General features: G+C 39.4%; 11 protein-coding genes, 2 long non-coding RNA genes, 2 other non-coding genes and 2 pseudogenes across 29 annotated transcripts in view; 7 read left to right on the top strand and 10 right to left on the bottom strand.

Annotated features, from left to right (window-relative positions):
• Positions 1–4,191: 4,191 nt before the first annotated feature.
• LOC137937610 (dof zinc finger protein DOF5.6-like) lies at positions 4,192–6,409 on the bottom strand. Its single transcript, XM_068782711.1, has 2 exons — positions 6,200–6,409; positions 4,192–5,476 (listed from the first exon to the last, which is right to left on the bottom strand). The coding sequence occupies exons 1-2, from the start codon at positions 6,248–6,250 to the stop codon at positions 4,592–4,594; spliced, it is 936 nt and encodes a 311-aa protein (XP_068638812.1). The 5' UTR covers positions 6,251–6,409; the 3' UTR covers positions 4,192–4,591.
• Positions 6,410–19,957: 13,548 nt separating this feature from the next.
• On the top strand, positions 19,958–148,183 carry LOC137936533 (serine/threonine-protein kinase ATM). Of its 6 annotated transcripts, none has more exons than XM_068781262.1 (79): positions 19,958–20,265; positions 20,358–20,466; positions 20,591–20,734; positions 21,167–21,328; positions 21,441–21,636; positions 27,126–27,282; positions 30,811–30,950; positions 31,041–31,113; positions 31,195–31,298; positions 33,038–33,136; positions 33,383–33,439; positions 34,260–34,344; positions 34,716–34,790; positions 35,286–35,327; positions 35,430–35,500; positions 35,693–35,741; positions 46,752–46,823; positions 56,011–56,163; positions 56,279–56,368; positions 56,721–56,902; positions 57,070–57,670; positions 57,820–57,891; positions 60,229–60,393; positions 62,546–62,671; positions 68,330–68,457; positions 76,353–76,509; positions 86,459–86,505; positions 86,579–86,642; positions 86,806–86,880; positions 87,116–87,235; positions 87,620–87,805; positions 89,407–89,528; positions 89,722–89,791; positions 89,905–90,032; positions 91,269–91,410; positions 91,520–91,660; positions 91,769–91,867; positions 91,956–92,002; positions 92,095–92,278; positions 92,387–92,584; positions 92,920–92,991; positions 93,075–93,144; positions 93,596–93,713; positions 93,804–93,927; positions 94,214–94,354; positions 101,685–101,786; positions 101,902–101,949; positions 102,134–102,238; positions 102,582–102,668; positions 102,849–103,160; positions 103,394–103,509; positions 112,745–112,811; positions 112,949–113,023; positions 113,182–113,298; positions 113,454–113,618; positions 127,532–127,636; positions 136,499–136,650; positions 136,759–136,960; positions 137,033–137,080; positions 137,166–137,249; positions 138,538–138,621; positions 138,983–139,063; positions 139,261–139,350; positions 139,429–139,491; positions 139,635–139,775; positions 139,886–139,942; positions 140,082–140,141; positions 142,781–142,875; positions 142,975–143,083; positions 143,928–144,017; positions 144,272–144,351; positions 144,448–144,526; positions 144,609–144,655; positions 144,744–144,843; positions 145,749–145,880; positions 146,007–146,141; positions 146,225–146,290; positions 147,224–147,364; positions 147,556–148,183. In XM_068781262.1, the coding sequence occupies exons 1-79, from the start codon at positions 20,188–20,190 to the stop codon at positions 147,631–147,633; spliced, it is 9,048 nt and encodes a 3,015-aa protein (XP_068637363.1). In that variant the 5' UTR covers positions 19,958–20,187; the 3' UTR covers positions 147,634–148,183. The 6 variants fall into 6 exon arrangements, with proteins under 6 accessions (XP_068637363.1, XP_068637362.1, XP_068637361.1 ...); XM_068781261.1 differs by having other exon boundaries at positions 56,712–56,902; positions 62,546–62,668; XM_068781260.1 differs by having other exon boundaries at positions 56,712–56,902.
• On the bottom strand, positions 117,368–118,396 carry LOC137936116 (uncharacterized; annotated as a pseudogene).
• On the top strand, positions 136,035–136,153 carry LOC137937891 (5S ribosomal RNA). The gene has a single exon (XR_011109679.1). It is a non-coding gene; the product is annotated as a 5S ribosomal RNA (ribosomal RNA).
• Positions 148,184–149,166: 983 nt separating the features above from the next.
• LOC137937598 (small ribosomal subunit protein uS12) lies at positions 149,167–151,318 on the top strand. Its single transcript, XM_068782695.1, has 4 exons — positions 149,167–149,264; positions 150,576–150,731; positions 150,812–150,938; positions 151,023–151,318. The coding sequence occupies exons 1-4, from the start codon at positions 149,260–149,262 to the stop codon at positions 151,161–151,163; spliced, it is 429 nt and encodes a 142-aa protein (XP_068638796.1). The 5' UTR covers positions 149,167–149,259; the 3' UTR covers positions 151,164–151,318.
• A 5-nt stretch (positions 151,319–151,323) lies between these two features.
• LOC137937597 (glucan endo-1,3-beta-glucosidase-like) lies at positions 151,324–152,821 on the bottom strand. Its single transcript, XM_068782694.1, has 2 exons — positions 152,694–152,821; positions 151,324–152,558 (listed from the first exon to the last, which is right to left on the bottom strand). Exons 1-2 carry the CDS (start codon positions 152,755–152,757, stop codon positions 151,594–151,596), a joined length of 1,029 nt encoding a protein of 342 aa, XP_068638795.1. The 5' UTR covers positions 152,758–152,821; the 3' UTR covers positions 151,324–151,593.
• A 2,126-nt stretch (positions 152,822–154,947) lies between these two features.
• LOC137937013 (universal stress protein A-like protein) lies at positions 154,948–158,940 on the bottom strand. The gene is made up of 4 exons (XM_068782029.1): positions 158,652–158,940; positions 157,558–157,679; positions 157,350–157,468; positions 154,948–155,283 (listed from the first exon to the last, which is right to left on the bottom strand). The coding sequence occupies exons 1-4, from the start codon at positions 158,860–158,862 to the stop codon at positions 155,175–155,177; spliced, it is 561 nt and encodes a 186-aa protein (XP_068638130.1). The 5' UTR covers positions 158,863–158,940; the 3' UTR covers positions 154,948–155,174.
• Positions 158,941–159,253: 313 nt separating this feature from the next.
• On the bottom strand, positions 159,254–163,943 carry LOC137937540 (large ribosomal subunit protein uL5-like; annotated as a pseudogene).
• Positions 163,941–164,456, bottom strand: LOC137937386 (uncharacterized). The gene has a single exon (XM_068782450.1). It carries the CDS (start codon positions 164,454–164,456, stop codon positions 163,941–163,943), a length of 516 nt encoding a protein of 171 aa, XP_068638551.1.
• A 653-nt stretch (positions 164,457–165,109) lies between these two features.
• LOC137937541 (uncharacterized) lies at positions 165,110–173,478 on the top strand. 2 transcript variants are annotated; one of them, XR_011109617.1, is made up of 4 exons: positions 165,110–165,708; positions 165,817–166,064; positions 166,433–166,767; positions 173,340–173,478. It is a non-coding gene; the product is annotated as an uncharacterized lncRNA (long non-coding RNA). The 2 variants fall into 2 exon arrangements; XR_011109618.1 differs by lacking the exon at positions 166,433–166,767 and having other exon boundaries at positions 165,113–165,708.
• LOC137937926 (small nucleolar RNA snoR1) lies at positions 168,605–168,704 on the top strand. The gene has a single exon (XR_011109711.1). It is a non-coding gene; the product is annotated as a small nucleolar RNA snoR1 (small nucleolar RNA).
• On the bottom strand, positions 173,261–175,033 carry LOC137937539 (cinnamoyl-CoA reductase-like SNL6). The gene is made up of 5 exons (XM_068782609.1): positions 174,778–175,033; positions 174,431–174,600; positions 174,104–174,301; positions 173,831–173,984; positions 173,261–173,607 (listed from the first exon to the last, which is right to left on the bottom strand). Exons 1-5 carry the CDS (start codon positions 175,031–175,033, stop codon positions 173,342–173,344), a joined length of 1,044 nt encoding a protein of 347 aa, XP_068638710.1. The 3' UTR covers positions 173,261–173,341.
• Positions 175,034–176,083: 1,050 nt separating this feature from the next.
• LOC137936584 (proline-rich receptor-like protein kinase PERK13) lies at positions 176,084–181,206 on the bottom strand. The gene is made up of 8 exons (XM_068781352.1): positions 179,151–181,206; positions 178,573–179,040; positions 178,388–178,474; positions 178,210–178,280; positions 178,032–178,108; positions 177,665–177,812; positions 176,923–177,084; positions 176,084–176,762 (listed from the first exon to the last, which is right to left on the bottom strand). The coding sequence occupies exons 1-8, from the start codon at positions 180,040–180,042 to the stop codon at positions 176,406–176,408; spliced, it is 2,262 nt and encodes a 753-aa protein (XP_068637453.1). The 5' UTR covers positions 180,043–181,206; the 3' UTR covers positions 176,084–176,405.
• A 1,786-nt stretch (positions 181,207–182,992) lies between these two features.
• LOC137937795 (uncharacterized) lies at positions 182,993–184,355 on the bottom strand. 2 transcript variants are annotated; one of them, XR_011109655.1, is made up of 4 exons: positions 184,089–184,355; positions 183,575–183,667; positions 183,378–183,464; positions 182,993–183,299 (listed from the first exon to the last, which is right to left on the bottom strand). It is a non-coding gene; the product is annotated as an uncharacterized lncRNA (long non-coding RNA). The 2 variants fall into 2 exon arrangements; XR_011109654.1 differs by having other exon boundaries at positions 182,994–183,299; positions 184,175–184,355.
• Positions 184,356–184,621: 266 nt separating this feature from the next.
• LOC137937538 (probable inactive poly [ADP-ribose] polymerase SRO2) lies at positions 184,622–187,703 on the top strand. Of its 5 annotated transcripts, none has more exons than XM_068782604.1 (6): positions 184,622–184,988; positions 185,170–186,074; positions 186,191–186,414; positions 186,542–186,678; positions 186,772–186,867; positions 187,380–187,703. In XM_068782604.1, exons 2-6 carry the CDS (start codon positions 185,473–185,475, stop codon positions 187,398–187,400), a joined length of 1,080 nt encoding a protein of 359 aa, XP_068638705.1. In that variant the 5' UTR covers positions 184,622–184,988; positions 185,170–185,472; the 3' UTR covers positions 187,401–187,703. The 5 variants fall into 5 exon arrangements, with proteins under 5 accessions (XP_068638705.1, XP_068638706.1, XP_068638707.1 ...); XM_068782605.1 differs by lacking the exon at positions 187,380–187,703 and having other exon boundaries at positions 185,170–185,203; positions 185,535–186,074; positions 186,772–187,082; XM_068782606.1 differs by lacking the exon at positions 187,380–187,703 and having other exon boundaries at positions 185,170–185,504; positions 185,574–186,074; positions 186,772–187,082.
• A 755-nt stretch (positions 187,704–188,458) lies between these two features.
• LOC137936516 (serine/threonine-protein kinase BLUS1-like) lies at positions 188,459–217,944 on the bottom strand. Its single transcript, XM_068781238.1, has 21 exons — positions 217,566–217,944; positions 213,225–213,843; positions 212,416–212,670; positions 212,124–212,248; positions 211,974–212,018; positions 211,640–211,721; positions 211,496–211,564; positions 211,237–211,407; positions 211,072–211,137; positions 194,342–194,410; positions 194,087–194,221; positions 193,921–193,997; positions 191,718–192,002; positions 190,960–191,051; positions 190,758–190,837; positions 189,820–189,936; positions 189,679–189,721; positions 189,541–189,584; positions 189,154–189,218; positions 189,025–189,076; positions 188,459–188,729 (listed from the first exon to the last, which is right to left on the bottom strand). Exons 2-21 carry the CDS (start codon positions 213,390–213,392, stop codon positions 188,685–188,687), a joined length of 2,085 nt encoding a protein of 694 aa, XP_068637339.1. The 5' UTR covers positions 213,393–213,843; positions 217,566–217,944; the 3' UTR covers positions 188,459–188,684.
• Positions 217,945–226,048: 8,104 nt separating this feature from the next.
• LOC137935898 (probable phospholipid-transporting ATPase 8) overlaps positions 226,049–228,738 on the top strand; it is a 15,277-nt gene continuing 12,587 nt past the window's right edge. For 2 of the 4 annotated variants that reach the window (XM_068780300.1, XM_068780298.1), the window contains exons 1-4: positions 226,049–226,454; positions 227,150–227,227; positions 227,348–227,775; positions 228,396–228,738. The exon at positions 228,396–228,738 is cut by the window's right edge and continues 997 nt beyond it. In XM_068780300.1, coding sequence (XP_068636401.1) covers positions 227,383–227,775; positions 228,396–228,738 — 736 coding nt within the window. In that variant the 5' untranslated portion in view covers positions 226,049–226,454; positions 227,150–227,227; positions 227,348–227,382. The remainder of the gene's footprint in view (positions 226,455–227,149; positions 227,228–227,347; positions 227,776–228,395) is intronic. The other 2 variants (XM_068780299.1, XM_068780301.1) reach the window with 2 other exon arrangements.

Genomic DNA, 228,738 nt, shown 5'->3' with positions numbered 1-228,738 from the left:
GCTTCCCTGTTTCAAAATTACGAAGTTGGAGATGGAACTAATAGAGCATACCCCAAGTAAACCTGTGTGTAAAACATATAGCTGTTTTGCATAGAACAAACTCTCTGTTTGGGGGCTAGTTAAAGAATTCTGGTCAGGAGATCTTCTAACTCGCTTTTTTCAAAATCCTTCAATTTTATAAATTTCTAAAAAATTTAGATCTTCTAGTTTGTGGGCTAGCATTTGAACTGATCTCTATCGTTCATCTTTTTTTATTGTGATTTGAGATGACCACGACCCTTGCACAACTACAAGGACTACCAAATCTAAAACTGTTAAGAAATAGTCCCCCATGGATTAGTGGATATAAAAATTTTGAGTTTATTTGTTGGGAAAAAGGTTTCCTAAGTGGCTAGTCATTTTAGGATAGGGCCTTCGATCCAAATTTAACATGGTAGCAGAGCAAGCCACTCAATATGTGGGCCTCCACCTAAATTATCCACTTGTAGAGCCACAAAAAAGAGTGGGCCTACACATGAAAGGGAGTGTTAAGAAATAGTCCCTCATGGATTAGTAGATACAAAGATCTTGAGTTTATTTGTAGGGAAAAAGGTTTCCTAAGTGGCTAGTCATTTTAGGATAAGGCCTTTGACCCAATTTAACATAAACCACTAGTATCATTTATAACTCAAAATCAAGTATATGTATATGATTGCCTCGTAGTCGGGAAGGCCGCTATTCACTTAAGCTTAAGATATAAGATCTCTTGATGATCGAACATGATCTTTGCTCTCGCCAATTGAAGGCAATGATATACAAACTTAGCCAATCATTGGCTCAATGAACTGATAAGGTCTGATTTGAATCTGGCTCAACCAATTTTGACTAATACTTGAAAACGAATAATGTCACATAATGTTGTTTAATTTTTTTAAAAAGAAATTCAATGTTCTACCCTTATTATGTTGCTAGAGCGTGTATGAGAGAACCTTCACTCCTCTCTACCTGACCAAAGCTGTTGTCTGAAACAAAATAGGGGAGTTTCAGGTGATATTTATAGAATTAAGAATAGAAAAGATAATTACAAGAGTTAAATATAAGAGAATTTTACCAAAATACCGGTTTGAAACAACTTATTTATGAAAATAATGAGGATTTCAAATTATTTACAAAACTACCGAACTTTGACCGGTCCACTGTATATGTGGACTGTCAAAGATGACACGTAAACTTTGACTGCTTAGGCGTCACCCCGTCATCAGAGCGATACTATAGATGAACACAGAGGTAGCCACGTCATTATTATTGACACGTTATCTGCCACATCATTACATGATAAAATTTTGAATAAATTTTAAAAAAATTAAAAAATCAAATACACTTTTTATTACCTTATAACTAAAATAAAAAATTATTTAAAAAATTTTAATAAACAATTAAAAAATTAACTCTTGCTTATTTAACACCATTTAATATCAATTAAAATATTTATTAATTAAAAAATTATCTTTACACTTTTTATTTCTTCATATTTTAAAAACTAAAATAAAATAAGTAAATTAATTAGATTTAAAATATTTATAAATTAAAAAAATACAAAAAAATTATTTTAGAGTTTAAAAATACAATTTATTTGTATACTTTTTATGACCTTATTTACAAAATAATAATATTTACAAATTTTAAATATTTATAAATAGAAAAAATCTAACTCTTACCCATTTATTATGGATTTAAAATATTTATAAATTTAAAAAATCTTACTCTTAAGTCTTACCCATATATTATCGATTTAAAATATTTAATTTTAAAAAAAAATACAAAAAAATTATTTTAGAGTTTAAAAATACAATTTATTTGTATATTTTTTATCACCTTATTTAAAAATAATAATATTTATAAATTAAAAATATTTATAAATAGAAATAATCTAACTCTTACCTATTTACTATGGATTTAAAATATTTATAAATAATTTTTTTTACTTTTAAGTCTTACCCATATATTATCCATTTAAAAATATTTATAAATAGAAAAAAATTACTCTTAAGTCTTACCCATATATTATCCATTTAAAATATTTATAAATTAAAAAATATATACAAAAAAATTGTTTGTGTTTAAAAATATAATTTATTTGTATACTTTTTATCACCTTATATACAAAATAATAAATTATTAAAAAATATATTAATTAATTAAAAATCTTACAATACTTTACAATAACTTTAATTTCCCAAAATTTTCATCAACATAAAATCAGAAATTAAACAGTAAATCACAAAAAATAAATACAGTAATTAAACACTTAAATTCAAATCAATATTATAATTAAATACAATAATTCGATTCAATTAACAAAAACCTTAAAAAATCACCCTCTTAGGTTTTGAGAGAAAGGGCGGCGAGAGGATTAACAGAGGGGAACGAAGAAGAAGAACGTTTTGAGAAATGGGGCAGTGGGAGGATGAATAGAGGGGAACGGAGAAGAAGAACGAGAGATGAGGCTGAGACGAAGAGAGAGCGGTTGAGAGGGGGGGCGTTGAGGCCGAGGCCGAGCGGCGGCAGCAGAGGAGCGAACGGCAACAGGGGAGACAGCAGCAGGGGAGCGACGAGAGGAGGGGCGGCAGCAGGGGAGCGAACGGCAACAGGGGAGGCGGCAGCAGGGGAGCGACGAGGAGAGAAGCCGAGACGAGAGGCGAGGAGAAAGATATGGAAGAGATTAAAATTAAAAACATATGTGAGGGCTGACGTGGCGAGTACTTACGTGGCACCAGATGACAGGGCAAAAAGAAGGTAATTTATATTGACGTGGTAAGTTACGTGGCAGATGACGTGTCAATAATAATGACGTGGTAGCCTCTGTGTTCATATATAGAATCGCTATGATGACGGGGTGACACGTAAGCAGTCAAAGCTTACGTGTCGCCTTTGACTGTCCACATATACAGTGGACCGGTCAAAGTTCGGTAGTTTTGTAAATAATTTGAGATCCTCGTTATTTTCATTAATAAGTTATTTCAAACCGGTATTTTGGTAAAATTCCCTAAATACAATGGGAAGGGATTATCACCGTGTTTGGTAATGCTGGTTTAAAGTTCAATGGCTGAGTAGGGATATGTTGAAACTAAAAAAATTGACATCCACTTTTAATAAAAGAGACTCTCACTTTTCGTTTTGCAAATTAGATTCTGCTTGTCAATGGCACTAATCCTCTTTTATTATAAGACCATACTGTTAAAACTTAAAATCATGGTTGTACGACAACGAGTCGACTCACCTTTGGAGTATGGTGAGTTGGGTTATGGGTGAAATTTCCTCTTCTATTTTGGGTGATGACCTGACGCACTCGCGGTAATCCTAAGCAGAATTTAGAGCTTCCGAGACGATTCCCGAGCCATAGTTCGCGACAGTGTTAGCCGCCACTAACGACCTCTTTCTAGTAGGCACGATGGAATCTCTTGTTGGATCGCTCGGATACCCAACCCACGTTTAAGCAAAGACAGCTCTGGTCAGTTCCTGCTCCAAATTCCTGGGGTCCGTGAGCATCTTGCAATCTAGCGGAGTTATTCTTTGGTAATGTCCTCTGGTTTGTCCTTCTGAGAAGCCATTATTCTTGGGTACAGCGCCAACAAATCTAGTGGGCGAGTACAGAGCCAGGAGCCTCCAAATATTTTGCCGCCATGGATGAGAGAATAAAGGTGATACTTCTGAAGCACGCAAGGTACTTCAAATCACATGCGAAGACAAGGCAGTAGCCAAATTCCATGCATGGAAAGGAATGAAATCTTGCTTTGTTGGTTTTTGCATCGTGTGTCTCACTTTTTGTTCTTCTCGAAATGCCAATGGCTGACAAAGACGCTTTCAATATGTAGACTCTAGAGTAGAACGAGCTTCCTTAGAGGTTGAAAGTTCAAATGAAGCTATTTTATTCCAGAAAGGAAGAAGGAAGATGGTACTCCGGTTCAAAAAGAATACGACAAGAGCCTGAACTTTAGGGTATCTGTAAGTCCTATCTGTAACCAGATTTACCGGAAGGAAAGGAAAAACGGAGAATATCTTGTATATATCTCTAAACTGTTACTAACCCAAAAGATTGCGCAACTTGCGTATTAAAGACAAGCCCGTTCCAACATAAACATAAACAAGGTAAGAGCTGAATTATCACAGAATAAACAAGAAAAGATATACACGAGGTAAGAGCTGAATTATCACAGAATAAACAAGAAAAGAAATACACGTTCAAATTGAATGAAAATGCTATTTTTCTGGTCAAGTAATCCTATTTTCAAATTTCCATTTATGGAACGAAACCTTGCTTCGTTGTCTTCGCAGCCAGATGTTTGCTGCACTATTGTTCTCCCCAAATGCCAGGACATAATGATTAATCTCAAACATCATCATTATCTCATCGGAGGATAAAATCCAAATGGGTAGATGCCAGTTTCTAGTCAAGTCATCTCATGTTCTCATTGAAAACATCTTTGGTAAGGGAAAACAACTGGAAGAACAAGTTGTCAAACAACCAAAAAACCAAGAACATCAAAACCTTCTCTTAACTGATAAAACTTGCTTACAAAAGCAGGAATTGGATTAGTGCAAACTAGACAATCTAGACTAACGGGTTGGTTGTTGATGATCCGTAGCTGTTCATCATTCCAGGCCACGACGACCCAGGGGCGTTCATCGAGAACCCAAATGAATCTTTTCCTACTTCAGTGCAGTGCGGCTGTTCGTGCCACTCAAGGGTTAGAAGCTTGGGGTTTGGTTTCATGTCTATCGGAGTGGGATTCTCTGCTCCGGCAAATGGAAGCATCAACCTCTCTGCGTTGTCCATGAAAGTACCGTATGAACCATCCAAGAGAAATCCAAGAGGGGAGCAGGAACCATGAAGGCTAGAGGAACTGAAACCGTTGCTCATGTCTCCCAGACTGCCTACATTACCCATGTCGCTGCCTCCCATGAAAGCATAACTTCTTCCAGGGTTTCCAAATAAAGCGTCGAGCTTGTTATCAGTGAAATTAGCTGCTTGTCTAGCGCTTCCTAGTAGACTATCGTACTTGCACTCCATTGGATTAGGGTTTCCAGGGTGGCCCAATACAGTGTGGAGGTGCGACAACTGCACTCCTGAAAATGAGAGACGGAGATCAGATGCTTCGTGCGAGGATGATCCGATGAGCTGATTGGGTGGCTGTTCGTTTGGCTTCTTCGAAGCCACCTTCTTGTTCTTCCGGCAGCCACCACCGACAGGAACGTTCCTGAGGGAGCCGCCTTTGGTCCAGTACCTTCGGCAGCTCTTGCAGAAGTATCTGGGTTGGGAAAGGCTGTAGTTGTTGTAGTAGCAGAACTTGGTGTGAGTTGAGTCGCACCTTGGGCACTTGAGAGCTTGGTCTTGTTGAGGCCTGAGTCTCCTTTCCAACAATGGCTGCCTGGAACATGTAATCATTTCCCCAGGCGGAGAAGCAGACTCTACTGCTCCTTCCTCGTGGACGGTTCCCTAATTTAAAAACGATAAACATGACAAAACGTGTCAGACTCTGAATTCCATGGAATGTCCTTTCACTCATCAGTCAAAAATGGCAATCTATTATTGAAAATCGAAATTCGACGAGATGAATCGTGCACGGCGGGGTCTCAGAAGATCCAGGTTATCGTACTTTAAAAGAACGGTAAAAGAAGAGTTTCAGAAAAATGGAAGTGCTAAACATGAATGATGAAACTAAAAAACAGGCGCAGCCTAAGCGTCTCCTGCTCAGTCCTCAGACAAAAGCTAAAATAAATCAAATAAACCTAGCTTCATTAATTTGAATTTTGGTATGGTTTGATTGCAGACCAAAGATTCGAGAGACCGGAATCTCTTCCAAACGTCCAATTGAGATGGAATCAACGAGCTTCTTTCTCTAATTTTCACATTTTTACCGAAAATTCATACAAGTAACTGAAAAACCTTCATACCGAATAAAAACATTATTCATACAAATTAAGAATCACGATCCAGCAACATTAGCACTCAAAAATCAACATTAGATGTTATAACTCTCAACAACCGGCTCCAAACTTAAAACTGAAATGAAAATTCGTTCAGCTAAATAATAGCTCTGATCTTTAGATCTTCACTTCGTCGTAGTTATTAAAAAAAATTGAAAAACCAAAACGGAACCTGGAAGAAGAAGAAGCCAATAACAAGATAGCCAGTCAATTCTCTCCCATTAATCCATACCTGAAGCCAGTCGGAAGTATCCATGCAGACTTGAAGAGAGGTCAGTCCCATCCAACTTAAAAATAAAATAAAATAAATAAACACAGATCAGATGTGCATTCGGGGAACGAGAAGAAACTGCTCGAGGCTTCTCGGAAGCGGATGGGTTTTTGGGGTCCTTGGGGAAGGGCGGTGTGTCGGTAGAGACGGAGAAGGAAAGCGAGGATTGAATGGTTTGTATGGTAGCGACTTGCGAGGAGGGACTTGGGAGAGCAGTGAATAAGAAGGCGAAAAAAGGTGCCGGAAGCAGCAGCAGTCTTCGTCGGTGGCTTGTCTGGGTCCCACCTGTCTTCCAGGACATTGAGTATCAACACTCGACAGTTACACTCGGCTCGGCTCAGCACAGCTATCCGTCGTCCATTTCACATTATCCAGTTCTGAACCGGGACCCGCAGCACTTCCCTCTCGCAGACTCGCAGGCTTTAACTTTTCCTTTTTGTTTTTTTTTATATTTTCGGGGTGCAAATTACACTTTGCCCTTGGCATTATGAAATTATATTTAATAAATTATCGATGATATAAATTTTGTATCAAGATATTTAATAGAAAATAACTATATGAGATTATAACAATATATAAGTGATTGCAAAATGTCGAGGCTGCATTTTGAACATAAAAGAGTGGAGGAAAAAGAAAAGGTTATGAAAAATAAAAGAGAAAATAAAAAAGAAATATAATTTTTCTTATTTAGATAGATATAAAAAAATAGTAATATTTTTTATTTTTAATATTAAAAAAATCTCTCAATTTTCTATATATTTTATTTTCCCCCCAAATTCTATTGTGAGAGAAATTATTAACTACAATAGAAAATATTTTTCTCTCTTATTTTATTTAATCTCAATGATTCACTTTTATAATTTTCTGAGCTGTAAAAAATAAGAGTCCATCATTAGCCGGTTAAATACAAAATAATAAAACGAGTCGCCCGAGTCGCCAAAATGAACGAGTAACAGAAGCCGCTTGAGCCGCCGAGGTGAGTCATGAGTTAATTGAGTTGTGACGCGTGCCAGCATTCACAGGAGTGTGACGTGACTGAAAAAGGAATATTTGGGACCTCGAAAAAGAGCAAACCGAAAGTGCATTCCGTCGGGTCCCACCAGACTCTGGTGGAACGGACAATCTCCCTCGCCTCGACCAAGCAAAGCATAGATTCTCCCAACTATCATTGTTCTCCCAGGTGAACCCCCCCGTCAGCATCGCAAAACACTATACTACATATAAGGCAAACGCCACGTGTTTCCCGCCCCTTCTCCCAAGCTCGACGCACACGCCATTCCTTCTCCTGCGATTTCCCCTTGCTCGAGACGGTCAAACAACGGTTGGCTAGAAATATCGGACAAACGTGGCATTGGCGTTGTACGGTGAATGTGGACCCAAAAAGAACTTCGAATCATGTGACAAGAAGGTTTTAGTTTTCGTTCAACGTCACCAATCATGTCACATTTATGAGGCTTGTATTACTTCTCTCTCCTTTGCCAAATTGCGGCTAACGGAAGGGGGCAGTTCGAGGACTCTGAAGTGGGTCCCGTGTTCAAGTGGCCCCACAATCCTGTCTTTGATTTTGTTGGGACCGATCCGATTTTGGGCATTTCAAATTCAAAGCCACTAGAGTCTTCGGCACGCCACCTTTGCTTTATTAGGATCATGTCTGAATTATTGGTAAATTAATCATTTGGTCAAGCAGTCAACTTGGGGTTAATAAAGATGTACCCTAGCCTCTTAATAAAAAGCGGGCCCTTTTAGTTATAAATTTTACAATTTATCTTAACCATTGGATCATGATCAAATAGTTAAGATAATTGTTGATCGGATGGCTAAGATAATCAATTGAACAGTTGGTATAACGTTTTACATGTTTGATACCAAATGATTTTTGGTATCAGATCAACCTTCAATGTTACCATACATTAATTAGATAAAATCAGGTCTTATGAAACAGTAATGTGACAATATGTCACATGGAACAAGCAGCAACCATATTCATACCGTTTATTAGGCGGAATATGAGAAAAATATAGAATCCATGAAAATCGCTGATGACATGGCAAATCTACTGGATGGAAAATGGAACATAAAATCATGCGTGCCAGCCACCTTCCCCACTTTAGTATCCGTGTTTTTCGTGTGTAATCTAGTCGAGTCGGATTCGACTCCATCAGCACGCCACGCTGTGATAAAATCAAGATGGCTAAAATAGCTTAAATTCCATTCCTTCTCCGACGGCGGCCATGAACGACAAGAGTGTTTTCCAACCAACCGTGAAATCACATAGCGACACCATTCAAAGGTCGGTGGAGAGGATCTCGTATCTTGAGGATTCGGCGTCTTCTTTTGTTATTTTATGTTTTCGTCGTTGGATTTCACCGGTTATTTTAATTGATGCATTCGTTTACGAATCCTTTTGTGTTAATAGAAAAGAGGCAGCGCCGTTACGTGTGGGCCGCAGGTGATACGGGACAGCCGACCGCGGCGATCTGCTCCACCAACGGGTGTCGCTTGGGTGCTGCTGCACGCTTACAGGTCTTGTTGTGAACGGAAGGAGGAAGCTGGGTGAGCGGCGTCGCGATTTGCAGCGGGAATTGTCCTTTTTTGCTGTCGAGACTGGACTCGCACCGTTGGTGGAGATGCTCTCCAGTGGGCAGTCATTGACTTTTGGCGAGTTATATGCAATGTGAGCATCGAAAGGATTGAAGCATCCGAAGGGACGAAGATGCATGGTACCCGAGATCCACCGATTTCGGTATCCTCTAGAAAACTTTTTGGGAATTTTTTCATAATATCTGATTAAAAATTTTCTTAACATAAGCAAGGAGAAAGAAGGGGGCAATCGTCTCCCTTTTCTCTAGACAAATTTCCCAAAGCTTTCCTTCTTCTAGTTTGGGAAAAAAAATAGAGAGGAAAGAGGAAGCTTCCATCCATTTTTTCTTTAACAAAACCAAAGAGAAGGGGAAATCGTCTCCCTTTACTCTAAAGTAACTTTGGGAGGAGACATTCCTCCTTCCTCTAATCTAGATGAAAACAGAGAGGAAGGGGAGAAACCTTCGTCCCCTCTTATATGGATGAATCTGTTCATCCATAGAAAAATTATCTAAAAAATTTATAGAATCTTATTTATGACTTATTATTTTGTTAAATATACTGCATTTGTATGACTATAAAGATTGCTTAGATAGTATAAGATGGAAGATATATCAGTTGCACAAATATTTTTACTTGGAGAGGGCCTTTAAGAAATTATTTTTCTTATTTATTTTAATATTTAATGGTTAATTTGTTTATTTTGAATATTTTTTATAGTAAATGTATCATTAGTAAAAGAATCACAGCTTTTGCGGCTATTATAATTTTTTTGTTTATATGATGTGGTTTGTATATAGATTCTTTAGATAATATGTCGTCAATGGTTAGAGTCCTCTATCGATATAATGGGAAATTAAAGGAGAATTTAAAAAATATTGTTGCCTACAGAGGAGACCAATGAGAACTTATGAAGATTGTAATTTCGAATACTCTTAGTGAGTTGTTGATAATGATGTATATAATGACCAAATGGGATGCTACAATTCGCATAACTATTATAAAATCCAAATTCCCTCTTTACTCGATTTTTTTAATTATTTGAAGTGTAACATGATTAAACTTAATTATTATTTTTTGGTTTAAAATAATCAACTTATGATTGTAGAGATTAACTTGAAAAGAATAGTTTTAAGACAAAGCTCGTGGAAGGGAGTGTAAGAGGCATCCAGACTTTGGATATCGTATAATATCTCATCTATTAAAATTGTCAAATAGATTTGGTGATATAGAGGGGTAAGTATTTATATTTATATTCACGATATCGATTGTAATAATTTTTATACAAAAAGTGTTTTTAAATAACAATCACTATCAAATATAGGTTTAATACACAATAGCATGAGTGAAGTTTTCTAACCCGTTGCCTATAGCATCGGTATTATCTAAGAGTAGATCATTTTCACCATGGTAATATATATACACAACTACATTAAACTTAATTATTATTTTTTGGTTTAAAATAATCAACTTATGATTGTAGAGATTAACTTGAAAAAAATAGTTTTAAGACAAAGCTCATGGAAGGGAGTGTAAGAGGCATCCAGACTTTGGATATGGTATAATATCTCATCTATTAAAATTGTCAAATAGATTTGGTGATTTAGAGGGGTAAGTATTTATATTTATATTCACGATATCGATTGTAATAATTTTTATACAAAAAGTGTTTTTAAATAACAATCACTATCAAATATAGGTTTAATACACAATAGCATGAGTGAAGTTTTCTAACCCGTTGCCTATAGCATCGGTATTATCTAAGAGTAGATCATTTTCACCATGGTAATATATATACACAACTACATTAAACTTAATTATTATTTTTTGGTTTAAAATAATCAACTTATGATTGTAGAGATTAACTTGAAAAGAATAGTTTTAAGACAAAGCTCATGGAAGGGAGTGTAAGAGGCATCCAGACTTTGGATATGGTATAATATCTCATCTATTAAAATTGTCAAATAGATTTGGTGATTTAGAGGGGTAAGTATTTATATTTATATTCACGATATCGATTGTAATAATTTTTATACAAAAAGTGTTTTTAAATAACAATCACTATCAAATATAGGTTTAATACACAATAGCATGAGTGAAGTTTTCTAACCCGTTGCCTATAGCATCGGTATTATCTAAGAGTAGATCATTTTCACCATGGTAATATATATACACAACTACATTATTTGATGTTTGAATTGTAAATTGTATGTCTATGAGTATTTATGTTTTATGTAAATTTTTAAAGGGTTTTAGTGAGGACGGTAGTGAAAACTTCAATATGATAATATTGATTAGAGATTAATGGTAGTGATGTTAATAGAAGTATGCCAATTGCCATCGACCTTGAGGGATATCATTAAGATATTAGAAGTTGATTTTTTTAATAATGTACCTAAAATGCATTTGGGTGCCTAGATTTACATGAAAACGTTTGGGAGGGTGACATTAAGAGAGTGAATACTATTCTTGAAATAAGTGAAAATTTGGATCTAAGTTTAGATCTTGTAAGTGTGATTTAAGTATTTGAGGATAAATCTCAATTGCAAGCTTATTTTTGGAAATATTTAACTAAAGATATGTAGAATATAATACATTGAAATCTAATATTAATGATCATAAAGTCAAATGAGTTCATGATGGATGCCCTTGGAGAGTCATATATGCGTTAATCTTATTACTTGTTATGATCATCTGTAATACACATCATCTTTTATTTGTAATGTTATTAGGCCATTTGTGACCTTAATTCATGATGATATTAAACAGATTATGAAGGATACTATTATATTCATATTATACATGAGAATGCATGGCAAACTAAATGTATAGCTTTAAAAACTATTCTTGGTAATTGGGTAGACTCATATAATTTGTTTACAAAGTTTTTGAATGCAATAAAAGAGTCAAATCTAGGTAATGAAAACTTTTTGTATTGTGATTAAATTAGTCGAGAAATGAGATTTAAATGTGTACTTTGGACACTTGGACCATCTATTGAAGGGTTTAACTATTGTAGACCTTTTATTTGTTTTGATAAGACATTTATATGTGAAGTACTTTAGGTGTTTGTTGATTGTTGTTGCTCTTCATGGGAACAATGATTTATTTCTTCTTGCTTCTATAATATCTTAATTAAAAATTAATCTAGTTGGGAATAATTTTTTAACTTGTCTATATCATTTGGTTGTTCAAAGAATGAGAGTCTTACTATGATTTTATATGGCCAAAAAAGGTTTGATGTCCAAAATAATTTTCTTCCTAAAATGTTTTCATTAATTTTGTTTGCATCATAAAATTGCTAAATTCAAGAAGTTGTTAAAAATGATAGTTTTATTGGTCTCATGTTATCTTGTGCATGAAAAGTATTTGTTATGGAATTTGATTATTCAATGCAATTGATTAGACAACAATGTGAGTGGTTAAGGAGTTATTAACAGAGGGGGATTTGTGTCTTGAGTTTTGATCACTGACATATGATGATAATGTTTGATTTATGTGATAACTATAATTGTATCTTAAAAGTTTCAATAGTATCCTAAAAATGAAATTTTTTTTTTTTATGCAAACAATATTGACAAGAACTTTTTGTAAATTTGAACAATTTTTTTTTGTAAAAATGCAAAAAACAACGCGATAAAAAATAGATCTATTTGTACTCCTTTTGTTGATGTTTAAAGAGGAGAAATAATGTAAATGTAGAGAAAAAGTTTATATCACAATAGTGTGAATGATGTGTATGTGTCACAATGAATTTTTTATTAGACTGATATGCGAAAAATGACATATAAATTTATCCTCTTTCATATCGATATTTATGCGCCTATGCCATTGAAATATGTGAGAAAATTAATTATAATTTCAATCAACTATGTGAGCATTGGTGTACAAGAAAAACAAATAGTCAAACATGTGCAATGGGATTTTGTTGAAGAAGATGAAAATGTTCTTATGTAGACATGCATGACATATCTTCTAATTTATGTTTTCTTTCAACCCCTTATTATAAGGGTATCTTAGTCCCTATATAATATCTCAAACTCATTATAAATAAAGAATTGAGAGAAGGTTCCTCCCATCCTCAAGAGGGAATTATTTCTCTCTCAAGTTGCTATAGACTCTTCTCTTCTCACTAGTAGTCTTGTTCTCCTTCATCTAGTTTCCTCCTCTTACTTCTCTTCTTCTTCTTTCCATCTCTTCTCCTCTACAACACCCTGAGTCACCAAACCTTGAATCTAACATGATATCTGAACAAGGGTTTTAGAGTTTCAAATAATCTACTCTATGAAAATATTTTCGTCTATAATTAGGAAGAAGAAAGGATGTGATAGCAGAGAAGCTAATAAGCTATAATTTTTTTTACAAACCTTAGCTAGATAAGTTCAACAATATTTTTTTATTTTCTTAGAAAAAAATCAATCTCTGAGTCTGATATTCAAGTTATTTGTCTTGCCCTTGTCATGCATTGTTTTTCATACTAGAACAAGGAGTAGAGAGGTCAAAATCCAACTTGGTTTTATTCCATTGTATTGCCTTCATTTCAAGTTTTATTTTTGAGTGTCTTTGATCCCAAGAATAAATCCAATCAATTCCTTACCTGGGTGAATTCATCCTTGTTGATTTTTTTTAGAAATTTGAGTTTATGTTGCTTGAAACCCCAAATTTAGGGCCATGTTTTACATTTAAGCTCTCTTAAAACCTTGTGAAGAATTTTATGATTTTCACATATATTTTTCATGCGATTTTTCAAATTGAACACTTGCCATGCATAGAAAAACCAACATCATCCACGTTTTTTTTTCCACCTTTCATGCAAAACCATGTGACTCACACCCCTTGTGTTCATGTGAGTTGATTCATGTCCTTGGCTGCTACAAAACTCATTTTTGTTCTTCTTTAAATATTCATAAGTCTCTTGCAAATCATTGAACTTCAAATGCTTAAAGTTTCTAATACAATCATGATAGAAAATTCTCACAAATAATTGAGTTCCATTTTTGTACTCAATAAGCATGATTTATTGAAAATTACTACTATTCCTCTTAAGGGTCTCTCTAATTATCCTTTCTGTCTTAGTCTAACAATTATTTTTTATTTGTAGAGATCTTGTTGGATAACTAACTAGGCCACCCACATCCACCAATGACAAAGACAACTCTCACCTAATGTGGTTAAAGAAGGATATACTAGTAATAAGTTGATTAATCAATAGCATGGAAGAGGCCACTGCAAATAACATTATTTATCTAGACACAACTAAAGATGTTTATAAAACTTGTGCTAAATTATATTCTGCTCATTATTATTTCAAAAAGTTTTATGATGTTTTCTAGAAGATGTACATGACCACGCAAGGTGACTACCTCAATGAGTAATTTGTTCGGTTCAGGGTATTTCTACGAGAATGAAAACTTCCTCATCGCTATTCTACAGACACTGTCATTCAAGAAAAATAAAGAGAAATATTTTTGTTTCAGTCATTTGTTTTGCCAATTTGAAACCTTACATTGATGTTGCAAAATCACAGGTTATTAGATCTAAAACTAAACCTTATTTTAACGATATTTGTGCTACCATACTTAGTATTTCAACAAAGTACCAGAATCACATGCTAAACAATTTGAGCGTTATATCATGTTCTTCCAATGGAAGGGGAGTAGCAGTATTAGAAGAGGCAAAGGATGAGGAGGTCGAGGTAACCGTGGTAGAGCTTTGTGTGCTGGATAATCAACATTTAGATAAATGTACTTATTGAGGCTATATAGCAAATAAATGTTGAAAGCTACACGAAACATCTCATTTTTTCAGAACAAACTAAGCCACTAGAACTACCAAATAATAAAGCAAGGAGGGCTATGATCTTTTTTCAAAAAAGTACGAGGCCGATGACCTAATCACATAGTGCTCCCACGACCATTGGTGCCACTATGTGTATGTTTTCTTTTGTTTCATTTTCTAACCCTTCATCTTAGATGATTTTTTTAAGCCTATAAACATCTCATAGGAACTTATCTTCATTGTCTCCTTGTATTATGAATTGATTTATTTCTATTGTTGGTGTATTCCAAACTAAAGTATAAGACATTGGTATATCTACTATATCGTATTCTTTATCTCTCTCTAATATTTTATTTGTTCCTCAACTTCCACTGAGCTTCATGTCGTCAGCCAATTAATAAAAAAAAATTATGACTTTTTCCCATCTCATTTGTGTTTTTTAGGGCATCTGGACAAAATCGGTGATTGGTGGAAGCCATGAGAGAGAAGGTCTTTACTTCTTGGATATATACTCAAATTATATCAGTTGTGACTTTATCAAATTAACAAACAATGTAGTAGCGTAATTGGCTAAGTCAACCCTCTCTGTGTGTCTTGTGAGTACTAGTTCTATCTTTAAAGTCTCTTACTAATTTGTCTTGTGAGTTTTGTGAATTGGGGAACACCACATAATTTTTTTCTCACCCGTAATTAATAAACTAACTTAAAAGTTCATTCTCTTTAGTTCAATCAATATATGAGGGGATGGTATACGTCCAAACATCACTCAATCAATTTTTTTTTGTTACCTTTATGAATGATCATACTCATGTAACTTAGCTTTATTTAGTAAAAGATAGATCTGAAGTATTTTTTATATTTAATTATTTTTGTACAGTGATTGATGCACAATTTCAAAAAATGGCATAAGTTTTCCATTCCGATAATGCCAAATGATACCTCTCTTTTCATTTCAAATCTTTACGTAACATAAAAGCACTATAAATAAAAAAAATACATTATTCTTAGAGGTTACTCTCACGCATGTTATCTATGAATGTGCCACAATTTCATAGCTCATGTTGTAACCACTGTTTGTTTCTTTATAAATGCCTCCAATGTTCTTCACGTGAAAGACCTTTTTCAAAGTTATTTTCAAATTCCACTCCTTTGCTATTATCTTCTTGTGTATTTTGGTATGTTTGTTTTGTTCATAGTCTATCTTTTGTCCAAAATAATGTTGGTCCAAGAGTCATGTAATGCATTTTTCTTGAATACTCAAAAACAAAAAAAACAAAGCTATGTATGTTGTGCTCCCCCTCTTTATAGAACTTTTATTTCAGATAATGTTAAATTCTTCGAGGATAAACACTTTTATTCTAGTAAACCTCCTTTACGGTTTAACTCTCATGTAGGGATGTCGAGACCATTGATTCCAATGGAGTAACATATTTCACAATCACTTGATGCGCAAATTTCATATTCAACTCTAGAAGTCTCCTATCCCATAGATGATCAATCACCTACATAGTCAAGTGATGATCCTAGGATAAGTAATTCACCACTTTCACTTAGTTTTTCGGACTACCTTATGATGATTGACCTATTTCTATTTGTAAATCGACACAAATTTGTGTTAAAAATTGCTCTCTACCCCACATCCTATTACAATTTTCGCTCCATTCACAGGTTATTCTCAAAGTAGTTTCTCTTTCTAGACAACCATATCATTTATTCCAATTCCTTAAACTTAATGAGAGGCTTTCTCGTAGATGGAAAGATGTCTTGGAACAAGGTATGACAACCATATATAACTACAACACTTTTAGAGTTGACATATCTCCTTCTTAAAAACCCGTTAGTTTTAGATGGGCTTTTACATTGAAGTATGTTGATGATAGTATTATTGTCATAAAGCAAGGTTAGTTGCTAAATGCTAAACTCAATCTTATGGTATTTGATTAGTAGGATGCATATTCTCCAATGACTAAACTGAATTTGCTTCAAGTTTCTATTTCTCGTATTGCAAACTTCAAGTGGTTCATTTATCAATTAGATGTCAATAATGTTTTTTAAATGGTGGTTTACATCAAGATGTCTATATGTTTTAAGCACCAGGATTTGTGATTGAGAGGGGTAAGGTATGTCAACTTAACAAGTCTATCTATGGGTTTGGGTTTCTCAAATTTAGCAAAGAAGTCTATCAACACATGTTTGGTTTCTCAAATTTAGCAAACAAGTCATTTGGTTTGGGTTTAATAGGTGTGAAAATGATCTTTCTATTATCACCAAAAAAATTAATTAGAGCATAATTCTTACGCCTATTTATATAGATAATATTACATAACAAGCAGTGAAATAAGGAAATTTAATAAATGAATCAAAATTTGAATAAGGAGTTCTAAATAAAAGAACTTCAATTGTTGTAATACGTCCTTGGGATAGAAGCTCTTCAATCTCATCATGATATAATTATATCACAAAAGAAGTATATTTTATATATCATGGAAGAAACTGCTATATACTTGGGGTCTGAGCCAATTGATACTTCTATAGACCCGAATATTAAATTATGTATTGAATTTTTTCGTAATGTAGATGTGGGCAAATTTTAGTGTTTAGTTGACAAATTTATTTATCTCACTGTAACAATACCTGATATTTCATTTGTTGTCAATGTTATCAAATAATTCATGCATCAACCATAACATCCCCACTGGTTGGCATTGGAAAGAGTTTTTTTATACTCTAAAAAAGTTCAAGACAAGGACTACTATATAAATATCGTGAACATATTAATATTGAAAGTTTTGAAAATTCAGATTGGGTAGGTTTACTTGATGGCAAAAAAATTGTCTTTGGCTAATACACAATTGTGGGAAAATTTTGGTTACTTGGCGAAGCCAAAAAAAAGGTGTGATGGCAAAGTTGTTGAAGCAGAATATCATGTCAACGCTCATGCAATGCGTGAATTGTTATGACTTCAATTTTTGTTATTTGAACTCAAATTTCCTATAAAATAGCCCATGCAACTTCATTGTGACAACTAAACAATCAAACGTATTGCAACTAATTTTGAACTTTCATAAATGAATAAAATACTTTGAGATTGATTGCCACCTTGTTTGAGATAAACAAGCTAGTGTCATATCCATGCATTACATTCTATAAAATAACTAGTAGCTATATTTATCAAAGCAATAGTAGAAAGTCCTCTTACCTCTACTTACTCCAAGCTCGACATATTTGAAGTTTATACATCAATTTGAGGGACGTGTTACAGAAAATGAACCATTCTTATGTAAAACATGTATGACATAACTTGTAACTTTTGTTTACTTTTAGCCTCTTACCGTATATGGATATAAGGATATTTTAGTCTTTTTTATAATATTTCAAACTCATTATAAATAAAGGATTATGAGAAGACTCGTCCTATTCTCAAGGAGGAGCTCTTTCTCTCTCAAGTTGCCCTAGATTATCATCTTCTCTCTACCCTTCTCCTTCTTTTAGTTTTCTCCTTTTACTTTCTTCACTTCTTATTCCTTTCTCTTCTCCGCTACAACTTGGCCCAAGCCATTAAACCCCATAATGTAATAGGTTTTATCCTCCTAAATATAAATTTCATTTGATTGACACAATTGCATGAGTTGTTCATCCTATTACAATAATACAACATGGTCGGTCACATTTTGTTCATATATGTATGAAAATGAGTATAGAAAAACATGGTAACTATTTTTTCTACTAGATGTAGTTAACCATGTATAATGCTATAAAATATCAAAATCTACCAGTTGACACTCCAACAAATAGACAGTTGTCATCAAAGGTAAGTATTTTTATTACTTTCATAATTTAAATCGTTAATATTATTAGTTATCAAATTTCCATTACCTATATTTTGTGTGTGTATGTGAAAGTTGAGTCTCAAAATTTGACATCACCAAAATTGTTATATATGTTTCTAAATAATAAACATAGTATTAATATATTTAATTAAATTTATCGATATAAATTAGTTAATAAACTTAAATAATTTTTATAGCTAATATAATAGTATTTTTATTATATTAAAAATCCAATATAATATAAAAGTTAATATAATTAGATTTAATAAGAAGTTGTTATACTAAAAAAATTGAAAGAAAATTTTATATCATATTTAATAGCTTATGTGAAATATTTATGTAAATTAAATATTATCTATTATTTTTAATTAATTTAAATAATTATGATAATTTAAATATAGTAGAATAAAATTTAACCTCATCAACAAACTAATATATCTGAAATTCACTAAATTTAAAAATTTATATTAAAATTAAAATATTAAATAGTTAGTCTAAATGAAACTAAATTTCTAGTATAATACATAAAAAAATATTATTATATTTTGAATGTTACTTATAATTGAATATTTTTATAATAATAAAAATTTATTGTTACTTATATTTATTTAATTTTATTATTATTAAGTAATCTACATTTTAAAGTTATTAGATTATGTCAAAATAAACGAATAGAGTGAAAAATATTTTAAAGTTAACTATTTTAAATTTAATTTAAATATTATTAAAATGTGGCTGCATTTTATTTTTTTATTTTTCTTCCCTTTCTATAATTGAAATTATGAAGAAGTTAAAGCTTCAGAATAAGTAGAGACTTAAGTGAAATTCCAAAATTATTGGAAACCTCAAGGCTTCTGAAAAAAATTTGAAAGAATTTTAAATACTCTAACTCTAAAATTATTATTGATTTAAAATTAATTTTTAATTCCATAAATCTTAAATATTTTAATAATAATTTTTAATAACAATAAAAAATTATTTATTTTACTCTAACAAAATTGTTTTTCTGATCCATTGAAATGTATACTTTTTAATATTAGTCCACCCTCCAAATATTGCCTCTTCATTATAATATTCTTAATCTTTGGCGTGTTATAAGTATAATATTTTATAATAAATTAATATTTGTGCTATTTATTAGCTCAAATGATAAAATTTAATTTTTATTAGTTATGGCAAAAATTGTAATTTACTATTCGTTTATGTGTTTCCTAATTCCTTAAGTAATAATTTAATTATGTTACAATTATTTTAGTGAACATACTTATTTTTTAGAGATTGAAAAAATGATTTAAAGTGATGAGAGGGCAAACTGACACTTTCCTTAATAGTGTGGTCATAGATTGTCATCTCTCTCTAACAGAATACTTTATTCTGATAAAACTAATTGTTTAGTTTAGAATTTGCGATAGTATGGGTATTTAGTAAAAGGTAACTAACGGCCCGGACGATAAAACACCTGAGACGGGTCACAGGCGTATTCTGCCACACCAAAAAGCACACTTCGGGGACTTTCCCGCAAAACCATTCGGAACAGACCAGGAGTTTCGGTTGCAAAAACAAAACCCTCTTTACTTCACTCATCAGTCTCCCTGCAGCGGCACTACATTCTTCCGCACTCGCGCCTTTGTCCGAAAACCTAGATTCTACGGCGTCGTACTTGTCGCGGAGTGCTTACGTTCGTTGATGTTTTTCGGACCGAATGAACGTAGGTCTCTTGAATTTGGTGCTTGAAAGGCTAGGAAGTGAAATAGCAGGATCATGTCAGCGAAAGATATTGAAGAAGATATTGAAGAAGTCATTGCCAAAATTTCTTCAGAGAAAGTAAAAAATCGGGAAGTAAGCTTCTCTAAGACTTTTGAACTTGTCGTTGGAATCACCACTGGCTATTTTGAACTTTGATCTATTTGTTCATTTGGAATGTATAATAGGACGGCGTTAAATTGCTGAATTGTTTGATACAAGGAGAAAGATCTGTCGCGTTTTGTAGTTTGCTCAGTAAAAATACTGCAAGTCTTAAACAGAATGAGATTCCTCATGGTGAGTAAGAGACAGTTTAGTTACAATTTGCAGACTCTTTCGTCATTTTGGAAGACACTTTCGCTATTAACTTTTTGCGATTTTATATTTTTTTAGGTAGCACTTAACACTTTTTTTGTTGCAGCCGAGACGTGGCCGTTTATTCTGACGTTGCTGACAAAATGCATATCACTGGAGATATCTGCAAGCAAAAGACGGTTGCCGAAGCTTATCTTTGCAAAAACTCTAAGGACTGTCGTTCAGCGTGTGGAAGATGTCAAAGTTTCTGGTTTGCATCACATTTATTCATCGGGATGTTTAGTTTCATGAAGTTCAAATAGGGAAAAAGAAGTCTAGTAAACTTGAGGTGTTTTTTGTCGCTAAAATTTAGTATACATGTTTCCTGTAATAAAATTATGCTTTCTATTCCTTTTTTCTCAAGAAAAAAGAATATTTCTGTTATCATATGGACTAAAGAATGATAACATAGTAGGAGACAAGGTCCTTATAGTTGATTTGTTCAATGTGTTTCTTATTGAGTTTCTGAGTAGTGCAATTGAAAACCATAAAGCAATGCATGAAATGGTGACGTCCAGTGAATTATATCACTTTTATTGCATATGACCATCATTTATGCTTTATGAAGGGGATCTTTGAAATAGTCTGTTGAATGTTCAGATGTTCTGTTATCGACCTAACTAAACTTCTTTCTGTGATTTAGGCCAAACCCTGCTTCTTTTATCTGTTATAAAGGCACTCTTTAATCACATATGGGATGTTATAAGGGATGTACCTAGCTTCCAGTCTGAATATGGCATCATTTTGAGGCACCTCATGACTGTTAAAGAGTACAGTTTTCACATAAGGAAACGGGTTTATTGCAGTAAGTTATGGTTACTTTTCTAAGTTCTGTTCATTTTAAAGCAGCATTTGATGACTCTATCATGGACTGGTTCTCATAGTGATGATGATGCTGGAGTTTATTTTACAAACAGGCCTAGTACTTTTATATATGAGTAAGATAGAAACAACCATGTGTGAGATTCGTAGCACACATTCCAACACCAAAGAGGAGACATTCCGCTGCATGCTTACTCTTCATTCCCTCCTGGAAAATCCACCTGGTGATTTTCCTGATAATATCAGGAATGATGTTGTTAAGAAATTCATTGGAATTTTCTCCAATGTAAGGTAAACCAATTTTTATCTTTATATTGATTATTGGTATTATTTTTATAAAAGTTAAAATTTGTCTCTCAGGTTGAAAAGTCCTCTTAACTTAAATATTACTTTTCTCTTGTTGCGTGGTGGTTTTCATTTTGATCCTTGTTGTTATTGCTATACAGTTAGTTCTAGGAAAAGATACTTGAAGGGCTAAGTTAATTACCAATGCAAAATATTATTGAAACACAGTTGTTTTGTCAAAGTGGATTGGGCCTTTCGCTCAATGGTTGGGGAGGTGAATCTCAGGTTCAAGTCTCACTGGGGGGAAAGGGTGAGTGTGCACCTGTAATCAACATTTGAAAGAAAAAAGAAAAAGAAAAAATAGTTGTTGTTTCAAAAGATCCTGTAAGCATTGATGTGATATTTGAAACAAATGATACAGTTATTGAGCATTTTAGGTGTTGAGACAAAGTTTTTCTGAATGGGATCACATGAGAAATTATCATCACACACTTTTTTTTCCTTTCTCCTTTGATGACTTACTAGTAACTCCATGTAATAGCTCTGCTTGTGGCCTCGTCTGTATTTTTCTGACAGGCGAGTAATTCTTTTGTAATATGTCACAAACAAATTGTAGCAAGGCATAATCTAAAAGGTCTGGAACATATGAAACTATTGGCACTATGAAATGTGGCAGCACAATGTTCTATTTTCAAATTGCGTATAGTGAGATGGTTTCTCCATAAAAAAAGATGGTTTCTCCATAGTCCACTGGTTGGGTGACCGTTTTATTCCTTCTCTATAAAGTTGTTGGGGAAACCCTCATTACCCTTTTCACCCCTGCTAAACTGGCTTGTGGCTCACCCCAATTTAAGCTCTACTGTCTAAGCTCCCCATCTTAAAATTTCAAATGATATTATCTGCTTCTATGATGACACCATTAACCAGATAATTGACATCAAGGCCCTCTTTTCCATTTATGAAATAAAATTGGGGCAAAAAGTCAGTTGGGTTAAATTGTTCATTTATGTGATTCATGTGCCCTTTAAGGACCTTTCAAGAGTTGTCTCAACCCTTGGTTGGACAGTGGCTTCTTGACCTTCATTCTACCTTGGTTGGCCACTCTTTATTGGGAGACCATTTGCTTCCTTTTGAAACCACATTCATGAGATATGGAAGATAACTCTCAACTTAGAAAGGAAGCTTATCTCTTTTGCTGGAAGAGTTACATTGATGAAATGCACCATTGCTAGCATACTTGGTTGCTTGCTCTCTTCCTTGCCCCGTTTCTGTTGCCAATAAAACCGAGGTCATGAAAAATGTTCCCTTTGGAAAGGGGCTGATAACAAATTCGAATTATACTCTAGTTAAATGGGATGAGCTGTGTCTTTGAAAATGTTCTGGTGATTAAGGTACATGAAAATCTGATCAAAGAATTGGACTTTACTAGCTAAAGGGCTGTGGTGTTTCTGAGCTGAAAATTCTGGCCTTTAAGTGGTAATCGTCTGTAAGTAAGATTAAACTATGAGGATTGGCTTTCTACTAAAACCATCCACTCTCGTGCATCAAGCATTTGGAAATCAATTTGCAAATTGTGACAAAGATTCATCTAAGGGCCGGGGGTTCACATTTGTTCTGGGACTACACCAGGTTCTGGACTGATACTTGGATTCATGACTGTTCCCTTGTTGATGCATTGCTTAGGATTTACATAATGTTATGTACCTTGATTCTATGTCCCATTGTGATTCCATTTACCCTTTGAACCTCAACTTTGCTCACAACCTTTCTGATGAGGGAGCTATGGACTGTAGTTTTATCTCCGTAAAGGATGGGTGAGGATCTCCTTATTTGGAATGGACTCTTTTGAGGGGATTTAGCCATCTCTTCCTTCCTCCTTATTTGGAATGGCCTCTCTTGAGGGGATTTAGCCATCTCTTCCTTCTATGTCATCCTCGCTTCTCCATGGCCCAAGCTTCTCGCCTTCTCTCTGGCTTGGTGTACCCAACCCCCTCAATTTGCCCTTTGTGCAATTAAAAGTAATATTTAAACTTTTGATGAACTAATTATCCATGGTATGCAACTCGATAGCAAGTTCTCTATGCTTATAATTCCAGTTATCGATCAGTGAACCACATTTTCATCCAGTACCCCTTATTTTTAAAGTTTGAAGGGCTGTCCTCTTAAAGTTTGGGTTGAACTCCTGTTTTCCAGACATGTTCTCTAGTTTCTTCTTTCATGGATCAATAGGCCTCTAGCCAAACCTGGTAAAATTTTGCAGTGTTTTTTCATTGGTGCAGATTCTCTTGCTAGTTGGGAGGAAAGGAATAATTGCACTTTCAACAACAAATTCCATTTTGTTAGAAGTGTCGTTGAAAAAGTTATTCCTTGTATTCTCTTTTGGTCTCACATTCTGAGATCTGCTAACTCGATGGCAGATGTGCTTGCCAAGTCAGGAGCAACCTTTCAATCTCTTGTTGTTAGGGATTTGCTCCCAGTTTCTTTGTAATTCTTTTTGTTAATATATACATCGTTTAAAAAAAAGTTTTTTTTTTTTTTTTGAAATGATGCTGATTTTTATTAAGACAAAAGCTCAAAAGAGCATATTACAAAGGAGGGAATCCTTCTCATACAATGAGAGATTGTTGGGAAGTTCCAAATTTTGCCAATTTATCAGCCAAAGAGTTGGTTGATCTAGGAATGAGATTCCAATTACAATGCAAAGAAGATACAATGTCAGCAATACTATCAGTTATGGGCCAGTGGCGCCAAGGGGGGAGGCTGTCTTTGGAACACCAACTAATAATCGTCTTTGAGTCGCCTTCTATGATTAACTTGCCATGGAGACGATCCCTGAAGATTTGGAGGCCGAACAATAGAGCACTAACTTTAGCAGTATTAGAATCGGCAATGCCCACCGGACCAACATAAGAAAGAATGGGGTCTCCATTGTGACCTCCGAATATGCCACCTACTCTTGCTGGACCAGAACATCCAATAACACTACCATCAAAATTCAGCTTTATGCAGTCGCAAGGGGGAGGATCCCAGATAGCCATTCTAGGAGCTCTGCTAGGGCCAGACATGTGAGCGATCAAATTCCAATTTTCCTGAAGGGAAACCCCTGATAAAGTGGCAAAATCCTTCTTTGTATGAAGCCAGCTCGAGATGAGGCCGACGACATGAGAAGCCGTGTTGTCTGGGGTGCTAGCTTTGGAGTTGAATCTTCGGTTGTTCCGCTCGAGCCAAATGCACCATGGAACATGCGCAAGACAGGCCGAAAGAATTAACTTGCCCAACTGAGTAAGGAGAATCCCTCAAACCATCTCAAAGGTGCCAAAGAGGTCCTTATGCAGCCCCAGTTGGAGCCTGATTTTCAGAAAGATCTTCATCCAAACTTGCCACGAAAATCCACAGTTTAAGAGGACATGTTGGATCGTCTCTTCACACTCATTGCAAAGGGGACAAGAAAGATTGGGGGCAGTGAAGCCTCTTCTATGAAGGTTGTCTGAAGGAAGAATATGTTCTCTGATGGCTGACCACATGAAGAATTTGATTTTGCTAGGTGTTGAGAGTTTCCAAGCCAGATTTGCCTCGTGCTCATGAGGACTATAGTCTTGCTTTCTGATACGAGAGTAAGCCAAAGTGATAGTAAATCGGCCATTATTACTGGGCTTCCAAATCAGGTTATCAATTGAGTGCTCCCGAATAATAGTACTGCGGAGTTTAGTAAGGAGAGCAAAAATCCAACGATTCCTCATAATTTAATCCCCGATGAAACGGAAGATTCCACGAGTGATCACTCCATGAATCAACCACAGAGCAAGTGAGGCTGCTTGCCACCTTATGCAGCCCCAAAAAGTCCTCTGAGAGAGAAGGGTCCTTCCGTTGCCTGTGTGAAATGCGGTAGCATCTCTGAATACTGGAAGGAGCTTGAAAACTGACTTCCATATCGGGGATAGGATGTGAGCAGCGCCACCCTCTCTCCACCATGCACCCGAAAACTGAAGGAAGAATTTCACCATATTCTTCCATAAACTGTTGTGCTTGTTGTTGAAATGAACAAAGTCCAAATCCATTTGAGCATAAGAGCTTTGTTCATTTCTTTTGTAGGCCGGATACCCAATCCTCCCCTATTATGAGGTATGCAAATATCCTTCCAACTAGCCAGATGGTATCTGAAGGTATCTTCTGAACCCCTCTACAGAAATCGTGGACGGATGGCATCAATTTTGGAGCAAACGGAGGCCGGACAGTGCATGAATGATAATAGATAATTTGGAAGCCCCACCAGACAAGACTTGAGGAGAGTGAGACGCCCCGCTGTTGATAAGAGTTTACCCTTCCAAGTGGCTAGCCTCTTTTCAAATTTCTTAATGAGGGGGGACCATAGTGATGCCGAAGGCCGAGAATAAAAAAGTGGGAGCCCGAGATACGTAGCTGACATATTTCCCACAGAGCATCCCAGATAGTCCGCCATATTCCGAAGCCCAGCTGGATCAATGTGATAGCCAAGAAGAGTGTTTTTTCCCCAGTTTATGCTTTGACCGGAAGCTAATTCAAATAATCCCAGCACGGCACACAATTTTCTGATTTGATCCATAGTACCAACCCTGAAGCAAATAGTATCATTTGCAAACTGGAGAATCACAATATCAAAGGTTGTGCAATCAGTCGTGGGTAGGAGCCATCACATGAATATAAAAAAAAAAGTTTTTTGAGCTGAACCTTGTACCTGGAGCTAATACTTGAGACAATTGGAGAACAATTGCCGCTTGCTTTGTGATACATTTTGCTCAGTTTCAATGAGGTGAATTAAATTAATTTTGATTGAAGCTCAAGAGGAGACCCAGGACTTGCAGGTGATGGAGGTGTTTTCTGCAGTTGTGATGGTCTTATTATCCTTGTTTGCTCTGCCACATTTGGGCAATTAGGTTCTGTAAAGGCGGAGTTGAGGCCATTGATTGAAGGTCTTAATTGTATTGTAGTTCTCCCTCTTTTTTTTTTTTTGGGGGGGGGGGGGGGGGGGGGTCTTTGATGGTTGAGTGTGACCAATCTAGTGATGACAACCACATTTGTGACTCATCCAATACTTTCATGGGATATGAACCTCTTGGTGGGGCTACTATCACGTGGATGGACATTCTTTAAGAAACCATTTCCTTGCATACTCCCTTGTGAGGGAGGGGGCTGATCCTCAACACCTTGTTGTTGGTGGTATCTTCCTCTCATGGATTCATTCTATGTTGACTTCAGTAGTGTTTTACAATGTTAAATTTTGTCTTTTCTTTCTTTGACTATATATTGTTTATTTCTTTCTTCTTGTAAATTCTATCCCTTTGAGGCTTTCTTTATAAATGCGTGTTTTTATTTCATGGAGTCATATTTTAAGATCAACTAATCATATAGCTGCTTATTTTGCTATAGTTTAGATTAATGTCATACTTCATTGCTGTTATTAGTGGTTCCTACAATTTTCTCCTCTTTCACTTTTTTCTTGTTTGTGCCTTTGCTAGGGATGAAGGGAAGATTACACGTAAGCTCATTGAATGTGTTAATACATTCTTATTACAAGAAGGTCCTAATCTAGGCTGTCAGGTTGTGGAAATTCATAATGCTTTGCAAGAGTTAGTGTTTCGTTTTTGGCTAATCACTCATGATCGCATATTCAAGGTATACCTCCACTTTATCCATCTTTCATCTCTTTCTCTCTCTCTCTCTATATATATATATGTATGTGTATATATACACATACATATATGTACGTATATATATTTATACACATACATATATGTACGCATATATATTTATACACATACATATATGTACGCATATATATTTATACACATACATATATGTATGTATGTCTATTTATACACATACATATATGTATGTATGTCTATATAAACTTTGGCTGCACCCAACTTTTTCTTTCTTAGAGAAGTTACTTTATGTAAAAGAATGTCATTTTTCGTTATATATAAAAAAGGATAGTTCCAAATGCAGCCAGTTGGATATACTATTTAAAAATTTAGCCCAGAGAATCCATTAAAGTTAAGGGTAAGATAGTAATTGATTATTAATTTTGAAAATTAAAAATACAAATTTAGGCCTACTTATGGGGGTCAGGTCATCTTCGTCATCTATCTGTGCTTTATCCGTAATCTCTCTTTGTAACAACTTTACTTTTCTGACCATCTTGCCTGTCTGTGCTCGGGCTTCTCCCCCAATTGCTCCGTAGGAGGGGAAGGGAGTGTGACCCTTCCCCTCTTTGGGTACTTCAAGGAGAGGGCAGCCGGAGATTCAACTCCAAGGCTAGCAACCTGGATAATATAGCTTCTCAGGCAGTGAGCCTTATCTCGAGTTGGCTACATTCTAGGAAGGAGTTTGCTTCTTTATCGGGCGTCTCCCTTCGAGAAAATTGGGGCTTGATCAAGCACATAGCAGGCCCCTGTAGGAATCCGGTTATGGCCACCTGGGATCCTCCCCCTTAAGATTGCACCAAACTCAATTTTGATAGTAGTGCTTTAGGCTGACCTAGGCCGGCTGGAGCTGGTGGTGTTTTCAGTGACAGCAATGGAGACCCTATTCTATCCTATGTATGGCTGGTGGGTATTGCTGATTCAAATACTGCTTAAGTGAGTGCTCTTCTATTCGGGATCCAAATCTTTAAAGAGCGGCTTCATGGCAAGTTGATTATCGAAGGCGATTCAAAGACTGCTATCAGCTGGTGTTCAAAAGATAGCCCCCCTCCTTGGCGCCACTGGCCAATCACTGATTGTATTGTTGACATTGTGTCATCCATTCATTGTAATTGGAACCTCGTTCCTAGATCAATCAATTCTTTGGCTGATAAATTGGCTAAATTTGGAACCTCCCAGCAATCTCTCATTGTTTGGGAAGCTTCCCCTCTTGTAATCTGCTCGTTTGAGCTCTCATAATAAAATTGAGCATCATTTAAAAAAAAAAAAAAGGAGAGGGCAGCCACGTTCTTCCTTTCTTCCTCACTATGAGGAAGATAGGGAGTTGAGTGGGCCTTTAATTAATTTTAATTTTAATAAATAGCTTTTTAAAAAGGGATTTTTTATAATTTTAGTCTTCCTGTTAAAAACCATTAACATTGTTACCTTAATTGTCTATTAAAAATTAATTGCCCAATAAGTGCTACCATAATTTTTCATTAAATACAAATTACGAGGCCATGTTTGAAAATGTGGTATCTAACTGGCTGTATTTGGAAATGCAGTGTTTAAGAGGGGTCCAATTTGAATTTACGCTTTATAAAAAATATTAATCTCCATTTTATCATTAAAAATTGATAAAAAGGAAAACATCTCAAATGAACATCAATATGAACAGTATCTCGGCAGAAAGTTAATTGGGGGAAAACCTCTCTCATAGGATTTAATGTGGACCATGTGAATCTTGCAGATATAGCAAATTTATTTGGTTGCTCTACAACTACTCTTCCAGCAAAGTATCTTGGCCTCCCTCTCTTCCATGGGCGTATTTCACAAAGTTATGGAACCCGATGGTTGAAAAAATTGAGTCTCGGTTAGCAACTTGGAAGGGGTGACTCCTCAGCAAGGCAGGCAGACTGATCCTAAGTCATGTATTGTTGGCATCCCAAACTATGCTTTATCATTTATGCCTTGCCCTTCTTCGGTATGCAAAGCCATGGATAAAATGAAAAGAAGATTCCTCTGGAGAGGATCAAGTGACTCCTTTAAATACCACCTGGTTAGATAGGAAGAAGTATGTCTGCCTAAGAGATTGGGTGGACTAGGGATTCGAAAATCAAAAGAAATGAACAAAGCTTTGCTCCTTAAGTGGATATGGAAGTTCAACACAAATTCTTCAAACCTTTGGAAGGATATGGTTCGTACCAAGTTGGGTTGGAACTCTTCATGGTGGATGTTCGGGGGAAATCGGAGAGGGTTATCCTCAATATGAAGATCTCTTTATTTGCTTCTTCAGGATTTCTCCTCAGCTTGTAGATTTTTTGTTGGCAGCGGAAGGTCTCTTAAATTCTGGGACGATTGGTGTACAGGGCAGGAACCTTTGAGAAACTCCTTTAGAAATTTCTTCCTTCTTTCCACACAAAGGGAGATATCAGTAGCCGATGCTTTTGAGGGGGGTGGTTTGAGCCTTCATCCTCGAAGGGGTCTTTCTGATACGGAGGCTATGGAAGCAAGCTGTTTATTAGATTCTTTGAATCATGTCAGAATGAGGCCTTCTAATGCAGACAAGATCATTTGGTGGCTTGACAAAAGCGGTAAATTCTCAGTTTCATCTGCATACAGACATATTAATGGTTGGGACTCAACACAAAGTGAGCATGATATCTACTTCGTTTGTCGTCTCTGTGCCCCTCCAAACATTAAATTCTTCATGTGGAGTGCTTGCCAAAGTAAGATCCTTACGGCGGATGTGCTTCGAAGAAGGGGTCACCCTTCTATAGATCCACTATGTCCTTTTTGCAACATTGAAGCCGTATCCACCAGCCATACTCTGCTATTGTGCCAGTTCTCTTGGAATGTGTGGACCTCTGTCTTATGCAAGTTGGGGTTGCAATTCTGTATATCTGCGGATCTGATAAGTTTTAGCAAGTCGATCATCGGCTATCCCCTTCTTGGGCTCGGTAAAATGATGCTCTCAGCCTGTGCTAGTTTTGTGTCGTGGGGGCTTTGGAACGAATGTTATAGAAGGTGGTTCAATGCTAAATTTGAAACTGAGGCAAGAGTAGTGGAAAGAGTGATGGGTCAAATTTCCACCTGGCTTCTGACGAAGAAGCCTTTCTGCTCTTTCAAGGGCACCTCCATTCGGGATAGCTGGAGTAACCTGGCAAGGATGCATTTTGGGACCAAGGTTCAAGTTATGAAAGAGTAGGCAGGGAGCATCACTCCAACATCTTGTTGTTAGGGATTTGCTCCCTCTTCCTTTGTAAATTTTCGCTTGTTAATACAATACATCTTTATAAAAAAAAAAAAGAACATCAATATGAATATATGAGATAATAAATAAATGTAGAATGAGAATAAATCAATTTTTAAGTATTCAATTCAAGTTAAAAATTAGGTGCACAAGGTTAGATAGATTAGGTCCATAACTATATATGCACACACACACACACACAGAGACAGGGAACCTTATCATCAACATTTATATTTTTGTCCCTTTTCCTTTTCTCTCTCTTGTCAGACTAGTCTTATACTTTATGCCAAAATACAATTGAAGTTGAGGAGGAGCACGGCTGATGTAGCTCCTTTGCTGGAGCAACTTCTTGATGTTGTTGGTAAGGAACTGGACCAATGCAGTAATTCTACTGTTGGTACACTCTGGTGAGAGTTTCTATAACTTATCATTTGAAGTGTTCTTAGCTACCTGTGATCTCCTGTTTGTTTGTATATATAACATAGAAATATGTTCAGGGATGATAAAGGTGGTAATTTGGCAAGCATACAACATGGTTTGATGGATCTTGCAGCTTCTGTTATTTATCTGGTTTGCATCAAACCGATAAATTTTTCCATGAAGCCCATGATGTGATAAATGTCATAAATTGAACATAATTTCATGTATCAGGCTTGTGGCAACACATATAAGGCACCACCAACGGATAAACGGTTGAAGAGAGAGAAAACTTGTGCTCGTCTTAAGGAGGCTCTTGCTAAAGGCAAATGGTTATGGTGAGCTGAACATTTGGATTATCTGTTTCTTCTTAAAATTATTTTTTTAATGGAATCTAAGGTGCTGTCTTTAGTTTGTTACTATCTCTATTAGCATTATTATGAAATAAAAACTTTTAGCACCATCTTCCTCTGGAAGGGCCGTAAAGGAAGAGGGGCCTAGATACATTTTTTTTTGGATATAATGATACTATATTAAAGGCAAAAAATAAAAAAATACAAAAAACCACATTAAAAGGCAAATACATTCCTTTGTGAGACCAGCTGCAATTAATTTTGTAGATCTTCAGTTCCTTTTTTAGAATAGCTTACGACACATGCAAATTTCTTAATTTAACACGGAACCCCTGTCCATAAACCCTCTTGTCACTTTTGCCAAAATTCTCCAGAAACTGCCACCCATGTCCCCTTACTTTGCTATTTTGCCCATATTGTCTGGACTAGTCTCCTAAATAAAATCGGTCTATAGTACTCCTCACAAAATATGCCATCCATTATTGTCTCAATTACTAGTGCTAGACTACTGAAGCTTGGGAAGTTGCTAATCTCATGCTGCGTTGGTTATATCCTTTGGGCCTTATGGAAGGAAAGAAATAGCCAAAAATTTAATTTTAAATCTACCCCTATCCCAACACCTTGTTGTGGAAGGAGGCACTGTTTAGAAAGGTATTGTAATCTCTCTTTTCTTTTAATTCAGCTTACACATCTCATTTCAAAAAAAAAAAATCTACCCCTATAGAAATATTGATAGATAATATTGCTGGCCATGTAACAACTTGGCTCTTGACTCGGAAGGAGTTTAGTAGCCTTAGCGGCTCCAATCTTAGAGGGAACTTGCAGTTGGTAGCTGGTTTAATGCAGCCTTCCTGTCCCCCGATTATGCAATTTGGGTTTCCCCACCGGCGGGCCACTACAAACTAAACTTTGATGGTAGCACTTTTGGTTGTCCTGGTCCTGCGGGTTATGGCGGAGTTAGCCATGATGAAAAAAGCTGTCTCCTTGTCTCCTTTGCTCGGCCGCTTGGAATCTCCGACTCCACCACTGCAGAACTCTCTGGACTGCTCAATGGGCTTTAGATCTTCCAAAGCCCTCTTGCGGGTCCCCTCCTTATCGAAGGCGATTCTAAAAATGTCATAAACTGGTGTGCAAAGTCAACCCTTCCTCCCTGGCGACATTGGGATATGTATTTTGATATATGTAATTTAATTTCTTTTCTAAACTGTATTTGGAAACACACCCCTAGGTTTGCCAATCATTTGGTAGACACTCAACTAAGTTGGGCGTTTCACTCAAACACCTTGTTGTGGAGGAAGGTCCACTTAGTTAGGTTTGTACTCTTCTCCCTCTATTTAATAGTTTATACATCATTATTCAAAAAAAAAAAAAACACATGCAGAAAGTATAATATCAATATGTGACTTGGTGACATTATTGTATCTTTGATGGGAATGCTCTATTACATGCATGCTTCTTGCCTCAATTAGTTACTGAGGGTTACTTGGAAAAGCAACTGGTGATGATAAACTTGGCCATTTAAAAAAATGTTTATTTGAACTGTGCATTTATGTCTGAAACTTTTTTTGGATGAGAGGATTCAAATTTCTACTGTATTTTATGTTCAAAACAAAAAAAGTTGTAGCTTGCACTTTATGTACAGAGGAAACAAATGCAAGTTACTATTTTGTGTTAGTTTTTTATGTGCACTCTGTCTTATACTCTTATTTCGTTCTGTGAAATAGGTATGGTGCCTTTTGTTTTCTTATCCAGAATTATCATTCCCGAGTGAGTGATATTATTCTCATTGACTGCTTTGAGGGGATATGTGAAAATTTTGAGAGGTATTCAACTTTGTTCAGTTGTATATTTATCTGCTACAGGTAGACTATATCTTTATGGTTTCACCCATGCATGTGGACAATCTATCACTGATGTAAGACTGTGAATCTTATGGGCTTATGTGTCCTGCAACCAGTCATGGTCAAAACTACTAATGTTAGCTTTCATGACATTTCATGCTATGAATGGAAAATATATATGCATCTATATGTATGGATGGTTTAATCCTGGCTGGGTTGCCTGTGCAGGATTCTCAATGATGGAAACAAACTGCACGCATATGATGGTCTGATTTGGGTGCTGCGGTATGCTCTTCTGGTGACTAAATTGTGGCATGCCTGCCAATGTTATTTTGCATTCCTTAAATTTGGATGGTTGTCTTTGGTATTTATTGTGTATTTCTCCTTGATTTTGTTTGAGTGTATTTTATTGTTTCTAGGTTAGAGTGGTTGTGTCCTTGCATTGCATGTGCTTGCTTACCAACACATCTAAGGAATTTCACACAATGAGATTTTGTTGGTCAACCCCATTTTATAGCCAATGTGTTTGCAATTAAGTTAGTACTACTAAGAGCATGGCACTATGCTATGTTCAAATGTATACACCGGTCCTCAGTTTCTTCAAAAAATTAAGAAACACCATGGTGGCGGTTTTCTCTATCCATACAACTAATTATTATGTATGTATTCTTCTCTCCTCTAAAGTGGCTTTTAAATAGTGAAGGTTCTCTAGGAAAATGAATTTTTTTAGGGCTTTATTTTCTACCTTTTATTTGGAAAAAAGTTGAGGATTACATTTTGTCAAAGAAATGGACGGTAAGCTTGTCCAGTGGGCACAGAAGACACTTAATGCAGACATCTACCATAGGTTGTATCTTTCTCGCTTCTTGTCTTTATAAAATTCTCACTTATAATAAAAAAAAATGCAGACATCTACCATAGGGTTGTCAATGTGTAGGTGTATAATGTTCTCATCTGGTCTGATTTAACGAAGGTTTGGGTATTGGTCGATGATATGGCTTGTTTGATACGAAAATATAATATATTTATTTTGAAATGCTGGTACATTTTAATGAGACTATTCTGTTAAATGATTAACATATTCATATTGACAACAATCCTGAAGGAGTCTCCATGAGCTTTCCCTTGTGCTGCTGCTCTACACTTCAAAAGGCGATGATTCCCAGTGCTTGGCCGTTGCATCTAGTGAGGTTGTCATTGTTGAAGATCCATATACCTTTTTTCTACACCATGAATTATTCTTTATTTCTAAACAATTTATGTCACCTTTTTTTCTGCTAACATATAAATAAACTTAGGTGGCAAGATTAGTCATTTGTGTTTTTTTTTGCTTTGCTAATCAAAGGATCATTAAGGATCAGCAGATATTCCTCAAAGTTTCTCTCTTCATGTTCCTTTTGATTTACTGAAAATTTGGAGTTATTAGTTTTCAACTTCTAGCTCAGAAAATTTACTTGAAGTTATTATAAAATCTTCTGGGCATGTTTGGTCTTACCAAAGCATGGTTGGTCTTATCAATCATTGGAAGTAAACATGCTTATTTGTTTGGTCATATTTGCAGTCTGAAGGTGGTTGGTATACTATATGGAGTTGCTTGATGCATTGGCTGCCTGTATTCACCAATGTGGCTACACTGGTAGGGTCTGCAAAACCTTATATTCCATCAGATACAGTGCATGGCTTGTATTCTTTCTCTTTGAGATCTATTCTCCTCTTGCTGCATCCCATGGTTTCTGGACTAGTGGACTCCTGGATCCACCATTGGCCATCCCAATTATTCTTGATCCTGTTTCATCCTAATTCCTAGTTCCTTATAGAGGAAATTGACTTCTTGATCTAGTGTTCATGTTCATGTATATGCTCTATTTGAAAAAAAAACTACAATGAGTGTTAAATTTGTTTTGACCAGCTTACGGGGTTCATGTCTCAAAGAATTTGGTGTCTTTTCATTTGGAACCTTAGCACCCATTAAGTATTACCCTATGTAAGAAGAGTGGTTTCTTTTTTATGGGAACGTAAATGAGAAGAGTTTGGTGCTCTATGCCCCTCTTTTTTCTTTTATTTTGTGGGCTTCATACATTTTGTCAGAGTGCAGTTCTACTGTGATGCTTACATGTGTTATGCATCACAGGCTGATGCTGCGTTGGTGCTCCTGGGGAACATCATTTTAAATGTAATGTGGTCACAACCTTTTTCATCTTTTAGCACTTCTCTATGCTTTTTCCTGTGCTTAATATAAAACTTGTAATTTTTTGTGGTTTTTCCTTTTATGCAGGACTTAGTAAATGTACCTATTGTACCACAAGATGTGTGGGATCTCCGAATATTTACAAATAACCCTTCAGTGTATGTATTCTTATTATGGCTCCTTATTAAACTGGAGAGGAGAAGTTAGTAATAAGGAAAAAGGAAGAATGGAGAAGGGCTACTCATGTAATCCAACTTCAATTTCATGGAAATGAATGTTTCAATGATGATGTAGTTTAGGTCTTCATTACTTAGAATTTACAGTTTTCTAACGATTTAAACATGCTTCAGGTCTGTTTTGTTCTTCATTGCTTGCTATTTCTCCAGGGTGGGTTGTCAGGTATCTTAGCCATTAATTTTGGTGGATTTTTCTTTCTCCTTCTCAACATAATTTGAACTGCCTAAAAGAATATGATTCATTTTTTTTCTGTTGCTAAATAAATATGTCCTTCAAGTTGTTTCATTTCGCTGATCCTCATACCCTTATAAAATAGATTTAATTCTTATTGTTGAGAGAGTGGATTTTGCAAGAATGCATGTGTCCACAATCTTAGTCGGCAGGGCTTCTGTTGCTTTTTGAATATTGCATGCGTCCACAATTTCAATGACCCTTGTGTAATCTGCTCGTTTGAGCTCTCTTAATAAAATTCAGCATCATTTAAAAAAAAAAATTTCATTTTTGTCAGACCACAATGTATATCTTGGTTTTGATTTTTCTTTTATTCCCTCATTCCTTGTATTTTTAGAAATTCTCATAGTTGAATTTTTTATTATTATTTTAAATAGTTATGTTCTTCGTCTATATTACTTCAAGTAAGAAGCCAGTCACAGATTTGAGGGAGAGGATTTTACTCAAGCTTTGGATACAACTGGGGAAGAGTCCCCACCAACAGAGAATGCCTTGAGACACCTATTTAGTTAGTGTGTTAGAGATATTAGTTGCAGCCTTTAGTGTCCTGTGATTGGATATTCAGTCAATCACATATATCTGTATTTTTATTTTATTTTTGAGAATGGCAATAATTATTTAAGAGAGAATTTACAAGGTACAAAACGGAAAACCCAGCTTCTTCACAATAATACAAAAAGAAAGAAAATGACAAAGTCAATCAACATCGAAAGGCAAAGTGTACAATACGGCTTCACTTGCTGTGGGCCTTATCTCGAGCTGGTTACATATTAGAAAGGAGTTTACCGCTCTATCGGGTGTTTCCTTTCGTGAAAATTGGAGGTTGATCACTCATATGACGGGCCCTTGTTGGACTCCAGTTATGGCCATCAGGGATCCCTTCCCCCCCCCTTGCGACTACATCAAACTCAATTTTGATGGTAGTGCTATTGGCTATCTTGGGCCAGCTGAAGCAGGTGGTGTTTTCAGAGGCAACGATGGAGACCCTATTCTTTCTTATGCTGGGCCGGTGGGCATGACTGAATCAAATACTGCTGAAGTAAATGCTCTTCTATTCGGCCTCCAAATCTTCAAGGAACGTCTCCATGACAAACTAATTACTGAAGGAGACTCAAAGACTGTCATCAATTTGTGTTCAAAAGATAGCTCCCCCTTTGGCATCACTGGCCTATCACCGATTGTATTGCTGACATTGTGTCGTGTCTTCTATTCATTGTAATTGAACTCTCATTCCTAGATCAGCCAACTCTTTGGCTAATAAATTGGCTACATTCAGAACTTCCCAACAATCTCTCATTGTTTGGGAAAGCTTCCCCCATTTGTAGTTGCTGTCTTGAGCTTTTGTCATAATAAAATTCAGCATCTTTTAAAAAAAAAGAAACAAGTAGAAGTGGGAGATCCTCACGATGATGAGCCAATGAATCAACCACATAATTAGCACTATGAAGGGAATGAACCCACATATTGCCATCTCCAATGCACAATTTCATAAAAAACATGCATGGCCTTCTAGGGTGGGGATTTTTCAGAATGGAAGTAAGAAGAATCACCCTCAATCACCAAAGGACCTGAAAATGTACTACAGAAAACCTTCACTCCACACGAAAGGGCCTGGAGCTCCACCTCAGTTGAATCTCAGAAGCATTGTTGGAGTATACCTTGAGGATTTGGCAGAACAGTTCCTAATGACACCCCCACCTTCACCAAGGTTTGGTGGATTTCCTCTTGAGCTCATCAATAGAGCTCAATTTCAACCACCCTTAGGAGGGGGAGAAATTTCTTTTCATCCTGCTAAGGACATTGGCTGAGTCTTCTTCAATTACCATTGGGAGCTGAAGAGTTGTTAATCAAGCTCTACAAGTAGGCTTGAGATCTTGCTTTAGTGAAGTTGCATATTTTTTTTAAGGAATGTGTGTGAATATTCAATAAATCAGAGAGAAAAAATACAACCTATTGGGGTGGGCTGACCTCCACAATAAGGTGTTGGAGGTAAGATCCCCGTGTAGCATGTAAGTCTGCCAAATGATTGGCAGATCTAGGGGAGTGAGTCCATGTACAATTTAGACGACAAATTATGTTACAAATTTCTAAATAAATGTCCCAATGTCTCCAGGGAGGGTGAATTCTTTTTGCGCACCAATTGATGACAACCTTCGACTCCCTTTCAATGATGAGGGGCCCAATGAGATGGTATTGGAAGACTATGAGTCCTTGAAGTAATCCATTGAGTTCTACAGTAATAGAATCAGAGATCCCCAAAGGCCTTGCAAAAGTTTAGAGAAGATGGTTTTTATCATCATGAATAACTCCTCTGAATCCAGCTGGACCTGGGCAGCCAATGGTACTACCATCAAAGTTCAGCTTGTGGTGGCCCGGTTTTGGGAGACGAGTGTTTATGATGGAGAGGATCATTGAAGGTAAATTTTGAGGCACACAATAATTAATTCCGATTTTGTTTAGGAGGTTGGATCAAACTGTTTGTGCAAATTGGCAATGAAGGAGGACATGGGTGACAATTTCTAGATTAGTTTGACAAAACGGGTAGGAAGGGTCTTGTACGGGGTATCCCGTCTGATAAGGGAATAGGATGTGAGTATCTTATCTTTGCAAGCACACCAGATAAAGAATTTCGTGCGAGACGGGGCAAGCATGGATCGGGCAATCATAGTAGGGTGATGCGGTTGGGAGGGTTGGGGCTGCGAAGAAAGTTGTAGGCAAGAATTGTAGGAAATGTTCCTTTTGGGCATGAGGTCTAGACGACATGTGCTCATGGATTTTTACTTTGGATAGGCAAGAGAGAAGGTTTTAGGCCAAAAGAGCTTCTGAGTCTGTGAGGGCTTTCCAAAGGTTAAGAGTCCAACTGCTATGTTCAGACCATAAGTCCGAAATAGAAACATTTTTTTCTCTGGCCATAAGGAGATAGGACCAAAACTGATGTCAAGGATTTTGTCCCCTAGCCATAAATCCATCCAGAATTTTGTGGTACTTTCATTACCCGGGTGGCATTTGACTGCCTTGTTGAAAGCAGGGAGCAATAACGAGATTTTCCTCCAAACAGGCGACATGGGGTACCGATTGCTCCCTTCAGTCTCCACCAACCGTTCGATTTGTTTCCTTTGGCAGCAACAAACGCCCTCCAAATCAAATATGGAGATGAGTTGAATCTCCAAATCCATTTAAGAAGGTAAGCAGAGTTGATAGTTGCGATATCACGGATTCCGAGACTGCCAAGATGTAAGGGTTGACATACATCATCCCATTGAACTAAGTGATATTTTCTCTCCATTGGGAACACCCCACAAAAATCTTTTTTGAGACTTTCTACCCGATTTTTAATTACTGCAAGGCAGTGGAATAGATAGAGAAAGTAACTCGGAATTCCATGGAGGCATGCTTTGATATGCGTAGGGGGCCAGAGAATTTCAGTAACATTTTACCAATGTGATCCCAAATAACCTGCCAATACCAGCTGGTCTTAGGTTGACTACAGAGCTTTTGTCTAAGTTTAATTTGAGCCAACTACTTCCAAAAGGGACCATGGGGTAATTCTTGTTGGTGTTGCAGTTGAGATGGTGGACATGAGCTTCCAATGCTATTGGGTGATGAAGTGCCCATGTTAAGACATTGTGCAAGATGATTTTAATCACACTGCCAATAGAACTTTCTGACCTCATATGTTCTTCTATTTTTTTCTTCCCATAGTCACCATGACTGCAGTGGTGACAGCTTTCCAGAGGATTTGACCAGCCCTGGGTAGGTTTGTAAAACTTGGAGATAAGAGCTGTATGGGATGCTTGCTTGCTGATTTTAACATACTGAGAAAGTGAAGGGACAATGCTCTAATGATATGATCCATTGAGTTTTCTTGGGCATGATTGCCCCTTACAGTGAGAGAATGGAGGGAGGTCCCAACTTTAGCTAACTTATCGGCAAAAAGAATTTGCAGAATGGATTACATGGTTCCAGGAACATGAAACAACATTTACAACATCAAAAATGGAATTCAGGATAGGCTAGTGACGCCAAGGGGAAGAAGCCGATCCCGACCCCCAGCTAATAACGACACTAGAGTTTCTTTCAATGAGAAGATGTTCGGATAGTTGCTCCTCGAAAATATTCAGGCCGTGGAGGAGGGCCGAAACTTCAGCTGTGGTAGAGTCAGCAAGACCCAGAGGACCCGCATAAGATAAAATGACCTCACCTGATGAATTGCGGAATACGCCTCCAAATCCCGCCAGGCCTGAGCAACACAAGGTACTACCATCAAAGTTTGATTTGATGCTGCCCAGAGGGGAGGGAGGGAGGGAGGGAGGGAGGGGGGGGGGGGGACCACTTGACCATGCCAATAGCCTTGGACGGGCCCACCATGTGGGTGAGAATTCTTGATGAGAGTGAAGCTAGCTGGCAATATGACCCACTACCAACTCAATAGAGCGCTCGATGCTGCTGGACTTGCGGTTAAAATGCCAATTATTGCGCTCTAACCAGATGCACCAAGGCAAAACAAGCAGATATGAGGATCTTTCCAAGCTTGGGGAGAGGGGTGTTTCTAACCATCCAAATGGTTCCAATAAGGTCATGCGGGAGGGCAAGCTGAAGATTTATCTTTTGGAAGACACCCATCCAGAGTTTCCAAGAGTAACTACAATGGAGGAGGACATGCTTGACTGATTCGTTGCACACATCACAGAGAGGGCAAATCACATTTGGGTGTGAAAACCCCTCTGAATAAATTGTTGGTGATAAGACTCTTCCCTTTGATAGTTGTCTATATGCAAAATTTGATTTTGCTTGGTGCTGAAAGCTTCCATGCAATAGCAACATCGTGCTCAAGAGGGTTGGGCGTCCAACCTCTGATGTGAGAGTATGCAGTGGCCACTGAAGAGAGGCCGCTCTTGTTCGGCATCCAAACAATCTTGTCTGGAATGCTTTCCCAAACCACAATAGGGGCAAGATTATCAAGAAGTGCACATAGGTTGTTGGTCTCATTGTCTCGGAGTCCCTTCCTGAAGTGGAAGTCCCAAGATTGGTTGTGCCAAACATCCGCAATGATGGCGTTTTGCCGAGAAGTGATGGCAAAGAGAGAATCGAAGCCCTCCATAAGGGGTTTGTTCCCGCACCATGCATCATACCAGAAGAGGAGTCTTTGCCTATTACCTACACAGTAAGTGGTGTCACTCTTCATGAGAGGGAGTAGGGGAAAGAGAGATTTCCATATGGGGGATAGGTGTCTCTGTCTCCCCCCCTCAAACCGCCAAGGACGAGGGCACTATAACTTGTAAGCCACCATGACTCTCCAACAAGAGGGTCTCTGAGTATTAAAGTTCCAAATCTACTTGAAGAGGAGAGAGCTTGGTTCATTTCTTTTGTGAGGTGGACACCAAGCCCGCCAAGTATTCGAGGCAAGCAAACCTCGTTCTAGTTGACTAGATGATAGCGGAAGGAGTCCTCGAATCCTCGCCATAAGAAGTGCTTCCTGATGTAGTCAATTCTTTTGCAAACAAAGAACGGGCACTGCTCAAAGGAGAGATAATAATTTGGGATGCCCGCTAGATAAGATTTCATGAGAGTGAGCCTTCCCGTAGTGGAGAGCAACTTACCATGCCATGTAGCCAATTGGCGCTCAAACTTTTCAATCAGAGGATACCATAGGTTGGCATTCGGTCTATTGTCGAGGAGTGGTAGGCGGAGGTAGGTCGATGGAGTAGTGCTCAGAAAACAGCCCAAGAATTCTGCCATATGCCCCAAAGTCTCGGGGTCGATGTGATAACTGAAGAGAGTAGTTTTCCTCTAGGTTATGAATTGACCTAAGGAAACCTCAAATAATTCCAAAAGGGCCCGAAGTTTTCTGATTTGGTCCATTGTACCCACACCAAAGCATATCATATCATCAATAAACTGAAGGATAGCGATGTCGAACTCCGCAAGATCAGCTGTAGGTATCAGCCACCCCTTCTCCTTGGCTGAATAGACCAAGGAAGAGAGATACTCAACAATGACATTGAATAGCAGCAGGGACAATGGGTCGTCTTGCCGGATACCGGGAGACCCCTTGTAGTGACTGCAAACAGTACTGTTGATCCAAAAACGCCATCTTTGGCAAAATCCATTCTGGTGAGAAGGTGATCAAGGAGCCGCCAATTGACCCTATCGAAAGCCTTTTCAAAATCCAGCTTGAGGACAAATCAAGGGAGCTTCATCGTCTTGAAATAGTGCAGAAGTTCATGTCTCGACATGGTAGAGTTGAGGATATTCCGGCCCTTGATAAAAACACTTTGCCCATGGTGGATGACCGGGGGCAGGACAACTTTAAGCCTGTTGGCGAGAAGTCTGGCGAGAATCTTGTAGGTGTTTGTGGTGAGACTTATAGGCGGAAGTCCGGGGGCTGTTCAACATTTTGACTTTTTGGGAAAGACGGCAATGAATGAGGCCCCAATGCTATGGTAAGTAACCCCTTTGCGGTAGAAGTCATGAACTATGACAATGACATCTTCTATAATGGTTTGATTTAATAAAATTCAGCATCATTTAAAAAAACAAACAAACATCTTCTTTAATGGTAGGCCATCAATGACGGTAAAACTCTCCATTATAACCATTAGGACCGGGAACCTTGTCACAAGGAAGGCCAAGGGTAGCCTTTTCAATTTCACGCATAGAGAAAAGGAGCTCAATCAGGCCGGCAGCTGCTTCAGGAACTCTCTTAAGGTGGACATTCTGAATAAGGGGCCTCGATTGGCAAGTTTCAGTGTAGAGACCCTCAAACAAAGCTCACCAAAGAGTTAGTAATGGAGGACCGATGGGAAGTTACCTTGCCTTTGACACATAGTAAGGTAATCTGATTAGCCCGACGCTTGGCATGGAAGAACTTGGTGTTTGTGTCCCCCTCTGAGAGCCATTGAAAACGAGCTAATTGCTTCCACCGGATGAGCTCATTATGAACAAAAGCTTGAAGCTGGTTTTGAACGGAAGAGCTATGGGGTAACTCACTGAAAGTGAGACTCTGAGATTCCTTATTTTTTTGAGAAAGATGTATTTATATTAACAAGAGAATATTTACAAAGGATGAGGGAGCAAATCCCTTCCAACAAGAGATTGCAGGGAAGCTCCTTGCTTGGCAAGCACATCAGTTGCCAAATTTGCAGATCTCGGAATGTGAGACTAAATACAAGAAAATGATGATGCAATATCTAAAATCTCCTAAAATATGTCCCAATGCCTCCATGGCGGAGGGGAATTACGCTGGCACCAACCAATCACTAACTTGGAGTCCCCTTCAATGTCAATAGGCCCACTGCAGTTGTCTCTGAACACTTGAAGCCCATTAAGAAGGCCATGTAACTCTGTCGACGTAGAGTCTGAGATGCCTATCGGACCAGCAAAAGAGAATCACTGATTTCTAGATGAGTCTGAAATCACACCCCCAAAACCAGCGATCCCCGGATTGCCAAGAGAAGAGCCATCAAAATTCAATTTTAAGTAACCAACCTCTGGGGATTTCACTCCTTAATTACTTGAACCTTGGTCCCAATGTGCATCCTTGCTAGATTGCTCCAGTTATCTCGAATGGAGGTGCCCTTGAAAGAGCAAAAATGCTTTTTAGTCAGAAGCCAGGTGGATATTTGCCCTGTCACTCTTTCAGCTACTCTTGCCTCAGATTCACTTTTAGCATCGAACCTCCTTCTATTCCGTTCATTCCACAACCCCCATGGAACGAAACTAGCGCAGGCTGAGATTATCAATTTGCCGAGACCGGGAAGGGGATAGCCAATGATTTACTCTGAGATTCCTTAGTAACATTGAGGGCAACAAGCTAGTTGAGGAGCGAGCTTTTTTCATCAAACTGCTGAGATCGTTGTCCCAAACACCAGGATTTGAGGTGTTGCTTGAGAGCCTTAAGCTTATGAGGGAGATGCCAACCACAAGGCCCAAGAACCTCAAAGCCACTCCAACCATCAAAAACCATAGTGGGAAGCTATTGTCACTGAGCCAAAAGTTGACAAAGTGGAATGAGGAGGGCCCCAACGACCAAAATCAATGTCGAGCATGATGGGCCAGTGATCAGAGAGAGTGTGCCCACGAACTCTACCAATAGCATTGTCGTATAGTCGCAACCAATCTTCATTTTCTAGGAAGCGATCCAATTTAGATAAAATTGGTTGTTGGCGACCATTAGACCATGTGAAAGACTTCCCAGTAAGAGCAATTTCATCAAGATCATAAGCACCGATGAAGTCAGCAAACTGCCTCATAGAGGTAGAGAGTCTACTGGTGGGGGTCTTCTCATGACAGTACTGAGTGAGATTAAAATCTCCCACAAGAAGGAGAGGGAGCTGCCAATGCTCGCAGATACTACCAATATCTTCCCAAAAGAGCTGACGATCGTGATATTGGGTTGGACCATAAACTCCGACTACACACCATCTGCTACCCATACCTCTGTCAAGGACCTTGGCACTAATGGAGAAAGTTCCCCGAGCAAAGTCAGAAGCCTCAATAACCCGAATGTCCCATATAAGAAGAATACCACTAGAGAAGCCAATGTCGTGGAGCTGGATACATTCAAATCACGGGATGTCCAGATGTCCTGAACAGTTGTATGAGCAAGAGAAGAGGCCTTTGTTTCCTCTTGGATACTCATGCATTATTGTCCTTCTCAAGATCTCTCATCCACAATCCTCACTGTTACTAGCGTTCATCTTCCTAAGCTCGAAAAATTACTTATCTCATGCTACGTTGGTCATATCGTCTGGGCCTTATGGAAAGAGAGAAATAGCTGAAAATTTAATAGAAGCTCTCTTCCAAGAAATATCTTGATTAATAGAATTGTGGGACAAGTTTCCTCCTGGATGCTCATGCGGAAAGAATTTCAAATTTTAGAAGGATCAAATTTGTGAGGAATTGGCGACTTATGGTGGAAATGTCTTACCCATCTTGGTCCCCACGCCCAATGGGACATTTCAAATTAAATTTTGATAGAAGCGCTTTTGGCTGCCCTGGGCCTGCCGGATTTGGAGGGGTCATCCATGACGAGAATGAGAATCTTCTTCTTTCCTTTGCTTGGCCGATTGGAGTATCTGACTCAACTACTACTGAGCTTTCTGGGCTGTATAATGGTTTAAAACTTTTCAAGCAACGACTAGTGGGTCCTCTTTGCGTTGAAGGAGACTCACAAGTCATCATCAACTGATGCAAGAAGTCTTCTAAACCTTCTTGGCGGCACTGGGACTTGTTTGAGGATATCTGTAATTTAATTTCTCAATTGCAACGTAATTAGAAATACATTCCTAGATCCGCTAATCACCTAGAGGATATTCAGGCTAAGTTAGGCGTTTCCCTCCAACATCTTGTTGTGGAGGAAGGTTCTTTTTAGCCAGGTATTGTACTCTTTCCCTTTTCTCTTTGCAATAAATACACACCTTTTTACTCAAAAAAACAAAAAAATAGAGAAGAGGCCTTGGTCTCCCGGAGAACCACAAGGCTAGCCTTCGAGGAAGAGATAAGGCTCCTAATAATTGTCTGCCGCCGGCTGGAGCCAATTCCCCGCACATTTCATGAGACAATGATCATTTTCCTCCTTTCTTTAGGACTTCCAGGGGCGGTTGATCTACAGAAAGAGTTCCTGAATAGACAACGGTCATAATCTTAGCCAGCTCCATCATTTGAGCACAAGTTTCCTCGTAAAATTTATGTTTTTCAGATTGGAGAGCTTCAATGTACGTTTGAGCTCCTAGATCAGCCTACTCTTTGACTAATAAATTGGCAAGATTCGGAACTTCCCAACAATCTTTCATTGTTTGGGAAGGTTTCCCTCCTTCGTAAATTGCTCTTGAGTTTTTGTCTTAATAAAAATCAACATCATTTCAAAAAATAAAAAAATGTACGTTTGTGCTCGCTCGCCTGCCTTTGGGAAAATATAGAGCCCAATGGCTGGATCCTGGGGATAGAGATTTCTGGCACTGGGTTCACCTTGCACTCTGCACAATTCTGGACAAACCGAACCCGTACGAGTTAGTGAATCAGCCATACCATTCCCACCCTGAAGAATATGAGATCACGAGCGTTGAAGTCCATCAATAAGAGCAAAGACTTCAATGTAGAGAGTTCAAAACCGCCAAGGAGTAGCTATAGCTGAAGATTACCAGCCCACAACTACCTTAGTCCCCTTCAACAATCAAAGGAGAATCATAGGACTGCCAGAATATCTTTGCTCCAGAAAAGAGCCCATAGCTCAGCCTTTGTTGAATCATAACTTTCAAAAGGTGCAAAAAATACCATAGCAACCTGGCCAAAGAGTCTTGGAATATGCTCTCTCCACCTGCAGGACCCAGAATACCACTGGAGCTGCCATCGAAATTTAATTTTAACCAACATGTGAGATCTTCTCACGAGCTTACATCGTATAAAGTGCATAATTTTAGCAGCGCTCAACATTTCTGAGCAAAAGAGGCCTAGTTTGGAGCATTGTTACTGATTTCTGAAAGGATGAGATTATAGAGAGGCTGCAGTAAACTGATCTCTGGGGATATCAGTCCAAATTGGTTCGTCAGGACCTGTGAGTTTATGACGGGACTGCATGATTCAGAGTTTTTTATCTCTTCTTTCCGTTTTTTCCTTATTTTATTACTTTTTATTTTCCTTTATAAAGTTCTATCTTGCTTGATTGTTTGGTACTTAACCTTAGATCTGAATTTTCTTTTTTTAATTCATTCATTTTTCTCTTTCAAGATTGCTCTTGTTTCACACAGATTTTTTTTTTTGGCATAATGAATTTTTTTTTTTCAAAATTATTATCTACCATTGCTTTAACTTTTTCTCTTTCTCTGCTTGCCTCTATATGACGTTCTCATTGATGTTGTTAGAAGTTCATGATTTGAATGATCTCTTTTATGTGTTACTTAAAGAACTTCCCTTTTCTTGTTTTTAATGTTATATGTTTAGGGTGACATAAGAGACATTCTATACTTGAGGCAACATCTTGTAAAGGCAGTTTTGAGATCATTGAGCTTGAAGGTTTGGCTACTTAAAAGCTTTTTGGTGATTGTTGTTTTCTTAAAACCATTCTGATATTATTTTTTTATGTTAATTTTGTTATGTAGATTTATTTGTGTATTACTGATCGAATGTTCTGCAATTGATTTTGAGATTCACATCCTGCTTAGTATAATTGGATGCAATAAAAAAATTCATCTTTTATCCTCCTAATTTCACTTTCGTCACTCGCTGTAAAGCCATAGGAGTTTCAAGTGCACAAGTCTGCCCACTTGGAACACTCTCTCAGAGTGATGCTTGTTGGCCTTCTACTACATGTGATTTTGGGCCATAGCTATGTTGTGCTTTAGAGTGCGCAGGATGTCATCTCAGGCTAGTAAAGAGTGTTCTAACTGTTGAATATTTGCGTTGCCATGCATATACCCTGAAATTGTAGGAGGGGCTCAATCATAAACCTCTTGGAAAGGAGTCTTGCCCATAGAAGAATGGAAGGAGGTAGTATTCTACACCCATTCTGCCTAGTGTAGAAAACTATGCGGGCTAGATGGTGTGGCCCCTGTAAAACAACACAAATAGTTATCTAGGCAGCAGTTCACCACCTTTGTCTGACCATCTGTTTGTGGATGATAAGTTTTTAAGGAGTTCCATCTACAACATAGTGAACAATTCTGTCCAGAATTGACTGACAAAAAGGGGTCCTGATAAAACACAATCGTGTGAGGGACGCCATGTAAATGGACTCTCTTTAAGAAGTAACTTGGGTAGTTGCTTGGCTGAATACGGGTGTTTCAATGGCAAGAAGTGCATATATTGACAACCAGTCCACAACCACCCAAATAACCAAATAGCCTTGCGAAAGAGTTAAGCCCCTCAGTAACTGCTGCAAGAGACCCATTGGAGATGTTGTTTCATACTTAGCATGTCGGCAAATATCAAAATAAGCCACAAAAGTTTCAACATTATGCATTATGTGAGGCCAATAAAAATTTGCAAACATGCATCATAGATCCCAAAAGGGGATGATTTGGGTGGTTGGTGACAGAGGCTGAAGACTCGATGTCAGAATGATTGCCAGTCAGTGGGAGGCTGGGCGAGTAGGAGATGAGGGGGGAATGCCCATTTCAGGGGAGAGGGTCAGTGATGTTGGTGATGAGAGGAAGCTCGAGACATATGTAAGGAGATAATTCAATCAGATGGGGTAGCTCAGTCTTTGCATGAGGAATGGTCTGTGGGTGCCAAGTGTTGAGGGAAAGCTTTTCAACAGCCAGGTGTGGGTGGGGATGGGTTATTGCTGGGCGACACGTTAGTGGCATGTTGGCGGAGTCTGGGCTTGGGAGACTGTGTTGTCAGCTGCGCTTGACCAGAGTCAGGAGTAGCAGGAGAGGGTGTTTCAAGTGACATGTGTTTGAGTCTAGGAAATTGAGAAAGGATACAGTTGAAGAGTGACAAGGGTGGGGGTTTGTCAGAGTCATTGATGGTAGCATTGATGAGTGGGTTAAGGTGAGAGTGGGGCTGGTAGGGCGAGTCACCTACGAGTGGCCGAGTGGGGTTGTGTCTTCCTTGCATCCGGTACTCGATGGCTGTCCAATTCGAATCACCAAGGTTGTCAAACTCGATTTTGATCCAGAAAAATGTGCTTTCTATGATGATCTTCAAGAATGTGTGACCAGTCCAATGTTTGTTTGGGGAGATGGGAATCCTTGCAAGATCAATTTTGGTTTTCCTGGTAGTGCCATCTTCTAGTTGAATCAGTTTGCCAAAAACGTTGACAATATATTCATGTTTGTCCTAAAGCTCAGGTGGTAGTCCTTGAATGAGAAGCTATTGTGCGTAGGTGTTTCTGGATGAAGTGGGTTCCCGGTCTCTGATATTAGCTAAGCTGTATTCACGTCTGGCTGGTAGTTTAATTGCTAGCAATCTGTCACTTAATGATCGAAACTGGATTAGATATTCAGAGGGTCCAAATTGGAATAGAAGACTCCGTCTGCTCCGGTCGCCCCTTCCACTGCGACCAATGCCGGTGGCGTCTCTCCCCCTCCAGATGATTGCTTGACCATCCTTTCCAGGCGGGACATTCTCACACCTACAGAAGAACACCGATCTTTTGCTTCAACTAATAGCAGACGAAACAACATCCTGTCGGCGAGGAATGGAGCCATTTCAGCTGAAGCCCTACGACTGGATGAAGGCGACGATGCCGTGCGTGGAAATTGGACCACGATATCCTGAAGACAACGACCACTCAGGCCTACAAGCTTCCGCTTTGCCTTCAGAAAAATGACAGTCGTACTGGAGAAACTCAACCACCCTTCTGGAGCTGTGGTCCACATCTGGCGCAAAACGATCCTTAATATGCATTCCTACTGTTGCGATCAACACCTTTTGCTGTCAGTTTGAAAAGGTGATTTCGGGCCCGATTTATACAACTAAACACTGGAGTTATGGACTGGAAACTTCACCTTCTTCATCTAGGTTGCCATATTCTATGGATTGAAAGAGTGTAAAGTCATTCAACACCATGACAATCTCATTATGGCCCGCATTTACATCCTTGAATTGACAAATACTAATTTCGGTTGGAAGACTTTCCATGAATGCCTACTACGATTTCACCCACCCAACCCCCTTCTCAGACCGATCTCGCACCAGAAAATCCATCCCCTACCTTGCCTCCATTCCTACCCCTACCAACCCACATTCAAAGTCTGCCACTTCCATTAACTCGCATACCTCCAGCACCTCTCATAACTTGCCAACAACCAACCCCACCAAACCACCCAGTTGTACACCCCAATCCTCCGATCCAACCAGCCGAACACGAACCTTTCAACAACACTATGTCCCTCCCTTCCAATTATCTCATTGATGGCTGATCAGCTTTGGGATGATCCATCGTTGTCACCATCACTCCTCTGACCAACAAACTTACAATAACCAGCTGATTCACCTCCCAATTCCAACCCAACTACACTCCCCACATGTCTTGCCTTGAACCTTGCCGATGTCTCGTCCACCTCTGCTCAACCACAGACAAAACCTCTACTCTTTCACTTGACCCCAACTTTTGCATTACTGGCATTTGCGAATGGCTTCCTTTAGCCCCTTTGAGCTCCTTAGGGCAATGACTATCCGTTTGCAGACTACCTATCAAACTCTGGTAAGCAAGAGTCTTTGTAGGCATTGCCGCCGTTTTTGGTATGCTCATCTCCCTTAATCACAAAACCGTGCACTGGCACCGGTTGGACGAAGCTCGCATCCTCATCAACCCGCATTAGATCTTCTTGGGTCATCAGTTTCTATGCCTCACAATCGACAATGCCAAATACTGACTTAGAGTCTCCTTCGAAGACTTGGCTAACTTCCAATATTATATGGTGCCACTCCACCTCTCCGGTGAGACAATGCATCAACTAGCTCACCCAATCACCGACTCACTGAGTTCATCGGATCACTCAGACCACCACTCAACGAGTGAGCCAGATCCTCGTAACTCGCCAAACCAACCAAATTCAAATTCACATTTACTTCAACAACCACCTATCTTACCTTGCAACCCAGTCAATGTTGTTACTCCGCATGACACTCTGAAAATGTAAACCAACCCTTATCATATTCTCTCCAGCAGCAACCTGAACCCCCATCGAAACCCAAACACCCCCTTACCCCCTGAAAACGACTATTGGCTTGGTCAACCCCACAATCAATTACCTTATCAAGACATGTCTACCAACACGCCCTGTATTGATTCCATCCCAAATTTAACATCGGTCTCACTTTCCTTTGCAGCCTTCCTTCTTGTCACTTGTCTCTCCCCCAGCTCGTTTCCCTCCCTTATAATTGCCAATCCCTCCCACGAAAACACCCAATAACCTTTTTGCCTATTATGGACACTCCAATCTCCTTACCCTCCCCAACAACCCACCATCATCTAGTATCCTTCCGATTCTGAATCCAGTTCGGAAATTCGGAACCATTCTCCCCAAGACCCCATAACCTCTCTCCTCCTCTTATTGCCACTTATCAAAGGCGGAATCGAACCCAGCCTAGACAACTCTTGTAGGGCGAACCCAATGCTCAAAACAAGTATCCCAGAAATTGGCAGCTACATATTCCTAGAACATGGAGAACGATCCCAGCGCTTTGTTGAAGCACTATAGTCAAAAAACACAAATTCGACCTCGAAACTAGGGATCAAATGATGGAATTGGCCAAAATTATGGGCGTTGTATACTTTGGGCCCCCTTCCTGGTGATCAATGTCCTTCCGAAGTCCAGAACAAGGACTAATGATCATCGTCTCCCGGAATACACAAGGAATTGGCTTTGCAAGACGTCGTGCCACTATCCATTCTCTCCTCTTTTCCTCCCACGCTAATGTTGCCATTATTCAGGAAACCAAGACTTCTTCGTTAAATTGCAGCACGGTTAAGGACCTTTGGCGAACCCGAGACTTCAGATGGCTGAAATTAGATGTTTCTGGTCAAGCTGGTGGCATGATTCTTATTTGGGATACTAAGTGCATTCAAGTCATTGCTAGCACTCTGGGTGCCTTCACCATCGGTGCCAAATCGAACTACTAGAAGCGTCTGGTGCCTGATTGGTGTCTACGGTCCAACTTGATACCCGAGCGCTAATCTTTTTGGGATGAACTGCTCATGGCGTGCCAACATTGGCACCTCCCCTTTCTCATTAATGGTGACTTTAATGCCACCCGCTTCTGTCATGAAAAAAACTCTGCCAGCCTGCAGGATTTTGACATCCATGAGACTCTTTGCCGACTTCCATTGGTTGCTGTGCATTCGAGGAGATTGTGCTCTTCGGAAACACTTTCACTTGGAGTAACAGTCGCTAGCCACCCATCCTCTCAAAGCTTGACCAATTCCTCGCCAATGATGAATGGCTCCACCTTTATGGGAATGTGATGAGAAAGCTTCTTGGCCACACAATGTCCAATCATTCGCCAATTTTGGTGGACACTCATTTTGGGAGATGGGGGCCCTTCCCCTTTCAGTTCAACAACTCTTTGCTGAATGACAATAGCTTCGATTTAGCCTTCACCAATGGTTGGAATGACTTCAGCATCCTCGGTCCGTGAGGCTAGTCCCTCCCCCAAAAACTTAAGCTAAAGCATCACCTCAAGTCGTGGACCCTGGGGAGCCGCTTTTAGCACCTCGACAACCAAGGCTCCTTCCACAACCAGCTCGCCATATTAGACGAGTTGAAGAAGCCAGGGGTCTCTCCCCAAATGAAGTCAACCAACGCTTTGCTCTCCACCACCAACTCCAAACTTATGCCCAGAATGAGCTTATTCATTGGAAGTAACATGCTCGCTTTAAATGGCTTTCGGAGGGTGACACCAATACGAAGTTCTTTCATGCTGTTGCCTCTGCTAGACGTTGAGCCAATAGAATCACCTCCCTTTTGTGTTGATGGTGAAGCCACCTCGGACCAGGCTTCCATAACTAACTCTTAACTTTCCTTTTTTGCAGGTCTATACATTGATAATTGTCCCTCTCATCCCTCAATTCAGAACATTAGCCTGGGTGCTCTCCTTGCCGGAGAGAAGTTCTAGAGGGCTTCTGCGAACTCCTTCCAGTCGAATCCCAAGTTAGTAGCCTAGGGAATATATATTCTGGCGAGCACTGTAGAGCCACGTCGATGTACGACACGACATTCTGTTCTTCCCCGGTAGGAGCTCACCATTATGAAGAAGATCAAATCCCGTGTCCAAAATTCACGGGTTCGATTGGCTTTGTTCGTGACTCTTTGGAACTGAAGAACGAAGTTTGAGATGACTTCCACCAGAATGCAAATGAAGGACATTTTCAAACTGATGGTAGAGGAGATGCGAATCACCTGGCCGGAGTTTTGGGTTACTTTCTCCACTGTAACTCTATTCTTTCTGTAGATGAAGCGGAAAGGATGATTTCTCATCTTTTGCTGGGAGATCGTCTTCCACCTGGCGTCGAAACCTTTTGTTGGAGGTTCAGGAGCCTCATCGTAGGGAAGCTTTGAGAAATCCAAGCGATTGGAGTGATTTCTTCCGAGACCGGAGGTTGTAGTTCTTCCATGTCTGCTCGACGAGACGTCGTAATGCCGTCGATCAGTGTTGAAGAAGGTGATTGCGGCCTTGTCAGAAGTCCGACATCGTGGGTTCCGGTCGCCGACTGTGGGGATGGTGACCGGTGAAGGGTCACGAGAGTTTGGGTTCGCACTTCCGCTCGGGCACGCAGAGGCTCATTTCGAAAAATTCTGCTCAAGAATTGAAAAAGCCACACTCGGCCTCCCCCTTGACCGCCCCCAGCCCTAACGGCTAGAATGGAGAATTTAGTCAATGCTGGCCCACCATTTGTGAAAACGTCATTGCTGTGGTCCATGACTTCTACCACCGAGGCATAACTTACCGAAGCATTGGGGCTTCCTTCATAGCCCTCATACCACAAGAAGATCAATGTGGATCAGGCCTCGGATTTCCGACCTATCAGCCTAACAACCATTACCTACAAAATCATAGCTCGCTTTTTTTTTGTTGTTGAAATGATGCTGAATTTTATTATGAGAGCTCAAATGAGTAGATTACAAGAGGGGAATCCTTCCCAAACAATGAGAGATTGCTGGGTTCCGAATTTTGCCAATTTATCAGCCAAAGAATTGACTGATCTAGGAACGTGGTTCCAATTACAATGAATGGATGACACAATGTCAACAATACAATCAGTGATTGGCCAGTGGCGCCAAGGAGGGGAGCTATCTTTTGAACACTAACTGATGATAGTCTTTGAGTCGCCTTCGATAATCAGCTTGCCATGAAGCCGCTCTTTAAAGATTTGGAGGCTGAATAGAAGAGCACTCACTTCAGCAGTATTTGAATCAACAATACTCACCGGCGCTGTATAGGATAGAATAGGGTCTCCACTATTGTCTCTGAAAGCACCACTTGCTCCAGCTGGCCCAGGACAACCTAAAGCATTGCCATCAAAATTGAGTTTGATGCAGTCGTAAGAGGATCCCAGGTGGCCATAACTGGATTCCTACAGAGGCCCGCCATGTGCGCGATCAAACCTCTATTTTCCCGAAGGGAGATGCCCGATAGAGAAGCAAACTCCTTCCTAGAATGTAGCCAACTTGAGATAAGGCCCACTGCCTGAGAAGCTATATTATTTGGGGTGCTAGCCTTGGAGTTGAATCTCAGGTTGTTTCGCTCGAGCCATATGCACCATGGGACATGCACAAGGCATGCCAAGAGAATTATCTTGCCTAGCTGAGGAAGTCATATCCCCATAACCATCGCATAGCTCGCATTTTTGCCAATCGACTTAAGGCTGTGCTCTCTTTAGTCATCCATCGTGGGCAAAATGCGTTCATTAAAGGTCGAAACATCCTTGACTCGACTATGTCCAGTCATGAGATTCTACACTACTTCAAACCCTTGAATCTCACTCACTTTGCCCTCAAACTGGATTTCGAGAAAACCTTTGATAGAGTAAATTGGAATCTCCTTGACAGTCTACTATGCTGAATGGGATTTGGTCAAAAGTGGCGCTTTTGGCAAGGATGAAGAATATTCCGCCACCAAAGAGGTACTCCTAAACGAGAGAGGTACTCCACCACCAAGTTGAAGAGTAAGGAAGAGAGCGGATCCCCCTGCCGAATGCCTCTAGACCCCTTGAAGTATCCCAGCATGGTGCCATTGAGCAGAATTGAGTAGCTAGCAGATGAGATATAGCTGTGAATCCAATCCAGCCATTTCGGCCGAAACCCCATTTTGCGCAAGAGATCCCCAATAAGAGAGCAACATACTCTATCAAAAGCTTTTTCTAAATCAACTTTCAGGGCACAACAGGACCTTCCCGATCGGTTAAGGTGATCCATCAACTCATGAGAGGCCATGGCTGAGTCAAGAATATTTCTTCCCTTGATGAAGGATGATTGGCAAGGGTGGATCAACACCGTCATAACCACTTTGAGACTGTTGGATAGAATCCGCGTAATGATTTTGTGAGAATTGGATGTAAGGCTGATCGGTTAGTGATCCCTCGGATGCTTGGAAGATTGCTTCTTGGGAATTAGAGCAATGAAGGAGGCTCCGATGCTTCTATAGGATAGACCCTGAGAGAAGAAGGAGCGAAACATCTCAGATACATCATCTTTGATAGTTGACCAGCATAGCTTGAAAAATTCGCCAGGTCCAGGGGCACGGTGTGAGACGAGGTCCAAGGTAGCTAACTCAATATCCTTTGGAGAGATTGTTCTTTCCAAAAGAGACGCTAGGCCCGTAGGAAGGGTGGAGAAAGTGATACGCTGGAGACTCAGTCGGGGGCATCGCTCTTCATGGTAGAGATCTGCAAAGAAGCTAAAAAAAGTGTTAGCAATGGTGTCCTTGTCATTGGTAATCTCCCCGTCGACTAACATCGAGGAGACCCAGTTAGAACGACGCCACCAAGTGGAAGAAGCGAGTGTTTTTGTTGCTTTCGCCACGCTATTTGAACTGCACTCCCTGTTTCCATCGAGTGAGATCTGAGTAGGAGAAGTCTTGGAGCTGGAATTAAAGGACGTTGCGGGCATGGAATATCAGATGTCTGGACACGGGTTTCCTCCAAACCATCCAGATCCGAGAGCTAAGCAAGAATGTTCACCTTCGTAGACTTGACACCTGTGTGATGAGAAGCTGCCCAGGTTAGAATATGTTGTTTGAGGAGCTTGAGCTTCTGCGGCAAGGCCCATCCAGGCATCCCTGAAGGTCGCATGCAATGCCAGACCGAGGCGACCAACTCAAGGAAAGAGTGGTTCTTGGCCCAAGCATTTTCAAAGTGAAAAGGCTAGGGGCCCAATTTACGTCCTGTTTTCGATCAATATAGGCCAATGATCAGAGCAGAAAAGGTTGAGGATTCTTCCAGTGGTCAAGTGATGCATTTGCAACCATTCACTACTAACCATTTGTTATCAACTATCTTTTATATTCAACTGCAAATGCTTTGTGTTGCAATTCCACTAATAAAATGTAATGCATTTCACTTATGCATGATGTAAATTATGATAAGGACAATGAAGATTCTTCATTTTTTCCTTTTGAGGTGCATTAATATGTATATTCTCTCACATTTGAAATGCTTTTCTATTTATTATCTCCAGTTATTTGGACCTTTAGAGTTAAAACAATAGTTTGTCTGGAGATAAAGCACTATTGACTAAAATGTTTTGTTCTACAGAATTCTTCCTTCTTAGATGATCGGATGTTGATTTTGTTGCCAGCAGCTATTTTCTCTCTCTGTGCTGGCTGTGCTTCCATTCCACACAGTTCAATGAGTTTCTCCATGTTGCTTCCTTACTTTTGTGTTCCTGAAATCGAGGATAAACTTATGGTAAAATATTTATCCATGTTATTTCAGTCATTTCATAGTAGGAGTTTCTCTTTTGTACTTTCTGTTGTTCTTGGCCTGTATTGAATTGATTACTGAACTTAAAGTTTCCTTGTAGGCTATGAGAAAGAATCAAGGGCTTTCACACGAACTTTTTGAATGCTTGGTGGAAGTCTTAGCAGAAGTTGAGCCAAGACCAAATGCTGAGGTGTACTAGATTTTTGTTTTGCTGGTTTCTAATTGTTAGACATTGTTTTACTCTGATATTATTCAAGACTAGCTTGTACTTGTGCTTTGCATTGGCTTCAAAGTCCTCATTAAGCTAATCGTGCAGCTGATTATTTGGCTGAGGATTTTTTTTTTTGTTAATGGCGATTCATTAATCAAAGAAAAGAGAACAATGAAGAGGGGAGGCAGAGGTGGGGGTTAACCTGCAGCCTCTTGTTGTTAAAAATTCTCCTCCGTCTTGTGTTGTTGCTTTGCCTTAATGAAGATTACTTTTTTTATTTTAAATGGTCCTTTTTAATTGGTGAGTACTCCTATGTGTTTAGGTGCCTCAGAATGTATGCCATCATAATTTGCGCCTTCCGTGGCAGCTAATGAATCCACTAATATGCGAATTGGAAGAGCATTTTGTAGCTGTTTTGACTTCATCCTGGAATGTTCAGACAATGCCGTTGACAGATATTTTCCCCCTTTGCACTCTCCTGTCCAATTGTATATACAACTTGGCTATAACAAGGTACACACATCTTTTGTTCTAATCTTACTTTTGCCAAATAAAGACTACAGGAAAATGGAGTATTTCTAGGGGATGATGCAGTTGTAACTCCTGTTGCTTTCAGTAAAATTTACTCTTTTGGCTCTCTTTTATGTGCTTATATCCATAATTAAATTGCTTCTTTTCAGGATAAGAGATGAACAATCAAAGCTCCTTGAAAATATACTTCAGCATTTGCTACAGTTGCTCGAACAGTCTGTTTTTCTGTTGGAAGAGAATCAAAATCACCTGCTACGTCATGGTCATCTTGGTCCTCCTGGCATTCTTGATTCAATTGTTCCATCTCTTGTATCTATTAGAAGCTTTACCTGCTCTCTACTTTTCAAAACTTGGCCAAACAACAGCATGATTCGTGATAAATTTTCTGGAAGCTTTACCCCTATATTTAATAGGCTTTTGCTGGCTCTATCTAAACTGTTTGATGAAGTTTCAACGTGTGCATATATTTTTGAGTCTGAGGAACTATTTCCACCTGTTCGACCTAGCCCACAAGATTCCTCTTTTGTGAATGATGTGGAAGTAAGGATTGTTGATGTTGACTTGGACATGGGTGTTGATGTGAAAGATACTGGCACTGTGGCTAGCAGGCAAGGCATTTCAGGGAATTCTGTGTCGCTCGTGCAGTTGAAGCAGGATTTTGTGTCCGCAATATCTAGTTTTGTCTTGGTTTTACCTAACATTACATGGAATACATTGTTTGACCTTATGGTCAAAGAACATGATTTGAAGGTATTTTCTGAGAACACTTGACATGTGCAGCTTGTTGGTTTGAATTCTATCGTGCTTGTGAAAACTATCCCTTTCTCTATATATATAGATATAGGCATATGTATGCAGTTTGTTGGTTTGAATGTTACTAATGACATTCATTTAATCAGGTACATGAGTCTATTTTTCAAAAGCTTTGTGAATGTTTTACTTGCTCCTCTTCTGGAAGGCTCGGGGACTTGGTAAGATCCTGCTTGCAACTTTAGAAATGACAAAGACATGTAAAAGGAAATTGTATGTATGATTTGTGATCAGTATAAAATTCTCAGCTTTGCCCTTGGCTGATAAATTGGCTAAATTCGGAACCTCTTCAGCAATCTCTCATTGTTTGGGAAGGCTTCCCCCGCTTGTTATCTGCTCGTTTGCGTTTTTGTTTTAATAAAATTCAGCATCATTTAAAAAAAAAGAAAGTATAAAATTCAAGAGTATAGAGAGAGGAATTGAGAGGGAGAAGGAGAAAGATGAGAGAAGAGAGAGTTCTTGAAAGACTCTCATTGGGGTTTGAGCTCGACCCCCATCCTCTTTAATAACTTAAAAGCGAAAATTACAGCTTTGCCCTTATGAACTTAAATTCACTTAACTCCTTATATCTCCCTTTATAAAAATCCAAATTACATGAAACTTGAACTAGAGATAGAGCTAAACATATAGAACAATATAAAACCTACTCAAGAGATCACATCTAATGTAAAAAGACAAAACTACTTTCAACTGTTTTTCTAACAATTTGTTTTAAAAATTTATGAAGCCTAAAAAATTTGTTGAAATGATATGCAAGCGGCAAAAAAGTCAGAAGCTAGAAGCAGCGAATAAAACACTTTATGTTTACATATATTGGACAAAATATGATTGTGTGTGTGCGTGTTTTAATGGCATTCTAAATTAATGAAGAACTCTTATAATTGGATGACAGAATTCTTATCCGTTACACTATATACTTGTATTCTAATTGTGAATTTATTGATATAAATCATCTAATTAGATAAATATAAATTTCCCAACAATATAGCAAGGTTGTAGATTACCAGAATCAGTTATTGCTTTGAATATTAAATGTTTTTATCATCCTTTCACACAAAAAGGCTTTACTATAACTTTTAATATTGTGTAGATAGACAAAGTCATTTACAACAACTTCTAATTTTATGTAAGATAGACATAGTCATATGACTTTATTTTGTACATTTACTGTAATCAACAGTAATGGCATTGTGAGTGTACAAAATTTTCTTTGTCACACTATTCTAAACAATTATAAGTGCACTATGATTGACTAAATTTTCTTTTGTACACTCTACTATCATTATATTCATTTATTTTCCTAAAAAATATTATAGTTATTTCATTTAAATTTTTTTCATATCTTTTTGTTTTTCTTGTGTTTGGTAAAAGAGGATAACTAGTGGAACTTTTAAGCTCCTTTTGTTCTACTTCTATGTGCTGTATTTATAGAAAACAGTAATGCCATGTATTTTGTTGTACTTCTATGTGCTGTATTTATAGTCCTTATTTATAGAAACTTTCGCTTTGTGCATTTCAATAAGCTTATCTTCTCTTCCTTTGTAATTTGCTCTTTTGAGCTTTTGTCTTAATAAAAATTAGCATCATTTCAAAAAAATAAAATAAAATAAAGCTCCTCTTCTTTAAAAAAAGTCCTGTTTTCTTCTCCTCCATCTACCTCTTCTTCTTCTTAATGTATAAATATATTGCACATTCCAAACATATATTTATTGTTATTATTACTATATATTTTTTTATTACAATAAATATATTTTTATTATTACTATTAATATTTTGAATAATTGGATAGATTGCGGAAGGCACTCAATAATAAGATTCTATTTTATGTTTGAAAGTGGTCTTCTACTCATTTTACTTTGTATGTGTCAGTTTATGAGATAGAGTCTTGTGTTTAGAAAGTCTAAGTGAATGATTGTAAGTGCTGAAGCAGACTTTGTTTGAAATTCATTTAATACTCTTTTTTGTACTCAAACTTTGTCAATAAAGTGGTTATAAAAAAAAGTTGGCTGGTCATTGAAATTCCTGTTCAATAAGTTTATTCATTGTTTTCTTGTTCTTTTTTCATGTTTCTCCTCTTTTTCACCTTGGTTTAAAATTTAAAATTACTATTATGCATTTTGTCCTTTTATTAAATTTAAGCTTTGGGATCTCATGCTGCGTAATTGTTTATTTTGGGATCTATGATGCCTGTTTGATTTTTTGGGATCTAGTGATGCATATTTGTTTATTTTTGGGATCTAACTATGCATATTTGTTTAGTTTTGGCATCCGATAATGCCTATTTGTTTCTGATTCACGGTTTAATTGTTAATGTTCAAAAGTATTCATATTTATATGTATTTCTGGGTCAGGTTTGTGAGACTATTTCTTTTTGAGATTTATGTATGATTTGAAATGTATGAATTTGCTTGGTTGCTCCTGAAAGATATTGTAAAGCAGTTAAAGCCTAGGGTATGTGATGTTTTTGTGTTTGTATTGATTGCTAGCCATATTTACAGGTCAATGCCATCAGTAACCTGACTGAAATGAGCACGAGTCCAAAATGCAGTTGCCTTACTGTGTTAACATCCATCTGCAATTTGTTGAACACTTTAGTATCATCTGGCTCTGATGGAAATGATGACAGGGTTGAGCAGTTCTTCGGGGGAAAAGGGTTCGATCAGGTGTCTTTTTAATGTTATTTCTTTATTTATTATTATTTTTTTTTTGAAAAAGAGCGGCATTTATCAACAAACAGCAGCAAACAATAGCTCAGAGGAGGGTTTCCTTACAACAAGGGATTGGAGGGTGATCCCCTCTTTAGTGAGAGAGTCCGCCAAAGAATTGGCAGACCTACTTACATGGGGCCAAAGATACAATGAGAGCACTAAGATCCAGGATTTCAAAGAAGATTTTTCAAGAACGCCAAGGGGGAGTTTCTTGTCGGAACACCAAGTGATGACAGCAAAAGAGTCACCTTCCACAATCAAAGAGCCATGGAACCCATCTTTGAACATCTTCATCCCATGTTCTTTTTTTTTTTTTTTTTTAAGATGGGACTTTTGATTGCAATAAGGAAACATAGTAGATGTTAGATCCCTATCTCTCCAGTAGCTCATGATCACCTTCTTCCTCTCCAACTATCTTTTTTGCTCTGCACTTTTCTTCTCTTCAAATTGATTTCAAAGGCAATCTTACTCCCTTAGATTTTGCCAATTTGATCAACAAATTTAATTTGTCATTGAATTTGGTTATGCTTCCACCATTGAGACTTCATCAGCATTTTTATGAGATTGTGGAGATAGTGGCATGCATTGTTTTTTGAAATAGTGCTGAGTTATATTAAACGGCTCAAAAGAGCCAAATTACATAAGAGGAGGAACCATCCCAAACAATGAGAGATTGAAGGGATATTCCAAATTTAGCTAATCTGTCAGCTGAGGAATTGGCTGATCTAGGAATATGATTTCATGCACATGAAATTGTAAATACATTGTCCGATATAGAAGAAATGGTGTGCCAATGACGCCCAAAGGGGAGGCCGTGCTGGAGCATCAACTAATAACAACTCTGAAATCCTCTTCAATAAACAACTTTCCATGAAGACGGTCCTTGAAAAATTTTAACCCATGGAGAAGTGCAGTCACTTCAGCGGTGTTGGAGTCAGCCATACCAACCGGCCCCGCATTGGGAAGAACAGTCTCTCCTTTGTGGTTTTTGAAGATTCCACCCGCACCTGCCGACCCTGAGCAGCCCAAAGCACTCCCGTCAAAATTTAACTTGATGTAGTCGCTAGGAGGAGGCTCCCATTCTTGCATAGAAGGCACCTTTCTGGGACTAGTCATATGAGCTAGGAAAGGTGCGGCTTGCTCACTGGAGGCGGGAACGAAGAGTTGCTCCGTAAGGCCTTCATCAGCTTGCTCCATCCGAATCTGCTGTTCGTGCGTTCTGGGATGAGGAGTTGGGCCAATATAGAGCTATCCCAACACTAGGTAATCCGGCATTCCTGGCAGCCACGAAATGTGGTCATGGTGAAGAAGAAGATGAATCACAAGAATCATCCTTGTCCACACTGGTGATGCGCACAGACTGGTGAATGAAGGCCGAGATGGCCACTAGCGGCACACATACGAGGGACAACTTAGATTTGCTTGTCGAATTGATGCGGACGACCGAACCGGAGATGTGGTTGATTCTCTCGACAGTCACTTTATTTTTTTGCATAGGAGAAGCAGAAAAAGAGCTGCTGTTGCCTTCGCCGGGAAATAGTGGTCCAAACTGAATTGTTTTCTCCCGTTGGGGACTTCTGGTGCTCGCCGATTGGGATGTCTGAGGTTTTCGATCGTCGACCGGAGATTTGGCCGCTACTAGAAGTGACAACCTTCCTGTTTCTGGTAGTCGCTCGGAGCACGTGGTTGGAGCGACGGTGGCTGGCGTTGGAGTTGATGACGGCGGGGTTGTTGGTGATGTGGTGGCTGACAGGGTGGGGTCGGCCATGGGGCCACCCCTTCATGCTCGGTTACGCTCAGCTTGTAGTTGCACTTGGTGGGCGCACTCTCGCTCATTTCAAATACAGTAAAAAAAAAAGATAGTGGCACACAATGAGATTACATGGATGCATATTTCCAAGGGACGAATCATTTAACAGATTCTTTTGCTAGAGAAAGGCTCAACACTTTGTTCTTGGCCCACATTCTGTTTTGATGAATATGGACTTCATTTCCACTCTATAAGGGGATTTGTATTTTTTTATTTAATATGAAGTTGTTTGTTGCAGCATCCAAAGAAAAAAAATATATGTTTTGATTAATTTGGTTTTGAATTTTGTGATTCCAGACCTTATCAACTCTTGGAGAGTTCATCAACAAAGTTCCTGAGATCAGTGTGCTTGACTGGCGTGCACGTGTACAGCTAATTGACTGCATTTGTTGTTATGTCTCACTTGATCCTTGCTTTAGCGTGGTATTCTCTTAGTTATTGTTTTCTACTGCTCTATTATGTCAATCTTGTTATATATAGTCTAATGAATTTTCATCATTTTCAAAAGCGTTATTATATACAGATGCATGAAAAGTGGTGTGATATGTACTTTCTCTTAATGTATTCATTATTAACAATGCAATGAATTAGATAAGGGGGACTACTACTTTTCCTCTTTAAGTTCTTTTCTGAAAGTAGGGTCTACTCCTACTTGGACCTGATTTTAGGTCTTTAGATTCAGTTGGACTGGAAATCAATCTTTTTATATGCAGTTCCATTTTTTTTTTTTTTTGAAGGAAAGTGTGTGAATGTTCAATAAATCTGTGAGAGAAATACAACCTATTGGGGTGGGCTGACCTCCACAACAAAGTGTTGGAGGGAAGATCCCCGTTTAGTGTGTAAGTCTGCCAAATGATTGGCAGATCTTGGGGTGTGTGTCCATGTATAGTTTAGATAAGAAATTTTGTTACAAATTTCGAAATAAATGTCCCATTGTCTCTAGGGAGGGCGAATTCCTTTTTTTCACCAATCGATGACAACCGTAGAATCCCTTGCAATGATGAGGGGCCCATTGAGATGGTCTTGGAAAACGTTGAGCCCTTGAAGCAATCCGTTGAGTTCTACTGTAGTAGAGTCAGAGATCCCCAGAGTGTTAAGTTGTGGAGCCTAATCAACGCCTTACGTTGAGTCGACACTCTTGTATTGCGGTTGGCCTAATTTTTCCTTTATATCTGAGGGCGCTGCTATGGGGTTTTATCGTCACGGAGAAGGATCTTGAGTTGCGGCCTGAGAGAGGTTAGAGGAAAATACTTGTGAGAGTGTGCGATGTCTCTTGTAAACTATTTCATCTTCATAGTGGATTACTGCAGCGGCGAAAGACAGGATGTAGTCTTACCATGAGGAGAACCTGTATTAAGTCTTGTTTATTCTCGTGCTTGCTTTTTCTTTCTTCTACGTTTATTATTATTGCTCTCATTAGTTTGGAATTAAGGCGCCTAATTCCTAGCTAGTGGTATCAGAGCTTTGGTTCGTGATTAAGAACAATGGCTGGCGGAGAAGGATCGACACTTGGAATCAACAAGTTTGATGGTATGAATTTTTCGTTCTGGAGGATGCAGATCGAAGATTATCTGTAAAGTAAAAAGCTGCACTCACTACTATATGAAACTAGAAGGTATGAAAGATGATGGATGAAATCTCCTTGATAGACCGGTGTTGGGAGTAGTTTGGTTAACGCTGTCGAAGAACGTCGCTTACAATGTGGTGATGGAGAAAACCACAACGGGGGTGATGAAGATTCTGTTAGATGTGTAAGAGAAGCATTCCACAAATAATAAAGTACATCTCATGAAAAAACTCTTCAATTTCAAGATGACAGAAATACTGATGACGACTTTGGAGTCCCCTTATGTAAGCAGCTTTTCGTGAAGACGGTCCTGAAAAATTTGAAGTCCATAGAGGAGGGCATTCATTTTAGCAGTGTTGGAGTCGGCAATACCGACCTGTCCTGCATATGAGAAAATAATTTCACAACAACTGTCTTTGAAGACACCTCCTGCACCCGCCGGCCAGGGACAACCTAATGCATTGCCATCGAAGTTGAACTTGATGCAGTCGCTAGGGGGAGGTTCCTAACAGCCATGCCCAACATCTTATGGGAACCCGCCATATGAGCCAACAGACTCCAATTTCCTCGAAGGGATATACCTCACAGAGAGGCAAATTCCTTCCTAGTGTGCAACCAGCTAGTGGTCAAGCCCATTGCATAAGAGGCGGTGCTATTTGGGGTGCTGGATTTGGCATCGAATTTCCTGTTGTTGCGCTCTAGCCATAGGCACCACAAGATATGAGCAAGGTATGCCGACAGAAACAACTTGCCCAATCTAGGCAAACGAGTTCCATCACCATTTGACAAGTGCGAAAAAGGTCCTGATGAAGCCCCACTTGAATACCAATCTTCTGAAAAATCATTATTCAGACTTGCCAAGAAAACCCACAATGAAGAAGAACATGCTGGACGGACTCCTCACATACACCATAGAGAGGGCAGGTGCGGTCAGGAGCAGTGAAACCTATCTTTTGGAGGTTGTCAGAAGTGAGGATCTGCTTTCTAATGACTGTCCATATAAAAAACTTGATCTTGCTAGGTGCAGCTTCCAGGCTAGATTTGCCATATACTCAAGCATGCTGGGATCATCATCTATGATGTGAAAAATACCATTAATGCTAGGCTTCCATATCAGCTTATCAAGCGCATGCTCTCGGATAATGATACTACTGAGATGAGAGAGAAGAGAGCAAAACTCTATGGCTTCCTCATCATTCAGCCCCCAGCGGAATGGAAGACTCCAAGATTGATTGCTCCATGAATCTGCAAACTTGCAGGTAAGGTCCCTAGCCACCCTGAAAAGCCCGGGAAGTCCTCTCAGAGGGAGTGGGGGCTGCACAACTCATCTGACCAAAAGAGGAAAGTCCTCCCATTTCCAGTAGTGTAGAAAGAGTTCGCAACCCTGAATGCAGGGAGCAACTTGTGTATTGATTTCCAAATCAGGGATAAGTTACGGGTGGCTCCACCCTCTTTCCACCAATGCCCGAAAAATTGTAAGTAGAAATTAACCATATCTCTCCATAAGCTGTTGTGCTTGACATTAAAGTTCCTGATCCATTTGAGTAGGAAGGCTCTGTTCATATCCTTCGCATTCCGGATGCCTAAACCTCCCTGATTATGAGGTAAGCAACCCTCCTTCCAACTAACCAGATGGTATTTGAAGGTGTTTTTGATGCCTTTCTAGAGAAAGCGTCGACGAATGACATCAATCTTGGAGCAAACTGAAGCCGGACACTGCATGAATGACAAGAGGTAGTTTGGCAGCCCCGCCAAGCATGACTTAAGAAGGGTGACTCGACCTGCTGAGGATAGAAGTGTGCCCCTCCAAACGGCCAATTTCTTTTCGATCTTCTCAATAAGGAGGGACCAAAGCGCTGCTAAAGGTCGAGCGTCAAACAGGGGGAGACTCAAATATGTAGCTGGCATGTTCTCTAACGCACACCCCAAGTAATCTTCCATACCACGGAGTACTGTGGTGTCAATGTGATATCCAAGAAGGGTGGTTTTCTTCCAATTGATATTCTGCCCAGAAACCAACTCGAATAAGCCAAGGACTGCTCGCAACCTTTTAATCTGATCCATAGTGCCTACACCAAAGCAAATGGTGTCATCTACAAACTGGAGGATCATGATATCGAAGACCATGCAATCAGTCGTGGGGAGTAGCCATCCCAAATCCTTGGCCGAGTAAATCAGGGAAGAGAGGTATTTTGCCACCACATTGAAGAACAAATGGGATAAGGGGTCTCCTTGTCTGATGCCCCAGGATCCCCTAAAATAGCCACATTTAGGTCCCTTTAAGAAGAACTGAGTAACTATTAGAGGAAATGCAACTTTGAATCCAGAACCACCACTTTTCATCAAATCCCATCTTCTCCAGGAGAGTATCCAAAAGCTTCCAATTAACTTTGTTGAAAGCTTTCCATTCAATCTAATTTGAGTATGAATCTGTCGAAATATTCCTTCCTTTGAGGAAGGCACTTAGTCCCGCATGAATAGCCACCAGAGGAACTGCACAGAAGCGGTTAGCGAGGAGACGAGCTATCACCTTGTATGTACTGGTGGTGAGACTGATAGGCCGGAAATCTAAAGGGAGCTCTGCCTCCTTTTTTTTGGGATAAGGGCAATGAAGGAAATTCTGATACCCCTGAATGTAATGCCACGATGATAGAATGAGTGGACCATGTGAGCAATGTCTTCACTAATGAGGGGCCAACAGTGACTGTAGAATTTGTCATTAAAACCATCAGGGCCTGGAGCACTGTCCAAAGGGAGGCCCAAAGTTGTTTCTCAATTTCACGACTGGAGAAGGGGAGCCCAATGAGGTTGGCGGCTGTTGACGGGATAACCGGAATATTGACCCTCTGAAAAAAGGTCGAACCGTTTGGCATTCAGAGTACACATTTGCAAAAATCTCTCCAATGAGTCAGAGATAAGAGGTCATTCTGAGGTGGTCTCACCATTGACACTGAGCAAAGTAATGCGGTTGGCTCTTTTCTGAGTTGAAGCGACAACATAGAAGAATTTGGTATTTGCATCCCCCTCTGAGAGCCACTTAATGTGAACACGCTGCTTCCAGTGCATGAGATCCCTGTGGACGAAGGTTTGCAGCTGCCCTTGGAGGGCATATCTTTGAGCCGCTTCAGATGATGAATGACTTCTAAATTCCTCCTCTGAGCCTAAGGAAGCAATTTGTGCAAGGACGGAGACTCTCACAATTGAGAGGGAGGACTTTCTCTCGGAGGCCTAGGAGCGCAACAGGGGTTTCAACATCTTGAGCTTCACCAAGAGGGACCAGCTGTTCGGGCCAACAACGACAATCCTTTGCCAGAAAGACTGGATAGAAGAGTCAAATGAAGGATCTGCCATCCATGCATTGTTGAATCTGAACGACGGGGCCCCAACTGCCAAAGTGCATATCCACCATGATTGACCAATGATCTGATACTACCTGACCGAGAACTTTACTGCCAGCATTGTTGTAGAGTCGAAGCCTGTCCTCATTGGCTAAAAACCGATCGAGCTTTGATCATGTGAAGGTCTTTCCGGATAGAGCAATCTCATCCAGGCCCTTGCAATCTATGAGGTCTGCAAAGAGCCTCATGGAGGTAGTAATCCTTCGAGAAGGCGGAGACTTCTCATGGCAGAAGCGAGTAACATTGAAGTCCCTCTCCAGTAACAAGGGAACATGCCAATTCTGGCAAATTAGAAGAAGGTTATCCCAGGAGTCTCTCGTTGTTCTTGGTTGGCCCATAGACTCCCACAAGACATCAAATATTCCCTGAGCTTGACTACTAGGGAGTAGTAGGTGTCGCTGCATCTGTCCAACACCTCTATAGTACTAGTGTCCCACACAAGGAGAATGCCACCCACTGAGCCAACAACATCCACAAAAGCCCCAATTGGGCTCTTTAAGGGGCCACAACTCACGAATAAAGCCAAGGTGGAGAGAAGCCGCCTTTGTCTCTTGAAGCACAACATTGTTAACTTTAGTCGAGGCAAGGAGACTTCCAATGGATGCCCGGTGCCGCATCAACCCAATTCCACGAACATTCCAGGAGAGAACAATCATTGATCATTCCTTTTTTTCTTTGACTTCTTAGATGGGTGGTCGTCTCCCGGGATAGGCTCCGTGAAGACAGTGCCCATCACCTTGGCTAGTTCCACAATCTGGCCCACACAGCTGGAGATTAACATTTTTCCAAGTTTTGGGAGATGAGTGTTTGTGATGGAAAGGTCATTGAAGATAAATTTTGGGGCACATGGTATTTAATTCCGATTTTGTTTAGAAAATACAGGTCCAAGTTAATCCGATTTCATCCAATTTAATCATCTTTATGTTTTTTAAAATTTATTTTCAACTTCATACTTTTAGTTTTACCTTGTTTTGAGGCAGCACAACCTTCATCTGGAAGAATGTTGCCCTGACTAGATTTCCAGTTTGCTACATGGTTTTGTTTCTATCAATTGGTTGTATGGGTTACTTTGTTTTGTGGAGTTTATTTGATTGTTTGTTATGTTTTCTCTAACAGACTATGTATGAAAGACTGCTTGAGATGTTTCAAGACACTGATCATCGAGTTAGGCTTTTCTTAGCAAGAAGAATTGGTGTGCTTTTCCAGACATTGGATGGTCATGAGGACTTATTCAAAGATATTTGGTGAGCATCTGAAAATTTGCGCATCATCATTTATTTTGGAAGGAATGATAACTTAACTTATAGGGTTTGCATTGTGATTGTTTGCAGTGATTAAACTTTTATGTTTTAATTATAACCTATGCTAGTGATATGGAATAACTCAGTCCAATAAGTATAGTCCAGTTAGAAGTCTTTATTTTGTGTTTGGAAAGTGGTCTTGAACTCGGTCATGGTAGTTTTTTTTTTTTTTTAAATCGGTCTCAAATTGAAGTCCTACTGTGCATTAACTTTTTGAATTAGTCTTATTTTAGAAGAAAGTATGTTGACTTCGGGAGTACGATCTGTCCTCTGTTTCTGAGTTTCTATGTTTCATGTTTGGAACCACCTTTGGTAACAAATAATTACTTCCTTTCTTTCTTTATTTGATTTTGTCTGTTATTTATTTTGGGGAGAAGTGTGGGTTCAAGGTGAATGGCGAAGATGATTTCTCTTTATTGAAACATCAACGGAAGGTGCCAAGTTAGGGTAGCCTGAATTGTTTTGTGTTTCTTGATTTATAAAGCTAATCAGTTTTTAAAAAAAAGGGGCAGCCGGATTTTACTAAAAATTGGTTCATTTTGGCTTAAAAGGTCTGATTGCTTCAAATCCAACATGCAGGTGGTTTTCTTCTCGAATTAGTGATTATTCTTTATTTCTTCAGTTATTTTTCCCATTTGGGTCGAATTACCTTTAACAGTTCTTCGAAATTGATGGGTTAGATAGCAGTTTTTTTACTGTTGAATAGTCCATTAGGGAGGTTGACCGGTCACTGAAAATGCAGTTGTATGAGCCTTCTTTAAGCATCTCGTGTATCTATTTTGCCATCTCTTCTCCTCATTGTTCTCTAGTTCTCTTATACTTTTACTACTCATGGTATCATGAGATCTGGTTGTGAGGTCTATTTTAAGTACCTGTGATTGTCAGTTGTAGTTGGAAAAAGAATGGAGTCAAAGAGTGCAGGGAGGGTTGTAGAGGAGGGGAGGAATTAGTAGTAGTGCACTCCAGAAATAGTTCCTGACTAGTCTCTCCCAATTTTTCTTCGTTCTTTCTTTTTCTTTTTTCTTTTCTTTCCCTTGGGCTTCTCGTTCTTGTTCTTCTTTTCTCTTATTCTTTCTGTTTGTCTGCTCCTTTTCCAACTTTCTGCTTGAAAAATACTGTAAGAGAATATTTGTTAAAGTTAAACTAATCTATAAGTATTTTTTAGGCCCTCCTTTTCTTAATTATTTTGTAATACAAAACAGTTGTTTTTTTGTTTTATTTTGAATAACTATATTCTATTTTATTTCAAGTAAGTCGTGTATAAATAATTACATTCGAGTCTCTCTCTGCATTTAAAAAAAAAACATTCGAATCTGTCTTCCTTTGTTGTGCTCTTCAGTTCATACAATTATCTTTGTTTGGGTTCTGTCTTCCATATACAAAAAATGTTTCCTTCAATCCCGGATTTCCTTTTTTTTTTTTTTTTTTTTGTTGTTGAAATAATGCTGAATTTTATAAAGAGAAAGCTCAAACGAGCTTATTACAAGGAAGGGAGGGAGGGAGGGGGGGGGGGGGGGTGGGAGCCTTCCCGAACAATGAGAGATTGTTGGGAGGTTCCGAATTTTGCCAATTTATCAGCCAAAGAATTGGTTGATCTAGGAACTAGGTTCCAACTACAATGAATGGATGACACAATATCAATAATACAATCAGTGATAGGTTAGTGACGCCATGGGGGGGGGGGGGGGGGGGAGTTATCTTTTGAACACCAGTTGATGACAGTCTTTGAGTCTCCTTTAATAAGCAGCTTGCCATAGAGACGCTCTTTGAAAATTTGGAGTCCGAATATAAGAGCACTCACTTTAGCAGTATTTGAATCAGCAATGCCCACCGGCCCATCATAGGATAGAAAATGGTCTCCACTACTATCTCTGAAAACACCACCTGCTCTAGTCGGCTCAGGAGAGCCTAACACACTGCCATCAAAATTGAGTTTGATGTAGTCGCAAGGGGGAGGATCCCAGGTGCCCATAATCGGAGTTCTGCAGTGGCCTGCCATATGCGCGATCAAATCCTAATTTTCCCGAAGGGAGACACCCGGTAGAGAGGCAAGATCCTTTTTGGTATGTAACTAGCTCGAGATAAGGCCCATTGCATGAAAAGCCGTATTTTCTGGGGTGCTAGCCTTGGAATTGAATCTCCGGTTGTTTCGCTCTAGCCATAGGCACCAAGGGACATGCGCGAGGCATGCCAAAAGAATTAACTTGCTCAACCGAGGAAGGCAGATCCCCATAATCATCTCAAAGGTGCCAAAGAGGTCCTGATACAGCCCCAGTTGGAGCTCAATCTTCTAAAGAATCTTTATCTAGACTTGCCAAGAGAAATCACAACGTAAGAGAACATGCCGGACTGTCTCACTACAAAGGGGACACGTACGATCGGGGGCTGTGTGGCCTCTATTGTGGAGATTGTCAGAGGTGAGGATATGTTCCTTGATGGCCGTCTACACAAAAAAATTGATTTTACTTGGCGCTGAGAGCTTCAATGCCAAGTTTACCTTGTGCTCATCCATGCTGTAATCTTTCTTTCTAATTTGAGAGTAGGCGGATGCAATTGTGAATTGGCCATTAATACTGGGCTTCCATGTCAGCTTATCAACTACATGCTCATGGATAGTAATGCTGCTGAGTCTGGAGAGGAGAGAGCAAAAATTCGAAGTTTCCTCATCATTTAATCTCTGACGAAACATAAGACTCCATGAACTGTCTCTCCAAGAATCGGCCACTGAGCAAGAGAGGTCCATCACCACCCTAAAAAGCCCCAAGAAGTCCTTTGAGAGGGGGCGGGGCCGCACCATTCATCCGACCAAAAAAGGAGGGTCCTATCATTGCCTGTGTGAAAAGAATTTGCATATTTGAAAACTGGGAGGAGCTTTTGAATTGATTTCTAGATCGGGGATAAGAGGCGCGTGATGCCACCTTCCATCCACAAGGCAGCCGAAAACTAAAGGTAGAATTTGACCATATCTCTCCATAGGTTGTTATGCTTGACGTTGAAGTTGTAAATACATTTGAGCATAAGGGCATTATTCATCTCCTTCGTAGGCCGGATGCCTAAACCACTCCAGTTGCATGCAAATATCCTTCCCACTCACCAAATGATATCTAAATGTGTCCTCAAAATCTCTCCATAGAAAACGCCGACGGATGGCATCAATCCTGTAGCAAACGGAGGCCGGACAATGCATGAAAGATTGCAAATAGTTTGGCACTCCTGCCAAACAAGACTTGAGGAGAGTGAGTCTCCTCGTAGTAGATAAAAGTTTGCCCCTCCGAATAAATCAAGGAGGATAGATATTTTGCTACCACATTGAAGAGCAAGGGGGAAAGGGGGTCTCCCTTCCTGATACCTCTGGATCCCTTGAACTTTCATTTTGTCCTTTTCTTTAGTAATGAGAGAGTTTATTAAAAGAAGAAAAGACCATTTCAAGAAGCTAGGGGAACAAAGCCCCAAGCAAGAGGAACAAGGAGAAAATACAAAAAAAATGGAAAGTTACAAATTTAAGAGGGAGAGCCCAAAGAAACAACAGGATGTTGATTAAAGATAGCCCCCTTAGCTTGAGAGTCAGCCACATAGTTGTCAGATTGAGGAACATACTCCCATGTGATCTACAAACAAGAGAACAGGTCCACAATGGTTTAAAAATGCATATTTTTTTTTAAATGTTGATTTTATTTCAAAGAAAGAGAAGATACATAAAGGGGGACCTCCCCTAACAACAAGAGATTGAAGAGAGAGAGAGGGGGGGGGGGGGGGGTAGTTTTGCACACAAATCGGTAGCCAAATTGGCTAATTTAAGTACATGAGACCAAGTACAAGAAATGGTGGAAACAATGTCCAAAATATCAAGAAAAATCACCAGTGACGTCATGGGGGGATGGATGAGGTGGATCACCATTCGATGATGACCTTGGAGTCTCCCTTCCCGATAAGGGGACCACTAAATTTGTCCTGAAAATACGCAAGCACTGAAGGAGACCAAAGAGCTCAGCAGTGGTTGAGTTAGCAATTCCGAGAGGGCTAGAGTAAGAGAGTATAGCAATGCCGTCCGGATAAAAAATCACCCTGCCAAAACGAGCTAAACCTGGGTTCCCAAAGGCACTACCATCAAAGTTTAGCTTATAATATCCAGTGAGAGGAGGCTCCCAAACAACAACTCGGTGGGGGGTAAAGGAGACAGACATCTGAGCAATAATCTTCCAATTGGAGTGGATCAGGGAACGAGAGAGGCATGAGTAAGAGAGTATAGCAATGCCGTCTGGATAAAAAATCACCTTGCCAAAACGAGCTAAACCTGGGTTCCCAAAGGCACTACCATCAAAGTTTAGCTTATAATATCCAGTGAGAGGAGGCTCCCAAACAACAACTTGGTGGGGGGCAAAGGAGACAGACATCTGAGCAATAATCTTCCAATTGGAGTGGATCAGGGAACGAGAGAGGCATGCAAATTCTTTTTGGGTGCGGATCCAGGTAGAGATGAGCCTTGTGGCGGTATAGGAAACCTCAACAGTAGAGCAAAAAGCACAGTGAAACTGTCTGAAGTTCCTTTTCTTCCAAAGGCACCAAGGGATGAAAGCAATGTAGGCAGGCCGCAGAAGCTTGTCCAGGCTGGGTAGGTGGGTCCTAGAAGAGAAACGACACATGGTGCTCAGGTCAAGTGGGATGTAGAAGTTGAGCCCCATGCTGTCAATCATGTAAGTCCAGACCTTCCAGGTGAAGCCGCAGTGGAGGAGAAGGTGACTCACAGTTTCAGCCGTTGTCCCGCAGAAGGGGCAAAGAGGATTGGAAGTGGTGTTGCCACGCCTAATAAGGTTGTCTGCAATGAAGATCTTGTTTCGGCAGACACTTTAAAGAAAAAAACTTAACCTTGGGTGGGGCTGAGAGGCGCCAAGCAAAAGTAGCCAGGTCCAACCCATAAGACGGTAGGTCGAGGAGGTTGAGAATCACCTGCTGTCATCAGGGAGCCAAATCATCCGGTCAACCGTCTGAGGGCGAACCATAACACTACCAAGACTATCAATCTGGCAACAAAAAGAAATGGCTTCCTCATCAGTAAGACTGTGTCTAAGGCAAAGATTCCATGAGCCATTCTACCAAGCGTCAGAGACAGATAAGTCACGACTGGTGGTGAGCTGAAGTAGTGGTGGGTAAGACGAGGCAAGAAAGCCATCCCCGTCCACCAATCCGTCCAGAAACGCAGATTGGAGACATCCCCAACAAATAAGCGAATGGCAGTGCGGAAAGTGGAGAATAAATGGAACATGGCCTTCCAGATGAGGGAGGGATGACGACAATTGCCGCTAGTGAGCCATCTATCTACAAGACACCAAAGCTTGAAGGCAACCATTGGCTTCCACGAAGCCCCCGAGGAAGAGTTGAGCTTCCAAAACCACTTGAGCAATAGAGCATGCCCCATTTCCTTGGTGCGTCTAATCCCGAGCCCACCCAAAGACTTTGGTCTATACACGTCATCCCAATTGACAAGGTTATAGTGAAATTCATTTGCAGTGCCACACCACAGAAAACGTTTCTTGATCATGTCGATTCGCCGGTTAATAGAGGCGGGGCAAGCTAGGAAAGAGAGGAAGTAGTTAGGAATACCCACAGGGCATGAGTTTATGAGGATCAAGTTACGCCTTGGATAGCATCCTACCCTTCCAAGTGGAGAGGCGTCGCTCAAGCCGCTCGATCACCGGAGCTCATAGTCCCATCCGGGGTTTGCTGTCAGTAAGAGGAAATCCCAGATAGTACGTGGGAGCAGTCGCAACTGGACATCCCAAAGTAACCGAAGGCTGGAAAGTCTGGGCTTGTGGTGGTACTCCTCCTTGTAAAGATTTGCAAAAAAATTGAGAAAAAAACATCAATAATGGAGGTCCTATCTAAGGTAACCTTGTTGTCAATAGACATGGAGGTGACCCGCTTAGTCCTCCTGCAGGTCGAGACCATAGCATGGAAGAACTTTGTGTCAGTATCACCCTCGGCCAACCACTTTAAGCGGGCCTTTTGCTTCCATTGAACCCTTTCAGAGTGCAGAATAGATTGAAAATTGCTTTGAAGAGAGATGTGGGTAGAAAACTCAGCATAAGTAAGACATCTTTGTTCCTCAACCATATCAAGGGCAGCAATCTGAGATTGGAGAGATGATTTTTGAGAGGAGGCAGGAAGGCGACGCTTCGAGGACCATGATTTGAGCTTCACTTTGAGATGCTTTAACTAGCGGGAGAGAGATTGGCCATCATCGTTAGGGTCCCCAAAGGTTTCCCACCATGAGGCGATGTTGCCGGCGAAGTACTTATCCAACAACTAAGAATAATCAAACCTGAAAGGGGCAGGCCCCCATTTATCAAGTTTGGTATCAATCTGAACAGGCCAGTGGTTAGAGCCAGCACGACTCAAAAGCGATCCGCATGTGTTGCCGTAGAGTCTGAGCCAGTCACCAACTGCAAGGAACCAATCAAGCTTGGACAGGATGGGAGATCTCTGATCATTGGACCAAGTAAACATCTTGCTAGAGAGGCTGATTTCTTCCTGCTCAAAACCGCTGATAAAGTCAGCAAATTGCCTCATGGTTGAGGTAGTCTGGGAGGTAAGGGGAAACTTCTAATTGCAAAAGCGGGTTGCATTTAAATTCCCAGCAAGGAGCCAAGGAATGGGCCAGAGAGGCAAAAGGCCAGAAACCTCATCCCAAAAGGAGCGACGATCCTGGTATCTGTTAGAGCCATAAATGCCAGCAAGCCCCCAAGTGAATCCAGTGTATCTGTCACGCAACTTAATTCCAATAGAGAAGGAGCCAGTCACGTGATCTAAGACTTCAACTGCAGAGGAGTTACAAAGAAGAAAGAGGCCACCAGAAAACCCAATAGATAGCAAGCCATTCTGAATTTTTACAAAGCCAGAGGTCATGCATAATGGAATTGGAAGGATTCTGACATTTAGATTCTTGGAGGATTACAATAGATGGGTTACTTCTGGATTACTACTCTTCACTCCAGATGTGAGCAATTCCGTAGGTCTTTACTATCCGATCCTGCATGCTTTAAATTTTTGTTTTTTGAAGAATAAGAGTGGTTGACTTGCTGGCTGCTAAGAGATTGTGAATGGTGGCTCCCTTCTTTCATCTGACTCCTCTAGCATTCCAAAAAGTGATAATCATTTCTTCTATCCTTTGGGTTTGGCGACTCCTTTTTCTTCTTGGACTCCAGTTGTCCTTTGTATGCTACTCCCATAACTTCTTGTATCCTCTGGAACATAAAATTTTCTTTTATGTTTGGATTTTCATCAAATAGTTTATTGAGTTTATTGGTTCAATCTATTTTGTTTTGGGCTTTCTGGTTACTGTTAGTACAACTTCAATGGGTCATTTCCACTCTAACTTGGGGACAATTTCACCAAAACTTTGGAACTAGTTCTCTTATGCTAAGTAACCTCTATGTTATGCATTATCTAGCTTGAGGAGGGAGTGTTAGAGATAAAGAAGAATTACAGTGTCCAAGACAAAATATCTTAGATACTTTTATTTAATATTTGGCATGAGGTCTTGAATTCAAGTTACTATTTTGGTAGGTAGTATGTTTTCTATTTTAATTCAACCTCTATGTTAAAGCTATAAAAAGTCAAATGACATCATCTATAAAATTCTTGTTGTTTCTATTTCTGTGTGCATATTAGTTTTTTTTGTTCTGTCTTCTATTGAAGGAGGCTGACTAGATACTGGAAAACCAGTGCAGTCGCCCTCCTGCATCTTGGTTACTTGTCTTTATCTTTTCTAAAGTATCTTCTCTTTTTCAAAGTTCTTTTTTAATATTTTTTATTTGGGCATCTGCTTTTTTTTTTGTCAGTCGCAACTTTGGTGTCAAGATTGTTCTGGCTTTAAAAGAAAACCCTGTAATGGCCACAGAGGTTGTAGCTGCTGGTGCTCAGTCTGTTCCGTTTTTGGAAACTGCTGTTGTCACACTCGTGCATGTTGCCCTTGTCAGTGAGGAAGTGGAGTTGCAGGTACATGCTTTAGCCATCTCAAATATTTTTGAGAGTGAGAATATAGTCTTTGTTCAAGCTTATTTAAAGAAAAGAAAGACTAGGAACAGGAGCTGAAACCTCTGGAAGATTGTTGATAAAAATGTTTGGGGGAGCTGGTGAAATTGGACCTTAAGTCATAGAATTTTTAAAATCTCAATAGACTTGTACATATAGATTTGAAAAAAAATACATAGAATTTTTTTGAGCTAAATTATTTTAAATTGCAGTTTACAAAAAAATTAATTTGCTTAATCCTAAAATTATGTGAAACTTAAGTAACCTACAAATAATTTAGATTTGTAAGTGATTTAACCCCTCACCATTGTGACCTCTGAACACATCGCCTGCTCCAATCAGCCCAGGACATCCAATAACACTACCATCAAAATTTAGCTTAATGCAGTCGCAAGGAGGAGGATCCCGGATGGCCATACTCGGAGTTCTACAGGGGCAAGACATATGGGCTCCTATTTTTCCAAAGGGAAACCTCCAGTAGAGTGGCAAAATCCTTCCTTGTATGAAGCCAGCTCGAGATAAAGCCAACAACATGAGAAGCCGTGTTGTTTGGGGTGCTAGCTTTGGAGTTGAATCTTCGGTTTTGCTCAAGCCAAATGCACCATGGAACATGTGCAAGACAGGCCGAAAGTATTAACTTGCTCAACTGAGGAAGTTGAATCCCTCCAACCATCTCAAAGGTGCCAAAAAAGTCCTGATGTAACCCCACTTGGAGCCCAATTTTCTGAAAAATCTTCATCCAAACTCGCCACGAAAATCCACAGTGTAAGAAGACATGCTGGACTATCGCTTCACACTCACTGCAAAGAGGACAAGAAAGATCGGGGGCGGTGAAGCTTCTTCTATGAAGGTTGTCCGAAGTAAGAATCTGTTATTTGATGGCCGACCACAAAAAAAATTTGATTTTGCTTGGCGCTAAGAGTTTCCAAGCCAGATTCGCCTTGTGCTCATGAATACTGTAATCTTCCTTTCTGATATGAGAGTAAGCAGAAGTAACAGTGAATCAGCCATTATTACCGGGCTTCCAAATCAACTTATCAATTGAATGCTCCCGGATAGTACTACTGCTGAGTCTGGTAAGGAGAGAGCAAAAAGCCAACAATCCCTCATCATTTAATCCCCAGCGGAACGGGAGACTCTACAACTGATCACTCCATGAATCAGCCACAGAGCAAGAGAGGTCGCTAGCCATCCTCTGCAGCCCCGGGAAGTTCTACGAGAGGGATCGGGGGCCACACCATTCATCCAACTAGAAAAGAAGGGTTCTTCCATTGCTTGTGTGAAACAAGGTAGCATCTCTGAATATTGGAAGAAGCTTGAAAATTGATTTCCATATCGGGGATAGGAGGCGAGTGATGCCACCCTCTCTCCACCAGGCACTCGAAAATTGAAGGTAGAATTTCACCATATTCCTCCATAAACCGTTATGCTTGTTGTTGAAATTCCAAATCCGTTTGAGCATAAGAGCTTTGTTCATCTCTCTTGTAGGTCGGATGCCCAATCCTTCCCTATAATGAGGATGCAAATATTCTTCCAACTAACCAAATGGTATCTGAAGGTGTCTTCCGAACCTCTCCAGAGAAATCGCCAACGGAAGGCATCAATTTTGGAGCAAACAGAGGCTGGATAGTGCATGAATGATAACATATAATTTGGCAGCCCAGCCAGACAAGACTTGAGGAGAGTGAGACGCCATGCTGTAGATAAGAGTTTATCCCACCAAGTGGCTAGCTTCTTTTCAAATTTCTCAATGAGGGGGGACCATAGTGACGCCAAAGGCCGAGAATCAAAAAGTGGGAGCCCAAGATATATAGCTAGCATATTTCCCACATAGCATCCCAAGTAGTCCGCCATATCCCGAAACCCAGCTGGATCAATGTGGTAGCCAAGAAGAGTGGTTTTTCCCCAGTTTATGTTAATCCCAGAACAACACGTAGTTTTTTTATCTGATTCATAGTACCAACCCCTAAGCAAATAGTATGATTCGCAAACTGGAGAATCGAAATATCAAAGGCTGTGCAATCTATCGGGGGGAGGAGCTATCCCATATTCTTGGCCGAGTAGATCAATGAGGATAGATATTCTGGTACCACATTGAAGAGCAAGGGGGAGAGGGGGTCTCCTTGTCTAATTCCCCTAGTTCCCTTAAAATACCCACAAACTGTTCCGTTGAGAAGGACGGAGTAGCTTGCAGACCATTTTTCCCTGAATCCCATCTTCTCCAGGAGGGTGTCCAGAAACTTCCAGTTAACTTTGTTAAATGCCTTTTCGAAGTCAAGCTTGAGGATGAATTTGGGGAGCTTGAGGACCTTGAAATGATGACTAAGTTCATGACATGCCATGGCCGAATCAAGAATGTTTCTTCCCTTAATAAAAACACTCTAGCCATGGTGAATGGCAATAGGGAGGACTGCCCTGAGTCAACTAGCAAGGAGGCGCGCAATCACCTTATATGCACTGGTGGTGAGACTAATTGGCCGGAAGTCGGATGGGAGCTTTGCCCCATCTTTTTTAGGGATGTGGGCGGTGAAGGAGGTCCAATACTCCTATATCTGATGCTACACTGATAAAAGGAGCAGGCCATGCTGGAAATGTCGTCTCTTATGAAGGGCCAGCAACGGCTATAAAATTCCTCGTTGAATCCATCTGGGCCCGGAGCGTGATCCAGTGGATGACCAAGTGCTGCAATTTCAATTTCCCAACTAGAGAAGGGGAGCTCGATGAGGCTAGCTGTAGTTGATGGAATAACCTGGAGGTTTACCCTCTGGAAGAAGGGGCGGACTGGCTGGTGATCAGAGTATAAATCTGCAAAAAAATTCACCAATGAGTCAGAAATAAGGGTTCGGTCCGAGGTGGTCTCACCGTTGATGTTGAGCATGGCAATACGGTTGGCCCTTCTTCGTGCAGCAGCGATTGCATGGAAGAATTTAGTATTAGCATCCCCATCGGAGAGCCATTTGAATCTTGCATGTTGCTTCTAGTACACTAACTCGCTGTGGCCAAAGGACTGCAATTGCCCTTGAAGGGCATACCTCTGAGAGACTTCTAGAGAAGAGTGACCTCTAGATTCCTCCTCAGAGTCGAGAGCGGCTATTTGAGCAAAGGCATTGGCTATCACAACCGAGGAAGAGGCCTTCTTTTATGAGGCCCAAGACATCTATTTTTTGTTGTGAACATACCATTTGTTACAGGCCCAAGACCTCTATTTTTTGTTGTGAATGTACCCTTTGATACAACTATATGTATGATCTTGTTAAGGTGTTGGCCTCTTTTGTTGGTCCTATTGGTATATCTGACTGTACCTACCTCTGCTAAGTTGCATAGAATATGACATGTGCTGCCAATTTTCCGTGACCATTTTCATGGGAGACTGCATGTTGAAGATGATTCCAACTACGCCATCAATTGTTGCTTAGGCAAGAAATCCCCTCCTTGGCACTATTGTTCTTGCTTTTAGGAAGTTCATGATTTATCTTCTGATGTAGTTTTTTCTTGGTATCATGTACCTGAGTCAGCTAATTGGTTGATTCATTAGCTAAAGAAAGGGGGTTTCCTTCCTGTTAGAAGTGTCCAAGGTCCATCGCAAAATAAATTGCCTAGTATGGAAGCTTCTTTCCCAACTGATAAACCCAAGATCATATTATTAACTTATTTATATGGCACTATTTTTTAACACTCTCCCTCATGTGTATGCCCTCTATGTGGCTCCTACACATGGATAGTTTGGGGGGAATCCTACATATGAGCAGGTACTCTAATACCATGTAAAATTTGGGTTGAAGGCCCATTTAAATTTGGGTTCAATCTAGAAGTGAGGAAAAAGTCTCAATGAGGAAAACTAGTGGGTTGTAAGGTTGAACAAAGCTTAATCATTTTCTTGTTTTTTGCTTCTGGCTCTTAATACAGTTGCTTTTCCTAAAAAAAGGACTCATAACAAAATGACTTGGCAATTAGGAACCCTCTTCCCTAGCTAATAAATCCTTGAGCTTTGCACTAATTTTTTCCGAATGGGACAATTCTTTCCAACATCCCCTCACATGTGAGGCTTTTTTTTTTTCTTTTTCTTGCTCCTACTACACTTGGACAATTGGGGGTGGAAGACCATGCATGAGTACCTGCTCTAATACCATGTTAGAAGTTGGGTCCAAGGTCCATCCCTAAATGACTAGCCAAGTTAAGAACCTCATTTCCAACCAATTGGCCCAAGCTCTTTCTATTAATTTCCCATGTTGGACAATTCTTTTCAACACTTCCTTCTATGTGAGCCATTTTTTTTTTTTTTTTTGCTCCTACTCACATGGGTGGAAGGCTGGTTGGTGTCAAATAAGTTGCTAGAGAGAGCAACAACGATCACCAACAAAGGTTGACGGAATAGCCAAGAACGAGATAGAGTCTGAAAAACGGGAGAGTTCCCTTTCCTTTTCTCTATCTTCTCTATTTAAACATAGGATTAGGTTTAGGTTAAACAAGACAGCCCATGGGCTTAATTACAATCTAACCCATATAACTTATTAACCTATATACATGTAAACATCTAAACAACGAACATTAATATAAATTCCAAAATATTGTAACATCCCCCCTCAAATTGATGCGGGTAAGTCAACCAGCAACAATTTGCCAATCAGAAAATTATGGCGGTGTTGAGTCATGGCTTTGGTGAAGACATCAGCCACTTGGAGATCCAAAGAGATGTGAGGAAGAGATATCACTCGACGCTCCAAGGTGTTGCGGATAGAATGACAATCAACCTCAATGTGCTTGGTGCGTTCTTGGAAAACAGGATTGGTAGCAATCTGAATAGCACTAGTGTTATCCACATGAAGAGGTTCGAGGTGGTCTGAGGAAACTCAAGTCCTGCAAGGAGACTGCGGAGCCATATAATTTCAGAACACACAGTAGACATGGCTCGATACTCTGCCTCAGTAGATGACTTGGACACACGATCTGGTTTTTTACATTTCCAAGAAATCAAGGCATCCCCTAGAAACATACACCAACCTGTAGTAGAGCGACGTGTATCAGGGCACCCAGCCCAATCAGCATCACTGTATGCAACAAGTTGAAGAGATGAGCCGGTAGGAAAGAATAACCCACGAGTAGGAGAACCTCGAAGATAACGAATAATGCATCAGACTGCAGCAAGATGAAGATGATGAGGAGAAGACATAAATTGACCGACCTTATGAACAGCATAGGAGATATCCGGGCGAGTCGTGGTCAAGTAGATGAGACTTCCAACTAAACGCCGATAGAGAGTAGGATCATCAAGAAGGTCCCCTTCATCTTTCCGGTATTTCATATTGACCTCCATAGGAGTAGCAACAAAAAAAGTGTCCGCCAAACCAGCTAAGGTAATAATATCTTGGGTATACTTGTGCTGATTTAGGAAAATACCTTTGGCCCGATGTACTTCCGGTCCTAAGAAGTACGTGAGCTGTCCTAGATCTTTCATATGGAAGGTCGAATGCAGAAGTCGTTGAAGCTTAGTAATCAGGCCAGAGTCAGTGCAAGTAAGGATAATATCATCCACATAGACCAAGAGAAGGACTATGCCCGATGCTGACTTGTGAAAGAATAGAGAAGAGTCATACTGGCTTTGTGTAAAGCGGTGGAGAAGAAGTGTACTGCGAAACTTCTTCTACCAAGCCCGGGGAGCTTGCTTAAGCCCATACAGAGGACGACGTAGCTTGTAGACATCCTGAGGAGAAGAAGTAGTCATACCAGAGGGAAGCTTCATGTAGATATCTTCTTGTAAATCACCATGCAGAAATGCATTCTTCACATCCATCTGATGCAGATGCCAGGACTGTGAAGCAGCAATAGCTAAAACAGTGCACACCGTGGTCATCTTGGCAACTGGAGCAAATGTATCCTCATAATCAATCCCATATTCTTGTGTGTTTCCCAGAGCTACGAGGCGAGCTTTGTACCGATCCAAAGATCCATCCAATCGAAACTTTAAAGAAAAAACCCATTTACTCCCAAGAGGCTTAATAATAGGGGGGCAAGTAACAACATCCCAAGTGTGATTCTCCTCAAGAGCTTGAAGTTCTGTTTGCATTGCCTTTTTCCAACACTCATGTGCCATAGCCTGTTTGTAGCAAGAGGTAATCGAAATTGATGATAAAGTAGCTACAAGAGAGATAGTGGAGGAGAAAGCATACCTATCAGGGGGGCAAGAAGTGCAAGTAGACCGACAAAGAATGATGGAAGCAGGAGCAAGAGGAGGATCAGGAGCAGGCGCCAGGTCAGGATCATGAGGGGGCACAGATGAAGTGGGACTGGGCTCATAAAAGCTAGGCAGAATAGATAAAGATGTAGATGGTAGCGCAACATGAGAGGGACAAAAATATTAATTTTCAAAGAAAATCACATTCTGAGAAACACGTATACGATGAGCATGGGGATCATAGCAAATATAACCTTTTTGCGATATAGCATAACCAAGAAAAGCATACTTAACGGATTGGGCTGTAAGTTTATGTCATTCATGAGGAGGTAGATGCACAAAACAAACACAACCGAATTTTCAAAGATCCACATATGAAGGAAAATGACAAAATAACTTAAAAAAATGGAAAAACATGATGTAACATAGGAGAAGGCAAGCGGTTGATTAAATGAACCGAAGTGGATAGCGCTTCACACCAAAACGAGGAGGAACAAATGAATCAAGTAAAAGAGTTCGTACCACATCAAGAAAATGGAGATTTTTTCTCTCCGCAACTCCATTTTGCTGCGGTGTCGAAGGACATGAACGTTGAGAGATGATACCTTTGCTTTGAAGAAAATCCTGAAACTCATTAGACATGTATTCACCACCAGAGTCAGAGCGCAATACCTTGATGCTGATAGAGGATCGAGTCTCAAGAAGCGCAAGAAAGCGTTTAAATACGACAAAAACTTTAAAGACTTGGCCTGTCGGAAGTAGACCCAAGTACAATGGCTAAAGTCATCGATAAAAGTAATAAAGTACTTATAATGCGCATGGGAAACAACGTGAGCAATTCCCCAAACATTACTATGAATAATATCAAAACAGTGTGTGGCATGAGATCCATGATGAAGAAAAGGGAGAACTTTACTTTTGCCAAGTTTGCATGATGAAAAATCAAATGAAAGATCAAGAGAAGAACATGTTGTACTTGTTAATAAACCAGAATTAAACACGGTACAAAGTATATCATAGTTTGGGTGGTTGAGACGTCTATGCCACATCTTGGTTCCAGAACTAACTACATTACATGCAAAGGAAAGTAAAGGAGCACGAGGAATACTCGTAGAGAGAAAAACTTGAATGGGAAAGAGTCGTCCCACTCTAGGCCCCTTCGCGATCATCTTCCCTGACGCTTGATCCCGCACAACACAACTAGATCGAGAGAACAAAATATTACAATTATCATCAACCAACTGACCAAGAGAAATAAGATTTGTGGAGAGATCAAGGGACACAAAAACATCAACTAAGGTTGGAGAAAGATCACCAACAACACTGATAGGTAGAGAGCTGCCCTTAGCAGTGTTAATTTTCAGATTTCCATCACACTTTCTGACATTGCAAAGAGAAATAGCAGTATTGGTCATATGGTTAGAAGCTTCGGAGTCAACATACCATGGCCGAGTAGAAACTTTATTCTTACTTGAGAGCCCAAAAGTAGAAAGGGCAGAAATGATCATTTGTTGTACCATTTCAGGAGTGAGTGTACTCGGAGTTGTGGAGAATGTAGAAACAGTATTTGGAGTAACCGGCACGGTAGGAGGCAATACAATAGAACTAGAAGCACCTGTGGAGGCATGATAAGCAGTTCCCTTCTTCCTTGTTGTGCGAATAGGACAAGCGGCGAGGAGATGACCCGTTTGCTTGCAGTACCGACAAAACTTTTAAGTGCAATCCCGAGCAAAATGACCAAATTCTTTACAGTTGAAGCGCCGGACAGACTTCATATCCCTACCCTGATTTCTCCGTTGTGTGGCATATGCCACAGAAATAGGGGCATCAGTATTAGCCCGATGTTCCATGCCGGCTTGAGTGGCAATACGCTGTTCCTCCCTTAGAAGCTCACTCAAACAAGTATCCAAAGGCGGTACATGATGACGATTCATTAGATTGGAACGGGTAACGTCAAACTCTTAACGGAGCTTCATCAAGAATTGATCTTTCTTGCTTGTCTCATGCATGGCTTGAACAACAGAGAGAGCTACAACTCGAACATTCTCATAAACAATCTCGGCATAATTCGCCCAAAGCTTTAGAAACCCAGAATAGTATTCTTCAATGGATAGGCTGCCCTATGTGAAATTAATCATCTCATACTCAAATTGAAACCGTCGAGCCGTGCTATTTTGGTTGTAAATCTTGTGGAGGTAATTCCACATATCAGCTGCATTTCTGTAGGGCTGCAAATTAAGAACAAATTGTGGCTCAACAGAGCCAAGTATCCAGGTCATTACCTAAGCATCCATGGTTATCCACTTTGACAAAGCTGTGGCCTCTTGAGGTGCCTGATCACTTTCATCTATATCCATAGCTCTTTTCCCATAACAAATAAACGGAATTGAAATGCCTATGTAGAGTAGTTCTTACCCGTGAAACGAATAGGTAAAACATCTAACTTGTCAGATGACATGATGAAATACAGCAAGCCACACAGGGACACAACAATCCGAGGGCAAACCTTGCTGAAACGCAATCCTTGAGGTACCAAACTTTCTGAAAAGAAATTGAAACCCCCTTTGCAGAAAATGCCAACTTAGAACTCCAACCAAATTTTTTTTTTTTTTTTTGGAATTCTTGTTTTGAAGCTCGGGTTGCTTGATTAACTTGGCTGGTCCGGGTTGGGCTGGTAGGTTTGGGTTGAACAGGTGCGGGCTGGCGCCCGATTAGATTTTTCTAACTTAGGAAAATCTAATTTTCCAACAGTGCCGTCGTTTGCCGATCAGAAACTCCTTCATCCCCGGCAACAGCGCCAAAACGACTCGAAAAACGTCTCCTTCTTCCCTGACCACGGTGCTAAACAACTCGGGATGCCGTCGTCTTCTTCGCGCCGAACAGAAAACTTCTCCTTCTTCCCTGGCAACGGCGCTAAACAACTCGGGACCGCAGAGTCGTCCTGTGGCAGGCAACCAAGCAGTGTAACGGGAACTGTTGGGGAACACTTTCTTCTCCACATCGCCAAAGGACTCTCGGCGGAAAACAGTCGTCCACGGCAGAACATAAGACTATCACTCACGGCAGAGGAAGGAAGATTCTAGGAGAACAAGACGCTAGCTCTGATACCATGTCAAATAAGTTGTTGGAGAGAGTAGCAACGATCACCAACGAAGGCTGACGGAACAGCCAAGAACGAGAGAGAGTGAAAAATGGGAGAGTTCCCTTTCCTTTTCTTTCTCTTCTCTATTTAAACATAGGATTAGGTTTAGGTTAAACAAGAAAGCCCATGGGCTTAATTACAATCTAGCCCATAACTTATTAACGTATATAAATGTAAATATCTAAATAATGAACATTAATATAAATTCCAAAATATGGTAACAGTTAGGCCCAAGGCCCATCCTAAAATGACTAGCCAAGTTAAGAACCCTCTTTCCCAATTAATAAACTCAAGATCTTTTTACTCATTTTTCCATGTGGGATAATTTTTTCCAACACTCCCCCTCACATGTGAGCCCCCTTTTTTGGTTCCTACTACACTTGAAAAATCTGGGGTGGAAGCTTATACCTGAGTACTTGCTTTGATACCATGTTAGAAGTTGGGTCTTAGGCCCATCCTCAAATGACTAGCCAAGTTAAGAAGTTTTTTTCTCATCTAATAAATCCATGATATTTTCTCAACTAATACCATTTCACAAACTTGTTTCTTTAAATAGAATAGCTGGTTAACACTTTGTGGTATTTTCTGTTAAATGTCAGGCTATTTTCACGATGTGCTCTGTAGCTGCTATTAGTCCTGCTTTAAGGTATATTCGAGTACATATTCCATAATTCTCATCCTTTTTGTTTATTTCCTCACCAAGTGTCTCTTTTCCTCAGGGAGCTTGTATATGCTGCTTTTGATAATCTTGCAAAGCGACTACATTATGCCAGTCGAACAAAGGTGTTTTGAATAGCCTCTATTCCCCCAGTTTTTTTTTGTATTAATAGATTATTGAATGGCAAAAGTGGTGTTTGAATAATCGTGGTTGATGCATTTTTTATCTTTTCATAAGAATGAAGTATAATTTCTCTTAATTCTATGGGCTATTCCGGACTTTTTGCAGTACTTGAAGGAACTTATGGGGTCAATTTTTTCTTATTGGGTAGCTTGCGATGTGAGCCTAGTTTCATTGGTTGAGGTGACAAATCCAATTTTCATTATTCATTGCCACTTAAAAATTTCATAAGTTCTGTGACATAATCTTATACATCTAGTACTTTTTGTACGTTTGTAATGGGTTAACTGTGTTTTTCCCCAGTGTAAATGTTGTCATTTGGTCTTGTAGCTCCTCTCTTCTCTCTTGGTTATACTGTATGCTAGTGCTTGACCTTTCTGCAAGGTTGATTTTGACTCAGAAACTTATTTTTTTGCAGATACGTGATCTTTTTTTGACTGATTCAGAACCAAGATCCTTCTTTGAATATTGCTGCCCTTGGCTTCTTCCCTCACTAATCTTAAATGGGAAGATCAGTGATCTCAAGTTGATTTCTACGGTTGAATGCATCAACTTTTTAATCCCCTTCGATATTTTTTGTCTTTCATATGCTGTGGTTGCTTTTGCTTCTCCTTGATAAGCTTTGTTGATGTGAAATTTATGTTCACTTCTCAACCTAATAAACCGTTGAACTGCTGGCTTTTTTTTATGGGACGATGGTAAACATTCAGAAAAACTATGCATCAAATTTACTCACCTTGTGAAATTACACAAGATCTCTTTTAGATATGAACATGAAAGTTTTATTATCAGGATGTTGCTGTTACTTTGCTAGGGTATTCCTGGTTTTTGGTATCTTGGAAGATGTTGAATCAATTCATCTTGCGTAATATTTTTGCTGCTTGTTTATACAAGAATTCTAACTGTATTTTTATTTGAACAGGTTACTTCTCAAACTTTGACCGCTATTCTGAAAAACCATTTTGTGCCAATCTTTGCAATCTGCGTGGCTTTGCATTGTAGTAATGAGTCAAACAAGGACACTGGATCAGTTGTGCTCCGTAGCACAATTCTGCAAATGGCAGAAATTTCTGAGCATGAACGGGACATTCTCATAAAACAAAATATGGTTTGTTATAGCTTATCGTTTTGTGAGAAATCTAAAGATATTGGACTTTGATGGTTAGAGGAACTTTTCTTTTTGAAGATAAAGAGAATGAGAATATATATATATATATATATATATATATATATATATATATATATTTTTTTTTTTTTTTTTTTGTTTTTTTTTGTTTTTGAAATGATAAGAGAATGAGAATATTGTTAATAAGAAAGGTGAAATACAAGAAACAAGAGGGCCCCTAGACACAGAGGCCAAACGAATAGCACATCTGCCTGCTAACAACATGCTAATTTGTTAAGTTGGGTCCAAGGCCCATCCTAAAATGACTAGCCACCTTAGGAAACATCTTTCCCAACTAATAAACTCAAGATCTTTGTACTAACTAATCCATGTGGGCCTATTCCATAACACTTCCCCTCACGTGTAGACCCTCTTTTTGTGGCTCTATAAGTAGATAATTTAGGAGTAGGCAGTTTAGGTGTAAGCCCCCTTTTGTGTCTCTACAAGTGGATAGTTTGGGTGTAGGCCCTCTTTTGTGGGTCTACAAGTGGATAGTTTAGGTGTAGGCCCTCTTTTGTGGGTCTACAAGTAGATAGTTTAGGTGTAGGCCCACATATGAGTACCTGCTCCGATACCATGTTAAGTTGGGTCCAAGGCCCATCCCAAAATGACTAGCCACCTTAGGAAACATCTTTCCCAACTAATAAACTTAAGATCTTTGTACTCACTAATCCATATGGGACTATTCCATAATACTAATGAACAAAAATTACAAGAAACAAAAAACAAACTATACGGTAGAGTGAAAAAATTATAAGAAATAAAAAAGAAACTACCGTAAATAAATAACAGCCTAAACCGATCTCTATGACAACATCAATGAATCAACCAGTATCTAAAGTGTAGGAACTGCTCTCAACAAGATGGGTTTGAGAAGGTTCATTCTGACCAAAGAATCTGTTAAATCATTCCCACTATGAATTTCATGAGTCCAGACCAACTGCAAACAATCTTTAGATCAATAACGTCATCATACAATGACTACCAATCAGTACCAAAGAATCATCCTCAATGACAAGAGGAGAACTAATTTCTGCTTATAGATCCTCCAGCCATAAAGGAAACACTGAAGTTCTGCTTAAATAGAGTTACACCGCGCCCCGCGCCGCCCCCCCCCCCCCAAATGAGGAGTATACCTGTAAAACTTTACCTGAACAATCACATAGTATGCCTCCTCCTCTTGCTGGACTTGGATTCCCTTTGGAGCTTGATCAAAATTAGGTTTAAGCCATCTTTCTTGGGAAGATTTCCATGAGCAGATCCTCGATCTAGGTTTGAAACAATGAGAGATTACCGGGAGGTTTCGAATTTAGCCAATTCATCAGCCAATGAGTTGGCTGATCTAGGAATGAGATTCCAGACACAGTGTCGGCAATACAATCTGTAATAAGCCAGTGGCGCCAAGGGGAGGAGTGATTCAAAACTTACTTGCACATGTGTCCTCTTACTTCAGAAACAAGTCAGATCTTGTTAAGTTGTCTATAAGTAAATTTAGTTTAAATTTCCATACAAGTTAATGTATTGGCATTTTATTTTGTTTTCAGGTATCTATTGTCAGTTGCCTTTTGTCACTCACATCTTCTGCTTCAGACCCTTCAATGCCTTTCTTTTCTGTCAAAACAATTGTTCTTGCAATACGGACCGTTGTTGATGGATTCTTGGAGATGTACGATACCTTGAGTTTAGCCTTTTTGTTAGTTATTTTCTGGAAGAGGAGTAAAATTTATTACTGAAAAGTATCAAAGCAAGATAAAAGAATTACAAAGATACAAGAGATGAAAGAAGGGCAGTTGCTATCCAAGTACTGATGAGTCTATTCAGTAATCCTAATAGAAGCCTTTTGTTTTTGTTGACTGCAGTGATGAGCATGCTACATGCAATGGTGTTGTAGATAAAATCCAGATTTTTCGCCCTGATAGAGTATTTCGGGTGAATTTTTTCCCTCAGTTTATACTGATTTACGACTTTAGTTCCTTTTCTTTGTTAGGTGTTCTCATAGTTTTTGTGTATCTCAAAGATTATTATTCAATCTCTTTATGCAGTTTTTGATAGAAATACATCATCAAATTACATCAGCAGTTCATCCTAGGCACATGTGTCATCGGTTGTCTGCAGTTGAGGCACTCATTATTTTAATTGGACAAAGGGCAGCCATTCCCAGCACATCATGGTATAATAATTGTTATAAATAGTGTACTTTTAGTCCTTTTCTTGTTTAGAAAAATAATGTGGATTGGTGACAAGGGTCCTAAATGATAGAAAAAAATTAACGTCTCTTTCTTGTTTGTTGAGGGTTAACACTTACGTTATTTTTTCTAGCAGTGGCCAACTCCCAGTTTTGGCATTTGGGTGCATCTCTATCTTTGTGCTTAATGTTTGTGGTTGTTCTGGAAGGGTTTCAAGCTGGAGTTGAGGAAACAACAGAAGAGACATCAAGAACAACTAACTTTTTCTATCAATAAAAAGGGAATCCTCAAAATCTGGGAAAAGAAAAGAAAGACATTGCACTATGTTGTTTTTCAATGAAAAGAAAAGATCAGTAACTCATCATTGCATACAAATTCTGCTGCTTCAGAACTAGCTAGACTACTAGTATGTCAAATCCTTGACTGGAGGGTTAGTGAGATTGCCCTATGTCGGATTAGCCTGGTTCCATCACAAAAGTGACTAGCCATTTAGGAGGCTTATTGCTTAAACTTATAATCCATTTAAATTTCTCAATGTAGGATATCTCCCACCCAATACTCCTAACATCGAAGCTTATATATAACAGGCCGGAGATGTAGGCAGAAACTCCCAACAGAGCCCATAGCTTAGACTCTTACTTCATGGAGCCCACAACACACAAACTCTTTTCTCATGGAGCTCACAGCACGCAAATAATCTAGGGTGCATAAAGTAGGCCTTGGTTCACACATATATCTTACTCTGATACCATAGTGGGTTGAGCTTTGTTCCATCCCAAAATGACTGGCAACTTAGGAGGTCTGTTGCTCAACCTTGTAACCCATTAACTTTTCTTAACATTTTTCAATGTAGAACATTTTCACATGCAACAAACTATGATCGACAGTCCACTGATTGTATATACATGCATGAGTTTTCAGGACTTGACAATAGATTCTGTATTCTGCAGCTGGTGAATCTGAAGACATCATAACCGATTCCTAAATAGTCTAGAATTTAGTATGTTATACCTTTTGCATGTTAACCTAAAGTCTTAGTGGTAATCCTGTTTCTTAATTCCTTGCATATCTTGTGGGGCCAAATAAAATGGAAGAAGGTACTGCTTTGAAGGTTGTCATTGATTTTGAAAAACTAATAGTCCTTACCATCTTTTGCATGTCTTTCATCTCTTTTTCTGCCCTGTTTATCTATCTGTTGTCATAGTTTTAGTTTGTTGCAGTTATCTATTCAACTTAGTTGGACAACTTATTGGAACTAAAGTGTTACAAGATCAATGCTGCCTTATCTTATCGACTTTGCTTGAGGTTTTTAAAGATAATCGGAATATTGATGTTGCGAGTGTGCTTGGTCAACAGCTTCAGGTGTTTCTTAAACATAATATTTTCTCACCCTATTATTGTCTGTCCTTTTCTTTTTCTTTTTCCTTTTCATATTGTATGTTTTCTAATTCTCTGTAGTTTCATGATGCAGTCTTTAGTTTCGAAGTTGGTCGCTAGTTGTCTTCCATTGAAAGACTATGGAGATGTACCCTGTGCTGTTTCTTCTAGAGTCATGGACTTGCTTCACCAACTAACAGTGGATGCAGACGTATGTCTTCATGACTGTGTGAAAGTATGCACATAAAGTATTTTTACATGTTTTTATATTAATTTCTTATTGAACTGGTCATTCAATCATCAAAAGTGTATAACTTCATCCTGTTCTGGGTAACATTTCCAGGAGCTGGAACCATTCCCTGAACTTGATTGCTTTCAAAGGATACGGACATTTTATGAGGAAGTTGGTCACAAGTATTCTCCAAAAGAGCACTTTCTCAAGGCAAATATGTTTTTCTAGTCACTTGGAAATTTGAAGTTTCTCTATTTCCTTTTTTGAAAATTGGCCTTATTTTAACTTCCAATTCCAGTTTGTTCAAAGGGCTCACAACCTTCCTCACAGGTTACTTATCTGGAGGTGATTAAGATGTTTCTTTTCTGCTTGTGTTCCAACATATTTGGGTTCTTTGTTACCATAACGTTTCTTTAATTGGATGCTTTTTCTAGCAGTCTCCGAGCATTGCATAAGAAGTTACTAAGAGGGAATATTATTCAAGTCAAGAAGAATACGGAAGAATTTGAAACCTGGTGTTGTGAACCAGAAATTGTTTCTGCTGTCTGGATGTTAGTTGGCATGAATGGATCAGATGATACTAGGGGCATTAGGGAATTGGTGGCAGACTTCATTTCTATGGTACTTTTGAGGAGGCTTTAACTGACTTCCTACATTTTCTTTACTCTGTTCAATATTTAGTGCAAATATTTTTCTTACTCTTTTCTTTTCTTTTCTTTTCTTGCAAAGGTTGGCATTGCAGACCCACATCGAGTTGTTTTCCATTTGCCTGAGGATTCCAACCAGACGTCTCCTCTTCCACTGCTTAGCTATGAGGCTGATGTTGGAGTGTCAGATGAACTATTGGTTAGACTTATAAAACTGTTAAAGAAATATCTAATGGATGATTCTGTGATGATTGTCAGTGTGACTTCAGGAGTACTATGTGTAAGTCCGTTGAATATCTTTATTTTGAGTTCAAGTCAGTTCTATATTGTGGAGTTTTCAGCTTGTAAGATAAATTGCAGTCTTGCATTGCGTCTCAGTAAATGTCTTTATTTTAAGTAACAGTCAGTTCACGTATTGGAGTTTTCAGCTTATGATATAAACTGCAGTCTTGGATTGCTTTTGAGTAAAACCAGACTAGGTATATTCAAATACATGAAGAAAATGAACTGCCTATGCTGTAAAATGTTTTTATAATATTACAACTCGTGGACTTGTAGTTCCTTAAATATCATTTTGCACTTACCATAACCTTCTTAATTATTGGTTGTAATCAGGGAATTCTATCTACTGAAAGGGGTAGAGGCGCTTTGCTGTCATTTAATTCTTTTGAGAGGGGCCTTCTTGAGGTAATATTGTAAATTTTGATGAAAATAGTTTTTGAATAGCCTTAAAATACAACTTATTATTGCAATTTTTTTATTTGTTGCAGGTCCATTCAAAAGCTGTTAACTTGGAGCTGGTGGAGAAGCTACTGTTGGATGCTAAAAATAAAGCTATTGGTTTGCTCTTTGGTTTCTTCTTATTTGTTCTTGTATTAAGCTGTTCTATATCTCCTTCTACCAGTTGTCGGAATAAAATATGAAACAGAAACATGTTGAATTTATTCTTTTGAATAATAAAAATTACAATTTCTCATTTTTTTTTTTTTGAAATGATGTTGAATTTTATTAAGAGAGCTCAAACGAGCAGATTACAAGAGGGGAAACCTTCCCAAACAATGAGAGTTCTTATATTAACAGAGATGTAGTTGCTTCTGTCACATATTTATACCCTTCTTTTGCTCATCAGTAAATTGTTTGCATTTCATATAAATATAGATAGATATCTAGATAGGTTGGTAGGTAGGTAGGTAGATTGATAGATACATAGATAGATGCATATTTTTTTTCAATAGCCTTTTTGATTAACGTACTAATGGTTATGTCCATTTTTTCTGTCGTTTACTTATAGCTGAGTCATTTTCATTGGAGGATGCATCCATTTGGAGGACGAATGGAAAAACTTATGAGAAATGGGTTTGCTCACTCACACACAAACTCATATGTCATACTAATGATATGATTTTAAGGTATTGGTTCTTATTTTCTTGTAAATTTGATAGGAATTATGTTTTTTTGGTCATTTTCAAGTTGATTAGGTTACTGAATGACTTGTGCAGATTGTGTCAAGAAGTAGTGTTGCTGAAGGCTGAAGTGGCTGAGCTACTGTTTCCAGTTATACTTGTAAATCTAGCAGGAAGGAAGGATTTAAGTTCAGAACTGTACCAGTTAATATCCTCCCAGGTTGGACCCTTGTGTAAATTCTCTCTGGCCTTTTTCTTTGTACACAAGTTTTTACTTGTTTTCTTCCTCAAAAGAATTGATTTTGTCTGACAGAAACATAATGATAGTTTAGTCGTATCGAATTTTTGGTCTTTGTGCTAGAAGTTTACATGTTCTTGAAGCAGATAAACTAACTTTTACTTTAAACCTTCTTTTCTTTTCTTTTTTCTTTTTTTTTTTAAATGGTGCTAAACTTTTAACCTTCTTGAACTTGCAAAACTGAAGAAGGTATCTTTGGTCATTTCAGGTTCAAGGGAACATTTTTACAGAATCCAATCAGTTGATCAAATCAATCCAGCTTATATTGGGTGCACTTAATGTACTTCGAGTGTCTCATGTCACAAAAAGAGAAACGACATCAACACCATCCAAACGTGGAAGCATTAAGGTAATCATTTTTTTTTTTTTTTTTTGAGAAAGTGATGAATTATTTAATCCAGAAACAAAAACATTAAGGTAATCATATGTGATGCTTCCTGTTTAGTATTATGAATTGCTAGGAAGAAACTATGTAACTGTTTCATCTTCTTACTGTTGGTCTCTAAACAGATTTTTTATACTACATGTAATTTTGCTTTAGTTTGGATGATAGTTTACCATTCTTTCAGTAACCCTCTCACTTGTGCTTATGTGAAGTTGTTTATGGCATAATATCTTTTACTTTTTTACCTGGATTACTGCCGATCTAGCTATGCTATTATTCTATTTACAGCACCTTTACTACCATCTTATTTAGGCAATATAGCCTGCTTAGTTATTTACAAGTGTTTGTGAGCCTTCCTTTTAAAATTAAAAGTTTATGAAGGAAAATGACAGAAAAAACGAACAATTATCAATAATTGTGATCAAAATCACAAAGAAGAACCCATTCAATCCAGCTTTGTGGGATTCTAACATTACTCTTTCTCCTTCCTTTTGCTGCCTAGCTGGAGTGAGTAGTTATATTGAGAAGTTGATGAGAAATTTCTTGTGGAAGGTTTTGATGATTTTAAACACCATCTAGTTAAATGAGTCAGGTGAGGTCTATAGGCCTATGTAGGATGTTAAGAGACACCCACATGTGTAGGGATGACATGGCTAGTAAATAAGGAGAACATTCATAGAGATGACATAGAGTTGTAATTATGCAAGCTGGTGTATGTCCTCTTATGTCTTTTTCCTTTTGAAGCATGTAACCCTAAGGGCATTATAATCATTGTAAACACCTTCACACAACTATAAATATAGCCTCAAGACATGGGGTAGAGCATTCAAACCTCTTCCTCATGGCTTAAATTCGTCCATTCACCTCTCTCTTCTCCTCTTCCTTCTCTTCCTTGGTTTTTTCTCTCCTCTCTCCCAAGAAGTAGAATTCCTCTCTTTTCTCCTTCCCTTGAGATCTCTTGTGTTTATGTATATTTCCTAGAAATCAACATGGTATCAGAGCGGGCAAAGATCTGAGATGAAAATGAAGAAGAAGATGGAGAAGAAAGGGAAGAAGAAGAAGAAAGAAAAAGAAAAAATACGAGTTTCTCATTTTTTCTTAAGTCTTTCTTTCCCAATTCCCGTTTTTCATTAGATTTGTTAAGGAATAGTCCCACATGGACTAGTGAGTACAAAAATCTTGAGTTAATTAGCTGGAAAATATGTTTCCTAAGTTGGCTAGTCATTTTGGGTTGGGCCTTGGACCCAACTTCACATGGTATTAGAGCGGGTACTCATATGTGGGCCTACACTTAAATTATCTACTTGTAGAGCCACAAAAAGAGGACCTATACCTAAAATTATCTACTTGTAGAGCCACAAAAGAAGGCCTATACCTAAATTATCCACTTGTAGAGCCACAAAAGGGGGCCTACAAATGAGGGGGAGTGTTAAGGAATAGTCACACATGGATTAGTGAGTACAAAGATCTTGAGTTTATTACCTAGGAAAGAGGTTTCCTAATTTGGCTTAGTCATTTTGGGAAGGGCCTTGGATCCAACTTAACAAGATTTTTTACTCTTTTACTGTATCTTTCCTATAGAAAATTGTATACAATTGGAAAGATCTTTGAGTCTAGTTTCCAACTCAAAAAGAATCGTTGAAATTAGATTTTTCTAGAAAGAGATATCGACATTTGAAGCAACAAAAGTCAAGCAACAGAAAAGTTTCGTGTAGTAGTAGAAAACCTCAATTTTCTGAACGTTTTTGTACCAACACTATTGAGGATTTATATTGAGAATTTATCTCAAAAGAAAGCTACGTGGCTCTACTTTCTATCCCAATAAACCTTTTCTCAATCTGATCTTTCTAGAGAGAGATATCCATATTGGAAGAATCAAAGGTTATTTTGGTATCCTTTTTTTATTTTATGAAAGACGATTTTATTAAGAGAGAGAGCCAAGTGAAACAAAAATGGGGGAGCTATCCCCTAACAAAAATGCGTGGTATGCGAAGGATATTGAAAAAGAATGTTAAGCACCTAGCCAATACTACCCAAAAGACCGGCCTGTTAGGAGCGGAAGGAATAGGTACTTAATCCAGGACCATAACAGTACCCCGCCCTTCCCCGAGCCGACGACCGCGGAGGCTACCACAACAGAGCAACCAGAGCCATGTCGAACCCGGGTCAGTCCAGGCGCGTGACCACCCGCATCCGCCTTGGGGGCGCCGGGATTCGAAGTCGGGACGCAGCGCTAGCTCTGATACCAAATGTTAAGTACCTAGCCAATACTACCCAAAAGATCGGCTTGTTAGGAGCGGAAGGAATAGGTACTTAACCCAGGACCATAACAAAGAACTACTCTTATCAGGCCTCCAAATTAACTTATCCGGTCTGTTAGCCTGAATAGTGGTCGGCTGAATGGCTTCCAAAAGGCGAGTGGCCTTCAGAGCTTGCAGATTTGATAGGCCTCGACGAGGATGAATGTTCCAGCCCTTCACAGGCGGCTTCAACAACTGAAATCCTCCTCTGTATGGAGATCTTGAAGAGGGTCAGAAAAGAGTTCTGTAGAAGCACATCGCCTACCCACCAATCTTCCCACATAATAGTGGATCGCCGAGGAGAAAATCGGGAGAAGGAGATAGAGAGATCTTCAGATAGAAGATAAACGCCTTCTATGTCCCCCCTCGGTCCACCATATCGAGGAGATGCCGAGTTTCACATGCACCATATCTTTCCAGAGGTTTGGAATGGCCGAGTTGAATCTCCAAATCCATTTTAGGGTACGGTTCATGTCTCTGGTTAGGCGGATCTTGAGACCTCCGTGAGACTTTGGAAGGCAGACATCCTCCCAGCTGACCAAATGATACTTAAAAATTTGAGCTAGTTCCTCTCCAAAGAAAACACTTCTTCATCTTATTCAGCAATCGGCAAACAGGGTAGGGCAAGGCAGAAAAGATAAATAATAATTTGGAATATCAGCAACGCTTGATTTGAGAAGGGTGAGCCTTCCTACCTTGCTAAGCAAACGCCCCTTCTAGGTGGCAAGACACATATCAATCTTTTCAATTACCGGAGTCCAGAGATCTTTGCATATGCGTCTCGAGAACAGGGGAAGACCGAGGTAAGTACAAGGGGTGGATGAAACTGAACAACCGAGGACATTAGCCATTTCCGAGAGGGAGCTCAGGTTAATATTAGAGCCAATCAAGGAGGTCTTCCCCCATTTAACCTTCTATCCCGAGCATAACTCATAAAGCCCAAGAACGGCCTTAATTCTTCTAATGCTGGCCATTGTTCCGACTCCGAATATCAATGTGTCGTCAACATATTGGAGGATAGGAATAAAATCCATAGAGGTGTTGGTTGGGGCTAGGCACCCACGTTCTTTTGCTGAGTAGAGCATAGCTGAGAGAAATTTTGCCACTATGTTGCATAAAAGTGGGTAAAAGGGTCGCCTTGCCTTAGCCCCCTCAAGCTCTTAAAGCAACCACAGGCCGTTCCATTAAGGATGAGAAAATAAGAAGGCGATGACTAACAACTTGTGATCCAGAATCTCCATTGATCCCCAAAACTCATGTGGCACACGAGATCTTCCAAAAGTGTTCGAATTACACGGTCAAAAGCTTTCTCTAGGTCCAACTTCAGTGCGAATATCAACTTCTTTGAGTGGGAAAAATGGTCGACAAACTATAGTGGAGTTCAATGTGTTTCTGCCCTTCAGGAATGCACTCTGACCATGGTTGATTACTAAAGGGAGAACCGTCTTTAGTCGATGCACGAGGAGTCTGGCAATGATCTTGTATGTGGTCGAAACTAGGCTGATTGGCCGAAAGTCACTTGGAGTCTCGACATTTTTCTTCTTGGGGACTAGATACATGAAAGAGGCACCTATGCTCTGAAAGGAGATGCCTTGCTAAAAAAATCTACCATCGCATAAATATGCCCCTTTATGGTTGGCCAAGCCCGCCAGTAGAAATCGCCATTAAATCCATTAGGGCCCGGGGCTATCGCAAGCCATACCCATAACTGCTTTTTCGATTTCTTTCTGGGAGAAGGGGACCTCAAGAAGACGAAGTAGTGCGGGGGCAGACGACCAAAATGAAGCTACTTTTTCGATTTCCTTATGGGAGATGAAGCTAATGTGAGTCGACGAGGAAACGGTCCAACTTAGAGAGAATTGGACGTTGTTGTCTGTTGGACAATGTGAAGGTCTTCCTGAAAAAGAGGATCTCCTCCAACTCCCTACTGCTGATGAAATCCTAAAATCTTCTCATACGGATAAGATGCGGATAGTCGGCAGTTGCTTTTCATCACAGAACCAGATTACATTGAAATCCCCAGCAAAAATCCAAGGCAAAGGCCACCGGAGTTGGGGATCATAGAGCTCCTCCCAAAAACTCATTCTCTTATTATAACGATTTGGGCCATATACTCTAGTGAGGCACCATTGGGAGCCGGAACTGTGATCACGAAAAATGAATCCCCACTGAGTAACTCCCATGGTGGGTGCCAACCGCATCAAATAGAGAGGCATCCCACAACACCATGATTCCTCCATAGTAGCCAATCGCATTTACAGCCGCCCACTGTAAAGTGGGGCAGCTCTAGAGATCTTGGGCGAGTCTGTCATCTGAGGCCTGGCACTTTGTTTCCTGAAGCACAATGATAGAAGACTTGAATTGGGATAGGAGGTGACACATGATTGCTCGCTTCCGAGAAGAATCTACTCCCCGAACATTCCAAGAAATCAAAATCATTTATGATTCTTCCGTTGGACTCCTGAATCATCGTTCCCTCCTAGAATCTGGCCATGGTAAACCACTCCCAAAAGCCGAGCTAAGTTCATCATGTTTTGACATGTTTCATCATCGTACTGATCCTGCTCAGATTGAAGTTCCACTATCTTCCTTTGAGGGGGAGTGTTAAGAGACACCCACGTGTAGGGTTGGCATGGCTAGTAAATAAGGATAACTTCCATAGAGATGACTTAGAATTGTAATTATGCAAGTTGGTGTATGTTCTCTTATGTCTTTTTCCTTTTAAAGTATGTGGCCCTATGGGCATTGTAGTCATTGTGAACACCTTCACACAACTATAAATATAGCCTCAAGGCATGGGGTAGAGTATCCAAGCCTTTTCCTCTTGGCTCAAATTCGTCCATACTCCTCTCCCTCTTTTCTTCTTCCTTCTCTCCCTTGGTTTCTCCTCTCCTCCCTCCCAAGAGCTAGAATTCTTTTATTCTCTCCTTACCTTGAGATCTCTTGTGTTTTTGTATTCTTTTTTAGAAATCAACAAAGGATGTGGATGGAGAATTAGTAGAATAGGGACTCAAATAATGCTCTTCTCACCGAATGGTGTTGGAGGATGATCGTGCACCCTTCTCTCCCATGGGTTCCATTTGTTGTTCACAAGATGGCGAACCAAACGCAAGTTGGTGGTTAGGTGATGGCCGATTGAGTAGACTTGCAACAGTGTGAAGGTAAGTATTTCATACATACATCTTTCCACCCCATATCCATTTCTCGACTGGCAACGGAAGAAAACCCTCATTTAAAAAAAACAAAAAAAAGGGGGAAGAAAACCCAATTTTTTTCTAACTTTTGGATTAAGGATGCTCCTCTTAAGAATATCTTCCCTCGGCTATATAGCTTGGGAAGAAATCGAGGTGCTCTTCTCTCTCCATTATGATAAATGGCAGCATCCGGAAAATCAACTAGACTTCTCGCTCTTGAAATATGCAATTTAATCAAAGTAATGAAGCGTACTTTAAGAGTGATCAAGGTTCATCGCTCTTGTGCCTATTTGGCATAATACCTTCTCGGTTGCATCTTGCTACAAGAAGTTAATCGTGCGACCTTACTCTACCTGCCCTATCACCACTGCCTGGTTCCTCTCCAGCCCACCCAAAGTCTAGTGTTTGTATGGATTGCTCTTCATGGAAAGATCCTAACTAGGGACAATCTCATGAAGAGGGCTCATCTCTGCCAAGTAATTTATGCTTACTTTTTTGCCAGGTTTAGGAAAAAATTGATCACTTCTTCATTACACATTCTGATGGAGAATTTGGAGCTTCTTTATCGGCCTTTTTAATTTCCCTCTCTATTTTTTTGAAATGATGATGATTTTATTTCAAAAGAGAGCAAGAAAATACAAGAAGGGAGACCTCCCCTTACAACAAGAGACTCAAGTGCAGGAAAGAGAGGAAACAAGGTCTGTAATATCAAGAAATAGCTGCCAATGATGCCATGGAGGGAATGAGGTGGAGCACTAACCAATGACCACCTAGGAGTCCCTTTCACAATGAGCAGACCACTGAAATGATTCTGAAAGATGTGAAGGCCGTGGAGAGGCCCAAGAGTTCTACAGTGGTCGAGTCCCTCCACACATTTTGTAGCTTTGTATCTATTTGCTCCAGGAATCCTTTTCCATTTATGGGTTCAGTCATACTCAAGGCATGTCTAGTCTTTGTTGCATGGGAGATAATTTGACCAGAAAGAAATCAAAGGTGCTTTAGCAGTCAGTCCTCACCTTGGAAGGTTGTCACTTAGAAGACCCTCTCCCTTCTGATTCTGTAGCTGTGCTCTTTAGAAATGTTTGAGGAAATTCAGGGTGGGGTAATCAGAAGCAGTTGGTCTCAGGTTGCTCTTGTCCTAAGCACACGATTCAAGGGGAGTGGACAGCACCAGAAAATGAGTTTATCAAGAACAATTTTGATTGATATTTTCGCGGAAATCCTGGGCCATCTGGTTTTGGTGGAATTTTTTGGAATTCGAATGATGCTGTCATTGCTTCTTATACTGAACTACATCGCATTTCGGATTCCACAATGGCAAAACTTCAAGCTCTAACACATGGATTGAGAATCTTTAGAGAGGAATTTTTAGGAAGGCTCCATGTTGAAGGATACTGCAGAAATTTCATCAATTGGTGCATTGGCAGCAAGCCTCGGTGATAGGGTTTGCTTTTTTAAAATTCAAGACCTCTCTAAAGATGTTGTCTGTATTTTATGTACCTAGATCATGGAATAGCTCTGTTGATTCTCTAGCTAGAGAGGGGATTTTCCTCCAATCTCTTATTGTAAGGGCCCCTCCTCTTTGACATTCTTGTTTAGCTTTTTGGCTTTTTAATGAATTTTGCGTTTTCTAAAAAACATCAAGAAAATATGAGAGGAGAGTGCTACGAAAAAAATTTGGGGTTTGGCAATAGGCAGGCTGCTTGATCTTACTCTCTCTTTTTGTATTCTAAAGTTAAATGACCATCTCACTATTGAAGGATTTCCTTGGGCTGAAAATATGATTGCTTGGATTAACAGACTACTCGAATTTCTAGTGGTAACGCAAGGTCCCGTTACATTTCTGGGAGATCAAAAGATACATCAGTTCCAGCAAATAAAGTTATGACATCAGGATTGAAGGTAAATTCTCATAAATATTGAATGCTTCATCCACACATTAATATTTGTTGGTAGCTTATTTCAATTGTGTGTTGTTAGTTACTGGTTATTTACTGACAAATTATTTCATCACCAGGTGTATTGGCTTCCCATCGATTACCTTCTTGTAGCTGAGGCAGCCATTGTGAGTATCAATCTGGGCTAGTGACTTACACACTCAGATTTATTATCAGTTCTCATGTGTTTATTTGTGTATGCATTTTATTTATTTTTTATTAGTTTACAAACATCGTATAGTATTCAATTCTCTGAAATTCCCTTGTGTTCGTCTTGGCATGACCTTTTATATTGGATTTATGTACTTGCAGCGCTGTGGATCCTACTTCACAGCCATGCTGTACGTGGAGCACTGGTGTGAAGAACATTTTGGTGGCCTCACATTAGGGCATCCTAATTTTACTCATATTGAATTGGTTAGTACCAAAACATATTTCATGCATGTAATGCTTTTGTCTTGCGATTTAGATTTGAGCACATCATGCGATTGTCATCGGATGGTGTGCCACCTCATCTTTCCCCCCATGGTGTCACTGGTAGATTTTTCTTGATATTTTGGACATTGCTTCCACCATTTCTTATACTTGGTCTCATGTCCTCCCCCTCCTCCCCCCTCTTGTTGTTAGGGAGGCCTCCCTTGATGTATCTTCCCTTTCTTTGAAATAAAACTGTCATCATTTAAAAACAAAAAAAAGTTTAGAGAGGATTCTTCTAAGCATAATTTGCACAATGGTGTGCCATATTTTTTGCTCTTGCCAGGTTCCTCCCCATGTTGAACTACTGATTGTGGCAGTCACGCAAATCAATGAACCTGACAGCTTATATGGAATTGTCCAGTCACACAAGGTCATTCAATTTAATATTGTAGTCGATCTTTTTTACATATTTTTGTGGTTTTAACTTTCCAAATAGCAACTTTCTATTAGGAAATTTATCAGAAAAAAGATCTTGAGTAAATCGGCTTTGGTATTGGCTCCTCGACTGCTTCTTTTTCTTGATTGGCTTACAAATAATATTGTCCAACAGTTGGAATCTCAAGTTATTACCTATGAGCATGAGGGGAACTGGAATAAAGCTCTTGAGTCTTATGACTTGCTAGTAAGAAGAAAAGAACGATTGTATGGTCGATCAGACAATTTGTTTAATATCCAATCTCAAGGAGCACAAGGACTGGTTTCCCCTAAAGACAAAAAGGGGATAGGCAACTGGAATTCTTACAAAGGACTGATGAGATCTTTACAACAGATTGGATGCACTCATATTTTGGATGTATATTGCCAAGGATTAGCTGCACAGAAAGGCCAGTATCTGCATGAATCTGAGTTCACTGAATTGCAGGTTTGAGTTAAAAAATTTGTTCATCTATGATCCGTAGGTATAGAATGAAACATGCAGGAATTTTTATCTGCAAGTTTTATTAGGCAGCTTTTGTATTCTCTACATAAATTTAGTTTTAATTCTTCTTTTTGGATCTAGAAATGGGCATGTAGAGATTAGAAATTGGTGAAGAAGTAAATGCTTTAAGCTTGTTATATATTGCTCTAGTGTGAAACACTGTATTACTTTTGTAGTACGAAGCAGCTTGGAGAACAGGAAACTGGGATTTCTCTTCACTTTATGCAGAAACAGATTCTCCACATGTGAACCGGCATGTTAATAGTGTTCACTTTCATGAAAACTTGCACAGGTATTTTATACAAATGATTTCTGCAAGTTTTTGGCATGAGTAGATATTACTCGCCAAGTTTTTTTTTTTTTTTTTTTTGGTGAAGAATGAACTTGTTCTTATTGATGGCATCTCATAGGACTAACCCTGCCTAAGGATCACACTAGAAACTTCATAGTATTCCATTATCCACAGCTATTTTTATAAAGAATATAGGCTGCCCGTTAGGTTTAGTTTTAATATGAAAGAATTTTAAAATTGCATCAACTAGGTATGCTGGAAAATGGGAAAAACCCGAAACAGGCCCAAGTGAACTGAGTTTGTAGACATCCTCATTCTTTGTGGAATTGTTTGTAGACATTCCCATTGGCGTTTGTACAATGGCATTTGCAATTTTCGTGGTTTTGTTCAGATTAAATGGTGTCATAAGCCTTGTAGCTCTAATAGTATTACAGATTCTTTGGAGTGAGTGGGAGTGCCATTACAATGGATTGTAGATGAGAATGCTGTTCCTCTTGATCTAGTTTTCCCTTTTCTTTTTATTTTCTTGCTCATTGGGTTGCTTGACCTTGCATTTGTTTTGTAAAAGTGTGAGCTTTAAGAGAAAAAGAGAGAAAAAGAAGAAAATAGAGAAACAAGGAGAAGAAAAGAGTATGTGAAGCTGCACTCGATAGGGCAAAAACTCGAGCCCTGTTCTATTAAATATCTCTTAAGTGAAAAACTTTAGGTAAGTTACAAGAATACCCCTCATTAACTTAAAACCGCATAAATTACTGAATACTAAGAATCTTATCAAACTTGAAACTTATACTTCTAACAGGACTCCTTGCCTATTGCTATCTCACGAGGTGTATGCCAGATTGGTGAAATGACCAAAATACTCTTACATGGATACGATCAAGTTTGGTGGAATTTTTGTTTCTTTTGTATTTCTTCTTTTTCTTCAATGAAATTTTAACATTGTTTTCTTAAAGAAAAAGAGTTGAGGAGCTTTCCTTTGGTGAGTTGTTGAGGTTGCTGCAATTAAGAAGTGTTTGATTTGGTCACAAATGGAAAATTTTTAGGAAAGAGAGAAACTTCCTTTGTGTAACCGTATATCTTAGGAATGTCTCTTCTTACAGCATGCCAGCAACTGATCTCTATTTACAGGTGTGAGGACATTTCCTCCCTCAACTTACATAAGAATCATATAATTTGTCTCCACACATTTACATTCAAGTTCATAAAATAATAGCTAATAAAATAATGGTCCCAATGTCTTATTTACACTATGGTACAAGTGAGCTGCTTTGAATGATAGTTGTAGAATATTGAGCTATTTGGTTCCATGCTTGCTTCAACTAAGCAAGTAAGACCTGATTCAACTCAGGCCATTGATGTTGCTACGACTACACGGGAGGAAGATTCTGGCAGGGCATTTTGAATGACATTCTGAGGACCGTCAAAGGGGAAGAAGATGTTTCCTCAAAAATGGACTACGATCTGCAGAAGAGCGATTCGACGAAGACAACCAGGCGACGCCACGACATCTCTCTTCACCCCCTTCTAATTCAGCTTCATCCCTACCACCCTATCGATTACTTGTGTGCTTCTTCGAGCTACCTCTTGTATCTGGGTGACGATGAAAACTGGATCGCAGAGAGCCTTCATCACCATCCCGATGGCGGCGTGCGAGTCTTTCATCGCGCAGTTCATGGAGGCTACTAAGCTTGATCGGGAATCTTCGCCAAGGTTCAAGGAACTTTGATCTGGACCTTGGTGCTTCTGTTTTCTTGTCATGTGCCAGAACAATACCGAGTTTGTGACATTATGCAGTATCGAGACCACATCACCAGGGCGCGTGTCACTATTCCAAAGGCCACAAACATCCACTTCGGCTGGTTTCCTTCATTTCCATCCAGCCCGAAAAGCCAACACCCTGAACTTCCTACTGATGTCCCCCATCAGCTCATCCCCTCTACGGAAACAATTTGAACCTGCTTCTCCTTGGAACCAGCCAACCATCTCAATCCCTCCGCATTTGCTTAGCTCTAGACTCAAACGGCTAGTCTGTGCTGCTTTTGTCTCTTCAAACATCCTAGACACTGATAGTGTGGGTATTTCCAACTGGTTTTTTCAACATTTGAGACTCAATTACCTGCCATTTCTGAGTCCCGACAATTGGTTGGTATCCTTCCAATCGCTCGAGGATCAATGGATGGCTACTCAATTTCCCCCCTCAACATTTGTCTCCCCTGTTCGTGATTGGTCCTCATCCTCATGCAACTACGGCTTCGGTTAGTGGCTTTTGGTTGCTGACCTTCCACTAGAACTATGGGACGTGGGAGTTTTTTGGCTTATCGCCGACTGTTTTGGCTCTCTTATCAGAATCGATAATTGCACAACAAGCTATCGCAAACTCGATTGTTCATTAAACCACACCGTAAACACTCTAGGAAATCCTTTTTGCGGCTGGATGTCGGACAAGCTTTCTTATGGATTCACATTTCGTTCGGTGAGCTCATCGGCGATGCTGAAGATGTTGCCTCTCTCGCCGGAAACCGTTCGGGCGACGAGTCCCCCTAGACAACCATTGTGATGCTTGCCACTCGCCTGCCACCCTGTGCAGCTGCCATCCATTCAATTTGAATTCAAATTCAGAACCACCTCTGCAGCCTTGCCGTTCTGAACTCATTGCTCCCACTGCTCCTGCCACCTGGCTCGTTTTTCTCCTAGCTAGAGCACTCCCCCCATGGAGTCCCGTCAGCTCATTTTTTATTAATTTCCCTCATTATCCCTCTCAATTGCCCCCGCCTACCCTTTCCACTTCTACTTACCAACGCAACTCCCTCCTATCCCAACCAGAACCTAGAGTTTCCACCCTTCGCAGCCGGCAACCCCCCCCCCCCCCCCCCCCCCCCCCCCTTGTTCCCAACTATCTGTAGAAGGACTTTGATTGCGAGTCCACTTCTTTGATCACCAGCCATACTAGACACTTCCTGGCAGGTGAGCCCAGCCCACTCGCCAGCTTCTTTGGCCACCTATTAGCACTGGCGTCGCAACATGCCTAGCATCCCTTATAGAGGGAAATTTAGCAATGCACCCCCTACCATGGTGGACGTAGCCCCTAACGATCAAGGCTTTTCATCCACTGGAGAGCTTTGTTTCCCCCCTTTGAATGACCATACACAATAGTTCTTTACAGAAAACAAAAGAACATCAAGGGAGGCCTCCCCTAACAACAAGAGATTAAGAGAGGGACCCAATTTGACACATAAATTAGCAGCTGAGTTGGTTGATCTAATAACTGGGACTAAGTACAAGACGTAGTGGGAACAATATCCATAATATCAAGAAAAAATTATCAGTGACACCACGGGGGGAAGGAGGCGGTGGAACACCAGCTAATGACGACTTTAGAGTCACCCTCCACGATGTGTGGACCTCTGAAGCGATCCTGGTAGATGTGAAGCCCATGGAGGATGCCAGAGAGCTCAACAATAGTTGAGATCGCAACGCGAGAGGACCAGAGTATGACATAATAGTAGTTCCTGCCCCCCCCCCCCCCCCCCCCCCCCCAAAGCCAGCCAAACCCGGGTTCCCAAAAGCGTTACTGTCAAAGTTGAGCTTGTAATATCCCATGGGGGGGACTTCCAAATATCAATATGGCGGGGCGTGAGGCATGATTAAACCGTCTGGAATTCTTTTCAATCCAAAGGCACCATGGAACGTAAGCAACACAAGCAACTAACAAAAGCTTATCGAGGTTAGGGAGATGGGTGCCATATGAGAAACGGCACATCGTGCTCAAGTCAGAGGGGATGCAAAAACTGAGGCCCATACTATCAATCATAGAGGTCCAGACCTTCTAGGCTAAAGCACAGTGGAAGAGAAGGTGACTGATGGTCTCGGCTTCTACCCCACAAGGGGAACATAGAGGGTCAAAAGTAGTGTTTCCACGTCAGATAAGATTGTCAGCAGTGAGAATCCTGTTGCGACAGGCACTCCAAAGGAAAATTTTCACCTTTGGAGGAGCCAAAGGCCTCCAAGCAAATGTAGCCTTGTGAGGGGCAAGAAGCTATGTCGAACCCATAAGGTGACGATATACTGGCTTCACTTGGGGCTGCATTTCGATCTCACCTCTCTGCTGCATTGCTAAAGATGCAGGGAGGACTTCCAGGCATGGCATCCCGCGCGACGTTTTGAGAACTGAAGACGATGACAGTGACACCGATTGGACCGCCGTTCATCACCGGAAGCATTGACACCAAAATCCCCGAGGCTTTGTGACACCACCCACTACCCCATTTCACTTTACTTATCCCTCAACCTTGTTGTCAATCGCATGAGTGACTCTCTGCAACACTTCTTGCATTCGGGTGACAACAAGGATTGGGGCTCGCTTGGCCTTCATCACCATCCTAGTGGCCACCTGCCCCTCCTTCATCCCTCTGTTCACAGAGGCCACGACTGTAGACCATGACTCTCGCCTACGAACTAGGGAGTTCCTAGTCTGGACCCTAGCATTTCAGTTTCCTCACCGTCTATCGGAGATGAATCGCCAAATGACACGTCGTCCAGTACAAAGACTGAAGCACCATGGCTCGCATTGCTATCCCAGAGGCTACCAATGCCGCATTTGGTTGGAGCCAGTTCACCCAATCCCTCAACATTTCCTCCTGCCTTCATCGCTAGCTAGTGTCAGAGTGGTTCCGTCCACTCTTGTAGGCGGTAGCTTTCCGCACCTAACAGATCGGTCTTTTGGGTGTATTGGCTAGCCACTGTCATAGTATCAAAGCTGGGCACGCCACGTCCCGTGTTTGAATCCCATGAGAGGCGGTCAAGAATGGGCGGGGTGGGTGTCAGAGTGGTTCCATCCACTCTTGTAGGCGGTAGTTTTCCGCACCTAATAGATCGGTCTTTTGGGTGTGTTGACTAGCCGCTGTCAGCTAGGACCTAGCCCCCCACTCTTTGCATCTAACTATCCCCCACTACTACCCAACCCGACGACTCCAAAATTGCTCTTTGTTGTCCCCTACCTCACCCCGCCTACTCCAGCCTCTTCACCGCCACCGTTGACAATCTCGGTCCCCTCGCACTTGCTTCGTTCTGGCCTTGACCGATTGCAATGCGTAGCCTTGGTCACTTTGAGCACCTCACCTACTGACAGCCAGATTATTTCAGACTAGGTGAGACGAGAACATTCTGGCTCGACGACGGATACTTCAATGCTAGCAAGCTCAGCCCAAAGCAAGCTCGGTGGCAAGTTTTCTTGGCCGAGTTTGACTTTGAGATGAGGTACAAGTTGGGGAAAGCCTATGCTATTGGAGATACCTTAAGCAGGAAAACGGATTCTGCTATGCCTTTTGATGGAGAAAAGGGCACAAGGGTATTGGCGCATATACAGTGCATAGCACCAGATTGCATTGTTGGAACACGCTCAGAAATGGAATTTGTGCGTGCAGCAGAGGCAGAAGTGCGTGTGGCGCTATGTGAACAGCAGTCAGTAACCTCAACGGATGATGCGGCAAGCGGCAGACCCTTCACGCGCATCATGCTCGATGCGGTAGCGGCTGCGCGAGATGGATATACGCGCAACACATGCGTCGACACTTGTTTCACGCGCGGTGCGGTAGCAACAGAACCTGATGTGGCATACGATGCACACATAGGCGCAGGAGACGTGCGCTTTATGCAAGGCGTGCCTGCGCACATGCAAGACCATCTTGTCGCAGAAACGGAAAATGCGACTTGGCGATTACGAGTCTTAGCAACAATTACACATGTTAGTACTTCGTTGCTAGACCGAATTCGCACTAGACTTCACCAAGACGCCCAGACCTTCAGCATTGTGCAAGCTGCAACCTTGGGTGAGAGGAGAAGACTATGGCTTGACGACAGATTGCTCAAGACCAAAGGTAATCGACTTTATGTGCCTAAGTACGATTACCTACAACATGACCGCTTGAGGGAATGCCATGATTCCTTGTGGGGAGGACATCCAGGCCAAAGACGGACATTGGCCTTGCTCTTTGGCCAGTACTATTGGCTAGACAGAGCGATGTGGAGGAGTTTGTGTACACATGTTTTATCTATCAACAAGATATGATGAAACAAAGAAAGCCCGGAGGCTTGTTACAGCCTTTGCCCATTCCAAAACGGCCGTGGGAGTCTATTTCAATGGACTTCCTTTCTGGTTTGCGCAAGAAAGAAGGGCTTGAGTCTATCATGGTAGTGGTGGACCAGGTTACGTAGCACGGAACATTTGTAACAGTGCCAAGTGATTGTACAGTAGAGGAGGTTGCTCGAGCTTTCATGGCACAAGTGGTGAAGTACTGGGGTGTGTCCACAACGATCATCAGTGATCGTAACCCCAGATTCACAAGAAAATTTTGGACCGAGTTAATTAAACTATTGGGAATTACTCAATAATTTTCCACTAGTATTCATCCTCAGCCTGACGGCCAAATGGAGCACATAAAGACCGAGAGGAGCGCCAAAGGGGAGAGCCCCGGAGGACGTAATACTTGGCAAAGTGGCAGGGTCAACCAAAAAGCAAGACAACATGGCAAGACACTGCCGAGTTGTAGCAATCCGAGAAGGAGGTGGCCCACTATTGCCAGGGGATGCAGACGAGGGCGTCTGCCTTATGGCGGTGGGAGTATGAGACGGTGGATGAAGCCATGGTGTGGCCAAACACCAAGGCCGAAGACTGTGCAAGTCCAGTGCACAACAATAGCAACGATGGCTAAGGCCAAGTGCAATGGCACAGCCTAGAGGGGCGCACACATATGGCCGGCCCGGAATCAACTATAGTGGAAGAAGTCGTACTTACGCTTGCCAAACGGATGGGAAAGCAGCAAGGTACGCAACAACCCCAGCAGCCAGCCCAGACACAAGGCCACCAGGCGCCCGCACGCGAAATGGGGTTTCCTCAGGCGCTCGCCTGACCAGAAACCGAATTTTCAGGATCTGGCGAATTTCTGGGCGTTTTTAGAGATTTCAAAGTGCCAGGACGGATTCTGAGCCTTCTAAAGCCCAGGGGAGGAGGCTATAAATAGGAGGGGCCTCTCCCATTGTAAAGAGGAGGAATTTCGGATTCTTAGCATTCTTTGCTCTTTGAGTGTATAGAGAGAGTTTTTAGCCTTGGCCTTCAAGAGTGTTTGGCCACCCTTTGTAATCTTGTATTCTCAATACAAAGTAGGTTTTTCTCTTCTATATCTTGGTCTTTTCGTTGTCCCTTTTGGCTTGCAACTTCTTGTGTGAAGTATCGGTGGGAAGATCCGAGGCTCAAGGAGGCTGACTAGTTCTTTGGAAGAGGTAGGCCGCATGGGGTAGATATTCCGTTGGGCTAGACGGACTTAGCCCAAATCTGACCGCGTGACACTAGGTCTCCTGTCAGCTACGATTGGACTACTGCTCGTTGTCGTCCTACCTATGCCCAGACAAGTGGATAATCACTTTCTGCTCACTCGGTGATTGCCGAATGGTGGCTAGGCTCCCATTTCCTTAGTTCGGAACTGGAACCCTGCCTCGCACCGACAATGTCTCAGTTAGTGGATCCAAATTACGAGTCTTCCACTTGAGCTATGGGAAGACAATACCTTTAGTCTCATTGCCAGCCACTTCGGCACCCTCATTAGACTGGACAAGTACATTGCCTATCGTTGAAGGCTCGACCATGCCCGGCTCTTTATCAACCCTTGAGGCAACCTTCCTACAGATCGACGCCAGCCAATCCTTTTTTTGACTTGGCGATTCATTTGGAGGCCTCGTGGGCGACTCTATCACTTCCACTAGCGCCAACAACAGTGATGAAACCCCACTCCGATCCTTAGCCCGGCGCAACACTGCCAACCTAATGGGCCACCTGACCTGCCAGCAGGCCCCCTGTCACCTATAAGACCCCCGACACTATTTACAGGCCCACCCGCTACCAGGAATGCCGCTCTTTTTGGGAAGAGCTCATTGACCTCCTACCTCATTGGCCCATCCCATGGCTACTCGCTGGGGACTTTTGACTTTAATGCGATTATTTTCTATAGCAAAAAGTTTCCTCTTGTTACCAGAATCTCTACTACCATGAAGCACTTTGCTGATTTTATGGGCAGTTTCGTGTTGGAGGAAATCTACCTCTCCGGTAAGATCTTCACTTGGTCAAACGGGCAACGGCCTCCCATCCTTTCCAAGCTAGATCGCTTCTTTGCCACTGATGATTGGCTCAGGATCTATGAGAACACGTGGTTCTGTTTTAAGTCGTACTGGCTCTGATCATTGGCCCATTCAGATTGATACCAAACTTGACAAATGGGGTCATGCTCCCTTTAAGTTTGACAATACTTGGCTGATGGATAAGGTTATGGTGGGGGGCTATTTTGGACCCCAATTATGATGGTTGGTCCCTCCACTCATTGTGGAAGGGGATTCTTGGGTTGTCGTCGGATGGTACTCCTCCTCCACTTCCCTGCCCTGGCGTCATTGGCAGATTTATCTCAACATTATGGATCTTGTACCCTCTTTCCCTTGTACCTGGTCCCATGTTCTCCGATCAGCCAATTCGGCTACAGATTTTCGTGCCTAAGTGGGTCCCTCCCTTCAATCTCTTGTTGTAAGGGGAGGCTTCCCTTGTGTATTTTCTTTTTGCTTGAAATAAAATAATCACTATTTCAAAAAAAGACCTGATTCAACTCATGGTTCTGTGATTGTCTCCTAAATGTTGGATTTTTTTAGTCTCACTTGCAAGTGGATGCAATTTGTGTTAAATTGACCCACCACCAACATCAAATGCTGTCGGGCTGTCGGCACGATTGAATGGTTCCAACTCAATTGTTGCTTTGTAGCTTCTTTGTATCTATCACCACTTTCCCTCTTGTATTTATTTCTTTTTGTCGACTAAATTCAAAAAATTCAAAAGAAACAATGATTTGTTGGGAATTTATTATTCCAACAAAAAAAATTTGGGAGTTTTGTAGCATTTTTGGATGCACTAGATGTGGCTTCGTGATTTGCCACTTCAGACATGCTCTTCTTCATTAGAAGACATTTAAAAAAAAAAAAACTACTGCTTGCAATTGATGTTATTTGGATTCTATTAGTTTTTCTCTGGTTATGCAAGACATTTTCTGTCAATAAGATTCTACTTTTTTTAATGCATTCTTTGCTGTATTAATTGAGTCGTTTCTTATCATATGCTGAATGCTTGAGTATCATTTACGTTGAAGGATTAAACTTTTTCCTTGCATTTGCATGTGCTTTTTTCTATTCCCCCAATTTAAAGCTGCTTGAGGGCTTTGCAAGAAGGAGACTCAAATGAATTTCATGCAAAGCTTATGGATTCAAAACAGGTTTATAAGATACATTCCTTTTTCTTTCTTTCAAGATTTTCTTTTTGAAATCTATTCCAGAAAAAAAAAATGATTTTCTTATTGGTATAGTTTTGATATATTTCCTGACTTGCTTTGGCTTTTCTTTTTGGGATTAGGATCTTGTTTTGTCTCTTTCTCTTGCAAGCAAGGAGAGTACAGAAACTATTCATTCATCAATAGTTAGACTTCAGGTAAAGCATATGCTTCTTGATGTTTATTGTATGTGAATGCTGTTCAACTATTCATGGTTTTGCTGCTTTAGTTTTGTTGGTTTTGTTGGTTCGTCTTTAATATATTATCACTTTTATTAAAAAAGCTATTCATGGTTTTGACTTTTGTGGGGATGCAGATTTTGGACCATCTTGGAATTGCGTGGGATTTGCGCTGGAAATCAAATTCTTATCAGGATTTGAAACTGGTTCCTGGTTTTCAAAAGTTTGAGCCAGCCATCCCAAACATGCCCCAGGTCTGACGTACTTCACTCTTTTTATTTTGGGAGAGACTTTCTTTTGAATGTTGGAAAGATTCACTAGGTTCTGTTTAATTTATATGTGATTCATGTCTATACATAATAAAGAGAAATTGTTGCTTTCTGCTCATACTTTTGGTTGCTTCATGCAGTTGGAACGGCTGAATGCGGATTGGAGCTTCATATTGAAGCAGACACAATTACATTTCAATTTATTGGAGCCATTCATTGCATTTAGACGAGTCCTACTTCAAATTTTGAGCTGCAAGGACTGCACTGTGCAACACCTTTTGAAATCTGCTTCTGCTCTTCGTAAGGTGATTTCACTAGTGCCATTTTCTTTTCTTATTTTAAGAAAAGTTATTCAAGAAAACTGGGAATAGACCAATGCATTACATTTTTTTTTAAAGGGCAACAATTTGATGATTAATCAGGGAAAAGGGAGAGCAAGTGCCCAAATCCCTAGAGGATAAAAATCACCAATAAAAATAACAGAAAGAGAAACCACAACCTTTGGAGATTATCAACAATATCATTCACTGATCTTACAACATTGAACCCAACTATTAAGGAATAGTCTCACATGGATTATTGAGTACAAAGATCTTGAGTTTATTAGTTGGGAAAGAGGTTTTCTAAGTTGGCTAATCATTTTGGGATGGGCCTTGGACCCAACTTAACATGGTATCAAAGCAAATATTCATATGCGGGCCTGCACCTAAAAAAACTATCTACATGTAGAGCCACAAAAGAGGACCCACACCTAAACTATCCACTTGTAGAGCCACAAAAGAGAGCCTACATCTAAACTATCTACTCCTAAATTATCCACTTGTAGATCCACAAAAGAGGGTCTACACGTGAGGGGGAGTGTTAAGGAACAGTCCCACGTAGATTACTGAGTACAAGGATCTTGAGTTTATTAGTTAGGAAAGAGGTTTCCTAAGTTGGCTAGTCATTTTGGGATGAACCTTGGACCCAACTTAACACCAACGAATATCAAATCCTTTACAAGTTGAATAATTTCATCAAAATAATACCTTAGCCGCCAGATGGTGCAGAGAAACCTGCACATCAGGTAACTGTGGTAGTAGAATTGCCTTCAACAATGAGTGGACTAGTCTGTCACCAATCAACCTCGTCTGTCACCAGTCAACCTAGAAACCCCCTGTCCGGTAGCTCCTGCCCTGTTACTTGCTCGCTGCCTCCGCTGGCCACATACCAGCACCGACGTTGTATCACATCCAGAGCCCTCTCTCCTGGCGAATCCAGCAGCTCGCCCACCCACCAACTGATCCGGTCTTGGGCAATTTCTGCTTCCCTTTTCTGGATGACAGAAACCAACAATTCTTCCTGGCTCTACAATCTGAGCATGGCAAATTTGATGTGGAAACATGGAGCCGAGAATGGGAGTGACTTACAAGGGCTACTTACCGTGAAAAAAACCCACTTCAGGAGTTAATTGAAAAGGAAGAAAATGATTGTAACCTTATAGAATGTCCGCAAGATTGGATCTCCTAGGATGCGTGCCACTATGCGCAATCTTCTTTCTAGGAGCCGCCCATCAATTGTAATCTTGCAAGAATCTTAATGTCAAAGCCCTTCTAATTCCTTTGTTCTTGATTTATGGGATTGTAGCAATCTAGAGTGGCTAACTATTAACGCTATCAGTTTTTTCGGAGGTCTTCTCCTCCTTTGGAATTCATCTTGTTGTTGAGGTATTGGATCTCGTTATTGGTTCATTCTCTATTGGAATCAAATTACGGGAAAGATGCATTGGTTTTATTTGGGGCCACACTGGAATTTACGGGCCCACTTGATACCGGGAGCGCCGCTCCTTTTGGGAAGAACTCACTGATCGCATATCTCATTGGCCCATCCCTTGGCTCCTTATTGGGGATTTTAATGCAATCCGTTTATGCTGTGATAAGTCTCCCCCTGCAACAAGAATTTCTTCTACTATGCTTCACTTTGCTGATTTTATTGGTACCTTTGAACTGGTGGAAACTTGTCTTTCCGGTAAGACCTTCACGTGGTCAAATGGGCAACTATCTCCCATCCTTTCCAAGCTGGATCGCTTCTTCGCCACTGGTGATTGGCTCAGGCTCTATGAGAATGCATGTGGTTCTGTTTTAAGCCGTGTTGGCTCAGATTATCGGCTCATCCAGATTGATACCAAAATTGACAAATGGGGCCCTGCCCCCTTTAGGTTTGACAACACTTAGCTGATGGCTAAGAACTTTGCTGATTATATTACCCTGTGGTGGGGGGACTATTGGGGATCCCAATTATGATGGCAGGTCCTTCCCTCGCAAGCTGAAGCGTCTTAAAGACAAACTCAAATCTTGGTCCTCGAAATGTCACGTCCCTGCCACTTCTCCTAAGTCCTCACTCATTTGCTTGCCTTGACCTGATCGAGGAGCAAAGGTGCCTTATACTAAATTCTCTAATTGCACCTCTCTTCAAAGTAGTCTTCAATCTATTACTCAAATTGAACGAGTGCTATGGAAGCAACGAGCCCGTTTTAGGTGGCTGGCCGAGAGCGACGCCAACACAATTCTTTCAGGCTATCGCCTCGGTTCGCCAGAGGACTGAGTCACTTCTCTGTCTATCGACAATGAAGTTACTTCGGATAGGGCCTCAATTATTGATGCTCTTCTTAGTTTTTTTAAATCTTTACAGAGAAGACTGCCACCACTGCCCTCGTCTTTCTAGCCTTCGCTTCGCCTCGATCTCTCTTGCCTTAGCAGCCTTAATTGAGTTACCTTTTTTGGATCTTGAAGTTGAGGATGTTGTTTTGGGCCTCCCGCAAGATAAGGCCCCAAAGGATATAATGGTGAATTCTATAGAACTTGTTGGCCTACCTTGAAGACAAATGTTATCTCCATGGTCCACAGCTTCTATGATTGTGTTATCACTTACAAACGTATTGGGATTCTTTTTTTGAAATTTGCAATATATCCTCTTACTAGAATTGTATATGGACACACACCCCCAGATCCGCCAACCACTTGGCGGACTACTATGCAAAACTGGGATCATCCCTCCAAAGCCTCGTTGTGAAGGATGGCCCCTCTCTATCTATCAGTTGTCGTTTTTTCCTTTTTTATATTATATTCGCACATTCCATAAAATAAAAAAGTCATCTCTAGCCCGTACAAGATCATTGCTCGCGTCATGGCTTGCCATCTTATGGTTGTTCTTCCTACCATCATCACAGCGGTTAGTGCTTTTATCCAAGGCCGAGACATCCTCGACTCGACCATGGCCACTCACGAGATTGTTGATCACTTTGTCAATTTGGGCCTCCCTTTTTTTGTCCTCAAGCTTGACCTCGCAAAGGCCTTCGATCGTGTGAGTTGTTCCCTTCTGGATGATATTCTACTATGCATGGGCTTTGGGGATAGATGAAGATTTTGGATTCGTAGTATGTTCCTCCGTCATGGAATTCCATCTGTTGACATTTTTTATATTTTTGAAGGGGTAGGGGTTAGTGCATAATGTAAGTTAAGAGGGACATGAAATACAATGAAAAGTACTTTCCCTAGGGAAAGTGAGATGGAATGTAAAGTACTTGTTTGTGTTAGTGTACGCAATGGAAAGTGCAGTGTAAAGTACTTGTTTGTGTTAGTGTGCGCAATGGAAAGTGCAGTATAAAGTACTTGTTTGTGTTAGTGTGTACAATGGAAAGTGTGGTGTAAAGTGAATATAGTTTATTTATTAAATAAAATATTTTGATATATTTGACTATAAAAAAAATAAATTAATATTAGTAAATTAATATTAATATTATATCTGACTATAATATATTAAATATAATAATTAAAAAAATGCTTACTTTTATATTATTAAAACTGTAATCAAATTTTAATTTTGTAATATCTAAATATAAAATAATTATACAAATATCGTACTACATAGCGTACTACACAAATATCGTAATAATAAAAATAAAAATAATACAAATATAACTCAATCATCTTTTTAATATAAAAGAAATATATTTATTCATACAAAAGTACAGCACAATGAAATAATTTGTTCATACAAAAGTACTACATAATAGTCAATAATTTTGCCACATCTGAATTGCTAAAACATCTCGATAATATGATGCTCTTTCAGATTGTATTGCAGACTCCTTCTGAGTACTTCTTTGAGTATCCACATCATCCTCAACATCATCACTACTATTACTTTCATTGTTATCTTCACAATATTCTCCACCAGAATCATCACTTGAATCATCTTCTTCATCTTCAAATAAATCCATGTGATCTTCCATGTGTATATAATTATGCAATACACAACAGGCAATCACAATCTTAACCTGGACATCAAAATCAAAAGGAGGAGCATCTTTTAATATCTTGAAATAAACTTTTAAAGCCCCAAATGTACGCTCGATAGTGTTCCGTTAAGATGAGTGTCTTCGATTAAATAATTCTCTTTCATCCGTAGGAATATTATTCCCAACCTCTTGCAAGTGATAACGAGTACCTCGATAGGGAGCCAAGAACCCAGGAAGATTTGCATATCCAGTATCTACCAAATAATATTTGCCTACAATAAAATATATATCTATTATAATCTAAAAAAAATATAAATATAAATAGACTATATAGAGAGAAGCGATATTTACCTTCAGGAACATAAAGTTTATCTCGTCTGGTTAATGCTGACTTCAATACACGTGAATCGGATGCTGATCCCTCCCATCCAGCAAGTATATATGTGAATTGCATGTCAAATGTACATGCTGCCATTACGTTTTGTGAGAGAAAAACCTTCCTGTTCCAGAATCTTGCTTGTTGATCAAATGGGATATGTGCTTTAATATGAGTACCATCGATGACACCAATGCAATCCTAATAAAAAAATCATTAATACAAATATATATTTTTATAGTAACTGAAAATTATTCATCAAACGACTTTATGTTTACCTTAAAATATGGATAATAGATATCACTGTTCAAGATCTTTGAATGAGTACGTTTTGAAGGTCGCTTGATGTAATCAGATTGTAGTCTGATAATAGCTTTTAACACCTTGTTAAAATACTTACTAATTGTCCAATTTGATCTTTCAAACATCTCTGAGGTGACATTGTAAGATTGTTGTTGACCAATAATGATACAAAAATATGCAAACTGTTCTTCCACAGATATTGTCCTTGTATCAGATAAAAATCTTCTACTTTTCAAGATTTCAGCCAACTTGAGAAAAATAGTTTGATTCATCATATACACTTTTCGAAATTTAATAGGCGATCTTTCTAATGCTTTCTTTAAATATCGTGGACCACCCATGTGATAAGAACGTTGTATTTGCCTATTACAATCGTTTAAGTATGAATGGACAAGGACAAGTATAACTGTATAAGCTGCAATACAAATACATATTTTCTCCCTTTCTGGTAGATTATCCATGGGTACCTGCAATACTAGACATTGAATTATGAAAACATGGTTCAAACACATTCAATAATACACATTCATAATTGACCAGAAATTCATTAGATTTCAGCTAATGGTTCGGATCTCTTCCTACGCCGAGTAGAAAAAATTCTATCCCCATCATTGCTTGGTGTTTTGCTTTTCGGAGGAGCATCACTTGGAGACTCTATAATGTTGGGTGTTGGGATCTCCCTGATTGCATCATCTTCATCAATGTCATCAATCATTGTCCCTTCTACAAAAGTTGAAAGGTTATCATCTGACTCCACGCTTGTGTGACTCGCTTTCCCCATGGCCATAGTGTTTCCAACCACAATAGCCAATTTTTCATAGAGCGGACAACCTTCCCACCTATACTTTTCGGCTTCTCTATGCGTCTACATGAAAATTTATCATTTAAAATACTAAAAAACATGATTAATAAAGCAAGAAACATAACATTCTATGTTACATTTACAAACCTTTATATAGTCTTGCCACACTGTCTTACTAGCAATGACTTTTTGGATTGTTGGATCCCACCCAAAGCCGTTAGTGTTTAGGCATGTACTCACAACCGTATACATTCTTTTCCAAGTCCTCACGCGGTTTTTCAATTGGTCTACTGTTTTTTGGTTCGTTGCGTCCATATTGAACATCCTGACACAATCGTTGAAAACTTCGTGTTTCCAAACTCCATTGGGTAATTTTTTACCCAAATTGACTTGCTCAATGAGCAAATCAAGCATTTTACAGTCTTCGTCAGACATCCGTGTGTCGTATGACCTCTTTGTAGTGATATCCATAATGTCTTTACCTTTCCTCCTTCCAGCCATCTAAAACTCATAACAAGTAGACAATGAAACATAGAGCTTAAGAAAGAACCAAAAACTTCACATATCATAGTTAAAGCCTTCATACATAAAAGGATAAGAAACTTACCAGAAGAGCATCACCGATTCACACAACATAGTTGTTGGAGCCATATGTCCTTAATAAGCCAATTTTTTCTTTTTAATATAATTGGTGATATGAACTCACACTAGTTGCCAAGGTCAACAAATTTCTACTTTCCTAGTGGAACTAATTGACTAGATAGACTGGTTTGTGCACTTATCAATTTATTTTTTCTGAATCAATTTTAACAGGAGTCAGCAAGCAATATGTGTTTAAAAAAAAAGTCTTGTCCAATGGGGACCTTAGGAAGATACACACTATGGCCCGAGGATTGAATTTATTCTAATGGGGATCTAATTTATGAATAAATCCAAAAATCCAGTTGATAACTTCGTTTATTGTCACGTGGCTTTGCATCAACATCTACTCCCTCTCCTTTTCTGTCCAAAATAGGAACTGAAAAAAATGCTTGAACTCGAACAATGAGAAAAAGGAGCAAAGTGCCCCTCCTCTAGCCCCATGTTTTTTTCTTGCCTCTCAACTCCTGTGGGGAATCATATTATTAATTATATGATCTTCCTCTGACGCTCAAACATGAAATTTTTCTTAATGCAGAGCATGAAATTGTTAACCAACATGAAATATTTCTTATGCGAGATGTCTGAGAGAAAACTCCAATACTTCAAGATAAACAAAAGAAAAGAAAAAAAAGAAAAAAAAACAAATGCAAATAACTTCATAAATACCTCAAATCGAGCCGGAGTGGTTGCAGAGAGGGGAGACTGGTTCGGCGAGGGTCGTCGGTGTTGGGGACGACGAGAGGAAGAGAATCAAGCGCCGGGGAGAGGTCCCAGAGGGGGCGATTGAAATCACCGATGATCGCGAGCAAGGAAGGAGTCGGAGAGGTTACAAAGAGAGGGGAGAGCTCTCGCCGAAGGTCGTCGGAGCTGGGGACGGTGAGAGGAGCGCCGAAGATAAGGTCCCAGGGCGATTGAAATCGCCGAAGACAAGCGAGCGAGGGAGAAATTTTTTTTCTCCTAAACCCTTGTTCAACAGACGCTCCTCCCCGACAGCGAGATGTATTTGAGCGATGGTAAGTTAAATCCGAGCTCGAACCCTCGGATTTCACTTACCATCGTTTTAAGCCTGAAACGGGGGAAAGCCAAATACAACTGTATTTCACTTTCCCTCGTCACTTACTGAGCGCACTAACGGGTTTTGGCCCACTCTCCCCAGCGTAAGTGAAATACACTTCACTTATTGAGCGCACTAACAGGCCCTAAGTTCCTCCATCATGGAATCCCAACCATTGACATTTTTTATATTTTTGACGTGGTATTAAGTTTCTCCATCATGGAATCCCAACCTTTGAAATTTTTTATATTTTTGACGGGGACAAATAAATAATGGTATGAAGCCACCTCTTCTTCAATAATAATGTCCCCAAAGAGACATAATTGTTGCAGTTGAATATAACACAACAATCTTCCAACACATAACACGAACCAAATAATAAACTTTGTAAAAGAACCCATGAAATAATCCAATGTAAAACTTATCCACAACATATGGATAAAACTTTCTTTGATGCACAAGCTTCATTTGTGCTCTCCATTTCTTGAATATTTTGGTCACATAAAATTTATCCACAAAATATGGAATAAAATACCTTTTTCTTGTACTTCTCCCCCTCAAGTTAGGAGGTAATGGTAGTGATCCCAGCTTGAACCAAATATCATAGATGTAGAAATAAGCCTAAATGACGCAAAACAATCGGCTTAAATTCGGATTTTTCTATACAACAAAATACCAGCATGACCTTTGATTCTTCCAATGCGAATATATCTTTAAATATAGATTAGATTGACATAAAATTTTCTCCTTCTGAAACTAGACTTAAATACCTTTCATCTAAGTATAACTTCTCTGCATAAAATATAATTATCAAAAGATAAATAATCTGAAATATTTCGGTCTCTATCATCTGGCCGAACTAAGTATTGTTTCTCCTTTTTTTCCAGCATGACCATTGACTCTTCCAAGATCAATATCTCCTTATAAAAAAATTATACCAAGAATTTGTTGAATAGGTAAGAAAACAAACTTACATATCTTTCTTTGATATATAATTCTCCATATAAAGTCTCTTTCTTAATAGCATAAAATACCCAGGAAATTGAAGCTTTCTGCTATTGGTCGAATCTCTTTTACAATCTGACCTTTGCTGCTTCAAATATCGATTTCTCATTGTAGATAACTTAGATAAAAATTTTGTTGAATAGGTAAAAGAATTGACTTACAGATCTTTCTTTTTATATATATTTATCCTTATAAAGTCTAGTTTTTGATAGCATAAAATACCTCGAAAGTTTAAGTTTTCTGCTGTTACTCGAACCTCTTTTGCAATTTGACCTTCGCTCAATCAAATATCGATATCTCTCTGTAGATAACTCCGATTGGAAAAAATCGTTATTCCTTGGACATTAGACTCAAATATCTTTCCGTCAATATATAATTTGCAATATGAAAAACTCAATATAGAGGCGAAAAACGCAAAGCAATCTACAAGTGTAGGGACTGAAAAAAATAACTGCGAACCTAGACTTAGGGTTTAAGGTTTAGAGAAAAGGATCACATTACCTCTGTGGGTTGACCAGGTCAACTCACAGAACCTGCTCTGATACCATGTTGAATTTATGGAAAAGAGAAATACTTCATTGACTTAATTAACTTATCATAATCAGAGTACACGAACCTCTATTTATAATAGAGGAAGGTAGTAGAGTCCAATTACAATAAAAACTACCTTTGTCCCAATTACACCCAAACTCTAACACTTATAGACAAGTCCTAGCATAATTAAATAACTCAATATTGATAAAAGACAAACATAACTCAAACTAGAACTCTTCTAAGATGTGACCATAAGATAAAGATGTCTTTGTGAGTCCTTGGTCTTCCAACTTATGTGATAAAGATGCCAGTGTCAAACGCCTAGCCAATACAACCCAAAGACCGGTCTGTTAAGTACGGAAAGCCAAATACCTAACCCATCAGTGGACCAAGGGTGGACGGAACCTAACCCAGGTGGACCAGAACCACATAGATCTGACACCCACCGTTCCCATTCCCGTTCCCTACCGCTTCCGCTGGGATTCAAACGTGGAAAGTGGTGCCCAGCTTTGATACCATGTCAAACACCTAGCCAATACAACCCAAAAGACCAGTTTGTTAAGTGCGGAAAGCCAAGTACCTAACCCATCAGTGGACCAGGGGTGGACGGAACCTAACCCAGGTGGACCGGAACCACATAGCTTTGACAACCAACTCGTGGTAATCATGGTGGGTCTTATGGGCTTAGGCCCATTTTATAGACCTTCCTTGATCATGTGGGCTTGAGCCCTATCTTCCAACACTTCCCTTAGTGGTTCTAACTACTATGTGACATTTATTGATGATGCAAGCAGAAAGGTATGGGTCTATTTCCAGAAAAAGAAATTCGATGTCTTTGATACCTTCAAGAGATGGAGAGCAATGGTTGAGAATGAGACAAATTTGAAGGTGAAGTGCCTAATGGGGGAGAATACATTGAGGATGATTAGAAGTGGTAATGTGCTAATAATGAAGTCAAGATGAAGAAAACCATTCCTGGAAAACCTCAACAGAATGGTGTGGCTGAGAGGATGAACAGAACTTTGAATGAGCATGCTAGGAGCATGAGATTACATGCGGGATTGCCAAAGATGTTCTGGTATGAGGCTATTAACACTACTGCCTATTTGATCAACAGAGGTCCCTCAACACCATTGGATGGCAAAATACCAGAAGAGGTATGGAGTGGCAAAGAAGTAAACCTTTCTTTCTTGAATGTTTCCTTTTATATATATGGGTATTTTTTAAGTCCTTTGAGACTTTTTATTGGTACCCTTGGGTTTTTTATTTTCGTCTTGTGAATGACAGGCATTACACACTTTAGTGATTATTATCGCTATTGTTGTTTGAAATCCTTTGAGGTTGGTTTCAACTTATGCTTTATCACTCATTTCTACCTTTTGAGAGTTTGTATCCGATTTCATACTGTTTTTTATGAAAGGCGATTTTATTAAGAGAGAGAACCAAAAGAAACAAAACAGGAGAACTATCCCCTAACAACAAGTGATTGCAAGAAGGATCCCTGCTTGGCCAAAACATTGGCCATAGAATTAGTTGATCTCAGGATATGAAACCAAAAACAATCAAAGAGGCTGACAATTTTCATAATTTAAAAAAAAGTGTCCCTATGACGCCACAGAGGCATTGAGGATCGCTCACACCAACCAATCACCATCTTAGAATCTCCCTCGATGTGAATGGGGCCAACGTAGTGATCACGAAAGACTCGGAGTCCATTAAGGAGGCCATGGAACTCAGTCATCGTGGAGTCCGCAATAACGAGAGGGCAAGTGTGGTGTCCGGTTTCGTACTTATCCTGGAGACACCGTGATGGAGGAGATCATTATTACATCTATTTTATTTGTTTCAAACTGGGATCATTGCCATTACTTCCCAATTTGAAATATATGATGTAATTTGGGTGAAGGGTATATTTGTAATTTATGTACTTTTAACATCTATAAATAAAGGTTAAGGGGGAGGGTTTGGAGATCTTCCACAACCCTAATTCTCCGACCTTTTTCTCCTTCTTCAAATTTGTCACTCTGCTTCTCTTGTCTAGCTGGTATACCCTACTATTTTCTCTCGTTTCTGCCTCTGTCTGTCAGCGCATTGACATGATCAAGAGATGATTTTTGTGACGTGGTACCAGAAATGATTTTCGCTACCACCTCGTCAGCTGGGAAGATGTTTGTATGCCGATGTCCTTTGGTGGTCTTGGGATCATATGTACCAAGGAGATGGGATCTGCCCTTTTGCTTAAGTAGTTCTGGAAACTTAACTCCACCTCGGCGGGCTCTTGGAAATCGATGATGGCCTCCAAGCTTCGATGTCTTGGCGATAGATGGATTACCGATGGCAGCAATCATCATCTCTCCCCCATTTGGAAGGCTATATTTCATCTTTTCCCTATTTTCTGCATTGTCATTCGCTACTTTGTTGGTAATGGATCCAACCTTTGGTTTTGGACCGATTGGTGGTCGAACGATGGTCCTCATGCCACATCTTTCCCCCCGCTTCTCCAACTTACCATTTGTTGTGATCTCTTTGTCGCCGATGCTTGGTAAACCAGTTCTTGGGATCTTCGTTTGAGATGCGGCCTCACTGATGTGGAGCCCATTACCATTTATGGCTCGATTGACAGACTTGGCGGTATTAAGCTTCACACTCAGGTGACTAACTGGATGATTTGACTTCCTGGTGACAGCGGGTGTCGCTCAGTTTCCTCTGCCTATAGTCTTCTTATGGGCTGGACCAGGCCCCCCATCTCTCACCCGGCTGCCATTGCTTGGCATCTAATGGCTCCTCCTAGGGTAAGATTCTTCCTCTAGGGTGCTTGCCACAATAGAATCCTCACTACTGACAATCTCATTTGACACGACAATACCTCTCCTGATCCCCTTTGCCCTTTCTACGGGCTGGAGGTTGAGACCACTTGCTACCTCCTTTTGCATTGCACCTCCACCTGGCAGATTTGGACTTCTCTGCTCGACAATATGGGTCTCCAGTTTTGCATCCCTCATGACCTGAGCACCATGTGTTGCTACCCCTCTAGGGTCCGTCTTCCTAGCCTGGGTAAGTTCCTTTTATCCGCCTGTGTTGCTCACATCCTTTGGTGCCTTTGGAAGGAGAGGAACTCTCGGCGTTTTGATTCTCTCACACTGCTGTTGAGTTCATTTGTACTGCTACCTGCCTCATTTCCACTTGGATTCGCACCAAAAAGGAATTTGCATACTTTTCATGTGCCCCTCAAACACGGCGTAACTCTTGGGCCTTCTCCACAGCCTCTGCATTTTTCAGAATCACTTCAGCAACCAGCTCATTGTGGAAGAGGACTCAAAAGTGGTCATTGGATGGTGCTCCTCCCCCTTTTTCCCTCCATGGCATCATTGGCAAGTTTTTCTTGGTATTATGGACCTTTCCTTTATTCCCTGCTCTGGTCTCATGTACTTAGCCAATTCGGTTGCAGACTCTTGTGCTAAATTTGGTTCCCTCCCTTCAATCTCTTGTTGTAAGGGGAGGCCTCCCTTGATGTATTTTCTTTCTCAGTTTTGAAATAAATTCATCACCATTTCATTAAAAAAAAAAAAACAATGAGTGGGCTAGTAAACCTTTGGGCATAAATTTGACAACTCCCAGCAGAAGAGAAGAAATTTCATCTTCTAAGGCGTCTAACCTGCCAATAGGGCCTTAATAAGAAAAGTTCACATTACCATTATGGTCATGCCAGACACCACCAATACCTGAACAACCTGGATTAACTATCAAACTCACATCGAAATTTAATTTAAAATATATATCTGCATGGTGAGCCGACTCACATGAATGAACATTGAAATGAACAAAATTAGTCCAATTTCTCTGCAACATTGAGCTTGGGTAAGAAGGAAATAGGTGAAACACATGTACCCAAGATATGATTGAATGTGTTAAGGAATAGTCCCACATGGATTAGTGAATACAAAGATCTTGAGTTTATTAGTTGGGAAAGAGGTTTCCTAAATTGACTAGTCATTTTGGGATAGAGCCTTGGATCCAATTTAATATGGTATCAAAGCAGGTACTCATATGTGGGCTTGCACCTAAAAACTATCTACTTGTAGAACCACAAAAGAGGGCCTACACCTAAAACTATCCACTTGTAGAGCCACAAAAGAGGGCCTACACCTAAACTGCCTACTCCTAAATTATCTACTTGTAGAGCCACAAAAGATGGTCTACATGTGAGGGGGAGTGTTAAGGAATAGTCCCACATGGATTAGTGAGTACAAAGATCTTGAGTTTATTAGTTGGGAAAGAGGTTTCCTAAGTTGACTAGTCATTTTGGGATAGGCTACCCAATTTAATAGAATGAACAACTTTCTCAGTAATCCCTCCAACTGAACTACTACCACTGTCCTTGATGTTCCTTCCAAAGATGCCAAAGGACCGCGAAAATTTGCATTTTTTAAAGTTCCCTGCCCTTAGAAAATGGACCTGAATAGTGCTGAACAATGAAGTTGGCTACTGAGGAAGGAAAGCAAGTCATAATGCCAAATTTCTCTAATACAAAGCTTCATACCAATATGATGAAGAACATGAGAAGAGGTCTCGTTCGCTCCTCTACAGAACTTACATAAGCTATCCACAACCATCTCACGAGCCAACTCATCTCAGGTTAAAATTTTCTTGTGACAAGCTGTCTAAACTAAAAATAGTACCTTTTCTTTGAATGCTATGAAGTTTTATTAAAGAAAAACAAAAACAAAACAAAAAAAGCAACAAAGAGGGCCAATGTCTCTAACAAGAGAAAAAGGTAATACGGATAAAAATGTGGACGTATTAGGCTATATGAGAGGGCCTGTTGAAGGACAAGACATGACAAATTTTTCTTTTTACTCTTAACAGAATCCTTTTACTATAACACAATCCTTGGCATAGAGTGGATTGGGCCTTTGGCTCAAAGGCCACATGGGAGGGTTTCTGGTAGAAGGTTTAGGTTCAAGTCATTAGGGATATGGAGTGTAGTGAGTGAGTAATCAACATTCAAAAAAACATCTGGGGTCTTGATTATCTTTGTCCTTATCAAATTTGGGTGTAAGCTTGAGCCAAATGATTACAGTTTTCATTTTTAACAATCTGCTAAGGCTTCTAAGGATACTCTTAGTTTTGAGTATTTTGTAGTATTTGATTTTTTGTAAGTTGGCAGTTCCAGCTTTGCACCATATTTTCTTGTTGTCTGATGTATCCGTTAATGGCTTTCAGGGTTCTAGATTTTCTCTAGCTGCTGCAGTTTTACAAGAGCTTAAGCTTCTCCCTACAGGGACCGAAACACAGCAAGTTGACTCATATATCTGTTCCCTTGGAAGGGTAAATTTTGAAACTCCACATATTTGTTGTTTATATGAGAAATAGACCATATGATCTGTTATCATAAGAAATCAGAATATTTTCAAGGTTATGAATTCTTTTAGTGTCTGCTCAATTTCAGCCTTATACTAGGGTGGAGGCTTATGACCAACTTCACTCACAACTAACTGCTTGAACAGGACTCATCAGATGTGGCAAAAATGAAAACTGTAAAAATAAGAGAAATAGATAAAATAGAGAAGAAAGAGAAGAAAGAAGAGAAAGAAGAGGATTTAGAAACGCTGCAGTGTGTGCCACACTCCACGAGGTCAAAATTCAACCTCTTTTATTAAATATGTCACTTAAGTAAAAAAATGTACAATGTCAGAAATGCCCCTCTAGGCTAAACTGCTTCCATCTCCTTGAATATAAAGCTTATTAACCTTAAAGTTGAACCCAAAGCTTTGGTGAATACATTACCAAGTTGATCTACAGATTTGACATAGAGAGTAACTATGGCTTTACTCATCTTACCATCTCTAATAAAGTGGAAATCGGCCTCAACATGTTTAGCCCTTTCAAGAAATACAGGATTACTTGCAATGAAGATGGTAGCTTGACTGTCACAATACATTGTCATAGCATCTTTAGAAAGGAAGTCCAATTCTTGTAACACAGATTTAACCCACAAGAGTTTGCTAATTGTATGTGCTATTGTCTTATACTTTACCTCTGCACTTGAACGGACAACAATAATCTGCTTCTTGCCCTTCCAACTCATGAAATTACCTCCAACAACCACACATTATCCTCCTCCCCTAACAACAAGAGATTGAAGGGGGAGGGGTATAATTTAGCGCACAAATTAGTAGCCGAATTGGCTGATCTAAGTACATGAGACCAATTAGAAATGGTGGATACAATGTCCAAAATATCAAGAAAAATCTGCCAATGACGCCATGGGGGGAAATATGAGGTGGAGCACCATTCAATGACAATCTTGGAGTCCCCCCAGGAAAGGGGACCACTGAAGTAATTTTTTCAAAATCGCAAGCCGTGAAAGAGACCAGATAGTTCAGCAGTGGTCAAGTCAGCAATTCCGAGAGGGCCAAAGTAAGAGAGGATGGCAGTGTCTCCTGGATCAAAAATCACCACACCAAACCCAGCCAACCCCGGGTTCCCAAATGGGCTACCATCAAAGTTTAACTTATAATATCCAGTGGGAGGAGGTTCCCCAACAGCAACTTGGCGGGGGGTAGTGGGGACAGACATCTGAGCGATAATCTTCCAATTGGTGCGGACCGGGGCACAAGAGAGGTAGGCAAACTCTTTTTGGGAGCGGATCCAAGTAGATGTGAGCCCAATGGCAGTGAAGGAAACCTTAGCAGTAGAGCGAAAAGTACAGTCAAACCGTCTGGAGTTCCTTTCCTTACAGAGGCACCAAGGAACGAAAGCAATGCAGGCAGCCAACAAAAGTTTGCCTAGGTTGGGCAGTTGGGTTCCAAAAGAAAAACAACACATGGTGCTCAGGTCAAGCGGGATGCAGAAGTTGAGTCCCATGTTGTCAATCATGTAGGTCCAGACCTTCCACGCAAAGTCACAGTGGAGGAGGAGGTGATTCACAGTTTTAGCCACCGTCCCGCAGAAGGGGCAGAGAAGATCGGGAGTGGTGTTGCCACACCTAATAAAGTTGTCTGCAATAAGGATCTTATTATTATAGCAGGTACTCCAAAGGAAAAACTTCACCTTGGGCGGGGCTGAGAGGCGCTAGGGAAGAGCAGCCGGATGTGGGACAGGAAGCCGGGTCTATCTCATAAGATGACGTTAGGCCGAGGAGACCGAGAATCGCCCGCTGTCATCAGGGAGCCAAATCATCCAATCAGCCATCTGAGGGCGAACCATAATACTATCGAGACTATCAATCAAGCCACAAATAGAACTGGCTTCCTCATCAGTAAGGCCGCGTCTAAGGTAGGGATTCCATGAGCCATTCCGCCAAGCGTCAGAAACAGATAAGTCGCGGCTAGTGGTAAGCTGAAGTAGTGATGGGTAAGATGAGGCAAGAGAGCCATCACCCGACCACCAATCTGTCCAGAAACGTAGACTAGAGCCATCTCCAACAAAGAACCAAATGGCAGTGCAGAAAAAGGAGAACAAATGAAACATGATCTTCCAGATGGGGGAGAGATGACGACAGTTGCCGCCAATGGTCCATCTATCACCAAGACATCAAAGCTTGAAGGCAGCCATTGGCTTTCACGAAGCCACCAAGGAAGAGTTGACCTTCCAAAACCACTTGAGCAAAAGAGCATGTCCCATTTCCTTGGTGTGCCTGATCCCGAGCCCTCCCAAAGATTTTGGCTTACACACTTCATCCCAATTGACAAGGTGATAGTGAAACTCATTTCCAGGCTGGATCAAACCAACCATTCTTTGCCAGTCAAGGTCCAACCGAGCAAAGAAGCCAATCTCCAATGATCAACCGACATTGACAAAAGATGACAACAACTTCCTTCCGATAAGTTTGGCAGAGATATCAGAAGTCAACAATCAGTGTACCAATTGATGGAAGATCTGCTGGAAGTGATCAATTGCCAAGCAATGGAGTAGAGATAGATTCAGCAATTGCTAAACAGGGGTACAAGATTCAGAGATCAGACACAGATACTGCTGACAGATAATGGAAGAGCACCTTCTTCTCCAAAGATCATGATCAAGAGAAGAAGAAAAACAACTGCCAATGTTGCTGAGAGAGCAGCTTCTTCTCCGAAGATAATTTCTCCCTTGTTATCAACACCTATGGTACTATGCAATCAGCAGCATCACCACTGATACAAGCAACTAACATTGAGCAAAAACGAGTTTGGAATTTTTAAAAAATCATAACTACGAGTCCTGAAAATCAATGCTCTGATACCATGTTGATTCTCAGGACTCCTTGGATTACACCATGGAGAAAGAAAAAAAGGCAAGTTGGGGAGAAAAGGGAGGAAAATGAGGTTATAGACTTGATTTCCTAACCCTTCCTTTAAGCTCAATTTATAGATTAATGAACCAACAATATTACAATTATGCCCCTAGAACTTAACCTAATTACATCAATGTCATCTCTATAAGATGACTCTTTATTTACCATCATGCCATCACTATGTGGGCCTCGAGCCCATCTTCTACATCTCTTGGATGTATGGGCATTCCTTGGTCTTAAGGGCTTGGGCCCATCTTCTAACACACTTGGATGTGTGGGCCTTCCTTGGTCGTGTGAGCTTGGGCCCATCTTCCAACATACATAATTCAATCCTTTCAATTGGATCGTAGTTATCTGAATAGACAGAGAATTTTACATCGAGCTCTCAGTAGTCCTCTCGATAGCAACCCATGTGCTGGAATCAACCATTAAATATCACCAAACATCACAATTCAGTACACTAGAGCATTAATTAACCAAATGGAAACACTTTCTCCAAATTTCTATGCTTGCACAATCAAGTGGGTCCCACATTGAATTCAATTAGGGCAATTTAGCACTCAATTCACTCAATTTAGAACCAATAGTGATAACTTCCAGCAATTGAGACCATGAATCGATGAGAAATGACCCAATTGCAAGAAATCAGGAGGATGATGCAAGCATTGGGTTGATGATGCAGGTAGATTTGAAAAAATTTCTTCAATTGGGATTATCAAACACTTCTAAATCCCAACAATCAATCAAATAGAAGCAATAATCATTAGCCAATAGGCTAAGATAGGCATAAAAAGGGGAAAATGAAATTTTTACCCTACCAATCCAGAAATCTGGGAAAAACCTTCAAGGAGATTGCTAAAAATGGAGAGAAGATCCAAAGAAACTTGCCCAAGACTTGTGTTACTGCTTTGATGTCATTTTAAGGAATAGTCCCACATGGATTATTGAGTACAAAGATCTTGAGTTTATTAGTTGGAAAAAAGGCTTCCTAAGTTGACTAGTCATTTTGGTATGGGCCTTGGACCCAACTTCATATGATATCAAAGCTGATACTCATATATGGGTCTCCACCTAAATTATCCACTTGTAGAGCCACAAAAGGGAGCCTACACCTAAATTATCCACTTGTAGAGTCATAAAAGAGGGTCTATACCTAAATTATCCACTTGTAGCGCCACAAAAGAGGGCCTACACCTAAATTACCCACTTGTAGAGCCACAAAAAGAGGGCTTACACCTAAATTATCCATTTTTAGAGCCACAAAAAGAGGACCTACTCCTAAATTATCCACTTATAGAGCCACAAAAGAGGGCCTACACGTGAGGGGGAGTGTTAAGTAATAGTCCCACATGTATTAGTGAGTACAAAGATTTTGAGTTTATTAATTGGGAAAAAAACTTCCTAAGTTGACTAGTCATTTTGGGATGGGCCTTGGACCTAACTTCACACAAAAAAAAACATTTTTGATATCTAGTTGGTATAACGGCCAGCCCTAATTAACTATAATAGATATCAAAATCTGAACAAATGATAAGCAGGCAACAGGAGGAGGTCTCGAAGACATCTACCTCGTAAGTTTGTGTGTAACCTTTTGCCACAAGTTGGGCCTTATACCTCTCAATGGAATCATCAACCCTATATTCTATTATGTACACCCATTGGCATCCCACTATTGTTGCATCTAGTGGTGGCTCACACAAAGTCCATGTTCCTTTGTTAGTCAAGGTTTCCCTCTCAGCATCCATGACATGTTTCCAACAAGGGGACACTAACACTTCTTGCATTCAAGAAAGAATAGAGCAAGTGGACAAGACAATGCAAAAGTATCAAACAATATATGGAATAAGATGATCAATACCTTTTTGGATACAAGCATGATTACTCGTGAAGAGAAACTGGAAGATTCAAATTATTTACCTCAGGAGCAGTAAACGAGTGTTGGCACAGGTGGAAGAAGAGATACTGTAGTGGTATCCCGGAACAACTTCAGGAACTAGTACAACACTATAAACATCCTCCTCAAAAAGTGGAGCAACAACCTCAATACCCATAGGAAGTGAATTAGACTCAATTGACTAAGAAAAAAATGGAACATTCTAAAAAACAAAAGGTAACTCCAGTGGAGACATACATTTTCCTGGTAGATGGACAATAATAACACATTTTTTTAGAGCACGAATACCCAAAAAAAACATTTAACAGCCTTGGGAGATAATTTATCAATAGAAGTACCAAGAACCTGAACATAACACAAATCCAAATACTCATGGGTTGAGAGGAAACAACTCCATTGTCGGGCTTGAGGACTCGTAATGGAATTTGTCCACCAAATGCAGAGGGTATTCTATTAATCAAGAAACAAGTTGTGAAAATTGCATCACCCCCATGATGTTGAGAAACCTTCATTTGAATCATCATTGTGCAAACAACTTGAAGTGGCAATTTTTTCATTCGACCACACCATTTTGCTGAAGTGTATACACACATTATGAATGGTGAAGAATTCCATAAGTAGAACAAAATAAGCAAACTTAGTGTTCATGAACTCCAGCCCATTATCAATATGCAAGACACGAAGTCAAGTACCAAATTGAATTTTTATTTTATTAAAAAACTTGATGAATACATCAAAGACTTCAAATTTCTTTTGAAGGAGATACACCCAAGTGGACTTGCTACTAACCAAATAGACTGGGAACTTGATATTTGGAGTCATTTGAGTGAACAATCTCAAATAAACTATGCACTACAAATGAGAAGGAAAAGACGTTCTACGGTGCTTCCTAAGCTGACACAAATCACACTAAAATGACGAGGGTAACTCTAAAAATAGTTGTTGGAGCTTCACTAGATATGGATGTCCTAGCCTTACGTGCCACTAGAAAGAAGATTCTACTGTCTGAAAGACTGAGGGTTACTGATGGATAGAACCTTCCAAGTAGTAGGGGTCTCCACTTTCACAACTAGAGCCAATAATCCTCTTTGTCTAAAACTACCGAAAAATACAATGAGTCGTAAAGAAAGTTACATAACATTGTAAGCCTATTGTAAGATGACTTATAAACAACAAATTAACTAAAAACTTAGGAACAAATAAAACATAATCTATTTTTGTTTTAGAGTGAACTTTATTAAAACAAAAGCACCAACAACAAGCAAGCAAGTTAGGGGAGCGCACCCTTTACAACAAGGGATTGGAAGAGGCTCCCTACTCAACAAGCAAATCAACAATAGAATTAGCAAACCTTGGAATTTGGAACCAAATACAGGTAATGTGGGGTAATAAATCCATGTTTTCATAAAATACATCTCAATATCGCCAAGGCGGGGTAGAGAGTGAGGAACACCAGCTGATAACCCCTATAATGGCCCAAGAGTTACCAATGACTCGGTCTCTAATGTGAAGGTTGATCGAATGCGTTCCCATGTGCTCATCCATTATTTCCACAAAATTTCGGTTCCACTTGGCAAGAATGCCCCCAACAGAGCCTATTGCATTAATTGCAGTCTATTTAACGTGAAGGTTACTCCAGAGTTCAAGAACAATTTGGTCAGTCATACAAGAAACTTTGGTTTCTTGGAGGAAGACAATAGATGCTTTATAGGAAGAAGTCTTGGATACAAGATCTCTTCCAACCAGAGTCAATTCCATGAGAATTCCAAGACAAAATGATCATTGACCAAATCGTTTATTGACTCCGGGGTTGCGGTTGACTCCAGGGAGGGAGGGGACCTTGGAAAATGGCTCATAATCTCTACTAATCTCATCATCTCATTCTAGGTATCTTCGTCGTACTTGTGTCTTTCAGATTAAAGGGCAGCAATGAAATCATCATTTGATAAGAAGGTCCGCCTTTCGGTTGCCGAAATTGTCAAGTAAACAGTTGGTAGGACGCTGGGTTCTCTTTGATTTGATGGTTCCTCAGGCCGTGCAGGAGTTCTATTCCTGCGTTGATAATTGATTACCCTCGGTTGGTAGGGATTACTCTTTGGAGTAGAGGTTCTTGCTCGATGAGGATTATGTGTTAAGTTGTGAAGCCTAATCAACGCCCTACGCTCAGTCGGTACGCGGTCCACGATATATTGACTATTGTTTCATTAAGGTTAGTTTGGGGATTTCACGCTTGTAATCCTGTTGTCCTAATTTTCTCTTTATATTTGAGGGCGCCGTTGTTAGGGTTTTATCACCCGAAATATTATCATAGGAGCAGCATCATCTATTGCAGCCGAAGAGGTTAGAGAAGCGATTTCTCTTGTAAACTATTTCATTATTATAGTGGAATTGCCGCGGCGAAAGGCAGAACGTAGTTTCACCTTGAGGTGAACCTGTATAAATCTTCTTTGTTCTCGTGATTGTTTTTTCCTTCTTCTGCATTTATTATTATTGCTTTTGTTAGGTTGGAATTAGGGCGTCTAATTCCTAACATTACGGAGGACGGGGGTATGAGCACTTGATTCGGTGTCCAATTCTGGGTACAAGAAGTTGGATGGAAGATTAAGAGTGGGTTGCTGGGTTGAAGAACCGGCGTCTAAAGGGGAGGAGGATGTAGACATTTCTGGGGTGGTAAGGAGTGAGGGAAGACGGAGGTTTGAAATTGCATAGGAGGGCTCGGTTTGCTGGTTGTTTTCAAGGGGGCAGGGCGGTGGGGCCTGACATTGATTAGTGATACACTATCGGTTAGGTGGAAGTTGGTTGTTTGACTCGAGTGCCTGGTCAACCGAGAAAGTGGTAGTGGGTTAATGGGATTTTGGGGGACCTCAAGTCGAGGTATTTGGTATGGGACGTATGTCGAGGTGTATATCTGAGAATTTAAATCATATTAACCTGAAAATTGAACCTAACATCCACCATAACTAGACAAATACTTTCCTAGTCTTAGAGGGAAAATACGCATATATAAAATGAGCAAAATACCCTCAACTGAAACAACTTTAACAAAAACAGAACCTCATCTTTATATACTCATTTTTTATGTCATTTTTCTTTACTTCTTGATCTATGCTGCTTGTTCTTGTCCCTTTAGATGATTCTGGGTTTCCACTTCCTACCACTTTTAGCTTAACAGCATGCGGCGCTAATGCATTATAGTACTATGAGACAGATCACACTACAATAGACTTACCAAATTCTAATGCAAATTAAAGAGAAAATGAGTGGAGTTGGGAAAAAGGGGAGGAGATTGAGTAACTTTGAAGGCTACATGTCAGTATTTTTTCTTGACAATGTAGGCTTCATTATTGTCCTTGCAGTGTTTTGCATAACTATCATACTCACAACTTGTCATCTTTCATTGCCCCCATGATTTGGGACCATTGTTGAATGTGGTTCCTTCTCCCTGGAAAGATGAACTTTAGCTGAATTTTGATGGTAGCTTGCATGAGAATCGATTTCACTTGGGTGGGAGAGGTCTCCTCCATAGATAGCTTGGTAGAATCATTTACCTGAGCTAGGGGTGCGATCATACCTGCACTAATGCACCGTATCCCATCAGAACTCCGAAGTTAAGCGCGTTTGGGCGAAAGTAGTACTAGGATGGGTGACCTCCTGGGAAGTCCTCGTGTTGTACCCCTTCTTACTTCATCAAAAAAATCATTTATCTGAGCTACATATTCAAGTTTGAAGCCAACGTCATGACTAGCTGACCCAAGTCTTCCAACTCCCTCTTTTGTGGTTTTGTCAATGCACCTGTGTAAGCTCCCTCTTAAGGATAGTACTGTTCTCTTTTCAAGCATTTATCTAACTCTTATGTGAGATCTGAAACTTCTCTTCTTCACCCTGTCATGGAAGTCTAGATCCTTGAGAATAATTATGACATATTGTTCAATTTTTCAATTTGTTTGGCCTCTTCTACCTGTTTCAAGTACTTCACTTCTGTATCAATTTCTCATCATTCTCCAAAAAAATCCCCTGACAGCTAGAAGAAGCTAAACTGTTGTGGGCCCAAGGACAACATGACATGGCGATCAATCTTGCAAATTACATCTTAGACAACTATGAATTGAAAGATCAAGCTTCAAATGCTCGCCGCATGGTTGGGAAGTGGTTGGCAGAAACTCGATCCAGCAAGTTAGTATAGTTATCTAGCTAGCATTATGTGTTCTAAATTGTTAGAGATATTGCTAATATATTATTATAACCCCAAATTGCTTTTTGTTTACCCTGTTGACTGTGCAGCTCGAAGATTATTTTAGAGAAGTACCTGAAACGTGCAGTTGAACTTTCTGAGCAAAACACGAGTGCAGACAAGAAGAATATAGCAAGACGATGCCAATCATATTTCCATCTTGCTCACTATGCTGATGCACTATTTCGGAGTAATGAGGAAAGACTAGCCTCTGGTGAGTGGCAAGCTGCCTTGCGACTAAGGAGACACAAGGTAACTCCTTGAAGCCAATCGCATGATGTGATTTGTTGCATCTACTAGTACTTACTAATTCCACATGTTCAGACTAAAGAGTTAGAAGCCCTGTTTCGACGAATAAAGAGTTCATCAAAGGTAGGCTTGTGTGTTGAATCAATCATCTTTCATACTTTTTGAGTTTACCTCAAGTTGTCATTTGACTTGCATTTATGTGCATTAGAATGAAAAAACTGACTACTCAGCGAAAATAGTGGAGCTCCAAAAGCAGCTTGCAATGGACAAGGAAGAGGCTGACAGGTTGAAGGTATAGTTCTCAGCAAATATTGGCTCTAATAACATGTTTCTTTTTCAGAAACACAACTGCAATAGGAGAGGCTCCCTCAGTGAGTTGTTCACAGAAAACTCCTGCTCACACCAAAGTGACTTCTCAGTGGTTTGCAAATGTAGTGTTGTGCTACCAGGAAGTATCGAGAGAAGTTAAAGATCTTTCCTATATCTGGAGAATCTACCATTATCTCCTGTCTGTAGTATCTTAATGCCCAAAGAATGTACATTTACAAGCTGCTTACTGTCCCCGCTGCTGATGATTTCACTTCCTCACATCCAGAATTACCTCTATCATCTTTCTTTTTCTTCTTCGTCCTCAGAAGCAGCTACCATCCTCCAGTTTCCCCTAATCAGTCCACTTGGGAGAGATGTTAACATTTTGAAAATTTACTGATAGAAAGAGTCGAAGGTGAATTATTTGTGCACTTGGACTGCCATTTTTTTCTACTGCTTTTCTTCCAAAGACACCAAAACACGGCTTCCACAGAACATTTGGGGGAAGTGCCAGTTTAATTTCTGGATGGCAAAGCTTAACCTGAAAATAGCTCCAATAAAGCTCATAAACTTAAAACGGTTTCTGTAAACATTAAGGGTTTAGGGGTTGGAAGAAGAGAAAAGTGAGAACAAGAAGAGAAGGAGAAGAGAGAGTTGGAGAGAACTCCAAAAGAAAGTTCATTGGGGGTCGTGCATGACCCCCAGCTCTATTTAACAGATAGGTTTGAGGAAATTACAAATATACCCATACCTACACAATAGTGATTCTTCTCCTTATATCTCCCTATCTATGTATCCTATGTACATGAATTAAACCATAGACATAATTCAATGTGTAGAACAAGATTCCATATAAAAATAACTCTGCTGAAGTAGTGAAATGACCAAAATACCCCTGGACATATTTTCTAACAGATTCACATAAAATAAATTCAGTTAACCCATTATAACACAGAAAATAGATCCTTCTATCTTTGTACTCCAACTTGGACTGAATATACTCAAATGTTAGCTCCCATTCACAAGAACTCCTATGACTGAAACGGCAGGTTCCTTGTTTTGTTCTTCATAAATGTGTCCAAAGTTAAATAGCTTTGTTTCCAAACTAGCAGTTCAATTGGACAAAAAAACATAGAGAAGAGGCAAATGGCTTTGCAAGCATTTGAGCTAGTTATTCCACTATTTTTATTTTATTTTTGAAATGATTGTTATTCTACTAGTTAATAGTTCTAATTAGTGGCTTGATAAATATATGCATGTTTCAACTGCAGAATGACAGAGACAACTTCCTGAACCTTTCTTTGGAAGGTTATCAACGTTGTTTAGTCATAGGAGACAAGTACGACTTACAAGGGGTATGTGCTGTTGTTCTTTAATCTCTTTTATCCTTGTCTCAATACGTGGGCATGGGATAATTACTTTCAGCCAGTTAATGGATGATTGAAAGAATCTATTCAGAGGAACATTGTTTGAAGGCCCGGTTTATGTCAAAGTTCAACAGTGTTTTTCTACCACTACTTGATAGTGAAGATGTGATGTATTTTTTTTATTGCTGCCCAATATTTTTCCACTATTTTTTTGCTTATATGAACTTTCCACCAGTATGTTGTTTCAGGACTGCGTTGCATGATACTCTTTAATGCAGTTATTAAATATTTCAATTCTGAAGCATAACCACTATAACAAAGCTTCAGCATGCTACTTATTGTTGTTCAGGTATTTCGCTTAGTCTCGTTGTGGTTCAGTCTCTCGAATATGGAAAATGTAATTAACAGCATGCTCAGTGCCGTCAGAGAGGTGATTTATAAGAAAACTTATTTTTTTTTACTATATAATTTTCAAAGTAAGAGGCTACTATTAAATGGGGAAAAAGAATGAGTAATTGTTCAAGATTTTTTGTATTTGATAACTATTCTTGACTGCATGCGGACTGTAACAGCTTAGTCCTGTTTTTGTATGACAAGGAAATAGTTAATTGACAATGTAGCTTTCAGGTCCAATCTTACAAGTTCATACCACTGGTATATCAAATAGCTTCAAGAATGGGTAGCTCAAAAGAGGGGATAGGACCAGAGAACTTCCAGGTTTAAACTGTTATTAATGTCTTTTACTTAGAGAATCATAGAAAAACTGTTTAAGCAAAGTTGTTTCTGTGTCTGCAGTTTGCTGTGGTTTCACTTGTGAAGAAAATGGCCATTGACCATCCATATCACACTATATTTCAGGTACTGAAAACAGTGCCAAATTTGGCTTATCTTGTTGCTGTTCTCTATTCCAGTTTAATTTGTGGTTGGTCTTAACCTTTTCATTTTACACTGGCACTGAGGAATACCTGATAGTGGCCTTACATGTCAATTTGTTATGTCAGCTGCTGGCTCTGGCAAATGGTGATCGTATTAAAGACAAGCAACAAAGTAGAAATTCTTTTGTGGTTGACATGGACAAGAAGCTTGCAGCAGATAATCTCTTAAATGAGTTGTCTTCACACCACGGAGCTAGAATAAGACAGGTATCTCATTTAGCCATCTTGTTATATATTATTCTTTCTGCGTGAAACTTGAAAAGATTTGGTCTATACGATTATAATGCAATCTATTTTACTATTTTCTAACTTTTCAGATGAAACAACTAGTGGAGATTTACATTAAACTTGCAGAACTAGAGACAAGAAGGGAGGTCAGTATCCATCTTTGCAGAAGTTAAGAAGGTTTAACATTTCTTATGCTTTGTATCTCAGGTCATCCCTTGTTACCTGTTTGAACTTTTACGACAAGATAAATTTGCCTTCATTAATAGTTTTATGCATATTAAACAGGACACAAACAAGCGAATTGCATTGCCACGAGAAATTCGGTCCATTCAACAGCTTGAACTTGTAAGTGCCATATCTGATAACTTAGATTTCTCTCATCCTTGGGAATAATTTTTTTGTACTTTCTCCAATTCATAAGTTTCTTTCACCTGAAATGAAAGAAAAGAAAAAAGAATAACTTGTAAGCATGGAAACTTGGCCTAGACTAAAATTGTGTTTGCCTCTATAGTCGTGAATAGAGAACATGTTAACTATAACTATTTTTTCTCTAAAAATCTGCTTGTATAGGGGCCCAACATATATATTGCAGTAACTGGGTCAAAGTTTACTGATAAGATTAGCAAATTGATAATGCTGCCTAAAGTTGGGTTCTTTTATTTGTCCAGCTAGTAGATTTATGAAAAGGCAATGTTACTCATCAATGCACTTGGTAATTTCTTGCTAAAGATTAGTATGCATATCTAATTCTGAAAATTAAAAGAAAGTGATGTATTGAAGAGAGAAGAAACAGAGAAGGAAGTGGAGAAGATGGGAGAAAGAAACTGCGTGAATCTCAGTCTTATTTAGGAGTATGGTGGACCCCTAGTTCTCTTATTAGACAACTTAAGTGAATTACAAAGAAGAGGAACATACTGCCCTTATGACACTGACAGCAATTACAGCCACAAAACAGCAATGAAAAATGATAAAAATTACACCATTGAACTTCCTAAATTAATTTTTTTTCTAACTAGAACATCAACACATAATAATAGGCTAGTACAATTACCAAAATACCCCTAAACTCTAACACTGCCCCCCAAGCTTGGGCATAATATCCACCAACCCAGCTTAGAACAAAAACTGATGAAGTCACGCATTCCAAGGGCCTCGGTGAACACTTCTTCAATCAGATAAGTGATCCTTACATATGGAGTAATCACTTTTTCACTTAACATTGTATCACAAGTAAAATGGCAATCCACTTCTACATGTTTGTCCTAACATAGAATACTAGATTGCTAGCAATGAAAACTATTGCTTAATTATCACATAAAATTTATTTGCACCACTCTCCCTAGACCAAATTCTTACAATGCAAATTTCACCCACATAAACTCACTTAAAGTTGTGCCATAGCCCAATATTCAGCTTCATAACTTGATATGGCACCCACATTTTTCTTTATACTCTTCCAACTTACAAGGTTACCTCCCACAAACTCACAATACCCTGTAGTAGACTTGTTGTCTAACTTTGATCGTACATAATCTATATTTGAAAAGCCCTTAATGTTAAGTATAGATGTGGTTCATAATGTTACCCTTTACCAGAAGCCCTTTTCAAGTACTGCAGAATTCTTTATGTTGCCTCAAGGTGCATCTTCCTGAAAGTTATCATAACTAACTCGTAATTCCAATAGCGAATGATATATCTAGTCTAGTTACAATTGCATAAATCAATTGGCCAACCAGTCTCCAATACATAGTTCTATCTCTAAGTGGTGGACTAGTCTCCAATATATAGTTCTATTTCTAAGTGGTGGACTATCTTATTCATGCAAGTTCAAGTTCAAGTTCAAGTTTAAGTTCATTTTCATATGTGTGTCTACAGGTTTTTCACCCAATAATCCATGTTCACTCAAAATATCAATTATATACTTCCTCTGAGATAGAATCATACTCTTTCTTTTGACCACTTCTATCTCTAAAAAGTATTTAAGCATTGTAAGGTCCCTTGTCTGAAAGCACCGTTCGAGATGTTTCTTAACGTCCTCAATACCTTCAACATCATCTCCAGTGAATACAATATCCTCTACATACATTACTAAAATAACAACACCATACTACTGCCTATGTAAAATAAACAAGGAGTGATCATAATGACATCTGATGAACCCAAATGACATCACCACTTTACTAAATTTCTCAAATTATGCTCGTGGACTGTTTTAAACCATTTTACTAGACATAATCATATACTTTTAGAATTGAAAAATTCATTTGCAAGATATAAAGTAGTGTTAAGTTGGGTCCAAGGCCCATCCCAAAATGACTAGCCAATTTAGGAAACCTCTTTACCAACTAATAAACTCAAGATCTTTGTACTCACTAATCTATGTGGGATTATTCCTTAACACTCCCCCTCACATGTAGACCCTCTTTTGTGGCTCTATAAGTGGATAATTTAGGAGTAGGCAGTTTAGCTATAGGCCCTCTTTTGTGGCTCTACAAGTGGATAGTTTAAGTGTAGGCCCTCTTTTGTGGCTCTACAAGTAGATAGTTTAGGTGCAGGCCCACATACGAGTACCTGCTCTGATACCATGTTAAGTTGATTCCAAGGCCTATCCCAAAATGACTAGCCAACTTAGGGAACCTCTTTAACAACTAATAAACTCAAGATCTTTGTACTCACTAATCTATGTGGGATTCTTCCTTAATAAGTAGGAAGTCAAATACATTGACAGACAATCTACTTGATTCACTTTGTCAAGAAAATGAGAATAGATGAGTCAACTAGCTGTGAAATAGGAAGACAAATTGACTGTAGTACAAAGAGAGGTAAGGGCTTTGCTGTTTTTGACTATTGTGTTTTTAAATTATTTTTCAATTTTTTTGTTTTCAGCTACTTGGTTCATCTTTAGTTTTTGTATTATTGCTTGTTGGAAGCAGAACGAATGAGTAGAAAATTTCAATTTCTGTTTTACATTTTTTCTCTTTAAGGTACCTGTTGTGACAGCTACCATTCAAGTTGACCAAAGCTGCCAGTATCCAGAGGGATCTTTTCCACACTTCAAAGGCATAGCAGATTCTGTCCTGTAAGTAGAAGCTAACATCCAATACAAAAGATGGAAACAAAAAAATGCCCTTATCCTGCTTCATTTGCTAATAATTATCCAATTATTGTTTGATTGCAGTGTAATGAATGGTATAAATGCTCCAAAAGTTGTGGAATGCATTGGTTCAGATGGCTGTACCTATCGCCAACTTGCTAAATCAGGAAATGATGACCTACGACAAGATGCTGTATGTAGTTTTCTCAAAATTTAAAGTACTATTTTGCTTCCTGTATCTATGAAGAAAGGGTGTCCAATGCTTTATAAATCACGGCCAACCTGAGTTCCTCCGCCATTTGGAGGAAGAGGCCTGCTGGTTAGGTTCAGATATAAATGGCTAAATGGCGGGGACCACAGCATGACCGTCAGGCTCCAGTGGACCCACTACATTATAGTTGAGATTATTTATTTTTATAATCTTTTTTTTTTTTTTTTTAGCTTATCTTTCCTGATTTTACTGGATTTGATCAAATATTGATCTTATCTGTTTCAGTTTTAAATTTCAATTTTAGTTATTAATAGGCTGTAAATGCACGTTGGATGCAGCTTTGAAGATGGATTAATAAAATTTTCTTCCTATTATCTCTTCTCTCCCTTTCTTCTTCTTCTCTCTGTTCTCTTTCTTCTCCTTCTTCTTGTCCCTTTCTTCTTCTTCTCCTCTCCAATTTCTTCTTTCTTCCTCTCTTTCTCAGGTCTTCTTCTTATTCCCCTTCTCAATTCTCCCTCTTCTCGTTCTCAATTCTTCTTCTTCTTCTTCTCTATTTCTCTGTACGGAGCCAATTAATCAACAATTCTTCTTCTCTGTTTCTCTTTACATAGCCAATTCTTCTTTGTCTGAAGAAGTTACTACAGTCGTCATGGGGTTCAGTTCCTATACATTTGCTTGCAACTCTGGATAGATGCAATTATTTTTGAGTGATTGGATACTATCATATTGTTAAGAAGTTTGTTGGAAATAATATTGTGTTAAAGAATGCTATTGAAAGAAATTCAGTCAGTTTATCAAATTTGTGACCTTGAGTAGAGCTGTGCAGGTTATGGAACAGTTTTTTGGTCTGGTAAATACCTTTCTACGGAATAATTGTGATACATGGAAAAGGAGATTAGCTATACGTACTTACAAGGTATTTTAATTATAGCTGATTCATTATTTTGTATTTTGAAGGGCATTTTTTGCATTAGTTTACTCTTTTTGTTTTTTGCTCAAATGTCAACAGTTTTTTCACTCTTATTGCAAGATTCATCTATACCTTGCTGTTAGAGAAAAACTTTCCAATTTTTTTTTGCAATATTTTCTATCACATAGAATATCAGTTCCCACATTACCCTAGCACATTTAGTCTATCCAACTTTTTTATGTTATGTGTTGATGAAACAGGTTGTTCCTTTTACCCCTAGTGCTGGTGTACTTGAATGGGTTGATCGAACTATCCCTCTTGGTGAATATCTTTTGGGAAGGTAAGTGACCATCTCTTCATGCTGTGAGGTGAGTCTTATATTCAACTATGGATGCTCATATCATTGTAATGCTCAAAATTATTTATACTCCATCAGCAAGAAGGATGGAGGGGCACATGGACGATACAGAATAGGGGATTGGCCATTTAGCCAATGTCGTGAATACATGACAAATGTGAGTGTATTTTTACCCATTTAATGCAACCATTTGCAGAAGATGCTTATTAACTGAGAGGCTATTTTCCTTGTTTCCATAGGGAAAGGACAAAAGGGAGGCATTTCAGGAAGTCTGTGAGAATTTTAGGTTTTTATTCTTTCTTTACCTGCTTATTTCCTCAATTTGAACCTTTTTCTATTGAACTGATTCTATGTTTTGTTTATATTATCAACAGGCCTGTTATGCACTACTTCTTCTTGGAGAGGTATTTGCAGCCTGCAGATTGGTTTGAGAACAGGCTGTCCTACACTCGAAGTGTGGCAGCCAGTTCAATGGTTGGTCCTGACAAATCATTCTCAGTCATTTGTTATCCAGGACTTTGATTATTTTGTGTGTTTCATATTGCTTAACATTATGGTCTAACTTGATGATGAAGTTAACCACATTAATTGAATCATATGGGACTGATCTGCTGTCCAAGCCCTGGCCCAGTGTTTTTCAACTGATTCTTTCACTTTGTGTGAACATCACTGTGGGACTACACAGTTTTGCAGTCCTCACTGGTATTCTTTCATGGGAACACAACCTAGCCATGTGTTTCTCATATTTACGTGCTAAATATTGTCAATTTAGCTTACTGGAATTTTTTATGGTTTTTTTGCCTTCTAATGTGGCAACTGCACACATAAGATAGTTACTGTACTACATGAAACACATCTTTCTGTTCATCAAAAGCACCTTCTTTGCCATGGTAAGTGATTGAACCATTCCCACATAACTTTCACTCTTTGCTGCTGTCATTGGCAATTGCAAGGGAAATTAGCATAGTGATATTTTAGGTTTTCTAGTGTACCAGGCTTTTCTGAAAGTACCTCTCCATAAGGTACTTCGGCACACATACCCATTGGTTGAAGTGCCCCTATTGCAATATTTGGCAAGTCCACTCGTGTGTACAAGACAAAGGGTCATAAATGGTTACAGACAGGTTTTACTTCAAAGAGCTTCATGAGGTCAAATTTTTGCATGCTGAAGTGAGCAAAGAAGATACATATAGTTCTAAAAAAAACTCCAGTTAGATTTTTTTTGTTTTCATGCCTGTGCCTTTGCCTTCACAAGTTGCACAGGTGGACGAAATTGATTCACAAAATACTGGCTTTTCAATTATTTTATGCTCCAATTTTTCGTTAGAGGTTCCTTTCTGCAAATCTAAATAATCCACTATTTTTTTTTAAAAAAATAGGTTGGCTATATTGTTGGTCTTGGAGATCGACATTCAAATAATATTCTTATTGATCAAGCATCAGCAGAAGTTGTTCACATAGATCTTGGTGTGGCCTTTGATCAAGGCTTAATGCTCAAGACACCAGAACGGGTTTGCATCAGCCTTCAAATTTTATTGCTCTGTGTTTATCTATTACAAATTTTTTATATTTTGTTTTATTTTATTCGGCATTGCATATTTCCACTTAAGATTTGTTTTGGTGAATATAATGGCCAGGTCCCTTTTAGACTGACAAGAGACATCGTAGATGGTATGGGAGTTACTGGAGTAGAAGGTGTTTATCGGAAATGTTGTGAGAAGACCTTATATGTGATGAGGGCAAATAAGGAGGCATTACTCACAATTATTGAAGTAAGAGTAATATAGCAAGTTTGATCTTGTGCTTTTACTAGCATGATTATTATGCTACTAACTGATTTGGAACTCCCTTGCAGGTCTTCATACATGATCCCCTTTATAAGTGGGCTCTCTCACCTCTGAAGGCTTTGCAGCGACAGAAGGTACTTCAGGGACCCACCTTTTAATTTGAATCTTATTTCTCTGTGGAGATTATCTGCATCCATATGTTGGTGAATCCCAAATTTATGAAGCATAAAGAGTAAGAGAGAGGGAAGTTGCTGCAATTGTCAGGCAGTGTTGTTAGGGGGGTGCAGAGATCGACCCCCCTGACCTGTTTTATTACTCAATCAAATACTACATGGACAACTCTTTCTACTTGATTCTAGCTCTAAATCTCCTCTTGTTTCTGACGTAACTAGGACTACCAAAACAATCTTAGACCACTGAAGCACATAAACACTTAATTTAAACTGATACAAATACCCTTACATTATCTTTTCAAAAATATGTTTTAGTAATAAAGAGGGGTTGTGGTTACTTTACAAAACAATGAAGGCATGTGGTTTAGAAAAATAAATAAAAAAAGCAAAAGGCATGTGCCAGTCTGTGCATGTAACAAATTCTCGCATTTGCCATCTGTGTACATAAAACATTATTGGTGTTATCACTAGTTTTTTTTTTTTTATCTCCCTATCTTGCTAACATTTAATACTGTTTCATTTATCTTATACTTCCATTACATTTTTGTGGTGGAGTTTAGTTGCAATGAAGTCATGGTTGTGACAAAGCATCTATCAATTGTTTATTGGATGGTCATTAAAGATAAGAAGAGTGATGGTTCGTGCAATTAGCTTAAGTCTTTAAATCAAAATTTTAAATATTTAAATTGTCTAAAAGATTTTGGGCCTGCAATCACTTCGTTGTGAGCTCTCTCCTTAGCTCTTTTTGGCTCGTGGCTTAATAAAATCTTAATTATTTCAAGTCAGACATTAATTGCTCCTATTTTGACCATGGGCAATCTCCAAATGCAGAAGCAAACTGAATAGTTACACTTTCCCACTCACTGCCACAGTTTCTGCTTGATTTTGTTGCAGGAAACAGCTGATAATATCTCAAGTTTGGAGGACTCACAGGATATATATGAAGGGAACAAAGACGCAGCTCGTGCACTTATGCGTGTCAAACAAAAGTTAGATGGGTATGAAGAAGGTGAAATGAGAAGTGTAGAAGGCCAGGTATGTACCGATCTCCGAATACATGGAGAGAATCCTTTACCTCTACAGTTAATTGAACAAGAAGGCAATAGAAGTAGCAGGAGTGTATTCGACAGTCTGTTTTAAACTGGAAATTGTCTTCTTCTTAATTTCTTTGAATAGTACTTTGTTCTTCTGTTTTTTTGTTTTAACGTGTATACTTCTACTCCTAGGTCCAACGACTAATACAAAATGCTGTGGACACCGAGCGGTTATCTCAAATGTATCCCGGGTGGGGACCCTGGATGTGAGCAAGTTAATCCGAAGAAAGCAGCATTGGCACCTAAATCTGTACAGGCGGAAGTACTTAACACTAGGGACGCACGCACGAGCATGGCCTCAGGGGTTTTTCCTGCATCGCGCACGCCCGCCCTGAGCTCGCCTGGCTGCCTTTTTTTTTCTCAGAATAATCTGTAGATAGCCGAGAGTTTACATCGATGTCATGGATGCTTCATTGGAAACCACACGCGGAGTGTGGGGCAAATGCACGAAAATAGACCAGCAAAATATTGATGTGCTTGTAACGTGTATTAGGTAGTCACGGGCATGCAGACCAGCAAAATTTTGCTGCTATATTAGTTGTCACTCTTAGGTTACAATAAAAATTCTTACCTTAATAGAAAATCAATTACGATTTCTTAATATTACTTTCATGTTATTTGATAAATGGAATGGATATGTAGACAAATTCTATCCCAACTGCTTAGTGGATCCAAGAGCACGAGGCAAAAAAAACTATCAAATATGATATATAAGCCTTGTGGTTCGACGCTAAAGGATGATAACTAGTGCAAGCCTAATTCTGGCATTATCAAATTTTTATTATGATAATGGGCTTGTCTAAAAGGATCAAATTTTTTTATATTGTTTTTACAAAAAACGCCGATTGAAGAAGCAACAAAAAATTAAAAAATTCAACTAATGTGGTCCAATTAGGTGGCTCCTGTGTGCAAAGGCAAAATCTCGTAGGGATGGTAGGGGTTGTGGCAACCAGTAATGACAATGGTCCAGTTAAGTTCAAACTTGTGCTAGTTTGAATTTAGGGAAGATTTAGAGCACTCAGTGTTGAGCCTTAAATTGAATTCAAGCTTGAGACGGGAAATTTTAAATGTGTTTAAATTCAAGTTCAAATTGGGTTTGAGTTTAATATATATTTAAGATTACAAAATCAATAGGAAAATTTTAGTGATGAATTTAGTATCATTGAATTACAGGTTATTATTATAGAGTTTAAAGGTTCATTGAAAGAGCAAACTTTTCCGTCTATAGGCTATTTTATAACAACATGGGATGTTGAGGAGCCTAAAAAGGTTAAATGACAGATTGCCTTTGAAATTTGAGAGAAATAAAAGTATTCATCAACTAACTAAATATGTACGTGACAAAAGTAATTTAGAAAAGGGGGTATTTTAGTGATCTATAATAACAACTCATGGGCCAACAAGTCTGGCATAGAAGATCTTGAGCTTGATTTGGTATGCTTAGAAGGCTTTATTTCAAATTGAGCCAGCTTTTTCTAGTCGAGCTGGAATGGTTTGCGCGTTCGTTCGGCTCGGTGCTACCCCTACCGGCAACTCTACCCAATGATATCATCCAGGTGAACCGAGTTGGTTGGCCTACCTTCATAGCTTTCCCGGGTTTAAACGATTTGACCCAAGAACTCGGGCTGGTCCCGATCCTGGGTTGGAAATCCTATCCTGCTTCCCCGCTGTTAGGTTATTGATGTCATTAACGACAAAGATTTCAGAAAACGTAACTATATAAGACCTTTAGGGTTTCGCGATTGGAACCCTCCAGTGGTCTCAAAGCCTAGTCTCTCAGCGCCGGCCTTTACTGCTACTCCTTGAGAGGATTTCTGTGAGCTATTTCGACAGAAAATGGGGTAAAGTTTCCACTCTTTTTGTTCTTTCTTGCTTTCGTGTTGTCATGTTGGTGGCTGCTGCGTTAGTTTCTGCGTATAGGATAATGAATGGTGTGGACTCTAGTTTTCTTACTTGCGCATCTTTTATCCCTTTCTTCACTTCCCTAATTATGTATTAACAAGTTTTCCCTTTTAGGTGTATAATCTGTTTTTCATATGTATTTTTAGATTCTGGTCGTTTGTTGTTCTCGCTATTGCTAGTTTTCTGATGTATTTTACTTCGGGGTTGAAGCTCGTTGATTTGTTTGTGTGCTTCTTTTATTTAGCCGTGTGTTTATGTCTTAGATTTGTACAGAATGAATGCGGCTGCTTATTTTTTAGTATCATCGTTTACGATTTCAACGGATAATGAGGTGAATAAAGTATTTTTTGGGACGTTAAATTCGCGCGGCCTTGTTTATACACTGCGTTTGTGGATAAAACACTTCGTAAATATTCATATAATTTGGCATTTATCATATTATTCAACGTATATAATTTTTATATTTAGGTCTGCCAAGACATTTATTCTTTCTTTCCGAAGTTTTATGTGATATTAGTGGATTGGGGAAGAGGGAGTTGAGGGTTTGTTCCCCGTTTTCTGTGCATGTGAATTAAGGAAGTGGTGTTCCTTGTGAACTGTTTAGGCGCTTTTCTTATTGTAGGCTCCTAATATTTTGTATTCCTGTTTAGAGTACTGGGCCAGGGGATTAGACTCTGGGTGGATGTATCCATTATTTTTTGTTTAGGAAGATGGTAGAGTAGAGTGTTAGATGTTTTCTATGTGGGTGGAGGTCTCTGTGATCAATTCCTTGGTTTGGTCTATTGAAGTCCAATATTGATGTATTCTCATAACATCATAAGGTTTTCACCTGTGTGGCTTTCACTTTCATCTTTCTAACCAAAGAACATTTGAAATTCTTTTTCTCTTTTGTGCTTTAGTCTTTTAAAGAGCACTCGTGCCTCTGTTTTGACTTCGGGGTTCCTAGTAATACAGGCTGATTTTGTCATTTGTGCCATTTTAAATTGAAAGGTTAGGCTTTACAGTTTTGAACCTTTCTATAAGCAGCTATTATAACACGTCTACTACTACACTGTTGAAGGCCGATTATCTTTTATTTTTGAAGGCCGATTATCTTTCTTTTGTTGAAGGCCGATTGATTATCTTTCTTTTGTTGAAGGCCTTACCTACTATACTATTATTATATGAAATCTTTTTTGCTGGAGGCTGATTGTTTACTACTATACTGTTGTATATTTTTTAGGTGTTAATTTTTTTTCTTTGAATAACAGGAAGACTCGTGGTATGGGAGCTGGGCGCAAGCTCAAAACCCACCGTAGGAGGCAGAAGTGGGCTGACAAAGCATACAAGAAAAGTCATCTTGGTAACGAGTGGAAGAAGCCATTTGCTGGTTCTTCCCATGCCAAAGGCATTGTTCTTGAAAAGATGTATGTTTCTTTTTCCTTGTATCCCAAAAAATGTTTTGATTGATACATGAATTGATTTTTTAGACACATTTCTGTTGCAGTGGTATTGAAGCCAAGCAGCCCAACTCTGCCATTCGTAAGTGTGCTAGAGTTCAATTGATCAAGAATGGAAAGAAAATCGCAGCCTTCGTTCCCAATGATGGTTGTTTGAATTACATTGAGGAGAATGTGAGTTCCAATACAAAATCCTTGACCATTCCAAAAACTTCCTAGTTCACTATTGATTTTCTTCTAATAATATGATTGACACAGGACGAGGTATTGATTGCTGGATTTGGTCGGAAAGGTCATGCCGTGGGAGATATTCCCGGAGTTAGGTTCAAAGTGGTGAAGGTATCCGGTGTGTCTTTGCTGGCACTCTTCAAGGAGAAGAAAGAGAAGCCAAGATCTTAAGATAAAATTCGTTTATATTTATGTTTTCTTCGTTATGTGAACTATATGAGTAGATTTTTAAGTTGCTTTGTTGAAGATATCGACCATCTTAGTCTTTCCAATTTTTGGTATGAAGACCAGATTTTGAGGGATTTATAGGTGATCAATTTTCTCTATTTCAAGTTCCGTTTTCTTTTCATCAGTTATGCCAGACGTTTTGGTTTCACAACTATAATTCTCCGAGTTGGCTGCGTTGTTTTGTTGTAACTCGGTTATTTGCTGGGATTGACAAGGAAAATCGTAGCACAGGTGATATCATGAGACTGTTTAAAATGAAAAGGCAAATGACTGATCTGGTTGCAGATTTCTCGATCTGGGTAATTTTGATCTCCATTTCTATTCCATGACAACTCTTTTAAGTACTTGTTTTTTGCCGAATTAATCATATCATTCAAGCATAACCAAAACGGATACTGTAGGCCCTTTTGCCGTCAACTCCGAAAATTCCGAAATGCCTCTCGTATTCGCTCCCATCTTTCTGGTTCTCGTCGTAGAGATCGAACAAAAACACCTCCACTCCGACGTTTGGCCTCCTCGGGGTTCCCACTCCGTTCTGTACCCTCCTTACTATGCACCCATTGTAGGCCTCAGCCTCTGCCTTCCCTGCACCGGCCCCTCCGGCTGTCGGCCACCCCGTCTCCGTCACCGCCACCGGGATGTTCCCGAATCCTTCCTTTTCCAGAGCTGCCACGAACCCGTCCACCGACGCGTCGAACTGGTTCTCGTAAGTCAACTCTCCGTCATGCACCGGTGTTGCCACTCCAAACACCGCGAACTCCAGTGGCACGTTAGCCGGGTTTGCCACATAGCTGAAGAATGGGTACAGATTGACCATGAAGGGTGCTTCCGTGTCGTCCAAGAATTTCAGCAGCTGGCGCATGGTGGCCATGATCTCGGGGTCAAATGTGCTGGCTGATGGAGGATAGGAGGTGGAGAGGACGGAAGCCGCGTGGGGGGTCGAGATCTTGATTCTTCCGCCGAGGGTGAGACTCTGAAGTGCCTCGTGGAGGTTGGTCATGGCGGGGAGAAGGTAAGGGGCGTAGTAGGGCTGCTTGAGGAGGATCTCGTTCCCGACAGCGAGAGAGAGGACCTGGTCAGGGGGCACGTACGCAAAAACATTGTTATTGAGCCACTCCAATGCGGCCTCCTTTGTGTTGAGGATGGAGAGCTCCTCGTTGGGAACGCCGATCATGAGTTTGATTCCGGTGCCGGCGAACGCCTTCAGTACGGATGGAGCATTGTTGAAGAGCCGCACCTTCGAAATGCCGTTGTCCTTGAGGAGCCTCACGACTATGCCCGGAGGCGGGAGGTTGTCCGCCACTCGGCCATAGCAGACTCCCACGCTGTCAGCTGTTACTGTTCAACAAACAAAAGCTCAGTTGTGGATCAGCTGCTGAAAATATATGCTAGCAAAGTGGGGCCAGAAAGCTGACTTCTGGCGCGGGTGGAAAGAAGCAGAGATAGGGCGAGAACAAGAAGAAAGTAGACTACCTGTTGTAGGGGAGAAGAAGACTACCAGACTGAGACAAAAGAGGAAAACGGAAACCCGGGCCATATTTCTCTGTCCCCTCCGCTGGAATTCGCATTTCGGGGTTTTTAACCAGGAGAAAATGCTTGATTTTGAGAGGAAACGACGGAGGAAGGTAAGATGGGGTGGCGGTTGTCGGTCCTGACAGTTTTCTGCTACTATATTTTGTCTGGATTCAGAAAACTCGCTCAATTCTGTTGCCAATTCGCCCTCAGAGTTCGCCTCTGCTGAACCAGCAAATAACCGAGAGACACGTAGATTCCGCTGCTCTCTGCAAGAAGAGTTCGGAGCTCCTTAGATCAAATAAAGGGAGAACACGTGGATGAGCAGTGCCCTCTCCAATCAGTAAAATTACGGGGAATCGGGATCTGACTCCCCGACGGCTGATCCCGTGTCGCTGACCGAGTCTCCCTCGACCTTCAACAGGGCGACTCAAAAAGAAAAAATTTCAAATAATTTAAAAAAACAATTAAAAATATTTAGTATGGTATATAATATTATATATAATCAGAAATATCTTAATAGTTTGTGATACTTAAATCTAGTGTAGATGGAATTGGGATTGGAATTCGAGTCAGTCCAGCCTTAATCCTAGAAACAACCTCACCTGGCTCAGTCGTATAATATAAATAATATGTTTTAAAATAAATTTCAAATAATTTATAACTTAATAAATAATAAGCCCCATTAATTAAATTAATATTTTACTTAATAATTTTATAAGTCATTACATTTTACTTATTGACATTAAATTATTAATTATTCACGTAATTACTAATCATTTTAAGGGTTTTTAAAACACTAAAAATAATTGATTACTGATAATTATTATTTTTAAAATCCATCACTTAATATATTTTTCGACGAGTTATTATTTAATTTTTTTACCGATTATAAATATAATAATCGGTATAATAGGGGGAAAAAGACGCCGCAAATGACAGAGAAATGAGGCGGCCGCCTCAAGTGCAAAAAGACCGGGAGGTTTACGGTTTTTGAGCAAAGAGAAGGGGGAGGCGACAAGTCAGGGAGCAACTCGCCCCAGCTTGCAACCTAGGTCAGGCAGGCAAGTTTGATTTTAAGTTTTTTGAGTCTTTCAAAACCTATAACCTGAACAGAGAGCTATGTCCGGTTGAACCCAACTCAACCGACCAGTCCTATCCGGGTTTCATAACAAATCTCTGTAGAAAAGAAAAGAAGACGATCATAAATAAAAAAATAATTAATTATTTGGGGCGTGTAAAAATGGTTGTATTAATATAACTAATATACAGAGTAGACATAAACTAACATCTCTTATATGCTAATTAAATTAGGTGCAATTATGTATAAAAAAAAAAAAAAAGTGCAAGGTATCCCATTCAGATGACACACGTCTCTTTTAGCTAGATAGCACCTATCTCCTATATTCCAGCTTTCTGGACGAGTTCTTGGTCAGGTGAAATGGGGACAAAAAATGGCTTACTCTTTTATTTTTTGCGTTTCTTCTTGTCTTCCACTACAAGCCTAAAAACTGGACTCAACACCATCTTTACATTCGCATCTTCTTCTCTTACTTTAGATTCCTTTCTAAATCTCGTAGACAAAGGGAAATGTGTCATGTAAATAAATACCTTGGGCCGAAATTCCGGCAAGGATCCTTTTGCGGGAATAAAATTCGAACAACTCCTAGGGGTTGGAGAAAAAGCAATGCTTTTATTCCATCCATCACCCTTTTATCTTTATCAAAGAAGTCTCTCTCACTTTAGGTCCTCAGACAACCTTTCTCCCAAAACAAGTAATCGCCGTTTCTTGAGCCGCTCACGCGGAATAGCTAGACCTCCTTCTCACTCGAAGTATACAACTTATAGTAGCTGTCTGGACGGAGGTCTACCACAACACGAGGGCAGAGATCGACAGAGATGTCTTCCATTCCCCAGCCGGTGGTGGTCTACCCACATTCAGTCTCCACACAGCCTTCCTCCCATACAAAGGGTTCATTTGGGCCTGTTTTTATAGTACTGGCCATTATAACAGTTTTTTTGATTATTGCCTGTCTCATTGCTCGCATCTGTAGAGATCGCATCTGGCGCACAAAATCAAGAGATAGCCACCCATTTCAACGCAAGGGAGACCCAGAAAACGGGTTCAACACAAGATATGCAGCCAAACCAACAGGAAATGGTGAAACGAATGCGGATGTTGCTGAAAATGGGGAGTTTAGACAAGCCAAACCAGTTGAAAATGAAGATATAAATGCTGAAAGCAAACCGATTGAAACATGAAATGCAGTCAAGTAAACAGCATAGCACAAAATATCACAAGCTATCATATCATGCACAAGCCAGTTCAAACATCAATACGTCTTTTTCTTTCACTGAATGTTTTCATTTCGACCCTTACAGTGGTAGTTGATATAGTGACTAGGTGGGGTGAATGACGAAGCCAAAGAATACAGCAGGCTCTCAATCATCGACTGGGTCATGTGGGGTCTCTTCTGCTTTCCGTTGGATAGTGATCACAGGGCATTCTGCATGCTTCACACAGAATTCACTCACAGTCCCCACAAACACCCTGTAAAATTGATGTACAAAACCACAGGTCAGTTCCAAAAGTTATTTTTCACAAAATTTTCATTTTAAAGTCTTGGATTTGCTGGTCAATGAAAATAAGTATAACATTGATCTTGTTGCCACTTGATAAGGAAAAATATATATATATATATATATATTTGTACAAATTTCTCTCGAAAGGACTCGTAGCACTTATGCAATAGTCACAGGGGTGGGCATATGGTATAAGATCTTGGGTTTGAGTCTAAAAATACATGTATGCAACCAAATCATATCAAGTGTTTAGAGAATTTTATGGGAGCAAACCTCCATAAGGTAACAAGGCTAAAGGGCTGCACATTGTTTTCTGTTGTCAAAATGTTCAAGTCATGAAACTGGAAAAAATGTGTTCTTCCTGCAGTGCATGCATATGCACTTAGACCAATAAATGGGACTGAGAGTGTCTAAACCTCATAAAATCTGTTATTTTTGACCTATATCTGCACTGCATACATTATTTTGAATGCCAAAACTGCATATGATTTTTTACGGATCTTTGCATGCAGACATTATTTATATGTTTCAACTTATCAACTATTAAAACCCCCTTTTTTTATTATAAAGACAAAGTACACTCCTTTCCCCTGGGAACACTTGAACCCCAGAGCTCACGCTAGAGTCTCCCATGTGACCATTGAACAAAGGCGCACAACTTTGTCGAGGTAGAACATCAATCAGTGTTTTCATGTGCAGAGATTACATGCGAGATGTAGTACAGTGTAGATTTTTTTTCTTTTTTTCTTTTTGAAAATTTGTATTTTTCTTCTGAAGGAAACAACAGTTTGACTTAGAGACATGAGCCATAATTTGAATAATTCTTATGATGCGGAAGATTCCCCCTTCTCCAAGCTTATGAATATAAAGGATGCATATTTGGTTACAGTAACAAATTTCAATGTTACTTTCTATCAGAAACAGCTAATGAGTTTTTCATTCAAGAAGAATCCATGTGATATCATGGCATGATGCAAACCAGAAGGTGTTGATCAATTACAACTTCCACAACACATGCATGTACTCATCTAAGTGTGGTTCCCATAGACATTTTTGGGTGGTCTATAAATCTCTACAAAGGAATGCAACCATTATTTGCAAGTCCAAAATTCAAAAAGACAATATTATCAGAAGTGAATGTGTTTAGGATTTTATTGAATTAAAGCAAGGCCAAAAAGGGCCCAAATAGAGACATATTTCTGACATAGCATACGACTTTCCTCTAGTTATTATGCACCGTTCCAGCCACAGATTTACTATTTCAGTTTCCATTTAAAACCTCTTATCTATTTCATCATTGTAGAAAACACATACATAAATATATTAGAGACTAAACTTTCCAATGTCACCCTCCCTTGCCAATATACTGGCAATCAGATGTTCCATACAGAGTGGACGGCAATCAGACTGTTAATTGTGTTTCTATTTTCCCTAGAAGAAAGAGTAAGGAGGATATCTTATCAATTAAAAGTGGTCTCCTCTAATAAGAAACGTCCACAGAACAATTCAATTATTTAACAATTTCTAGGTTGTTTTAATGCCATTTTTTTCATTCCTGGAGAACACAGCCAGTCAAACCTAACAGGTGCATTTTCTCAACTACTCTTTCTGACATTGGACACAACTTGTCTACTTTCATTCTAAACGAAGACTTCACATCATGGGCTAAGCAGAGTTCATGCAACCACCATTCTTTTTTTCTTTTTTTTGCTGCTTTTGAAAGCAAAAATTTATTGAAGAAAGGAGGCCTATATGCTCAACATGAACTTGAGAAGGAAAAGAAATCTGAAACAGAAATCTTCTTTTATAAATTTTCATCACTACATTGTTTTCTAGAATGAACTTAGTATGACTTGCAGCAAAAATAATAAACAGATACATTATCTCAACATGGTTCTTAATTATGCAGCTAAAGTTTGCAAAGAGGATAGTTTAGGTTCTATTAAGGTGTCTTCATTAATTGATGAAAGAAAACAAAAAAGGAAAGGACAATGGGAGGATAAGAAGCCAATGAGAGGCAAACTTCATACATACTTCTGAAAAGGTCCAAGCCCACGGTTTCCAACAACCAGGAAATCAGGATGAACTCTCTTAACTTCGTGCAAGATAACATCCTTTGGATCACCTTTCTTGACCCATGCTTCACAGCCAACCTACCAGCAATCACATATCTCAAGTAAGAAATATCTTATCAAAGATGATAAGAAGCGAAAATACAAATGAAGGACAAAAAGTTCCGTACCCCAATTTCATGGCAACGCTCAACAAAGTACTCCAGCAGGTGGAGTCCTCTAATCCTATCTCTCCGTTGCATATCTTTGAAGTCTGAAGGGGAAGCATATATGCTGTCCATGTCATCAAACCCTGACATCAGCAAGAAAAAAAGTAATTATAATCAGCAATTAATTCCAGCTTCTGGTTTACTCCCCTAAGAAAGCCTCTCCACACTTAAATGAAAGGTAAACCAAAATTTTCTGCACTCCCTAAATCAAATAAAAGTATATTTTAGCACTTCCTACAACTTTTAGAAGCATCGCAATGTAAACAGTATAATATATGCCAGATCGAAGATTAAGATCTGAGGGGTTCAAAGGCCAAAACATTGGACAATGAGATGGCATATGATTTTATTTTATTTTCTTGAAGACTGAGATTGTATAAGATATCAACACAAAATGGCTTGTTCCATGAAAGTGTCGCATCCGTTCACATGAAAGAGTCAATGCTTTCTTCACCTCACCTCATGATGATTATCCAAAAGAACCATCAACGCCACAATAGCAAAGAAAGAGGAGACATTGTAATCAAGCTTTTATTTGCACATCCCCCCCTCCCACCTAAATATTTTCATAAATATTATCACGAAAATTTAAAACAGACTCTAGATAGCATAAAGGCATAAATATTCTGAATGAAACAACTTCAAGATCAACTCACAGCAAGAGAACTCAGTTGAGAAACAAAACAAATACATGTATCCATGTGATACAAGGGAACTTCGCCTTTACTAAGTCAAACATTTACTATAGCTACGAGTTAAGAAGCCAATTCAGAAGGTTTCACCAAGAGAGTCTTCAAATTCAGTTGTTCGATGCAGTGAAAGAAAAATAGGAACTCCGATAAGAGTTCTGCCTGATTTCACATGAAAAACGAACCTAACAAACGAAAAATACCATAAAGATTCTAAATCGCAGCAGTCAACTCAAAATTGTTTAGCAGAGTCAGCAAAAGAACCCTAACAGACTTACACGAACCTAGATATGTACACAAGGCAAATTTCATAGGAAGAAGAAACGCGAAACGCTAAAGAAAAGAAAGAGGGAGAAGAAGTAATACCGTCTTCGTCGGGTACTTGAACGTGGAGGAGGAAAATCCTGAAGCCAGCACCGTTATCACGGACGATCTTCGACAAGGTCCATTCAAATGCGCCGCGGCTGCTAATCGAAGCGAAGGGGTATCCTTTGAGACTCGACTGGTTCACTGCGATCATAATCCGAGTAGGAAGAGCGGAAGACGATGACGACGACTCATTTTTCGGAGACGCCATGTCTGTCACTGTGCACGCTCTCTGCTTGCTTCCAGCAGCTGCAATGGAGATTGAGAGGGAGGACTGATTCAACAGACACTCAAACGTTCTGCGCGCCCTTTTATCTCGCGGGGAGTTCAGCTAACGTGCGCAAGCGAGGGAAGGGATAACAACCACCCGAATGCTACCCTACCCTCGCGGGGGTTTAGTTTCATTTTGTGATAGCCAGAGCCTTCAGACCGACACCAAAGGCATAATGATGTGGGCACCGTTCTCGGAGAGAGAATAGACATCTCTATGACCGCTGCCTTCCAGAGTCCCCATTAGATGTGCATATTAGAAGTTATTTTAATTTTATAATGGAGATAACTCTTACCAATCTTTTTAGTCTCTCTTCACATCGATTTTGGGAGATTGATCCCTCAACAAGAAAACGACTCGTCGAGAAAATCCATGACTCAAGACTGGATTAAAGTACTAATAGAAGAGCTGAGAGAACCCTTTATCAATATATGTTTAGACAGTTATGAAGCTGTCAAAGCTTGCGATTTGTTGAGAATGACGCCCTCGTACTAGACTTGGAACCACTTCATGGCGTCCTCCTTAGTCACCCTATGCTGGATTCCAAACCCAATATCCAGGGCGCTCCAAAACTACGTAGAAGTCCATGCCATAAATACCCGTTGAGGATCATACCGGTTCAAGACCTCCTTTTACCATAAAAGCATTAAATTGTGAATCAGCACAAAGGAAAAAGGGCAACGGCAGAAAAATTGCTAGCTCACTTGATTCCAAGGTCAATATGTTCTTGAATGCCAAATCCAAAGCATCCCGTATCACTGAAGTTCCTTCTCAGTAACTCGTATTCCTTAACCTTCAAGCCGCTCTCTAGAAGCTGAAAATCCTTGTCACCTCTGACTGTGACATAACAAGCTATCTTCTCATTACGCCTAATTCCAAATGATCGATCGGTATACCTTGCTGTAAAAGAGATTTGCATTGCATTAAGGACCATCAACCAAAATAAATAAATACCAATATAAATGTACTGGTCCAGCTTACCCTTGGAGTACTCTGGAGTCTGCCCACTCATTTATTCCAAAACCTGCAAATTTATTTCGATGACATTACAGACTGAACAGATAGAAACTCTTTCAACACTAAACATTTGGGATTGCAGTAAACAGCAGAGAATCGATAAAAATACAAACACAGAGACAATTAAAGCACCATTTATCCAAAAAAAAAAAAAAAAATCCAAAGGCAAGCAAGCCACAGTAGCAACACATTATGTAGATGAAAGATTAAAAGTTCCTTTGAAAATATTGTCTAAAAGAGGTGGAAACCCAAGTGTTTATATCCTACCCAAAATTCTTGTCAAAGGAAATTTGAAGAAGATGAAATATTAAGAGCCCAGCAGTCCGACATCAGTGATTACCCTCTTCTTCAGAACAAGGCATAAAAATAGTGCATAAAAATAGTGAAAGCAACTAGACAAAAAGAGAGGAAAATAAAAGGTTAACGAAATAAAGCCAACATAGAGCATCAGAACTGCCAACAATTGTTAACATAACAAAGTGTTTGATAGAAACGAATGCAACCATCTCATAAACGAAGGGTCTAAGCAATAACTACGTATTCTGCAATGTTACATAGGCCTACATTAGACTGAGGTAAATGGCTGAAAAGACTGGCAACCCAAGATTACTGCGACATCGAAAGCAGAAGGCACACCTCCAAATTGTGAACTAGTAAAAATATCAAGCAAAATTGCAACCAACTGCCTGAGGGCCAGCCATCATAAAGAACATAAACTCCTACTCAGGTGATGAATTGGTACTGAAAACCAGATATCAAGCTCCACAGATACATCAAAAAAGAAGTAGTAAAAGAGAAAAGTTTCAGGAAAATATCAGACTCCCAGTTTTCCGGTCAAAGTGGAAAAGAGTTTGTTGCTCACAAATAATAAACATTTGGATCTGATAACTTTTTTTTTTAAATGATGAGAGATTTCATCAAGAGAGGAAAGATACATGTAAGCCACATGTAATACATTTGATCTACCATACCAAACTCTTTTCTACTAACCAAACAGCTTGGAGAGTTCACCATTTATGCTAGATGAACATGTTCCACTGCAGTAGGCTAAAAAATGAATCACTTCTATAGATTTATTTTCCAAAAGACACATCAATAGATATTCAAATAGGCAAGAAAAATTATTTTTCCGTTGTGCATTTGCTGAACTATCATACTTCATGCACTCCTTTGGTTCTTCTATTGTTGCAGATACTAATTCTCACAAAATCAAACTACATGCACGATATTGCCTTGGAGAATCTATCTCACTGACAACCGAAAAAAAAAAAAAAAGTAATCCAAAAAACATCTTGTTTCAAGGCTGACGTGATGAAGTGGAAACTAAGAGGCAAATGAGAAAAAAATTTTGCAAAGCATCTCACAGAGATAGTGTATCACATTTCCATCATGCATTGAGCAAGACTTATGGCTAACATTAAAAAGGTAAAAGGATGTAAGTGACTTGTGCATGACAATTTTTTATGCAGAAGGTTTTCCATGCACTCAATGCTCAACTCTGGATATCTCAAATGCAATTTCCATTAACATTAAAGAGATACAAAGATTCACTACATACTTTTCAGCAAAGAAAAGTCATTTTTCTTTAAAAACAAAAAGATGGTTAAAAGTCAGATTCTTCTAGAAACCATGAATTTTATAACTTAAAAAGCAAGCACTAGCTCTCTAGAAACATCCTGAAAATACGATACAAATCAGACGAAACAGTACATATCAGGTAGCTTAGACGAGGTAAAACACAACCAATCCAGTTTGATCATATTTTCTGTTAAATAATTGTTTTTAAAAGGACCAAAAGCAACAAATAAACAAACTCATATAAGGAATTGCGAGTGGACAGTGTACCTCCACATCAAGTATCATAATTTATCAAAATTAAAGATGTAACCATTGATAGATGATACATATCATTGCTATGCCCATCAATGATATTACAGGCAATCATCTTGATTCTTGACAACTCATGTAAAGTGGCTTCCGATTAACCACAAATATGTTTCATGGAGAAAAAGCCACAAAATTTCAAAATAAACTTTTTAAAATGTGTAAACTTTTTAAAATGTGTAAACTTTTTACTATTGATAATAAAGCACTGAATCTGCAGTAGAGCCATCCGCATCGTTCAATAAAACTACGTCCCGCAAACTTAAAGTAGAATAAGTAGAATACAAGCAAGTGCGCCAGTAAGTGAGAACAAGAAAGGGCAATGAACATAATACCGTGGCAGCTCTAGTGAGTCGATCACCGCTCTCTCCTACAGAGATGTTGAGGACACGCTTCTGAACTTTGATCTCGCTCATGGGATTCGATAACTTCTTTTCTGACGCCTGAAATGGGCCATAACGAAATTCCATGATAGCGCAAATCAGCATACAAAAAAAAATAAAAAAATAGATAAATCGGAATACGAGAAAGGGCAATGAACATAATACCGTGGCAGCTCTAGTGAGTCGATCACCGCTCTCTCCTACAGAGATGTTGAGGACACGCTTCTGAACTTTGATCTCGCTCATGGGATTCGATAACTTCTTTTCTGACGCCTGAAATGGGCCATAACGAAATTCCATGATAGCGCAAATCAGCATACAAAAAAAAATAAAAAAATAGATAAATCGGAATACGAGAAAGGGCAATGAACATAATACCGTGGCAGCTCTAGTGAGTCGATCACCGCTCTCTCCTACAGAGATGTTGAGGACACGCTTCTGAACTTTGATCTCGCTCATGGGATTCGATAACTTCTTTTCTGACGCCTGAAATGGGCCATAACGAAATTCCATGATAGCTCAAATCAGCATAAAAAAAAAAAAAAATAGATAAATCGGAATACGAGATCCCATACCATCTTTTCCTTCCACTCTGTGACTCACAAGAGTGGAGATCTGTTTTAGAATCTGACCATAAACCCTCGGTAAACCCTAGACTCACAGCCGATGCGTGATAGTCCAATTCGATTCTCCAATACCTGAAATGAAATAAGAAAAGTAAAATTTGCTCTCGTTTAAACTATAATTTTAATACTAAATAATTATTTAAATATAAAAATATATTGTTTTATTTAAGTTAGAAAAATATTTTTTACTTTATGTAAATGAACGCATGAATATGACATAATATAATCTACTAATTATAAATTTTAATTTGAAATTTATCTAATTTTAAATAATTATTTAAATTCCTAATATATTAAGTATAATTAAATTTCTAATATTTAAAATTATAATAAAAATTTTATAAAATTAATTAAAAATAAATGATAAAATAGTGCTGCATGAAATATTTGTAAGAGTAGATGGGTAAAATCTCCTAGGTCTGTTGGGAACCCACGGAAAAGAAAAGAAAATAAGAATTTAATTATAATTATTCCAAAATAAAAGTTTGTAAAAATAAAAAATTAATCATTATTTATTTTTATTAACTATTTTTTAAAATAATAATAATTTTTAATTCAAATTTACACATTTATAAAAATGTCTATGTACCATGTATCCATCTTCATGGATTAAGAGCCCCACGATGAAAGAAAACAATCTGCAATAAGAACATTGATGTCATACTTGCAAGGCTTAATGAGCAGTAACTGAGATTACCTGTAATTACAAGAAAAAAACGAAGATCTCTGCTCTGGGCTATTTTCCAAGAAAGTCAATCGTTAGTCGTTACAGTACTTGAAACCTACAATAACCTGCCCCGCCCTAACGGCAACGCTCCGTTTCTCTTCTTACTCCTCTTTACTTGGTCTCGTGCTATGCTTCAGAAATCTGCTGCTTCTACCCAGAAGAAATTACAGAGACGACGAGGACTGCTCGTTTGCAGGTAAAAATTATAAAGCCAACTGTTTCAAAAAATACCAATTAATTTGTAATACGGAATCTGGTCCTTTCCAAACTTTATTGGGGAAAAGACGTTAATTGAAAAGATCTTCTGTATCGTCTCAAAAGAGTAATGAAAACTTAATGATCTAAGAATCATCACCGGAGAAGAGGCCAACTCTTTCTCCCCTAAATGCTCCTTCTTGGAGTTCCTGTGAAAGAAACCCGGCCAAAACCCAAATGACCTATCTGATACAACTCCATCCATACTCTTTCAGCTTCACGGCCCGCAGAGAAATTCTCCACCTGCCATTCGTCATCCTCCATGTCCGTTTCAGGTTTGGAAAACCCTAACGGAAACTGCAAGTCTGCCTTCCTCTCCACCTTCTTGCTCGATCGCGTACTCTCTTCCCTCTCTATCCCTCTAATCTTTCTCTTACTCTTCCACCCCTCCACTCGTCTCTTCCTCTTCAGCACTCCGATGCATCTTTTCCCGGCAGCCCAAGGCACCTTAACAAAAGCAAAAACAAGCAAGTTCACAACGGCGCAGGGGCAACAGCAAACCGCGACGCAGTCGGCGAGAAGATTCCCCGAGCAAGAACGGCAAGATTTGCCGGAACAATCCACGGCGTCCACGGCCTCGTCCGTCGAGAAACGTTGCCTCCTCGTCGCTACGTTCTTTGAAGCCTCAGAAGCGGAGCCCATGCGCGAAATCCAGAAACTGGGTCGGCGTCCGTTCGATCCACCAGTCGGTACACCTGGGAGAATCGAACGGGAAGACGAGTCTTAGTTATGGCTTTTACTCACGTAGAGAAGAAAAATGAAAAAATGAAGCCATATCCATGCATTTACCACATTTTCCCTGGACTCATGAATTAGGAAATTACTGTAAGAACCCTCGTTTTATTAATCTGGCAGGATCAGAGACGCTTTAATTCAAGTCTCCCTCCCGTTACGCAAAATTGGTAAAATGGTAATTTGAGCGAACCCGCATGACTTTTTCCTGGAAAGAGAACTATAGTCTTATGGCGCACTGGTGCCCAGTGCACGGCCAGTTGGACCCTGAGCTATGGCCATAAATGCGACACATGCATGTATGGCTCTGGGGAAGCGGTGGGGACCATCTTACCAGACTATCTGGACCGGCAGTTGCGGAAAAGGAAAAAACTTCAGCCGCACATTACCCATTTCACTACACTTTGAATGGCTCAGATCTCGTCCTGGGCCCACCTGGTAAAGGGCCGCGTGACTGTAGTGAACCCTGATGAATGATTGAATCACTACTCACTAGCCACCACGGACAGCTTGCATGATTGTGTTGTAATTTTATACAAATGCCCTCAGAGAACGGAAGAATGACTAAGGCTTTGAGATTCAGGAACAAAGAATTGCGTGAGAAGCGCGGGAGAAACTTTGCTTTTGCCTGCATATTGTCATGATCTTGACCAGTGAAGGAGATTCTGAAAGATGGATCCTGTGTTGCAGGCACTGACTCGGTAGCGGTGATGGTTTTCTGGGCGGAGTGTGAACGAGAATGAGAGAAGGCGGGAGACGTGACTGTTATCGAAGATCCAGTGGATGATTCATTTCAAACAGTCATGCTTATGAGTTATGCGTGTAGTTGAAGCCAAAAAAAAAGAATAGCGGCTCTCGGGAGGGGCTACAGTTCATTCCATGAGCAGTCATGCATGATGAGAGTGAAACTCAAAAGCTCGAATCGAGAGAAGAAGAAGAAATCGAATGCACAGTGGACGCACCTCGAAGACAGATCGATCGGCGATACCACGATATTTGTCGGAATAAAGTCACTCTGTAGCGCAATTCAGTCTGATCTGAAGCATTGGAGCACAAACCGGAGAGAAATAAACGCCGAGCGTCAAAGGAGGAGGACGGTGAGACTCTGCAGCAGGTAGAAAAGGAGATTCCCAAAACGAATCTGATATTCGGATTCTCCTAGGTGAGCTCTCCACTCTCAGCATTTCTGTTTTTGAACGAAACAATAGGTTTTCGCTTTCTATGATCTCTGCGATATTTTGTAAGTTTTTCCCCCTCTTTATCCCGTCAGATGGCTCTGAAGCTCTGGATGGCGGCATCTGGGGCGGAGACATTAAAATATACAGCAGAGAAGTCCGCCGTGGGAGCTTTCATGGTTCCCGATGACAGTGAATACGGATAGGTGCCTCTTCCGTTTCCCGTTTCCCGTTTCCAAGCCAGATTTTCCCTCTTTTTCTCTTCGAAGAAATTTGCCGCAGACCTTGGCTCTCACGTGCTGTCTGTCACATCCACGTGAGCTCATAATGCCGCATTCAAGAGGTTCGATATCAAACCCTAGAAAGTCTGTTTCTTCGTTTCATCTTTTTCTTTTGCATCTAGATTGCTTTCGAGAAATTAATACAGTGGTCCGCTGTTCCTGTTTATTTTCTGTCACGTTCGAGAGAGATGGTAATGTATTACCGGTTAGCAGTGACACCAATATTGAAAACAAAATAGATTTCTCAGCTATAAATTGGCCAAAATGCCTCAATTTTCATGCTTCTCATGTTAAGAGCAGAAAAGGACGAGCTATTTCTCTTTCCTGAAATTTCTTACTCGGATGACATTTCAAGCTCTGATAGAATATTATTATATTTTTCTTATTTTAAAGTAGTTTATTTCTCATTGATTGTGTTGGACATTTGTAGATGAACATCAGCATCAATATCTTTCTGTAGAAACAAACATCAGAAATGAACAGATACTTGCCTATTTTGAATTGAAACAATCGTTCCCTACCCTGCTAGCACCTGGTAAAATTTGAATTAAAATTCACTGTAGTTAGACTGTTATCTACTGAAGATCTGCAATCTTCAGGCAAAAGAGAAGCGACAGAAAATCCTCAGTATGGGACAAATCCCAAGTTATCTATGAACGGTCTCTGAAAACATAAAAGTGAAGATAGGCAGGAACCTATTGAATATTCGGCTTCACATGGTAAAGTCAAGGGCCAAACCAATGTCCTTCATTCTGCTTGCCTAAGGTAAAGTGAAAATTACTTTCGGTGTACTGACAGTATTTTCACCAAAAGCTTTAGTGATAAGTATCTGTTTTCTGCTTTTCCTTTTTCCTCCTCAGATCAGTTATACATTTCTGTACTATTTATCACTAACTCACTGGCAGCAAACATATATTCAATTGCCGGACCTTTTAAAGCTGGGCATAAAGGATTGCATAATGCCATGAATGAGCTTTATGAAGCTTTTGATGAACACAACAAACCTTCATGAAATAACTATAATACAAAAGACAAAACTTTGACCAAGACATAGAATTGCTAGATAGTAACTCTATACCTACCTCTCACAAAAATCAATTGCTTCAATTTATGAGCTTCATCAACACTGACTGGCTCAGTGAAGAACAATTATAAGAGAGTGCAACACAATGGAGATGGTAGGTGAACCTTTTACTTCAGTGTTAGTGACTTGTAGGTTCTATTTGGAACCCATAGAAAAGAAAAGAAATGATATTTTGATGATTATTATTTCCAAAAAATAGTTAGTGAAAAATAAAATTTGATAATTATCTCATTTTTATTAAGTATTATTAAAAATAATAATGGACAAATTCTTATTTTCTTTTTTTATCTTTTCGGAGTTCCAAACAACCCGTAAAGACAAGCAGAAAACTAGGGACCCACTGTACTGCTAAACTGTATTATCTCTTCTTGCCATGCTACATAAATCACAAAAGCAAGGCCAGTTGTGAATTTGTTAGGGACACCACGGTCCAGTGCCCCCACTCGAGTCCTCTTCATGTCTGGTATGGCACATTAGAGGGAATAAACCGTTCAGTCTCCTGTCTAAAGAAACAGAAGTAGGATCATGCCCATGTGGATGTGATCCGTGGCACAAAATCAAACTGGTCAAGGGGACCAAACTGGTGAAGGTAAAACTCTTTCTTTTGTTGTGCAGAGTTTGGTATAAAATCTTATTTAAGAGATCATACTAGTCAAAGAGAGAGAGAACCAGATTCTCCTTGAAGGAAGTCTGACTCGGTCTAATTTATTATAACTTATCCATGTGAGACAACCAGATTCTCCTTAAAGGAAGTCTGACTCGATCTAATTTATTATAACTTATCCATGTTACCAGCAGCTAGGACTCTGCTCTTGCTGTCGCACGCCCGTGCATCTGCTTGTTTTTCGTATTTCTGTACCGTTTAATTTATGTCGAGATGGAAGCAACTCGAGAAGATGCAATTGAGAGGGAGGCACTACCCCCCACGTGAATCTGAGTGCATTATTCAAAACTCGTAGCTATTTGAAATTTAGATTTCTTAAAACATCACATTGATAGAAAATAGTCTGTTTTCATTGGAAGGAAAAAGCTATATAGAGTCATTTTGTGTCTTGGTTATGATTGCTTTCTTAGTGTACTTCGTCCTTTAGCACCTTTAGCAAGGAAAGAACAATCCTGCTGAGAGAAATAATAGATGAGGGCATAATTTGAGGAGTGAAACAGCATTTTACTGGTTGAATAGGGTGGACGAAGTTACTCACAGGGAACGGGTGGAGTGAAAGAACAAAGCAAGAGGCTGAAAGGAAGTGAAGGCTCAGAGGAGCCCAGAATGGGATTCTTTATAGTTTGTTTCGTCCAAGCTATTGTCCTGGAGTGGTGGACTTGAGCGATCAAGTTCTTCGCCGGCGAGCCCATTCAGTTTTTTTAACAGGGAGTCCTGCTTAAAGAAAACCCTAATTGGAGTCGCCAGGGCAGGCACGTTAGATACCGATAGCTACCGCAGGCGAAGTCTCCCCAATCCCCTCTCGTCTTCCTCCTCTTGGTATTTTTATGTTTTACTCTGTTAAACCTCGTTAGGGCGAAGATGATATAGTGCGTTTTTTTTTCTGACACCTCTTGTATGAGAAGGGTTCTTTGTAGAGCTCTTCCTTGAGCAAAGAAAGCAACTATCTGAGCCATTCTTACCAGTTTAGATTGTTTTCTTCCTGTATTTTTGAAGTTTTTTTTAAATTGCAATTTCTCTTTTTTCCCTCCCTCCTATTGCAACCGTTTCATTCAATACTTGAATAGCTCTTACCCTCTTATTCAACCGTTTAGATTGTACCTCCTATTTATCCTTTTCTTTTTCTTTCTGTTTTTCTGCATTTTTTTGTCTATCAAGATTTCTCTTGTTTCGTACCGCGCTGTGACTTTTGGTAATGTTTTGCTTAGATATGGCCGCTCTTTACTCGACAAAATCTGCAGCTTGTTTGGTAAATCATGTCTAATATGATCTGAATATTGCGAATAATAAGCAATACTGATATAAGAATGACGGTAGTTTTAGAGATTGTAAATGATCTGTTCTTACTTCTCAGCGGTCACATTCGCCTATAGAGTTATAGAGCCGAAACTCTCAGCACATTCGTAGGTTTCCTCATGAATCAGAGAGGACATTGAGTTGTGAATGTTGGGTTGTTAGCAGATCTCTGATGCTTTAGGATACTGTTTTGAAATTTCAGAAAGCATCTCTTTTGTATTTCACCTATGGCAAAATTGGTTTTCAATTCTTGAAGTAAAGATTTTTGCTTTTTTACGCTCCGTTGTGTAATCTGTCCCCCCGTCACTGCATTTGGCTTCAACTAGCCACGTGGAAAAGAACACATGCATGCAATGGAGGAGGATATTAATGTTGTTGCAGTGGGTCGGATGGGCATGTGATCTTCAAGACAATATTGAACAATTGAACCTTGACAACAGAATTTAGAATTCCTATATCGGAGCAGTATATCTTTGTGGCATCTCACAACTAGTTGGGACATGGTTCAGGTATTCTCTTTGGCCTCAGCTCTCAAAGAGAGCAATCTCGCCAGGTCTAGATCGTCTTCTATCTGCAAACCATTTTATATGTTAACAGTTGTTCAACACAATTGAAGACCAAATAAGCTCCCGAAGAACAGAACTACAATACCATGAATGAAGCCTATCAATGGAGGTAGCTTGGGACTTTGCCAAACGGGAGGAATTATTTTTTGTCTCTGGTGCTCGTTGTCTTCGCCGAGAAACCAGAGAACTCAACGTTCTCTCTCGTCTGGTCGTCTGGAGTGTTCCATCAGTCCCGTGAGATAGTGGTGGTTCCGTCCACCACCGTAAGAGCTGTGAGCTCCCTGTTAGGCTGTGTCGTTTGTCTGACGCATTTCGTCTCTGTGAAGACTAGAGTTCCAAGGGTCTAGTTCGTCCTCAGAAATATACATTGACATGGTATCAGAGTTGGGCACCACGTTCCGTGTTCGAATCCCAGCGGAAGTGATAGGGAACAGGAATGGTGGGTGTTAGAACTAGGTGGTTCCGGTCCACTTGGGTTAGGTTTCGTCTACCCCTTGTCAACCTGGGTTAGGTACTGGCTTTCTACACAGACTGGTCTTTTAGGTTGTATTGGTTATGCGTTTGACATGGTATCAGAGCTGGGCACCATGTTCAACGTTCGAATCCCGACGGAAGCGGTAGGGAACGGGAACGGGAACGGTGGGTGTCAAAGTTAGGTGGTTCCGGTCCACCTAGGTTAGGTTATGTCCACCCTTAGTCCACTGATGGGTTAGGTACTTGGTTTTTCGCACTTAACAAATTGGTCTTTTGGGTTATATTGGCTAGGCGTTTGACAGCCGATACGTGTTTAGTGGAGTCACTGGAATTAGCGTGCTCATCTCTCCAATTCCTGAAAGATATCGTGGAGTCGAATGAGTTTACTTTGAGAAACAATGAAGAGTGAAGGGCGTTGAGCATAAAAGGGAAAGGGAAAAGAAGGAGGAACACGCCGTAGGAATTTTTGGATAATTAGCCCAAAGAGGTTTTTCTGGCAACGCCTTTGCAGGAATTCTGCTTTTGAATATGAAAAATCAGCACGACTTACACAGGCCGTGGAATTATCAAGAAGGAGAAGAATAAAAACTGCCAGAGCCTACTTTGATTCCATGGAGATGACTGCAAGCAGTGCTGCTAACATCTCACATGTCGTTGTTCTTCAATGTTTGAGACTCTCATCTCGAGGAAATGGGCTTTCCTTGCTTCTTCTCTTCTTGGTATTCTCTGCCCCAGTACACCTAAAATTCATCGACTCAATCAACCTACAAAATTGAAGAATTTTTTAAGGCAATCATAAATGCTTCTTGGCAACTGACTGCATTTTAGTTTCATTTCACCTTCCATTACAGCTCATCTTAACCGCACAGTAATCCCAAAATTTCATCTCCACGATATTGCTTATACACTTGTCATTATCTCACATTTTCTCTCAATTGAGAGGGAAGGAAAAATAAAAAACATTGAAGGGCAATCACCCTAAGAGGCAAGGAGACAGGGAATGAGATTGGTATTAACTCTTCTAGATTTCAAATTTGCAAGAGATTAGAACCTCCTTTGTGTCTCAAAGCCTTCTCTTCATCATTATTGTAGAAATATATGAATGCGGGTGATCTCCAACCTTTGAAATGTTTTTGTTATGATCATCTCGCTTGTTATCTGCAAACAAGTTTCAATTTCAAGTTTGATTAACCTCATTCCTTGTAAATGGATGATTATTTTTCTCATTGTCTTTGTAATATTCAAAGTTGGGTACAACTTGAGAAGAAGTAATGTTGTAAATCCCATATAATAGAAGTTTTACTCAATGACGCCCCATAGTTTTTCTCTCTACAACAGAGGGTTTTTCAGGTTGAATTGTGTACTATGAAAGTATCTGATTCCTATTTCTTGGTTGATTTACGTCATTTGAATTAGTTTTTTGTGGTTATTACTAGGTTTTATTTAAATGTTTTAGTGAGACTGTTTTTGGGTTTACACAATTTTTTTATAGGTTCTTGATTTTAGTAGAACAAAAATAAAGTTTAGCACATGTATCCTATATGATTTTAGCAGTTTCTAAAAACTATAACCTTGTTTGCTACAGATTCCTTCATGTTGTTTAAGAGCTAATGGATCACCAGTGTATCTTCTTTCACCCATTTTGTAGCTAAAATTTTCTACATTGATGGAAGATCTTGGCTTTGTGAGATCATTAAAAATATCATGGGGGATTAGGAAATCTTAGTTGTTTGTGCTTGGGTATAAAATCTTAGCGTATGCAATGAAGAACACAAAGGAGAACGGCAAACTAAAGAGGAGTTCAAAGGCCTTAAAGAATTTCAAATTTTGGTTGAGAGGACTCCACGATGACCGGAAACTTTCTCATATCTAAAGTTATTGCCTTAATAGGAGACTAACCCAGAATTCTAAGTTTAGAAGTTAGTGAGAAACTCAAAAAAGAAAATCGTGGAGAAAAAGTCCTGTTTGGCTAAGATTTCTAGGTTCTAATCAGAGTTTCCAAGCTTAGAAACATAGGAAAAAAGGACGACTGGACTGCTGCTATTCTCCCAAGCTTGATGCCATGCTTGGGCGATCAAGGAGGCAATAAAAAAAACGCAACCAGAGGGACTTCCGAATTCAAAATCTGGTGTTTAAAAAAGAACTTGCATAATTAGCAATAACCTGCATCCATGAGTACAAATATTGGGAAAGAACTTGCATAATTAGCAATAACCTGCATCCATGAGTACAAATATTGGGAAGGAACTTTTCTTGTAAAAATTGTGGGTACAAGTTTCAAGAAGAACAAGGACTTAAGGTAATGACTGACCAGTCCTAAGCATGTTAAATCATGCCAAAAAAGAAGGTCATGTATGGAAAAATGGTGACCCATAATTAATCAAGAAAGGCAAGAAAAAAAAAACTAAAAGAAGAAGACTTATCTTGCCAAGGGTGCCTCTCCCTTTGTTGTCACACACGTCTTCATGTTGTGCTAGACCAAATATTGCCTTTGTAGTTGGTGCTAGTAGTAGATTTCTTGTAAATCCAGGCAAATAATATTAAGTTATAGTTAAGTAGATCCTTTTAAGTACCTCAAAGAGTAATATAGGTTGTGTTTGTGTTTTGGGAGGCTCAAAACCTAGAAGGTTTTACACAGCAACGTACTTGATTACTTTGTAGAGGAGTTATTTTTTGGCTATCCAAACTCCAAAATGTATTGCTCTTCTACAACGAAGGATGAGTGTGTTACAACAACTAACACCAATAAAGAGATGCCAGGGAGAGGTTTATTGGTGGGATAGATTTTAAACAAAAGGAGTATGCAACTCACTACCAAATTGTATTAGACATTAGTAATAATGCTACCCATTACTATAGATTTGAGGTATATTGGGTTAGGGATGAATTGAAAAATGATCAAGAAAATTCATTCTAATAAGAACCTCTCATATAAGATGACAAAAGTAGTGTAAAGAATGAAATATAAGTTGTGCATAGGTTTACTTAGTATGGAATGTTGGGAGAGAGAGAGAGAGAGAGAGAGAGAGAGAATGGGGCTAAAAATTAGGGAAATAAGGAGAAAGATATAGAGAGAAGAGAAGAGAAGAGAAAAGTAGAGAAGGGAAGAATGAGATCGATGTCAGACGAATTAATGAGTAAACAATGAGATTTACTCGTCTCATTGGACGAATGTAACTTGTTACTTAATTGGTCTCATTCAAAAGATCACTCGTAAATTATTACAAAATGTTCTCTCATGGGCCCATTGCAGCTTCACAAAGGGCACATCAACCTACAAAGTTTAGAATTGCAGAGCTCGAAGGGTGGCGGAGACTCCGCGGACATTTGGGTGCCGACGCTTTCCGCCGTTCCCATCTGCGATGCCAATTGGGCTGCTTCTTCGTCTCGATCGATCACACGTTCGTAGCAGATGAACCTTCCGCATGCTCCCTGAGCTTCGTACACACGTACGTGCGCTTCTGCTACTTCATCGACACTCACCGTCGCCAGCAATCTTTTCCGGTACATCTCTTTCGCCCCTGTTGAAAAAGGAGAACGGAAGGAAACAATGTAAGCATCGGCTGCGTGCACTGTTGCCTATTGTCTCGATGCTGTCTTTTCTAAAGATCGAATCATGCAGCTGTTTGATGAAATGCCCCTACGAAAATCTACCCTGGAGTCTTATCTGATGAGAAGGTCATGGATACGCGGAACGATTGAATGAGGAAGAAATTCATGGATTTCTTCAAACGAGGAGGGTACCTTTGAGATAGGCGAGAGTCGCAGTGAAATTTCTGCGGGAGAACTCGGGACAGGTGACAAGGGCAGGGCAAATGGTGGCCAGTTTCAAATCTGCTTCGTTTGCGACTCTCCAAGCTGTTCTCTCCGCCATGGTCTTTCCAAGAGCAAGCCACAGCTGATTCCCATAAACAACAATGTAATGAACGATTACGATCTCGTTAATCGAGAATCGAAATGAGGCCTCAAATCCTTGTTATTTTCGTCGATCCAATTTATTTCACTGTTTTTGCGTACCTTCTTGTCTCTACAAAGGGTTTCATCGCTCCAGCAGCTTTCATCTAAGAGACGGGGGCGATCTGGGTGATTGTCATTGGCTTGCCAGACGCAGGCAAGAAGAGAGGATGTAAAGACGCATCTCCTGACCGATTCGATTCTTGCGCAGGCCTCGATCACTTTCTCCGCAGCATTGCATTCCAGGTCAGCCATGTGTTTCTGCTCAAGAAGACAAATTAGACAGAAAAGTTTCAGTTTGCAGTGTTGTTCCTAGCCATGGCAGACCCATTGAGTTCAACTACCCTTCCTGGTTAGTCAAATGGAAGCAAATACTGTTATTAGCTTTACCGAGTAACCAGAGAGACCGGCAGGGTCGACGAAGGAGGAAGTGTGAAATATGCAGCTGCAGCCACTGAATGCTTCGCACAGGCTCTCCAAATTTGTGAATTGGGCCATCACCACCGAAATCCTCTTGCACTTTTCACCAGCTTCCATTTCCCTCAGCCTCTCCAGATCCTCTGCGCGGAATTATAAAATATGTTAAGCCATTTCAGACTTCCTGCGATGTCCTCCCTCTCTCTCTCTCTCTTGAGAAGTTGTGGTTCTGTGATCAAAAGTTGGTATTTGGAAAAGAAAGAGAAATCGCAAAAAAAATTGCCCTCGAGTTCGACAAATGAAAGAAAGTACATACGTACCTTGGTTATCAAGGGCGATTCGAACTGAATATCCTCGACTCAGAAGACGATTGACGATGGCGAAGCCCAAAGGCGAAATCCCACTCGTGACACAGACCAGTTTGTTCTTCTCTTCAGTTGGTTCTTCTCTGACGCAGTTATCGGGGTCTTCTTCCTTCCATTTCCTTCCCTTAGTAAGAGCTATGGTTCTCACTATCTCCCGATGAAACTCCTCCAACTCTGCCTTCCGACGCTCCGCCGTCCGTACAACCCCCATCGTCTCCGAGCTCGAAGAGTACCACACAACGAACGTGAGAGATGCAGGGACGCGTGGAGCGGATGAATTTATAGGGGCTGCATCAGTATCGGCGATTCCGCCGGTTACAGGCTTCAACTCAAAGATGGCACGGAAGAGGATAAAAGAAAAAGGAAAAGATTGCAGAGAAGATCAACTCTGCATTGATCACTGCAAAATTTATGGAGCTCATGCAGAAGGGACCTTCAGCTCAACCGCTGCTTAACCCAGAGCATCAATTTCCTAGGGAGAAAACGGCAACTACCACGGAGCCCATTATGTCACAGAGAGAAAGAAGCCATGGGTTTGGTCCACATGAATCCACATGTCACAGCGTCAGTAATCGGATTCTCTCTTCTGCACCCATTGTACAGGTACTGACACAGACTCGTGGAGGATTCAACCACCATTCTCTTCTCTCATGGACTGGAAATGCTCCAGATTGGAAGGTGCACGTCAACAAGAAAGAAGTAGCTTTCCGCTAATCGCCCCCATCCTCATAGACATCATCATCTTCTTTCTACTAATGAAGATTATAGCCTGTAGCCATGGCAATTGCCCCTGTCCTGATCAAAAAATTTAACGATCCCTGTGACTTGGGCATCGGTAAATTATAATATGACTACGAAAATTATAATTTGCCCCACAAAAAATTAGAGGCTAGAAAAGAGTTAATTATGGAGTTAGGTGCAACCTCGAATCCATCATTCTTGCTCTCGTTATCCCCAATTTTTACAAGTTAAATAGAATGAAACAAGTTTGTGGACATTTCAGTTTCTCTCAAGTCATTTTTCACATTGTATTGAAATTTGAGAATACTAAAACATAACATTGTATTGAAATTTGAGATTTCTCTCATTGTAATTTGCAACTCCATTTTCCACACTCTCACTTTAGCAAGTCTTGGAATATGAATCTAATTTGTAGATGCTAGAATCAATTCCTATAACTGATGCTGAGAGGGAGATGCAGTTACCCTTCTCAGCACATAATTTTTGAAATTTTTGTCAGAGTAAGAGACTTTGGCTGTGACTGAGTAGTCTCATGGGGTTTTCTAGTACGAAAAATAAAGGATCTGGAGGATAACTCTAAGGAGGCTTTTGCTTGCAGGTGTATAGAAACCAAAATCAGGTCAGTCCACCGAATGATCTTACAAATTATTTAATACATACTCTACTCATATTTGTATGAGATTAATCCATCCCAGGAAAAATGTTTCTACCATCCATCAAAGGCACTGTCATCTTCTGTTCTGCTATCAAACAATTCTTGGTTGCCAATATTACGCGTTTTCTGCAGCAGTTATCTACTTCTGTTCAAAGTGAGGAAATGAAGGTCAGATTTGTCTCGCAAGTCACCTGTAATTGTTCCCCTTGCCTCGTTCATTTTGTACCGGGTTCATGCATGGAGTCTCCGAGTCAGCGCTGCTTTGGTACTCTCCTGAAGACGGTTCATCGGACTTCCATGAGGGGCCTTGTCTGCGCCCTGTCTCTCTGGAATGACACTCCCCACTGTGTGAGATGCTACTCCGTTCGTACTCTCCTGAATTACAGAATTCGGAACTTTCTCCACTGCTAAAAGCCATTCGCTGGAATCTCTGGAGTTCCGAGTTGGGGTACTGGCTGGACTGGAAGACTGTGCTCTGGCCGACTTGTACACCGTTTGTGAGATCATACGACGTTTCTCTTTCGCTGTCCAATGCTCTCACCACCTGAGTGGCAAACAGTGGAAGAAGATAAATATATGATATTTCTATATCAAAACAGCCAGAAAATGGGTCTCTGTTCTTATAAGTTATTCCTAGATTTCTTAGTTCCTTCGTGAACGACACTACAAGAATTCCATCTTTAGGTGATGTGTGTATTTATCACCTGCATCATCCGAGGCCGTTTCTGGGATGAATGACGAACACATGCAGCTGCTGCCTCTACCATTCTGGTCATCTCATTGTGGTCGTAATTGTTTCCAAGCCTTGGGTCAACTAGTGCTTGAAAATTCCCGGTTGCAAGTGCTTCAATGAGGAGGGGCCGAGCCTGCAAAAGCCATGATAATGTTAATGGTGAGATATCGAAGGGAAATTGGCCTATTAGACAGCCTGAAGTATATAATGTGGAAGACTTAAGCAGCTCCAAACCCTAGAGATGACTAATGGGGATCTCGTAAAGTCTTTGTGGGCATTGAAACCAAAACGAAATGACTATTTGAGCAAATATCTGGGATATGACAAGCAATTTTTGCAACAATGATCATGCTTGTTCTCAGATGAGTTGCTTCTGGATAACTTGCTAAATCAGTTTTATTCTATTCTAATCTGCTGTAGATAACTGCTAAAGACACAAGTAACCAACAAGTAGACATCAAGAAGCCAGGCATATTATTTACACATGTAAACAATGTTTATATGGTTCTTTGTTTATTAGGTTCTTAGTAGAATGGTTTCCAATCTAGAGTAAAACTGGATATAGTAACATTCAGGCAGGGAAACGAATGCATTTACGCTCAGGCCTGTATGTCGTAATTCCAGTAGCCCTGAGTTTCTTACAAACAGTGGATTTGAAGATAGGATGAGCTTCTTCTTAAAAATGAAGAGACAATTTTCCCTGCTTGACCTACCCATTCAACTAAGCTTTCTTCCCCCAAAGGTTGGGAGGCATCCACTGGTTTACGTGCAGTGACAAGCTCAAGAAGCACAACTCCAAATGAGTAGACATCAGATCTGTCTGTCAACTTGCCACTTGATGCATATTCTGGTGCCATGTACCTGAACATCAAAACATGTTTAATGTACAAAGCATATTTTCCAAGTTCACAAGGAAAAACAGTGGATCATCATGTCTCATTCATTCATCATTATCAGAGCCTTATCCCAAATAAGTAATGTTCAGGTAATAATCAGAGTTCATGAAGATAATACAAGGGATGGCAGGGAAAGAACAACTGCAAACGGATCGAATGTTAAATAGAGTAAGTGATAACATACCCGAATGTCCCCATAACACGAGTTGACACATGTGTGCAAGCATCATTGGTCAATTTAGCAAGCCCAAAATCAGCAACCTAGAGCAAAAATAGTTGGTTTTACATGAAAGCACTGATTTGACATTTGAAAAAACATAGCTGGTCATTTCATGAATACGATTAAAGGAATGTGTCCATGCCTGTGCTTCAAAATAGTTATCCACAAGAATGTTTGCAGACTTGATATCTCGATGGATAATGCGAGGATGACCTGGAAGAAGATTTGGAATGCAAGCAGAAAATGTGGTCAAGACATATCACAGTTTCATACTTAATGATGGAGAGAGTGACGGAGGATGTATTTGAAAAACTACATACAGTCTTCATGCAGATACGCCAATCCTTTAGCAGAACCAATAGCAATTTTCATCCGCTTTGACCATTCCATCACAAGCTGTCCTCTGCCTGACCCACCAACTCCGTGTCTAAGTTCTCATGTAGTAAATCAGCTAAATACCAATTCTATCAAAATATGGATAAAATAATATTTGTACTCATCATACCATGCAAATGTTGCTCCAGAGTACCATTAGGAACGAATTCATATACAAGAAGTCTATGATGCTCAGCTATGCAGTATCCCACCAAAGAGACCAAATGCCGATGGTGCACACGACTAATTATTTCAACTTCTGCCATAAATTCCTGCTCTCCTTGTCCACTGCCTGCCTTCAGCTGTTTCACAGCCACTTCTTTCCCATCCTGCAACTTACCCTTGTATACACATCCAAACCCACCTTCACCTATCACATTCTCTCGTGAAAATCCATTTGTTACATTCATCAGCTCTTCATAAGTGAAGGATGATCTTGAACTCCCAAGTGTACTGGGATCTCCTCCACCAGGATTATATCCATGTGCTGCTATCTGGCTTCCATACCCATTACTAATAATTGAATGAGGTGGACCATAGTAAGAGTCTGGTCTTGCAGAACCTCCTCTGGGGGGAAGTGGTGTATTGTAATATGAATCTAAAACAAAGAAGAAAAATGACAGAAATGAGATATAGACTAGTGAATGAAATAAGTGCAGCAGGCATTTACATCTGCTACAAAGGCCAGTTCCAAGATTTCTGTTTTACCTGAATAGTTAATTGGAGTAGGTTTGTAGTGATTCAAGAAATCACCGGAATATTTTTTCTTCTTGTGCCTTTTTACTGCAAAGATGATGACAGCAAGAACTACTAGCAAGGCTCCTGCTACAACAAATCCCACTATAGCCTTTCCAGCATTAGCTGAATCAGATGAATCAGGTGAGGGTGTGGAATGAGATGATCTGGAATCAGAGCGTCTTGGATGATCATCAACTGGTGGAACACGATTTGGAGTATGTGGAGTAGATGTAGTGGGATTCGATGGAGCATGTGTAACCCCAGAGTTAGGGCTGCCATGAGGAGGTGGATGTGCTGGTGGCGAATCAGGCAACGGAGGAGATTGAATGGCTGGAGTATTTGGTTGTGTAGTAGAAGGTGGTGGTGGCAGAGGTGATGGATCTTGGGACCCTGGGGTCGGTTGAGGAGGAGTTTGTATAGCAGTTGGAGCATGAGGAGTTTGTGAAGGAATAGGAGCAAGAGACGAGGAACTTGAATTTTTAGATGGAGGCAAGTCAGTTGATGGGGGAGGAGGTTGTTTTTTGCTAGGAGTATGGGGAGGAGGAGGAGAAACATGAGAGGTTTGTGGTGGCACTAGCAAAGATGGTGGAGAATTGGCTGGTGGAGGGGGAGATGTAGTGTTTGAAACAACTGGAGGCGGCAAAGAAGAACCTTCTGGTGGTGGAGATTCAGAATTAGGAGAATCTGGTGTGCTTGAATCTGGTGGGGGTGATGATGTTGGTGGAGCGGGAGGGGACCCAGTTGGTTCCAGATTTTCTTGTGCTGGAGGTGGGGGGCTTTCGTTTAGAGTGGTTTTGTTTGAAGTAATATCTGGTTTTGCAGAAGCAGAAGCGGGTGATGGTGCTAAAGTAAAAAGATCCATGATCGTTTTCTTGCCTCTTGTTTCTGCTATCCTCTAAAATTAATTATTCTTTTCCATCTTTTCACCAGTTTGTTGTCCTATGCGGATATGGGATGTTCTAACCACAGTTCCACAAACAGAAACCAACCCTGGTCACAGAAGATTGGAATCCTCTGCTATCTAAACAAGGATACAGAGAAGTCAAAACATAAATCCAATCACAAGAGGAGACGAGAAACAGAGACTGAAGCAGAGTATGCTGTGTTATGAAATAAAAAATTGTCGCTTCCAGGTAGAGAGCACCTGAATCTCTTCTATTCTAAACACAATGTTGCTGTGGTTCTACACTCAGAACTAAAACAACGGAGCAGGATCTCTTCCTTCAAATTATGTAAAGCCAAAACCTCCCAGATCTAAGTCCACTTCTTAGATGACAGACCCTCAAACTCCAAAATGTGGCAGCCTGCCAAATCTCTTATCAGAATAAGCAATGGCCCCAACACAATAAGAAACCCTTCCCTCCTTGGCGTCCTTAATTTTCTGTCAGGAACATTGGTGAACCCCGATTGCGCCTCCAAAGAATGAATTCTATCCGCATCAGAAAAGGAATAACTAGACTGCCTCTGACAAACATCACCAGTGTGCATTGGATGGATACACGATTAATTCTCCCTCACCAGTATCATCAAGCCCGAACCAAACAGGAAGGAAAGAAAATCCGAGAAATCCAACCATTCATCGAAGCAGAAAACAATTGGCTTACCTGTCTTTATAGCATTTACTTTTAAATGCCATAAAATCAAGCTGCATTTCACGAATGGTTTCCGTCCGTCAAGCTGGACAGGATTCCGGAAAAGAAATCATGCGAATTGGACTAATTCACTTTTAAATGCGACAGCCCAAAATTAGAAAAGCAACGAAGCGTCAAACTGTTTCAATGTTGAACTCAAAAGGTCTTTCACCTCGGAGGAAAACCATCAGATCCCTCTGGCTTCCTTCATTAACCCCACAGGTCGTCCAATTTTCTCATTTCTAATTGTAGCGGCCATTGCCGCTGCTGCTGCTGCTGCTGCTTTTTTCCTCCAAAAAAGCTGACCCAGAGGCTAAAACCTCGCCTCACCGTTCAAACGACAATGTTCTCGTGTAGCAGAGATGATATAAAATGCACAGGTGCGGTGGCGGAGATGAATGATGAATGGTTAATAAAGGCTGTACGGGCGTATTCGGCCAAAAGAAAAAGTTGGGCCTCTACACGATCGGCGCAATTTAGAACTCCTTACTCCGAAGCTCGTTAGCAACCGTTAGTCGTTGGAATTTGAATGATTGCGTCGTTGAAGTTCGGTAGCCTCGCGTGACACCCGGGAGAAATGGAAGAATGTTTACGCATTGTGGGCCAGTTCTGCTCTTTCCTCCGCCTCAAAATTTCCAATTAAACTAAATTAAACCTAGGCTGTAACCCTCGACGTGCTCATCATTAACCTAATTCCCTTCTATCTCAATCCTAGCCCTACACGTTTCATTTAATAGATCAATCATTTCTTAATTCACAATCGACCCACATAAATGAAGATCTGGAGAACTCTAAAACATAATTAGCTTCGCTTTCTTAATGAGTCATTAATTGTGTAAATCTCTTTAAAGGTTTAAAATAAATTATTTGGATTATTACAATTTATGTGCAAGTAAATCAGCGTTATGAGATGTAAATAAGGGTTTTTAATATTTTAAAATTATCAAAAAAATTAAAATTTATTTCTTAATGAGGGCTAAATAGAAAACAAAATTATTGGAGTGAATTCTATAAAAAATAAAAAAATAGAAAAATATAAATTTTCTTAAAATTACTTAAATTTTGATAAAATTCAGGAGAAGGAGAGGATCGAGCCGCCGTATTCGGCAATTAAAATGGAGGCTGATCGATCGAACATGGCAACCCAACAGGTCTTGCTTATAAAAATAAAAAAAGAAAACGAGGTGAGGCAGGACGTGAGCAGAGCAGGTGAGCTTCCGTGTTCGTGTTTGGCAGTTCGGGTGGCATTTGTCCTTTTTGATTCCACGTCTCCATCTTCATCAGAACTAGCTTTGGGACGATGCGATTAAAAAGAAAAACCTGGAGTTTGTTGTGGTGCTGGCCTCTCTACCTGTTTGCGAGTTCGATTCAATTTGGGATCCTGGATCTAATTTTTTTTTTCTGTTTTAGGCTTTATTTGTTTGCAATTGCTTCGATTCAATGCAGAGCTTTTCTTATTTGTTCTTCTGTGTTATTTTTCAGTGTTTGAAGATATGCCTCAAAGAAGCTGAATTGCAGGCTCGCAACTGATTCGAATAAGATTGAGAAAAAAACTATCAATTGGTTTGTAATTCACAACTGGAAAAAGTTTTAAGATAAGAAAAAACTTAAACTTCATTTCTTTTCATTTTACATTCATTTTTATCTCATATATTTATGATTAGTGTTCATATTTAGATTTTTTATTTTTTATTTTTACCAACATTTGGAGATACCATTGGAGATAAAAAGTTTTATAGTAAACCCTAAATTGTTAGTTTCAGTTAAAGCCTAAAAGCTAAATCAATCCAAAACCTACAAATCCAAGTTCAAGCCTATTATTTAAATCTTTGGGTGCACCTCTTTAAAAGTGACTGAGGTCAAACCAAATCCAACTCACCCCATGTCATTTATTTGCCACGATTGGGTAAATGGGTAATCAAATGAAAATTAGATATAATTCTTTAAAATTTAAAAAATACTACAGCATATTTATAATATATAAAGACAATAAAAACACATAGGTATATAAAAAATTACGATACTATTAAACAGGTAAATAAATAAAAATATTTGATTATATACACGTAAAAGATTTTTCTTTCATATCCATTCAATTTAATAAACGGTAGAAGAAAAATCAAATAATCAGATAAAATCGACACCCCCTGAATTTCAACAAAAACAAATTCTCCGAAAAAAGTCGTAGATATTATATATTGGGTAAAATGTATCTAATTTTTTAGAGTGAGATATTTGTAATATTTAGTTTATTCAAAACGCCGGCTTAAATACGATATCAATACACAAAATACATCATATGGGATTTTAGGATTTTTTTTTTTTTTTTGGTTATCCCTGTAGAACAGGTGCATGCTACCAGACTAGGGGGTCCGTGGGACGAAGTTCTTCTCATACCTTTCACTAGTGAAATCCGTCCTCGAAAAATCTAGACTGCGACACTGATCTATCTCGTTAACCTCTTTGCTTCTTCCTCCTTCGTAAGCTTCTGCAAAAGAAATGAATTATCCTGTAATGTGGAATAAAAAAGAAAAAGAATACACACAGTAAGAGTTTTCTTGCATACCAGCTGCTTTCCTCCGTTTGATCGCTTTTACCGGCGGCAGCATATTTGGTGAAACAGTCACGTATGAATTTCTGCTGCCGCAGTTCCCTTTAAGGAATTTGATTCATCCAAATTGGTTCAAGATTCGGAACTTTCAGCACAACATTTATTCTATCTTTTCCTTTTCTTTTAATTAAACTATGGCTAGTAAAGGCTACCTGATTCATTCACTTTGAAGTCGATATGTGTGGTGGAGACGAAGCTTTTGTGAAAGGAGAGATTCGCATTCGGACGCCATTAGAACTGGAGATCTGCATGATGGAAAACGAGTAAAACGAGTACCAGGGAATAATATTACTCTCTGAACACAAATCGACTAGTGGAGATACTTGTGAAACTAAAATTGATTCTAGCTACTTCAACGTGTTTTGCCCTAATTTAGAAAGAGGATTCCTCCATTTTTCATTGATCATCTAAAAATCGCAGCTATTGCTGGACCTTTTTCATGCTTGCCCTAATCAGAAATCAAGGCAGAAAAAGTCAGAGAAGGAGCTGAAAATGGACAGTCGAATGTGACCCGTTGCTCAATAATTGAATGCAGAGAAAGGGAAGAGAAAGTAATTGCAACGATTCCGATGATCTGGAGATGAGCAGAATCGAATTATTGATCGTTTCTGGTTGTTGATCCTTCATATCTCGTCATTAAAAGATCAGATGTGAAAGAAATCCTACTAGCTTTTTTCGCGACCACTCCACTTGTTCTTCTAGAACCAAAAAGATCGCATCAGCAGATTACTACTGACGAAAGAATCACTTGCCTCGGGCGTCAGCTCCAATCTTCGATTTTGCAGCCGCCACTGAGAAGTCGGTCGTGGAGCAGGATCAGGACCAACAAATGCCTTATTTTGAAGCTCCACTGCGTCGATCTCGGATCCCCACATGCCAGTGATCTCACGTTAAACAGTGGATTTGTTTCAGACTTTTGAGTCGCCGTCGCCGTTGCCGACCTCCGAAACGGAACTAAAATTCTGATTTATTAATTGTAATTGAAATAGTCAAATACCTGTACGAAGACACCGCACACGCGCACACGTTCAAACGTGTCCTGTTACATTAATTGATATCGTGGCAACCAAGTTCCCGTTTAACCGACTCCGTCGTCAAAGGAGGCCACCAAGGAGGGCATTTTGGTAACATCGAATCGTTCAAAACTGCGTAAACTCCCGAAAGGTCGAAACGTAACCTTCCTTGGGTGGGCCGTGGAAACGGCGGCGTAAGTACTGTTGGCTGTTGCCGCCACACCGCCAATAAATAAAAGGAACTCGGAGAGGGAGAGAGAGAGGCGGTTCTTGTCTCTCTGTTTTATAACCGAAAAGCTATTTTACCTCCTTCCAGTCATCCATCGTTGTTGCCTGTGTGTATATTTGCTATTTGCGAACCAGAATCGGGTCCTGGTTGTGCGTTCTTACATGTTGGGGTGCTGAACGTTGGCCGAAAGAGTCTGTTGACCCTTTCTTTTTCTGCGTTTTGATCCTGATTCTTCTTGTGGAGGTTTTTCCTGAGGCTTATCCTCCTGGTGCCTTCGTGAGATACAACAGAATTCGAGATTGGGATCCGTTTATTGATTTTCAGGTGTGTTTCTTTGTAATATTTAGAATTGCTTATTTCTTGTGAGGTTCCTATTGATTCTCGTTTCTTCTTTGTTGGTTTTAGTATGAATTCTTGATTTCATCGTGTTTTTTTTTTTTTTTTTTTCTGTTCTGCGGCCTTGATTTGCTGAGGGAATTTCTTTGTCTCTGTGTTGAACTTGTAGATATGAGGTTCGGTATTGGTGGAGCAATGCGGAGGTGAATTTTTTTCACAATTGATTCTGATATCAAGATTATCTATCAACTACAGATTTCTTCGGTCTTGACCTTCGACATAGGTGCCTTTAGTAAATACCGACATTGATTTTTCTTGCCTGACAAGATAAATTGGTACTGATTTCTCGGGTTCGATATTCTGAAACCCTGTAAAGCGAACATTTTTAGCTTTTTGGGCTTCTGCGGTCCTCCCTGATTACAAGATCATTTTGGATTTCTTTTCTTGCGGTCTGTGGAGTATTTAGTGAAGGATGGATGTTGGTGTGGGATTAACTGGTGAAAGGTATTCTTCATCTCAATTCTTCTTCCGTAGGAACTCTGAATCTAACATTTCTGGCCCGGGTACGTCTAGCGAGCATGTTGATATTGAGGCTTCAGCATCCGGTAGCACCGGTGAACAGGAGGTATCATTTCCTCAGCGTAACAATGAAATGGAAACGTCAGCTTCTGATTCCGAAAGCAATGTTTCTGATTCCCGACCTATGAAATCTGGTTTCTTTGGAGACAAGATGATGACACTTGATGACGACGATAAACACCACAATTCCCTCCAACGGTTCTTCTTATCAGGTATGGGTTCTCTAGCAAAAAATACAACCGTTGTAGCCATACACAGGAACACTTTCTCTGCTTCATCTGCAAAAGCTCGGTTGCAATCTTTCCGGATTTATTCAGATGTTACAGCAAAGAAACGTGGCGGCAAGATTAATATGAAGTGTGCTTGGTATGGTGCTTCTAAGGATGAAATTCGTGGGATACTTAATCATGGATTTGGTCTGTGTGAGAGACCTGAAAATGGAGCCTTATTCGGTTCTGGTGTTTATCTTTCTCCTGCAAGTTCTTCTCAAGACGGGTATGCTGAAAGTATTTGTCTGGTGCTTGGTTATATAGTTCTATTAATGTTCCTTATTTCTTTTGTGAGGATCTGTTGTTTTGTTGACTTAAAAATCTGGTTTGTCATATTGTCAGCATCATATCCTCAGTTGTTGATGAAAGTGGGCTAAGACATGTGCTGCTATGCCGTGTCATTTTGGGGGATGTGGAGGAAGTTGGCTGTGGATCAAAACAGTTTCATCCAAGTTCTGAAGAATTTGATTCCGGTGTCGATAATTTGTCTACTCCTAAGAGATATATAATATGGAGCACACACATGAACACTCATATTTTGCCCGAGTTTGTCATCAGCTTCAGAGGTAATCAAACTTACACTGTAGCTGTTTCTTTTCTTATAGATTAGTGAGTCTTTTTTTTAGTACACTAGACTAGTTGTTTTCTTTCCTGAGTTGAACTCATGGGGATCAAACTTTCTTTATATTCTAGGTTTACAATGCCTGAAGCAAACTGTGAAGAAACCAACTTCAGCATGGATGCCATTTCCAAAGCTAATTGGCTTGCTTTCAGAGTTCTTACCTCCTAATGAAATCAATTTGATCAAGCTGTATTTCAATGATTACCAGGTATTAATGTCTCAATTCAAGATCTTTTACTCAGCAGGATCTTTTCATTTTTTTTTTTAAGCTTCATAAATATTTATAATGAACAAAATGCAGGCAAAGAAGATTACTCGGGAGCATATGATAAAACGGGTCAGACTAATAGCAGGAGACAAGTTGTTGGCATCAGTCATCAAATCCTTCCGTTCAAAGGTGTGTCTTCCTGTTGCTATGTAACCAATATGGGAGGCTAAAATTAGTTCTTGAAGATACAATCAAGTTGAAAGTTTATAGAAATAAATGACAGAAAATTACACCATTCTCATGTTTTTTTGGTCTTTTTTTGGGTGGGGCAATGGATGTACATGTTTTATGTTTTGTTTATTTCCTCTTGGTCACGTACAATCTTTCCATAAATTAGGGGGGAAAGGAAGTGAATCCTTTTTGATGCTCAATAGGTTTCTTTTTGCTTTATTGCTTTAGAAATAAAGGAAGCAAAGTTCTAAAGTAGTCGTTGTAGCTAACTCCTACACCGTGGGGATAAAGCTATCATGAGCGTGTTATTTGGTGCATCTGTATTTCTTTCTTCGACCAACGCTTTAGAAAGAAAAAGCAGTTGTATCATTTGAATGTCTGTCTACTAAACAGTCAGACCAATCGCTCTGTTCCATTATGTCGTTCCTGAATTTTCTTTTAATGCGGGGGCCTTACTTTCTTGTTTGCAGAATCCCATCAAGAAATTCTAATCCGGGGGTGAGATAATGGTCGAGTGAGACGTTGAAGCGAGAGCAAGCGAAGGCCACTGACTGTTGTTCTGAGGAACTATGAAGTATGTCTAGAAAAAATTAGGTCTTCTTGATTTTAGGTGAGCTGCTGCTTAGCTGTAGAGAGTGGGCTTCTGGTGAAAACGGGTTGCCCCCTTAATGTAAAGAATGAACACTTGGAAATATGTTACACGGTAGAAAAAAAAAAAAAAGATCTCCCGTAGTTTCGCTTCCGTGAAGTTTTTGAGTTCTTGTTATGTAGTTCCGTGTCTTTTGAAATTTGGATGGGAGTTGGACAAAGAAATGCGTTTAAGTTGTTCGACGCGTAGCGTTGACCAAGAATTAAGTACGATTGAAATTGCACAGGGTTGCCTGTATTTTTTTAAATGGTTGAAGACGAAGATGGGAACTCGCTGATGGAATTTTGTTGACGTTTGGTTCGTCCCAGAAAATGAAATTGTCACTTTTGACGAGGCGGCATCGACACACAGCCGGTGAATTTATTTATTTTTTCACTCTTTTCTTTTGTGGAAGGAGAGCAGATTTGACATAGTCAAGTGCAATGAAACAAATCTTGCTGGAGAGGGCAGAAGGTTAGAAGTCCCAAAAAGTTGAAGCCTTCCAAGTCCCGGAAGTCTTGACCGTTTTTTGTCCATGAAAGTAAAGCTCGCTCTGTTCGCAAGGTTTGCTTGAAAAGTGAGGTGGGCGGTTGATGGCCCTTGGACGGGTAACGAGACCGGAGCAGGACCTTAGGTGGTGCAAGTGTTCCCCAGTTGGGAGCCTGGAGAAGCAGAAGAGCACAAAAGCGCCCTAATAGCTTCCTATGAATTAGGGTCCCCTCTACAGAAAAGCTGCTTTTAATTTGTGAGTACAGTGGAGTCGGCCTTCGTTCCACACTGCTTTAAACCCCAGCATCCATGATTTTTAAAAAAATGTTTATACTAGCCTTGCATCAGAAAGATGGCCCTTGTGTAAGATTCAAATACAAGGCAAGTCTTTTCCACATCAATAAAAGCCCTGTACCAGAAACTATAAACAAATGAATAAACATATATTATGTTATATAAACAAATCATTTAGCCCATTTAATTACAGGAAGCATCTTAAAGCAGGGTCGGATACAATCAATCTCAAAATTGGCACATGCCTATTTTTCATAATTGTTACACCGAAAATTACATGCAACTATTCCGGGAAACAGGACGGGGGGTGAAGTCTCGAGCTTTCCAATGAATTGATGGCAGAAAACTGTTATCGTCCTTTGTTCTATTTTTGCCTTTGTTCTTTTTCTGCATTCAACTTCCGTTCAAGCTGCAAGGTAACAAGGAGAAGCAGGAATCAGATCTCTGAAATTGTTGTAACTACTTATGTCTAAAACAACAAAAATGAAATTAGAAAATGGAAGACAAAAACAGAAAGTAATTGCAAAAATCATTGTCATATCAATCTCGACGCAGCCAACTAAGTCGGATAATTCAACACCAATGTGGGTGGATGTTTTTACCATCCAAAGGTGAAAAACAATTATTTACTTTTTCAATTTCTAAAATTAACATTGTCACTTATAACCTTAAGCTAAAGAGAAAAATATAGTAAAATTTGTTACCTGAGCATTTTTTATCTTCACTGTCTGCAACTCTTCAATGAGGTTCCCAATACTGTAAAGTTAATATATGATTTAGTCTAACTAGTCAACAAACAGAAAATAATGCATCAGAATTTAAGGCCAGCGTACCTTTGTTGGAGCTGAATCACCTGTGATTGTAGTTCTCTCTCCCTACTTGAAGAAGCTGGGGAAAGCTGTATATTTAAGGAAACAAAATGAAAATCACTCTTAAAAAACACAACGTTGAACCTAAACGAGTCATCCAGAAGCAGGTAAGTATATTGGCCTATTTAGTATCGTCTCAATGGCCATCATCAAAGAATTGCCTATTCTTCTGTAGTTAAGAAACTAAAAATTTCGTCAGCCTCGAGTGATTAACAAAGTATACACACTACGACCATATACGGAAATAGACCCCAAAAAAATTTTGGAACTCTAAATTTTATATGCAGACTCACAGACCAAAGTACCCAAGTTAGCACCATATATGCATAATTACACAGTTAAACTCCGTACCTGCGATAGGCCATTTTCCCCAGAATCAATTGAATCTGGATAGCCTGTATCAAGTAAGACAAATTAGATAGTGAAAATATATTTGGCACATAGAACGTGGTAAAGATGCAAAGATGAAAAGACAGGGTTGGCTCTAACCAGATGGTTGCTCCACACATTTAATCAATTTAACAATTTGTTCCTGTCAGCATTCATAAAGTGCAAGTGGTAATATTTCAGATGCATAAATGACTACATACAGAAATGTAGAGAAACAGACAGAGAGGTGTATTATTCTACCCTTTGTATGTTATTTTGTTGCAAAATATATTGAAGAGATGGAAGAACTGAGACAGTGATTGTTGAACTAGATGAAGGTCCACAAGAAGCATTAGGCAAGCAGTTTTGAGGAGCAACCTGAATAGCATATCCAATAAAAAAATTTCACAAAAGCCATTGCAAAAATAACCGAGTAAGAGAATGAAACAAATTGAAGGCAGCCAGTAAATTAGATGCGAATAAAATACCATAAAGCATACAAGATGTACACAAAAAGAATCAGCCCAGAATGCAAATAGAAGGGTACTTTCAAATGAAAAAAACTATAAGAGCTTCCACTACATTAGTTGTTCAAGATTCAAAATTTAGCAGTAACAAATCTTCATATTGAAAAGCATACAATTGATTTTTGGAGTACTGTCTAAACAAGAAGTAATTGCACCAAAAATATTAGAATCCATGAGACAAAATTGAAGGCATATCACTTTCAATAAAAAAAGAAAAAGAAAATGAAGGCATGATAAGAAAGCACCTATAATAATTCCCATACATCTTTTGTACGTGTCATGTCAAATGATAGAAATACCCTGTAGCACATAAGAGTACCTTTTCCTTGTTGTTTTAAGTAAGCTCTGTAATGACTATTTTGTAAGCTATTACAACTAATCTGAAATTCCCTTTTATCACATAGAATACCTTTCCCTAGCTGTGTCATGTAAGCCCTGTAATTACTATTTTGTAAGCTATTACAGCAAATCTGAAATTCTATTATGTGCATATATAAACGACAGTTCTGGAAATCACAATAAGGAATTATGTATTTTACTAATATTATTCTAGAAAACCATTTTCCATCCATAGAAATTCAGTCGAAATAATGCAATTTGAAACACAGTAAACCCTCAAACCCCCAAGCCTATTCCTTCAGAAGAGACAATTTTTCAGCAGAATGGATGTACCACATCAGAAGTGATCTTGAAACGCCCTTTCCGCTGCACAGCTGCCCCATCCAATGTCTCATCCAGTGAATGCATGGCAGCTGCAAAGATGCAAAACCTCCTTAAGTAATATGGTCAGACAATAGAAAAGATAAAAGCAGAAAAATTGAAAAGAAGGTACTCTCTTGGCCGACCAGAGAAGAGAACAATGCATAATACATACCAGATGAATGGCTATTGATGTCCTTCTTATGGTGGCAAGGTAGAGGACCACTATAATTTCGATCATTTTGATACTTTTGTTGTGTATGATCCCTTCAAAATTATTCAAGATTAACAATCAACAAAAGCCATGGCATGTAAAAGTGAAGTACATGGCAAAGTAGTTCTGTCCAGTAATAAGGATATATTACTCAAGAACAACAAAAATCCAGGAAAGTCTTCCACAAAATGTTCATCAGAGATTACGTTGAGCAAATATGCTTTAATGTTTTCCCACCTTTATCATAGATGTATAACAAAATATATTGTTTGGTTTAGCAGTTTCCTCAAAAAACTACTACTTCTCATCTTATGCCCATAGACAGTTGAATATTTGTCTCACATTTAATAGACTTCCATGATATTTCCACATGTGATGAAAGTTGTTCAGATACAGTTTAAGCATGACGAGATGTTAACCATAGGACTTCAAATCAATTTTGAGGCAGAAAGATACTAGAAATGAAAGGCAGCTAACTTCACATCCTCAAAAAAAAGAATAAACAGTAGCAAATGCTAGAGACAACAAATTTTACTTCAGCTAAAAACAAGAAATAAAACATAATATAAACCTTTTTCTTGAAAAACAGGACATCAAACTCAACTGGAAAACAACATTCAATCCAACGTCAGAAGAATGGTCTAGCTAAAAAAAAAAAATTGACACGAAATCTACAAGAACCAAAATTTCTTAATATCTAGAAAGTGAAGAGCTTTTACCTTTCACCATTCCCAGTTCTAGAAGAGGGAATGACTTGCTCTGGTACAAGGGATCCACTCAAAAATTTCTGCAGTTGTCCAGGTACGGCAACAACATTACTGGGTAAAGAGCTACTCCTTTCCGTAAGATCCCCATTATTATTGATCTGATATTTAGTTTCAGGAAGGTTAGCTTGTGACGATGACTCCAGTTGAAATCCTTCTCTGGAATTTGACTGGGTATCATTCTTCCAGGTAGGGCTGTTTGCGTTGAGATCATCATCTTCACATACATCAAAGTAACCTCTGCATCAAGTGTTAAATTGTTGCAAAACAATAAATATTACTGGATGATCCCCTCAGGATTGTTGCAATTGCAAAAAAATGTTAAGGTGGCCTAGAGCAAAAATATCCACCCAGTTAAGTGCATATGGACCATATGGATGAGTGTCCAATCTGCTAAACCAGACCGATATTCCATGTTTCAGCCCTAGATGGGTGGTTCTCTAAGACATCCTCCTTCGAATGAGTGCAACCTTCAGATAAATCTGATGATTTCAGATCAAATATCATCCCTCAATGTCGAAAAGTGGAATGGCCGACATTATTTAGCACATATTACAGTATAGCAAGGCCCACTTGGCACAATGCTTCAATCACTTGAATGGAGAACCCCAGAAGAATGCAAGCACAACACTTTTAGGTCTCAAAATATGTATGAGGACCATCCTCTACGAGTAACTGATATTCCTTATGTTAAATTGGGTCCAAAGCCTATCCCAAAATGACTAGCCAACTTAAGAAACCTCTTTCCCAAGTAATAAACTCAAGATCTTTGTACTCACTAATCTATGTAGGACTATTCCTTAACACTCCACCTCACAAGTAGGCCTTCTTTTGTGACTCCACAAGTGGATAATTTAGGTGTAGGCCATCTAGGCCATCTTTTGTGGCTCTACAAGTAGATAATTTTAGGTGTAGGCCCTCTTTTGTGGCTCTACAAGAGGATAGTTTAGGTGTAGGCCCACATATGAGTACCTGCTCTGATCCCATGTTAAATTGGGTCTAAGGCTTATCCCAAAATGACTAGCCAACTTAGGAAACCTCTTTCCTAACTAATAAACTCAAGATCTTACTCACTAATCCATGTGGGACTATTCTTTAACAACTAATATCTGTCTTGCATGCTTAATAGGGAACCTCCCTCCAATCCCTTGTTGTAAAAGGAGTGCTCCCCTAATCTGTTTCTGATTTGTGTGTCTACTTCAATAAAATATCAACTTTCTCAAAACAAAAACAAAAAAAAAAAAAAAACTGATATTACTTATATCTAACAAACAGTCCAAGGAAAAGCAAGTTTTTGGATATGAGCTTTATCTTTATTTAGTTTCTGAAAAGTAGAGCTTTTGCCAAATTCATTCTCTCAACCAGTCAAAAGAAGAATAACACATTAAATTTTCAAGTATTAAAAGTAGTTAATTTTTCAATTCCCTTCTAACTAGAGCATTTTGAACATGTATCTTATGATATGTAATGTCCAAACCACTAATGATTTTGTTAAACATAATTAACTTCGAATATTTAAGATTCTGGACTCATTTGGATTGGGATGCCCTATATGATTGCAGATATTCTGGATAGATGTGTAAAACATTCAGGTTAAATGTCCTAAAATGATTTCAGAAATCTTGGATTAAGGTGTAGATCATCGACCAAGGAGACAAAGAGTAGCAGCAACCAGTTACTTTCTTAGTTTGAGAACTTGCAACATTTACAAAAATGCCAACATCTTCATATGTTTATAACTTTGCCATTCATTCCATTTTATCCTTCACGTTTTCAAAGGTAAAATGAGCTGAAATCGGTGTCACAAGGAATAAAGAGAATGAAAGAAAGGGAGATAAAAATATGAAAATTGAAGCGGTTACAATAGAGATCATGGTAAATTATGATTGAAATGCAGCTAAATTTGGTGAACTCATTCCATATTCCTTTTTTGCATTTTGAATTCCATATTTCTGCATCACCTGCGACCCAGACACTATCCTTTGGCATAAAAAAATGCATAAATGTACAGTCAATATTCAACTGGTGTTTATTTTCAAAAAGTAACTAACATGACATAAAACATCAAATATTGAAGGGATTAAGAGTTTTAACTCCATGATAGTCAAAAACTTTATTAATCAGCAGGAATATCCAAGAACTTGGAACTGAATCTCACTTGAGTGCCTGAAGAGGTTGTGAAGGAAATGAAGAAGCAAGTGAACCTTCTTCATTGTGAAGATCAGAAAGTCCCTCCTGAAAATAACAAGAAGAATGAACTTCACTTATAGTGAGAAAAGAATAGCAGCATATGACAGATAGGATAAAAAAAGACAAAGAGATACCCCAGGTGCCACAGCTTTAGCTTCATTGAGCATATCAGGGGACTGCACCTTTGGTGCAATGCCCCCGACATCACCTTTCTTTGAATTATTACTTATATCTGCTTCTTGATTGAGCATTCCATCATCATCCTGAATCTATAGAGAATAAAATGTCAACAGAGTCGAACTGTGTTCTTTAGAATCGTAGCAGAACAAATAAAAATGAGCAAGGAGTATTCAATTCTTTGACAACTAATAGGAAAAGGACCTCCTTACAAGAGCAGCTTGAGCTTTCAAGTCCTCCAGATTAAAGTTCCATGCGCTTATTCCTCGTATATACTCTTGCTGCCAGGCCAAAAGAAATTGCATTTAGAAAGCTGGCTCACTTTTTTTTTTTTTTTTTGGAATGGTGACTCGCTAAAAGATATATTATTTTTTTAGAAACGTGAGATATTATAACAAGAGAAGAGAAGATACGGAATAATTAAAAGATATATCTAAATCTTAAACCTAGTCAAAAGAATGTAAAACAGGACCGCAAAAAAATAGCAGTGAAGATCAAAATCAATCAGAGATCTCCCAAAAGGAATTCATCCATGATATTCAGATGTATAAAACAAGGGGTGGGGGGCAGGGGGTGCATATTCTCTTTAATTCTGACCGAGTATATAGATATGGAATCATAATAAGAGGCAGCAGTAAATCCTCCACGAGAGCTTTAAGTGAGATCTAAATCTCTCCCAGTCAAGAAAAGGTCAGGAAATGCCTTAGTAAGAGGAACATCTCCGGCCCAACAATCTTTCAGAAAGCAGAAAACATCCCAACTCGGAATTGAAGAGCTAGCTAAGAACTAGCCCTTTAAATTACAGATTATTTTGCATATAAGTTAAAGTCTGCAAGGAGACAGGTAAGCTGCCTACTGCTTTAGAATTGTTAGCTAGAAAGCTAAAGGGCCCCCATAGGCCTCTTTACTTCTGCTGGTTAAAAATTTTGCATATAAGTTAAAGTCTGCAAGGAGACAGGTAAGCTGCCTATTGCTTTAGAATTGTTAGCTAGAAAGCTAAAGGGCCCCCATAGGCCTCTTTACTTCTGCTGGTTCTACAAAGAGGGTAGGAACCTGACCAGCTTGCCAGACATGTTATGCAGTGTGTTTTAGTTTCAAACTTCCTTTGCACAATTAGCAACAACATAATGAAACTGTTGACCATCTCCTCCACTTCCCTACCTATCTCAATATGTGAGATTCTAGTATTCAAAAGTTTAGCACTACATCATGCTATCCAGCTACTTTCATAGCTACAACTCACAATGTTGTTTCTGCCCCTTCAAAGGCTGGCAAGATTATGAAGCAAGTCACTATGGCTGTGATTCTTTGCTGTATGTCGAAAGAAAGAAATCAGATAATTTTCGAAGAATGCCTGTTCTTTCAAGGGAACCACCGGGAAAGCAATTTCTCAAGTCTTTCCTTGGCTAAGTCTCTTCAACAAGTTCAATGACTACCCTAGTATTTGACTAAAAGGAATTAGAAATCAGAGGCTGCTCTCCCCCTATAAACCCTCCCAACTCTAGAAACACCCTTTACTTTAAACACAAAAATGGTAAGAATAATAGTAAGGAGAGAAGAATATACAACAAAAAAACAAAAATAAATTAGATAGCGGGAAAAAAATCATAGAAAAAAAGAAAAGTAAGTCAGTAAACCTAGAGGATAGGTGTCTCCAACAACAAAAGCGTAAAAACACCAATTTGTGCCATATCATCCATTATTGAATTCATGCTTCAAACTGAATGAAGCAAAGAAGTCTCGGAACTGAATGAAGGTGCTCACCGATTTGGAGATCCCTTTATCTTCTCCTTCAGACTTTCTCCTTGGCCATCAGATTTTATGTGAGTAACGGGCAGTCAATAAATTCTGGGGAGATTGGTGGGCTGGGGATGAGCCCCTTTAGAGCTCTTTGGGCGGGCTATTTCATCCATCTTTGCAGAGAGAGGTTTCGGTTGTTGATGTTTTTGGAGATGGATCGAATCTCCATCCCCAACGCGGGCTTTTAGATGCCAAGGCCTTAGATGCTAGTCGGCTGCTGGACTCAATCCAATCAATTCGGTTACATTCTCATGTGCAAGACAAGTTAATTTGGTGGCCAGATAAGAGCGGTGTCTTCGCCATGTCCTCTACTTACTGCTTCATCAGAGGGTGGCACTCCCACAGGGTTGAGCACGATGTTACCTTCACTTGGCACCTTTGCACCCCTCCCAAGATCAAATTCTTCATGTGGAGTGTCCACCTCAATAAGATCCTTACGGCGGATATTCTTAGATGGAGAGGTCACCCCTCGATTAATCGCCTTTGCCCGCTATGTAACTCGGTGGATGAATCGATAAGCCATCTCCTTCTACAGTGCCCTTTCTTGTGGCTCGTGTGGACCTCCATGCTTCGCCGCATTGGTTTACAATGTCGTCTACCTACGGATCTGATTCCTGCCAATAGGATGCTTCTTGGTTTTGCTTTTCGCAGGATGGGGAAGTTAATTCTTTCTGCTTGTGCTGCTTTCATTCCTTAGGGTCTTTGGAATGAGCGAAATCGTAGACGCTTCAATGCCAAGTTTGAATGCCCAGAGAGAGTTGCTGACAATATTTCAAAGCACATTTCCTTTTGGCTGCTGACCAAGAAGGCCTTCTCCCCTTTTTTGGGTTCCCCTATTAGGGATAATTGGCACTAACTGGCTTAGTTACACACTCGCTCAAGACCCCCCATTCTTATGGAATGGTCCCCACCTCAGCCTGGGTTCCCCAAGCTTAATTTTGATGGTCCTCTCATTAATCTCAGAATTACTGGCTCTGGTGAAGTTATTAATGATCCCTCTGGTAATCAGTTGATCTCCTTTGCGGGCCCGTTAGGTATTTCATATTCAACAACTGCTAAGCTTTGTGGCCTCCTTAATGGGCACTACATCTTTCACGATCACTATAGAGGCCCTCTCCACATTGAAGGAGATTAAAAGTGGAGATGATGCCCATAGCAGTACAAGTGACTTTAGCAGTTGAGCGGGAGACACAATCAAAATGTCGAGAGTTCCTCTCCTTCCAAAGGCACCAAGGGATGTGAGCAACACAGATAGATAAGAGGAGCTTACCCAGGCTGGGTAGATGGACCCCATGAAGGGTAACGACACATGGTGCTCAAGTCGAGAGGGATGCAAAACTGGAGACCCATACTGCCGAGTAGAGAATTTCAAATCTGACAGGCAAAGGTGTAGTGCAGAAAGATGTGACAAGTGGTCTCAACCTCTAAACCACAAAAAGGTCCAAGGGGATCAAGAGAGGTATTGCCGCACCAAATGAGATTGTCAACAATTGAGGATTCTATTGCAGCAGGCACTCTAAAGGAAGAATCTCACTTGAGGAGGAGCCATGAGATGCCAAGCAATGGCAACCGAGTGAGGGACAGGGGGCCTAGTCCAACCCATGAAGAGTCTATAGGCAGAGGAAATCGATAAACATACGTTGTCATCAGGAAGCCAAATCATCCAATCAGCCACATGAGTATGAAGCTTAACACCACCAAGTCACAAATGGTAATTGCCTCCACATCCGTGAGGTCGCGTCTCAAACAAAAGTCCCAGGAGCCATTTCCCCAAGCATCGGTGACAGAGAGATCACAAGAAGTGGTAAGCTGGAGATGCGGAGGGAGGAGGAAGTAAGAGGACCGTCACCTAACCACCAATCAGTCCAAAAGCAAAGGCTGAATCCATCGCCAACAAAGTAACGGAAGGCAACACGGAAGATTGGGAGAAGATGAAGCATGGCTTTCCAAATGGGGGAGAAATGACAACTACCCCCATCGGTGATAGCTAGATTTCAGAGTTTGGAGGTCACCATAGGTTTCCAAAAGGTCGCCGAGTTGGATTTGAGTTTCCAAAACCACTTAAGTAGGAGGGCAGATCCCATCTCCTTGATTTGTCATATCCTCAGACCGCCCAAGGACTTCGGCATACAAACGTTTTCCCAATTGACAAGGTAGTGGTGAAAATTATTATTGGTACCACGCCACAAAAATCGTCTCTTGATCATGTCAATGCACCGGCAAACAGAGGCAGGGCAAGGTAGAAACGAGAGAAAATAGTTGGGCATACCAGCCAGACAAGAGTTGAGGAGAGTCAACCTGCCAGCTTTAGAGAGAAGCCTACCCTTCTAAGTAGATAGCAGTTGTTCAAGCCTTTCAATAACCAAGACCCAGAGTCCCATCCGTGGTCTGCAATCAATAAGAGGGAGGCCGAGGTAGGAGGATGGGAGAGACGTGATCGAGCAACCCAGAATGTCTGCCATAAGCTAGAGGAGAGGGGGGTCAATATGGAAACCCATAATAGTCGTCTTCCTATAGTTAATCTTTTGACCAGAAGTGATCTCAAATAGGCCAAGGAGGGTTTTAATATTGTGTATTTGATCGAGCATGCCAATACCAAAACAAATAGTGTCATTAGTAAACTATAGTAGAGGAATATCAAAGCAACTATGGTCCGACACTGCATTAAGCCACCCAAGGCTACATGCAGAATAAAACATAGAGGACAGGTACTCTGCATTGATATTGAAGAGCAGCAAGGAGAGGCGGTCTCCTTGCCGGATGTCATGGGAACCATGGAAGAAGCCACACACAGTGCAATTGAGAAGTAGAGAGTATGATGTTAAAGAGATGCAGCTACGAATAAAAAATCTCCATCTGTCACAAAAGCCCATGCACTGTAAATTATCATCTAGGAGGGACCAACTCACACAGTAAAAGCCTTTTCAAGGTCAAGCTTGAGGAGAGGGCGAATTTGACAAAGTGATCAATAATCTCGTTAGTGACCATGGCGGAATCGAGAATGTCTTAGCCGCAGATAAAAGCACTTTGACCGCAGTGGATGATGGTGGGAAGAACAACCTTAAGAAGGTGAGCAATGATCTTGTAAGGGCTAGAGACGAGACTAATCGGCCTAAAATCGCGGGGATGCTCAACATTGGCTTTCTTGGGCACCAAAGCAATAAGGGAGGCACCAATACTCTTAAAAATGATACCACTATCATAGAAGCTGCGAAGCATGGAGATAATGTCCGTCCTCAAGGTAGGTCATAGGCCATTATATCTGTCAGGGCCTGAGGCCCTATCTCGAGGGAGACCCATAATAGCGTCCTTAACTTCAAGGTCCGAGAAAGGTAGCTCAATAAAGGCCACCAAGATAGGAGAGATCAAGGTGAAGCAAAGGTGAGACAATCGGGGGCGGTGGTGGCAGTCTTCCCTGTAAAAGTCTATGAAAAAACTAAGAAGAGCATCAATAATAGAGGCCCTATCCGAGGTAACTTCGTAGTCAATAGACAAAAAAGTGACTCGATTAGTCCTTCAATGGGCCGAGAAGATAGCATGAAAGAACATTGTGTTGGCGTCACCCTCGGCCTGCCACTTAAAACGGGCCCGCTGCTTTCATTGCACTCGTTCAATGTGAGAATAGATTGAAGATTAATTTGGAGATAGATACGATTAGAGAATTCAGTATAAGTAAGGCACGTTTGCTCTTCAATCAGATAAGACTAGCAATCTGTGACTGAAGCGAGGACTTATCAAAAGTGGCAAAGAGGCGACATTCCGAGGACCAAGACTTGAGGTTATCTTTAAGACGTTTCAACTTGCAAGGGAAGGACCAACCATCATGATTAGAGTCCCTAATAACCCCCCACCACGAGGTAATATAATCAGCAAAGTGCTTATCCATCAGCCAAGAGTTGTCAAAACAAAAGGGGGCAGGGTCCCATTTGTCGAGTTTGGTATCAATCTGTATGGGCCAATGATCCAAGCCTAGTCGGTTTAAAATAGAACCACAAACATTCTCATGGAGCCTGAGCCAATCACCAATGGTGAAGAAGCGATCCAACTTGGAAAGGATGGGTGGTCTTTGCCCATTAGACTAGGTGAATGTCTTGTCGGAATGACAAATCTTCTCCAATTCAAAGCTTCCAATGAAGTCATCAAAGTGACGCATAGTAAAAGAAATTCTGGTTGCAAGAGGAGACTTGTCGCTGCAGAAGCAAATTGCATTAAAATTCCTAGCAAGGAGCCAAGGGACGGGCCAACGAGAGAGAAGATCAGTGAGTTCCTCCCAAAAGGAGTGGCACCTCCAGTAAAGAGTGGGCCCACAAATTCCAGCAAGGCCCCAAATAAAACTAGTGTATCTATCCTTTACTTTGACTCCAATAGAAAAGGAACCAATAACGTGATTCAAGACTTCAACCACATATGAGTTCCAAAGGAAGAGAAGTCCCCCAGATAATCCAATAGCATTAATAGCTAGCCACTCCAAATTTCTACAGCCCCATAAGTCATGAAAAGTGGAATTAGAAGGGTTTTGACATTTAGATTCTTGTAAGATTACAATCGATGGGCGGCTCTTAGTGAGGAGATTGTGCATAGTGGTGCGCATCCTAGGATAGCCAATGTTGCAAACATTCCATGAAGTTACAATCATTTTCTTCCTTTGTGATTAACTCTTGAAGTGGACTTGTCTCCCAGTAGATAGCCCTGATAAGTCATTCCCATTTTCTTCGCAAGTTCCATCATGCAACTCCAAGTTTCCTCATCGAATTTGCCATGTACGGATTGTAGAGCCTGGAAAAATTGTTGAGTTTTGTCGTCCGGCAGGGGAAAGCAAAAATCTTCTAGAACCGGATCGGCTGGGAGGAGAAGCATGCTGCTGGATTCTCTAGGAGAAATGGCTCTGTACGCAGTGCGGTGTCAGAGCTTGTATGTGGCCAGCAGAGGTGGCCAGCAAATAGTAGAGGGGCAGCAGGGCAAGAACCACCATTCGGAGGATTTTTAAGCCGACTGGTAACTGATGAGGTAGACTCGCTATCAAAGTGATTAAGTGAGGGGGGTTGGGCCTAGGGGGGGATTGGTTCGTTGATGGGGAGTAAGGATCCATCTGGGTTAAGTGTCGGCTAATGCGGTGTGGCTATGGAGGCTTCTGGCTGAGATTGAAAAGGTAGTGTTTGGGCCGTGGGGTAGGAGGGATGTTCGTGGTTCTTGTTGAGACAAGGGGGAGTCGTGGAATTGGTCAAATAAGGGCGGGAGGGTCAAGCTGGATGGAAGCAGCTAGGGGAGGTAATGAGAAAAATTAAGGGGAGGGACAAAATTTGGTGAGGTGGCAGGTTCTCCAGTTGGGGGGGTTTCGAAGTGGGAGAAGGAGCTAGGTGGCAAGGGCAATGGGGGGGGGGGGGGGCGACTCTGAAGGGACAGCGGAGCCAGGTGGGGGACTGAGGGGTCAAGGTGGCAGAGAAAATTTTGAAGAGGTAGGTCAGGGTTTGAATTTGAAATGAAGGGTAGGGGGCTAGCCTCAGACAGATGGGCAGAAGGTTGTCAGGGGGTGGAAAGGTGGCAGGGGGAGGCGAGGAGTTTGAGGGGACCGGCATGGAGGCTGGGTGACTCACCGGGTTGGCCGAGTCAAGGCAATTAATGAGCCAGGTTTGGGTATCACCACTGTTGTTGATGCAGGCAACAGCAGCATCATCGCCGACGAGGTCTCCAAAAGTGACGCAGAGCCAAAAAGGAGGGTTGGCCCGTGTCAATTCGTAGGAAGGACTTCCCGGATTGAATGCTTCTGGGATTGACAAATAGGCGAGCCCGGTCAAATCGCCGTCAATCAGTAGTACATTCATCGAGTCGGATGAGGGTGCCGAATTGGTCGGCGATAAGCTTGAAAATATTCTCATCCCACAGTTCAAGTGAAAGGCCCACAATTTGAACCCATTGGTCGAGATAGCGTCGATGCAGAGATGGGTTCCATTCCTGGACAGAGGAGACAGGACCAGAGGCAGCGAGCCAAGCTGCTATCCATCTATCTCCGAGTGATCAGAAAGAAACAATCCACTCACCAGGGCAGAGGTAAGAGGATTTAGGCCTGCAATAGAGCCACAGTTGCCGGGAAAACCAATCAGAGACAGCCAGGCCTTCAGCAGGTGGAGCATTCGAACAAATAGGGCTGCACATTCCAATTTTTTGAGGCCAGGGCGAAGTAGGTGCACGAGAATTGAAATGGTTGGGTAATCTCGCTCAGAGACCAACTGGAATTGGTGATTCAGATTTTGCGGGAGGGGTGGGGTGGAATGGGAGGCGGGATGAAATGGGGGGTAGTGGGGGTGTGCTCTGAGGCCGTCGGATTTGGCAGAAGCGGAGAGTAGTCGGAGGTGGGAGGTTGGAGGTTAGCTGGCGACGACAGGGATGGGAGGAAGTGTCAAAGACATAGGGTGAAATGGATCCAGCCAAAAGAAGAGTTTGTAGCCTCCGGGGTGGTGATGCGAGCCATGGTGGTTCGGTCACGGAACTGAGTAATGCGACAGTTGGTAGAGCTTTTTTGAGAAACAGTGAGAAAGCTAAATCTCTAAGGCCTAGTCCAGAACTCTTTGGATCTCAGCAGGGAGTCTTGATCAGCTTCGATGACTTCTGTGAACTATGAGATGAAGGAGGCACAAACATTGATCGGAATGGTGATGAAGGCACAGTGAGGTCCAGTCTTTACTATCACCCGAATGCAGGGAGTGGCTCGGAGAGCCACACGAGCAATAGTAAGAGTGGAAGGTCCAAATGCGAAGTGGAAGGGGGTCATGGAGAGCGTCGCAGAGCCACGGGAACTTTGTTCGCAATTCTTTCACTGGCGAATGGTGGTCCAGTCAGTGTTGGCATCATCTTCTTCAGTCCTCGGAGCATCACGTAGAAAGCCAGGCCCATAAGTCCTCGCTTGGTCATCAGCATTGCGCCGATGAGGCAAAATCAGACCTCGGGCGGGTTGTTGGACATCATCAACAGTGCAATTTGGTGCTCGTCGAGAACGGTCAACCGGATGGGTCGTCAAACCTCGTCCACGTGAGTGGTGGGTTTGGTGTCGGTAATGGTCGCCGCGGTCGGGGGGAGGGGGGGGATTCCGATCTGGGATGAAGATCGCCCTTTAATCACGCTCGCTGTTGCTCTCGTCTCTCATCCAAAAAAAGGGGTGTGGACTCCCTTAAGCCATAGAAACGTACCCAAGAAAAAGGTTGAGCAGCCATGTCCCTCCAACACCTTCATAGAATCACATTTTCGATACGCTAAAAAGATGGATACTTTTTTTCGAGCATAAAAAGATGGATACTCACTAACCCATAAGTGAGTATAGAGAATACTTCGTAGAATCATGTTTGGCCACTTGACACTGGCAGACTTTTTTGTATTACGGCTTCCTTTTACTTTTTTTTTTTTTTTTTTGTATCTTTCTGGTGGCCTTCAATTAAGTGGCCGGGTTGTTTTATATTCCCCTCTTCTCCTTGCTATACAATTCTCATTATTCTAAAAAAAATAAAAATAGCAGAATCACCAAAGGAGGAGGATCTTAGATTAAAAGTTCTTCCATAACACTCTTCCTACAAGGCCTAGATAGTAGCTGTAATGGCAAATCCGCCACAAAACATTTCCAGGATGTGGCCTATAAAGAATGTGGGGAAGCAGCATTCATAACCAACTTTTGCAGCAGCTTTAAAAACAAAGAAGGAAATGAAGAAAAATACGTCTTCAGACTCATTAGCCACAATGCAAAACTTACAACTAACATTTTGAACAATTTGACTCCTATGCAAAAGTTGATCACTAGTTAATTTTACTTTTAGATACACAGCAGAGAAAATATTTTATCTTTGGCGATTAGGGATTAGACCACACAAGAACAAAAGCAAGACGAGAAGTGACATTAGAAGGAACAAATTTTCAATAAAATGAAGAAAGATCACCTGGACTTAAAAATTTCAAATCAACTAACCTTCACCAGAGCTCAACATACAAAGCTTTTCCAACAAAGGAAGAAGATGCTACTTCATCCATTTCATTATCTCTAAGTCCTCTTCTAAAATTTAAATCCCAATTACCCTGGACATAGGAATCAAAAATTGACATATTTGTATAAACACCACATTGAAAAGAGACGGAAACAAAGACGGCAATGGAGAACCACAAATCTATTCATCCACCCAAAACTTGACATAATTACGGCTAATAAGAAATCTGAGACCTCAAGTGTACAAAGCTTTTTAACAGCTAATAGCCTTCCATAAACTGGAGGCAAAATGTGGGACCAGATTGGAGGAACCCAATAATCCTGAGGATAATGATACTCTATGTAAGTAATAAATTTCCACAAAGAAATCCTATCCTTCCTAAAGCACCAAAGCCATTTTGCAAGGCGGGCCCTAATCATAAGTCAAACTTCCTTTTTTCCTTTGTCAAGCATATCTCTCTCCAATATACTAGGTAAATCTGAATAGATCTGATGCACCTTTCCACAAAAAATTCTGAATGATTGCCTCTATTTTAGAGGAGATACTCACTGTACATGGAACGAATGATAAGTAACAATTTGGAATGCCTGTGAATGTAGCTTTAACTAGAGTGGACACTTCCCTGCAAGATTTAGAAACTTACCTTCCTAAAAAAAAAAAACAAAGTAATGCAGAGGCTTTTTTCAGAGATCATAAGGCTAATCCAATTCTATATTACTCTCTACCTATTTGTAATTACCCATTCAAGGGAGGAGGAGCTTACATCTCTCCTTCAAGGGATAAAAACATTCAAAGTAAAGCTTCCCATCCAGCTTCAATTTGAAGGTGATTCTAAGGTGATCAATGGAGAGTTCAAGGACGACATTAAGTTTCTTGACAGCCTTGGCAATTCAAAGAAATTTAAGATCTTAAGAGAGAACTTTCCTCGCATTCTTGACCACAGCCTCTACATATACATATATATGAACAAGAATAAAAGGAGGAAACAGATTCAATAAAAATAAGAAGGTACTATGGTCTAAAAACAAGCAGTTTAGAATAACAAAGAATAGCAAGAATATCCAAAGATATAGAAAACCAAAAGCTACTCCAAAGGACAGAAGTTCCCCATAACTAGATGTCATTAGGAGATTCCACTCCTAGCCAAGGAAACAGCAAGCATATTTGTGATTCCACGGATCAGAGTCCAAAATTTTTTCTCTTGGGGGACAGACAGATTGGGGCTTTATTACCCATAAGTCAACTAACGACAGCTGCTTAATGTCCTTGAGCGTAACTGGCTCAAGGTAGTTATCAGATTCTTTCTTCTTCTTTTTTCTTAGTTATGAGAAAGAGCATGGAGTCAAACCATAAAGCAGCTCGAATATAAGAAAATGAAAAGAAGTAATGCAAAAGAGAAAGAAAATGCTAAACCATGGTTAGCGTCATTGGGATATTTTTTTATTTTTTTTTGAGAAGAGGTGTGAATATATTACTGAGAGAAAGATAAAATACAAACCTTACTAAACAGGATCTTCCTCCACAACAAGATGTTGGAGAGAAACACCTAATTTAACCTGACTATCCGCTAAGTGATTAGCAAATCTAGGAATATGATTCCACATACATTGTAATTGAGAATTTAAAGAACATATATCATCAAAAAGATCCCAGTGACGCCAGGGAGGTTCGCAAGTCTTCTTACACCAACTGATGACAACTTGAGAATCGCCTTCGACATATAAAGGTCCTGCCATCCTCTGATGAAACAGTTTTAGGCCATTAAACAAACCAGACAGCTCGGCTGTAGTTGAATCTGATATCCTGATTGGCCCGGAAAAAGAGAAGAGAAGATTTCCTTTATCGTCATGAATAACCCCTCCATATCCAACAGGCCCCAGACAACCCAATGCACTTCCATCAAAATTCAGCTTAAAATAACCAACCGGGGGAAGCGACCAAGTTTCCATAATCGGAAGGCAGGGGGGGGTGAGACATTTTTGCAACAAGATTCCAATTTTCTCGTATGTTGATTCCTTTGAGGTTTTTAAATTCTTTCTCATACGAATCCAAAAACTAACTTGCCCAACAATTCTGCAGCTAAGAATATTTTCGAAAAGAGATTTTAGTCATTGGGATATGTTCAATGAAATTTGTACCTTAATTTCTGGTTTAAACTGTATATGGAACCACAATCCACGCTCTGCTAATCACTTAGCAGATTCTCAGGCTAAGGCGGGTGTGTCTCTTCAACACTTTGTTGTGGAGTCAGGCCCCCAAAGCCAGGTTTGTATCCCCCCCCCCCTCTCTTTTGTTTATCAATATACGCACTTTCATAAAAATAAAAATAAACTAAGAAAAAAAAAAAAAAAAAACAGAGGTAGGGCTCTAGCCACAACAAGATATTTGCCTAAAGCATCCATCCTAACCAAGAAACCAACTATACCATCAGTGCTTCTCAGAACATGGACCGAAGAAACAGTAAAGGATGTATGTGAGGCCTCAATCTCATCTAAAAATCAATAAACACCCCAAAAAGAGTCCTAGTTTCTGCCTCTATTGCCTTATGATGACCTAAGGGTGCAAAGATATTTGAACATTTCCATCAGAGCTCTAGATGACAAAAACCCCTAGCTGAATCTAAATTTCATTCTAGAGCTACCATCAACATTGACTTTCAGCCATCCAACTTGAGCAAGGGACGTTTCAATCCCAACATCCTTAAGGAAATACCTCCCTTGATGTATTATTTTGTTTTTCTTCGTAATAAAATCATCACCGTTTCAAAACAAAACAAAAAACAAAAAACAACCTTACGGAAATCACTGATATCCAGTTGTCATAGGTAAACAGATCATGGAGATCATTGAACATTGAAATTTTAGTGGATAGAGAATTTTATATAGCAGACCCAATAACACCACAAATTTTGTGGCTCTTCCCCCCTATAAGGTGCTCTATTTTCTTTCTTACAGATGCTGACAGAGAACCATAAGACAGTCTATCTCAGATAATGACTAATTTCAAGAAGTGGAGCAGCTAATGATTACTCAAGAAGGCCAGAGAAAAAAAAATGAAACTAAAAATGCGCAAGATAGCACACCAAATCAGAGAAGTGAAGGAGCAAAGAAAATGAAAAAGTGCCACTTCATCACCATCACACAACTTGAGGATTTAATTGTCAGTATCTTGCCCTCTTCTAGACTTCTAGTAGAGATTGTACAAATCTTGCATTTCACAGCAAACAAATAGAGGGGAAGAAGCAAGAGATTGATTTTTATTTTTATTTTGAAAATGATGAAAATTAAAGAGAGGAGAAAAACAAATAAGAGGCTAAAAGAAACCCAGCCACTTTAGGATTAGAACAAGAGGAAAATTAAGCTAGAGTTTAGATAGGGAATCAAGTAAGCCAAGAGAGGGTAGAGAGAATAGGCAATAGTGGACATGAGTAATGGGAGGCTCAAGCATATAGAGGAGTTAGATAAGGATTAGGATTGGGAGAAGTTTTATTGGAAGGTTGCTAAGAAAACCGAGGGACTCGTGTTGGAAGAGGTTGAGTGGAAGTGGGATTCTAGAGTGAGAGATAGACTCCTAAGGAAGGTAGGAGTCATGTGAGAGGAGAGAATAGAGTCCCGGTGGCGGCATTGGTAAAGGAAGAGTTAAGTGCATGAATTAAATGGGTAACCTGCAGCTAAGATGGCTAGGAGGAAAAGTAAAACTTGTATTGGAGAAGGGAAAGGAGTTACTTGGGACTCCTAGCTAGGCTAGGATGGCTAGAAGTGGTGTGGAGGGAGTTGACTGGTGAAGGTTGAACTCCATACATGTGGAAGGCTGGAGATGGATAGTGTGGCTAGATGGTTAGGTGACTGAGGGTGTTGAAAATGTAGATTGTTGAATAGCAGGTAAAGAAGAGTTACATGACTTTCACAACAAGAAGTATCACAGAGCCAGAATTAATATAGTGGAGTCTAAGAGAGGTCTCGAAGGAGGTCTCACAAAAGAGTCTCGGTTATAAGTGTTTTATTTATGTTAGTCTTCTATTTATGTTCAGTTGTTCAATTATTCTCGGACTTAACTTTGGGTGTAACTAGGATAAGGATAGTTTAATTTTAATTAGATTCTACTTGTTTCCTCCATTATAAATAGAGGCTCATTGTACTTAAATTACATAAAGTCAAAAAAGTTTTTCTCTTTTCCAGAAATTCAACATGGTATCTAAGCGGGTTCTATGAGTTGACTCAAACTTCAAATATTGATTTCTCTTAGTAGAAAATTCTGATTGCAGTCTAAGACCTTTTTGCCAACCTTCAAATATCGATTTCTTGCAATCTGAGACTCTTCTATGAGACCTCTTGTGAGACTCCGGTAAGACTTTACCATAATAACTTTGGCTCTGTAAGACTTCTTGTTGTGAGAGTCATGTAAGACTCTTTCATACCTGCTCTTCAAAACAAGAGTATAGAGCAATAGTGCACGCTACCAGTGAGTTGATGTGGGTAAGGTCTGTGACACAAGAGTTGGGATTTTGTCAGGACGAGCCCATGACTATGTATTGTGATAATCAAGTAGCAATATTTATTGCCAGAAATCCAAGGTTTTATAAGGGGACGAAACACATAGAAGTGGAAAAAGGAAATCATCACCTCATATGTTCGTTTTGGAGATCAACTTGGAGATGTATTCACTAAGGCTTTGGGAAAATGTGAATTTGTGACATTCTGCAACAAGTTGTGCCTTATGGACATATATGCTCCAGCTTGATTTCATATATGTTAGAAAATCTACTCCAGAGTATTTTGGTCATTTTTTTTAATATATTACAGATTTCCATGTCATCTTACTCTACATGTTTTGTTATGTCTATAGTTTAATTTCATGTAATTTGGATATGTAGAATTGGAGATACAAGGAGTTAAATGGTTAGTAAGAAAAAGGGCTTTTTTAGTAATTGTTTTTTTAATGGAATGTGTGAATATTATAAATAGAGGAAGGAAAATACAACCATTAGAAAGAGGCCACCCTCCACAATAAGGCCTTGGACGGAGTTTCCCTGTTTAGCATGAGAATCCGTCAAGTGGTTGGCAGATCTAGGGGTGTGGGTCTATATACAATTCAGGTAAGAAGAGATGTTACAAATTTCAAAGAAAGCCCACCAGTGCCGCCAAGGGGGAGGGGGAGCTTCAACTCAGTACACCAGTCAATGACAACTTTGGAGTCACCTTCAATGAAAAGTGGGTTGGAGAGTCGGTCTCAGAAGATCTTGAGGCCCTAGAGCAGCCCAACAAGCTCAGCAGTTGTGGAATCGAAGATACCCAAAGGACTGGCGAAGGAGAAGAGGAGGCTGCCATTCTCATCGTGGGTTACTCCGCCAAATCCGGCGAGCCCACGGTAGCCAAAAGCACTGCCATCAAAGTTACCATCACAAGAGGTAGAGGGGACCACATTGCCATAGTTGGGGGGCGAGAAGGCCCGACCATGGCAGCAATCAGCATTTTTGTAATTGTGTTAATTCACTTATTAAATAGAGAGGGGGTCTCTCTCTCTCTCTCTCTCTCTCCTCATTCTCTGTCTATTTTCTCTTCAATCTTTACTTTCTTCAGTTCTAAATGTTAAAAGGCTCCTGACTTATGTTTGTTCAAATTGAGTAAACAGTCACTACACTTGTCCTTGTATTTTTCATTAAGTGAATGTAATAAAGAGAGAGGAGACAACTCTTGCCCTATTCTTTCTTCTTCTCTTTTGACAAAAACTACTGTTGTGATATTCTCTTTCTTCTTTGCTCTGTTTCACATCTCAAGCTTTTTTCTTTTTTTTACACTATTAAATGACCAACTAAAGAAACACTTTTAGGGAGACTAACTATAGGGGAGGATAGAGTCAAAGGCACCTAGATATTAACAAAAGCCTCACAAGACAAGAAATCCCTACCAATAAGGCCATCCTTTGATCAGCCAAACTTGTTCCTGTAAGCACAAGTGTCTATTTGTTTCAAAACATGATTTTAGTCACTAACAGGGTAGTGTAAACACGTACATGTTCACTAAACTATTTGGCCAGAAAGCCCTCATGTGGAGCAGTCCGAACTCCACAGATAAATTCAAGCCTAAGGCCATTATTATCCTGTGTAGTTTAGGTAGCGTTTGGCAGGTCTTTTTGAAACCAAAGGCAGCTCTTTCACTTAAACTTCTAGTATTCAAAAGATTTTCGGTTAGCTTCCTCTTCAAAAGAGCTCATCTTCCCAAGAGGAGAAGATCACTTCTTCGGTAAAGATACAAAATGAAGCTTATTCAAAAAGCAGGTTTTTTTCTTTTGAATTAGGAGATAATAAATATTCAGTAACAAATTTAGACCTTGTAATATAACAAAATTTCACACGTATACCTCATAAAAATGGGTGATATATTAGAAAATTCGTTTTTATCTTATGATGGACCCACCTAATATATTATACACAAAAACTAGGTTATCCGATATCTTCTTCATATGTGATGTAGGACCCACTAACCCGACAAATTGTAGGGCTCATAATCTTTACTTTAAATTGGCTATACAATATACAATATTTATTTTCTTATAAAACTTAAGGTACAAATAAGGTTCTTATAGTAATTTATCTTTAAAAATTATGCTTTATTCTATTATATTAATTTTATTATAAAAAATTAAGGTAAATATTAGGATATTTTATTATAGCTATAAGTTTTTTTTTAAAGTGCTGTTATTGATAAATAAGGGGGAGGAAATTACAAACCTAGCTTTGGGGGCCCGACTCCACAACAAAGTGTTGGAGAGAAATACCTTCCTAATACATGAATTATAGCTATAAGTAATGCCTTATATTTTTTTTGAGAGGGGCGTGGCGCAATTCGAACTCCCGACCTGATGCACCTAATGTAAACAGAATACCACTAGACCAAACGGCCTTAGGTAAGTAATGCCTTATATAATCATAATCAAACCTAATACATGAATTTGTCTAATGTAATGCACTCTTTTAAAGTAGTTGTAGCCAAACAACTCTTCCTCTGCTAATTATGGAGAAGACTCTTTGACGAAGGCCTTCCCAAGAAATCCTTCTATAGAAGTGGGGGACCAAATGCAGCCTTAATGCATGCTGAGTAAACTTATATTCTTTTTTTTAAATAGAGTAAACTAATATTCTCATTTATGCCAGCTGTCCAGGGGTATATTTTTACCTGTGAAAGGTGCTCTTTATCTCCATACATAGCTTTATTCTGTACAAGAAAGTCAGACTCTTTCACCTGAAAATAAAAAAGATCTCAGTAAACAGATGAAATTTCTGCCAAACAGAATTAACAGCAAATAGAGGACTTAAGAAAAAGGTATGAGAGTAAAGTGACCTTCAGAGCCCGAAACCGTTCACCAAGTGGAGCAAGGCCTTCAAGAATGGATCGAGCTACATACTCATATGAACGAGCTTGCTTAAAAAAATGGTGCTTCAAAAGTTTTTCAGAAGAAGGCCGCTTCTTTGGATCTTTTACAAGGCATGCAGCTACCATCTCTTTAAAAGACTATAAAGAGAGTAGATATTCAAAACAATATTCTAAAGCACTTGGTTCAGTACAATGTAAATTAATCAAGAATGCCATGAGCTAAAACCTTAGAGAATCTTCTGTCACGTTCATAATCAAGACCAGGAGGTGCATTTTGTAGTGTCATGAGCAAAACCTGCATTGTAAACATAGAAAAACAACTAAATAAAAATTCAGTAGATATACTCATAAGCAAATGGAGGAGGTATACCTTCATAGGTGGATACTTAGAAAATGGAGCATGACCATGAGCAAGTTCTAAAGCTGTTATCCCAAAAGACCAAATATCAGCCCTGTCAGCAGTAAACAAAAAGTTATGGTTGAGAATAAATCCCACTTTGACTGCTAAGTGATCCACATCCTAGATACAAACTTGTGCTGGAACAATCCAATCTAAACTCTTTTTTTTTCTGAAAAGGCACTCCCATCTAAACTTGAGCTTCTTAGTTGGCTGTCTTTCTTTATGATTAAAAATTAACAATGCAAGGAAACTTGTAAGAGATTATTGAAAGATCTTTAAAAATATTGTTTTCACAACTACTCACTTAAAGTCATATCCATGTAATTGTTGCATTACTTCAGGAGCCATCCTGTGAAATGAGACAAAATAAAGAAAAAGTGAGATCCAATTATGACAGGGTATAAAGAGAGCTGCACTTGCAAAGGCAAGATTCCAAATAGGCCAAGAAGAGTACCAGCAAGGGGTCCCAACAAACGTATTTCTTGTACGCTGTCTGTCCCCAGTATCAAACATGCATGCCGAAACTCCAAAATCTGCTACCTTTACAGAGCCATTGGAATCAACTAAAATATTTCCAGCCTGCATAGGATGGTTAACAGAACAAAAATTAACTATAAACATATAAAGTATGTTTGGTTTGAATGGTGAGAAAAATGCAACCCTATTTTTATTTTGTAGTGATAAGATGCTCAATTTGCTGACTTTGTAAGAATTCCAGGAATACCTAAATTAAAGAACAGTTATACCTTAACATCTCTATGAATGTGGCCATGACTATGGAGATTCACAAGAGCCTTAAGAACCTCACGCAAGAGGGTCGCAATAACAGGCTCTTCAAAACCTTCTGGATGAGAAGACTTCATTATATGAAGGCAAGACCCTCCTGCCATATAAGGCATCACAACCCAAAGGCTTTGATCTGCAGTAAATGAGCAATGTGCTCGTAAAAGATTCGGATGATTGATCAAGGTCATAGTCTGCACTTCACGACGGATCCCATCCTGCAAAAATGAGTAGAAAATGAAAATGAAAAATAAGGCATTTCTAGACCATGCAAATCTTTATCACAAACATCAAAACACAGATATTGCCAAATTTATGAAATAACCTGAGGAATACTCGTTGCACCCTTTGCATTTTAGTAGGTATTTTAAAGTAGATGAAATGACAACTTTAAATTTATTATTCTATAATTTTTATGTCAATGACAAAAAATTGAAAACTTAAAACAACAGGAGGTTATTAGCCTACCGTTTGGCATGAAACTTTTTTGTACAAACCTCATCAACAAGGACTACATTGGTGTCCTTACACCTTTCAAAGAGCAAAAAGCTTCAACCACCTACCAACTGCCAGGTATGCAATTTTTCAGGACCTTTTTTAAGGACTCTCTCTCTCTCTCTCCCTCTCTCTCTCTAAGATGCAAAATTAGTAGTTTTTATTTATGTTATACCACCTCTCAATATGCAGTAATTTTCTCTATCTCAGAATAGAGAACATTATTATAACACATCAGTCACATACCATGAGCATCAAACAGAAATATAATACATACCAGATCATTATTGCACCTTTCTAGATCCAAAACCTTGATGGCAACTGTCTCATTAAGCGGAATGCAGAGGGCCCTGTAAACAGTGGCACTGACACCTTCACCAACCTCCTCATATAATTTGTATTCTTTTGCATTGACAGGAAATTTCTGATCTGATAAACGTTCCATGGTTCTGCCCTATAGCACATACTTAGTGCCCTTCGTACAACAAGAAGTTAAATAATGCATAAATGAGTTATATGAAACTGGCTGTTGAGATCAAACTGAGATCCTTCCAACTTGATAATAGTTTTCTCCCAGCAACATAATGTCTCACACAAAGCCTAACCCAAGAAAGCCCCTGAAGATGATCATGTTCTTAACAGTCTTTAGGTGGAACAAAACCAATGTGAGTAATCATGTATTTGATTTACCGGACTAGTATTTTCATAAAGTATGTTATGAAAAATGGTCCAGTTTCACAGCATCTCAAGCTTCCATGCAACACCCACAAGCCATCTCCAAACAGATTGGAAAAATCACAATTAGATACTTTCTAACTCCAACAACTTGGTCAGGATATTAATAAGACAGAAAATATTTTGCAACCAGCAATGAAGGTGCCGAATATGTAATATATCTGCAAACATGACGAGTGGTGCTTAGAGCGCAAGTAAAGTAGAGTTCCTATGAAAATGTGTTAACTGATTCAAATCCATATAAAGTAACTACAAGGGAAAGAGAATTGTGGCCTCCTCATTAGCAATAATTTGGCAACGATTGAGAAAAAGAAAGAGGAGAGGAAACGAGAAGCGGCCAAAACTACATATTATAATGAGACAGTAGTTTCTCAAAAAAATAATGAGACAGTAAAGGCAAGGCTGAATAAATTCATCCAGCTGTCTGCACCATCAGTTTTGAATCATTTTTTAAAATAAATAACAGCTAGCAACACAAACTGAAATACACTTCCAACAGCTGCAGAGTAATGTTATTTTTAAATGACTCGGTTAGAAAAATTAAATGACAAACTATTAACTATTACAGGATTTCATTATAAAAAGTTCTTAAGTATTCCAAATTAATGCCTAATCAATCATTATCTCACTCCAATGAAGAAATAGGATTTGCAACTAGATAGAGTGACAAATACTGCTAATTGTGTAAGAACATAATTTTTTTTAACTCTGGTGATGACAGAGTTTTGATGATAACAAGAAAAGAACAGTGAAGCACCAAATTTTATGTGGCATGTATCTGGAAACTCTATGGTCATGTATAGCAGTTAGGAACCAAGTACAGTCCCTAAATCCCTACATAGTTCCTCCAAGGTAAATAGTATATATATTGTAGATGTTGAAGGGTAAGAAGTCCCCTAGTCTAAAGTCATATGTGCTCCACATATTAGACCAGTTGTTTGAAGTGAGAATTGTTGTGCATGAGAGACTAGTCTCAAATTGGTTTGGACTTGAAAAAGTCATGTAAATATGAGTTGGGAACCACACATCCTCACCTCAACTGGTCATTTTGGGAGAAACTGACCCAACATTAAGATGGTATTAGAGACACACAAGCCCGTGTTTTTGTATTCTATGTAACCTTGTGCATGTTCTCTATGGGCCAAATGTGTATGTTTCCCACAACTTAAGCCAGGTTGACTATTAAGGCCTAGATGTGAAAGAAAGTGTTAAGGGTAAAGTGTCCCCTAATCTATAGTTGTACATCCTCCACATCTCAGGCTAATTGTCTAAATTCAGAATTGTTGTATATGAGAAAATATTCATTGTTAAAAATACATCCATGGGTATTTAAGTCATTTTACCACTTCGGAGGTTAATTTTCTTTATATAATCTTATTCTGCATGTTAAATTATATCAGTGGTTAAATTTTCATGTACATAGGATGTGTAGATAGGGAGATATAAGGAGATTAAGGTTAATTAAGTGTATAGGGTCATTTTTGTAATTTGCAACTCAAAACACTTATTTAAGAAGTCTGGGAATTCGTGCACAGTTCCCAACGAAGCCTTTCAGGCTATTCAGAAAGTTCTTCTTCTCCTTTCTCCATTTCCTCTCAATTTTCTCCTCTTCCTTCGCCCAAATCTTGATTTTGACAATTCTCATATTAGCTCATATGCTTCTTAATTGGAAAAAAGGCCTCCTGAACTAAGTTACTCAGTTTGAATAGAACTGCACCAACTTTAACGTTAAAAATGTAGAAAATTAGTTTGAACAAACAGTCATCCCATAATCCACCATATAAACATTTACCTGTCAGCATAATGTTCCTTAAATATCCCTACATCACTCCAAGGCAAGGTAGACATATTGTGTTTATTTACCATCATTCTCTGAGTAAGATTAACATGTATTTGACAGCCCATGTGTTATAAAATCTGTTGATCCTATGCCAAGGGATTAAAACACCAGAGGATTCCAAAGGACATCACATCAAAGACTTTATTCCAAAAATGTTAAATCCCTTGGCATAGTAGACATCACAAGAACATTCGAGCTCTCAGAAGCATTTTGTCAGATGATCCGAGCAAATTACAAGGACATCAGGTTTTCCATAGTAGACACCAAGTTTTCATGCAAAGATATACAAGCACAAGGGAGAGCTTGAGAGCTGTCATGTGGCAAACACTATCATGCAAATCCAGAAAAGGATAAAGGAGGTATGCACCACATATATTTTCCATGGGAAAACAAACACAGAAAATTATTTTAAGTTCACTCAAATGATCTAGTACACAAATCTCATCATGTATAGAACTTACTATACATCGTGAAACAATTTTTTTCTTACCAATAGATTGTATCACCTCGAGTAAAGACCATGGAAACCAAAAGACAATAATAGTCACTAAACATTAGCCTTTATGCCTTAAAATATGGTCCATGACTTAAAGAAGAAATTGCAATTTTTGGTTGTTTACAAGAATACAATTGGCAACCTATCTTAAAACTGTAGACAAACGGTGGGCAAAATTGTCCAAAGCTTAATTATTTTAATTAAGTATAAGTCTGACGGGAATAATATTCCACAGGCGTCGGGCTGTTGGGCCTATTTAGTTAAGTTCACCTACGGGTTCATAATTGACAGATATTGTTGCTTGATTGCTCACGATGTTCATTAGGGCAACAATTTCTCGTGTAAGCAAATTTTCATTGCAATGCTCACAACCATTTTTTGCTAGCTTTATTGTCATATAATTTAAGTATATATGCTCCAAAGTCCATCAAAAAGCACATTCAAATTTAACCATGATCCACGAATTCAAACTTAATCTTGGAATCTAGTAACTCTGATGAGTGCAGCATGAATTTCATAATGGTGCATTCCTTTGGCATATAGCTAAAAAAATTAAAATATCAGTGGTTAACCTCCATTACCAAGAGAGGTTTAGCAACTCTCAAAATCTTGCACTTCTGTCAAAAAGTGAGATTTTAAATGCCATACCAAATCTGAAAATATTTAAGCAGCAAATATCTGAGGAAGCTTCTAACAGAAAAGATAATATACAGAAGATATAGGCACCAGATCTTTCATCAATTTGGGGATAGGGTACCAAAATAAGAGTTTAACCAGTTGTAAAGCTAATTTAGGTGTTAATTTCCTAAACCGGGGTTTCTATGGTTTTCACAAGGGGATAACTTCTCTTGCAATTAACATTCCATAATTTTTTTGTTAAACAATGATAGCAATCCCGTTTTCTTCCTAAGTTCATTAAAAATACAGCATTTATGCCAAGTAGGCAATTTTGCGCTGGGCAGAAGAGATTGACTCTGTGTAAAGTATCATGTTATTACTATAATTAAGTTTTGAACCCACTCTAAGTGTGCAGATTCTGACTTTTTTTTGCAATAATTATGTCTCGTCTTCCATGCCACATCACTGATATTCCCACGGGATGAGAAGGACATCAAATAGAGTAGATTCATGGAGAACTCATACGATCCATATCAAGACATCTATTAAGCCTTAATGCCAATAACACAAGTGCACATTTGCAACATGCTTTCCTTCCACCAGCACCAATCAAAGACAATAATTGACATATAGAAACAATAAATTCTGAGACAAAGGGTATTTGCAGCTTCAAAATTCGTATTTTTCATCCAGAAGCAACGACAACACTAAGGATATATTAGAATACTATTCAAGAGACAAAACAACGAAAATTAAAGTAAAATGAGAAAGTACAATGCTCTATTTCAAACATTTGATCCAGCAAAAATTGAACAGTTGAAACCGAAAGCACGTACATTAACACAATTCAAAAGTCTTTGGCTTAATCACATAATTCATAACATAAACATAAAATACAGCTAAACAAATATGACAGAAACCAAACACACCTGATCTGGACGCACAAATCTAGGGTTTAAATAACAGATTATCAGCAGAAAATGAGAATTGCATTTACTCCGTTCTCGTTTACAGGAAACGCAGCTGGGGAAGGGATCTACTAGATATTCACGAACGAGGTGTAAACTTCTTCGTCCCGTCCGCCACCAAGGTGCGTAGTTTAGAGCTCTTATTGCTTTTAACTGTCTCTTTCGACGATCAGAGTTGATCAATGGAAGTAAGAGAGAGAAGAAAAGGAAAAAAAAAGGTGGATGTTTTCTTTTACTCTCTTTTCTCGCTCTCTTTTCTCTAGGGGAGATTCAGTTGCAGAAGGAAGACGTGAAACAGTGGAGGAGGATATGAGGAAGGTTGCTGCTTCGCAATTTGGTCATGGGGTCCAGCCCCAAGGTTGGTCTTTGTAAGTTTTCAGTTTCATTGTTGGTACAAAACAAGCGTAACAGAGGCTCCTAAGAAAGAGTAAACTGCAACCTCGCAGCTGTTAATGTGAGAGATGTCGGTCAGAGATGCCAGAGTGAGATGCTCTCACTGCCAGTCACCCGGTCAGAAAAGTACAGCGCCTAGGGCGTCTGAAGTGTGTCTGGCGGATACCCGTCACACACTAGCGATTCGTGGCGTTGTTTACGGTGAGAGGCGACGCTCTGAATTTATCGATAGATTTTACGGCGAAAGCAGATTTTGTTACCTCTAAGACACTCCATTTGCTATTTCGTCCCCACTGCCAAAGCTGCTTGTCAGCCGAACAAGCATGCGACTCCCATTTCTTTACCCGTTCGCGCAAATGCCGCTTTTTCGATCTGCTTCGCCGCCGCCAGATTGAAATCTGGCCGTCGATCTCGTCGATGCCCACGCATGTGGCATGACCAGCGTTGCCGATTTCTGAAAGGAAACGATCGGACGAATGCACGTGTTGTTGACCTTCTACTATTATCACATTGAATTTTTTAGGATCAAGGGTCGAATTCACCTTTTCGTTAATTATCACTCAAATTGCTTAAAGATGAAGAATTCAAATCAAGGTTATCAATTTTGACTCAAACTCACCAACTGATTGAGCCTCCTAGAAATCTGAGTCAAATGATCCAAAGACTAGGCATTGGACAATTTAAGAAAAATTGTTCAAGATAGAAGGAGTGATTCAATCCATCCGGCAGAACTGAGTCACTTTGCTATATCATGAGCTAACTCGCCAAATGATATCATATTTATGTAATTATTATTTTAAGTTAATAATTTTCACTACTTAGTTTTTTAACATACACTTAATAGTCATGGACAATATATCACTATATCTATTGGATTTTAATGATTCCAATCTCTAGATTTTACATAAAAGTTTTACATTACTGATGTCGAATTTTGATAAAAATACAAAATTTTGAATTATTCTTGCAATATTATAGTTTCGCTCAAAGGTGGGAGTATCAGGGACCTCAAATTTTGATACTTATCCGGTGCATTAGCTAACACGTCACTTGTAAATCAAGCGAATATACGTCACCTATAAATCAGGCAAATATTAAACTAATATGAAGTGTATTGGATAGGTCAAATTTCGATATCTATTACTCAATATAAAATACTAGCATGAGATACACCCACCCTTTTGTTTCTTATTTGATGATATCGATGATAAGTCGTAGAAATTTAAAAACTTAATTTGAACCACCAAAGTTTGTAGAAATGTGGAGGACTAAGAGAGTCACCAAACAAAAATGTGACAACATTTGATATTGTTATTGGTAGAACTATCAACAAAGGTGCACTCTAGTCCAAATCAATCCATTAATAAAACCAATTGTTCAAATAAGGACCTATAAGTTTATTAGGCTTTAGTAGGGTCTAATTAGATGTCTAAGAAGTTTATTAAGGGGGTTAGTGCCACTTTGAAAGTGTAGTGGAAACCGAAAGTGGATTACTTAGTGAAAGTCAAAATGAATGTAAATTACTTCATTGTGTTAGTGTTCGCAATGGAAAATACAGTGTAAAGTATTTTTTTCATGTTAGTGTGCACAATGGAAAATGCGGAGTAAAGTGCAAAGATAAATTTTATTAATGAAATATTATGATAGATTTAAATTTTATATTAATAAACTAAAGGATAGAATTTAAATTGTGATAAATTAATAAATAATTAAAATCTTAATATTGATATTAATTAATTAATTAATCATATAAACATAAAATAGTTAATCGATTTATTATTTTTCAATATCTAAATTCTCACTATTAAATTATATATAATATAATAGTTAATGTGGTGAGGGGTTTTAATGTGATAATATAATACATGCTAGTTGTTTAATAATACTAAGTTACTGGGGGTATTTTTGTCAGAAAAAATTTGGACGAAACGACTCAAGGGGTAATTTTGTCATACATTTGTGGTGCATTTCATAAATTTTATATATTAGTTATCAATTGATGATAAATTTCACTTGTCATTTATTTTATTTTATTATATTTTCAGAATAAATAAAAAAGAGGTTGGCCATTACATCCATTTAATTCTTAAATATTAATTAAGATACAAAATCTAAAATAAATATTAACATAAATAAAATTTAAATTAATAATAAATTAAATTTAAATCATCTAATTTAATATTATTGACGAAATTTAAAATTAAGGTCTATATTATTTTTCCTTTAAAATAATAAATTCCAACTCAATAGAATAAGTTAGATCATATGATCAATTAAATCTAGAGAATTTTCCTATTTTATAATTATGTTAAATCTTGCAATTAATATAATTACATTAATCACTGTAATTAAATACTTTTGATGACTCACCGTGTCACATTGTCACATTGTCAATGTTCCACCCACCCCGTAGTGGGCAATAAAATAATAAAGATGGTGATGTTTAGCATTGAGTAGAAATTCATTAAAATGTAATAATTTGTATATTTTATGATTTTAAAAATTAAAGGGAAATTATTATTTAATTTTTTTATCCTAGTTTTTATTGATCACTTATAAACAAATGAAAACAAATAAAATTATAAGCACTATAGTGAAAGAAAAAAGTTTATATAATTTTTAAATATAAATGATTATTGAATATTTTTCTATCATTTTTTTTGTTTTTCTATTACGGTACAAATAATCAGTGGTGCTTTCAAACATTTACCTTAAAATGTTGTAAAATTTTATAAAATTTATCTATGATGATAAAATTTTAGCCCTTCCATTTTTTTACTATAAATAATATATAGACTGGAGTTAAATTGTTATTGGTGGCACCAATGTTATTAAAAATCAAATTAGTCATCAAATCGGAAGGATGGTTAGTTTTTATATAACCAATAAGACCAAGTTCAACCATGGTTGGACCTAAGCTAGTAAAAAGTTTTTCATGTAAAATATTTGATTCCCACTATGAATCATTTATTTGATAAAAATAAAAAATAAAAATAAAAATTTCATTCATGGGTTATCAAATTGAACTCTATTGAAGTGGTTTGACCCAAACCAACTAAACTAGTTGGGTCATACCATGAATTTTATGCTAGATCCAACTTTTTTCAAAATAAGATAAAAAAAAATAATATGATTTTAATTTAACCCAATTGAATTGATCGATCATTTTTTATGCTTGTCGCATGTGACATACACTTATAACTTGTTGCATCTCACTACATTATTCAAGACTCTATTATTATTATTTAGTTCCATATCTCAAAAAATACAACATAATATTCTTCAATTTAAGCTATGCACCATTATATGTGTTTTTTAATATTATAAAAATATTATTGTATTATATTTAGTATTTTTCACACTAAAAAGTCGCATTAAAAAATCATAATAGCTATCTTAAATTCATAATCTTCTTTATAATGTTAAACTGAGAGTTAGTTGACAAAATTTAATAAATAAATAAAAGCAATTCATTTGGTGATAATGCAAGAAAATAAAAACTAGAGAAACTCAAATCATTTAGACGTTCGAGTTTTTTTAGGGTGATAGAGACTCTAGAGCAAACACGACATGGAAAAATATTTTGTTGTGCTTGATATGACTGCATGAGTCCAAATTGAATTTCCATAGATCTGACACTAAAGGGTTGAGAGGAGATAACTAGAGCATCACGATAAGAAGGTACTACCACCACTAGAAACATTAAAAAAATTGAAGCACAACTTTTTTGTATCTCCATACACGTGGTGATGGGAGAATAAACACCATAAACCATACAAGATAGTAGTAATATCGAATAACAACCAATTGTATTTTTTTCAAATAGTAAGTGTAGACACAACTTCATTAACACACAATTGACACGTCAATTACCAATGGTAGGGAATGAACGGAGCAAACATAGATGTTGCATTAGTTGATGGCAGTAAGATGACTACTCTTGACAACACACTCATGGGTTTCTTTCTTGAATATATTAGTTTCAAGCATTATGGACCTCTTACCACTCCAAGGAACCAATGTGGTGTTTGTGGTGTATTGATTGTCACAATTTTGGTGACATGCATTGTAACTTTGAGAGTAAACATTGGCATCTGCTCAAAGTGATGGGCACTACTACAAATTGTAAGGAATAAATACATAGTCGATACATGTCATTAGTTTAGCAAGTATAGTAAAAAATTAGTAAGAATTGGACTATTTGCACCCATCTTATTCCAAAGTGATACAAATATTGACAATACAAAAGCAACAACTAGGGTGACTTACTATGTAGTCTTTATGAAGCTTCAAGGACATCTTGAAGGACATCTTGTAAGATTCGAAAGGACTACCACTATCTCGTAATCGAGATCACCACATTGAAGTCCTTTTTACTGATGCATTGCAAATGTATGACCCTGCTGGTACTCACATTTTTAATTGGTCATATTAGGTACCTCTACACTTATGTCCATCTAATGTAGAATTTCTACTAGTAAGACTTCAAATTTATGGTAAGAAGTTTGTAGCTGAATGTCTAGAGTGTCAATGACAAAAGTATGAAATGACATCACTTGAAGGGTTGCATCAATCATTACTGATATGGATGGACATCTCCACAAATTGTTATCGATGGATTACCAACTTTTCACAGTTGTACGGTCGTAGTTGTGAATCACGTATCTAAACATGTGCACTTCTACCAAACAGAGCATCCATATATGGATAGAATAGTAGTTGAGGTGTTTATGGATCGAGTAGTCCAGTTACATCGCATATCATGATCGATTGTTTCAAATTGGGACCTAGATTTGATAACAAAATTTTTAAACTCTAAGGGTTCCATTTGAAGATGAATTTCACTTATCATACACAAAGGGGGAGATTAGTCAACAAACTTGGCACATGAGCCTCAACTTCAAATTCAACTTTAAATCATTTGAATCATCTACACAAACTTCAACTTCAAATTTGGTGTTAGTATGGACGAATTCATGTGCACTGGAAAGCAGTTTCCAATGTTAGTGCCCCAAATGAGAAAAATATAAAAAAACAAGAGAATGAGTAACTTGTAATAATGTATTTAATTAAAACATAATACCTAAACCCCAAATTAAGTAAAAAAAACACGATTACTACACTAATAAGTAATTTAATGTATAATTAAGATATATCAATATACTAATTAATTAAATTATATATTATATTATTTAATGATTGCAGTTTATTATACATTAATACAGTAATTACATGAGCCAATTAACTTTGCACGAGATTAATTATAAAAAAATAAAAATAAAGTTAAAAATAACAAAAACGAATATAATAAATTAATAACATAAGATATACTTTAACATTAAAAGGAATGATTAAACAAAAGTAATTGATCAAATGATCAAATGCTAACTTTAACACACTATATATTTTTACGTATTATTAATTAATAATATTCTTTTGTTAAATTTATAACCATTGGTTTTATTAATTATAAAAATGGGTGAACAAAACCAAAATAATTGATCAAATGCTTAATTTAATAATATTTTAATTACTATTATTAAATCACTAATATAATAAATTAATTACAAAATAAATATAATGAATAAATAAAAATATTATTGATCAAATGCTTGCAATATCCCTTTTTTTTTACCGGGTTGACCCGGATTATCTTGGCTGAACTTGGGCGGGTTCGCTCCGAAACTTAGGCAGAACTAGTGCTGGTTTAATTTTTCCTAACTTAGGAAAAATTAAATTGTCAGCAGTGCGTGTTATTCCTCATGACGCAATGACAGAGGCGGCCCTGCGACAACCGAGAAAGGGGGCACTGCGAGGGCTGCAATGGAGGGGGTGATGCGACGGAGACGACGCTACGTTAGAGGTGCTACAATAGAGAGAGAGAGAGAGAGAGAGAGAGAGAGAGAGAGAGAGAGAGAGAGAGAGAGGGGGAGGCCGAGAGGGAGAAAAAATGCGAGAGGAAGAAGAGACTAAGAGAGAAGAGAGCGGGAGAGAAATTTTTTTTTTTGACCTCCCACGACAATGCAACCTGGTGCTTCATTCGAATGATTTCCAAAAAACTATGGAATCATGAATCCAAAAATTAAACCTTGGGCATCATCTTCGGATTCATTTGGTTCATCAACATGAATCAAGTGCTGGTGCACCACTAACAATGTCAGGAGATGAACTAAGTATTGCGGTTGAAGTTCATCTCCTGATTCAAGGTGTTTTGTGGGGGATCATCCTCCTATAACAAGGTGAACTTTTGAAAGACTTCACTAATCATCTCCAAAGTGCCTACCAAGACTAGAGGTTGCTTAAGATAAACTAGATATCAACGGGGACTTTATTAAGATAGTTATGGTCTATATGAAGCCATAACTGTACATATGAGGTACACTATGATGAATCACTTTTTCTAAGTTGTCTCTAAGGTATTATGGGTAGTAACAAATTTTAGATAGGATTTGAACAATGGCCTACAAATTGGATCTTCCAATTAGTTCAACCATTCATCCTGTATTTCACATTACCCAAGTTAAGTTGAGGGTTGAGATTTGGATAACAATTCTACCAAATATTGCTAAAAATTGATTCTTCTAGATCTCTAGATCCCTTACCTTTTACAATCATCAACTAGCAAAAAATACATAAAAAATGATGGGTTGATGAATACTTGATTCATTGGCAATACAAAACAATGTAGTGGCCATAACATCTCGCTTTTTTAGTATTGAACTTTGAAAGTAAAATACTTCCTTGCTAGTTATTTGGCATTCACTATGGCGGTAAAGAAAACACGAGATAGGAGAAAGAGAGTATAAGTTAAGTCAAGGGAGAATAGACGAAGTAGCATCATAGGGTTTGATAAAATCTAAAGAGTTGCATTTTCTTTGAATTTAGTGAAAAAATCATTTCCCTCAAGCACAAGCCGTAAGTGACTGATCCCCCGAGAAATGGGTCGATTATCCTTCCCTTCCTTCCCAACCTTCAACTTTCTACCATCAAATACTTCTCATATCAATAAATAAAATGAAAAAGCCATGAAAAAAAAAGGATTTAGAACATTGAGCTCTATCACTTAGGTCTAGTGTAAAAAAAGTGTTTACATACATAGAGTTGAGTTTGGGATTTCCTAGACCTCTTGGTTTAGGAAATCAATGGACTTAACCAATCACTTTGTTAGCCATGAGAAGATTTTTTAAAGTCCCATTGAGTTTCATTCATAATTATTTTTTATAAGATTTGAAACTATTAATGTTGTGTTAATAGCTAAATAGTAATTATGGATTTGATCACTTCTTAAAAAACTAACTTAAGAAATTAAACCTATAAAAGGTGTAGTCTCCTCCCATCTTGTCAAATGTGATGAGAATAGGTGGGGAGAGCCCTTTGGGATGATGGCTATAAAGGGTATCTCCTTTCATTCCCTTTCTTCTAGTGGAAGGAAGGCAATGGAAGTGGGCTGTCATCAAGGAATGAGAGAGCCCTAACCCCCCAACTCAAGAGTTTGTTTGTGTTCAAACACCTCTCCCCTCTCCTCTAATATTCTCCTGTTTTTTGTTGGTGATTCTAAGCTTCATGATACCCTGAAACCGTATGTTTCCACAAAGTCTTTACAATTACTAGTCTTTATTGTTAAAGACTACATAATCGTAGTACAAACAAGGATTGCCCTCTTTAGGAAGCATCGATTTTGAGTCGCTTCAAAGTGTTAAATAGGAGACAAATCTTCCAGCTATTATCTATTACGCGGTCAAGTTCTGAACACAGTGGATTCTATGTCGGTAGAGAGACGATAGAGAGTTTCGAATTTCGTTCCGCCACGCGTCTAACGAATGTCAAGGTCGTCTTGAAATTGACGTTGCCCTGAACTGGAGTGTGATGCACGTTCCCGCAGCTTACCTTTGGTTGGGAAAGGTAATTCCAGCGAGCGATGAATAAAATGGGCTGAGCAATCGTCGCAGATGAACACGGGGGCCTGCGTTTGTGCGCGTGTGCGACTGCGACACAACAGATTTTTGTTCCAACCAGCGTGATACACGCAACAACCGGGTGCTGCAGCGGCCCACGAATGCTGGTTTCTAGCGGAGCCCCGAGGTAACGGAGGATACTAAGAAGAGATTCCACGTCTTCATGGCGCTTTCTCGGTCCTGTCTACGGCCTCCGTCGCGACATCATTTCGATTATAAATTCCGCAAAGCGCAAACGAAGTGAAGCCGCCTACTCCCTTTCTCTCTGCTACTTTCCGTCGCTTCGTCCTTCGCACCCGAATGTAGTCTGACTTCGCTGCAGAGAAAGAATCTGCCGTTTTTGGGACTGCTCCGAGGATGTGTTTTGCTCGCGACAAAATTGAAGAGAATTGCACAGTGTCTCTGACGTGGACTCGGTTTCAAGAATGCTGTTTCCGTTTTCTAGTGACGGGAGCGAAGGAAGCTTCCTGTGACGGTTCCTAGGCTCGTTTCGCTTACTAAGGTTTTGATTTCTCGTCTTAGGATAATGTTTATTTGCTTTGTGATCTACTGAAACTTGTATACTTTGAAGTCCTGGCGAATTCGCTGTCAGGCGACTTTAACTTTTTGAACTTACCGGAAAATAGGGATGTGTTCTACTTGGCTTCCTCTCTTCAGCAAATGCTTTATTGAGTTCTTTGCTTTCTTCTCAGAGCCATAAAGGTTGAAGAGTTTCTTTAAGTTCTACCCCATCCCTAACTGGCATTATTGCGAAAATGTGATTTCTAGTTTGTTTCTTTGACGCTTTATTTAAGGCATCACCGGTTATGGAGTTAATTTGCTGAAAGTTTTCCGAGTTGGTTGAGATATCTTTGTCGGCCTTTCATCAACCGCTTCTGTTAACTTCTGGGAAAAATCAGCTACCCAAATCAACTTCGAACAAGAATTACTTTATCGTCATGTCCTGGAATATTTGCCTCAAACTCATAAAATGTGATCTAGTTTTTCCTCTTTTTTTTTTTTTTCCTGTCGAAATTATTTTAAATATGTAATAATAAAAATATTAAGTTTAAATAGGTTTTGAACTCGGTTTTTAGCGGGTGGTATTCTTTTTAGTTCGTTGTATGATGGAGATAACGCTAATTGTGAAGCTCTTTGTTATTTCGCGTAAGATTTTGTGTAGAGAACTGAAATTTATTATTCTGATCTCTACTGAAGGGAATTCTACATCTTGTACGGCATGACATAAATTATTGGTGCGATTACAAGGTAGCTGAAGCATGATGGAGGGAGCAGGTAAACTCACATACCGTGGCATTTTTTGTGATACGACGACTTTCCCAAGGACTTATGAGAAGCAGCAATTGCAATTTGCAAATAGAGCAATTCTGAGATCATCTTTACTTTTCAATGTAGTTAAGATATAAATCACATTATTTACCGCGCAAGAAATGCCTAGAGGAAGGAGAAGACGGATTCGTCTCAGCAAAATCTACTCATTCTCTTGCCTCCGATCTTCGTTTCAGGATGGTCACTCTCAGATTGGTCAGAGTGGGTACTCTAGGGTCGTACACTGTAATGAACCTGATAACCCTCAATCAGCCTTGCTGAACTACACAGGAAACTATGTTTCGACCACGAAATATACAGTTGTAAATTTCATTCCTAAGTCTTTGTTTGAGCAGTTTAGGAGGGTTGCGAATATTTATTTTCTCGTGGTGGCTTTTGTTTCATTTAGTCCGCTGGCACCTTATACTGCTGTTAGTCTCCTTGTTCCTTTGTTAATTGTGATTGGAGCCACTATGGCCAAGGAAGCAGTGGAAGACTGGAGCCGGAAAAAACAGGTGACTATTTTTTATATTCTTACTTTTTTATCCCCGGGTTATTGTTAAAATTGTTTGATGGGCTCATATGGTGATCTTCATTTTATTTGGCTACTATCTTGTCACTTTATGTGCATTTGATTTAGTGTTCTTGTTGTTAAAGGGTCTGAGGGGAATGCAAACACAATACTGAAACAATTAGTAATTGATTTGTTGGGGAAACTATACTATTATTTTAGTGATTCCTTTTTGTGCAAACTAGGTAGATTTATAGACATGTTAGGGAAGGAAGCGCAATGTGTGCTTGAAACGTGAGAAAAGGGAGCTTGAAATCATGGCTGTGTATTTCTCAATCAATCAATCTATGCTGTCTCAAAGAAGAAGGACATAGTATGAAGTGTCTTATCCATCTTTTTTTGACCGTCCTTCTGTCAATATCTGTCAATCTTTGAAAATTGCCACTTAGTTTACTTGCTCAACTCCAGTTCTGATGTGTATTCCTTAAATGTTCATGCCTGTGTAGAAAATAATTGAGCATTTGTATGATACTTCTCTAAAAATCCATATATGTTAATGACACCTGCATCTCGAATCGGGGTTTTAGAGTGAATGATAACATTGGAGAATTCTCAAATTTTCAGGATATTGAGGTAAACAATCGGAGAGTGCAAGTTTACGGCAGTGATCATGCTTTCCACAGAACCAAATGGAAGAATATTAGGGTTGGAGATCTTGTAAAAGTGGAGAAGGATGAGTTTTTTCCTGCGGATCTTCTTCTGCTTTCATCAAGTTATGATGATGGGATTTGTTATGTTGAGACTATGAACCTTGATGGTGAAACAAACTTAAAGCTTAAACAGAGCTTGGAGGTGACATCATCGTTGCGTGATGAAAACTCTTTCAAAAACTTTAAGGCGTTGATCAAGTGTGAGGACCCAAATGAGAATTTATATTCCTTCATTGGAACCTTTTACTATGAGGATG

This window comes from Aristolochia californica, unplaced genomic scaffold, assembly GCF_029961685.1.
Source record: "Aristolochia californica isolate CCGP_79_NKW_82.1479 unplaced genomic scaffold, dmAriCali1.0.hap1 SCAF_7, whole genome shotgun sequence".
Lineage (NCBI taxonomy): Eukaryota > Viridiplantae > Streptophyta > Magnoliopsida > Piperales > Aristolochiaceae > Aristolochia > Aristolochia californica.
Note: the sequence above shows the minus strand (reverse complement) of the source record. Positions and strands in the feature narration are given on the sequence as shown.

Coding starts and splice junctions, on each gene's coding strand:
- LOC137937610 (XM_068782711.1), bottom strand. CDS start 6,250: ATGGGACTGACCTCTCTTCAAGTCTGCATGGATACTTCCGACTGGCTT. Junction 5,477..6,199: donor ATACTTCCGACTGGCTTCAG/GTATGGATTAAT, acceptor TTTTTAAATTAG/GGAACCGTCCACGAGGAAGG.
- LOC137936533 (XM_068781260.1), top strand. CDS start 20,188: ATGTCAGCGAAAGATATTGAAGAAGATATTGAAGAAGTCATTGCCAAA. Junction 56,903..57,069: donor TACAACTTGGCTATAACAAG/GTACACACATCT, acceptor GCTTCTTTTCAG/GATAAGAGATGAACAATCAA. Junction 139,943..140,081: donor AACTAGAGACAAGAAGGGAG/GTCAGTATCCAT, acceptor CATATTAAACAG/GACACAAACAAGCGAATTGC.
- LOC137937598 (XM_068782695.1), top strand. Junction 150,732..150,811: donor GGCATTGTTCTTGAAAAGAT/GTATGTTTCTTT, acceptor TTTCTGTTGCAG/TGGTATTGAAGCCAAGCAGC. Junction 150,939..151,022: donor TGAATTACATTGAGGAGAAT/GTGAGTTCCAAT, acceptor TGATTGACACAG/GACGAGGTATTGATTGCTGG.
- LOC137937597 (XM_068782694.1), bottom strand. CDS start 152,757: ATGGCCCGGGTTTCCGTTTTCCTCTTTTGTCTCAGTCTGGTAGTCTTC. Junction 152,559..152,693: donor CTTCTTCTCCCCTACAACAG/GTAGTCTACTTT, acceptor TTTGTTGAACAG/TAACAGCTGACAGCGTGGGA.
- LOC137937013 (XM_068782029.1), bottom strand. CDS start 158,862: ATGGCGTCTCCGAAAAATGAGTCGTCGTCATCGTCTTCCGCTCTTCCT. Junction 157,680..158,651: donor TCAAGTACCCGACGAAGACG/GTATTACTTCTT, acceptor TGCTGATGTCAG/GGTTTGATGACATGGACAGC. Junction 155,284..157,349: donor GGGCTTGGACCTTTTCAGAA/GTATGTATGAAG, acceptor TCAATTTTACAG/GGTGTTTGTGGGGACTGTGA.
- LOC137937386 (XM_068782450.1), bottom strand. CDS start 164,456: ATGGGCTCCGCTTCTGAGGCTTCAAAGAACGTAGCGACGAGGAGGCAA.
- LOC137937539 (XM_068782609.1), bottom strand. CDS start 175,033: ATGGGGGTTGTACGGACGGCGGAGCGTCGGAAGGCAGAGTTGGAGGAG. Junction 174,601..174,777: donor AATCGCCCTTGATAACCAAG/GTACGTATGTAC, acceptor AATTCCGCGCAG/AGGATCTGGAGAGGCTGAGG. Junction 173,608..173,830: donor GACTCTCGCCTATCTCAAAG/GTACCCTCCTCG, acceptor CTTTTTCAACAG/GGGCGAAAGAGATGTACCGG.
- LOC137936584 (XM_068781352.1), bottom strand. CDS start 180,042: ATGGATCTTTTTACTTTAGCACCATCACCCGCTTCTGCTTCTGCAAAA. Junction 179,041..179,150: donor TACTCCAATTAACTATTCAG/GTAAAACAGAAA, acceptor TCTTTGTTTTAG/ATTCATATTACAATACACCA. Junction 176,763..176,922: donor AACGGCCTCGGATGATGCAG/GTGATAAATACA, acceptor TTTGCCACTCAG/GTGGTGAGAGCATTGGACAG.
- LOC137937538 (XM_068782603.1), top strand. CDS start 185,473: ATGGATGTTGGTGTGGGATTAACTGGTGAAAGGTATTCTTCATCTCAA. Junction 186,075..186,190: donor GCAAGTTCTTCTCAAGACGG/GTATGCTGAAAG, acceptor TCATATTGTCAG/CATCATATCCTCAGTTGTTG. Junction 186,415..186,541: donor GTTTGTCATCAGCTTCAGAG/GTAATCAAACTT, acceptor TTTATATTCTAG/GTTTACAATGCCTGAAGCAA.
- LOC137936516 (XM_068781238.1), bottom strand. CDS start 213,392: ATGGAACGTTTATCAGATCAGAAATTTCCTGTCAATGCAAAAGAATAC. Junction 212,019..212,123: donor TTTGTTGGGACCCCTTGCTG/GTACTCTTCTTG, acceptor CTCATTTCACAG/GATGGCTCCTGAAGTAATGC. Junction 190,838..190,959: donor CATCAATAGCCATTCATCTG/GTATGTATTATG, acceptor GCATCTTTGCAG/CTGCCATGCATTCACTGGAT.